This window comes from Bombina bombina, chromosome 1 (assembly GCF_027579735.1).
Source record: "Bombina bombina isolate aBomBom1 chromosome 1, aBomBom1.pri, whole genome shotgun sequence".
In the NCBI taxonomy this organism is placed as follows: Eukaryota; Metazoa; Chordata; class Amphibia; order Anura; family Bombinatoridae; genus Bombina; species Bombina bombina.
The window spans coordinates 1,120,372,067-1,120,660,424 of NC_069499.1; the positions used below are offsets into that span (position 1 = coordinate 1,120,372,067).

General features: G+C 40.1%; 2 protein-coding genes across 7 annotated transcripts in view; one reads left to right on the top strand and one right to left on the bottom strand.

Moving 5' to 3' along the window:
• Positions 1 to 71,731: 71,731 nt before the first annotated feature.
• LOC128645248 (E3 ubiquitin-protein ligase TRIM11) lies at positions 71,732 to 186,065 on the bottom strand. Of its 4 annotated transcripts, none has more exons than XM_053698107.1 (4): positions 186,032 to 186,065; positions 156,211 to 156,305; positions 105,268 to 105,357; positions 71,732 to 73,426 (listed from the first exon to the last, which is right to left on the bottom strand). In XM_053698107.1, exons 3-4 carry the CDS (start codon positions 105,316 to 105,318, stop codon positions 72,350 to 72,352), a joined length of 1,128 nt encoding a protein of 375 aa, XP_053554082.1. In that variant the 5' UTR covers positions 105,319 to 105,357; positions 156,211 to 156,305; positions 186,032 to 186,065; the 3' UTR covers positions 71,732 to 72,349. The 4 variants fall into 4 exon arrangements, with proteins under 4 accessions (XP_053554082.1, XP_053554091.1, XP_053554065.1 ...); XM_053698116.1 differs by having other exon boundaries at positions 156,211 to 156,302; positions 186,032 to 186,060; XM_053698090.1 differs by lacking the exon at positions 186,032 to 186,065 and adding an exon at positions 163,593 to 163,709.
• Positions 186,066 to 272,205: 86,140 nt separating this feature from the next.
• GRB7 (growth factor receptor bound protein 7) overlaps positions 272,206 to 288,358 on the top strand; it is a 260,167-nt gene continuing 244,014 nt past the window's right edge. For 2 of the 3 annotated variants that reach the window (XM_053698130.1, XM_053698139.1), the window contains exon 1: positions 277,256 to 277,571. Coding sequence is in view for 1 of the 3 variants with exons in the window: in XM_053698126.1 (XP_053554101.1) it covers positions 272,786 to 272,959; positions 275,251 to 275,320 (244 nt within the window). In the remaining 2 variants the exon portion in view is untranslated. Of the gene's footprint in view, positions 272,960 to 275,250; positions 275,321 to 277,255; positions 277,572 to 288,358 lie in introns of those variants that run through there. The other variant, XM_053698126.1, reaches the window with a different exon arrangement.

The following is a 288,358-nucleotide window of genomic DNA, read 5'->3' on the forward strand; positions in this document are numbered from 1 at the left end:
CTCCTGAGGTGTACAGGAAGAAATTCCGTTCTCTGCAGAAAAATACGTCAGAGAACTATACTGCAGCTGTTGGAAACCTGATGACAGCCTTTAAACAGTGGGTCAGAGGGCTAAAGATTGCCACTATCGAAGAGCTGGAAGATCTGATAGTGAAGGAGCAATTTATGCAGCTGTGCCCAGCAGAAGTTCAAGAATAGGTTTTGGATCGTAATACCATAACAGCATTGAAAGCTGGTGAGCTGGCTGATTTTTACACAGCCAACCGGTCACCAGGGAGTGGGAGAAAATCCTTTGCTAAGGGGGGATCCACCTGGAAAGGAGCTGCTGCACGAACCCCCCTTCACAAAACCTGCAGGTGTTTTGCTTGCAACAAAGTGGGCCACATCAGCTCCACTTGCCCAGAGAAGATTAACTTGGAGCGGGTAATCCCTCAGAAGTACCGGCATCTGTTTTATTTGTTACACGTCCAGAGGAAAGCAACCAGGAGAACTTGCAACCTGTGCTCGTCGGAACTAAGGTAACACTTGGGCTTCGGGACACAGGCGCAGCAGTGACTCTTGTGCATCCAGGGCTGGCGCGCTGTAAGGACATTATTCCTGGCAGGACTGTAGCAGTTAAAGGGATTGGGGGAATGAAACTTGCAGTGCCTATGGCACGAGTATATCTTGATTGGGGAGCGGGGAGAGGTTTAAGAAATGTGGGGGTATCTGAAAATATTCCTAATGATGTTTTACTGGGTACTGATCTGGGTAGATTATCTCTTTATGTGCCTGACAATGCTACATGTGACCTAGGGACATTAGTTGTAGACCCTTATGTGAAAAGGGCTGTGTGTGAAAATGCTCAGACAGTATGACCAGGAGAGAGGACAGAGTGCATGTGTGCAAAGTGCTGTGCCTGAACTGGGGGTGTCTGTGCTGAGATGTGAACCTGTAAGAGGAGAGACTGACTGGGGAGAACGACGGATAGATGGTGTGTGTCTTCCTGTAATTAAACCAGCAGTATCTGAGGAATTAAAGTTAACTGTACAGTGTGAGACTGATGGTGGAGAAAGGCAGATAGACTGTGTGGGTCTGTCTGTGCCTGATCCGAGTTTAACTGTACAGGGAGAAACTGTTTGTGAGAGGAGGCAGATGAGTGGTGAGTGTCTGTCTGTGATTGAATCAGTGGATTCTATAGAAGGAGGTGAGATTGACGGGGGAGAGAATGACTGGGTGACTGGGCCGCTGGATGATGTGTGCCAGAACCACTTGAGTCCCCTGTGGAAAGACAGGATATATGGGATAAATGGCAGAAGGAAGATGCGTGCTTGTCTGCACCAGTGTCAGAAGGATCCCAAATTCTGTGTGAGGATGTGAAGTGGCAGACTGACTGTGAAAGAGAGCAGAGGGAAAAGGTAGCCCACTCTATGATGGAGGAAGCAGAGCCACAGATGTCAGAGTGTGTGGGAGAGGAAGGTACAGGATACTCTTTTAGGGACCCCCAAAGTGAGTGTGAAAGATTGTGGGTGACAGAGACCCCAGTAACCTCAGATGTGACCTATAAACAGACTGCACAGACTAGGGGATAGAGACTGACACAGACTGCAGACACAGGGGGAGGAGTACAGAGAAGTGTATTTACATAGCCCCACAGTGCCATTCACCAGATACACTGATAGGTGTGCAGAATCAGAGTCCCCAGCAGGCCCAGCAGCTACGTCCCACAGTGTAGAAGAGGGGGGCCATTAGTTAACCTCCTACCAACCATAAAAGAGTGCAGGAGTACAGGAATTCTACTCCAGTGGGAGGGCAAGAGCCCTGGGTAGTTAAGCAGCAACCAACAGCACACAATATGTTCAGAGAGCACACAATATGTAGCAATACCCTAGGCTCCACAGACACCTCTGTAACAGGGGATGATGTGTTATTCAGGGATAAGATGCAAGCCTTATTGGGGAAGGTACCTGCAAAACCAAGAGATGCTAATGCCATATCCCTACAAAAACAATTGCAGGATTTTACTGCCAGAGAGGGAGTGTATGAGATGGTGCAAAATGTTCTTGTACTAACGCCCATGAGACAGAACAAACTACAGGCTATTAAATCAGCTGGGTAAAGTGAATAGTGTGTCATTTTTAAATGGAGGGCATCCTGATGGCAAAACTGCTATGTGCAATTTGTCTGACAATGGCGTTATCACCGCAAGGGGAAGCTCCCTTTGATACGCATTGGGAGTGGCTTGTAGCCACCCCCTTTTGCGTCTCTCATTGGGGGAAGTGTCATGAATACCTCAGGATTTAGCGCTAAGGGGTTAATTCTGTTTAGCCTGTGAGCTAAAAAAGATTTGTTTTCAAGAAGAACTGTTTGTTTGTGTTTTCTTTGTAGTATACACAGAATAGAGCTTTATAGCTCAGACTATCAGCAGAGGGCATGATGCAAAACAGTGCCTCAATCACAGAAACTGATGAGGTCAATAAAAGGACATTGGTACAATGTATATATGTGTTTAATGCTGTTATGACATTAAATGAAGGGAAGTATGACAACCCTGTCATACTTGGTATAAAATTGATTCTCCTAATGAAACTAAGAGATTGCCTATCAGTCTATATGAAAATAGATTTACCTAGCAGAAATTATGTGTTCTATAATTTCAGGCAAAGACTTAGAGTTTATTGAAGGTCATAAGACAGGGGGGTTTCTTAGCCCGCCCAGGAGGGTGTGGTCAGGCTACTTGATGGTATAAGAATTTTGTTTTTAACTATAAGAGTGTCATTCTTACAAGGGGAGCTGTCCTACAGAGTAAGGACCCATCGCTTCATGCCAGTCCCCAGGCACAGATCTTGAGACTAGTAAAGTATTCAATCTGTTTTTCTTCTTTTATTATTTTAAAAACCATTTGCTGCATGTAATTTTATTTGTAACATCTTTTTATTAATAATGCATTGTGCATAATATTTTTTCATAATAAATAATTCCTTTATTATGCTTTGGCCTTTGTCTAATAATTGAACCACGTGACTGGAATATTAGAACTGTATATTTTAGGGTATTTTCTGCTAAATTGTATTCTAAGAGTTAATGTGTACATCTGGGGTTTCCTTAAGATTTCCCATATCATATAATCTTAAGTGGTGGCAGCTAGATATTATAGTTAGTTTAGTGTGGGTGGCATTAAAGGGGAGTTTTGGGCATTTCTTTTACGTCTAGTACAGACTGGAGAGTGTTGTTAACCCTTGTACCCACTGAACTAAATCACAAGCTTGCCTGGTGTGGCTAGATTGTGGCATATTAGTGGGGGTAGAAGGGGTCTGATAACCCTTTCTGTGCCAAATAAGTGACTGGTGCAGGGTTTGATAACCCTGGTCGTCACAGCCCCAAAATAAAAACACTCCCTAGCCTACAATAAACTACCAATAGCCTTTAAAAGGGCCTTTTGTAGGACATTGCCATAAAGAAATCAGCTCTTTTACCTGTAAAAAAAATACAAAGTCCCCCCCCAACAGTAAAACCCACCACCAAACCAACCCCCCAAAATAAAAAACCTAACTCTAAAAAAACCTAAGCTACCCATTGCCCCTAAAGGGGCATTTGTATGGGCATTTAACTTTTACATTTCCCTTAAAAGGGCATTTAGCTCTTTTTCAGATTGCCCATCCCTAATCTAAAAAAAACACACAAAAAACACCCCAAAAATTAAAAAAAAACAAAAACAAAAAAACCTTAACACTAACCCCAGAAGATCTACTCACGGTTTCTGAAGTCCGGACATCCAGGCGGCGAGAAGTGTTCATCCAGGCAGCGAGGTCTTCTGTTTTGAACAGCCAATAGGATTTCAGTAGCTCTCATCCTAAATCATACAATAGGAATGCAAGGGACACCATCTTGAAACGGCTATCTTGCATTCAACTTCACTGTATGGCGGCGACCATATGAAGAGGACACTCCGTGCAGGATGGGATCAGCATCCAAGATGGCTCTGCGCTGCCGGGATTAAGATAGAAGACACCCCCGGGATGGATGAAGACCTCGCCGCCTGGATATCCGGACTTCAGAAACCATGAGTAGATCTTCTGGGGTTAGTGTTAGCTTTTTTTTTTGTTTTTATTAGGGATGGGCAATTTGAAAAATGCAAAAGAGCTGAATGCCCTTTTAAGGGCAATGCCCATATAAATGCCCCTTTAGGGGCAATTGGTAGCTTAGGTTTCATTTTAGAGTTAGGTTTTTATTGTGGGGGGTGGGTTTTACTGTTGGAGGGGACTTTGTATTGCATTTTTTTTTTAACAGGTAAAAGAGCTGATTTCTTTAGGGCAATGCCGTACAAAAGGCCCTTTTAAGGACTATTGGTAGTTTATTGTAGGCTAGGGGGTGTTTTTATTTGGGGGGGGGGCTTTTTTATTTTTATAGGGCTATTAGTTTAGGTGTAATTCTGAAAAGATGAAAACACAAGAGAGGCGCCCAAATGTGTGTGTCTGTAACCAGCAATGATTTAAAAAAGCTTGTAGTTGCAGGCTGGCTATCAGAGCTACCCAGCTGGCTCCCTCCGGTCGCCGCTCACTCTCAGTCTGCAAATACAAAAGCGCCCAAATGTGTGTATCTGTGCAAATTAAATCAGCACCAAACCTTTCACACAGGGTACTCACAATTTGTTAAAGCACACCTATGTGCTTGTAGACACTGGCTGGCTATCAGAGCTAACCAGCTGGCTCCCTCCGGTCTCAGAACTCCTCCAATGCAGGTGTATGGTAATGCTGGGCTCACCAAATAAGTGTCAAAGCCAAAAAATAAAATCAAAGTCTTTTATTCTTATGACAATAATGGCTGTGATACAATAGTTTGTATAGGTGAGCATAGTGTGCATTGTGAGTAGTCTGTGTTTAAGACCTGTTGCTTTTTTAAATCATTGCTGGTTACAGATACACACATTTGGGCGCCTCTCTTGTGTTTTCATCTAGTTTAGGTGTAATTGTTTTCATTTTTAATAATTTCGTTTATTTTTTTTGTAATCTTAGTGTTTTTTATTTTTCGTGATTGTAATGTTTATTATTTTTGGTAAACTTAGATTTTTTTACATTTTTCATAGGATTTGGTTTTTTTTTAGTTGTAATTTAGATTTTTTTTCTTTTTTTCGTAGTGTTAGGTTTTTTTAAATTTGTAATTTATTATTTTTTTTTATTTTATTAGAAAAGTAAGGTTAGATTAATTTATAGTTTAGTTTGGTTTAGGGATTAATAGGTTTATTTAGTGGCGGCTATGTCGGGGAGCCGCAGAATAAGGGTTAATATCTTTTATTATAGTGGCAACGATGTCGGGGAGCGGGGAAATAAGGTTTAATAATTTTATTATAGTGTTGGCAATTTCGGGAGCGGCAGATTATGGGTCAGTAGGTTTAATATAGTGTTTGTGATGCAGGAGGGGGGCGGTTTAGGGGTTAATAGGTAGTATATGGGTGTTAGTGTACTTCGTAACATTTTTAGTTATGAGTTTTGTGAAACATTTTTGTTACACAAAATCCATAACTACTGCTTTCAGATGGCGGTATGGATCGTGTCGGTATAGGCTGTAACGCAAGCATTTTAGCCTCACCGCACAACCTGTAATACCGACGCTATGGAAATCCCACACAAAAACGTCATTTTTTTGAGTGCGGGATTGACGTTGCGTTAAAGCCTAAAATGCTTGCAGTATAGCTATACCGACACGACTCCCAATAGTGCGTTCCTCCTTTTATGCTGAAATTGCCATTTTTTTCAGCGTTGAAAGCCGCAACGCAAAATTCGTAATCTAGGTGTGAGTTTTTAAATGGTTTTATACTGGATTTTTATATCAGTATCTGTGAATATTATTCTTTATAGTAGTGTATATTACATGCAGTTATATGAAAATTGGTGTATACTGTTCCTTTAACATGAATCCTTTAACTTATTTTCTACCTGACAAGATGAACCTATTGCAATGAGAGCCATTGATACGCTCCAAACAGAACGGAAAAACCCTTAATGAGAGAATAGGGAACACCCCATTGACATCCATGTCTGTATGACCTATGATATCTGGGTATAAAAGATTCATAAGTTCTGTTATAATTGGTTCTGCCATTTTGAACTGTTAAGTTCTTATCACTAAATATATCTTGTACTAGCTGTAGGTAAAAAGATCTATTAGTAGTATGGAAACTAGTGTCACAGTGAACGGCCCTGTTCCCATCCGTATGCAGGAACCGACCACTAGGGGGCAACTGGTCCATTAGCAGTATTAGAATTAGCCCTGACACTGTGAGTGGTTATGTTTCCGTGCACATAGAGGGCTTGACAAGTGCAACAGGTCAAGCTAGCTTTGTGAACTAGCTCTGTCACTATTACTATTGTCAGTTATTTGTAGGGTACCAACAAATTCTGCAGCGCTAAGCACTATGAGTGGTCTAGTTTACATTTCTATACATTACCTAACTACTAGAGAGCAATATGGTCATTTAGCAGTATAGGATCAAGCTCTGTCACCGTGAAAGGTCTAGTTCCCATCCCTATACAGGACCTGACTACTAGGGGGCAAAATGTCCATTTGCAGTATGGAATCTAGCTTTGTCATTGTAAACAGTCTAAATCCCACCCCTATACAGGACCTAACAATCTGTGACCTAACCAACTGAGGGCTATTTGTTGCGTGGAATCAAGCTGTGGAGTGGTCTAAATCCAATTCTTATACATGATCTAACCGCTTAAGTCAATATGTCATTTAGCAGTAGTTTTGTCAGTATGAATTATCTAGTTTGTACCCCAATATAGAACCATGCCACTAGGGGGCTAGAGTTCCATCTTGCTGTGTCACAGAGAGTGGTCAAAATCTGTTCCCTATCCAGGACCTGACCACTAGTGGACAGAATATCCATTAGCAGTATGAGATTGAGGTCTGTCACTGTGAACAGCCTAATATTCCCATTCCTATACAGGACCTGACCCCTCGAGGGGAAAAATGTCCTTTAGTAGTATGGGTTCTAACTCCGTCACTGTGAGTGGCCTAATTCCCATCCCTACACAGGACATGATCACTAGTGGGCAAAATTTTCTTTAGCAGTATGGGATTTAGCTTTTACCATACTCAGAATAGACTATGCTCTTTAGAGGGATGGAATCTAGTCACAACCCTCAGGAAATCCTTCCTTCTGAATCGCTTCCGCCCTCAGTAATGAAATTTTTTCCACCTTCACATGGCTGTATATAAACTTGTAGCGCCCTCTTCTTGTAAAATTGGATAATACAAAGACATTTCATAAAAATATGTAAAGATTGGAAGACAATGGCTAAGTATTTAGAAAGATGATGGACTGTCATTTTTTTGTATTTTAGTTGGGCACTGGGCTTAGTTCAAACCTTGAAAATTATTAGTTTTTGGGTTATTAAATGTGAATTTTTTTTATTTTTTTTTAAAATACGGCAAAGTTTCCATAAAAAAATTCCATTCAAAGCAAAACAAAAGTGTGACCCTATTTTATTAGCTGTAAGATATATATAAATAGCAGTTGTCCCTTCACTCCAACCTTGGCACTGTATCAGTCACCTGGGTGCAATCCTCAAAGTTCATATAGAATAAAACTTGGAAAAACTTGGAAATGAAGGGCACTCTCAGGACGTTTTAGAGAACCACAATAATCATTTAATCAAAATCTCAACAGGTTATCATAGACATAGTGCCCTTCATTTCCAAGTTTTATTAATTATATATATATATATATATATATATATATATATATATATATATATATATATATATATATATATATGTGTGTGTGTTGTCTGTGCCCATGAATCAGTAGGATAAAAACAAAAAGTTGAAATATGATTTTTTTTCTTATCTCATTTAGGCAATATTTACATGTCATAATACAGCTTATACATGCATGAATACTTTTGTATACATAGTACTATCAGAAACTGTATTTGTTGATTAAAAAAAAAAATAATATATATATATATATTTTTTTTTTTCCCAATTTGGGAATAAGTACCTGTACCTCCTTTGCCGATGGTGGACTGTCTGCTTCTCTATGTGGCGTTGCTATAAAAATTGAAAACTGCTACATATCCAAATGTCACACGGATTGGCTTCAACTTATTGAAAAATTCACAGTTCATTTTGTCTTTTATTAACAAACAAATGTGTTGTGAAAATGTTAAAGGTACATCAACAGTTACAGCAATCATTTTGGTCAAATATCTCATTTGCTCTTACATCAGCTGTACAGCATGATAAAACACACACTACAGCAAAATATGTTCATTTTATTAAGTTTATTACCTATTTATTCTTCTTTGGTAGCAGACTCTATGACCAAATGTCACTCAACAACCGTAGGATGACATCAAGTGACCTACAAAAAGAATGGCAAATGGGAGTGCACAGCGAGAACGATTCGAAACAGGCTCCAAGGGGGGCAGGGCTGAAGTTGTGCAAACCTAGAAAAAAAGCCTTTCATTAATGAGAAGCAAAGATTAGCCAGGCTGCAGTTTGCAAAAGACAATAAGGATTGGACTGTAGAGGACAAGAGTAAGGTCATCTCTGCTTTGCCCAACACCTGGTCGTCTAAGGGTTAGATGGAGACCTTGATAGGCCTACATGCCACAGTTTTTCGCACCCACTGTGAAATTTGGAGGATCAGTGATGATCTGGGGGTTCTTCAGCAAGGCTGGAATCTGGCAGTTTTAACTTTGTGAAGGACGCATTAATTAAGTCACGTACAAGGTTATCCTGGAAGAAAACTTGCTTCCTTCTGCTCTGACATTCTGACAATGTTCCCCATTGTTTTTTTTCCCTAGCAGGACAATGCTCCATGCCACACAGCCAGGTCAATCAAGGTGTGGATGGAGGACCACCAGATCAAGACTCTGTCATGGCCAGCCCAAACTGCAGACCTGAACCCTATTGAAAACCTCTGGAATGTGGTCAAAAGGAAGATGGATGGTCACAAGCCATAAAACAAAGCCAAGCTGCTTGAATTTTTGCACCAGAAGTGGAATAAAGTCACCCAGCAGCAATGAGAGACTGGTGTAGAGCAATGCCATGATTTATGAATTCTGTGAATAGAAATCAGGGTTATTCCACCACATATTGATTTCTGAACTTTTGCTAAGTTAAAACATTAGTTTTGTGTTGTTTAAAAATTAATATGAACTTGTTTTCTTTGCATTATTCGAGGTCTGAAAAAAACTTTTTTGTTATTTTGAACAGTTGTCAATTTCTGCAAATAAATGCTCTAAATGACAATATTTCTTTCATGTAATTGGCAAGAGTCCATGAGCTAGTGACGTATGGGAGATACAATCCTACCAGGAGGGGCAAAGTTTCCCAAACCTCAAAAATGCCTATAAATACACCCCTCACCACACCCACAATTCAGTTTTACAAACTTTGCCTCCTATGGAGGTGGTGAAGTAAGTTTGTGCTAAGATTTCTATGTTGACATGCGCTTCTCAGCATTTTGAAGCCCGATTCCTCTCAGAGTACAGCGAATGTCAGAGGGATGTAAAGGAAGTATCACCTATTGAATGCAGTGATTTCCCTAACGAGGGTCTATTTCATGGGTTCTCTGTTATCGGTCATAGAGATTCATCTCCTACCTCCCTTTTCAGATCGACGATATACTCTCATATACCATTACCTCTACTGATAACTGTTTCAGTACTGGTTTGGCTATCTGCTATATGTGGATGGGTGTCTTTTGGTAAGTATGTTTTTATTTCTTAAGACACCTCAGCTATGGTTTGGCACTTTATGCATTTATATAAAGTTCTAAATATATGTATTGTACTTATATTTGCCATGAGTCAGGTTCATGTATTTCCTTTTGCAGATTGTCAGCTTCATATTTGGGGAAGATAATATTGAGAAATATTTTTCTTACCTTGAGTTTAGTCTTTTTTTCAATTGACTACTTGTTTCAAATTGCTGGCTGTCTTAGGCTCGCGGGTGTGCTAAATGCTACACTTTATTGCATCATTCTTGGCGCAAGATTTTTTTGGCGCGAAAGGCATGTCCGTTGAAGCAAGTTCATCATTTCCGGCGTCGTAATTGACGCAGGGGTTCACACAGGGTTGCGTCAGTGATGCAAGTGTGTCATTTCCGGACATGGTTGGTGCCAAAAAAAATTTCGGTTACGTTGTGCGTCATACTTGGCGTCAATTTTTTTTCATTATTTATTGCCCCTTTCCTTTTGCCGCTTGCCTTTTTCTATGTCAGAGTGCTATGCTATTTGCATTTTTCCCCATTCCTGAAACTGTCATATAAGGAAATTGATCATTTTGCTTTATATGTTGTTTTTTCTTTCACATTTTGCAAGATGTCTCAATCTGATCCTGCCTCAGAAGTATCTTCTGGAACTTTGCTGCCTGACATCGGTTCTACCAAAGCTAAGTGTATTTTTGTAAAATTTTGGAGATTATATCTCCTAATGTCATTTGTATTAGTTGCCATGATAAACTATTACATGCAGATAGTGTCCATCAGTAATAGTACATTGCCGTTTGCAGTTCCTTCAACTTCTAATGTACATGATATACCTATGAATTTTAAAGAATTTGTTACTGATTCTATTCAGAAGGCTTTGTCTGCATTTCCACCTGCTAATAAGCATAAGAGGTCTTTTAAAACTTCTCATAAAGTTGATGAAATTTCATATGACCGACAACATAATGAATTATCCACCTCTGATGAGGATCTATCTGATTCAGAAGATCCTTCCTCAGACATTGACACTGACAAATCTACTTATTTATTTAAAATGGAGTATATGCGTTCTTTGTTAAAAGAAGTGTTAATTACTTTGGATATTGAGGAAGCTAGTCCTCTTGATATTAAAACCAGTAAACGTTTAAATTCTGTTTTTAAACTTCCTGTGGTTACTCCAGAGGTTTTTCCTATTCCTGATGCTATTTCTGATATGATTTCTAAGGAATGGAATAAGCCGGGTACTCCTTTTAATCCTTCTGCAAGGTTTCAAAAATTGTATCCTTTACCATCAATTTCAATAGAGTTTTGTGAAAAGATCCCCAAAGTTGATGGGGCTATTTCTACTCTTGCTAAACGAACCACTATTCCTATGGAAGATAGTACTTCATTTAAAGATCCTTTAGATAGGAAGCTTGAATCTTATCTAAGGAAAGCCTATTTATATTCAGGTCATCTTCTTAGGCCTGCAATTACTTTGGCTGATGTTGCAGCTGCTTCAACCTTTTGGTTGGAGAATTTAGCGCAACAAGAATTGTATTCTGACTTATATAGCATAGTTCGTTTACTACAACATGCTAATCATTTTATTTGTGATGCTATTTTTGATATTATCAAAATTGATGTTAGATCCATGTCTTTAGCTTTTTTAGCTAGAAGAGCTTTGTGGCTTAAATCTTGGAATGCTGATATGACATCTAAGTCTAGATTTCTGTCTTTCTTTCCAAGGTAATAATTTATTTGGTTCTCAGTTGGATTCTATTATTTCAACTGTTACTGGGGAGAAGGGAGTTTTTTTGCCTCAGGATAAAAAACCTAAGGGTAAATCTAAGGCTTCTAATCGTTTTCGTTCCTTTCGTCAAAATAAGAAACAAAAACCTAATCCTTCCCCCAAGGAATCTGTTTCCAATTGGAAGCCTTCCTCAAATTGGACCAAATCCAAGCCTTTTAAGAAACCAAAGTCAGCCCCTAAGTCCGCATGAAGGTGCGACCCTCATTCCAGCTCAGCTGGTAGGGGACAGATTAAGGTTTTTCAAGGATGTTTGGGCAAATTCTGTCCAAAATCTATGGATTCAGAGCATTGTCTCTCAGGGGTACCAAATAGGATTCAGAGTAATCCTGTGAGAAAAAAAATGCTCTCACGCATCCCAGTGAATCCAGTAAAAGCCCAGACTTTCCTGAAGTGTATTTCAGATCTGGAGGTTTCAGGGGTAATCATGCCAGTTCCTTTTCAGGAACAAGGCCTGGGGTTTTATTCAAATCTATTCATTGTCCCAAAGAAAGAAAATTCATTCAGACCAGTTCTGGATCTGAAAATTTTGAATAGTTAAGTAAGAGTACCAACTTTCAAGATGGTGACTATAAGGACCTTTTGTTCAGCAAGGACATTATATGTCTACAATAGACTTGCAGGATGATTACCTTCAGATTCATCCAGAACATTATCAGTTCCTGAGATTCTCTTTTCTAGACAAGCATTACCAATTTGTTGCTCTTCCATTTGGCCTAGCAACAGCTCCAAGAATCTTTTCAAAGGTTCTGGGTGCCCTACTCTCTGTAATCGGAGAACAGGGTATTGCGGTGTTTCCTTATTTGGACGATATCTTGGTACTAGCTCAGTCTTTACGTTCTGCAGAATCTCACATGAATCAACTTGTGTTGTTTCTTCTAAAACGTGGCTGGAGGATCAATTTACCAAAAAGTTTTTTGATTCCTCAGACAAGGGTCACCTTTTTAGGTTTCCAGATAGATTCGGTGTCCATGACTCTGTCTCTAACAGACAAGAGACGTTTGAAATTGGTTGCAGCATGTCGGCACCTTCAGTCTCAGTCATTCCCTTCAGTGGCTATGTGCATGGAAGTTTTAGGCCTCATGACTGCAGCATTGGATGCGATTCCTTTTGCTTGTTTTCACATGAGACCTCTCCAGCTTTGCATGCTGAATCAATGGTCCCGGGATTATATAAAGATATCGCAATTAATATCCTTAAATCCCAATGTTCGACACTCTCTGACATGGTGGTTAAATCACCAGAGTTTAGTTCAAGGGGTCTCTTTTGTTCGGCCAACCTGGGCTGTGATCACAACAAATGCGAGTCTTTCAGGTTGGAGAGCTGTCTGGGGATCTCTGACAGCACAAGGGGTTTGGAAATCTCAAGAGGCGAGATTACCAATCAATATTTTAGAGCTCTTCAGTTTTGGCCTCTGTTGAAGAGAGAACCGTTCACTTGTTTTCAGACAGACAATATCACAACGGTGGTATATGTCAATCAGGGTGGGACTCACAGTCCCCTAGCTATGAAAGAAGTATCTCGGATACTTGTTTGGGTGGAATCCAGCTCTTGTCTAATTTCTGCGGTTCATATCCCAGGTGTAGACAATTGAGAGGCGGATTATCTCAGCCGTCAGACTTTACATCCAGGGGAGTGGTCTCTCCATCCGGATGTGTTTTCTCAGATTGTTCAGATGTGGGGTCTTCCAGAAATAGATCTGATGGCTTCTCATCTAAACAAGAAACTTCCCAGATACCTGTCCAGGTCCAGGGATTCTCAGGCGGAAGCAGTAGATGCACTGACACTTCCTTGGTGTTATCAACCTGCTTATATCTTCCCGCCTCTAGTTCTTCTTCCAAGAGTGATCTCCAAGATCATCATGGAAAACTCATTTGTGTTGCTGGTGGCTCCAGCATGGCCCCACAGGTTTTGGTATGCGGATCTTGTTCGGATGTCCAGTTGCCAACCTTGGCCACTTCCGTTAAGGCCGGACCTACTGTCTCAAGGTTCGTTTTTCCATCAGGATCACAAATCATTAAATTTGAAGGTATGGAAATTGAACGCTTAGTACTAAGTCATAGAGGTTTCTCTGACTCAGTGATTAATACTATGTTGCAGGCTTGTAAATCTCTAAAAAGATTTATTATTGAGTTTGGAAGACTTATATCTCATGGTGCTCTTCTCATAAATTCTCTTGGCATTCTTTTAGAATTCCTAGAATTTTACAGTTTCTTCAGGATGGTTTAGATAAGGGTTTGTCTGCAAGTTCTTTTAAAGGACAAATCTCTGCTCTTTCTGTTCTGTTCCACAGAAGAAATGCTAAACTTCCTGATATTCACTGTTTTGTACAGGCTTTAGTTCGTATTAAGCCTGTCATTAAGTCAATCTCTCCTCCTTGGAGTCTTAATTTGGTTTCAAAGGCGTTACAGGCTCCTCCTTTTGAGCCTATGCATTCTTTGGATATTAAACTACTTTATTGCAAAGTGTTGTTCCTTTTGGCTATCTCTTCTACTAGAAGAGTTTCTGATTTATGTGCTCTTTCTTGTGAGTCTCCTTTTCAGATTTTTTTTTATCAGGATAAGGCGTTTTTTGCGGACTTCGTTTAAATTTTTACCTAAAGTTGTGAACTCCAACAAGATTAGTGGAGAAATTGTTGTTATTTCTTTGTGTACTAATCCTAAGAATTCTCTGGAGAGATCCTTACATTCTTTGGATATGGTAAGAGCTTCAAAACTACTAAAGATTTCAGGAAGACTTCTAGTCTGTTATCTTTTCTGATTCTAGGAAAGGTCAGAAGGCTTCTGCCATTTCTTTGGCATCTTGGTTTAAGCTTTTGATTCATCATGCTTATTTGAAGTCGGGTAAATCCCAGCCTCAGAGGATTACGGCTCATTCTACTAGGTCAGTTTCCACTTCCTGGGCTTTTAAGAATGAAGCTTCTGTTGATCAGATTTGCAAAGCAGCAACTTGGTCTTCTTTGCATACTTTTACTAAATTCTATCATTTTGATGTTTTCTCTTCTTCAGAAGCAGTTTTTGGTAGAAAAGTACTTCAGGCAGCTGTTTCAGTTTGATTCTTCTGCTTATAATTTCAGTTTTTTTCATTATAAGATTAAAACTTTTGATTTGGGTTGTGGATTAATTTTTCAGCGGAATTGGCTGTCTTTATTTTTATCCCTCCCTCTCTAGTGACTCTTGCGTGGAGTTCCACATCTTGGGTATTTGCTATCCCATACGTCCCTAGCTCATGCACGCTTGCCAATTACATGAAAGAAAACAACATAATTTATGTAAGAATTTACCTGATAAATTCATTTCTTTCATATTGGCAAGAGTCCATGAGACCCACCCTTTTTATGGAGGTTATCATTTTTTGGTATAAAGCACAATTATTCCAATTCCTTGTTGATGCTTTTTGCTCCTTTCTTATCACCCTACTTCTTGGCTATTCGTTAAACTGAATTGTGGGTGTGGTGGGGGGTGTATTTATAAGCATTTTGAGGTTTGGGAAACTTTTCCCCTCCTGGTAGGATTGTATATCCCATACGTCACTAGCTCATGGACTCCTGCCAATATGAAAAATGAATTTATCAGTTAAATTCTTACATAAATTATGTTTTTCTGATTTTTCATCAGGATAAGACGGTTTTGCTGACTTAATTTGAATTTTTACCTAAGGTTGTGAATTCTAACAACATAAGTAGAGAAATTGTTGTTCTTTCCTTTTGTCCTAATCCTAATAATTCTTTGGAAAGATCCTTACATTCTTTGGATGTGGTAAGAGCTTTGAAATATTATGTTGAAACTACTAAAGATTTGAGGAAGACTTCTAGTCTATTTGGTATATTTTCTGGTCCTCGGAAAGGTCAGAAGGCCTCTGCTATTTCCTTGGCCTCTTGGATAAAGCTTTTGATTCATCAAGCTTATTTGGAGTTGGGTCAAGCCCCGCCTCGGAGAATTACAGCTCATTCTTCTAGATCAGTCTCCACTTCGTGTGCTTTTAAGAATGAAGCTTCAGTTGATCAGATTTGCAAAGCGGCAACTTGGTCCTCTTTGCATACATTTACTTAATTCTACCGTTTTGATGTATTTGCTTCTTCAGAAGCAGTTTTTGGTAGAAAAGTTTTTTTCAGCATATGGCTGTTGTTTATTTTTATCCCTCCCTCTCTAGTGACTTTTGCGTGGAGTTCCACATCTTGGGTATTTGATATCCCATACGTCACTAGCTCATGGACTCTTTCCAATTACATTAAAGAAAACATAATTTATGTAAGAACTTACCTGATAAATTCATTTCTCTTACAAGGTGTATCCAGTCCACGGATTCATCCTTACTTGTGGGATATTCTCATTCCCTACAGGAAGTGGCAAAGAGAGCACACAGCAGAGCTGTCCATATAGCTCCCCCTCAGACTCCGCCCCCCCCCAGTCATTCTCTTTGCCGCTCTAATAAGTAGCATCTCCACGGGAGGGTAAAGTGAATGTGGTGTTAGATTTGTAGTTTTTATTTCTTCAATCAAAAGTTTGTTATTTTAAAATAGTGCCGGTTTGTACTATTTACTCTGAGGCAGAGAGTGAAGAAGATTTCTGCTGAGAGGAAAAAGATTTTAGCATGTTGTAACTAAAATCCATTGCTGTTCCCACACAGGACTGGGGAGTACCAGAAAACTTCAGTTGGGGGGAACAGTTGGCAGGCTTAACTGCTATAAGGTATGTTCAGTCATTTTTTTCTAGTCAAGACTTAGTAATGCTAGAAGACTGACAAGAATCCCCATGTGGGGAAGGTAAGCCATATTCTGAGACTTAGTATAGAAGGAAGGCTTATTAAAAGGGCTCAAAACACTGGTGGACACTGTTAAGGGGCAATCGATTATTTTATAACAAAAATCTGATCTTTTTACAAGTTTTTTTATTACATTTGGAACGTTTTATGGGGTTTATTCCACATGGCATATATTTAGACATCTATTTAGGCTTGTGAAGGCCCCACAACTCCAGAGTGGAGAGGGAGGGGGCCTAAATTTTGCGCCTCAATTGCGCAGTTGATATTGCAGACAGCTTCATGCAGCTTCACGTGGAGGGTCCAAAGATTACTTGAGGACTTCATAGAGGCTTATTTTCAATCAAAACGAATCCCCAAGGAATGTAGGGCCACAGCAGATTGCTGTGGCATGGTGCTGTAGTTTGCTAACCTGTTGCCAGCTTTACTTTGCTCCGGTTTGGCCATTAAGGGGTTAATTGACTTGAAATTCACTGTGCAATCATTTCAAAGCATTAAGATCATAAAGATTGGGTTATTTTTTGAGATTTAGTAAAAAAGTGTGCTTTGTGTTTAAAGTGTGCTAAGGTATCTAAGCATTTTAAAGACCATGCAGTGACACTTAAAAATGTTGCACAAGATGATTCTTTAACGGAAGGTAATGAGAATAGTCCACCTTCCTCTCCCCATGTGTCGACACCAGTTACGCCCGCGCAAGCGATGCCTAGTACCTCTAGCGCATTGGCCCCAATTACATTACAACAATTAGCAGCAGTCATGGATAATTCCCTTGCGGCTTTCTATCCAAACTGCCAGTTTTTCCTAAAAAGCGTGATAGCTCAGTTTTAAGAACAGAGGATGAGCAATCAGAAGCTTTGGATGATTTATCCGTTGTACCCTCACAACACTCTGAAGTGGCAGTGAGGGATGTGCTGTCCGAGGGAGAAATTTCTGACACAGGAAAGGTTTCTCAGCGGGCAGAATCAGATTCCTTAGCGTTTAAATTTAAGCTGGAACACCTCCGTGTATTGCTTAAGGAGGTTTTAGCTATGCTGGATGATTGCGACCCCATGGTGGTCCCAGAAAAATTGTGTAAAATGGACAAGTTTCTAGAAGTCCCTGTATACACTGATGCGTTTCCGATCCCGAAGAGGGTGGCAGATATTGTAACTAGGGAGTGGGAGAGACCAGGTGTACCTTTTGTTCCCCCCCCCCTATCTTTAAGAAAATGTTCCCCATAACTGACCCCAGGCGGGACGCGTGGCAGACAGTCCCTAAGGTAGAGGGAGCAGTTTCAACACTAGCCAAGCGCACAACCATACCAATAGAAGACAGTTGTGCTTTCAAAGATCCTATTGATAAAAAATTAGAAGGTTTACTAAGGAAAATATTTGTTCAACAAGGTTTCCTTCTTCAACCGATTGCCTGCATTATTCCTGTAACTACTGCAGCGGCTTTTTGGTTTGAGGCGCTGGAGGAGTCGCTCCAGAGGGAGACTTCATATGACGAAGTCATGGATAGAATTCATGCCCTAAAGCTGGCTAATTCTTTTATCACAGATGCCGCTTTACAATTAGCTAAGTTAGTGGCGAAAAATTCTGGTTTTGCCATTATGGCGCGGAGAGCGCTTTGGCTCAAGTCATGGTCGGCTGACTTGTCGTCCAAAACAAAATTACTAAATATTCCTTTCAAGGGAAAGACCCTTTTCGGCCCCGAGTTGAAAGAGATTATTTCGGATATCACTGGGGGAAAGGGCCATGCCCTCCCGCAAGATAGACTGTTCAAGGCCAAAAACAAGGCTAATTTTCGCTCCTTTCGCAACTTCAGGAGCGGCCCTGCTTCAACCTCTGCGCAAAGCAAGAGGGTAACGCTTCACAGCCCAAAGCAACCTGGAAACCCTTGCAGGGCTGGAACAAAGGTAAACAGGCCGAAAAGCCTGCGGCTGCTACTAAGACAGCATGAAGGGGTGGCCCCCGATCTGGGACCGGATCTGGTAGGGGGCAGACTCTCTCTCTTTGCTCAGGCTTGGGCAAGAGATGTCCCAGATCCCTGGGCATTAGAAATCGTTGCTCAGGGATATCTTCTAGAATTCAAGGACTCTCCTCCAAGGGGAAGGTTCCACATTTCTCGTTTGTCTTCAGACCAGACAAAGAAACAGGCGTTCTTATGCTGTGTAGAAGATCTTCTAAAGATGGGAGTGATATATCCAGTTCCAATTGCAGAACAAGGATTGGGTTTTTACTCAAACCTGTTTGTAGTTCCCAAAAAGGAAGGAACTTTTAGGCCAATCCTGGATCTAAAAATTCTAAACAAATTCCTCATTCAAAATGGAAACCATTCGGACAATTTTGCCGATGATCCAGGAAGGTCAATATATGACTACCGTGGATCTAAAGGATGCGTACCTACATATTCTTATCCACAAAGATCATTATCAATTTCTAAGGTTCGCCTTTCTGGACAAGCATTACCAGTTCGTGGCCCTTCCTTTTGGGTTGGCCACTGCTCCCAAAATTTTTACAAAGGTGCTAGGGTCCCTCCTAGCGGTACTAAGACCGCGGGGCATTGCAGTAGCACCTTACCTAGACGACATCTTAATTCAGGCGTCACCTTTTCACAGAGCCAAGGCTCATACGGACATTGTTCTGGCCTTTCTAAGGTCTCACGGGTGGAAGGTGAACGTCGAAAAAAGTTCTCTGTCCCCGCTCACAAGGGTTCCCTTCCTGGGAACACTAATAGACTCGGTAGAAATGAAAATATTTCTGACAGAGGTCAGGAAGTTAAAGCTTTTAACTACTTGTCGAGTTCTTCATTCCATTCCTCGGCCTTCTGTAGCTCAGTGCATGGAGGTAATCGGATTAATGGTTGCGGCAATGGACGTGGTCCCTTTTGCCCGAATTCATCTCAGACCACTGCAACTGTGCATGCTCAAGCAGTGGAATGGGGATTATGCAGATTTGTCTCCTCAAATACAACTGGACCAGAAAACCAGAGATTCTCTTCTCTGGTGGTTGTCTCAGGATCACCTGTCTCAGGGAATGTGCTTCCGCAGACCGGAGTGGATCATTGTCACGACCGATGCCAGTCTGTTGGTCTGGGACTCCCTGAAAGCTCAGGGCCTATGGTCTCGGGAAGAGTCTCTTCTCCCGATAAACATTTTGGAACTGAGAGCGATATTCAACACGCTCCAGGCATGGCCTCAACTAGCGGCGGCCAAATTCATCAGATTTCAGTCGGACAACATCACGACTGTAGCGTACATCAATCATCAGGGAGGAACAAAGAGCTCCCTAGCGATGAAGGAAGTAACCAAGATCATCAAATGGGCGGAGGATCACTCCTGCCACCTATCTGCAATTCACATCCCAGGAGTAGACAACTGGGAGGAAGATTTTCTAAGTCGTCAGACTTTTCACCCGGGGGAGTGGGAACTCCACCCGGAGGTTTTTGCTCAGCTGACCCAGCTATGGGGCATTCCAGAATTGGATCTGATGGCGTCCCGTCAGAACACCAAACTTCCTCTTTACGGATCCAGGTCCAGGGACCCCAAGGCGGCACTGATAGATGCTCTAGTAGCGCCTTGGTCCTTCAATCTGGCTTATGTCTTTCCACCGTTTCCCCTTCTCCCTCGACTGGTAGCCAGAATCAAACAGGAGAAGGCTTTGGTAATTCTGATAGCGTCTGCGTGGCCACGCAGGACTTGGTATGCAGACCTAGTGGACATGTCATCTGTTCCACCTTGGACACTGCCATTGAGGCAGGATCTTCTAATTCAGGGTCCATTCAAGCATCCAAATCTAGTTTCTCTGCAACTGACTGCTTGGAGATTGAACGCTTCATTCTATCTAAGCGTGGGTTCTCTGAATCGGTTATAGATACTCTGATCCAGGCTAGAAAGCCTGTCACCAGGAAGATTTACCATAAGATATGGCGGAAATATCTTTGTTGGTGTGAATCCAAGGGTTACTCGTGGAGTAAGATTAGGATTCCAAGGATATTGTCTTTTCTCCAAGAAGGATTGGAGAAAGGTTTGTCAGCTAGTTTCTTAAAGGGACAGATATCTGCTCTGTCTATCCTGTTACACAAGCGTCTGGCAGAAGTACCAGACGTTCAAGCGTTTGCACAGGCTTTAGTCAGAATTAAGCCTGTCTATAAACCTGTGGCTCCTCCATGGAGTCTTAATTTAGTTCTTTCAGTTCTTCAAGGGGTTCCGTTTGAACCTTTACATTCCATAGATATTAAGTTATTATCTTGGAAAGTTTTGTTTTTGGTAGCTATTTCTTCTGCTCGAAGAGTTTCAGAATTGTCTGCTTTGCAGTGTAATTCACCCTATCTGGTGTTCCATACAGATAAGGTTGTTTTGCGTACCAAACCTGGTTTTCTTCCGAAAGTGGTTTCTAATAAGAATATTAACCAGGAAATCATTGTTCCTTCTCTGTGTCCTAATCCAGTTTCTAAGAAGGAACGACTATTACACAATCTTGATGTGGTTCGTGCTTTAAAATTCTATTTAAAAGCAACTAAAGATTTCAGACAAACATCATCCTTGTTTGTTGTCTATTCTGGTAAGAGGAGAGGTCAGAAAGCGACTGCTACCTCTCTTTCCTTCTGGCTGAAAAGCATAATCCGATTGGCTTATGAGACTGCTGGACAGCAGCCTCCTGAACGAATTACAGCTCATTCCACCAGAGCTGTGGCTTCCACATGGGCTTTCAAGAATGAGGCTTCTGTTGAACAGATTTGTAAGGCAGCGACTTGGTCTTCACTGCATACTTATGCCAAATTTTACAAATTCGATACTTTTGCTTCTTCGGAGGCTATTTTTGGGAGAAAGGTTTTGCAAGCAGTGGTGCCTTCCGTTTAGGTTACCTGACTTGTTCCCTCCCTTCATCCGTGTCCTAAAGCTTTGGTATTGGTATCCCACAAGTAAGGATGAATCCGTGGACTGGATACACCTTATAAGAGAAAACAGAATTTATGCTTACCTGATAAATTACTTTCTCTTACGGTGTATCCAGTCCACGGCCCACCCTGGCATTTAAGTCAGGATAAAAAAAAATTTGTTTAAAACTACAGTCACCACTGCACCCTATGGTTTCTCCTTTTTCTCCTAACTGTCGGTCGAATGACTGGGGGGCGGAGCCTGAGGGGGAGCTATATGGACAGCTCTGCTGTGTGCTCTCTTTGCCACTTCCTGTAGGGAATGAGAATATCCCACAAGTAAGGATGAATCCGTGGACTAGATACACCGTAAGAGAAAGTAATTTATCAGGTAAGCATAAATTCTGTTTTCTTTCATATTGGCAAGAGTCCATGAGGCCCACCCTTTTTATGGTGGTTATGTTTTTTTGTATAAAGCACACTTTTTCCAAATTCCTTTGTTGATGCTTTTTACTCCTATCTTGATCACCCCACTACTTGGCTATTCATTAAACTGAATTGTGGGTGTGGTGAGGGGTGTATTTATAGGCATTTTTGAGGATTGGGAAACTTTACCCCTCCTGGTAGGATTGTATATCCCATACGTCACTAGCTCATGGACTCTTGCCAATATGAAAGAAATGAATTTATCAGGTAAATTCTTACATAAATTATGTTTTTTATTTGGAAGAAATGTTATCAGTAGTTCCATAGAATAAAACAAAAAGTTTAATTTTACTCAAACACATACCTATACATAGTAAAACCAGAGAAACTGATACTTTTGCAGTGATGTCTTATTTTATTTTTTTAGAGCTGTATATATGTCATTGCTTTGCAGAACCCTACAGTTATTTGTCATTTTTACTTTGGGCTGTGGGAATTAAAACACCACCTCTACTGGCAGGTGGTGCAAATCAATGACTATCGTGAAAATGTAAATTCTTTTAATGTGTGTGTTCATACACTTATATATACATATGTGTGTGTGCATAACTCCCACTCACCCTAAAACAAATATATACTGAAATATATTTTACTATAAGGCAATAATGATTAATAATAATAATGAAGAATGTGTAATTTTTATGTTCATAACACTATGTTATTTTTAAAGAGACATTTACTCATATGCCAAATCCCTTGTTGAAAGTAATGAAGCATGACTGTAAAAAGCTGACTAGTAAATATCACATGAACATTTCTATGTAAAAAATGAAGGTATATCGAGGCTAAAATCATAAAGTGAAAAGGCTTAATACCCTTATCCTAATGATGTAACAAACTATTCACTTATATGCTTTTTAGCCTAGCTGTGTGCGTTCAAGTGAGTACTGACTATTCTCTGTATTGTTTGATAATTTTATGTGATTTCTCCTATAAGGCTTTGTACCAAACCAAGACTGGTCGGGGTTAACTGAATGAGTCACTGTTTGCAAATGCAGCTTTCTGCTGTTTTGCAAGTGGCTTGGGCTATGTACCCACTTCACTTTGAGAGTACAGTTCATGTCTGGATTTTGTATGTCTAGGGGAGGTTACAAATAGTTGTGACATGCTTGGGAGTTCTCAGTGTGTTTGGTAGGAAGCCAGCATGTGTTCTTAGTAGATTAGGACCCAGGTAAGAAGAAGTGGTTCCTGGGCTTATCACTGTTTGGCCAAATCTTGTAACAAACTCTTCATTTTTATTAGGTGTGAGCATTTGGATCGTTCTTTTGCACATATTTTAGTGTGTTTTACTTTCACAAGAATAAATGTGGCTCCGAAAAGAGCCAAATGCCGCAAGTGGCCACCTTCTTCCACTTTCGGATCATAAAGAATGATTTGAATGCACATTTTAGGCTTTTAGAAAGGATGAAGTAGGAAGCAATGTTAGCACTTCCCTTCAGGTGCTTACTGCCAGCCCCGGTTCTCCCAAACCGTGTATAGAAGCAGAAAGTGTTGAAAGTGGCGGCGCTGTGTCACCTCCCGGGAACCAAGCTGCCCACATCCTCTGAGTCAACCTTGTTGCTTTCACCTCCAAAATAAAAGAGCTCACAATAGTGTAGCAGATTTCAGACAATGTAGTAGATGCACAAACTGGTTATAATCACGAGATTGCAGTTAAAATAAGCCATTTATTAAAATCATCACAAAGGTGTCTTCAGGTGCAGCTTCAGGTTTTATTTAAAATACAGCTCAACGTGTTTCGGCTAAAAGAAACCTTTATAAAGAGCATAAAGTTAAAACAATTTCTGGAACAAATGGTTATGCTTTTAGCCTGGCTGTATTCACTCAAGTAAGTGCTCACTATTTTGTGTGGTGGTTGATAATTTTGTGTATTATTTGCTATTGGCCTTTGAACCCAGGCTGGTCTGGGGTTAACTGCCTGACTCACTGATTGCAAAAACAGCTGTCTGCCTGTTTGCTAGTGGCTGTAAATATGTATGTTATTGGTTTGCAAGTCACAAGTATGTCTTGAGTGTACTTAAAGGGACATGAAACCAAAAAAAATAATTCATTATTTAGAAAGAGCAAGCAATTTTAAACAACTTTCTAATTTACTTCTATGATCTAATTTGCTTCATTTGTTTTATATACTTTGCTGAAAAGCATATCTAGATAAGCTCAGGAGCTGCTGATTGTTGCTGCATATAGATGCCTCATGTGATTGGCTCACCCATGTGCATTGCTATTTCATTAACAAAGGATATCTAAAGAATAAAGCAAATTAGTTAATAGAAGTAAATTGGAATGTTGTTTAAAATTGTATTCTCTACTTGAATCATTAAATAATTTTTTGGGTTTAGTGTCCCTTTAAGTCTCAAGACAAGCAAGTCCAAGTCAAGTCTTGAGTCAACAAAGGCAAGTCTAGGTCAAGTCCTCAGCTTTAAGCTTCAAGTATTTAACAAGTCATTAGTACACTTTGGATAATAAAGCGTCAGAGTATTAATTACATATCAGGAAGGTATTTAAAATAGGTTTTTCTTTTCCCAGTTCAATTTCATGTGAAATTTGAAATTGTGACATAAGGACAAATAGTGAAAAAACTGTATTTATTGGTAAATAAGAGTAACACAATTATTATAGAAATAACTGCCAAGTACCCAAAAACCCAAGTAATTGAAAAATGCTGTGCTGTCATACTTTGAGAGAGGGTCAATATTAGTGAGAGTTCTTTTCTTTGAACCCTATTAGACTTTGCACTTGCACAATATTAAATTGGCCAAAAGTCTATCATATTTGTGCACGATGGGGCCGTAGTATGATGCCTCCATGGCTGAAAACACGCTCCACCGGAGCACTAGAAGCAGGCACTGCCAAGACCCTGATGGACACTTCAAATAGTGCTGGAAGAGTTTTCATGTTCATAGCCCAGAACAAGAGAGCATTCTGACCTTCAGATATGTCAAGGTAGTGACTTAGCTGATGTGCTGGAGTGGTCCCAATGTCCTTTCTTTGTTTCTTGTGTTATACTGCAAACAGCCCCACCTCATCTTCAGGTTGTTGAACCTTTTTTATTTTCATCCTCAAAACAAGAAGCAGCAGATACATCCTCAACAGCATCTTACAAGATCAGTTCTAGCAAAGAGTAAGCACAGCAGAAAGTAACAGACAAATAATACTATTACAACTGAAACCTGTTTTTGTTTCAGTCATTTAAAATGTGCCATTACAGGAAAAATCTTTAAAGGGATATGAAAACCAAATGTTTCTTTCATGATTCAGATAGAACATGCCATTTATACAGCTTTCTAATATACTCCTATTATCAATTTTTCTTTTTTCTCTTGGTATCTTTATTTAAAAAGATGTAATGTAAGCTTAGGAGCAAGCCCATTTTTGGTTCAGTACCTGGGTAGCACTTGCTGATTGGTGGCTAGCTACACATAAGCCACTAATTATCAAGCGCTATCCAGGTGCTGAACCAAATATGGGCTGGCTCCAAAGCTTACTTTCCTGCTTTTAAAATGAAGACACTAAGAGAACAAAGAAAAAATGATAATAGGAGTAAATTAGAAAGAGCATGCAATTTTAAACAACTATCTGAATCGTGAAAGAGAAAAAATTTGGTTTAATATCCCTTTAAAGCATGATAATATTTACCCTTCACTTTTTGTGAAACCACTTCCTTGATTTCAGGGCTGACAAGCATATGATGCTCTACCAACTGTAGTGAAAAAGCTGGATCCAAGACAGCTGCTTTTAGGCAGATTGGGTCTGAAAAAGACGCAGTGGTTCCATCTTTTGTGCAAGGAATCTTTTGGTCATCGATGACTGCAGACTTCTGACCAGGCTAGTTAAGAAACATACCTGAGATTTCAGCTTCTCCAAGTGGTGATTCAGAGCAAGAACAGATGGAACAACAGAGCTTATTGTCACCATTTTCTCCTCCTGGGTCAAATCTGTTGCCTCTGCAAATGGCTTCAGGATGTCCACCAACGCCTTCAATTGATGTCACTCCCTTGATGTAAACAACGGTTCCTTATGTCCAGACTTTTCCAGAACACAACAGACCTTTTGATGATAACATTCAGTTACTGCCCATACCTATTCAATGGCCTTTTATTGTTTGTTTATTGTTTGCCCCCCCAAAAAATTGGGGTGTAATTAAAACAAAAGTGAGTTAGGTATTTTAAACATATTATTTTGTTTATCATTCTCCAGGGACCATTCAAGGTCCCAACTCTGACCTTTAGAATGTATAAAGATTTGGCAAGTCATAGGGCTCAAGTCCAAGTCAAGTCAAGTCTTGAGTCATTGCTGTCAAAGCTAAGTCAAGTCATAGGGCTCAAGTCCAAGTCAAGTCAAGTCTTGAGTCATTGCTGTCAAAGCTAAGTCAAGTCACAAGTCTTCCTTGATTATGTCGAGTTGAGTCACAAGTCATCACATTTGTGACTTTAATCCAAGTCATGTGACTCAAGTCCACATCTCTGGTATTTATATGTATGAATGTGTATATATATATATATATATATATATACACATACACACAGTATGTATGTGTGTGTATATATATATATATATATATATATATATGTATGCATGTATATATTACGGGTAAAGTCAAAGATCCGGGTCATCCTAGGATTACCCAGGTAAAACTGACATTACCCAGCAGCTCTGGGTAAAGCCCAATGTAAGATCATACATCTGGCTTTACCCAGGTAATCCTAGGATTACCCAAACATTTCTGGATAAAGCTTCACACATATATACGGTGCACTGTAATTCCCCCATCTTCACTATGTTTTTTCCCCCCCTCTACCTGGGGGTTCAAGGGGCGCCCTGCTGAAACCTCTGGCATCCACCCCAAGTAAACCTTGTCCCCCCTCCCTGACGGAGGCATTGTATAAAATTTTAGAACACTGGCTTCTGGTTAGTGTAAATTCCCATATCAAAACACACTGGAGCTAGGATGCGGCTCCAGTGCATTTGGTATGTGAATTTACACTAACATGTTTGATGCTCGATGTTGAGCCGAAACGTTGACATCTAATTTTTAAGAACATTAATAATAAAGCCTATGGGGCCAAATTATCAAGGGCTGAATACCCCTGTTTCCACGCAAGCCTTCAGGATCGCTGGAAACAGGAGTTAAGAAGCAGCAGTCTTAAGTCAGAAATCCGGGTAATCCTAAAATTACCCAAGTGGCTGTGGGTAAAGCTCAATGTAATGTAATTCCCCCATCTATACTATTTTTTTTGCCTCTGCTTGGGGGGGGTTCAAGGAATGGGCCCCGCCAATCCTTTGGCATCCACCCCAAGTGAACCTTGATTAGCTCCCCTTGAAACCCCCAGGCGTAGGCAAAAAAAGATAGTGAAGATGTGTGAATTACAGTGCATCGTATATATGTTTGATGCAGTGACTCAGTGCACTCTGAAAGATTTATCATGTTACATCGGGCTTTACCCACAGCCGCTTGGGTAATGTCAGGTTTACCCAGGTAATGCTAGGATTACCGAATTTCTTACTTTAACCGCAATATATATATAGCTCAAAATTTCAGGTTGTAAGTTACTAGCCAGGCCAAAATGTTACTTGCCACTTCTGATTCTAACCATACCACACACACTACTCCACCCCCTCTTTGCATATGTTTAGTTATTGTGAAACACATTATTGTACAGTCATTTTTAATATTTTTATTCCATAACAAATTAAATAATGCTACATACAGTAATAGATTAACAAAAATAAGTGCATAGCAATTAGCAAAATCATCTTGGTGGTTCTGGTTAAGACAACAGCTGGATAGAAATAGGAAGTTGTTGAAGGGAGAGAGTGTTGACAGTCATGGAAGGTCATAGCAGGCCTGGAGATTTCCTTTAATAATTATCATCTCTCCCTTCTCTCTCTCTTAACTATCTTTCTCCTCTCCCTCCTCTCTTTTTACCCTCTCCCTTATCTCTCAGGGCATATCTTCTCTTTACACTCTTTCTTTCCCCTCTCTCATATCTTTTTACTCTCTCTCTCTCTCTCTCTTTTTTTTTTTTTTATCTCCACTCTCTCGTAAAGCTATCTTCTCCACTTTTACTCTCCGCCCCCGTTTACCCTCTCATAAGTAACAGTCTAAGCACTAAAGGTGTTCCTACAGCCCTAGATGAATAACATATCCTTGCATTTTCTAAGATATATAATATCCCTTCAGATAATATTTTTAGCACATAAATGTGTGTTTGCCAATGCTGCAATATGAGAGTACAATTTGCAAATGTGCTAACTTTGCTACTTACAACACGCCACCAGACTTCAGACCCTGAGTGGATATTGATTTATCATTCACTCACTAACTTTCACTCGCCACCATTAATTTTCCACTCGCCAATGGCTAGTAAAGAGTTGAAATTTTGAGCCATGTGTATATATATATATATATATATATATATATATATATATATACAGGGAGTGCAGAATTATTAGGCAAATGAGTATTTTGACCACATCATCCTCTTTATGCATGTTGTCTTACTCCAAGCTGTATAGGCTCGAAAGCCTACTACCAATTAAGCATATTAGGTGATGTGCATCTCTGTAATGAGAAGGGGTGTGGTCTAATGACATCAACACCCTATATCAGGTGTGCATAATTATTAGGCAACTTCCTTTCCTTTGGCAAAATGGGTCAAAAGAAGGACTTGACAGGCTCAGAAAAGTCAAAAATAGTGAGATATCTTGCAGAGGGATGCAGCACTCTTAAAATTGCAAAGCTTCTGAAGCGTGATCATCGAACAATCAAGCGTTTCATTCAAAATAGTCAACAGGGTCGCAAGAAGCGTGTGGAAAAACCAAGGCGCAAAATAACTGCCCATGAACTGAGAAAAGTCAAGCGTGCAGCTGCCAAGATGCCACTTGCCACCAGTTTGGCCATATTTCAGAGCTGCAACATCACTGGAGTGCCCAAAAGCACAAGGTGTGCAATACTCAGAGACATAGCCAAGGTAAGAAAGGCTGAAAGACGACCACCACTGAACAAGACACACAAGCTGAAACGTCAAGACTGGGCCAAGAAATATCTCAAGACTGATTTTTCTAAGGTTTTATGGACTGATGAAATGAGAGTGAGTCTTGATGGGCCAGATGGATGGGCCCGTGGCTGGATTGGTAAAGGGCAGAGAGCTCCAGTCCGACTCAGACACCAGCAAGGTGGAGGTGGAGTACTGGTTTGGGCTGGTATCATCAAAGATGAGCTTGTGGGGCCTTTCTCCAACATAGGTGTGTCCGGTCCACGGCGTCATCCTTACTTGTGGGATATTCTCTTCCCCAACAGGAAATGGCAAAGAGCCCAGCAAAGCTGGTCACATGATCCCTCCTAGGCTCCGCCTACCCCAGTCATTCTCTTTGCCGTTGTACAGGCAACATCTCCACGGAGATGGCTTAGAGTTTTTTAGTGTTTAACTGTAGTTTTTATTATTCAATCAAGAGTTTGTTATTTTAAAATAGTGCTGGTATGTACTATTTACTCAGAAACAGAAAAGAGATGAAGATTTCTGTTTGTATGAGGAAAATGATTTTAGCACCGTAACTAAAATCCATGGCTGTTCCACACAGGACTGTTGAGAGCAATTAACTTCAGTTGGGGGAACAGTGTGCAGTCTCTTACTGCTTGAGGTATGACACATTCTAACAAGACGATGTAATGCTGGAAGCTGTCATTTTCCCTATGGGATCCGGTAAGCCATGTTTATTAAGATAGTAAATAAGGGCTTCACAAGGGCTTATTAAGACTGTAGACTTTTTCTGGGCTAAATCGATTCATTATTAACACATATTTAGCCTTGAGGAATCATTTATTCTGGGTATTTTGATATGATTATATCGGCAGGCACTGTTTTAGACACTTTATTCTTTAGGGGCTTTCCCTAATCATAGTCAGAGCCTCATTTTCGCGCCGGTATGGCGCACTTGTTTTTGAGGACAGCATGGCATGCAGCTGCATGTGTGTGGAGCTCTGATACATAGAAAAGTCTTTCTGAAGGCATCATTTGGTATCGTATTCCCCTTTGGGCTTGGTTGGGTCTCAGCAAAGCAGATTCCAGGGACTGTAAAGGGGTTAAATATAAAAACGGCTCCGGTTCCGTTATTTTAAGGGTTAAAGCTTCCAAATTTGGTGTGCAATACTTTTAAGGCTTTAAGACACTGTGGTGAAATTTTGGTGAATTTTGAACAATTCCTTCATACTTTTTCGCAATTGCAATAATAAAGTGTGTTTAGTTTAAAATTTAAAGTGACAGTAACGGTTTTATTTTAAAACGTTTTTTGTGCTTTGTTATCAAGTTTATGCCTGTTTAACATGTCTGAACTACCAGATAGATTGTGTTCTGACTGTGGGGAAACCAAGGTTCCTTCTCATTTAACTATATGTATTTTATGTCATAAAAAAATTTAGTAAAAATGATGCCCAAGATGATTCCTCAAGTGAGGGGAGTAAGCATGGTACTGCATCATCCCCTCCTTCGTCTACACCAGTCTTGCCCATACAGGAGGCCCCTAGTACATCTAGTGTGCCAATACTCCTTACTATGCAACATTTAACGGCTGTAATGGATAATTCTATCAAAAACATTTTAGCCAATATGCCCACTTATCAGCGAAAGCGCGACTGCTCTGTTTTAGAAAATTCTGTAGAGCATGAGAACGCTGATGATATGGTTTCTGAAGGGCCCCTACACCAGTCTGAGGGGGCCAGGGAGGTTTTGTCTGAGGGAGAAATTTCAGATTCAGGAAACATTTCTCAACAAGCTGAACCTGATGTGATTACTTTTAAATTTAAGTTGGAACATCTCCGCGCTCTGCTTAAGGAGGTGTTATCCAATTTGGATGATTGTGATTATCTGGTCATTCCAGAACCACTATGTAAAATGGAAAAGTTCTTAGAGGCCCCGGGGCCCCCCGAAGCTTTTCCTATATCCAAGCGGGTGGCGTACATTGTTAGTAAAGAATGGGACAGGCCCGGTATACCTTTAGTACCTCCCCCCATATTTATAAAATTGTTTTCCTATAGTCGACCCCAGAAAGGACTGATGGCAGACAGTCCCCAAGGTCGAGGGGGCGGTTTCTACTCTACACAAGCGCGCCACTATACCCATAGAAGATAGTTGTGCTCTCCAAGATCCTATGGATACAAAATTAGAAGGTCTGCTAAAGATGTTTGTTCAGCAAGGTTCCCTTCTACAACCAATTGCATGCATTGTCCCTGTCACTGCAGCCGCGTGTTTCTAGTTTGATGAGCTAGGAAAGGCGATTATTAGTAATTCTTCTTCTTATGAGGAGATTATGGACAGAATTCGTGCTCTTAAATTGGCTAATTCTTTCACCCTAGACGCCACCTTGCAATTGGCTAGGTTAGCGGCGAAAAAATTCTGGGTTTGCTATTGTGGCGCAGAGCGCTTTGGTTAAAATCTTGGGCAGCGGATGCGTCTTCCAAGAACAAATTGCTTGACATTCCTTTCAAGGGGAAAACACTCTTTGGCCCTGACTTGAAAGAGATTATCTCTGATATCACTGGGGGCAAGGGCCACGCCCTTCCTCAGGATAGGTCTTTTCAAGACCAAAAATAAACCTAAGTTTCGTCCCTTTCGCAGAAACGGATCAGCCCCAAGGGCTACGTCCTCTAAGCAGGAAGGTAATACTTCTCAAGCCAATCCAGCCTGGAGACCTATGCAAGGCTGGAGCAAAGGAAAGCAGGCCAGGAAACCTGCCACTGCTACCAAGACAGCATGAAATGCGGGCCCCCGATCCGGGACCGGATCTGGTGGGGGGCAGACTCTCTCTCTTCGCTCAGGCTTGGGAAAGAGATGTTCTGGATCCTTGGGCGCTAGAAATAGTCTCCCAAGGTTATTCTCTGGAGTTCAAGGGGCTTCCTCCAAGGGGGAGGTCCCACAGGTCTCAGTTGTCTTCAGACCACATAAGAAGACAGGCATTCTTACATTGGGTAGAAGACCTGCTAAAAATGGGAGTGATTCATCCTGTTCCATTAGGAGAACAAGGGATGGGGTTCTACTCCAATCTGTTCATAGTTCCCAAAAAAGAGGGAACGTTCAGACCAATCTTAGATCTCAAGATCTTGAACAAGTTTCTCAAGGTTCCATCGTTCAAGATGGAAACCATTCGAACACTTCTTCCTTCCATCCAGGAAGGTCAATTCATGACCAAGGTGGATTTCAAGGATGCGTATCTACATATTCCTATCCACAAGGAACATCATCGGTTCCTAAGGTTTGCATTCCTGGACAAGCATTTCCAGTTCGTGGCATTTTCTTTCGGATTAGCCACTGCTCCTAGGATTTTCTCATAGGTACTAGGGTCCCTTCTGGCGGTGCTAAGACCAAGGGGCATTGCTGTAGTACCTTACTTGGACGACATTCTGATTCGAGCGTCGTCCCTTCCTCAAGTAAAGGCTCACACGGACATTGTCCTGGCCTTTCTCAGATCTCACGGATGGAAAGTGAACGTGGAAAAGAGTTCTCTATCTCCGTCAACGAGGGTTCCCTTCTTGGGAACTATAATAGACTCCTTAGAAATGAGGATTTTTCTGACAGAAGCCAGAAAAACAAAACTTCTAGACTCTTGTCGGATACTTCATTCCGTTCCTCTTCCTTCCATAGCGCAGTGCATGGAAGTGATAGGTTTGATGGTAGCGGCAATGGACATAGTTCCTTTTGTGCGCATTCATCTAAGACCATTACAACTGTTCATGCTCAGTCAGTGGAATGGGGACTATTCAGACTTGTCTCCGAAGATACAAGCAAATCAGAGAACCAGAGACTCATTCCGTTGGTGGCTGTCCCTGGACAACCTGTCACAAGGGATGACCTTCCGCAGACCAGAGTGGGTCATTGTCACGACCGACGCCAGTCTGATGGGCTGGGGCGCGGTCTGGGGATCCCTGAAAGCTCAGGGTCTTTGGTCTCGGGTAGAATCTCTTCTACCGATAAATATTCTGGACTGAGAGCGATATTCAATGCTCTCAAAGCTTGGCCTCAGCTAGCGAGGGCCAAGTTCATACATCAACCATCAGGGGGGAACAAGGAGTTCCCTAGCGATGGAAGAAGTGACCAAAATCATTCTATGGGCGGAGTCTCACTCCTGCCACCTGTCTGCTATCCACATCCCAGGAGTGGAAAATGGGGAAGCGGATTTTCTGAGTCGTCAGACATTGCATCCGGGGGAGTGGGAACTCCATCCGGAAATCTTTGCCCAAGTCACTCAACCGTGGGGCATTCCAGACATGGATCTGATGGCCTCTCGTCAGAACTTCAGAGTTCCTTACTACGGGTACAGATCCAGGGATCCCAAGGCGGCTCTAGTGGATGCACTAGTAGCACCTTGGACCTTCAAACTAGCTTATGTGTTCCCGCCGTTTCCTCTCATCCCCAGGCTGGTAGCCAGGATCAATCAGGAGAGGGCGTCGGTGATTTTGATAGCTCCTGCGTGGCCACGCAGGACTTGGTATGCAGATCTGGTGAATATGTCATCGGCTCCACCATGGAAGCTATCTTTGAGAGACCTTCTTGTTCTAGGTCCGTTCGACCCACTCCAGCTGACTGCTTGGAGTTTGAACGCTTGATCTTATCAAAGCGAGGGTTCTCAGATTCTGTTATTAATACTCTTGTTCAGGCCTGAAAGCCTGTAACCAGAAAAATTACCACATAATTTGGTATATCTGTTGGTGTGAATCTGCAGGATTCCCTTGGGACAAGGTTAAGATTCCTAAGTGTCTATCCTTCCTTCGAGAAAGATTGGAAAAAGGGTTATCTGCAAGTTCCTTGATGGGACAGATTTCTGCCTTGTCTGTGTTACTTCACAAAAAGCTGGCAGCTGTGCCAGATGTTCTAGCCTTTGTTCAGGCTCTGGTTAGAATCAAGCCTGTTTACAAAATTTTGACTCCTCCTTGGAGTCTCAACCTAGTTCTTTCAGTTCTTCAGGGGGTTCCGTTTGAACCCTTACATTCCGTTGATATTAAGTTATTATCTTGGAAAGTTTTGTTTTTGGTTGCAATTTCTTCTGCTAGAAGAGTTTCAGAATTATCTGCTCTGCAGTGTTCTTCTCCTTATCTGGTGTTCCATGCAGATAAGGTGGTTTTGCGTACTAAACCTGGTTTTCTTCCAAAAGTTGTTTCTAACAAAAACATTAACCAGGAGATAGTTGTGCCTTCTTTGTGTCCTAATCCAGTTTCAAAGAAGGAACGTTTGTTGCACAACTTGGATGTAGTTCGTGCTCTCAAATTTTACTTAGCAGCTACTAAGGATTTCAGACAAACTTTGTCTTTGTTTGTTGTTTATTCTGGTAAACGGAGAGGTCAAAAAGCAACTTCTACCTCTCTCTCCTTCTGGATTAAAAGCATTATCCGATTGGCTTATGAGACTGCCGGACGGCAGCCTCCTGAAAGAATCACAGCTCACTCCACTAGGGCTGTGGCTTCCACATGGGCCTTCAAGAACGAGGCTTCTGTTGATCAGATATGTAAGGCAGCGACTTGGTCTTCACTGCACACTTTTTCTAAATTTTACAAATTTGATACTTTTGCTTCTTCTGAGGCTATTTTTGGGAGAAAGGTTTTGCAAGCCGTGGTGCCTTCCATTTAGGTGACCTGATTTGCTCCCTCCCTTCATCCGTGTCCTAAAGCTTTGGTATTGGTTCCCACAAGTAAGGATGACGCCGTGGACCGGACACACCTATGTTGGAGAAAACAGAATTTATGTTTACCTGATAAATTACTTTCTCCAACGGTGTGTCCGGTCCACGGCCCGCCCTGGTTTTTTTAATCAGGTCTGATAATTTATTTTCTTTAACTACAGTCACCACGGTAACATATGGTTTCTCCTATGCAAATATTCCTCCTTAACGTCGGTCGAATGACTGGGGTAGGCGGAGCCTAGGAGGGATCATGTGACCAGCTTTGCTGGGCTCTTTGCCATTTCCTGTTGGGGAAGAGAATATCCCACAAGTAAGGATGACGCCGTGGACCGGACACACCGTTGGAGAAAGTAATTTATCAGGTAAACATAAATTCTGTTTTTCGGGTTGAGGATGGAGTCAAGCTCAACTCCCAGTCCTACTGCCAGTTTCTGGAAGACACCTTCTTCAAGCAGTGGTACAGGAAGAAGTCTGCATCCTTCAAGAAAAACATGATTTTCATGCAGGACAATGCTCCATCACACGCGTCCAAGTACTCCACAGCGTGGCTGGCAAGAAAGGGTATAAAAGAAGAAAATCTAATGACATGGCCTCCTTGTTCACCTGATCTGAACCCCATTGAGAACCTGTGGTCCATCATCAAATGTGAGATTTACAAGGAGGGAAAACAGTACACCTCTCTGAACAGTGTCTGGGAGGCTGTGGTTGCTGCTGCACGCAATGTTGAAGGTGAACAGATCAAAACACTGACAGAATCCATGGATGGCAGGCTTTTGAGTGTCCTTGCAAAGAAAGGTGGCTATATTGGTCACTGATTTGTTTTTGTTTTGTTTTTGAATGTGAGAAATGTATATTTGTGAATGTTGAGATGTTATATTGGTTTCACTGGTAAAAATAAATAATTGAAATGGGTATATATTTGTTTTTTGTTAAGTTGCCTAATAATTATGCACAGTAATAGTCACCTGCACACACAGATATCCCCCTAAAATAGCTATAACTAAAAACAAACTAAAAACTACTTCCAAAAATATTCAGCTTTGATATTAATGAGTTTTTTGGGTTCATTGAGAACATGGTTGTTGTTCAATAATAAAATTAATCCTCAAAAATACAATTTGCCTAATAATTCTGCACTCCCTGTATGTGTGTGTGTGTGTAAATATATATATGTATGTGTATGTATGTATGTATATATATATATATATATATATATATATATATATAAATAAATAAGCAAAATGGTCAGCTACCTGGAGTATAGCTCACAAACAAATATACAGCATATATAGAAGCATATAACAAAGAAAACAAGCAAGAGAGATACAAAACATCAATAGTAGCAGCTGCAAGAAAACATAGAATAAAGGCTCATAATTGACAACTACTACATGTTGTAATAGTCCCATTACAGATATATAGAATAAGTCCCATAAGTAGATGAATATCCAGGCAGGTGAAACTTAGTCAATTCAATATCCTATATAATAAAAGGCCAAGTGTGTTTGTCCAAAGCTGTCATGCGCAGTAGAGACTGCATGCGAGGACAAACACACCTGGCCTTCCAACTGACCTGGCGTGTGGTGGAGTGGACAGGGCTGGGTGGGTGCAACGTGGGCGGGGCCGGACGTGACGTGGGCGGGATCGGATGGGGCCAGATGCCGGGGCCGACGGAAAGCTCTAAAGACAAGGGGGGATAGAGAGAGGGAGAGATAACAAAAGAGAGGGGGGACAGAGCACAAAAGAGAGGGGGGAGAGAGCACAAAAGAGAGGGGGGAGAGAGCACAAAAGAGAGGGGGGAGAGAGCACAAAAGAGAGGGGGAGAGAGCACAAAAGAGAGGGGGAGAGAGAGCACAAAAGAGGGGGACAGAGCACAAAAGAGAGGGGGAGAGAGCACAAAAGAGAGAGGGGAGAGAGCACAAAAGAGAGAGGGGAGAGAGCACAAGAGGGGGGGAGAGAGCACAAAAGAGGGGGGGAGAGAGCAAAAGAGAGGGAGAGAGACAGCAAAAGAAAGGAGAGAGAGCAAATGAGAGGGAGAGTGACAGCAAAAGAAAGGAGAGAGCAAACGAGAGGGGGAAGAGAGAGAGCAAAAGAGAGGGAGAGAGACGGCAAAAGAGGGGGAGAGAGAGCAAAAGAGAGGGGGGAGAGAGCGTAAAAGAGAGGGGGAGAGAGCAAAAGAGGGAGAAAGACAGCAAAAGAAAGGAGAGAGCAAATGAGAGGGAGAGAGATGGCAAAAGAAAGGAGAGAGAGCAAATGAGAGAGAGAGCAAACGAGAGGAGAGAGCAAACGAGAGAGGGGAAGAGAGAGCAAAAGAGAGGGAGAGAGACAGCAAAAGAGGGGGAGAAAGAGAGAGCAAAAGAGAGGGGGAGAGAGCAAAAGAGAGGGGGGAGAGAGAGAGAGCAAAAGAGAGGGGGAGAGAGAGAGAGCAAGGGGTGGGACCACTGTACTGCAAAAAATGGCCGGTGTACAGGGTTTTAGGACCAGTATCCTATATTATAAAAGGCCAAGTGTGTTTGTCCGAAGCTGTCATGCGCAGTAGAGACAGCATGAGGACAAACACACCTGGCCTTGGATACCCTACCTGATCTGCCAAGCCGACTGCCGCGAGAAGAAGTGGGTGTGACCGAGTGTGAAGGGGGCGTGGCCGAGCGTGAAGGTTCGTGAAGGGGGAGGGGCCGGGGGCAGGGCCATGAAAGGCCGTGGAGAGAGCTCAAACAGCTCAAAAGAGGGGAGAGGGGGGAGAGAGAGATCAAGAGGGGAGAAAGAGATGGGAGAGAGAGAGAGGGGAGAGAAAAATAGGGGAGATGTGGAGAGAGAGAGGGGAGAGAAAGAGGGGAGAGAGAGAGACAGAGGGGGGAGATAGAGAGAGGGGAGAGAGAGGGGAAAGAGGGGGGGAGAGAGGGGAGAGGGGTGAGAGAGAGAGAGAGAGAGAGAGAGAGGGGAGGGAGAAGGGAGAGGGGGAGAGGGGGGGAGAGAGAGAGAGGGGGAGAGAGAGACAGAGGGGGAGAGAGAGACAGAGGGGAGAGAGAGAGAGACAGAGGGGGGAGAGAGAGAGACAGAGGGGGGAGGGAGAGACAGAGGGGGGAGAGAGAGAGGGGAGAGAGAGAGAGAGAGAGAGAGAGGGAAGATGGAGAGAGAGGAGAGAGTAGAGAGAGAGAGGGGAGAGAGAGAGAGGAGAGAGAAAAAGAGGGGGGAGATAGAGAGAGAGGGTGGAGAGAGAGAGACAGAGGTGGGAGATAGAGGGGGAGAGAGAGAGAGGTTGAGAGAGGTGAGAGAGAGAGGGGGGAGAGAGAGAGACAGAGGGGGGAGATAGAGAGAGAGAGGTTGAGAGAGGGGGGAGAGAGAGAGAAAGAGAGAGGGGAGAGAGAGAGAGAGAGAGAGAGAGAGAGGGAGCGAGAGAGAGGGGAGAGAGGGGGGGAGCGAGAGAGAGGGGAGAGAGAGAGAGAGATAAGGGAGAGAGAGGGGGGAGAGAGAGAGGGGGAGAGAGAGGGGGGGGGGAGAGAGAGAGGGGGGAGATGGAGAGAGAGAGGGAGAGGGAAGAGAGAGAAAGAGAGAGGGGAGATAGAGAGAGGGAGAGAGAGAGTGCAAAAGAGGGGGGGGAGAGAGAGAGTGCAAAAGAGAGGGGGGAAAGAGAGCTCAAAAGAGAGGGGGGGAGAGAGTGCAAAAGAGAGGGGGAGAGAGAGAAAGCAAAAGAGAGTGGGAGGGAGAGAACGCAAGGGGTGGGACCACTGTACTGCAAAAAATGGCCCGTGTGAACGGACTTTAGGACTAGTATATAATAATTCACCACTAGCTTTTTTTAATACTTAAAAAGCAGTGGAGAACAATGTGGTGAAAGTAATTTTTTGTGGTTATGCTCAGTCATGATGTTGTGAACTAAGAAAGACATTGATATCTGTTTGTTAAATTGGTTAAGTTTACTATGGCAGATAGGAGTATTATTATTATTATCAGGTATTTGTAGAGCGCCAACAGATAGGAGTATGTATATATGTCCTACCCAATTAAATGCCTAACTTTGTTCACATCATATATTACTGTCCTTAGTCTATAAATATAAAGGTCTACAAATGTTATGATTTTCTTATTACAGTTTATTAGATTTATTCTCACTGCCTAAGTGATCTTAGGTTGTGCTGGAATACATGGAGTTAAATTTCATACTGCTTTGTTTTTAGCCAATCAGGAGATGCTACATGTCATTTAAAGAAATGTTACACATGTTAGGTATTAGTCTATGATTACGGTCAGGGAGACCGAAAAGCGGTCAGACTATGTTCCGAATTTTAACAGCATGTCCTGTTGTTTTAATCTGGAATAAAACTATCTACAATTTGATTTTCATAAGGCTGTTTGTTGGAATCCCTTCTTTATATTTATTCATATATAGAAGCACTCACAGGATTTGTGTTACAAACCACTAACAAAAAAATGTATTGACGTTTTGGGTACTATCTCCTGCTTCAGAACAAATTGCACAAGTGCTTATCCACAATATATAGTGTACATGAACTCAGAAAAGATACTCCACTTCATTTTTGGTGCCAAAACTCAGCTAATCCTGGAAAATAAGCTATGTATTCCAGTGCATTACTGAACAGTAAGTGACTGACATCACTTCCGGTTCAGCAATAGCAAAACAAACTACCCAGACTTATTAAAGGGACACTGAACCCAATTTTTTTGTTTTGTGATTCAGATAGAGCATGACATTTTAAGCAACTTTCAAATTTACTCCTAATTATCAAATTTTCTTTATTCTCTTGATATCTTTATTTGAAATGCAAGAATGTAAGTTTAGATGCCGGCCCATTTTTGATGAACAAACTTGGTTGTTCTTGCTGATTGGTGGATAAATTCATCCACCAATAAAAAAGTGCTGTCCAGAGTTCTAAACCAAAAAAAAGGGCTTAGATGCCTTCTTTTTCAAATAAAGATAGCAGGAGATGAAGAAAAATTGATAATAGGAGTAAATTAGAAAGTTGCTTAAAATTGCATGCTCTATCTGAATCACAAAAGAAAAAAATTGGGTTCAGTGTCCCTTTAAGCTAAAATAATACTCTTATTTAAGTGATATACACACAGTAATAATGTCTCCACATTACACAGTAGATGACAAATCATAATGTAAAGCTATATAACTTTTGTTTTGTGCTACAAATATTATCACGTGTGTCATGAAACTACACAAATTATTAACTTTCATAACATCCTTTTATTATCTCCACTCTGCAATTGATAAGTAAGTTTTGTGACATAAAATAATAATAATGTTTTGTGATAAAGTGTGTACATATTTAAGTGGAACTACTTTATATCACAAAACCGAATGCATAGTACCAAAACGATATAGAACACTGTGAAGTTATTTCAAGACATAACCACTTGCAAAGTCCCCTCACTTTAACATTTCTTGTGTCAGTATCCTAAATAATAATTCACAGGGTTTAATTATTATTTAATTATTCTATTAGACTATGATGAGGGTCTTATCACACTCCACCCTCAGACAGGATACTTTTGGAGAGCCAAAATGCCCACTGACATCTCAGATCGCCCCTGTACCCAATGGTGTTATCATCACTTAACTCCAGGAAAAAACAACCCTTTATATGAAGCTCATAGAATAGATACTACAATTAAAGTGAATATATAATGTAAACCGAGATGTCTGTGGGCATTTTGGCTCCCCCAAAAGTATCCTGTCTGAGGGGTAGTGTGATGGGACTCGTATAGATCCCAGATTCCAGACCCATAGGCTTATCTCAGATTTTAATGATTTTAATAAGATTTTATTTTTCAGATAAAATGCTTTTTGATAAAAAAAAAAAAGATCTAAACATAGGTTTGCACTAAAATACATTTATAATCCAAAGGCTATTCATCCTGTAAAAACTGATTACCTTTTAATTATGTAGCATGCAGCTGTATCTTCCTGGCTGCAATGTTTCATTTTTTGATAAATTAATTCCATTAGGGGGGAACTTTCGGGTGGCGGCCATGATAGGTCGCACAATTACACACTGCTCCTGCATCTTATCCATTTTTGCCTGATACAACGTGTCAGCATATGGCTGGATTATAATACAATATATTTAATAATTATTCTTAAAAATAAAAGCCAATAAAATGCATATACAAAACCATAAAATTAATATAAATTCCTAAGTTCTTTTTATTAGTTAATATTTATAAACACATTGAAATATATTTGTAGGAAGTTAGATGTGAATCAATACTATACACGTTTAATTTATTAAAATATGCTATGCAAAGATCATAAAAGTTTACCTTATTTATTCACAATTGAATTGTATTAAATTACCACAATGAGACCAAGATATAAGTCACTAACATTCAGACTGGTACAATTAAGTTATTTAGTCACAATTTATCCTATATAATTCCAATTTAAAACATCAGGAATTGTATATATTATTTGCAAAGATGAATTACTTAGCATGCAACAGACAAGCTTAACACTGTATAGGACTATGAAACACAACGTTAAAATACAATTGTTCTTTTAAATCTGCTATTTGACTATAGTTACTAATACCTTTGGTTTAAATATAAAAAAATTAGAACAATCATACATCACCAGGGGATAAAAGAATATTTTCCTGTTTCCAGAATTTTTCCAATGTACATCCAGTTCACCTCAGAATACAAAAGGGGAGTATTTTTCATGTGGAGAATAAAAATAGCCCAATTTGCTTAGAGTAACTGTGTCCCCGCAGCAGTTATCAGTTACAAGTTAGCAAGACAAAAACCAGCCAGCAGCAAAAGTTCTTAGCAAAAGTTAGCCATAGTTAGCCCTTTCTCTCTCTATGCTTGGGGTTAAATCATGTGATATAACCCTACCCCTTTTTGTTATGTACCATCATTGGTGAATTGTTTGGGAGGCCCTTTGAAACTGAACATCTCATTGGATCCCTAGAAATGCATGGTTGCTTAGGTAAACGCATCTTTAACAGTCAAATCTTTTGGCTGTAATTCTCGCATCGCAACACAGGGGGCAGCAGACAGACAAACAGTTCATTTTAATTGTTTCTATACAGTAAAAACATTTCTTTAAAAATGTTCATTTAAAATGCCATCATTTCTTTATATTAATAAGTTATATGTTCAATTACACATGGGTCACATAGTATAATTTTTCCTGATTATTTTAGAACCACATGTGAATGTATTTCACTTAAAATGTATAAAATGCATTTAAACCATATTTTCTATGAAACAATTTAAGGATTATAATATCTTCATCCTGGATTCAATTTCTTTCTTCAGTCATCCGCTCAACATCACATACATGCCTTGAGATCAGCAAATATAGGTGGTTTTCACACAATTATATCTACATTGGATCACTATCCCATACAGATTAATATTTCATATCTGTATGATTCTTTTTTAAGTGTATAAAACACATAGGATATTTTCTTTCATGTAATTGGCAAGAGTCCATGAGCTAGTGACATATGGGATATACAATCCTACCAGGAGGGGCAAAGTTTCCCAAACCTCAAAATGCCTATAAATACACCCCTCACCACACCCACAATTCAGTTTTACAAACTCTGCCTCCTATGGAGGTGGTGAAGTAAGTTTGTGCTAAGATTTCTACGTTGATATGCGCTTCTCAGCATTGTTGAAGCCCGATTCCTCTCAGAGTATAGCGAATGTCAGAGGGACGTGAAGGGAGTATCACTTATTGAATACGATGATTTCCCTAACGGGGGTCTATTTCATGGGTTCTCTGTTATCGGTCGTAGAAATTCATCTCCTACCTCCCTTTTCAGATTGACGATATACTCTGAATTTACCATTACCTCTACTGATAACTGTTTCTGTACTGGTTTGGCTATCTGCTATATATGGATGGGTGTCTTTTGGTAAGTATGTTTTTTATTACTTAAGACACCTCAGCTATGGTTTGGCACTTTATGCATTTATATAAAGTTCTAAATATATGTATTGTACTTATATTTGCCATGAGTCAGGTTCATATATTTCCTTCTGCAGACTGTCAGTTTCATATTTGGGTAATATAAACATCTTTTATAGAAAAAAATTCTTACCTGGGGTTTAGTCTTTTTTCAATTGACTACTTCTTGCAAATTGTGGGTGGCATTAGGCCCACGGGTGCGTCAAATGCTAAACTTTATTGCGTCATTCTTGGCGCGAAAATATTTTTGGCGTGGAAAAATACGTCTATGATGCAACTTCGTCATTTCCGGCGTCATACTTAACGCCAAGACCTTTCACACGGTTGCGTCAGTGATGCGAGTATGTCATTTCCGGTTATTTTTTGGCGCCAAAAAGTTTACGTTACGTTGTGCGTCATACTTGGGGCCAAACCTTTTCATTATTTCAATACCCCATTGATGTTTGCCTCTTGATTTTTTCTCTATCAGAGGCCTATGCTATTTGCTTTTTTTCCCATTCCTGAAACTGTCATATAAGGAAATAGATAATTTTGCTTTTTATGTTGTTTTTTCTCTTACATTTTGCAAGATGTCTTTATCTGATCCTGCCTCAGAAGTTTCTGCTGGAACATTGCTGCCTGACATCGGTCCTACCAAAGCTAAGTGCATTTGTTGTAAAATTGTTGAAATTATTTCGCCGATTGTCATTTGTAATAGTTGTCATGATAAACTTTTACATGCAGTTAGTGTATCCATCAGTAATAGCACATTGCCAGTTGTAGTTCCTTCAACTTCTAATGTGCATGATATACCTGTAAATTTTAAAGAATTTGTTCTGATTCTATTTTAAAGGTTTTGTCTGCATTTCCACCTTCTAATAAATGTAAAGGTCTTTTAAAACTTCTCATTTAGTTGATGAAATTTCAAATGACTAACAACATAATTTAATCTCTTCTGATGAGGATCTATCTGATACAAAAGATCCTTCCTCAGACATTGATACTGACAAATCTACTTATTTATTTAAAATAGAGTATATGCGTTCTTTATTAAAAGAAGTGTTAATTATTTTGGATATTGAGGTAACCAGTCCTATTGACGTTCAGTCTAATAAATGTTTAAATGCTGTTTTTAAACCTCCTGTGGTTTCTCCAGGGTTTTTTTCCTATTCCTGAGGCTATTTCTGTTATGATTTCTAGGGAATGGAATAAGCCAGGTACTTCTTTTATTCCTTCTTCAAGGTTTAAAAAATTGTATCCTTTACCAGCAAAATCTATAGAGTTTTGGGAAAAAATCCCCAAAATTGATGGGGCTATTTCTACTCTTGCTAAACGTACCACTATTCCTATGGAAGATAGTACTTCCTTATAAGGATCCTTCAGATAGGAAGCTTGAATCTTATCTAAGGAAGGCCTATTTATATTCATGTCATCTTCTCAGACCTGCAATTTCTTTGGCTGATGTTGCGGCTGCATCAACCTTCTGGTTGGAGAATTTAGCGCAACAGGAATTGGATTCTGACTTATCTAGCATTATTCGCCTATTGCAATATGCTAATTTTATTGTGATGCAATTTTTGTTATTATCAAAATTGATGTTAGATCCATGTCTTTAGCTATTTTAGCTAGAAGAGCTTTGTGGCTTAAATCTTGGAATGCTGATATGACATCTAAATCTAGATTACTATCTCTTTCTTTCCAAGGTAATAATTTATTTGGTTCTCAGTTGGATTCTATTATTTCAACTGTCACTGGGGGAAGGGAGTTTTTCTGCCTCAGGATTAAAAACCTAAGGGTAAATCTAAGGCTTCTAACCATTTTCGTTCCTTTCGTCAGAATAAGGAACAAAAACTCAATCTTCCCCCCAAGGAGTCTGCTTCCATTTTGAAGCCTTCCTCAAGTTGGAATAAATCCAAGCCATTTAGGAAACCAAAGTCAGCCCCTAAGTCCGCATGAAGGTGCGGCCCTCATTCCAGCTCAGCTGGTAGGGGGCAGATTAAAGGTTTTCAAAGATATTTGGATAAAATCTGTCCAAAATCAATGGATTCAGAGCATTGTCTCTCAAGGGTATCAAATAGGATTCAGAGTAAGACCTCCTGTGAGAAGATTTTTTCTCTCACGTATCCCAGTAAATCCAGTAAAAGCTCAGGCTTTCCTGAAGTGTGTTTCAGACCTGGAGTCTTCAGGGGTAATCATGCCAGTTCCTCCTCAGGAACAAGGTTTGGGGTTTTATTCAAATCTATTCATTGTACCAAAGAAGGAAAATTTATTCAGACCAGTTCTGGATCTGAAAAATTTTGAATCGTTATGTAAGAGTACCAACTTTCAAGATGGTGACTATAAGGACTATTCTGCCTTTTGTTCAGCAAGGACATTATATCTCCACAATAGACTTGCAGGATGCATACCTTCATATTCCGATTCATCCAGAACATTTTCAGTTTCTGAGATTCTCTTTTCTAAACAAGCATTACCAATTTGTTGCTCTTCCATTTGGCCTAGCAACAGCTCCAAGAATCTTTTCAAAGGTTCTGGGTGCCCTACTCTTTGTAATCAGAGAACAGGGTATTGCGGTGTTTCCTTATTTGGATGATATCTTGGTACTAGCTCAGTCTTTACGTATTGCAGAATCTCACACGAATCAACTAGTGTTGTTTCTTTGGAAACATGGTTGGAGGATCAATTTACCAAAAGTTTCTTGATTCCTCAGACAAGGGTCACCTTTTTAGGCTTCCAGATAGATTCAGTGTCCATGACTCTGTCTCTAACAGACAAGAGACGTTTAAAATTGGTTGCAGCATGCCGGCACCTTCAGTCTCAGTCATTCCCTTCAGTGGCTATGTGCATGGAAGTTTTAGGTCTCATGACTGCAGCATCGGGCGCAATCCCCTTTGCTCGTTTTCACATGAGACCTCTACAGCTTTGTATGCTGAATCAATGTACTACACTCTCTGACATGGTGGATAGATCACCCTCATTTAGTTCAAGGGGCTTCCTTTGTTCGGCCAACCTGGACTGTGATCACAACAAATGCGAGTCTTTCAGGTTGGGGAGCTGTTTGGGGATCTCTGACAGCACAAGGGGTTGGGAAATCTCAAGAGGCGAGATTACCAATAAATATTTTAGAACTCCTTGCAATTCTCAGAGTTCTTCAGTTTTGGCCTCTGCTAAAGAGAGAACCGTTCATTTGTTTTCAGACAGACAATATCACAACAGTGGCATATGTCAATCATCAGGGTGGGACTCACAGTCCCCAAGCTATGAAAAAAGTATCTCAGATACTTGTTTGGGCGGAATCCAGCTCTTGTCTAATCTCTGCGGTGCTTATCCCAGGTGTAGACAATTGGGAGGCGGATTATCTCAGCCGTCAGACTTTTCATCCAGAGGAGTGGTCTCTCCATCCAGATGTGTTTTCTTAGATGGTTCAGTTGTGGGGTCTTCCAGAGATAGATCTCATGGCCTCTCATCTAAACAAGAAACTTCCCAGATACCTGTCCAGGTCCAGGGATGTTCAGGCGGAAGCAGGGGATGCGCTGACACTTCCTTGGTGTTATCATCCTGCTTACATTTTTCCGCCTCTAGTTCTCCTTCCAAGAGTGATCTCCAAAATCATCATGGAACATTCATTTGTGTTGCTGGTGGCTCCAGCATGGCCACACTATCTCAAGGTCCATTTTTCCATCAGGATCTCAAATCATTAAATTTGAAGGTATGGAAATTGAACGCTTAGTACTAAGTCATAGAGGTTTCTCTGACTCAGTGATTAATACTATGTTACAAGCTCGTAAATCTGTTTCTAGGAAGATTTATTATAGAGTTTGGAAGACTTAAATTTAATGGTGTTCTTCTCATGAATTCTCCTGGAATTCTTTTAGAATTCCTAGAATTTTACAGTTTCTTCAGGATGGTTTAGATAAGGGTTTGTCTGCAAGTTCCTTGAAAGGACAAATCTCCGCTCTTTCTGTTTTATTTCACAGAAAGATTGCTATACTTCCTGATATACACTGTTTTTTACAGGCTTTAGTTCTTATTAAGCCTGTTATTTAAACAATTTCTCCTCCTTGGAGTCTTAATTTGGTTCTGACGGCTTTACAGGTTCTTCCATTTGAACCTATGCATTTTTTGGACATTAAACTACTTTCTTGGAAAGTGTTGTTCCTTTTGGCCATCTCTTCTGCTAGAAGAGTTTCTGAGTTATCTGCTCTTTCTTGTGAGTCTCCTTTTCTGATTTTTTTCATCAGGATAAGGCAGTTTTGCGGACTTCTTTTTAATTTTTACCTAAGGTTGTGAATTCTAACAACATTAGTAGAGAAATTGTTGTCCCTTCCTTGTGTCCTAATCCTAAGAATTCTTTGGAAAGTTCCTTACATTCTTTGGATGTGGTAAGAGCTTTGAAATATTATGTGGAAGCTACTAAAGATTTCAGTAAGACTTCCAGTCTGTTTGTTTTATTTTCTGGTCCTAGGAAAGGTCAGAAGGCTTCTGCTATTTCCTTGGCTTCTTGGTTGAAACTTTTGATTCATCAAGTTTATTTTGAGTCGGGTCAGGCCCCGCCTCAGAGAATTACAGCTCATTCTACTAGATCAGTCTCCACTTCGTGGGCTTTTGAGAATGAAGCTTCAGTTGATCAGATTTGCAAAGCGGCAACTTGGTCCTCTTTGCATTCATTTACTAAATTCTACCATTTTGATGTATTTGCTTCTTCGGAAGCAGTTTTTGGTAGAAAAGTTCTTAAGGCAGCTGTTTCAGTTTGATTCTTCTGCTTTTGATTTAAGTTTTTTTCTTTCAAATGAAATAAACTTATATTTTTGGGTTGTGGATTAATTTTTTTCCGCAGATTATGGCTGTTTTTATTTTATTCCCTCCCTCTCTAGTGACTCTTGAGTGGAGATCCACATCTTGGTATTGATATCCCATATGTCACTATCTCATGGACTCTTGCCAATTACATGAAAGAAAACATAATTTATGTAAGAACATACCTGATACATTCATTTCTTTCATATTGGCAAGAGTCCATGAGGCCCACCCTTTTTACTGCTTGGCTATTCGTTAAACTGAATTGTGGGTGTGGTGAGGGGTGTATTTATAGGCATTTTGAGGTTTGGGAAACTTTGCCCCTCCTGGTAGGATTGCATATCCCATATGTCACTAGCTCATGGACTCTTGCCAATATGAAAGAAATTAATTTATCAGGTAAGTTCTTACATAAATTATGTTATTTGAAATGACAATTATCTGTGTACTTACTAGATGCCTGAAATGAAAGAAATAATTGTTAGAAATGTTAAACATTCATATATCTATTTGCAATATTGATCTAATATGAATGTTATTTGTCTCTGCCTGGCCACTTTCATTGTCTAGAATTTGTGGATTCAAACACAACATGGACACATGGCTGTGTAAGATGTGTACACAGCACACAGGGGATCATTTAACAGGTAGTTGTTAAAAGCTAAAATTCCTTGAAGATGTTTGTATTTCTCTTGTAAGGTGTATCCAGTCCACGGATCATCCATTACTTGTGGGATATTCTCATTCCCAACAGGAAGTTGCAAGAGGACACCCACAGCAGAGCTGTCTATATAGCTCCTCCCCTAACTGCCATATCCAGTCATTCTCTTGCAACTCTCAACATACATGGAGGTAGTAAGAGAGAAGTGGTGAAATGTAGCTGTTATTTTGCTTCAATCAAAAGTTTATTATTTTTAAATGGTACCGGAGTTGTACTATTTTGTTCCAGGCAGAAAAATAGAAGAATCTGCCTGTGATTTCTATGATCTTAGCAGGTTGTAACTAAGATCCATTGCTGTTCTCACACATGACTGAAGAGAGAGATAACTTCAGCGAGGGAATGGCGTGCAGGTTATCCTGCTATGAGGTATGTGCAGTTAAGATTTTTCTAGAAGATGTGAATGCTATAAAATGCTGCTGATGCCAAATTTATGTAAGGTAAGCCTGAATACAGTGATTTAATAGCGACTGGTATCATGCTTACTTTCTGAGGTAATACTCTTTTATATTTACAATATAAAATGTTTGCTGGCATGTTTAAACGTTTTTATATATACTTTGGTGATAAAACTTTATTGGGGCCTAGTTTTTTCCACATGGCTGGCTTAAATTTGCCTAGAAACAGTTTCCTGAGGCTTTCCACTGTGTTACTATGAGTGGGAGGGGCCTAATTTAGCGCTTTTTTTGCACAGTAACTTTTACAGACTGAGACATCAAGCTTCCTCCAGGAGTCCCCTGAATGCTATAGGACATCTCTAAAGGGCTCTTAGGCTTTCCAAAATCGTTGGTTGGGGAAGGTAGGCCCACAGCAAGGCTGTGGCAGTTTGGTGTGACTGTTAAAAAACGTCTATATCGTTTTTTTGTATCCGTTTTTTGAACTAAGGGGTTAATCATCCATTTGCAAGTGGGTGCAATGCTCTGTTAGCTTATTATACACACTGTAAAAATTTCGTTTGATTTACTGCCTTTTTTCACTGTTTTTCAAATTCTGATAAAATTTGTTTCTCTTAAAGGCACAGTACCGTTTCTTATATTTGCTTGTTAACTTGATTTAAAGTGTTTTCCAAGCTTGCTAGTCTCATTGCTAGTCTGTACAAACATGTCTGACATAGAGGAACATCCTTGTTATGTTTAAAAGCCATTGTGGAACCCCCTCTTAGAATGTGTACCAAATGTACTGATTTCACTTTAAGCAATAAAGATCATATTCTGTCTTTAAAAAATTTATCACCAGAGGAATCTGACGAGGGGGAAGTTATGCCGACTAACTCTCCCCACGTGTCAGATCCTTTGACTCCCGCTCAAGGGACTCACGCTCAAATGGCGCCAAGTACATCTAGGGCGCCCATAGCGTTTACTTTACAAGACATGGCGGGAGTCATGGATAATACACTGTCAGCGGTATTAGCCAGATTACCTGAATTTAGAGGAAAGCGAGATAGCTCTGGAGTTAGACGAAATACAGAGCATACTGACGCTTTAAGAGCTATGTCTGATACTGCCTCACAATATGCAGAAGCTGAAGAAGGAGAGCTTCTTTCTGTGGGTGATGTTTCTGACTCAGGGAAGATGATGCAACCTGATTCTGATATCTCTACATTTAAATTTAAGCTTGAACATCTCCGCGTGTTACTCAGGGAGGTTTTAGCTGCTCTGAATGACTGTGATACAATTGCAGTGCCAGAGAAATTGTGTAGACTGGATAAATACTATGCAGTGCCAGTGTGCATTGATGTTTTTCCAATACCTAAAAGGTTTACAGAAATTATTACTAAGGAATGGGATAGACCAGGTGTGCCGTTCTCTCCCCCTCCTATTTTTAGAAAAATGTTTCCAATAGATGCCACCACACGGGACTTATGGCAGACAGTTCCTAAGGTGGAGGGAGCAGTTTCTACTCTAGCAAAGCGTACTACTATCCCTGTCGAGGACAGTTGTGCTTTCTTAGATCCAATGGATAAAAAGTTAGAGGGTTACCTTAAGAAAATGTTTATTCAACAAGGTTTTATCCTACAGCCCCTTGCATGCATTGCTACTGTCACTGCTGCTGCGGCGTTCTGGTTTGAGTCTCTGGAAGAGGCTTTACAGGTAGAGACTCCATTGGATGACATACTTGACAAGCTTAGAGCACTTAAGCTAGCCAATTCTTTTGTTTCTGATGCCATTGTTCATTTGACTAAACTAACGGCTAAGAATTCTGGTTTTGCTATCCAGGCGCGCAGAGCGCTATGGCTTAAATCATGGTCAGCTGACGTTACTTCAAAGTCTAAGCTGCTTAACATTCCCTTCAAGGGGCAGACCCTATTCGGGCCTGGTTTGAAGGAGATTATTGCTGATATCACTGGAGGAAAAGGTCATGCCCTTCCTCAGGATAGGTCCAACTCAAGGGCCAAACAGTCTAATTTTGGTGCCTTTCGAAACTTCAAGGCAAGTGCGGCATCAACTTCCTCTAATGCAAAACAAGAGGGAACCTTTGCTCAGTCCAAGACGGTCTGGAGACCTAACCAGACCTGGAACAAGGGTAAGCAGGCCAAAAAGCCTGCTGCTGCCTCTAAGACAGCATGAAGGAACTGCCCCCTATCCGGTAACGGATCTAGTAGGGGGCAGACTTTCGCTTTTCGCCCAGGCGTGGGCAAGAGATGTCCAGGATCCCTGGGCGTTGGAAATTATATCCCAGGGATATCTTCTGGACTTCAAGGCTTCCCCCCCCAAAAGAGAGATTTCACCTTTCACAATTATATGCAAACCAGATAAAGAGAGAGGCATTCTTACACTGTGTACAAGACCTCCTAGTTATGGGAGTGATCCATCCAGTTCCAAAGGAGGAACAGGGACAGGGATTTTACTCAAATCTGTTTGTAGTTCCCAAAAAAGAGGGAACCTTCAGACGACCAATTTTGGATCTAAAGATCTTAAACAAATTCCTCAGAGTTCCATCATTCAAGATGGAGACTATTCGTACCATCCTACCTATGATCCAGGAGGGTCAATACATGACTACAGTGGATTTAAAGGATGCTTATCTTCACATTCCGATACACAAAGATCATCATCAGTTTCTCAGGTTTGCCTTCCTAGACAGGCATTACCAGTTTGTAGCTCTTCCCTTTGGGTTAGCTACAGCCCCAATAATTTTTACGAAGGTTCTGGGGTCGCTTCTGGTGGTCCTAAGGCCGCGGGGCATAGCAGTGGCCCCTTATTTAGACGACATCCTGATTCAGGCGTCAAACTTCCAAATTGCCAAGTCTCATACGGACATAGTGTTGGCATTTCTGAGGTTGCATGGGTGGAAGGTGAACGAGGAAAAGAGTTCTCTATCCCCCCTCACAAGAGTTTCCTTCCTAGGGACTCTGATAGATTCTGTAGAAATGAAAATTTACCTGACGGAGTCCAGGTTATCAAAACTTCTAAATTCCTGCCGTGTTCTTTATTCCATTCCTCGCCCTTCGGTGGCTCAGTGCATGGAAGTAATCGGCTTAATGGTAGCGGCAATGGACATAGTGCCGTTTGCACGCCTACATCTCAGACCGCTGCAACTCTGCATGCTCAGTCAGTGGAATGGGGATTACACAGATTTTTCCCCTCTACTAAATCTGGATCAAGAGACCAGGGATTCTCTTCTCTGGTGGCTATCTCGGGTCCATCTGTCCAAAGGTATGACCTTTCGCAGGCCAGATTGGACAATTGTAACGACAGATGCCAGCCTTCTAGGTTGGGGTGCAGTCTGGAACTCCCTGAAGGCTCAGGGATTGTGGACTCAGGAGGAGTCACTCCTTCCAATAAACATTCTGGAACTAAGAGCGATATTCAATGCTCTTCAGGCTTGGCCTCAGCTAGCGACAATGAGGTTCATCAGATTTCAGTCGGACAACATCACGACTGTGGCTTACCTCAACCATCAAGGGGGAACAAGGAGTTCACTAGCGATGTTAGAAGTCTCAAAGATAATTCGCTGGGCAGAGATTCACTCTTGCCACCTATCAGCTATCCATATCCCAGGTGTAGAGAACTGGGAGGCGGATTTTCTAAGTCGACAGACTTTTCATCCGGGGGAGTGGGAACTCCATCCGGAGGTGTTTGCACAATTGGTTCATCGTTGGGGCAAACCAGAACTGGATCTCATGGCATCTCGCCAGAACGCCAAGCTTCCTTGTTACGGATCCAGGTCCAGGGACCCCAAGGCAGCGCTGATAGATGCTCTAGCAGCACCTTGGTCCTTCAACCTGGCTTATGTGTTTCCACCATTTCCTCTGCTCCCTCGTCTGATTGCCAAGATCAAGCAGGAGAGAGCATCGGTGATCTTGATAGCGCCTGCGTGGCCACGCAGGACTTGGTATGCAGATCTAGTGGACATGTCATCTTTTCCACCATGGACTCTGCCGCTGAGACAGGACCTTCTACTTCAAGGTCCTTTCAACCATCCAAATCTAATTTCTCTGAGGCTGACTGCCTGGAGATTGAACGCTTGATTTTATCAAAGCGTGGTTTCTCCGAGTCAGTCATTGATACCTTAATTTAGGCACGAAAGCCTGTCACCAGGAAAATCTATCATAAGATATGGCGTAAATATCTTTATTGGTGTGAATCAAAGGACTATTCATGGAGTAAGGTCAGGATTCCCAGGATATTATCTTTTCTCCAAGAAGGATTGGAGAAAGGATTGTCAGCTAGTTCCTTAAAGGGACAGATTTCTGCGCTATCTATTCTTTTGCACAAGCGTCTGGCGGATGTCCCAGACGTTCAGGCATTTTGTCAGGCTTTAGTTAGAATCAAGCCTGTGTTTAAACCTGTTGCTCCACCTTGGAGCTTAAATTTGGTTCTTAAAGTTCTTCAGGGGGTTCCGTTTGAACCTCTTCATTCCATAGATATCAAACTTTTATCTTGGAAAGTTCTTTTTTTGGTAGCTATTTCCTCAGCTCGTAGAGTTTCCGAGTTATCTGCCTTACAATGTGATTCTCCTTATCTGATCTTCCATGCAGATAAGGTAGTTCTGCGTACCAAACCTGGGTTTTTACCTAAGGTGGTATCTAATAAGAATATCAATCAAGAGATTGTTGTTCCGTCTTTGTGTCCTAATCCTTCTTCAAAGAAGGAACGTCTATTACACAATCTGGATGTGGTTCGTGCTTTAAAGTTTTACTTACAAGCTACTAAAGATTTTCGTCAAACATCTGCTTTGTTTGTTGTGTACTCTGGACAGAGGAGAGGTCAAAAGGCTTCAGCAACCTCTCTTTCTTTTTGGCTAAGAAGCATAATCCGCTTAGCCTATGAGACTGCTGGCCAGCAGCCTCCAGAAAGGATTACAGCTCATTCTACTAGAGCTGTGGCTTCCACATGGGCCTTTAAAAATGAGGCTTCTGTTGAATAGATTTGCAAGGCGGCGACTTGGTCTTCGCTTCATACTTTTTCAAAATTCTACAAATTTGATTCTTTTGCTTCTTCGGAGGCTATTTTTGGGAGAAAGGTTTTACAGGCAGTGGTACCTTCCGTTTAAGTACCTGCCTTGTCCCTCCCTTCATCCGTGTACTTTAGCTTTGGTATTGGTATCCCACAAGTAATGGATGATCCGTGGACTGGATACACCTTACAAGAGAAAACATAATTTATGCTTACCTGATAAATTTATTTCTCTTGTGGTGTATCCTGTCCACGGCCCGCCCTGTCATTTTAAGGCAGGTATTTTTTCATTTTAAACTACAGTCACCACTGCACTCTATGGTTTCTCCTTTCTCTGTTTGTTTTCGGTCGAATTACTGGATATGGCAGTTAGGGGAGGAGCTATATAGACAGCTCTGCTGTGGGTGTCCTCTTGCAACTTCCAGTTGGGAATGAGAATATCCCACAAGTAATGGATGATCCGTGGACTGGATACACCACAAGAGAAATAAATTTATCAGGTAAGCATAAATTATGTTTTTCAAACATTCTCACAGACGGACCGGCTACTCACCTTGGGCAGGAAGTCCATATATGGGCATGTACTTTTAAGGCTCCATCATGCTCATATTACTTTGAAATGGTTCACTAATTTTATCTATACAACAGTCTACCCTTTGTTCTTTCTTTCTGAAATAATTATACAAGTAATTCCTTTGATGAATGAGAGAAGGGGGTTTTGCCCTCACAGTGATCTTTTGGAGTTTTTGGGACATCCTATCTGCATTGAGCCTTGAGATGTGTATTTAAATTATCTGGGTTTTAAGTACAATTTCTGACATCAGAATTGTAACCTTATAATAATGATAAAAACATGGCTTCATATATAAACAAATTATTTTTCTTATTATATATATATATATATATATATATATATATATATATATATATATATAAATATATATATATATGTGTTAGTACATATACATATATATATATTTCTTTCATGTAATTAGCAAGAGTCCATGAGCTAGTGACGTATGGGATATACATTCCTACCAGGAGGGGCAAAGTTTCCCAAACCTCAAAATGCCTATAAATACACCCCTCACCACACCCACAATTCAGTTTTACAAACTTTGCCTCCTATGGAGGTGGTGAAGTAAGTTTGTGCTAGATTCTACGTTGATATGCGCTCCACAGCAAGTTGGAGCCCGGTTTTCCTCTCAGCGTGCAGTGAATGTCAGAGGGATGTGAGGAGAGTATTGCCTATTTGAATGCAGTGATCTCCTTCTACGGGGTCTATTTCATAGGTTCTCTGTTATCGGTCGTAGAGATTCATCTCTTACCTCCCTTTTCAGATCGACGATATACTCTTATTTATATACTATTACCTCTGCTGATTTTCATTTCAGTACTGGTTTGGCTTTCTACAAACATGTAGATGAGTGTCCTGGGGTAAGTAAATCTTATTTTCTGTGACACTCTAAGCTATGGTTGGGCACTTTATTTATAAAGTTCTAAATATATGTATTCAAACATTTATTTGCCTTGACTCAGAATGTTCAACATTCCTTATTTTCAGACAGTCAGTTTCATATTTGGGATAATGCGTTTGAATCAATCATTTTTTCTTACCTTAAAAATTTGACTTTTTTTCCCTGTGGGCTGTTAGGCTCGCGGGGGCTGAAAATGCTTCATTTTATTGCGTCATTCTTGGCGCTGACATTTTGGCGCAAAAAATCTTTTCTGTTTCCGGCGTCATACGTGTCGCCGGAAGTTGCGTCATTTTTTGACGTCCTTTTTCGCCAAAAATGTCGGCGTTCCGGATGTGGCGTCATTTTTGGCGCCAAAAAGCATTTAGGCGCCAAACAATGTGGGCGTATTATTTGGCGCCAAAAAATATGGGCGTCGCTTTTGTCTCCACATTATTTCAGTCTCATTTTTTCTTTGCTTCTGGTTACTAGAAGCTTGTTTATTGGCATTTTTTCCCATTCCTGAAACTGTCATTTAAGGAATTTGATCAATTTTGCTTCATATGTTGTTTTTTCTCTTACATATTGCAAGATGTCTCACGTTGCATCTGAGTCAGAAGATACTTCAGGAAAATCGCTGTCTAGTGCTGGAACTACCAAAGCTAAGTGTATCTGCTGTAAACTTTTGGTAGCTATTCCTCCGGCTGTTGTTTGTATTAATTGTCATGACAAACTTGTTAAAGCAGATAATATTTCCTTTAGTAATGTACCATTGCCTGTTGCAGTTCCCTCAACATCTAAGGTGCAGAATGTTCCTGATAACATAAGAGATTTTGTTTCTGAATCCATCAAGAAGGCTATGTCTGTTATTTCTCCTTCTAGTAAACATAAAAAATCTTTTAAAACTTCTCTCTCTACAGATGAATTTTTAAATGAACATCATCATTCTGATTCTGATGACTCTTCTGGTTCAGAGGATTCTGTCTCAGAGATTGATGCTGATAAATCTTCATATTTATTTAAAATGGAATTTATTCGTTCTTTACTTAAAGAAGTACTAATTGCTTTAGAAATAGAGGATTCTGGTCCTCTTGATACTAATTCTAAACGTTTGGACAAGGTGTTTAGATCTCCTGTGGTTATTCCAGAGGTTTTTCCTGTTCCTAATGCTATTTCTGAGGTAATTTCCAGAGAATGGGATAAATTGGGTAATTTATTTTCTCCTTCTAAACGTTTTAAGCAATTATATCCTGTGCCGTCTGACAGATTAGAATTTTGGGACAAAATCCCTAAAGTTGATGGGGCTATTTTCTACCCTTGCTAAACGTACTACTATTCCTACGTCAGATGGTACTTCGTTTAAAGATCCTTTAGATAGGAAAATTGAATCCTTTCTAAGAAAAGCTTATCTGTGTTCAGGTAATCTTCTTAGACCTGCTATATCTTTGGCTGATGTTGCTGCAGCTTCAACTTTTTGGTTGGAGACTTTAGCACAACAAGTAACAGATCATGATTCTCATAATATTATTATTCTTCTTCAGCATGCTAATAATTTTATCTGTGATGCCATTTTTGATATTATCAGAGTTGATGTCAGGTTTATGTCTCTAGCTATTTTAGCTAGAAGAGCTTTATGGCTTAAAACTTGGAATGCTGATATGGCTTCTAAATCAACTCTACTTTCCATTTCTTTCCAGGGTAACAAATTATTTGGTTCTCAGTTGGATTCCATTATCTCAACTGTTACTGGTGGGAAAGGAACTTTTTTACCACAGGATAAAAAATCTAAGGGTAAAAACAGGGCTAATAATCGTTTTCGTTCCTTTCGTTTCAACAAAGAACAAAAGCCTGATCCTTCATCCTCAGGAGCAGTTTCAGTTTGGAAACCATCTCCAGTCTGGAATAAATCCAAGCCTTCTAGAAAGGCAAAGCCTGCTTCTAAGTCCACATGAAGGTGCGGCCCTCATTCCAGCTCAGCTGGTAGGGGGCAGGTTACGTTTTTTCAAAGAAATTTGGATCAATTCTGTTCACAATCTTTGGATTCAGAACATTGTTTCAGAAGGGTACAGAATTGGTTTCAAGATGAGACCTCCTGCAAAGAGATTTTTTCTTTCCCGTGTCCCAGTAAATCCAGTGAAAGCTCAAGCATTTCTGAATTGTGTTTCAGATCTAGAGTTGGCTGGAGTAATTATGCCAGTTCCAGTTCTGGAACAGGGGATGGGGTTTTATTCAAATCTCTTCATTGTACCAAAGAAGGAGAATTCCTTCAGACCAGTTCTGGATCTAAAAATATTGAATCGTTATGTAAGGATACCAACGTTCAAAATGGTAACTGTAAGGACTATCTTGCCTTTTGTTCAGCAAGGGCATTATATGTCCACAATAGATTTACAGGATGCTTATCTGCATATTCCGATTCATCCAGATCATTATCAGTTCCTGAGATTCTCTTTTCTGGACAAGCATTACCAGTTTGTGGCTCTGCCGTTTGGCCTAGCTACAGCTCCAAGAATTTTTACAAAGGTTCTCGGTGCCCTTCTGTCTGTAATCAGAGAACAGGGTATTGTGGTATTTCCTTATTTGGACGATATCTTGGTACTTGCTCAGTCTTTACATTTAGCAGAATCTCATACGAATCGACTTGTGTTGTTTCTTCAAGATCATGGTTGGAGGATCAATTTACCAAAAAGTTCATTGATTCCTCAGACAAGGGTAACGTTTCTGGGTTTCCAGATAGATTCAGTGTCCATGACTCTGTCTTTAACAGACAAGAGACGTCTAAAATTGATTTCAGCTTGTCGAAACCTTCAGTCACAATCATTCCCTTCGGTAGCCTTATGCATGGAAATTCTAGGTCTTATGACTGCTGCATCGGACACGATCCCCTTTGCTCGTTTTCACATGCGACCTCTTCAGCTCTGTATGCTGAATCAATGGTGCAGGGATTACACAAAGATATCTCAATTAATATCTTTAAAACCGATTGTACGACACTCTCTAACGTGGTGGACAGATCACCATCGTTTAATTCAGGGGGCTTCTTTTGTGCTTCCGACCTGGACTGTAATTTCAACAGATGCAAGTCTCACAGGTTGGGCAGCAGTGTGGGGATCTCTGACGGCACAAGGAGTTTGGGAATCTCAGGAGCTGAGATTACCGATCAATATTTTGGAACTCCGTGCAATTTTCAGAGCTCTTCAGTCTTGGCCTCTTCTGAAGAGAGAATCGTTCATTTGTTTTCAGACAGACAATGTCACAACTGTGGCATACATCAATCATCAAGGAGGGACTCACGGTCCTCTGGCTATGAAAGAAGTATCTCGAATTCTGGTTTGGGCGGAATACAGCTCCTGTCTAATCTCTGCGGTTCATATCCCAGGTATAGACAATTGGGAAGCGGATTATCTCAGTCGCCAAACGTTGCATCCGGGCGAATGGTCTCTTCACCCAGAGGTATTTCTTCAGATTGTTCAAATATGGGAGCTTCCAGAAATAGATCTGATGGCGTCTCATCTAAACAAGAAACAACCCAGGTATCTGTCCAGATCCCGGGATCCTCAGGCGGAAGCAGTGGATGCATTATCACTTCCTTGGAAGTATCATCCTGCTTATATCTTTCCGCCTCTAGTTCTTCTTCCAAGAGTAATCTCCAAGATTCTGAAGGAATGCTTGTTTGTTCTGCTGGTAGCTCCGGCATGGCCTCACAGGTTTTGGTATGCGGATCTTGTCCGGATGGCCTCTTGCCATCCGTGGACTCTTCCGCTATGACCAGACCTTCTGTCGCAAGGTCCTTTTTTCCATCAGGATCTCAAATCCTTAAATTTAAAGGTATGGAGATTGAACGCTTGATTCTTAGTCAAAGAGGTTTCTCTGACTCTGTGATTAATACTATGTTACAGGCTCGTAAATCTGTATCCAGAGAGATATATTATAGAGTCTGGAAGACTTATATTTCTTGGTGTCTTTCTCATCATTTTTCTTGGCATTCTTTTAGAATTCCAAGAATTTTACAGTTTCTTCAGGATGGTTTAGATAAAGGTTTGTCCGCAAGTTCCTTGAAAGGACAAATCTCTGCTCTTTCTGTTCTTTTTCACAGAAAGATTGCTAATCTTCCTGATATTCATTGTTTTGTACAAGCTTTGGTTCGTATAAAACCTGTCATTAAGTCAATTTCTCCTCCTTGGAGTTTGAATTTGGTTCTAGGGGCTCTTCAAGCTCCTCCGTTTGAACCTATGCATTCATTGGACATTAAATTACTTTCTTGGAAAGTTTTGTTCCTTTTGGCAATCTCTTCTGCCAGAAGAGTTTCTGAATTATCTGCTCTTTCTTGTGAGTCTCCTTTTCTGATTTTTCATCAGGATAAGGCAGTGTTGCGAACTTCTTTTGAATTTTTACCTAAAGTTGTGAATTCCAACAACATTAGTAGAGAAATTGTGGTTCCTTCATTATGTCCTAATCCTAAGAATTCTAAGGAGAAATCGTTACATTCTTTGGATGTTGTTAGAGCTTTGAAATATTATGTTGAAGCTACTAAGTCTTTCCGAAAGACTTCTAGTTTATTTGTTATCTTTTCCGGTTCTAGAAAAGGCCAGAAAGCTTCTGCCATTTCTTTGGCATCTTGGTTGAAATCTTTAATTCATCTTGCCTATGTTGAGTCGGGTAAAACTCCGCCTCAAAGGATTACAGCTCATTCTACTAGGTCAGTTTCTACTTCCTGGGCGTTTAGGAATGAAGCTTCGATTGATCAGATTTGCAAAGCAGCAACTTGGTCCTCTTTGCATACTTTTACTAAATTCTACCATTTTGATGTATTTTCTTCTTCTGAAGCAGTTTTTGGTAGAAAAGTACTTCAGGCAGCGGTTTCAGTTTGAATCTTCTGCTTATGTTTTTCATTAAACTTTATTTTGGGTGTGGATTATTTTCAGCAGGAATTGGCTGTCTTTATTTTATCCCTCCCTCTCTAGTGACTCTTGCGTGGAAAGATCCACATCTTGGGTAATCATTATCCCATACGTCACTAGCTCATGGACTCTTGCTAATTACATGAAAGAAAACATAATTTATGTAAGAACTTACCTGATAAATTCATTTCTTTCATATTAGCAAGAGTCCATGAGGCCCACCCTTTTTTTGTGGTGGTTATGATTTTTGTATAAAGCACAATTATTCCAATTCCTTATTTTATATGCTTTCGCACTTGTTTATCACCCCACTTCTTGGCTATTCGTTAAACTGAATTGTGGGTGTGGTGAGGGGTGTATTTATAGGCATTTTGAGGTTTGGGAAACTTTGCCCCTCCTGGTAGGAATGTATATCCCATACGTCACTAGCTCATGGACTCTTGCTAATATGAAAGAAATGAATTTATCAGGTAAGTTCTTACATAAATTATGTTATATATATATATATATATATATATATATATATATATATATATATATATATGTTATTTACCTGTACCCTGACAAACTCTTCAGATGACTCAAATGTCAGCCATACAAACACATTTTTGGCTTGCTAAGAATCCTGCATCAAAAGAGCCTAAAATTGTTGAGATATATGCAGTTCTGAGAACCCGGAGCAAAACTTAAGGTTGAGGCCTTTACACCATCCCCCAGCGAGGCACTTTTGGGCCTTGTCGTTAAGCAGCACATAGTGCTGAATGTAACGTACCCTGAGAGTACTAACATAATACACCTTGCTAAGACACAGCATATACCTATAAAATTATTTGCAACCTCATCTCTACCTAGCGTTTTTCATCTTACACTCGATATGGAGATCCCTTCCAATTTTCTGGAGGAACTACGCAAACTGCTAGCCAACCATCATGCTGATCTAGAGGAGAAGCTCCATACAACATTTGGACACAGAAATGCCTGTTCGCTCCAAGTTCTTACCCAGCCTGAAACCTGCAAGATGGCAGATGGGAATGATGGTGCTTTGGGGCCCCAGCGTCTGCTTCCTATCTCCACCATATCAGTGGGAGCTAAAGGGTTTGTAGTGGTAGAACCACCAGCACGACATAACTCGGCGCTGATAAAAAGTGAAGTGTCAGATGTAAAGGGTTCTTCTATTCTGCTGCACGCTTATTATACCACAGTTAAAGTGACCCGTACAGAGGTTCCACGAACCTGGGAGAAAATGAGGCACGTTGTGCAAGCTTTCCCTACACTGCATCAAGCCCGTACATGTTTCCTTCTGATGGTATGTGCTCCTTACCCTCCTGAAGCTATGAAGGGGGCACATGGGTTACTTTGTGCTGCAATTCAGCCTCCGCTATTTTTGCGATGGTCGCATTCTTATTTCTACATTTCTTGGGACCCAGGGGGTTTGCTATTTCTTTGTGAATTTTGGTAACTACCTTTACGCACTCTCCAAGATATGGCAGTTAATCGCGGATGAAATTACACGGCAAAATACACAGACTTTGACATCAGGAGTATGATAACTTTTAAATCCGCTAATTTCTTAAGCAGTGATTCTTTGCTCCTTATATAAAAACTGATGAATATTAACATATAGGCCTCTAGTTATCAACCTGTCTACTTACCTGCATTCATCGGCCCCAATACGCTCGCCTAACATCGCCGCCGCGGACCTGAATACGTTCGCCAAATTTATCAAGAAAGCTGTTAAAAAGCCGCGCACCAAGTACGGTGCGATGAGCAGCGGACTGTTGTTAACTAACAGTCATCGTTCTCGCTGCTCATTGGCTTATTCACAGCTTTCTTGCTAGCCTGTCACTAAGCACCCACACTATACTATACTGTTTACCCCCTATACCGCCGCTCCCGGAGCTCCCCGCACCTAAATAAACTTATTAACCCCTAAACCACCGCTCCTGGACCCCGCCGCAACTATAATAAATATATGAACCCCTAAACTGCCGCTCCCGGACCCCACCGCCACTATACTAAATATATGAACCCCTAAACCGCCGCTCCCGACCCCGCCGCCACCTACATTATATCTATTAACCCCTAATCTTCTGCCCCCTATACCGCCGCCACCTACATAAAGTTATTAACCCCTATCCTGCCGATCCCGGACCCTACCGCAAATAAATTAATTGTTTAACCCCTAAACCGCCTGCACCTGGAGCCCTCCGCCACCTACCTTACATTTATTAACCCTTATCCTGCCCCCCCTACACCGCCACTACCTACAGTACATTGATTAACCCCTAATCTACCCCCCTACACCGCCGCCACTATATTAAATGAATTAACCCCTAAACATAAGTCTAACCCTAACACCCCCTAACTTAAATATTATTTAAATTAATCTAAATAAATATTCCTATAATTAAATAAATGAATTCTATCTAAAACTAAATACTTACCTATAAAATAAACCCTAAGGCCTAGATTTGGAGTTCGGCGGTAAAAGGGCTGTTAACGCTCCGCGGGCTTTTTTCTGGCCGCACCATAAATTTAACTCTGGTATCGAGAGTTTAATCAAATGCTGCGTTAGGCTCCAAAAAAGGAGCGTAGAGCATTTTTACCGCAAATGCAACTCTCGATACCAGAGTTGCTTACGGACGCGGCCGGCCTCAAAAACGTGCTCGTGCACGATTCTCCCATAGGAAACAATGGGGCTGTTTGAGCTGAAAAAAAACCTAACACCTGCAAAAAAGCAGCGTTCAGCTCCTAACGCAGCCCCATTGTTTCCTATGGGGAAACACTTCCTACGTCTGCACCTAACACTCTAACATGTACCCCGAGTCTAAACACCCCTAACCTTACACTTATTAACCCCTAATCTGCCGCCCCCGCTATCGCTGACCCCTGCAAATTTTTTTTAACCCCTAATCTGCCGCTCCGTAAACCGCCGCAACCTACGTTATCCCTATGTACCCCTAATCTGCTGCCCTAACATCGCCGACCCCTATATTATATTTATTAACCCCTAATCTGCCCCCCTCAACGTCGCCGACACCTGCCTACACTTATTAACCCCTAATCTGCCGAGCGGACCTGAGCGCTACTATAATAAAGTTATTAACCCCTAATCCGCCTCACTAACCCTATCATAAATAGTATTAACCCCTAATCTGCCCTCCATAACATCGCCGACACCTACCTTCAATTATTAACCCCTAATCTTCCGATCGGAGCTCACCGCTATTCTAATAAATGGATTAACCCCTAAAGCTAAGTCTAACCCTAACACTAACACCCCCCTAAGTTAAATATAATTTTTATCTAACGAAATAAATTAACTCTTATTAAATAAATGATTCCTATTTAAAGCTAAATACTTACCTGTAAAATAAACCCTAATATAGCTACAATATAAATTATAATTATATTATAGCTATTTTAGGATTAATATTTATTTTACAGGCAACTTTGTAATTATTTTAACCAGGTACAATAGCTATTAAATAGTTAAGAACTATTTAATAGTTACCTAGTTAAAATAATAACAAATTTACCTGTAAAATAAATCCTAACCTAAGATATAATTAAACCTAACACTACCCTATCAATAAAATAATTAAATAAACTACCTACAATTACCTACAATTAACCTAACACTACACTATCAATAAATTAATTAAACACAATTCCTACAAATAAATACAATTAAATAAACTAGCTAAAGTACAAAAAATAAAAAAGAACTAAGTTACAGAAAATAAAAAAATATTTACAAACATAAGAAAAATATTACAACAATTTTAAACTAATTACACCTACTCTAAGCCCCCTAATAAAATAACAAAGCCCCCCAAAATTAAAAATTCCCTACCCTATTCTAAATTAAAAAAGTTACAAGCTCTTTTACCTTACCAGCCCTGAACAGGGCCCTTTGCGGGGCATGCCCCAAGAAGTTCAGCTCTTTTGCCTGTAAAAAAAAACATACAATACCCCCCCCCAACATTACAACCCACCACCCACATACCCCTAATCTAACCCAAACCCCCCTTAAATAAACCTAACACTAATCCCCTGAAGATCTTCCTACCTTGTCTTCACCATCCAGGTATCACCGATCCGTCCTGGCTCCAAGATCTTCATCCAACCCAAGCGGGGTTGGCGATCCATAATCCGGTGCTGAAGAGGTCCAGAAGAGGCTCCAAAGTCTTCCTCCTATCCGGCAAGAAGAGGACATCCGGACCGGCAAACATCTTCTCCAAGCGGCATCTTCGATCTTCTTCCATCCGGAGCGAAGCGGCAGGATCCTGAAGACCTCCAGCGCGGAACATCCATCCGAACCGACGACTGAACGACGAATGACTGTTCCTTTAAGGGACGTCATCCAAGATGGCGTCCCTCGAATTCCGATTGGCTGATAGGATTCTATCAGCCAATCGGAATTAAGGTAGGAATTTTCTGATTGGCTGATGGAATCAGCCAATCAGAATCAAGTTCAATCCGATTGGCTGATCCAATCAGCCAATCAGATTGAGCTCGCATTCTATTGGCTGTTCCGATCAGCCAATAGAATGCGAGCTCAATCTGATTGGCTGATTGGATCGGCCAATCGGATTGAACTAGATTCTGATTGGCTGATTCCATCAGCCAATCAGAAAATTCCTACCTTAATTCCGATTGGCTGATAGAATCCTATCAGCCAATCGGAATTCGAGGGACGCCATCTTGGATGACGTCCCTTAAAGGAACAGTCATTCGTCGTTCAGTCGTCGGTCCGGATGGATGTTCCGCGCTGGAGGTCTTCAGGATCCTGCCGCTTCGCTCCGGATGGAAGAAGATCGAAGATGCCGCTTGGAGAAGATGTTTGCCGGTCCGGATGTCCTCTTCTTGCCGGATAGGAGGAAGACTTTGGAGCCTCTTCTGGACCTCTTCAGCACCGGATTATGGATCGCCAACCCCCGCTTGGGTTGGATGAAGATCTTGGAGCCAGGACGGATCGGTGATACCTGGATGGTGAAGACAAGGTAGGAAGATCTTCAGGGGATTAGTGTTAGGTTTATTTAAGGGGGGTTTGGGTTAGATTAGGGGTATGTGGGTGGTGGGTTGTAATGTTGGGGGGGGGGTATTGTATGTTTTTTTTTACAGGCAAAAGAGCTGAACTTCTTGGGGCATGCCCCGCAAAGGGCCCTGTTCAGGGCTGGTAAGGTAAAAGAGCTTGTAACTTTTTTAATTTAGAATAGGGTACGGAATTTTTAATTTTGGGGGGCTTTGTTATTTTATTAGGGGGCTTAGAGTAGGTGTAATTAGTTTAAAATTGTTGTAATATTTTTCTTATGTTTGTAAATATTTTTTTATTTTCTGTAACTTAGTTCTTTTTTATTTTTTGTACTTTAGCTAGTTTATTTAATTGTATTTATTTGTAGGAATTGTGTTTAATTAATTTATTGATAGTGTAGTGTTAGGTTAATTGTAGGTAATTGTAGGTAGTTTATTTAATTATTTTATTGATAGGGTAGTGTTAGGTTTAATTATATCTTAGGTTAGGATTTATTTTACAGGTAAATTTGTTATTATTTTAACTAGGTAACTATTAAATAGTTCTTAACTATTTAATAGCTATTGTACCTGGTTAAAATAATTACAAAGTTGCCTGTAAAATAAATATTAATCCTAAAATAGCTATAATATAATTATAATTTATATTGTAGCTATATTAGGATTTATTTTACAGGTAAGTATTTAGCTTTAAATAGGAATCATTTATTTAATAAGAGTTAATTTATTTTGTTTGATGTAAATTATATTTAACTTAGGGGGGTGTTAGTGTTAGGGTTAGACTTAGCTTTAGGGGTTAATCCATTTATTAGAATAGCGGTGAGCTCCGATCGGAAGATTAGGGGTTAATAATTGAAGGTAGGTGTCAGCGATGTTAGGGAGGGCAGATTAGGGGTTAATACTATTTATGATAGGGTTAGTGAGGCGGATTAGGGGTTAATAACTTTATTATAGTAGCGCTCAGGTCCGCTCGGCAGATTAGGAGTTGATAAGTGTAGGCAGGTGTCGGCGACGTTGTGGGGGGCAGATTAGGGGTTAATAAATATAATATAGGGGTCGGCGGTGTTAGGGGTAGCAGATTAGGAGTACATAGGGATAACGTAGGTGGCGGCGATTTGCGGTCGGAAGATTAGGGGTTAATTATTTTAAGTAGCTGGCGGCGACGTTGTGGGGGGCAAGTTAGGGGTTAATAAATATAATATAGGGGTCGGCGGGGTTAGGGGCAGCAGATTAGGGGTACATAAGTATAACGTAGGTGGCGGTCGGCAGATTAGGGGTTAAAAATTTTAATCGAGTGGCGGCGGTGTGGGGGGACCTCGGTTTAGGGGTACATAGGTAGTTTATGGGTGTTAGTGTACTTTAGGGTACAGTAGTTAAGAGCTTTATGAACCGGCGTTAGCCAGAAAGCTCTTAACTCCTGCTATTTTCAGGCGGCTGGAATCTTGTCGTTAGAGCTCTAACGCTCACTTCAGAAACGACTCTAAATACCAGCGTTAGAAAGATCCCATTGAAAAGATAGGCTACGCAAATGGCGTAGGGGGATCTGCGGTATGGAAAAGTCGCGGCTGAAAAGTGAGCGTTAGACCCTTTAATCACTGACTCCAAATACCAGCGGGCGGCCAAAACCAGCGTTAGGAGCCTCTAACGCTGGTTTTGACGGCTACCGCCGAACTCCAAATCTAGGCCTAAGATAGCTAAAATATAACTATTAGTTACATTGTAGCTATTTTAGGGTTTATTTTTATTGTACATGCAACTTTGTATTTATTTTAACTAGTTACAATAGTTATTAAATAGTTATTAACTATTTAATAGCTACCTAGCTAAAATAAATACAAAATTACCTGTAAAATAAATCCTAACCTAAGTTACAATTACACCTAACACTACACTATCATTAAAACAATTAAATTAATTAACTACAATTACCTAACATTAAATAAAATTAACTAAAAATAACTAAAGTACAAAAAACCCTCTAAATTACAGAAAATAAAAAAAATTAGTTTAAACTAATTACACCTAATCTAAGCCCCCTAATAAAATAAAAAAGCCCCCCAAAATAATAAAATTCCCTACCCAATTATGTTTTCATTAACCCTGCTTTTCATGTAGGCTGGTCCTGCAGCTATGATACTACTTTGAGCTATATGGGTTTTTGCACATTTGTTTCCTGAGCCATGTATGCATGCTGACTGTACTCATGGGGTGTCCTTAAGCATCTTTAGCTCTTATATCAATGGCTTTTAGTTGTTAGAAGAAGGGGTTCAAATTATCGCTGCCTACATTCCAATGCCATCATTTAGATATCCAGCATGCCTTAGTCAGTACAACTAATTTTGTGTTTTAGAAGTAGTGTACACTCTATCTTATATGTTATTATATTTAAGGGAACTAATAATAGTTTCTGAGAAATATCTCCATGCCATTTAGCCTCATAGGTCCCTATATTATTAAACTTGCCCTTTCTCCTACTCGCATAACAGTGGAGATCTCTAGGTCTGCAGCTGTATCTTCTGTTGATAGAATTTAGGCTACTATCAGTTATTAGTGGTATAAAGAGGGTATGCACCATGTTTACTGTGTTTACCTTATTACATACACTAGAATTGTGAAATGACCTACAAATAGCCTTAATCTAGTCTCTGAGGATCATCAGTTTTTAATTTAATTTAACCGTCCTCTTCTATCTATGTAACAGTAGTTTTCTCTAACTATTTTTTGCAAAATAAGTGTTGGCGCCATGTTTAGTGTCTTTCTTATAGTTTGTTGAGAGCCTAAACATCTGAGGTAAATCTGTTGAGATCCATAAGTGGTCTCTACTTTTGCAATTAGTCTTCTGTTAAAGTTATCCTACTTCATGTACATGGGTCCAAGAGTGGCCCTTAACACGAGGGAGAAGGCCTAAATTTATAATGGCATGTCTGTATTTCATTTTATATAGCATTACTTCAACCAATGATCTTAAAACATGTTACTTGTTGAGTCTGTTTTCTTTGAGAGCATCTGCGCCACGCTTTACTCCTTGGCTTGTATGCCACACTTTACCTTAAGGAGTCCCCTAAGGGGTTCCTCCCATCATAGGTGGATTTTGGTTTATATTTGCATGGCCGTACTTTATTCTTATGCAATATTATGTATATAAATTATCCAGCTACACTAATAATTGACTCTGTTACCATCACAAAGATATTTGTTTTGTAAACTATATGATATGCCCTGTAATATTTTTTTTTCTTTGAGAACGAATGTGTAATGCTTTCTAATTCTGTTTGTATACCAAATTTACCTCACAATAAAAAAAAATAAAAAAAATAATTCCATTAATTTATTCATATTACACTTTCTCAGAGATTTCTGTAAGATTGTATTGGACATTTTTGTCAAATCCAGACGATATCACATATTCTTGGTTTTGTAGTTCTCAAAATTTGTGAATTTGTGTCTTAAAGGTACATAATACTCCAAATCTTTCTTTCTTGATTGAGAGAGAACGATTTTAAACAACAACTTCCAATTTATTTCTATTATCAATCAAATATTTGCTTAATTCTCTTTGTATACTTTGTTGAAGGAGCAGCAGTGCATTACTGTGAGCTAGCTGAACACATCAGGAGAGCCAATCACAAGGGGCATATATTTGCAGTCACCAATAAGCACCTAGCTCCCAGTAGTGCATTGCTGCCACTGAGCCTCCCTATGAATACTTTTCATCAAAATATATCAAGAAAACAAAACAAAATATATCATAGAAGTAAATTGAAAAGTTGTTTATAATTACATGTTCTATCTGAATCTTGCATGACAATTTTTTATGTCCCTTTAACCCCTTAAGCCATTAGGACGTAGTTACTACATCACAGGTTACTTTGCCTATGGTGCCTTGTTGATGTAGTACCTACGTCCAAACTTCTGGCTCATGCTGCAGTCCTTGCTGTCAGCTTTAACGGTAGAAAGCATCTGCCTTCATATGGTAAGGAAGAACTGATCATTCTTTCTTTTCCATATGAAGGCAGATCGCCGATACAGACAGTGACACTGTTTCTATTTTGAAAATAGGAATTCTGGGAAACTTGTTTAAAGTCATTAAGTCCAGAATATGTCTGAAAGTTCCCACTTTCTTGTCAACAATGGGAAAATATACAATAAATCTGTTGCCTTGTTTCAAAACTGGAACTACAACTCTTACAGCAAGTTCCATAAAGTCTTTTGGAACATGAGACAGAAGACACATTCCTTGATGAGTTCTAGATTTTAAACCTATTCCAAAAACCTGGGAAACAATGTTTAGAACCCAAAGATTCTTGGGAGACTGAGACCAGGCCTTCTGAAAAAAAGTGTAAACTGCCCCTTACCTTCATGCTGATTTGGAAGAGGAAGGAGACTTCCATAGACTGCTTGGCCTTGTTCCAAATGATATTGAGCATCCAGGAAGATCTAGAAGATACAGGTCTTTTTAAGGAGGAAGAAGATTTTGTAGCTCCTAGATTAACAAAAATAACTTTTTTTCCCCCTTTAGACATCTTGTCCTGAAAGAGAAAACCTTCTTTTCCTCCAGACACAATGAAAAAGATAATGTTAAGACCAGGTCTAATAAATTCTTTCCTTGAAGAGGACAAAGTCTACCCTTGGATGCCATGTCTTCTGACCATGTCTTAAACCATAAAGCCATATTCTTATCATAAATTCGAATTATGTCAACAACAGCATCACAAATAATTGCATTAGCCGACTTTGGAAGTTTCAAACCATCTTGAAAATCTACATCCACAGAGTCTTCTGAGATTTTCTCAAATTGTCACTCCATAGAGCAGAAGCAATTGCTACACAAGCAGCAAAGAGTCCCTGAAATTTTGTTTTTGAGCTAACGTATTCGATCGGGTTGATTTCTGTCCGCAGCCTCAGAGCAGGCAGACAAGTTATGGAACAGTGGCCTTTAGACTTCTGCTTCATAACTTCTGTTTCCGGCGAGCCTGAAGGAGCTCCATTTGAAGCTTGATAATTCGGACCCTGTGTCTTGATCAGTAAGAGACTCCTAATCATCAGAAAATATCTCACCTTCAGAAAACAATCTGAGGTGTCTGAGTCTTAAAACTATAAGGGCATTCAAAGGTGTTCTGATCTCTGATGATGCAGGAGAACCTGATAAAGTATCTTTATGATTACATTTAGACATATAACGTATGTGCTTACAAGGAGGAGGCATTGCTGCCACAACTTCAGAATTGTAGATTGCATAAACTGTTAAATCTTGGAGCAAAATCTGAAGTACTCCTTTGTATAACAGAAACAAAGAGGTCAGATTCCCTTAGAGGCTAGATACATACAAAACTCCGGTTTGAGAGTGCAGTCTGGTTTTTTGGATATATTTAGGGCAGTGTTTCCCAAACCAAGTCCTCAGGACCCTTACTTATGCCAGATATGCATTATATCTTAACTAGAGAACAGGTGAAATGATCAGCTCACCCATATGAATATCTGGCCTGAGTAAGGCTCCTGTGGACCGGGTTTAGGAAACACTGACCTAGGGAAATAACAGAGGGCCTGTGTCACTATTGTTTGTATATCAGTGTGTTTGGTTGAAGGAATGCAGTGTGTAGCTGTAGATTAGGAACCCAGGGAGGAAGATACCTTGATGTGGTAATGGGTCTATCACCATTTGGCCACTGACAGGGCTGAATGTTTAAAATAGATGACATGCCCTAAATTTGCTTTAAAAAAGTTTTTTTTTTATATATATATATTAATGTTCTTTAAGAAAGCCAAAAAAATAATAGATATATTCTATAAAAGATCTTAGAAACCATGGTAGATGCAGTTATAAAAAAACAACAACTAATAATTAGAATGTAGCCACATACACTCACTATGGCTTTAAGGGTCATCGTAGCAAAGTTGAGAAGGTTGCTCTGCACTCATGTATGCTCAAATATAAACATCTGTTAACATGCATAGAAACAAGGTAGAACCAGCCATTATCTTTATTTTTGCCATTAGGCACGGACGGGATTGTCACTTCCCATACATTTAATCCAATAAATAAGTCCAACACACATTGCTATTTTTAAGTTGGACCCAGATGGGTAAATAAAAATCTATTTTATGAATTTTTCTGGTTGGACAGAACTTAAATGAACATCTAGTCTGTGTTTTACCTCCCAAGAAGCTGACGTTGCATTCATCTTTACTTTATAAGAGGATAATTAAATAGCTTAGTGTGTTCCACAAATATTAATCTCAGAATCATTCCACATCAATATAAGGGCCTATATTTATCAAAGTCTGGCGGACCTGATCCGACATTGTGGATCAGGTCCGCCAGACCTCGCTGAATACGGAGAGCAATACGCTCTCCGTATGCAGCATTGCACCAGCAGCTCACAAGGGTTGCTGGTGCAACGCCGCCCCCTGCAGACTCGGGGTGTCAATCAACCCGATCATATTCGATCTGGTTGATTTCCGGTAATGTCTGTCCGCCTGCTCAGAGCAGGCGGACAGGTTATGGAGCAGCGGTCTTTGTGACCGCTGCTTAATAACTGCTGTTTCTGGCGAGCCTGTAGGCTCGCCAGAAACGCGGGGCATCAAGCTCCATTCGGAACTTGATAGATAGGCCCCAAGGGATCTAGTCAATCTCTTAAATTAAAATGATTCAGAACCATTGTTATTGCCGCAGAATGTCTTTCTGACAGAGAAAGGGGTTGAATTATTTATTTATTTTTACAATTCTCAGTTCTGACAACCTATGCTTGGATTGTCTGTTTTTTAAGAGATAGATTCAGATAAGATCATTTGATTTCTCACATCCTACCTGTTCATGTGCATTTCCATATTATGAAAAGGCTATCAAGAGTCTAGCTCAGTGAGTAATTTAGCAATTCATTTTAAATTTAGGAAAGCTAATCCAGTTAAACACCTGTTTGCTCTGATAGATACTGTATGATGTTCTGTATCTGAAAGTTTAACTAGTGCTTTGAGAAGGTACCTAAGGTTTAATGGCAGTAGTTTATTAAACAGTTTAGTTCAGTTATAAAGAAGATCTACTAATATCTCCTACTCATTTATGCTTACAAAAATGGTAGCACTGTGACCCATTCCTCTTTCGAAGCATCACCAAGTCAGTCACTAAAAATAATAATTTTAGATGTGCAAAATCCAGCACACCAACACATCCTAAATATTCTTTCACCAAGTCCACAACATTTAGATGTCATGAAAGGATAGACAGACCGACATAAATCACAATGCTTCTTTAATTACATGGTTGCATCAGGTTTTCATATTGTAGTAGAATTACACTTTATTCTTATATAATTTTGTAATTTTTGTATATAAACTTGATGGTCTAATGAATACAGATAATAGGGGTGCCCTATTTTGTAAAAGATCTTTAACTGTGACTAGTTGGTTTGAGGAGCATCTAAATGGGAAAAGAAACAAACAGTTTATATAGTGAAGGCTTTTACTACTATAGCCTATAATTTATGTGTAATTATTTTTCATTGTGGAATTTATTGTTTTTCTTTCTATGATACTAGGTATTTGTCCTATTCCATTTTATATGGTGCAAGTTTGGATTAAATTTATGTTATATGGAAGTTGTTCGTAAAATAAAAAAAACATGCATAGCAAATAAAGATCTGTGTAAGTTTTCAGACTTGTAATTCTAGTCACATTTTTCCCAGGTTGTTCAATAGATATGTAGGTTGCTTAGCCATTGTCCTCTTTTTTTTTTTTAGTTGACCTAAGCTTTCTGTAAGATCAAGGCTGAAATTAGTAAAGAATGTTAAAATGTCCAGACTCATATGCAGCTTTATTGCCCTACAACTCTACAACTGGTTCTTCCAGACCCTTTAAGTACACAGAGTTAATGGGCACCAATCTTCCTCCCTTGTGGGGACTCCTGGACAAAAAAAAGCATATAGGTTCTCCTCCACAGGGCATTCGGCAAACTCAAAAATCATGGTTGAGTTGTCTACATCATAGAAAGCCAGATGACCTCTGAAGAAATCCAAAGTGATCCCAATTCTCATGGGTGAGGTTCTCAATATCAGTCTTTGAGGTTTTGGTCCAATGCCATAATAAACAAAATCCATCTGCTTTCGTAAAACCCAGTAACCATTCATTGGGCTCAGATCCTGTTCTTTTTTACGATTCACTGACTCTTTAACAACACCAAGAATCCAATTGCTCTTGTGACCCACATCTACTTCCCAGTAGTGGCGACCAGAGTGCAGTACAGGTAGGCCCAACACATACAACGCTGGTTCAAATCGGTTTTTATTTGCCATAACCATCTGTGGATAAGAATGGAATCGAACCCTCTTTAAATCTGCAGACAGGATCAAGTTAGGATGTGCAGTCATTGGGTCAAAGTGCAAAGACTCTGACACTGGTTTAACAAAATGTCTCATTCCTCTCCATTGCTTGAGCTGCAGCGAAGACACACATCCTCCTAATTCAACCTTTAAATCTGGTATTTCTTCCAACTGAGCACTCAACTCTTTCATTTGATTTTTAGTTCTGGATGAGGCTCTTTTACGTTTTGTCCATTCCAATGTCTCAAGCAGATCTGTAATTGATGATTTTAAACTTTTTAAACTCATGTTTCTGGCTTCTAATGTCTGTAAAGCTTCCACTTCTTTGTTCTTGCTATGGTTAAGCCTTAGATTTTTTTCATTTTCTATCAAATCTTGTAGATCCTGAAAGGCTTTACTAATATTCTCCCTGTTCAGTGCTGCATCAATTTGTATTGCCGTTATCTTCTTCTCATTGTCTTCTAACAATTGCAGGGCCTTCTTAAGCATGCCTTGGCCTTGCCTTTGGACTGCACTTATTAGATAACATTCTTGCCATAACATTTCTGGCTTCTCAATTTCCCCTTTGCTTCCAGAATTGCTTGTATCAGTATGTGCACGAGACACTGAGCTCTGTGGGGAGAGGTGCATGTTGTTAGTGACATATCTATATATGCAGTTATTGTTTTTAAAACTATTGAATAAACGTGGAGTTTCAACTAAGTTACTACCTTCGGATGTATGTGCTCTTTTTACACCACCTAAATTGATTTGGGTCTTTTCATGTCACATGAGTGGAGTTCCTGGATTTTTTACCAGCAGTGCTGGATAGAGTTAAGAGAGCTGGCTGGACATATTTAAATGAGGAAAGCAGTAACAGCTATTTGTGTTACAAACAAGAGGATTATTGGTGAGTCTAATTACTGCAATTAGTAATGACATTGTCAGCGAGCCCTTGTTCTATTTGCATTATTCTATATTCTATGCTTGTTTGCTTACAGAAATATTGTGAATCACTCGATTGTGGCATTGGATTTAATAATGCAAGTGCATATTAAAGGGACATTAAAATGCTGAGTACAACTGCAATAGAATAGTTACTACTCACCGTGCTATTTTTTTCCCCTTGCAGCTGTCTTCAAATGTATTCTCATATTTTAACCCCTTACAAGTATCAGTTAGTGAAGCTCTTCAGCTTCACACTGGGCGCCGCCATCTTGGAGCTTGTATTTGTCATGTATCTTTTAAACTGCGCAAAAACCTGCAAAAGTGTAACTCTTCTGTTCTCTATTATGTGAGCTAAACTGAAGTGAAAGGTACAGCTGTCAAAAAGCAGATCCGTCAGAGTGCTCTGCTCCTATCACAGGATATAACAATGCGCGAGAGGCAAGATGGCGGCGCCTGGTATAAAATGCAGAGCTTTACCAACTGGATTCTGTGATGAATTAAAATAAGAGAACGGCTTTAAAAACAGCTGCAGGTACAGGAAGGAAAATAATAGCATGGTGAGTAATGACCATGTTATTGTAGTTGTACTCAGCAGTTTGATGTCCATACCCGTTATTATTACTATACACCGCAGCTTGTACAGTGATACATGTTCATTAGCAGTGTACAGAAATGCATTACTATGCCATGGCTATATATTGTACCGAATGTAACATTACTAGTACAGCACAACATTCTTCGTCAGTTCATTTATAATCAGTATCATTATAAAATGCTGTATGTTTATTATCGTTGTATAGTGATGATTATTCAGTGCACTGTGTTCATTATCAATGTAAAAAATCTATAGATACTCGATGTAGAACACTATACGCATGGGCCTATGACAGCAAATTTTTGGGGACTGCAGGTTTTAAAGGTATATTAAATAGTGCTTCTTCAGTAAAAACAAATATGTTAAATCAAAGTAAACATAAATAGAAACAGATTGTATAAAAACAGCAGACAGCTTACTTGTTTTCTTGCAAAATGAGCATTTAGAAATTCTCAGTGTAGCCCCTGCCCTCAGGGTGTAAGGCTTCTACCTCAATACCTATATTTCACTATAAGCCCCTCCTTTCACCTGTTTCACCTGTATAAAATCTGCATCCTGTGAACACATCTTTGCTTGATTATTTTTTCCTATACTTTGTATTGCAACTTCCTGTGAGGAGTCTCTATGCAAACTTCCGTTTACCACGGAGTCAAGCTTTCTTGTGCTCATACCACACTTACACTTTGTTCCACACTACGCTGTGTTTCAACCTTCACTTATCCTCTCCTTCCGGATCTACGGTTAACTGTCAGAGAAACCTGGTTCTCTGTAGCGGTTAACTTCCTTCAGTAGCGGATCTTCATTCACCTCAGCTTTTCCGTTTGTATACAATACCTGACAACGGAATCATCCGGACTTGATACAAGAGTTGTCAAATCAAACCGCAACTATACTGTGACTTTGTATGAACTAACCGCTACTGTTTGTGATGTGTTATACAAACTGCAAGTAAACTGCATGATATATCTGTGACCCTGCTTCAGCTAACCGCAAACTAAACTGTTTACATGTGTCATACCACCGCAAGTAAACTGCTCAATATTATCTGTGACCGTGCTTCAGCTAAACCGCTACTTAAACCCGCAAGTAAACTGTATGTTATAAACTGTGACTCTGCTTCAGCTAAAACGCCACTTATAACTGTTTCCTTGTGTGTCTGAGCTCTACTATAAGAATATTCACTTCAATAAGCATTGCTATGAACTGCCTTGTATATTTAAAGTGATAGCCAACTTAACTACTCACATTTTCTACTGAACCTGAACATTTACCACTGAATAACCTCAAGAAAAAACTAAACATATATCTCTTTTCAGGTGTTATTCTGAATATTGAGATACTTCACTGTTGAATCAATTGCAAAATCTGTAGATCCCATTATTTCCACATATAACTCTGGGTATTAAATCTTGCTACAAAACAAACTATTTTGTATATATAACTTTCGCTAATCAAACTCTTACAAGTGATATTTTGGCAACTCTAACTCCCTGTTTATCAAGTCTATGCACTTAATAGTAAACCAGCTCATGTTACTCTAGTTTTATGACACTATGATAGATATACCTTTCTGTAGAGACCACAGCCACCTTGTAGGGCTGTGACAGTAAGTAATGGATACTGCACAAATTAAGTTTAAAAAAGAAATAGGTAAGAGCCATTTAAAATTATGAATATTATGTCTTGCAATAGTTTCTATTAAAGGGACACTGAACCCCAATTTTTTTTCTTTTGTGATTCAGACAGAGCATGCAATTTTAAACAACTTTCTAATTTACTCCTATTATCAAGTTTTCTTCGTTCTCTTGCTATCTTTATTTGAAAAAGAAGGCATCTAAGCTTTTTTTTGTTCAGAACTCTGGAGAGCACTTTTTCATTGGTGGATGAATTTATCTACCAATCAGCAAGGACAACCCAGGTTATTCACCAAAAATAGGCCGGCATCTAAACTTACATTTATGCATTTCAAATAAAGATACCAAGAGAATGAAGAAAATGTGATAATAGGAGTAAATTAGAAAGTTGCTTAACATTTTATGCTCTATCTGAATCACAAAATAAAAAAATTGGGTTCAGTGTCCCTTTAAGTGTAAGTTTAGTGCTTTTTTATTACAACAATGAAACATACTGTTTCATATCCCTTTAAATTCTGATGACTGTATTTAGCAAAATAAATTTATTATTTGGGATAATAATAACTTTCTTTCGGCTAGATTACGAGTTTTGCGTTATAGTGAAAAAGCAGCGTTATCAGGTTATAACGCTGCTTTTTCACTACCGCTGGTATTACGAGTCTTGCAGATTTAGGGGCACCGCACACTTTTTTGGCATTACTGCAAATCAACTTATGCAAATTGTGTATAGTTTTTTTTCAATGGGATTGTAATAGCGCCGGTATTACAAGCTTGTCCTGGGAGGCCAAAAAGTGAGCGGTACACCCTATCCCGTCAAGATTCGTAACGCATTCTAAAGTCAGTAGTTATGAGTTTTACACTACAAAGCTGTAGCATAAAACTCATAACTAAAGTGTTACAAAGTACACTAACACCCATAAACTACCTATTAACCCCTAAACCGAGGCCCTCTCGCATCGCAAACACTAAAATAAAATTATTAACCCCTAATCTGCCGCTCCGGACATCACCGCCACTATAATAAACATATTAACCCCTAAAACGCTGTACTCCCGCATCTCAAACACTCGTTAAATATTATTAACCCCTAATCTGCCGCCCCCAATGTCGCCGCCACCTACATAAATGTATTAACCCCTAATCTGCCGCTCCCGTCATCGCCACCACTAGAATAAACATATTAACCCCTAAACCACCGCACTCCCGCATCGCAAACACTAGTTAAATATTATTAACCCCTTATCTGCCGCACCTAACATCGCCCCCACCTACCTACATTTATTAACCTCTAATCTGCTGCCCTTAACGTTGCCGCCACTATACTAAAGTTATTAACCCCTAACCCTAAGTCTAACCCCCCTAACTTAAATATAATTAAAATAAATCTAAATAAAACTTACTATTAATAACTAAATAATTCCTATTTAAAACTAAATACTTACCTGTAAAATAAACCCTAAACTAGCTACAATATAACTAATAGTTACATTGTATCTAGCTTAGGGTTTGTTTTTATTTTACAGGCAAGTCTGTATTTATTTTAACTAGGTAGAATAGTTACAAAATAGTTATTAACTATTTAATAACTACCTAGCTAAAATAAATAAAAATGTACCTGTAAAATAAAACCTAACCTGCCTTACAATAAAACCTAACCTAACCCTACAATTAAATAAATTTCCTAAATTAAATACAATTAAAGGGCCTTTTGTGGGGCATTGGCCCAAAGAAATCGGCCCTTTTACCCGTCAAAAAAAATACAAACAACCCCCAACAGTAAAACCCACCACCCACACAACCTACCCCCCCAAATAAAATCCTAAATAAAAAAAACCTAATCTCCCCATTGCCCTGAAAAGGGCATTTGGATGGGCATTGCCCTTAAAAGGGCATTTAGCTCTATTGCAGCCCAAACCCCTAATCTAAAAATAAAACCCACCCAATACACCCTTAAAAAATCCTAACACTAACCCCCGAAGATTCACTTACAGTTTTGAAGAGCCGACATCCATCCTCAACGAAGCTGGGAGAAGTCTTCATCCAAGTGGCAAGAAGTCCTCAACAAAGCCGGCAGAAGTGGTCCTCCAGATGGGCAGAAGTCTTCACCCAGACGGCATCTTCTATCTTCATCCTTCCGACGCGGAGCGGCTCCATCTTCAAGACATCCGTCGCGGAGCATCCTCTTCAATCGACGATTTCTTCTGCAATGAAGGTTCCTTTAAATGACGTCATCCAATGACGTCATTGGATCAGCCAATAGGATTGAAGTTCAATCCTATTGGCTGATTGCATCAGCCAATAGGATTTTTTCAACCTTAATTCCAATTGGCTGATAGAATTCTATCAGCCAATCGGAATCTAAGGGACGCCATCTTGGATGATGACATTTAAAGGAACCTTCATTGTAGAAGAAGCCGTTGATTGAAGAGGATGCTCTGCGCCGGATGTCTTGACGATGGAGCCGCTCCGCGTCAGAAGGATGAAGATAGAAGATGCCGTCTGGGTGAAGACTTCTTTCCATCTGCCCGGCTTCGTTGAGGATGGATGTCGACTCTTCAAAACTGTAAGTGGATCTTTGGGGGTTAGTGTTAGGCTTTTTTAAGGGTGTATTGGGTGGGTTTTATTTTTAGATTAGGGGTTTGGGCTGCAATAGAGCAATGCCCATCCAAATGCCCTTTTCAGGGCAATCGGGGGATTAGTTTTTTTTTTATTTAGGATTTTATTTGGGGGGTTGGTTGTGTGGGTGGTGGATTTTATTGTTGGGGTTGTTGTTTGTATTTTATTTGACAGGTAAAAGAGCTGATTTCTTTGGGGCAATGCCCCGCAAAAGGCCCTTTTATGGGCTATTGGTAGTTTAGTTTAGGCTTTTTTTATTATGGGTGGGCTTTTTTTATTTTGATAGGGCTATTAGATTAGGTGTAATTAGTTTAAAGATCTTGTAATTTGTTTTTTATTTTCTGTAATTTAGTGTTTGTTTGTTTTTTGTAATTTAGCTAATTGCATTGAATTTAGTTAATTGTATTTAATTTAGGGAATTTATTTAATTGTAGGGTTAGGTTAGGTTTTATTGTAAGGCAGGTTAGGTTTATTTTACAGGTACATTTGTATTTATTTTAGCTAGGTAGCTAGTAAATAGTTAATAACTATTTGGTAACTATTCTACCTAGTTAAAATAAATACAAACTTGCCTGTAAAATAAAAATAAACCCTAAGCTAGATACAATGTAACTATTAGTTATATTGTAGCTAGCTTAGGGTTTATTTTTTAGGTAAGTATTTAGTTTTAAATAGGAATTATTTAGTTATTAATAGTAAGTTTTATTTAGATTCATTTTAATTATATTTAAATTAGGGGGGTTAATAAATTTAGTATAGTGGCGGCGACGTTGGGGACGGCAGATTAGGGGTTAATAAATGTAGGTAGGTGGCAGCGATGTTAGGGGTGGAAGATGAGGGGTTAATAAGATTTAACTAGTGTTTGCGATGCGGGAGTGCGGCGGTTTAGGGGTTAATATGTTTATTATAGTGGTGGCGATGTCGGGGCGGCAGATTAGGGGTTAATAAGTATACTGTAGGTGTCAGCGATGTCGGGGGGCGGTAGATTAGGGGTTAATAAGTGTAAGATTAGGGGTGTTTAGACTCAGGGTCATGTTAGGGTGTTAGGTGTAAACATAAATTTAGTTTCCTCATAGGAATCAATGGGGCTGCGTTACTGAGCTTTATGCTGCTTTATTGCAGGTGTTAGACTTTTTTTTCAGCCGGCTCTCCCCATTGATGTCTATGGGAAAATCGTGCACGAGCATGTACAACCAGCTCACCGCTGACTTAAGCAGCGCTGGTATTGGAGTGCGGTATGGAGCACAATTTTGCTCTACGCTCACTTCTTGCCTAATAACACCGGGTTGATAAAAACCTGTAATACCAGCGCTGTAGGTAAGTGAGCGGTGAGAATAACGTGCAAGTTAGTACCGCACCCCTCTTACCGCAAAACTCGTAATCTGGCCGTTTATATGTAAAAAAAATATAGGAAACTACCATTTTTGTCTTTTGCTCATGTGCAAGCAACAACCGAATAACATGACTTTGAGGCCTTATGCCTCCAGATCTATCTAGAGGTTTGTAAGCAGATGCTTGTACAATTCCATACCAAATGTCATACAGATTGGTGCAGCTGCATTGGCTGTAGCCCTGTCTGAAACTCCCCATATTGCCATAAGGGAAAAGTGAATATTACACATTAATAATACTAATTATCACAGGCCCCAAAACCCTGTAGCTTTCTAACTGTAGAAAAAAATCTGACCCCGATTCACACATGTACTGTATATATTTCCATCTTAATGGGAGGAGAGTCCACTGCTTCATTCATTACTTGAGGGAATTAAGAACCTGGCCACCAGGAAGAGGCAAAGACACCCCAGCCAAAGGCTTAAATACCTCCCCCACTCCCCTCATCCCCCAGTAATTCTTTGAATTTCTTCACAGGAGGTTGGCAGAGAAGTGTCAGAAGATTTGGAGTAGTCTCTTATTGCGGGTAGTACTCTTCAAAATGGGACTGGAGTTTTAAGTAGTCCTGTCAGCCTCTCAGTGAGAGCATGGATGAATGTTAGAGTCCTGAGATGCAGGGAGAGTCTTTCTGCGAAACCATCCCGACTCAGATTAACAGCTCCATAAGTAATCAGCATTGACGAGTTTAGCTGCCTGCTTTTCTGCACTCAAGTCCATGTCAGGAGCGATGCTACTAACCTGTCACACTTTAAAAACCGTGTTCCTGTTCCACGGTGTAGATTCTGGTAAGATCATTTCATTTATACATACTGTATATGATAACGTAAGAAGACAGGGTCACAGTGTCGCTCCTTTATCTGTGTGGAATCAAGGGTAATACCCTTGGAAAGGGGGTTATTGAACAGGGGGGATTTGTGCATATTATTATTTATTGTGTTTTAATGCTGCATCATGTGTGAGATGAGGCTCTGTCAGTGTGTGAACAGTCAGTTTCTAGCGAGAGATTGACGCAGGTCTTTTTTGGTGCGCTTCCTCTCTAGTGCAGGGCCGGTCCTACATGGCACTCCATGTGACCGGGTGTGGCCTCTTTAACTTCCTCATTCTTGACCAGCAGTTGTAAGAGACAAAGCTTTTTCTTTGTGGTCCGGGTCATAGGAGGTGGTAAGTGCCCCGGCCATTGGGATATAAAGGTGCCATTTAATTTTATCTAGTCCGCAAAAAAGGCCTAAGATATGGAGGACTCTGATATATTAGAGGGCACTCCCTCTTTAATAAAACCTAATAATTGTGTCTATTGTGAGAAGGTTCCGGTTGATCCGCCTGCTCAACTCTGCCCACATGCTTTGATAAAATTGCAGTATCTAAAAAGTATAAGATATTTAGTACTACTGAGCCGTCCATCTCTGAGGGTTCTCCGTCCCGCGAGGTGCGTTCCCTACACTTGTCTCTGATTGCACACGCATCTCCCCAGGGTACTAAAAATCCTCTGGCGGGAGGGGCCTTTTGGTCGCCAGATTTCGCTGATCAGTTACAAATGGCAGTTTCTGCGGCCTTTAATGCCTTACCACGCCCTGATAAGCGCAAGCTAAAGGTAAAACACAGCTATCCATCCCTCTGACAGATTATCGGCTGATGAGGACGACTCAGACTCTTTTCCCCTTTTTAGTTCTTTTAAAAAGTTGTTCCCTGTTCCGGACTCACAGCTTGAGGTGTGGGAGGCCATTCCGAAGGTGGATGGTGCTATCTCCACGCTCGCTAAGAGAACGACTATCCCGCTCGAGTATAGTTCTTTGTTCAAGGAGCCCATGGATAAAAAAATTGGAGTCCATGTTGAGACAAATGTTCCAACTCACGGGGTTCATGTTTCAACTGGCAGCGGCGGTCGCTGCACTGGCCAGTGTGAACACCTATCAGCTATGGTCGAGGTGGAAACTCCCCTAGAGGAGATAGAGGAACAAATTAAGGCTTTAAGGGTAGCTCATTCATTCATATGTGATGCAAATATGCAGATTATTCGCCTGAATGCCAAGACATCAGGTTTTTCTGTTTTAGCCCGTAGGGCTCTCTGGTTAAAGTCGTGGTCTGCTGACATGACTTCCAAGTCTAGATTACTTTCCCTACCGTTTAAAGGGAAGATTCTTTTTGGTCCAGGCCTGGACTCTATCATATCCACGGTTACGGGTGGCAAGGGTGCCTTCCTGCCACAGGATAAGAAGAATAAGCCTAAGGGGGTCTACTTTTCGTCCCTTTCGTTCGGACAAGTCTCAACGCCAGCAGCCTGCCGCGAAGACAGAGCAGTCCAAGGGATCTTGGAAGCCAGCTAACTCTTGGAACAAATCCAAGCAGAGCAAGAAGCCCGCCAAGACAAAATCTGCAAGAAGGGACGGCCCCTGATCCGTCTCTGGATCGCGTAGGGGCCAGAGTATCTCTTTTTTCCAAGGCCTGGATAAGAGACGTTCAGGACCCTTGGGTTCTGGAAGTCGAAGCCTAGGGTTACAGGATAGGATTCAAGACTCATCCGCCCAAAGGCAGATTCCTCCTGTCAAACCTGTCATCAAGTCCAGAGAAGAGAAACGCTTTTCTAGGATGTGTGAGGGATCTCTCCTCTCTCAGAGTAATTGTCCCAGTGCCTCTAGCAGGAAGAGGTCTGGGGTATTGTTCAAACCTTTCCGTGGTCCCAAAGAAGGAGGGCACGTTCCGACCAATTCTGGACCTAAAATGCTTAAACAAGGTTCTGTCTGTCCCATCGTTCAAAATGCAGATGATCAGATCTATTCTGCCCCTAGTTCAAGAGGGACAATTCATGATGACAATAGATTTGAAGGATGCTTACCTTCACGTACCAATCCACAAGGATCATTTCAAGTTCCTAAGATTTGCATTCCTGGACCAACACTTCCAGTTTGTGGCCCTACCGTTCAGTCTGGCGAGAGCCAGAGGTATTGCAGTGGCTCCTTATCTGGATGATATCCTGGTCCAGGCTCCGTCCTGCAGTCTGGCAGAGGAGCACTCAGGGGCTCTTCTCCTTTGATCCCATGGATGGAAGATAAACGAAGGGAAGAGTTCCCTGGTTCCAAACAACAGGGTGGAATTCCTGGGTACGATAATAGATTCTTTATCCATGAAGATATTCTTGACAGATCAGAGACATTGCAAGATTGCGTCCAGCTGTCGTGCCCTTCAGACCTCATCAAGGACATCTGTGACCAGGTGTATGGAGGTAATTGGGCTCATGGTATCCAGCATAGATGTCATTCCATATGCCAGGTTCCATCTCAGACCTCTTCAGTTGTGCATGTTGAGACAATGGAACGACGATCACTCAGACCTATCCCAACAGGTATCTCTGGACAACCGAACGAGGGAATCCCTGGGGGTCCATCCGGGACAACTGTCCCAGGGGACGTCCTTCTTGAGACCATCCTGGGAGAGTGTGACCACGGACACAAGCCTATCAGGATGGGGAGTTGTTTGGGGTGCCAGGATGGCACAGGGCAGGTGGACTCGAAACAAATCGAGTCTACCGATAAATATTCTGGAACTTCGAGCGACATTCAACGCTCTGAGGGCTTGGCCCCCTCTGGGATCATCCCGATTCATCCGATTCCAGATGGACAACATTACCTCGGTGGCTTACATAAATCATCAGGGGGGAACGAGAAGCTCCCTAGCCATGAGGGAAGTATCTCGGATTCTGGATTGGGCAGAGCCACAATTGTTCGCTCTCAGCGATCCACATTCCAGGTGTGGACAGCTGGGAAGTGGATTTTCTAAGCAGGCAATCGTTTCATCCAGGGGAATGGTCTCTACACCCTGGGGTGTTCACGGACATCTGCAACAGATAGGGGACGCCGGAAATAGATCTCATGGTGTCCAGATTCAGCTGCAAGCTATCCAAATACGGGTCGCTGTCCAGGGATCCCTAGGCAGAGCTGATAGATGCCTTAGCGGTGCCTTGGGAGTTCAACCTACTTTACATGTTTCCACCGTTGCCTCTTCTTCTTCGTGTAGTGGCCCGCATCAAGCAGGAGCAAGCTTTGGCTATTCTGATTGCTCCATCGTGGCTGCGGAGAATGTGGTTTGCGGATCAGGTGGGGATGTCATTTTCTCCTCCATGGAGGTTACCCTGTCGTAGAGATCTGCTGGTTAATTTCTACACCAAAATCTCGATTCTCTGAGGTTGACTGGGTGGAGATTGTACGTCTAGTCTTAGCCAAGAGAGGATTTTCTGAGAGAGTGATTGATACTCTCATTCAGGCCAGGAAGCCAGTCACTCTGCACATCTATCATAAGGTGTGGAGGACCTACTTGTCCTGGTGTGAGGAACGGGGATATCCCTGGCACAAGGTTAGGGTATCCCGGATTTTGGCTTTTCTCCAGAATGGTCTGGATAAGGGTCTTGCCGCCAGGGACAGATTTCGGCTTTATCTGTACTGTTACACAAGAAGCTAGCGGAGCTTCCTGACATTCAGTCTTTTGTTCAGGCTCTGGTTAGGATCAGACCTGTCTTTAGAAATTCTGCTCCTCCTTGGAGCTTAAACTTGGTTCTTAAGGTTTTGCAGAGGGCTCCGTTTCAGCCTATGCATGCTCTTGACATTAAAATTCTTTCCTGGAAAGTCATATTCCTACTGGCGATTGCATCGGCTCGTAGATTCTCTGAGTTGGCAACCTTGCAATGTGAGCCTCCTTACCTGTTTTTTCACGCTGATAAGGCTGTTCTTCACACTGGATTGGGATTTCTTCCCAAGGTTGTGTCGAATCGTAACATCAATCAGGAAATAGTAGTTCCTTCTTTGTGTCCTAACCCTTCTTGATCTAAGGAAAGGTTGCTTCATAATTTGGATGTGGTTCCGGCCTTGAAGTTTTATCTTCAGGCTACGAAGTAGTTCAGACAGACTTCGTCTTTATTTGTTGTGTATTCAAGGAAGCGCAGGGGGCAGAGGGCCTCTTCCACTTCACTGTCTTTTTGGTTGAGGAGCATGATCCATCTGGCCTATGAGACAGCGGGACATAAGCTTCCTCAGACGATTACAGCTCACTCAACTAGGGCTCTAGCTTCTTCTTGGGCCTTTAAGAACGAGGCTTCTATGGAGCAGATTTGTAAGGCGGCTACTTGGTCTTCCTTACATATTTTACAAATTTTATGCATTTGCTTCGGTGGAAGCAGATTTTGGGAGAAAGGTTCTGCAGGCTGTGCTGCCCTCAGTTTAGGGTCCACCTCTTTTTGCCCTCCCATTTTTTCATTCAGTGTCCTCTAGAGCTTGGGTATTTGTTCCCACAAGTAATGAATGAAGCAGTGGACTCTCCTCCTATTAAGATGGAAAACATAAATTATGCTTACCTGATAATTTCATTTCCATCTGTGGGAGGAGAGTCCACTGTTCCCGCCTGTTTCTCCGGTGGGCAGACCTAAATTAAATTTTATTCTTCTGGCACCTTTTATACCCTGATATTTCTCCTACTGTTCCTTGTTCCCTTGGCAGAATGACTGGAGGATTAGGGGAGTGGGGGAGGTATTTAAGCCTTTGGCTGGGGTCTCTTTGCCTTCTCCTGGTGACCAGGTTCTTAATTCTCTCCTCCCACAGATGGAAATGAAATTATCAGGTAAGCATAATTTATGTTTTTGCATTATTTTTGATCATTTTAAGGTTTTTATCAGCAGCTATGTATACCACATTTTAAAATTTTGCAATGGTGTAACTCTCATTTGGTATAGCAGAACTGCCCAAATTATCAAAACTGACCCCCAAAACCATAGTTATTTATAAAGTAGACAACCCAAGGTACTGATCTAGGCCCATTTTTTGCATATTTCATGAATCCATTTGGCAGTCAGATGTATGCAAAATATCATACAAAAATAAACAACATTAACTTTTTCACAAACCTTGGGATTCTCACGGAAATTATTTACATATAACTTGTGCAGTCATAAGATAAAAATGCTTGCAAAAGCTTTTCTAGGATCCCCTGTTTTCAGAATTAGCAAACATGTACGGGTATACCATTTGCTTTTGTTAATCAGAAGGCCGCTTATTGTACCTGCGCACCACACTTCTGAAAGAGGATTTTTAGTCACGTTATGGAAAAGGGTGCAGGACCCATTTGGAATGACATAACAGCTGGAATTCTCAAAATTGACCCCAAAACCTGTAGGTATGGAGTATCCCTCCCAAACATTTTATCTTTATGTAGGGTCCATCCCTCCCACCCAAACATCTTTCCTGTACTAAGGGTCCCTCCCACCCAAGCATCAGTGTATTGAGGGTATTTACCATCCAAACATCAGTGTGAGGGGCAGTTCCTCCCCCTCCTTCCTATTCAAACATCAGTGTGAGGGTCCCTCACACTCTCTCCCACCCAAGCATCACTGTGAGGGCATCAGTCCCTCCCTCCCAAGCATCATATGAGGGCATGGTGCCTCCCTCTCCCCTCCAAAGCATCATATGAAGGCATGGTCTCTTCAAAACCTTTCCTAGCATCATATGAGGACATGGTCCCTCCTTCCCCCCTTCCAAGCATTATATGAGGGCATGGTCCCTCCTTCCCTCCTAAGCATCATATGAAGGCATGGTCCCTCCAAATCCCTTCCTAGTATCATATGAAGGCATTGTCCCTCCAAACCCCTTCCTAGCATCATATGAGGGCATGGTCCCTTCCTCCCATCATTATATGAGGGTATGGTACCTCCCTCCCCCTCCCAAGCATCATATGAGGGCATGGTCCCACCCTACCACCCCTCAAACATAGGAAAAAGTCCAGAGAAGGCAGCATTAATGTCAAAGATTTATTCAAGCAAAAATGTCAGCAGGCATAGCAACGTTTCGGGATATGTTCCATTAATCATGACTTAACACACTTTATATACATTGGTACCCCTAGAGGGCACCACTGACATTGAAAAATTAACCTTTAAATACAGTTTCAAACTGAAATTTTAACAATTGATCCACATTTTAATAGTGCAATAATACATATATAAGCATATACATAGATATATATTTACTGGGAATACACAGTTCCCATATACCACTATGTAAAGGCACTTTTCAGTGCTATTTTTTTTTTCTAACACCCACTCCCACCAATTTTACCCCCAAAATACTGCCTAGTGCAGTTATTTTAATAAAATATACTACACAGTATTTTGGGGCACATTTACAGTTGTATGCAAAAGTTTAGGCACCCCTGAAAATTTCCATGATTTTCATTTATAAATAATTGGGTGTTTCGATCAGCAATTTAATTTTGATCTATCAAATAACTGAAGGACACAGTAATATTTCAGTAGTGAAATGAGGTTTATTGGATTAACAGAAAATGTGCAATATGCAGCAAAATGAAATTAGACAGGTGCATAAATTTGGGCACCCCAACAGAAATATTGTATCAATATTTAGAAGAGCATCCTTTATCAGAAATAACAGCCTCTAGACGCTTTCTATAGCCTGTAATGAGTGCCTGGATTCTGGATGAAGGTATTTTGGACCATTCCTCCTTGCAAAACATCTCCAGTTCAGTTAGGTTTGATGGTTGCTGAGCATGGACAGCCCACTTCAAATAACCCCACAGATTTTCAATGATATTCCGGTCTGGGGACTGGGATGGCCATTCCAGCACATTGTACTTGTTCCTCTGCATAAATGCCAGAGTAGATTTTGAGCAGTGTTTTGGGTCGTTGTCTTGTTGAAATATCCAGCCCCGGCGTAACTTCAACTTTATGACTGATTCCTCAACATTATTCTCAAGTATCTGCTGATATTGAGTGGAATTCATGCGACCCTCAACTTTAACAAGATTCCCAGTACCGGCACTGGCCACACAGCCCCACAGCAAGATGGAACATCCACCAAATTTTACTGTGGCTAGCAAGTGTTTGTCTTGGAATGCTGTGTTCTTTTGCCGCCATGCATAACGCTTCTTGTTATGACCAAATTACTCAATCTTTGTTTCATCAGTCCACAGCACCTTCTTCTAAAATGAAGCTGGCTTGTTCAAATGTGCGTTTGCATACCTCAAGCGACTCTGTTTGTGGCGTGTGTGCAGAAAAGACTTCTTCCGCATCACTCTCCCATACAGCTTCTCCTTGTGCAAAGTGCGCTGAATTGTTGAACGATGCACAGTGACACCATCTGCAGCAAGATGATGTTGTAGGTCTTTGGAAGTGGTCTGTGGGCTGTTTTTGACTGTTCTCACCATCCATTGCCTTTGTTTCTCTGATATTTTACTTGGCCTGACACTTCTGGCCTTAACAAGAACTGTGCCTGTGGTCTTCCATTTCCTCACTATGTTCTTCACAGTGGACACTGACAGCTTAAATCTCTGCGATAGCTTTTTGTAGCCTTCCCCTAAACCATAATGTTGAACAATCTTTGTTTTCAGGTCATTTGAGAGTTGTTTTGAGGCCCCCATTTTGCCACTCTTCAGAGGAGAGTCAAAGAGAACAACAACTTGCAATTGGCCACCTTAAATATCTTTTCTCATGATTGGATGCACCTGTCTATGAAGTCCAAGGCTTAATGGGCTCACCAAACCAATTGTGTGTTCCAATTAGTCAGTGCTAGGTAGTTACAGGTATTCAAATCAACAAAATGACAAGGGTGCCCAAATTTATGCACCTGTCTAATTTCGTTTTGATGCATATTGCACATTTTCTATTAATCCAATAAACCTCATTTCACTACTGAAATATTACTGTGTCCTTCAGTTATTTGATAGATCAAAATGAAATTGCTGATCCAAACACCCAATTATTTATAAATGAAAATCATGGAAATTGTCAGGGGTGCCTTAACTTTTGCATACAACTGTATAAAATTAAACAGAGATCGGATCTCTGGTTAATTTTATAAGCGCTAATTGCTACCGCAAGCTTGCGATAGCAATAACCATGCAATACATTTGCGCTCCCTTGTAATCTAGCCCTAAAACTTTACACTTATTTTGTCATTATTTAATCTACTAATGAAACTTTAAAAAAATACATCTACATGTTATTCTTTTCTTTAAATGCATTCTGCTATCTAGCATTTATCTAATGTTTAATGTCCCTTTAAGGTAAGTTAATGTTCCCAATCTAATGTTAAAAATCATGTGGCTAGATTACGAGTTTTGCGGTATGAGTAAAAAAGCAGCGTTAAGGCTCATAACGCTGCTTTTTCACTAACGCTGGTATTACGAGCCTTGCAGATTTAGGGGCACCGCACACTTTTCTGGCCGTACCGCAAATTAACTTACGCAATTTGCGTAAAGTCTTTTTTCAATGGGACTTCCATAGCGCCGATATTACAAGCTTTTTCTGGGAGGCCAAAATATGAGCGGTACAGCCTATCCCGTAAGATTCAGAACGCAATCTAAAGTCAGTAGTTATGAGTTTTACACTACAAAGCTGTAGCATAAAACTCATAACTAAAGTGCTAAAAAGTATTGATAGTGGAGTACACCTAGCGCCTACTAAATAAGACCTCTGGCTTTGATAATTTGACACCTAGTTGTCAAATGGAAAGATAAAACTAATAAGGTATACCAAAGCGCCAACTATACGAAGGCTGGGTCTGGACCAAATGCAATATTATCAAACGATTACAATAAACAATTTATTGAGTGCACAATTAAGTTAAAAACATGGATCCATGTATAAACAATCACATTTAAACATAGATATTGACGGCAGATAAGAGCCATAGGCCCAGCAAGTCTGCCCGACCTTACCTAACAGTATAAACTTATCTAGTTCGTAGGATAGCCCTATGCTTGTCCCATGCATTTTTAAAGTCCCCCACAGTGTTTGTTGCTACTACCTCTTGAGGAAGTTTATTCCATAAATCAATCACTCGTTCTGTAAAGAAGTGCTTCCTCAAATTACTCCTGAATCTACTACCCTTTAGCTTGAGCTCATGACCCCTTGTTCTTGAATTTTCAATTTTATGTAAAATACCCACAGCCTCAGTTTTACTAAACCCTTTAATGTACTTGAAAGTTGCTATCATATCACCTCTTTCCCTTCTCTCCTCTAAGCTATACATATTTAGGTCATTGAGCCTATCCTGGTAAGTTTTATTTTTTAGACCATGTACCATTTTGGTAGCCCTCCTTTGCACAGATTCAAGTTTGTTAATATCCTTCTGAAGATATGGCCTCCAGAACTGCACACAATACTCAAGATGAGGCCTAACTAATGATCTATAAAGTGGCATAAGAACCTTACTATTTCTGCTGCAAATACCTCTACCAATACATCCAAGCATTCTGCTAGCCTTACTCGCTGCATTACTAAATTGTTTACTAAGTTTTAAATCATCTGAAATAATAATTCCCAAGTCCTGTTCCTCGTCTGTAACAGTCAGTAAAGTGTCATTGAGTCTGTAATTAACATTTGGATTTTTCTTCCCTAAATGCATTATTTTACACTTTGCTGTGTTAAACTTTAGATCCCAGTCGTTTGTCCAATCCTCCAATTGTTGTATATCACTTCTCATTTTGTCTACCCCCCCTGGAACATCCACTCTGTTGCAAATTTTTGTATCATCTGCAAAGAGACATACTTTCCCCTGTAGCCCTTTGCTGATATCGCAGATAAATATGTTAAACAAAACAGGCCCCAGAACTGACCCCTGAGGAACACCACTAGTAACAGCCCCCTCTGCTGAATGAACTCCATTTACTAAGACACTTTGTTTTCTGTCCTTAAGCCAGCATTCCACCCAGTTCACAATTTTTGAATCTAGACCAAGGAGATATAGTTTGTGAATAAGTTTATTGTGTGGGACGATGTCAAATGCTTTGCTGAAATCTAGATATGCTACATCAACTGCTCCTCCCTTGTCTAATACTTTTGTTACATAATCAAAGAAGTCAATTAGATTAGTCTGACATGATCTCCCTGAAGTAAAACCATGCTGATTTTGGTCCTCTAAATTGTTTGTCTTTATGTAAGTCATAATTCTTTCTTTTAAGAGGCTTTCCATTAATTTCCCTACTACTGAAGTTAAACTAACTGGCCTGTAGTTGCCAGATTCTTCTCTACTGCCCTTTTTATGAAGAGGTATTACATTTGCTATTCTCCAATCATCTGGGACAGCTCCTGTTAATAGTGACTGATTAAACAGATCAGTTAATGGGACAGTTAGCACTGATCGAAGTTCTTTTAAAACCCTTGGATGAATATTATCAGGACCCACTGCCTTTGTAACATTTATTTTTGATAATGCTAACAAAACCTCATCCTCTGTAAAAAGATTACTGTTAAGCTTGTTTCTATTTTGCGTAGCATCCCTTAATGTAGACATTGTATCTTCACAATCTTTAGTGAAAACAGAACAGAAGTAATCATTGAGACAGTCTGCAATCTGCTTATCTCCTTCTATTATTCTACCATCAACTGATTTCAATTTTACTATTCCTACCTTATTTTTTCTTCTTTCACTGATATATCTAAAGAATGTTTTGTCCCCATGTTTTACTGACTGTGCTATCTTCTCCTCTGCATGAGCTTTAACCTTCCTAATTAACTGCTTAGTCTTTTTTTGTTGGAGTCTCCATATTTTCCTATCATCATCTGCTTGTGTGTGTCTGTAATTTTTATAAGCTATCTTTTTTGTCTTTACAGCATGTGCTACTTCTTTGGAAAACCAAATTGGTTTCCGCTTTCTTTTACTGTTACAGACATGTCTAATACAGTGTGCGGTTGCATCTAAAATGGCACCTTTCACAAATTCCTACTGTTCTTGAACCCCTGTAATAAGTGTTTTCCCCTTTAAATAGTTTTTTAGGTATTCTCCCATTAATGAAAAATCTGCCGTCCTAAAGTCTAAAACTTTTGTTTTAGTCTGGGTGGACAGTTCCTGAACATGAATACTAAACCAAACAGATTGATGATCACTGGATCCTAAGTTCTCACCTACAGACACATCTGAAACTGTATCACTGTTTGTAAGTATTAGATCTAATATAGCTTCCTTACGAGTTGGTTCCTTGACTAATTGTTCAAGTGATTCCCCTAGCAGAGATTCAAGAATATACCTGCTTCTATCCGATCTAGCAGAAGGAATCTTCCAGTCTATATCTGGCAAATTAAAGTCCCCCAGTACTATAACCTTACCCTTCATGGTCATTTTGGTTATTTCATCTAATAACAGATTGTCCAGTTTTTCATCCTGCAATGGAGGCCTATATACAACCCCTATTCTAAAAACATTTTTATCTCCAATTTCCAAAGTCACCCAAATACTTTCCACCTCATCATTTGTTCCTACAATTTCAGTAACCTTTATATTTTCATTTACATACAAAGCAACTCCTCCACCTTTCTTTCCTACTCTGTTCTTTTTAAATAACCTGTATCCAGGTATGACTATGTCCCAGTCATGCAAATCATTGTACCATGTTTCTGTTATAGCTACTAAATCCAAGTTGTCCCTAGTCATTATTGAAATGAGTTCAGGTAATTTATTTCCTAAGCTGCGAGCATTTGTGCTCATGGCACGAAGAATTTTTCTACTAGAATTTCTAGAATTGTTACTTGGACTAACAGTTTTGGCATGCTGTGGGGGGCAGGTGGATATATTAATGCTACCCCCCTTTATTAGTTTAAATGATTTCTAATAAAGTATTTGAACTCCTCTCCCAGATACTCTGTTCCCTTAGCATCCAAATGCAAGCCATCTCTCCTAAATAACCTAGTATCTTTCCAAACAGAGCTATAATGGCCAATAAAACCAAATCCTCGTTCCCTGCACCACTTATCTAACCAAGAATTAAATGTTGTTATCAGCTCCATCTTTCCTGCTTCCTGGTCATACACAGGTAAAATTTATACAACAATAATAGCTAAATGAATAGTAATTACAGCCTGATGAAACGGCTCTGTGCAGCCAAGAAACGCGTTGCTGGTTTCTTTTATATATTTTAAATAAATTTCTTTTATGTACCCCTTGGAGTCTTTCTCCTAATTTTATGGCCTTTTAAACGTTCAAATTCTGTTCCTGTTTGGATATTTACCGCTTGTGCCGTAATTGCCTATCCCCTGCTGTTTAATCCTGCTGGTTGGAGCTTTGGGAGGAGGGTGTGAGCAGCGGTGTGTTCCTGATTGGTGAACAGATCCTTTGGAGAAAGGTGTGGACGTCGGATCTTCCTGGATTGGCTGAGGATTCACGTGACTGGTTGGCGTTCTCTGCCGTGTGTGGTCTACCGGGCGACTGACAGGTCCCGGTCTGCTGATCTTGGCACTCGTAAGTGCCGCTCCGTTTGTGAGTACTTCGACTTTGTTTTTTTGATCTCACCATTTTTGTTTCGTTATCACCCTATTGGCGCCTCTTCTTTCCTGTTATAGGATCCTTTCGTCTTTTATCGTTTCCCCTGAGAGAGCAGCCGTGGACATCTGATTGCTATCAAGGAAAAGGACTGTGATTGTTGTAGCGCACCTCTGTAGAGTGGTTTATCATTCTATTTGTTACTATTTGAACACACCACAATGTTTTTGTACATTTTAGGTTTTTCATTTTTCACAATCTTTGTTCTTAATTCACGTTTTTTGAAGATCAACCTATTTTTTTGACCATTAATAATTTTTGTTCACTAATTTTTGCACACAATTTTTTGATACACATTTTTTACATTGGCATATTGCTGTCACAATATTTTTTACTTGACAATGTGTTAAACAAACAGTTAAAGGTCATACTCAGAGCCTTACACATTAGTTACTATTGGCAATATTTTGGAGCATTGCATAGAATCAAGAACATTATTGGTTAGATAATATTATATAACTGACTAATATACGTCACTTATTATGTGTATGTGGTAAACACAAAGTTGAATTTTTGTTGTGAGCCTTATACTTAATTTGGAATTTTTTAGGAATATTTTTTAAGAGCAATGTTTGCACAATTTTAAATGCCATATCTGCTATATAACTATTTGTTTTAACTATTCATTTAGCTATTATTGCTGTATAAATTTGTGTATGTGTATGTGGTAAACACAAAGTTGAATTTCTGTTGTGAGCCTTATACTAAATTTTGAATTTTTTAGGAATATTTTTAAGAGGAATGTTTGCACAATTTTAAATGCTATATCTGTTACATAACTATTTGTTTTAACTATTCATTTAGCTATTATTGTTGTATAAATTTTATTGTTTATACATGGATCCATGTTTCTAACTTATTTGTGCACTCAATAAATTGTTTATTGTAATCGTTTGATAATATTGCATTTGGTCCAGACCCAGTCTTCGTATAGTTGGCGCTTTGATATACCTTATTAGTTTAAAGTGCTAAAAAGTACACTAACACCCATAAACTACCTATTAGCCCCTAAACCGAGGCCCTCCCGCATCGCAAACATTAAAATAAAATTATTAACCCCTAATCTGCTGCTCTGGACATTGCCGACACACTATAATAAACATATTAACCCCTAAACCGCCGCTCTCCCGCCACGCAAACACTAGTTAAATATTATTAACCCCTAATCTGCCACCCCTAACATCTCCGCCACCTACCTTCATTTATTAACCCCTAATCTGCCGCCCCCAACGTCGCCGCCAATATACTAAATTTATTAACCCCTAAACCTAAGTCTAACCCTAACCCCCCTAACTTAAATATAATTAAAATAAATCTAAATAAAAATTACTATCATTACCTAAATAATTTCTATTTAAAATTAAATACTTACCTATAAAATAAACCCTAAGCTAGCTACAATATAACTAATAGTTACATTGTATCTAGCTTAGGGTTTATTTTTATTATACAGGCAAGTTTGTATTTATTTTAACTAGGTAGAATAGTTATTAAATAGTAATTAACTATTTACTAACTACCTAGCTAAAATAAATACAAATTTACCTGGAAAATAAAACCTAACCTGAGTTACACTAACACCTAACTTTACACTACAATTAAATAAATTACCTAAATTAAATACAATTACCTAAATTACAAAAACAAACACTAAATTACACAAAATGAAAAAAAAAAGAAATGATCAGATATTTAAACTAATTACACCTAATCTAATAGCCCTATCAAAATAAAAAAGCCCCCCCCAAAAAATAAAAAAACCCTAGCCTACAATAAACTACCAATAGCCCTTAAAAGGGCCTTTTGCGGGGCATTGCCCCAAAGAAATCAGCTCTTTTACCTGAAAAGAAAAATACAAACACCCCCCAACAGTAAAACCCACCACCCACACAACCAACCACTCAAATAAAATCCTAACTAAAAAAAAACCTAAGCTCCCCATTGCCCTGAAAAGGGCATTTGGATGGGCATTGCCCTTAAAAGGGCATTTAGCTCTTTTTCTATTGCCCAAACCCTAATCTAAAACTAAAACCCACCCAATAAACCCTTAAAGGGACACTGAATCCAATTTTATTCTTATGTGATTCAGATAAAGCATGACATTTTAAGCAACTTTCTAATTTACTCCTGTTAACACATTTTCTTTATTCTCTTGGTATCTTTATTTGAAATGCAAGAATGTAAGTTTAGATGCCGGCCCATTTTTGGTGAACAACCTCGGTTGTTCTTGCTGATTGGTGGATAAATTCATCCACCAATAAAAAAGTGCTGTCCAGAGTTCTGAACCCAAACAAAAGCCTAGATGCCTTCCTTTTCAAATAAATAAACACAGTCAATATCCAGAACTCAGACCCTCAGGTGTTTGCACACTGTCACAGGATCACTGCAACAATCCCAAAAATATATAACTTACAAAGAATGCAGCGGCACCACTTCTTATCATCCAAAAAAGTTCCTTTATTGTCTCATAGTGGGAGCAGGTTATAGATAGAACAACGTTTCGGGTAAGCAAGCCTTACAAGCACTCTGCAATAATAAAGAGTTAATTTGCAAGCAAGCTGACAAGGGCGGGGCTACAGTTATTTTAGATAGGGGTTACTATATTGATGAAATTAAATCCCAATATATGTATATATGATGTATATATGCCTTTAACATCTGACCCCTTTTCTAAAATCTTAGGTGACATAAAGAGATGTATACAGAGAGCATTCCAGAACGGGATTATTGACAATGAGACTAGGAACTATCTTATTAAAGAGGAATTCACTATACCAGTGCTTTACACTCTCCCAAAGGTCCATAAGAACTTGGGGACCCCACCTGGATGTCCCATAGTGGCGGGCACTGACTCTATTTTTACCAACATATCCTTATAACTTGATAGACTCCTGAGGCCATTTGTAGATCAGGCTATGTTATATATTAAAGACACCAATGATTTTTTGACAAAGATTGAGGGCCTATCAGGGAATATGGATAAATGTATTTTGTATAGTTTAGACATCGTGAGCCTCTATAACTCGATACCCCACAGTAGTGGGTTAGACTCTATTAAATATGTAATTGGAAAGAGTAATAGGTTCACTGATTTACAACAACAGTTTATTGTTGAGTTAATGGAAATTATACTGTACTGCAACTATTTTCTCTGAGGATTCCTATTTTTTACAAAAACAGGGGACTGCTATGGGGTCCAACGTCGCTCCTACCTATGCCAATATTTTCATGAATGTTTTCGAAGAAAGATTTATATATGAAAATGAACTTTTTATTCTATGTGGCGCCACCTGGTGGCGCTACATAGATGATGTATTTGGCATTTGGTGGGGCGACGTTGGATCCCTTCAACAGTTTGTGAGGGAATTAAACAGGGCATCAAGATGTATTAAATTCATGATTTCTTGGAGTGAGGAGTCAATTAATTTCCTTGATACCAAAGTTTATAAAGAGGGTTCCCTGTTAAAAACTGATCTGTACAGAAAAGATACTGATAGGAATAGCCTCCTACACTTCTCTAGTGCCCATGCACCTGCTTTGGTGAAATCATTACCATATAGTCAGATGTTGAGAGTAAAGCGGATAGTAAAAGATGAATCTTTGGCTTTACAGAGACTTCAGGAGATGGGTACCAGATTTGTGCAGCAAGGTTATCCTCCTAGTTTAATTCAGGAAACTATTGATAGGGTGGTGCAGTTACCTGATGGCAGGGTCAATAGTGGAAATACCCATAAGAGAAAGGACCCTGACAGGATGGTATTTGTGTGTGAGTACAGTGCCTGCAGTACAGAAATTCAAAGGATTGTTAGGAAGCATTGGCATGTCCTAAGAGAGTGCAACCCTGGGGTGCCAGCATTCCGCCAACCGCCGATGCCAGCCTATACTAGACTTCCTAGTTTAAAAGACAAAATTGTTAAGGCTGATGTTGGCTCTAAAAAGAAATCTAAATTAGGATATATCACTTCTGAGAAAAATGGTTATTTTCCCTGCCTGAATTGCTCTAGTTGCAATATATGATAAAAGGTGATGAATTTATCCACCCCCTTACGGGACAGAAATTCAGGATTAAGGGTTATTTTAATTGCAATGCTAATTTTGTGATATATCTGATTAAGTGTCCGTGTGGGCTAATTTATATTGGAGAGACGACCCAGAGGGCTAGGGATAGAATAGTCCAACATAAATCTAAGATTAGAACAGGTGATCTGAATGCTCCAGTTGCCCACCATTTTATAAGTAAAGGACACTCTATTGCACAATTAAGATTTCAGATAATAGATCACATACAGAGTCCTAGGCGTGGTGGCAATAGGGAATTGCTTCTCAAAAAACGTGAAGCATTTTGGATTAATAAGTTAGACACTTTATCCCCTAATGGTATGAATAGGGAATTAGATCTGATTATATTTTTATAGAGATGGATAATTTTTTATACCATATGAAATTTCCTTTTCTAGCATTGCATTTTGTATTCTGGCCTTTTTAGATCTGTCTTTCAACAAATGTGTCTGTGTTTTTATAAAAAATCTTTTTGTATATATTTTTTTGTATTTTTGATATAGGTTTAGACCACTAGATGTCAGTAGAGATTAGGAGACATATATGTTTAGGTAATTTAGTGAAAAGGTGTGGTCTTACCTCCCTGTAGGTATTTAAGGGTGATTAGGCTTTACAAACACTATCGCCTAGGTTTAGAGTTTGGCGGTAGCCATCAAAACCAGTGTTAGAGGCTCCTAACGCTGGTTTTTACCGCCCGCTGGTATTTGGAGTCAGTCATTAAAGGGTCTAACGCTCACTGTGCAGCCGTGACTTTTCCATACCGCAGATCCCCCTACGCCAATTGCGTATCCTATCTTTTCAATGGGATCTTTCTAACGCCGGTATTTAAAGTCTTGGCTGAAGTGAGCTTTAGAACTCTAACGACAAAACTCCAGCCGCAGAAAAAAAACAGGAGTTAAGAGCTTTTTGGGCTAACGCCGGTTCATAAAGCTCTTAACTACTGTGCTCTAAAGTACACTAACACCCATAAACTACCTATGTACCCCTAAACCGAGGCCCCCCCACATCGCCGCCACTCGATTAAATTTTTTTTAACCCCTAATTTGCCAACCGCACACCGCCGCCACCAACGTTATACTTATGTACCCCTAATCTGCTGCCCCTAACACCGCCGACCCCTATATTATATTTATTAACCCCTAATCTGCCCCCTCAACGTCGCCGACACCTACCTACACTTATTAACCCCTAATCTGCCGACCGGACCTCGCCGCTACTATAATAAAGTTATTAACCCCTAATCTGCCTCACTCCCGCCTCAATAACCCTATAATAAATAGTATAAACCCCTAATCTGCCCTCCCTAACCTCACCGACACCTAACTTCAAGTATTAACCCCTAATCTGCCGACCGGACCTCACCGCTACTATAATACATGTATTAACCCCTAAAGCTAAGTCTAACCCTAACACTAACACCCCCCTAAGTTAAATATAATTTAAATCTAACGAAATAAATTAACTCTTATTAAATAAATTATTCCTATTTAAAGCTAAATACTTACCTGTAAAATAAACCCTAATATAGCTACAATATAACGAATAATTATATTGTAGCTATTTTAGGATTAATATTTATTTTACAGGCAACTTTGTAATTATTTTAACCAGGTACAATAGCTATTAAATAGTTAATAACTATTTAATAGCTACCTAGTTAAAATAATTACAAAATTACCTGGAAAATAAATCCTAACCTAAGTTACAATTAAACCTAACACTACACTATCGATAAATTACTTAAATAGAATACCTACAATTATCTACAATTAAACCTAACACTACACTATCAATAAATTAATTAAATACAATACCTACAAATAAATACAATTAAATAAACTAACTAAAGTACAAAAAATAAAAAAGAACTAAGTTACAAAAAATAAAAAAATGTTTACAAACATTAGAAAAATATTACAACAATTTTAAACTAATTACACCTACTCTAAGCCCCCTAATAAAATAACAAAGCCCCCCAAAATAAAAAAATGCCCTACCCTATTCTAAAATTAAAATAGAAAAGCTCTTTTACCTTACCAGCCCTTAAAAGGGCCCTTTGCGGGGCATGCCCCAAAGAATTCAGCTCTTTTGCCTGTAAAAAAAAATCATACAATACCCCCCCAACATTACAACCCACCACCCACATACCCTTAATCTAACCCAAACCCCCGTTAAATAAACCTAACACTAAGCCCCTGAAGATCTCCCTACCTTGTCTTCACCACACCGGGTCCCGATCGGTCCAGAAGAGCCTCCGAAATCTTCATCCAAGCCCAAGCAGGGGCTGAAGAGTGACGTCCATCCTCCGGCTGAAGTCTGGATCCAAGCGGCGGCTAAAGAATTCCATCTTCGGGCAGAAGTCTTCATCCTATCCGGGCAGAAGAGTCGATCCGGATCAGAATTTTCCTACCTTAATTCTGATTGGCTGATAGAATCCTATCAGCCAATCGGAATTCGAGGGACGCCATCTTGGATGACATCCCTTAAAGGAACCTTCATTCGTCGTCTAGTCGTCGGAAGAAGAGGATGGATCCGCGCTGGAGGTCTTGAAGATCAGCCGCTCGTCATCGGATGGAAGAACATAGAAGATGCCGCCTGGATGAAGATGTTTGCTGGTCCGGATGTCCTCTTCTGCCCGCTTGGATCAAGACTTCAGCCGGAGGATGGATGTCTTCAGCCCCCCGCTTGGGCTTGGATCAAGACATCAGAGCCTGGACTTATCGCTGATACCCGGTGTGGTGAAGATAAGGTAGGAAGGTCTTCAGGGGCTTAGTGTTAGGTTTATTTAAGGGGGGTTTGGGTTAGATTAGGGGTATGTGGGTGGTGGGTTGTAATGTTGGGGGGGGTATTGTATGTTTTTTTTCCAGGCAAAAGAGCTGAATTCTTTGGGGCATGCCCCGCAAATGGCCCTTTTAAGGGCTGGTAAGGTAAAAGAGCTTTTCTATTTTAATTTTAGAATAGGGTAGGGCATTTTTTTTATTTTGGGGGGCTTTGTTATTTTATTAGGGGGCTTAGAGTAGGTGTAATTAGTTTAAAATTGTTGTAATATTTTTCTAATGTTTGTAAATATTTTTTTATTTTTTGTAACTTAGTTCTTTTTTATTTTTTGTACTTTAGTTAGTTTATTTAATTGTATTTATTTGTAGGTATTGTATTTAATTAATTTATTGATAGTGTAGTGTTAGGTTTAATTGTAGATAATTGTAGGTATTTTATTTAATTCATTTATTGCTAGTGTAGTGTTAGGTTTAACTGTAACTTAGGTTAGGATTTATTTTACAGGTAATTTTGTAATTATTTTAACTAGGTAGCTATTAAATAGTTATTAACTATTTAATAGCTATTGTACCTGGTTAAAATAAATACAAAGTTGCCTGTAAAATAAATATAAATCCTAATATAGCTACAATATAATTATAATTTATATTGTAGCTATTTTAGGATTTATTTTACAGGTAAGTATTTAGCTTTAAATAGGAATAATTTATTTAATAAGAGTTAATTTATTTAGTTAGATTTAAATTATATTTAACTTAGGGGGGGTGTTAGGGTTATGGTTAGACTTAGCTTTAGGGGTTAATACATTTATTAGAGTAGCGGCGAGGTCCGGTCGGCAGATTAGGGGTTAATAATTGAAGTTAGGTGTTGGCGATGTTAGGGAGGGCAGATTAGGGGTTAATACTATTTCTTATAGGGTTATTGAGGTGGGAGTGAGGCGGATTAGGGGTTAATAACTTTATTATAGTAGCGGTGAGTTCCGGTCGGCAGATTAGGGGTTAATAATTGTAGGTAGCTGGTGGCGACATTGTGGGGGGCAGATTAGGGGTTAATAAATATAATATAGGGGTCGGCGGTGTTAGGGATAGCAGCAGATTAGGGGTACATAACTATAATGTATGTTGCGGCGGTGTACGGAGCGGCAGATTAGGGGTTAAAAATAATATGCAGGGGTCAGCGATAGCGGGGGCGGCAGATTAGGGGTTAATAAGTGTAAGATTAGGGGTGTTTAGACTCGGGGTTCATGTTAGGGTGTTAGGTGCAGACTTAGGAAGTGTTTCCCCATAGGAAACAATGGGGCTGCGTTAAGAGCTGAACGCTGCTTTTTTGCAGGTGTTAGGTTTTTTTTCAGCTCAAACTGTCCCATTGTTTCCTATGGGGGAATCGTGCACGAGCACGTTTTTTAAGATGGCCGCGTCCGTAAGCACCGCTGGTATTGAGAGTTGCAGTGGTGGTAAATTATGCTCTACGCTCCCTTTTTGGAGCCTAACGCACTGAAAACCCAGCCATTCTGTGAACTCTAAATACCAGCGGTATTTAAAAGGTGCGGCCAAAAAAAAGCACGCGTAGCTAACGCACCCCTTCTAATGCAAAACTCCAAATCTAGGCCTATGTGAACATGACTAAGGGTTGATTACCCGAAACGTTGTTCTGTCTATAACCTGCTCCCACTATGTGACAATAAAGGAACTTTTTGGATGATAAGAAGTGGTGCCACTGCATTCTTTGTAAGTTTCCTTTTCAAATAAAGATAGCAAGAGAACGAAGAAAAATTGATAATAGGAGTAAATTAGAAAGTTGCTTAAAATTGCATGCTCTATCTGAATCACAAAAGAAAAGAAAAATGGGTTCAGTGTCCCTTTAAAAAAACCAAACACTAACCCCCGAAGATCCACTTACAGTTTTGAAGACCGGACATCCATCCTCAACGAAGCTGGGAGAAGTCCTCAGCGAAGCGGCAAGAAGTCTTCAACGACGCCGGGAGAAGTCTTCATCCAAGCCGGCAGAAGTGGTCCTCCAGACGGGCAGAAGTCTTCATCCAGACGGCATCTTCTATCTTCATCCATCTGGCGCGGAGCGGGTCAATCTTCAAGACATCCGGCACGGAACATCCTCTTCAAACGAAGTCTTCTTCCCAAATGAATGTTCCTTTAAGTGACGTAATCCAAGATGGCGTCCCTTGAATTCCGATTGGCTGATAGAATTCTATCAGCCAATCGGAATTAAAGGTGAAAAATCCTATTGGCTGATGCAATCAACCAATAGGATTGAGCTTGCATTCTATTGGCTGTTCCAATCAGCCAATATAATGCGAGCTCAATCCTATTGGCTGATTGGATCAGCCAATAGGATTGAAGCTCAATCCTATTGGCTGATTGCTTCAGCCAATAGGATTTTTTCACCTTTAATTCCGATTGGCTGATAGAATTCTATCAGCCAATCGGAATTCAAGGGACGCCATCTTGGATGACGTCACTTAAAGGAAAATTCATTCGGGAAGAAGACTTCGTTTGAAAAGGAGGCTCCGCGCCGGATGTCTTGAAGATGGACCCGCTTTGCGCCGGATGGATAAAAATAGAAGATGCCGTATGGATGAAGACTTCTGCCCGTCTGGAGGACCACTTCTGCCGGCTTGGAGGAAGACTTCTCCCGGCTTCATTGAGGACTTCTTGCCGCTTTGCTGAGGACTTCTCCCAGCTTTGTTGAGGATGGATGTCCGGTCTTCAAAACTGTAAGTGGATCTTCGGGGGTTAGTGTTAGGTTTTTTTAAGGGTTTATTGGGTGGGTTTTAGTTTTAGATTAGGGTTTGGGCAATAGAAAAAGAGCTAAATGCCCTGTTTAAGGGCATTGGGGAGCTTAGGTTTTTTTAGTTAGGATTTTATTTGGGGGGTTGGTTGTGTGGGTGGTGAGTTTTACTGTTGAGGCGGATGTTTGTATTTTTTTTAAAGGTAAAAGAGCTGATTTCTTTGGGGCAATGCCTTTTAAGGGCTATTGGTATTTTGGTTTAGTCTAGGTTTTTTTTTATTTTTTTTTTGGGGGGGGGGCTTTTTTTATTTTGATAGGGCTATTAGATTAGGTGTAATTAGTTTAAATATCTGATAATTTATTTTTTATTTTGTGTAATTTAGTGTTTGTTTTTTTGTAATTTAGGTAATTGTATTTAATTTAGGTCATTTATTTAATTGTTGTGTAAGGTTAGTGGTTAGTGTAACTCAGGTTAGGTTTTATTTTACAGGTAAATTTGTATTTATTTTATCTAGGTAGTTAGTAAATAGTTAATAACTATTTAGTAATTATTCTACCTAGTTAAAATAAATACAAACTTGCCTGTAAAATAAAAATAAGCCCTAAGGTAGATACAATGTAACTATTAGTTATATTGTAGCTAGCTTAGGGTTTATTTTATAGGTAAGTATTTAGTTTTATATAGGAATTATTTAGTTAATGATAGGAATTTTTATTTAGATTTATTTGAATTATATTTAAGTTAAGGGGTGTTAGGGTTAGACTTAAGTTTAGGGGTTAATAAATTTAGTATAGTGGCGGTGATGTTGGTGGTGGCAGATTAGGGGTTAGTAAATGTAGGTAGGTGGCGGCGATGTTAGGGGAGGAAGATTAGGGGTTAATAATATCTAGTGTTTGCGATGCGGGAGTATGGTGGTTGAGGGGTTAATATGTTTATTATAGTGGTGGCGATGTTGGGGATGGCAGATTAGGGGTTAATAAGTATAATGTAGGTGTCTGCGATGTCAGGGGCGGCAGATTAGGGATTAATAAGTATAATGTAGGTGTCGGCGATGTTGGGGGTGGCAGATTAGGGGTTAATAAATATAATGTAGGTGTTGGCGATGTCGGGGCGGCAGATTAGGGGTTAATAAGTGTAAGATTAGGAGTGTTTAAACATGTAGTGTAGGTGTAGGTGCAAACATAAATTTAGTTTCCCCATAGACTTTAATGGGGCTGCGTTACGGAGCTTTACACAGCTTTTTTGCAGGTGTTAGGCTTTTTTTCAGCTGGCTCTCCCCATTGATGTCAATGGGTAAATCTTGCACGAGCACGTAAAACCAGCTCACCACGGCTTTCAGCAGCGCTGGTATTGGAGTGCGGTATGGAGCACAATTTTGCTCTACGCTCACTTCTTTCCTGTTAACGCCGGGTTTATGAAAACCTGTAATACCAGCGCTGTAGGAAAGTGAGCGGTGACAATAACTTGCAAGTTAGCACCGCACCCCTCTTACTGCAAAACTCGTAATCTAGCCGATGGAAATTCCAAAAAGAAACACCACACAGAATATTATAATTAAATATAAAATTATATTTTTTTTAATAGTGGAATTTAGTTTCAGAATTGCCATGCTTCTCCAATATTTGAGTGCTGTTTCCTCTATGAATGTGTGTGTGTATATGTAATTAAAAAAAAAAAAAAATATATATATATATATATATATATATATATGTGTGTGTAAATTGGCAAAAAAATGGGTTAAAGCCAGAGTTTAAGTTTTCTGTTAAACGTTTAACCCCTTGTGTCAATTGGATTTAGATACTAAGTCACACAGTACTTTGCCTAGCATACTGTGTTGACATAGTGCCTACGTCCAACACTCTGGTGCAAGCTGCGGCCACCTCTGTCAAATTAGAAAGCGGAGACTGCAGCTGGGGGCAGAAGGCATCTGCCTTCATATAGTAAGGGAGCTCTGACCAATGTAAGGACATTTGGCAGTTTTGTTGTCAGTAGTAATAGCTACAAAAATAACAAATTTCAGCACAATTACATTTTTTGTTTCACAGTAATGCATAATTTAAATGAATATAAGGTGACTGTGCCAGTAATCTTCTATATAAAGGAACATTGTATGAATATGTAGATACCAACTGTAAACATACCCAGCTTTTATTTGCATCTTTATGTATTTCTGACATCAGGTTAGTCAGATGCATATAATAAGAATCAATTCATTGAAACTTTGCATGCTAATGTACAGTGAACTATATTCCCTAGCTGTAGTCATTAGTAAACATATATATATATTACTGTATAGTATAATTGTTCACATCGTTATTATTAAGTGTAGCATGTTCATTCGCTATACTCTGCTGTTATACAACAAAACACAATTTCATTTCTCACATGATACTTACTGGTTCATTTTGCTTGAGTAGGTCAGATTCAGTGGATGTGGGTGACTCCATGAGTGCTTCACCGTCGCTTGTTTTTGTATTCAAAGGAATCTTTGTTATATGGGATAAAAATACATTTATTATCATTTTATATAGTATAAATAATTGTATATAAAATCAATAATTTTTATTATTAGAGCATCAATACATAAAATCTTAATGTAGTGTAACACAAGGGTGAGATGATTTCTTAAAGGGACAGCAAGCACCTTGTAATTAAAGTTAACATACTAGGAGCATCTAACAAATGAAATACATTAACGCCTTGTTTGCTGCAATTGTTTTTCAACAGACTTATTTGTAGTACCCAATGTCAAAGTTAAATCACAGGAAAGGGCGCAAAATAAAGAATGAACATATATTACAAAGTTGTTTTACTAAACATGATTAAATAATTTATATTACAATCTTAAAGTGTTTAATGACCCTTTTGAAAGTGCAATTGTGACAAACCTGATACTTTTGCAAAGCATTTTTTTAAAAGGGACATTGTAATGCAGGTTTAAACACAGACGGCCAGATTACGAGTTTTGCGTTATGAGCGGCTCGGTAATAATTTGCAAGTTATTTCCACCACTCAGCTTTAATAGCGCTGCTATTACAGGTTTTCCAAAAACCTGCGTTAGCGGGCAATATGGTTGCGTAGAGCTCCATACCGCACACAAATACTAGCGCTGCTTTGAGCTGGTTTTACGTGCTTGTGCACGATTTCCCCATAGACATCAATGGTGAGAACCGGCTAAAAAAAAGCCTAACACCTGCAATAAAGAAGCGTAAAGCTCCGTAACACAGCCCCATTGATTCCTATGGAGAAAGAAAAGTTATGTTTACACCTAACACCCTAAAATAAACCACACCCCTAACCTGTTGCCCCCAACATCGCCGACACCTACATTACACTTATTAACTCCTAATCTGCCGCCCCCGACATCGCCAACACCTACATTACACTTATTAACGCCTAATCTGCCGCCCCGACATCGCCGCCACCTACCTACACTTATTAACCCCTAATCTGCTGTCCCCAATGTCATCACTACATACATTACACTTATTAACCTCTAATCTGCCGCCCCCAACGTCGCCACTATACTAAAGTTATTAACCCCTAAAACTCTGGCCTTCCACATCACTAACACTAAATAAATATATTAACCCCTAAACCTAACCCTAACTTTAATATAATTAAAATAAATCTAAATAAAATTTACAATCATTACCTAACTAATTCCTATTTAAAACTACTTACCTATAAAATAAACCCTAAGCTAGCTACAATATAACTAATAGTTACATTGTAGCAAGCTTAGGTTTTATTGCTATTTCACAGCTAAGTTTGTATTTATTTTAACTAGGTGGATTAGTTAGTAAATAGTTATTAACTATTTACTAACTACCTAGTTAAAATAAATACAAATTTACCTGTAAAATAAAACCTAACCTGTCTTACACTAACACCTAACATTACACTACAATTAAATAAATTACATTAATTAAATACAATTAACTAAATTACAAAAAAATAAACACTAAATTACACAAAATAAAGAAGAAATTATCAAATATTTAAACTAATTATACCTATTCTAATAGCCCTATCAAAACAAAAAAGCCTAAACTAAACTGCCAATATCCCTTAAAAGGGCCTTTTGCGGGGCATTGCCCCAATGAAATCAGCTCTTTTACCTGTAAAAAAAAATACAAACAACCCCCCCAACAGTAAAACCCACAACCCACACAACCAAACCCCCAAATAAAATCCTATCTAAAAAACCTAAGCTCCCCATTGCCCTGAAAAGGGCATTTGGATGGGCATTGCCCTTAAAAGGGCATTTCGCTCTTTTTCTTTGCCCAAACCCCTAATCTAAAAATAAAACTCACCCAATAAACCCTTAAAAAAAACCTAACACTAATCCCCGAAGATCCACTTACAGTTTTTGAAGACCGGACATCCATCTTCATCAAGCCGGGAGAAGTCTTCATCCAAGCGGGCAGAAGTCCTCAACGAAGCCGGGAGGAGTCTTCATCCAAGCGGCAAGAAGTCGTCCTCCAGGCGGGCCGAAGTCTTCATCCAGACAGCATCTTCTATCTTAATCCTTCCAACGCGGAATGGCTCCATCTTCAAGACATCCGGCGCGGAGCATCCTCTTCATATGGTCCCAGCCGTACACTGAAGGTTCCTTTAAATGACGTCATCCAAGATGGCGTCCCTTGAATTTCTGATTGGCTGATAGAATTCTATCAGCCAATAGGAATTAAAGGTGAAAAAATCCTATTGGCTGATGCAATCAGCCAATAGGATTGAGCTTGCATAGGATTTTTTAACCTTTAATTCCGATTGGCTGATAGAATTCTATCAGCCAATTGGAATTCAAGGGATGCCATCTTGGATGACGTCATTTAAAGGAACCTTCAGTGTACGGCTGGGATCATATGAAGAGGATGCTCCGCGCTGGATGTCTTGAAGATGGAGCCGCTCCGCGTCGGAAGGATGAAGATAGACAATGCCGTCTGGATGAAGACTTCTGCCTGCCTGGAGGACGACATCTTGCCGCTTGGATGAAGACTTCTCCCGGCTTCGTTGAGGACTTCTGCCTGCTTGGATGAAGACTTCTCCTGGCTTGATGAGGATGGATGTCTGATCTTCAAAAACTGTAACTGGATCTTCGGGGGTTAGTGTTTTTTAAAGGGTCACTCAGGTTAAATTAAATTTTCATGATTCAGATACAGCATGTAATTTTAAACAACTTTCCAATTTACTTCTATTAAAAAAATGTGCACAGTCTTTTATATTTACAATTTTTGAATCACCAGATCCTACTGAGCATGTGCAAGAATTCACAGACTATACGTATATGCATTTGTGATTGGCTGATTGCTATCACATGGTACAGGGGGAGTGGAAATAGACATAACTTTGAAATGTGTTATAAAAAAATCTATTACTCATTTGAAGTTCAGACTAAGTGCTATTGTATTGTCTTGTTATTTTGCATTTGTTGATTATGCAAATCTAATGTGTTGACTGGTCCTTTAAGGGTTTATTGGGTGGGCTTTATTTTTAGATTAGGAGTTTGGGCAAAAAAAAGAGCTAAATGCCCTTTTAAGGGCAATGCCTATTCAAATGCCCTTTTCAGGGCAATGGGAAGCTTAGGTTTTTTAGATAGGATTTTATGTGGGGGTTTTGGTTGTGTGGGTGGTGGGTTTTACTGTTGGGGAGGTTGTTTGTATTCATTTTTACAGGTAAAAGAGCTGATTTCTTTGGGGCAATGCCCCGCAAAAGGCCCTTTTAAGGGCTATTGGCAGTTTAGTTTAGGCTAGGGTTTTTTTTTTTATTTTGGGGGGCTTTTTTTGATAGGGCTATTAGATTAGGTGTAATTAGTTTAAATATTTGATCATTTCTTTTTTATTTTGTGTAATTTAGTGTTTATTTTTTTTTGTAATTTAGTTAATTGTATTTAATTAATGTAATTTATTTAATTGTAGTGTAATGTTAGGTGTTTGTGTAAGACAGGCTAGATTTTATTTCACAGGTACATTTGTATTTATTTTAACTAGGTAGTTAGTAAATAGTTAATAACTATTTACTAACTAATCTACCTAGTTAAAATAAATACAAACTTAGCTGTGAAATAAAAATAAAACCTAAGATAGCTACAATGTAACTATTAGTTATATTGTAGCTAGCTTAGGGTTTATTTTACAGGTAAGTATTTAGTTTTAAATAGGAATTATTTAGTTAATGATAGTAATTTTTATTTAGATTTATTTTAATGATATTAAAGTTAGGGGTGTTAGGGTTAGACTTAGGTTTAGGGGTTAATAACTTTAGTATAGTTGGCAGCGGTGATGTTGGGGTGGCAGATTAGGGGTTAATAATATTTAACTAGTGTTTGTGAAGCGGGAGTGCGGCAGTTTAGGGGTTAATATGTTTATTATAGTGGCGACGATGTCCGGAGCGGCAGATTAGGGGTTAATCATTTTATTATAGTGTTTGCGATGCGGGAGGGCCTCGGTTTAGGGGTTAATAGGTAGTTTATGGGTGTTAGTGTACTTTGTAACTCTTTAGTTATGAGTTTTATGCTGCAGGTTTGTGGCAAAACCCATAACTACTGCCTTTAGATGGCGGTACGAATCTTGTCAGTATGGGCTGTACCGCTCACTTTTTGGCCTCCCAGGCAAAACTCATAATACTGGCGCTATGGAAGTCCAGTTGAAAAAGGACTTTTTGAAAGGTGCGGTAGTTACGTTGCGTTACGGCCAAAAAAGTGTGCCGTACCGCTATACCTACAAGACTCGTTATAGCAGCGGTAGTGAAAAAGCAGCGTTATGAGCCATAACGCAAAACTCGTAATCTAGCCGAGAGTTATCTAGAGTCACTAATTCAAATACATGCTCTAAGGAATTATAGCTTGTCATCCTTGCCTTAGAATGTCCCTTTAAAAGCCATATTTCTTCCAGTTGTGAGGAAACAGGGAAAACATGCAACAGTCTCATGATCTGTCACTGAGTACTTATTTCTACTGACAGATTTCATAGCTGGTGTTCATTATAAGGGTATAAATGATGATTATCCTTATATATTGTATTTATTGGTACATACATATTCATCATCATTATTAAGGCTGGATTGGCCCTGGTGGGCCGCAGTAGCTGTGGCTGGCCATGCTACAATTTAAGGTTGTGGTGCTGCTGGTGAGGAAATGTAGCTATATTCCCTCTTCTCTTCTCCTCTGAGCTATACGTATTGAAGTCACAAAATATTTCCTTGTAAGTTTTATTTCCTAGACTATTTACCATTCAGTAGCCCTCCTTAAATGGTTTTCTAATATCTAGTTAAGTCACACTGTTTATTTTTTATTTTTTTATTGAGGTAGCAAATGCATACAAATAAATGCATATTATAACATTGGCATAACCAAAGTAAGAGAAATAGGGCAACCAATAATGGCAGAAAGACCTAATATTACAAAAAGAAGCTTTAGTTATAACTAATCGGCAACCCAGTTTAATAATGTTATACACTCAGAGGAAGCCTCCTCTGAATAACAGGACCACTAATGGGTCCAGATATGCATTAATAAACAATGAAGATTGGTTATATCAATAAACAATGTATCAACATCTTAAAGTATTTATACTCAGATTAATTTTAGATCATCTATAATACATATCAAACCAAGCTGTGGAGGGCCAAACAGCCTTTAAAAAAAATTCATCCATCCTTCTAATACATAGAACTATATCCAACACCATCTGCAAACAGATATGAGTTTCTCTCAACCAAGGTCTAATATTATTGTAAGAAGTATGTAAAAATAGAGAACCCTAGCCGGGTTATGCAATTTATTTAGACCTAAATGAAAAAGTGCTGTATAATCCCGCAAATTGTGTATAAAGTCAATCTTCCCTAGTAATATAGCTATTTGAATCCATAACAATTATAATTTATGACATTCCTACCAGATATGAATTTATGTCCCTCTTTGTTCACAACCTCTCCAGCAGATTGCCGGCCTGTGGGAAAATATCTGATGGATTTGTACTATATCCCAACAAATGATCCCCATCTCCCCCAGTCCCTTGTGGAGTGAGACTTTACAAATGAGGGGGAGTTTAAAATCTCCTCTCCCACTGTTTTAGGGCACAGAGACCCTTTGTTGGAAAACCCCAGGACATAAAGCATGGTAATCAACCTGAAAAATTCATAATGTAACTGTTTAGGGATATTGGAGCCAGGGAGATCAGTGGCAGAGAGTATTAAGTTGTCTCTTATATATGTTTTGTACTTCTTGAAAACCAAATGTATTCTACCTGTTTGGTTGTGAATCAAGGAGACAAAACAGTATACCTCTAATTGAATGGGCTAGGGAACGGTAAGGTGACGCTTACTTATTATGTCGTACCTCTCTCTAGTTCCTAAGACACAGTTTAACTATTTACTCCCTTTGGGAACCCAAATTAAGTCAACTAAATTTAAATTTGCTGGCAATAATGCTTGTGCTATGCTAAGTGTTGCCATCAGGACTAGTCTGTCACAGCACCCCAAGCAACAATATTTGACAACATAGCAGCTTTATAATAATAGGTAGTATTAGTAACTTCAAAAAAATGTGTGGATAAAGAAGAAATCCACTGAAAGAATGCAACTCTAGCACTCTATGCCCAGACTATAGAGGCATAAAATGATAGGGAAATGTACATAAAACATAACTTTTAATTTAATGTATAAAAATGGGTAGAACAATGTTTAAAAATGCATAAAAGGAGTGAGACCAAACAATAAACTCCTTTGGTAACTAATAATCTGAACAAAAGAAAAAATAGGAGCTATGAGTACGGTGAATGCCAAAATGCGTATGCAGGAACTCTACCCTTGAATGCTGTGATGTTATTACAGTTTTTAAAGCAATGTTGCTGAAAGCTGCTGCGAGCTAAATAAAAGTTATATTTTACCTATGGAATTGCCTGGTGCTCCTATTTTTCCTTTCGTTTAATTCACTTTTGAATTGGGGGCAAGTGAGCACAGGCACTAAAGAAGATCGTTATCAGACCCTGGGAGCCGGTGACCTTCTATGCCCTAACAGCACAGAGTACTATGAGAGAGGGAGGCAAAGTTCACAGATGACGTCATCAGCTACTGCCCGTGGTTGACGGAGGGAGCAGAGACAAGCCGGAGGCAAAGATAGATTGGGGCAACCTGAGAGAAGCGAAGCAGACTGCTTTCCGGACAGCTCCTGTAAATCGACCATGGAGAACAGATGCATCGTATGGATGCTCAAGACAGCTCACTGGTAAAGTCAGATTACAGTGTGCAAGATAACTTTTTTGTGACCTAAGACACTCCCTGAGTACTGACTGTCTGTTGGTTTATTGTCACGAGTAACGGATTCTAATTGACAAACAAGGCTGCGGAAGAGCAGCATACCGAAGCTCCAAGTTGGTATTATTAATGAATTGTCGTCTTGGTGCTAAGACTTTGTTTTGTATTTGCCTTCTTGTATATACAGATAGCTATGACACAGGGTATACGTGGTAAATAAGCGAACCTGCCACCTAAATGGGAATACGTCCCTAAGGTAGAAACATGCTCAGGGTTGTGAGCTGCATCTATAATGTATATCTAAAAGGTATAATGGGGGGCAAATATATGTGAGCGAATGTCGAAAATGGCTCATGTAACTACGGTGGTATAAAACCTACATGGAAGAGAGTGCTATATAACTACAACCGATTATTAGCTGTCAGTAACCTGATATCTTCCAAAAAGGATTGGCATGAATATACAGAAAATAGCATGAGCGGTAAACATTATATTGAGTGTAGTGCTTAAACACACGAAGTAATGGATAACTAGATGTTATATAACATGCTCTGTTTATTGCACCATTGTTGCTGCTAGTTATATCAGCTTGTGGGAATATCCCAGCGTCAGTGACCTGACAGAGTGATCTGCTAGTAAAATATACTAGAGTAAAGGTTAACTGCCGGATGAACAATACCAAACCAGCATTGCTGCTGTCCACACTCTATATTGGTGAATACTTACTTATACAGTGTGTAAATCACTCCAAAATAGTGCATGTACCTATATAGGTCTTATCAGGAATACAGTTAATACTTCTTTATTCCCTGTTTCTTGGCATGCATGTATTTGTTGTCAGTCACCTAATGTATCTGGCGTATGTATATTAACTAGCATGAGTGAAAACACTGTGTCTAATTCTATAGACTGAAACACTGTTGCTGTTTCGTATGTCAGCATATCAAACTTCCCCTACGTGAATGGCCTGGTAGGGTGTCTAATATAACATTAGTTTGCCAGTACTCTGTCTTAATATCATCTCAGCTGTTCCCACTGTGTATTAACAAACACAAACATTTAAAATGGCTAATGCGCCAGTATCGGTTTATCAAGGATACAGTAAAAACTGCCCCTTTCCCTGCTATTAGCGTGAGTGAGTGCCTAGGGTAAGTGCACAAGCCGCTATATGGTGTATATCTGCCACCGATGAACTGTTAGATATGCACGTAACAGAATGAAGTAAAATCAGCCCAATTAAGCAATCAGCTCATTTAACCCAACTCAGTGCCGCTACATGCGGTAACCAACAATATTAATTTAAGTTAATACTAAATAAGGCAAGGTTCTGTGGTCTCAACAACTATTAAAAAGCGTCTCCATACACAGATGCGTTTCACCATTACAGGCTTTCTCAAGGGTGGCGAGCCACCGATCTTGAGGGGATTTAAACTCTGACAAATACCAGAAGTACCGCCTCCTATTTTCCAAACGGGTAAGGATTTTGTCAGTCATCACTGATGTATGATACTGGTCGTTAAGGTGGTGTATACCAGCATGTCAAAATTACGCTGTAACTCTTTGCAAGTATCATCGTGGGCAGAAGTTCTACTAAACTCTTATGGGTATAAATTCTTCAATATAGTCTAGTGCAGGAGACTATTAGGATAAATACTATTTTAAGTAAAGTATTGGCATATGGAATGAAATGTGAATAACGCTATTAAAACCTCATCTGAAATGTTCTAAATGCTAGCTAGTTTATAAAAAAGAAATAATAAAAAATAATAATAATAATGAAAAAAACACAAGAACGAAGAAACCAACGGCTAGATTACGAGTTGTGCGTTAAGGTAAAAAAGTAGCGTTAACAGGTTAACGCTGCTTTTTTACGACCGTTGCTATTACGAGTCTTGCAGGTTTAGGGGCACTGCACACTTCTTTGGCCTTACCGAAAAAAGACTTACGTAAACTTTGTAAACCCTTTTTTCTATGGGACTTCCATAACGCCGGTATTGCGAGTCTGTCCTGGGAGGCCAAAAAGTGAGCGCTACACCCTCTACCTCCAAGATCCATAACACATTCTAAAGTCAGTACTTAAGAGTTTTATGGTATAACGCTGTAGCATAAAACTCATAACTAAAGTGCTAAAAAGTACACTAACACCCATAAGCTACCTATTAACCCCTAAACCGAGGCCCTCCCGCATCGCAAACACTAAAATAAAATTATTAACCCCTAATCTGCCGCTCCCGATATCACCGCCACTATAATAAACATATTAACCCCTAAACCGCCGCCCTCCCGCCTCGCAAACACTAGTTAAATAATATTAACCCCTAATCTGCTATCCCTAACATTGCCGCCACCTACCTACATTTATTAACCCCTAACCTGCCGTCCACAACGTTGCAGCCACTATATTAAATGTATTAACCCCTAAATCTAAGTCTAACCCTAACACCCCCTAACTTAAATATAATTTAAATAAATCTAAATAAAATTCCTATCATTAACTACATTATTTCTATTTAAAACTAAATACTTACCTATAAAATAAATCCTAAGCTAGCTACAATATAACTAATAGTTACATTGTATCTAGCTTAGGGTTTACAGGCAAGTTTGTATTTATTTTAACTAGGTAGAATCGTTATTAAATAGTTATTAACTATTTAATAACTACCTAGCTAAAATAAAGACAAATTGACCTGTAAAATAAAACCTAACCTAAGTTACACTAACACCTAACCTAACCCTACAATTAAATAAATGATCTAAATTAAATACAATTAAATAAATTAAATTAGCTAAATCACAAAAAAAACACTAAATTACAGAAAATAAAAAAACAAATTACAGATCTTTAAACTAATTACACCTAATCTAATAGCCCTATCAAAATAAAAAAGCCCCCCAAAATAAAAAAAAAAACCCTAGCCTAAACTAAACTATCAATAGCTCTTAAAATGGCGTTTTGCTGGGCATTGCCCCAAAGTAATCAGCTCTTTTACCTGTAAAAAAAAAAAATACAAACACCCCCCAACAGTAAAACCCACCACCCACACAACAAACCCCCCAAATAAAAACCTAATCTAAAAAACCTAAGCTCCCCATTGCCCTGAAAAGGGCATTTGGATGGGCATTGCCCTTAAAAGGGCAGTTAGCTCTTTTGCGGCCCAAAGCCCTAACCTAAAAATAAAACCCACCCAATACACCCTTAAAAAAACACTAGCCCCCTGAAGATTGACTTACTGTTCTGAAGACCGGACATCCATCCTCAAGGAAGAGGCAGAAGTCTTCATCCAAACGGGCGAAGTCCTCAACGAAGCCGGGAGAAGTCTTCATCCAAGCCGGGAGAAGTGGTCCTCCAGATGGGCAGAAGTCTTCATCCAGGCGGCATCTTCTATCTTCATCCATCCGACACTGAGCGGCTTCATCTTCAAAACTTCCAACGCGGAGCATCCTCTTCATCCGGAGTCTTCTTACTAAATGAAGGTTCCTTTAAATGACTTAATCCAAGATAGAATTCTATCAGCCAATCGGAATCTAAGGGACGCCATCTTGGATGACATCATTTAAAGGAACCTTCATTCAGTAAGAAGACTCCGGATGAAGAGGATGCTCCACATCGGATGTCTTGAAGATGGAGCCGCTCTGCGTCGGATGGATGCAGATAGAAGATGCCGTCTGGATAAAGACTTCTGCCCATCTGGAGGACCACTTCGCCTGGCTTGGATGAAGACTTCTGCTGCTTCCTTGAGGATGGATGTCCGGTCTTCAGAACAATAAGTCGATTTTCAGGGGGTTAGTGTTAGGTTTTTTTAAGGGTGTATTGGGTGGGTTTTATTTTTAGGTTAGGGCTTTGGGCCGCAAAAGAGCTAACTGCCCTTTTTTTAATGCAATGCCCATCCAAATGCCCTTTTCAGGGCAATGGGGAGCTTAGTTTCTTTTAGATTAGGTTTTTATTTGGGGGGTTTGTTGTGTGAGTGGTGGGTTTTACTGTTGGGAGGTGTTTGTATTTTTTTTTTACAGGTAAAAGAGCTGATTACTTTGGGGCACTGCCCCGCAAAAGGCCCTTTTAAGGGCTATTGGCAATTTAGTTTAGGCTAGGGTTTTTTTTTATTTTGGGGGAGCTTTTTTTGATAGGTGTAATTAGTTTAAATATCTGTAATTTGTTTTTTATTTTCTGTAATTTAGTGTTATTTAGCTAATTTTATTTAATTTATTTAATTGTATTAATTTAATTGTATTTAATTTATGTCATTTATTTAATTGTAGCGTAGTGTTAGGTGTTAGTGTAACTTAGGTTATGTTTTATTTTACAGGTACTTTTGTATTTATTTTAGCTAGGTAGCTAGTAAATAGTTAATAACTATTTAGTAACTATTCTACCTAGTTAAAATAAATACAAACTTGCCTGTAAAATAAAAATAAACCCTAAGCTAGCTACAATGTAACTATTAGTTATATTGTAGCTAGCTTAGGGTTTATTTTACAGGTAAGTATTTAGTTTTAAATAGGAATTATTTACGCCTAGATTTAGAGTTCTGCGTTAGCCGTCAAAAGCAGCGTTAAGGGGTCCTAACGCTGCTTTTGGCCACCCGCTGGTATTTAGAGTCAGGCAGGTACAGGTCTACCGCTCACTTCCCTACCACGATTCCAGGCTACCACAGATCCCCTTACGCCAATTGCGTATCCTATCTTTTCTATGGGATCTACCTAACACCGGTATTTGGAGTCTTGGGAGAAGTGAGCGGTAGACGCTCTACCGACAAGACTTCAACCGCAAAAAAAAGTCAGTAGTTAAGAGCTTTATGGGCTAACGCGTGAATATAAAGCTCTTAACTACTGTGCTCTAAAGTACACCAACACCCATAAACTACCTATGTACCCCTAAACCGAGGTCCCCCCACATCGCCGCCACTATAATAAATATTTTTAACCCCTAATCTGCCGACCGCAGAGCGACGCCACCTACATTGTCCCTATGAACCCCTAATCTGCTGCCCCTAACATCGCCGACACCTACATAATATTTATTAACTCCTAATCTGCCCCCCCCCAACGTCGCCGCCACCTAACTTCAAGTATTAACCCCTAATCTGCCGACCGGACCTCTATAATAAATGTATTAACCCCTAAAGCTAAGTCTAACCCTAACACCCCCCTAAATTAAATATAATTTTAATCTAACAAAATAAATTAACTCTTAATAACTAAAGTATTCCTATTTAAAACTAAATACTTACCTGTAAAATAAACCCTAATATAGCTACAATATAACGAATAATTGTATTGTAGCTATTTTAGGATTTATTTTTATTTTACAGGCAACTTTGTTTTTATTTTAACTAGGTACAATAGCTATTAAATAGTTATTAACTATTTAATAGCTACCTAGTTAAAATAATTACAAAATTACCTGTAAAATAAATCCTAACCTAAGTTACAATTAAATCTAACACTACACTATCATTAAATTAATTAAATAAATTAGCTACCAATACCTACAATTAAATACAATTAAATAAACTAAACTAAATTAAAAAAAAAAAACAAACACTAAATTACAGGAAATAAAAAAATATTACAAGAATTTTAAACTAATTACACCTAATCTAATCCCCTTAATAAAATTAAAAAAAACAAAATAATAAAAGTCCCTACCCTATTCTACATTACAAAGTAATCAGCTCTTTTACCAGCCCTTAAAAGGGCTTTTTGCGGGGCATGCCCCAAAGTAATCAGCTCTTTTGCCTGTAAAAAAAAATACAACCCCCCCAACATTAAAACCCACCACCCACATACCCCTACTCTAACCCACCCAAACCCCCCTTAAATAAACCTAACACTACCCCCCTGAAGATCTCCCTACCTTGAGTCATCTTCACCCAGCCGAGCCGAAGTTTTCATCCGATGGGGCAGAAGAGGACATCCAGACCGGCAGAAGTCTTCATCCTATCCGGGTAGAAGAGGACATCCGGACCGGCAGACATCTTCATCCAAGCGGCATCTTCTATCTTCATCCATCCGGAGCGGAGCCATCTTCTTCTCAGCCGACGCGGATCTATTCTCTTCAACCGATGCCTACTCGCCGAATGAAGGTTCCTTTAAATGACGTCATCCAAGATGGCGTCCCTCGAATTCCGATTGGCTGATAGGATTCTATCAGCCAATCGGAATTAAGGTAGGAAAAATCTGATTGGCTGATTCAATCAGCCAATCAGATTCAAGTTCAATACGATTGGCTGATCCAATCAGCCAATCAGATTGAGCTCGCATTCTATTGGTTGTTCTGATCAGCCAATAGAATGCAAGCTCAATCTGATTGACTGATTGGATCAGCCAATCGGATTGAACTTGAATCTAATTGGCTGATTGAATCAGCCAATCAGATTTTTCCTACCTTAATTCCGATTGGCTGATAGAATCCTATCAGCCAATCGGAATTCGAGGGACGCCATCTTGGATGACGTCATTTATAGGAACCTTCATTCAGTGAGTAGGCTCCGCTCCGGATGGATGAAGATAGAAGATGCCGCTTGGATGAAGATGTCTGCTGGTCCGGATGTCCTCTTCTGCCCGGATAGGATGAAGACTTCTGCCGGTCTGGATGTCCTCTTCTGCCCCATCGGATGAAGACTTCGGCCCGGCTGGGTGAAGACGACTCAAGGTAGGGAGATCTTCAGGGGGGTACTGTTAGGTTTATTTAAGGGGGTTTGGGTGGGTTAGAGTAGGGGTATGTGGGTGGTGGGTTTTAATGTTGGGGGGTTGTATTTTTTTTTTACAGGCAAAAGAGCTGATTACTTTGGGGCATACCCCGCAAAAAGCCCTTTTAAGGGCTGGTAAAAGAGCTGATTACTTTGTAATGTAGAATAGGGTAGGGACTTTTATTATTTTGTTTTTTTTATTTTATTAGGGGGCTTAGATTAGGTGTAATTAGTTTAAAATTCTTGTAATATTTTTTTATTTTCTGTAATTTAGTGTTTTGTTTTTTTTGTAATTTAGTTTAGTTTATTTAATTGTAGGTATTGGTAGCTAATTTATTTAATTAATTTAATGATAGTGTAGTGTTTAATTGTAACTTAGGTTAGGATTTATTTTACAGGTAATTTTGTAATTATTTTAACTAGGTATCTATTAAATAGTTAATAACTATTAAATAGCTATTGTACCTAATTAAAATAAATACAACGTTGCCTGTAAAATAAATATAAATCCTAAAATAGCTACAATATAATTATTTGTTATATAGTAGCTATATAAGGGTTTATTTTACAGGTAAATATTTAGTTTTAAATAGGAATACTTTAGTTAATAAGAGTTAATTTATTTAGTTAGATTAAAATTATATTTAATTTAGGGGGGTGTTAGGGTTAGACTTAGCTTTAGGGGTTAATACATTTATTATAGTAGCGGCGAGGTCCGGTCGGCAGATTAGGGGTTAATACTTTAATACTTGAAGTTAGGTGGCAGTGACGTTGGGGGGGCAGATTAGGGGTTAATAAATATTATGTAGGTGTCGGCGATGTTGGGGGCAGTAGATTAGGGGTTCATAGGGATAATGTAGGTGGCGGCGGTGTCCGGAGCGGCAGATTAGGGGTTAATTAAACTTAGAAAGTGTTTCCCCATAGGAAACAATGGGGCTGCGTTAGGAGCTGAAGGCTGCTTTTTTGCAGGTGTTAGGTTTTTTTTCAGCCCAAACTGCCCCATTGTTTCCTATGGGGGAAGCAACGCTGGTATTGAGGGTTGAAGGTAAATTCGGCTCAACGCTCCCTTTTTGGAGCCTAACGCAGGCCCCTTGACAACTCTAAATACCAGCGTTGTTTGGAAGCAGCAGTAGGAAAAAAAAACTGCATTAGCTACGCGGGTCTTTACCGACAAAACTCTAAATCTAGCCGTTAGGTAATAATATTAATTTTTATTTAGATTTAATGTAATTATATTAAAGTTAGGGGGTGTTAGGGTTAGACTTAGGTTTAGGGGTTAATACATTTAGTATAGTGGTGGCGACGTTGGGGGTGGCAGATTAGGGGTTAATAAATGTAGGTAGGTGGCAGCGATGTTAGTGACAGAAGATTAGGGGTTAATAATATTTAACAAATGTTTGCGAGGCGAGAGTGCGGCGGTTTAGGGGTTAATATGTTTATTATAGTGGCGGCGATGTCCGGAGCAGTAGATTAGGGGTTAAAAAATATAATGTAGGTGGCGACAATGTCGGGGGCAGCAGATTAGGGGTTAATAAGTGTAAGATTAGGGGTGTTTAGACTCGGGGTTCATGTTAGGGTGTTAGGTGTAAACATACATTTTATTTCCCCATAGGAATCAATGGGGCTGCGTTACTGAGCTTTACGCTGCTTTTTTGCAGGTGTTAGACTTTTTCTCAGCCAGCTCTCCCCATTGATGTCTATGGGGAAATCGTGCACGAGCACGTACGACCAGCTCACCGCTGACTTAAGCAGCGCTGGTATTGAAGTGCGGTAAGGAGCACAATTTTGCTCAACACTCACTTCTTGCCTTTTAACGCCTGGTTTGTAAAAACCTGTAATACCAGCGCTGCAGGTAAGTGATCGGTGAGAAAAAACTGCTCGTTAGCACCGCACAGCTTCTAACGCAAAACTCGTAATCTGGCCGTCTGTGTCTAATGAATAAAAAAAATAAGCAATTGTGAGAACACCTATGATGTTTGGTTTGTGATCAGTATGAGATGAAAATCGACAATCTGTGAAATGGGGTGTATAATATGTGTCTATATCATATGTGACAAAAAAGTAGTTTGGTCATGAATATTTGCATAGTGTTAATATGAGAGGAATAGGATGTGATAATAACAACACTAGAGATTGTATGTCATCACCCTCCCTATTCATGAGATCTCTGAGAATGACCATTTAGTAGTTAATTTTCTAAATTCCCACAGGAGAGACTCATAATTCACAGATATAACAACCTTAGGATCATGCAACTAAAAATTCCTAAATGTTTTAACCGTTCAGTGGCCAATTTGAAAGGGTAAAGTAATTGCAGTAATTGTGAGAGGGATAATCCCAGTGCATAGGCATCTGTCTTTGTATAATTGATTTTATAATAGGATATTCTTCTGAATTATTTTAAGATATTGAATAGATATGGTAAGGATTGTTCGAGGTCCGAGATAAATATGGAAAAATTACCTGGAACGGAGCTAGTTTGTGCAGAGAGTAATGTATTAACAGGCCATGTAAATCTGTGCTATGTCTTATCTTAGTAGTCAAAGGCTCTACTACTAAAGTGAATAAGAGAGGGGATCGAAAACACCCCTGTCTGGTGCCGTTCATTATATCAAATGATCTCAAGCGAAGCCCGAATGAAGCCCTGATAGTGTGAAACGTACGTAGACGTGGATACATACAGCGTGGAGTTGAAATAAGCTGAAGTGAGCGTCAGTCAAAGAGGAGCAATATGCTATGAGGAAAAGTCGGCTATTGAGTTTGCCATTGACAACAGGGGTAAGCAGAGTGACTAGGGTGTTACTTTAGAAGCTCATAGCGTGTAGGTTGCGCTGCAGTATAATTGCCAGCTTCTCCACCACTTGGATCTGCTGGGGCTCCAGTTACCGACAGCATCTGAGATTTGCCCTACACATTGAATGTGTTGCTTACCTGCACCCATTAATGTCCCCTGTGCCTCAAGCTGTTATCTTAGCTGTGCTGGATAACACAGAATTGGGAGATGCAGCAGATGTGAGTGCTTGACTTCCTCTATACAATAAAGCAACAGCACCGAGGTGCGTGATCTAACTTCTTTTTTGCAGAGGACATTATTCTGATTGACATTTCCTATGTACACGCTGGCCCAGGACTGGTATCGATTTTCTCTATAATAATATTGCTTCTCTACATATATTAAGGGAAAATATTTAATATATTTATCCAAACATGTATGTATTTCTATTGTTGCTAATTTTATCTATATGTTTTGCAATAGATTGTATATAATCATCTATAAGTGCTTGATACAATTTTTTTTGTCTTCCATACATTTTATAGGATGCTATTGGTTACATATTTGAAGCATGAGGCAAGAGTGCTTTTTAGGAGTCTAAGGCCTAGATTTAGAGTTCGGCGGTAGCCGTCAAAACCAGCGTTAGAGGCTCCTAACGCTGGTTTTGGCCGCCCGCTGGTATTTGGAGTCAGTGATTAAAGGGTCTAACGCTCACTTTTCAGCCGCGACTTTTCCATACCGCAGATCCCCCTACGCCATTTGCGTAGCCTATCTTTTCAATGGGATCTTCCTAACGCCGGTATTTAGAGTCGTTTCTGCAGTGAGCGTTAGAGCTCTAACGACAAGATTCCAGCCGCCTGAAAATAGCAAGAGTTAAGAGCTTTCTGGCTAACGCCGGTTTATAAAGCTCTTAACTACTGTACCCTAAAGTACACTAACACCCATAAACTACCTATGTACCCCTAAACCGAGCTCCCCCCACATCGCCGCCACTCGATTAAAATTTTTAACCCCTAATCTGCCGACCGCCACCTACGTTATACTTATGTACCCCTAATCTGCTGCCCCTAACACCGCCGACCCCTGTATTATATCTATTAACCCCTAACTTGCCCCCCACAACGTCGCCGCAAGCTACTTAAAATAATTAACCCCTAATCTTCCGACCGCAAATCGCCGCCACCTACGTTATCCCTATGTACCCCTAATCTGCTACCCCTAACATCGCCGACCCCTATGTTATATTTATTAACCCCTAATCTGCCCCCCTCAACGTCGCCGACACCTACCTTCAATTATTAACCCCTAATCTGCCGACCGGAGCTCACCGCTATTCTAATAAATGTATTAACCCCTAAAGCTAAGTCTAACCCTAACACTAACACCCCCCTAAGTTAAATATAATTTTTATCTAACGAAATAAATTAACTCTTATTAAATAAATAATTCCTATTTAAAGCTAAATACTTACCTGTAAAATACATCCTAATATAGCTACAATATAAATTATAATTATATTATAGCTATTTTAGGATTAATATTTATTTTACAGGCAACTTTGTAATTATTTTAACCAGGTACAATAGCTATTAAATAGTTAAGAACTATTTAATAGTTACCTAGTTAAAATAATAACAAATTTACCTGTAAAATAAATCCTAACCTAAGATATAATTAAACCTAACACTACCCTATCAATAAAATAATTAAATAAACTACCTACAATTACCTACAATTAACCTAACACTACACTATCAATAAATTAATTAAACACAATTGCTACAAATAAATACAATTAAATAAACTATCTAAAGTACAAAAAATAAAAAAGAACTAAGTTACAGAAAATAATAAAATATTTACAAACATAAGAAAAATATTACAACAATTTTAAACTAATTACACCTACTCTAAGCCCCCTAATAAAATAACAAAGCCCCCCAAAATAAAAAATTCCCTACCCTATTCTAAAATACAAATATTACAAGCTCTTTTACCTTACCAGCCCTGAACAGGGCCCTTTGCGGGGCATGCCCCAAGAATTTCAGCTCTTTTGCCTGTAAAAAAAAACATACAATACCCCCCCCCCAACATTACAACCCACCACCCACATACCCCTAATCTAACCCAAACCCACCTTAAATAAACCTAACACTACCCCCCTGATGATCTTCCTACCTTGTCTTCACCATGCCAGGTTCACCGATCCGTCCTGGCTCCAAGATCTTCATCCAACCCAAGCGGGGGCTAGACATCCACTGAAGAAGTCCAGAAGAGGGTCCAAAGTCTTCCTCCTATCCGGCAAGAAGAGGACATCCGGACCGGCAAACATCTTCTCCAAGCGGCATCTTCTATCTTCTTCCATCCGATGACGACCGGCTCCATCTTGAAGACCTCCAGCGCGGATCCATCCTCTTCTTCCGACGACTAGACGACGAATGACGGTTCCTTTAAGGGACGTCATCCAAGATGGCGTCCCTCGAATTCCGATTGGCTGATAGGATTCTATCAGCCAATCGGAATTAAGGTAGGAATTTTCTGATTGGCTGATGGAATCAGCCAATCAGAATATAGTTCAATCCGATTGGCTGATCCAATCAGCCAATCAGATTGAGCTCGCATTCTATTGGCTGATCGGAACAGCCAATAGAATGCGAGCTCAATCTGATTGGCTGATTGGATCAGCCAATCGGATTGAACTATATTCTGATTGGCTGATTCCATCAGCCAATCAGAAAATTCCTACCTTAATTCCGATTGGCTGATAGAATCCTATCAGCCAATCGGAATTCGAGGGACGCCATCTTGGATGACGTCCCTTAAAGGAACCGTCATTCATCGTCTAGTCGTCGGAAGAAGAGGATGGATCCGCGCTGGAGGTCTTCAAGATGGAGCCGGTCGTCATCGGATGGAAGAAGATAGAAGATGCCGCTTGGAGAAGATGTTTGCCGGTCCGGATGTCCTCTTCTTGCCGGATAGGAGGAAGACTTTGGACCCTCTTCTGGACTTCTTCAGTGGATGTCTAGCCCCCGCTTGGGTTGGATGAAGATCTTGGAGCCAGGACGGATCGGTGAACCTGGCATGGTGAAGACAAGGTAGGAAGATCATCAGGGGGGTAGTGTTAGGTTTATTTAAGGGGGGTTTGGGTTAGATTAGGGGTATGTGGGTGGTGGGTTGTAATGTTGGGGGGGGGGGTATTGTATGTTTTTTTTTACAGGCAAAAGAGCTGAAATTCTTGGGGCATGCCCCGCAAAGGGCCCTGTTCAGGGCTGGTAAGGTAAAAGAGCTTGTAATATTTGTATTTTAGAATAGGGTAGGGAATTTTTTATTTTGGGGGGCTTTGTTATTTTATTAGGGGGCTTAGAGTAGGTGTAATTAGTTTAAAATTGTTGTAATATTTTTCTTATGTTTGTAAATATTTTATTATTTTCTGTAACTTAGTTCTTTTTTATTTTTTGTACTTTAGATAGTTTATTTAATTGTATTTATTTGTAGCAATTGTGTTTAATTAATTTATTGATAGTGTAGTGTTAGGTTAATTGTAGGTAATTGTAGGTAGTTTATTTAATTATTTTATTGATAGGGTAGTGTTAGGTTTAATTATATCTTAGGTTAGGATTTATTTTACAGGTAAATTTGTTATTATTTTAACTAGGTAACTATTAAATAGTTCTTAACTATTTAATAGCTATTGTACCTGGTTAAAATAATTACAAAGTTGCCTGTAAAATAAATATTAATCCTAAAATAGCTATAATATAATTATAATTTATATTGTAGCTATATTAGGATTTATTTTACAGGTAAGTATTTAGCTTTAAATAGGAATCATTTATTTAATAAGAGTTAATTTATTTCGTTAGATAAAAATTATATTTAACTTAGGGGGGTGTTAGTGTTAGGGTTAGACTTAGCTTTAGGGGTTAATACATTTATTAGAATAGCGGTGAGCTCCGGTCGGCAGATTAGGGGTTAATAATTGAAGGTAGGTGTCGGCGATGTTAGGGAGGGCAGATTAGGGGTTAATACTATTTATGATAGGGTTAGTGAGGCGGATTAGGGGTTAATAAATTTATTATAGTAGCGCTCAGGTCCGCTCGGCAGATTAGGGGTTAATAAGTGTAGGCAGGTGTCGGCGACGTTGTGGGGGGCAGATTAGGGGTTAATAAATATAACATAGGGGTCGGCGATGTTAGGGCAGCAGATTAGGGGTACATAGGGATAACGTAGGTGGCGGCGGTTTACGGAGCGGCAGATTAGGGGTTAAAAGTGTAATGCAGGGGTCAGCGATAGCGGGGGCGGCAGATTAGGGGTTAATAAGTGTAAGGTTAGGGGTGTTTAGACTCGGGGTACATGTTAGAGTGTTAGGTGCAGACGTAGGAAGTGTTTCCCCATAGGAAACAATGGGGCTGCGTTAAGAGCTGAACGCTGCTTTTTTGCAGGTGTTAGGTTTTTTTTCAGCTCAAACTGCCCCATTGTTTCCTATGGGAGAATCGTGCACGAGCACGTTTTTGATGCCGGCCGCGTCCGTAAGCAACTCTGGTATCGAGAGTTGCATTTGCGGTAAATATGCTCTACGCTCCTTTTTTGGAGCCTAACGCAGCATTTGTTTGAACTCTCGATACCAGAGTTAAATTTATGGTGCGGCCAGAAAAAAGCCCGCGGAGCGTTAACAGCCCTTTTACCGCCAAACTCCAAATCTAGGCCTAATTGTTTTTTTTTCTTTTGTATTCAAATTCTCTCAATCAGAACCACATCCCCTTACAGTAGCAGATGGGACTGAGTAGAGCGCCATTATCACAGAAATTAAAGGGCCCGGAAAACCAAAAGACCTTAATGTCTCTGTGATATAATTCCAATGCACCCTGTTGAATGCTTTTTCTGTGCCCAGTGACAGGGTGACTAGTGGGATCTCGAGAGATGCCAATTCAAAAATCATATTTAGTAATCATAGCATCGGAGAGAAAAGAAAAAAAGTGGGGGGTGGACAGTTTTCCTCTTTAAGATAAACTACATTTCATTTGGAGATTATGTGCAAACTACATAAAACCGTACGAGGGCAGTCTACAAAGAGGAATGCACATTTTAAATGTAAACAAAAGTGGGGGGAATGATTTTCCACTTTAGAATACTCTTCATTCTATTATAAGGTTATGTACTTTATAAAGACAGGAATGTACACATGAAATATCGAAAAAAAAAAAAAATACTTAGGAAAAAAAAGACATTCACGAGTTGGGATCATGTCTTGCTGGGCTTGAGTTATGAGTAGCTGCTCTAAAGTATTAACATACAATTCTCAGAGTCAAGATATAGTCAAAATTATTCAAAAACATTGGCCAATATTACAATCAGACCCTTCATTGAACGAACTAATAGGAGAAAGGGTAGAAGTAAGTTACAGAAGAACCAGAAACTTACAAGAGATAGTAAGTTCCAGCCACTTCACCAGGCAAAAAAATAAGAAAAAAAACAATATCCCCAAAGGATCTTATGCCTGCGGCACGTGCAGTAGCTGCAAACACTTAAAGAAAACAACCACCATAACAGATAGGTTTGGTAAAATTCATCAAATCAAATCATTTATCAATTGCAATACTACAGGTGTAATTTACATTCTGAAATGCAATTTCCCAAAAACCTACGTAGGCATGACCACACGAAAACTACACACCAGGTTACAAGAACATCTTCGCAATATTAAAAATGCTGCAAAAGATCTGGCAAGAATGAAATCGATAACATCAGTAGCGTACCACTTTTTCAGATACCATCAATGTAAATCTGATAACCTCTTCTGCTGTGGAATTAAAAAAATAAGTCTAGGCATAAGAGGTGGGGATATGGAGACTATTCTCCTACAGAATGAAAGCAGATGGATTTATCTTCTGAATTCAGTTCAACCACATGGTTTAAACGAACATAATAATTATTTCTCTTATTTGTAAAGTGAATCACCGGGAATAAAGAGAATCCAACAAAATGGAAGCAATGAAATATTTTGCATTCTCCAAATATAACCAAAATTGCAACAAATTTGAACTACTAAGAAACTAATGAGTAGAACTTAGACATTTATTAACCAAATAATACCCTATAATTACATTACAAATATGAAAATCTCTGTAAGCAAAACTCACGTTTTATTTTTGTTTTCAGTCTAAACACAAACACTTCACAAGGTCACCTATTTAGTATATAAGTTTCTTTTACACTTCAATGATAAAACATTCAGTTTGATTAAATTACTCTTCACATCCGAGTATGTTATTTACACATTGGTCACGGATATAATATCTAAGATAATTAGTTGATTCTATTTTTATAGTCAAGGAATCAATAATAAATAATAATTTTAATTTAGAAAAAAGACTTTCACTAATAGCACGTTTAAGTTAAAGAGGGAATTAGAACTCTTCAATCATTCCATCACCAATCACCGACCAACTTACCTTTGTATAACACCTATGATCACAAATCACAAGTTTATAGAATTTATAGGGGAACTAATAAGTAAAAGGTAACATTAGAATGATCCTTAATAATGTGTAAGGGAGTAGAATACCAAACGCTGAAGTGATAAACCACCTTATGAAATTCCATGCAATATGAGCTGTTCTATAACATCAAAATACGCATTCATATCACTTAAGTTCATCTCTTACAATGTTAAAACTCTACAATCTAAACTGGATACTAATGTATTCTATCAAACACATCTAATGAGATAAGGTTAAAAACGCAAACTACAATTTTGGTAGTAATGATTCATCCCACGGAATTTCAAGTAATACAAGTTTTTTAATAATACCTGTATATTTATTCTAGTTAATAAAATTCATCTCTTACATTGGGAAAACACTAAGGTCCAAATTAAGATTTAAATATATTTCATTAAACACATTTAATGGGTTAATGTTAAAACGTAAATTATAATTTTGGAATTAATGAATCACCTTATGGAATTTCATATAACAAAATTTCCTTAATATTTATGTCAATGGAGTTCATTTCTTACAACGTGAAAACACCACGATCCAAACTTTGATACTAATACATCCCATCTAACACTCTTAATGGATTAATGATGTAAATACAATCAATATTTTAGCAGACATATTTTTACTGCCAAAGAAGATATCTACTAATAGCCCATAAAGTTTTATCTAACATATTCTATAAGATAAAAAGGAATAAAAGGCAAATTTTAGCAGATGTATATATTTTTATTGCTAAACAGATATCTGCTAAGAGCCCACAGCAATTTGTTGAATAAGTACCGTAGCAATAAAATTCGGATCTAAGTTGTGAGAGTCTGCGTAGAGTGTCAGCAATTGACACCGTTAAAGGAAATTATGGATCTCAACTGCAGATCTAATTATTCAAAAATGAATGAATGTATCACTTTAGTCTCTGTGCTTATATAAGTAATGAGCTCAGAGTGACATAAGTGAATTTAATTAAATGAGAAGTCTGTAAATTATATGATGAAACAGTCCTTTAAAGAAAAGTTCTTAAGGTAAATTGAAAGTATCAGACTTTGCATAAGCAGGGTTCTATTATGTATGAGAACCTGTTATTTTTATTCCTAGTTGCTTTTATCCTAGCAACTGAATGTACAGAGAGAATTTGTTACTTTCCCTTTAAATATTGCTAGAGACAGAGCACATACAAGTAAGGAGATTTGTTCTAGCTTAAGCGCTACAGCGGAATGAAATCCGAGTGTCAGTTTTTATCTACTGAGGAGTGACGTCAGAGACGCTGCATGGAGTAGTTACCGGAGCTATGCGGTCTGTGTATTAAGAGATAGCTTGCTACAGTTGCGATGAGCAAATGAGTTGTTAATTCAAAGACGGCTTGTGGCTCCGGTTGAAGCTCAGGAAGTGTCACGCTGATAGTTGGAGGGTGTGGCTAAGTTCCGTTACTTAACAGTGGGTTATCCGTTATATAAGGTAACGAATAGATGTTTAGTATATCCCAAGTAAACCTCAATACCTGATACAGATTGAAACAGTGAAATGTCCCAGTTTGTAGCTTCTGAATTACAGTTGAGAGATTGCGCTGACGCTGGTAATCACATTCAGCTATAATGTAAAAGGAAATCCAAACAAGCGCTGCAGCACTTCAAACAAGCTGCAGTGAATAAAGAGAGGCTTTGAATTAAATCTTTAGTTCTTTGGTATAAATTGTAATCCTTTCTTAATCCTCAGTAAGGAGTCAGGTAGAATTTTGGCATAGCTTCTAGCTGCAAATCAACAATAACTAAGCACCTGTTCAAGGTGCTGTGATGCCTTAAATAGGGGAGTGGTAAAGCAAGGCAGGAAAGTTTAGGTGAAAAAGAAAAGCTGGAATGGAATCCTGACAGATCCCCCCCTTCAAGCAAGCCGACCCTCGGCTTGAGGTTTAGGTCTTTGAGGGTATCGTCTATGGAAGCGAGCCACCAGCCTAGGAGCAGATACATTGGTTGAAGGTTCCCAGGTGTCATCATCAGGCGAAAAGCCCTTCCAACGGATGAGATATTGAACAACCCCATTGACAATCCTGGAATCCAAGATATCTTGTACTTCAAACGAATCCGCATCCAAGATGGCAGAATTTGGTGGGAGTATCTGATTAGTTGGATCTGAAGAAGTAAGAGGTTTCAGGAGAGAAACATGAAATGAAGGGTGTATCCTCAAGGAAGGTGGAAGGTCAAGAACTACAGCGTTTTCATTTATGATCCTAGAAATAGTAAATGGACCGATAAAAAGAGAGGCAAGTTTTTTGCTAGGTACTTGAAGACGTAAATACTTAGTGGAAAGCCAAACTCGGTCGCCAACGGAGTAATGAGGTGAGGGTCTTCTTCTGAGGTCATAAAAGCGCTTTTGGGAAGCTTGAGCCTGTTGCAGGTTTTTCTTCAATGAAAGATAATTTTCCGTCAGTTTACGTATTAAGTCGTCAACAGAAGGTATGTCTTCAGTACCAGAATAATTGAATGACAGTCGTGGATGATATGCATAATTAGCATAGAAAGGTGTCATTTTAGAAGAAGAATTTAAGGTGTTGTTATATGAAAACTCTGCCATACTCAAAAATTTTGTCCAGTCTTGTTGGTGGTATGCACAATAACATCTTAAATATTGCTCCAACCAATGATTAATTCTCTCTGATTGCCCATTTGTTTGTGGGTGATAGGATGTAGATAGACGATGATCTATTTGTAAAGCTGTTGTGAGATGTTTCCAAAATCGGGAAGTGAACTGACTACCTCTGTCAGTAGTTAAAATGGAAGGAAGTCCATGAAGACGAACCACATTATCAAGGAAAAGATGAGCTGTCTCAAGAGAAGAGGGGATCTTATGAAAGGGAATGAAGTGTGCCATCTTAGTCAAAAGATCTGTTATGACTAGGATGGTATTTTTCCCAGCACTGAGCGGTAAATCAACAATGAAGTCCATTCCTAAATGGTTCCATGGAGAGTCTGGAATGGGCATTGGCATTAGGTAACCATATGGTGGTTTCTTTTCTGCCTTTGAAATGGAACAGATATTGCATGACCTTACGTAATTCTGTACACTAATGAACATATTAGGCCACCAGTAATGTCTTTGTAGTAATTCCAGCGTTCTTCTGATACCTGGATGTCCTGATAATGGTGGTTCATGGAAATCTCTTATCAGTTGAGACCTTAGTGATTCAGGTATGTAGAGTCTGTTTCCGAGGAAGTACAAGTCATTATAGAAAGCAAGTTTGTCATAAGGTATCTGTTTGTCATTTTTCAATGCTACTTGGATATCATTTTCTAGAACCGACATAGCTCCGAGGAATCTTTCAGGTGGAATCATGGAAGTGGGAGAGGTGGATGAAGGTGGTTTGTCAACCATTCTTGAAAGGGCGTCAGCTTTTCCATTTCGTGATCCTGGTCTGTAAATTATCTGGTAATTGAAGCGACTGAAGTAGAGGTTCCACCTGACTTGTCTACTAGAAAGAGACTTGTTCTTCTGCAGGTATTCGAGGTTGCGGTGATCCGTATATATGATAATCGGGTCTTTGGTGCCCTCTAAAAGATGCCTCCAATGTTCAAACGCCCTTTTGATGGCCAAGAGCTCCTTTTCCCCGATGGGATAATTCATCTCTGCTGGAGATAAGGTGCTTGAAAAGAAGGCAACTGGATGAAGGGGTGAATTCAAGGTTTTCCGTTGTGATAAAACTGCCCCTATAGCGTATTCTGAGGAATCCACTTCTAAAATGAACTGAAGTGTGGAATTCGGAAAACTTAGTATGGGTGCAGAAGTGAATGCATCTTTTAGGAAAATGAAGGCTTGGTTAGCTTGATCATTCCATCTGTAAGGTATGTTAGAACTAGTTAGTTTTGTGAGAGGTTTTACTATCTTGGAGTAATTCTTAATAAATTTTCTATAATAGTTGCTGAAGCCTAAGAAACGTTGCAGATGCTTCCTAGTTGTGGGTTGTGGCCACTGTTTGACTGCATCTACCTTATCTTGTTGCATCTGTATACCTTTAGGACTGATACGATATCCAAGGAACGTGATGTCTTGTGTATGGAATAGACACTTTTCAGCCTTTGCATAAAGACGATGTGCTTGTAAACGAGAAAGGACCCAACTAACATGCTTAACATGTTCCTCCAGGGAGGAAGAATATATCAAGATGTCGTCGAGGTAAACAACAACACAGATATCCAGTAGGTCTCTGAAGACATCATTAATAAAATATTGAAAGGTTGCTGGGGCATTTGTCAACCCGAAGGGCATAACTAAATATTCGTACAACCCATATCTTGTCCTAAAGGCCGTGAGCCACTCATCCCCCTCTCTAATGCGAATCAAGTTATATGCTCCTCGCAAGTCTAATTTCGTGTAGATCTTTGCATCCTGTAGTCTTTCGATCAATTCAGGGATGAGGGGAAGTGGGTATCTGTTCTTCACAGTGATGTTATTCAGATCTCTATAATCAATAATTGGACGTAGAGATTGGTCCTTATTCCGGACGAAGAACATGCCTGCTGCGGCTGGTGAAACTGAAGGACGTATGAACCCTTTACGCAGGTTTTCTTCTAAATACTCTTTAAGATGGTCCAATTCTGGTTTGTTAAGGGGGTAAAGACGTCCACAGGGTGGTGTGGTCCCAGGTTTTAGATCTATAGGACAATCGTATGGACGATGTGGAGGTAATGTCTCAGCCTCTTTCTTACTAAAAACTTCCGAGAACTTAGAGTATTCGACTGGGATTGAAGTTAAATCTGGTTCTGGTAATACTTCATTGAAGTGCAAAAGTGAAGTTAAGGAGTGTTGGTAGCAAGTCTGCTTGCAATAGGAGGAATCCAATCTCACTTGTAAGGTTTTCCAATCTATTGAGGGTTCATGTAATTGTAGCCAATGCAACCCCAATACTATTGGAAATAATGGGGAAAGAATCACATCAAATGTGATGTATTCTTGGTGAGAACATTGAGTTGTAACCAAAATAGGGATGGTGTGGTGTGTGATTGGACCTGAGGAGATTTCTGAACCATCTACAACACGGATAGACACGGGGTTTATTTTTTTTATTAGTGGTATTTTATTTAAGGTTACAAGTGTGTGATCAATATAATTTCCTTGGGCTCCAGTATCAACGATTGCTTCTTTCTTCAGCAGCCTTTGCTCCCACTGTAAAGAGAGTAGAAGACTACAGTGAGAAGGTTTATTATGCATAATAAGAGAGGTTAAGAAAGGAGAGCACTTACGAGTTTTATTCCTTTCAAGGGTTGGACAGTCTCTAACAGTGTGGTTTGCCATACCACAGTACATGCATAAGCCTTTGTTCCTGCGTCTTGAACGTTCTTCAGCTGTCAAGGGTCCCCGAATGAACCCTATGTCCATGGCTTCACTTTGATTAGGAGATATAACTGAGCTATGTGTAGGTGGTATAGTGGGTTTTTTGTAGGGCATATCTTGATTGTGACGTTCACTTTTCCTTTCCCGAAGTCTTCGGTCTATCTGCATGCTTAATTTCATAAGTGCCTCCAGTGTATCCGGTAGAACAACTCTGGCGAGTTCATCTTTAAGCGGCTCTGAAAGGCCTAATCTAAACTGGTTCCTCAAGGCAATCTCATTCCATTGCGAGTCGGTCGCAAATTGCTTAAAGTCAGTGATATATAATTCGACTGGTCTAGTTCCTTGCTTTAATTTTCTCATTTTCCCTTCAGCACTGAGTTGGAGATTGGTGTCTGCATAGTATTCATCCATAGCTGTGAGAAAAGTATTTAGAGTGGATAACACTGGGTTACGTGTTTCATATAGGGTGTCAGCCCAAACTCTAGGTTCAGCTCTGAGGTAAGATATTAGAGTAAGTACCTTGACCTCGTCATTGGGATAGGTCCTGGGTTTCAGGTGGAACATTAGGAGACAAGCATTCTTGAAATTTCGGTACTGACTTCTATCTCCATAGAATAGATCAGGTGGGGAAACAGAAGGTTTAGGAGAATGTTCAGAAGGTGGAGTCCTGGAGGTGGTTGTATCCTTGATTACTTTGCGCAGTGTTTCATTCTCCAACTGGAGTTCCCACATCCCTTGGCTGAGTTGGTCGACTCTTTGAGAGAGATTGTAGACCACTTGTGGTAGATCTACTGGATCCATTTATTCTTTTGGGCTTAGTTATTCTGTGAGAGTCTGCGTAAAGTGTCAGCAATTGACACCGTTAAAGGAAATTATGGATCTCAACTGCAGATCTAATTATTCAAAAATGAATGAATGTATCACTTTAGTCTCTGTGCTTATATAAGTAATGAGCTCAGAGTGACATAAGTGAATTTAATTAAATGAGAAGTCTGTAAATTATATGATGAAACAGTCCTTTAAAGAAAAGTTCTTAAGGTAAATTGAAAGTATCAGACTTTGCATAAGCAGGGTTCTATTATGTATGAGAACCTGTTATTTTTATTCCTAGTTGCTTTTATCCTAGCAACTGAATGTACAGAGAGAATTTGTTACTTTCCCTTTAAATATTGCTAGAGACAGAGCACATACAAGTAAGGAGATTTGTTCTAGCTTAAGTGCTACAGCGGAATGAAATCCGAGTGTCAGTTTTTATCTACTGAGGAGTGACGTCAGAGACGCTGCATGGAGTAGTTACCGGAGCTATGCGGTCTGTGTATTAAGAGATAGCTTGCTACAGTTGCGATGAGCAAATGAGTTGTTAATTCAAAGACGGCTTGTGGCTCCGGTTGAAGCTCAGGAAGTGTCACGCTGATAGTTGGAGGGTGTGGCTAAGTTCCGTTACTTAACAGTGGGTTATCCGTTATATAAGGTAACGAATAGATGTTTAGTATATCCCAAGTAAACCTCAATACCTGATACAGATTGAAACAGTGAAATGTCCCAGTTTGTAGCTTCTGAATTACAGTTGAGAGATTGCGCTGACGCTGGTAATCACATTCAGCTATAATGTAAAAGGAAATCCAAACAAGCGCTGCAGCACTTCAAACAAGCTGCAGTGAATAAAGAGAGGCTTTGAATTAAATCTTTAGTTCTTTGGTATAAATTGTAATCCTTTCTTAATCCTCAGTAAGGAGTCAGGTAGAATTTTGGCATAGCTTCTAGCTGCAAATCAACAATAACTAAGCACCTGTTCAAGGTGCTGTGATGCCTTAAATAGGGGAGTGGTAAAGCAAGGCAGGAAAGTTTAGGTGAAAAAGAAAAGCTGGAATGGAATCCTGACATAAGTTGAGTTCACTAGAGAAGAACCAATCAATGGATAATATGATTCCATACTCATGAAAGAAACAATATGATTGAGGTTTTGTCTCCCTTCATCTAATTGGCCAAAAACCAGCAAAAGGGTGGAGCAAAGGAGACGTTAAATATTTGAAACAAAGGCGCGCCCGCACCCTTTGACAAAGCCAGGTTACCGGCGAAACATGTTAGGGGACCGTGGCTATATGTAATTTTAGCTCGTCTGCTCTTTAAAAATACTAACCCTAGGTGGAAATGTTTCATTACAAGCCTATTAGCTGAAATAATTATGGCTTTCTTTGCCACTTTCACCTAGGTATAATTTATTACTATAGTTGTTTGAGGGAATGGGTAATGGCAAGTAATATTAGCTCAACCTAGATACTGATCGATATTGTAAATCGGTAATATTATTACCCGCATTTTAAAACATTGATAACATCTATCTATAGCAATGGTATAGGCCGGTATTGATAGCAACTCTAACTTCCTTAAAGGTATAGGCCGGTATTGATAGCAACTCTAACTTCCTTAAAGGTATAGGCCGGTATTGATAGCAACTCTAATTTCCTTAAAGGTATAGGCCGGTATTGATAGCAACTCTAACTTCCTTATGGTATAGGCCAGTAATGATAGCAACTCTAACTTCCTTAATAGGCCGGTATTGATAGCAACTCCAACTTCCCTATGGTATAGGCCGGTATTCATAGCAACTCTAACTTCCTTATGGTACAAGCCGGTATTGATAGCAACTCTAACTTCCTTATGGTATAGGCCGGTATTGATAGCAACTCTAACTTCCTTATGGTATAGGCCAGTATTGATAGCAACTCTAACTTCTTTATGGTATAGGCCGGTATTGATAGCAACTCTAACTTCCTTATGGTACAGGCCGGTATTGATAGAAACTCTAACTTCCTTATGGTATAGGCCGGTATTGATAGCAACTCTAACTTCCTTTAAGGTATAGGCCGGTATAGGAAAACACCATAGTTTGTTTAATCAAACTCCTATCATATATGGCTCTAATGATTAGAATGTTTTAGTATACGGACCGGTAACTACCATTTACTTTGCCCGGTATCGAGGGCAACTACAAGAGGTATTAGAACCATCAAGATATAGACCAGCAACCATAAGCTGTTTTATATGAGCAAATAGTAGTCCCCCAAGGTATAGGCCGGTAACGATATTTAACATAGTAATAATCTTCCAAGGTGATGCTGACTACCGTTTGTGGGAGGTGCTTGAAGGGACGCATGTAACTGGCGTCCTGAGCGAACCATCGGCACACAGGCACCCCTACGCTGTTCCACGGCCGTTGTGGCGTATACGCTCTGGCCAACAGACTCGGTCCGGACTGGAGGGGATTCCCCTCAAGACGTGGTGCATTGTCTGGATAGCGGATAGTTGGTGTCCCCAGGTGGCTACACAGTAGCAAAAGAAAAGTATCGCAGGACCAGAGGAAAAGAAAGAAAGAAGGATTCAAAAGATAAGTTATGACTTTTTTTTTTTTTTACTCTCTCTGCCCTATAAATTCACCTGCATAAATTGCATCATATCCCCTTAATTGCTGAAACATTGAAGCACTGAGCTGCCGAATAAGTGAGGTACTAAGAGGGCCTTGCTGGGAACTTGGGAAATCTGGTATCAATAGGGCAGGGAGGGCATATACTACCTCTCAGTGATTTGGCTTGATTAAAGAAATGAACAATCACTAGAAAAACAACTGACGCTTGTACTGGTCGCTGGGAAGTTCCAGTTAAAGGATTTCTGCTGTTTATTTCACTTGAACGGGATATACTGGAACTTTCAAAATTGATAACAGTCATATATAGCTGTTTTAGTCTCTTGGAACAGCAATATTTAAGATTACAGTGCTGATTTAAAAGTTTGTTTAATGTTAATTAAGCTCAATGTTTTTCAGCTGTAAATCAGTGTTAAGGGTAGCTGAAGTGCAGTAGGAGACCTGCTCTATCTTATATGTTGTTTGCATCTATCCATCAAAATTTCTAGGGTGAACACTGATATATCTATATGTAAGCAGGGGCAGAGGTATTTTAAATGGCTCAGATACTAAGCTATGAAATGCCATAAGATCACTTAGATAATTTTCATCTCTGTGATTCCTTTGTAATACACTCTGGTTGTCTACAAACATATCTGCCTAAATAACTGTAGACTCTCTGTATGAAATTAGGTCCAAATTAACAATTCAAGTAGAAACTGATTTATAACATGTGAAGGCGAAGACTGATTTGGTTATGTGATATAGGATAACGTAAAGTCTCCAGGTGAGACTCCTAGATGCTAGGATAACCACTGTCTGGGTTTCATACAAGGTGAAAAACATATTTGAGATATATGAATATTTGGGGGGCATATTATCACACACTTTCCAGTACACTGTATTTCTAACCACCAAAGAGGTATCATTGATCTTATATAGTTCGGCAAGATTTTTAGGATTGGCCGATTACACACTCACACGAGACATAAAAAGTTATATCACACACTGTTTTTCTGTGCTTTTTGAGATTTGCCAAGGTCTGGCAGTTCACTTTTTGGAAGATAGCGGATATTCACCTGTGACACTCTTAAAGATTCACTTAAGTACACGCTGCTGCTACAGCCTTTCTTCTTCTCTCTCATACCAATCTCTCTTTTATGGACAAATTTCTAGGAATTAGTAGAACTGATATAGGCACAATGCCACCCAAAATAAAAGATAGGAAACCCAGGTCAAGTATAGGAAGCTCAGAGACAGCTACAATAGATATCACACCAGTCTCCAACACTATTATAGACACTAACATTCTAGTAAAACAAATTTCTGATCTTTTTTTACCACAATTTGGAGAAGTTAAGACAGAATTAATGACTCTGACAAATGAACTTAAACAAATTTCAAGCAGATTAGGGGAAATAGAGAACAGGATCTCTGATATAGAGGACCGACAACACACCCAACAGACCCTTGTAGATACACACACTAAGAATATTGACACACTGCAAGCACGACTGGACGACCTAGATGATAGGTCGCGTAGAAACAACTTGAAAATAGTGGGTCTCCCAGAGACTTCAGAATTCGCTGACCTAATGACCTTTATGAAAACTACATTACCAGAACTATTAGGTATGCCACTAGATAATACAGAGATAGCTGTTGAGAGGGTACACAGACTGGGAGCAAAGAAAGACGACACCTCCAAATATAAAAGACCAGTCCTGGCAAAGCTCCTAAATTTTCAGGATAAACAGAGAATCCTAGCATACTATAGGAAAAAAAGCATAGTAGAGGTCAATAAAGAACGTATATACTTATTTCAAGATTTCTCTGTGGAAACATTAAATAGAAGGAGACTGATGGCCCCCTGGTGCACGCAACTGATTAATGCAGGTCATAAAGCTACTATGATCTATCCGGCAAAAATCTAAATTTTTATTGACAATAATATTTTTACATTAACTACAGTGGAGGAGGTTAAACAATTTTTAGAAAAATAAGAAAAGTCAGAATTAACTATGAGAATAGTTGTGTTCTCTTTTTGTACATTGGTTGGCCTGCTTGGTACCGATATGTTCTACTGTTTGTCTGCTTTTTTTTTTTTTTTTTTTTGCTTTTTTTTTCTCTCTCTCTTTTCTCTTTTATTTCCCTCTTCCGGCCCTCTACCTCCCCTCCACTCTGGGTCACCCCCCCCCTCTCTCCCTCTCTTCGGATGGGGCTATAAAAATTCACATTAATAGAAATGAAAAAATTACTTAACTTATTATCTTGGAATGTGGGGGGGTTCTCCTCCCCTGCCAAAAGAAAAAAAATATTACAACATCTGAAAAGTTACAAACCAGATATTGCTTTCCTGCAGGAAACACATTTGAGTCTGCAGGAAATAGAGAAACTAAGAATGGGTTGGATTGGGGAAGTGTATGCGACTCCGGCAGTTAAAAGAAAGAGAGGAGTGGCATGTATTTTCACAAGGATTTAGAGTTTCAGCTAATTTCGCAACAGAGAGATGCGGAGGGAAGGTATCTCATTTTAGAAATAGAGATTAATAAATGGCGCTATACATTATGCAATCTCTATGCACCAAATGAATGCCGACCAGATTTCTGGGATAAACTTTATGCAAAATTAATCAAGTCAGTGAACTCCCAAGTAATTATTGGTGGAGATTTCAATAGTGTGTGTGTGTCCCAGCTGGACAGACTAAGGTCAAGTGGCTCTTATAGGTCTAAGAAGGAGGCCAAGGTCTTGAAATCCTTTATGAAAGGTCTCAGGGATATCTGGAGAATACAACATCCAGACGAGAAAATGTTTACATGCAAGTCCAAGACCTTCCATACATTCTCAAGGATAGATATGTTCCTGGCCTCCGAAAAACTCTTACAATTAGAAATTTAGACAGATATCAAAAGTATAGTCTTATCAGATCATGCTATCATCTCTCTGTCTGTCCAGCTGGGGAATAACAGAGAAAATCTATGCGGCAAATTCTTTTTCCCCTCATTTCTGTATTCTAATATTTATTTTAGGAACTGGCTCACTCAAAAATGGAGGGACTATGCTTTACTAAATAAAGACTATCTTTTTAAGACTGAAATATATTGGGAGGCCACGAAGGCCTTTCTTAGGGGTGAGATAAAGGCCTTTATGGTCAAAAGGAAAAGAAAGATAAAAGTTAGAGATCTCCAATTAACGAATACCCTGAAAAACAAATTTAGAAAATATATCGACAATCCGAGTAGAGAGAATTGGATCATTTATCAGGAGGCAAAGAAAGAAAGAGAGATGTTACAGAAGCATTAGTTATTTTGTTGTGAAGAGCTTATTTCCCAGCAGCAATGCCTGAACCAGCAAGCCAGCGCCTAAGAAGGGCTCCAAGAAAACCGTAACAAGTATCATTTCATAAAGAGTTAACTCTTTTTTTTCAGCTTTTAGAAACTATTGCCTAAATACACGTTTGCTGGCCTCAGCTCTAAGTTTAGTGATAACAAATCCCATTGTCTAATCACCTCTGGAGCCAGACTGCTAATTGATAAGATGAACTTGTAAACTTGTTATCTTAAGTACTGTAATCCTATTGTGGCCTGTCAAAGGACAGTTCTCTCTATCTAAATGTGTGATGGGGGATTTTGTGCTTCCCCCCCTCTCCCCCTGGGAGTGCCCTGTGTGCATGTAACCTTAATAAAAAGCAGGCTGGGCATCCCAGTCCTGAGTTCTTGTTTGACCCTCAATCGCAGCGTTGACTCGTTTTTGTGGGCAGAAGGGTATCCTAGCTGTACTGCAGCTAAGGGAGATTTGCGAGACTCATATAGAATACTATGGAAAGCAGCTTCTCCCCTCTTTAGCAATAGGGATCCAGGCTACTAAGCGGTCCATCTCTCAGCGAGACTAAGGGTAACCGTAACATTTGGCGGCAGCGGCGGGATTTTCCTGGATTTCCTAGGAGAGGTACAGAACGGATGGAGAGCGCTTACGAAAAATTGAAGCGTACAACCCTAAAGGATTTACTTGAAAGCAGAGGGGGGTACGCCAGCAACCGGCCGAGGAGAGAGCTGATCGCAGAATTGACCGAACTGGATCAGAGCTTCACAATGGCGGAAACACCGACCACGATTAGTGACGAAAAAAACAGGATTGTTCGGGAAAGGCTCTCATTATACGGGCCGAACCCCTCCATGGAATTGGTACAGCAGTTGATGGCGGAGGCGGATGAGGATATACGAGAGACTCGAGCCCACGAACTCAACCTAGCGAACGCACACCGGAATGCTGAAGCCCCGCAGGTAATCATCCCTGTCGAAAATGCTGGGAGGCCCAAGATACCCTATGTGGCATTTCGACCCTTCCTAGAGAGCGAGACAGGGATTGATGAATATTTGGCGGACTTCGAAAGGCAATGTGCCCTGCACCAGATTCCCAACAGAGAGTGGCCCACGATATTGTCTGGGAAACTATCCGGGCGAGCCCTGGAAGCCTTTCGTACTCTGGGTGCTGAGGAAGTGACACAGTATGAGCTAGTTAAGGAGACACTGATGCGACGGTACGCTGTAACTCCGGACACGTATCGCCGACAGTTTCGGGGCACGGAAAAGAAGCCTAACGATACCCATATGGAATGGGCGCACCGAATGCGGAGAGCGGCAAATCACTGGCTGAGCGGAAGTAAAGCGGTGACTGGGGAGGAAATTTTACAATTGTTTCTCTTAGAACATTTTTATAATGGCATGGAACAGCAAGGGAAGGAATGGCTGCGAGACAGGCGGCCTTCTACCTTAGAAGAAGCAGCCAAATTGGCCGATGAACATTATGACTCCCGTCTTCACTAACCCATGAACTACCGAGCTCCAGCACGGGTCGAACCCAGAGAGGTTTACCGTGCACCCCCTCGTGCTGAATTCCGAGCCCCGGTGCCCACAGGGCCCGTCCGACACTCAGGACCACCCAATAACAGCTCTGAGCGTCCCAGACCGACTTGCCACCGATGCAAGCAACCAGGGCATTTCATGGCTAGCTGCCCCCTTAATACGCACCAGACACCCAGGAATTACAATTACCCCTCTGGGTCCTATCGTCCGGCCCGGGCCCTCTGTGTTAACCAAGAGGCCCCTATGGAGGGATATGTGGGGCCGCTTCACGAGGCAGACCCTGTATATGCTGCCTCAGATAACCGCCAGCACCATCGGCAGAGGGTATGGCTCGAGGGGCGATCTACCGAGGGATTGCGAGACACAGGGGCTACTATCACGCTGGTACAGAGTCATTTGGTGCCAGAGCACAAGCGATCCGGACAGACTGTGGCCGTTAGAGTGGCGAGGGGGGGGATGTGTACAAAATTCCAACAGCTAAAGTGCATCTTGATTGGGGAGCGGGAAAGGGGGCTGTGAACGTGGGCCTAATGGATAATTTTAAGTAAAAAAAGGGGGGAGTGGGGTAAGTGCGCTAAAAAAGCTAAAGGTATCAGAACAAAGTATATTTTACTTTAAGGGTCATTAGTATTACCTTAATTTTTTTATATATGTGATCTCCGAAATATATATTAAAATAGTAAATGGAACTTCATTTTTTAATGAAATAAAATAAATGTTAATAAAAGTGTTCTTTAGAAGTGAATTTAAACTTTGTGTAAGTGATATAGAAAAGTAACTAAAATTGTTGCTAACGAGGTGATGTGAAAAGTAACTAAAATTGTTGCTAATAAGACGATGTGAAAAAATGTGTCATTAACAGTGTTTGGAATTTGTTATGTTTGGAAATATCCTATATATAGGATAATACAGTACTTGAAGACTAGTTAGTAGAGGTGTAGTACCAATAGCAATATTTGAGAATAAGTATTTATTAGTCCAGGCTAGAAATTAGCAGGATCCAAGGGACCTAACAGATAGCCCTTAATAGTAAATGCACACAGATGTAAATAATTTTACAGATTTATTTTCAGTTAAAAATATTACAATATAACAATTAGATAGGGGACGTCTCCCCAATTGCACAGCCTAAAGTTTCTTTAAAACCATAAAAATCTAAAAAAAACTACTATAAAACAATCTATATGATGAACAGCAAATAGTCAGAAACTCTATATCATATAAGCACAGTAGAATCTTGTGTGGTTAACTCTCGTAATAATTTTTGGTGTGATAGATTCGTTTATCCAGACTGAGTTATTTTAGTATCGCCCTCAAATTATATGTGGATAATGCTAAAAGTCTCTATGCAAGTTCCATAATAGATTGTGATAGCACACAGAGGTATATTTTCTAGGGGTGATTATATTCTCCCTTCAGATGTGGGTAAGACAAATTTAAAGCTTACTTTTTAAGTCCTGGAAGAGCTGCTGGAGCCTGTGTCCGCCGGCTATCTCTCAGCCGAGTCAGTGCGCCGCATGGATCTTGGCGTCTGACGTCACCGGTAAGTCTTCCGGTTGTCAAAAAAGAAGAAGAAATTCTCAGCTGGAGTGTGTATTTTATCCAGATAGGATTTCTTTGTGAGTCAGTTGAAATTACACCCTGCACCTAGTGCCAATGCACGCAGGGATTATTTAGACTCCGGTATTGATGATTCAAGACGTAACAGAATAACCCGGGTTACCTCAGAAATTTGTTAGAAGTTCATTTGAGATTCAGATGTCCTTGTCTGTAGTAGGCACAGTCACTTAGATCACAGGCTCCATGTTCATCATATAGATTGTTTTATAGTAGTTTTTTTTAGATTTTTATGGTTTTAAAGAAACTTTAGGCTGTGCAATTGGGGAGACGTCCCCTATCTAATTGTTATATTGTAATATTTTTAACTGAAAATAAATCTGTAAAATTATTTACATCTGTGTGCATTTACTATTAAGGGCTATCTGTTAGGTCCCTTGGATCCTGCTAATTTCTAGCCTGGACTAATAAATACTTATTCTCAAATATTGCTATTGGTACTACACCTCTACTAACTAGTCTTCAAGTACTGTATTATCCTATATATAGGATATTTCCAAACATAACAAATTCCAAACACTGTTAATGACACATTTTTTCACATCGTCTTATTAGCAACAATTTTAGTTACTTTTCACATCACCTCGTTAGCAACAATTTTAGTTACTTTTCTATATCACTTACACAAAGTTTAAATTCACTTCTAAAGAACACTTTTATTAACATTTATTTTATTTCATTAAAAAATGAAGTTCCATTTACTATTTTAATATATATTTCGGAGATCACATATATAAAAAAATTAAGGTAATACTAATGACCCTTAAAGTAAAATATACTTTGTTCTGATACCTTTAGCTTTTTTAGCGCACTTACCCCACTCCCCCCTTTTTTTACTTAAAATTACTGAGGAGGATCTTCTCAATCTGTAAGTGTGTGGTATCTCCTTTGTACCAGCGCTCTACTGTCACCCCACAGATCACCTAATGGATAATTTACCTGCCGAAGTACTACTGGGCAACGATTTGGGCCCCATGACTTCTGCCTATGCTCCAGTATGCAACAACGAGGCGGACCCAGTGACTACACGGGCCCAAGCCCGGACGGAGCGAGAGCTCTCACCAGTGCGGGAGACACAGGTAAGACCTACCCCGACCTTGCCTGACAGGTTAGGCCCCATACCCTGGGACACCCCAGATGCTTTCGAGGCAGAGTCTAAGACTGACCCGACCTTACAAAAGTACCGGGAACGAGCAGAGACCGGAGGGGGCGGGGCAGATAACGAAACATTCTTATGGGAAAAAGGGAAATTATACCGCTGGACAGAGAAAAGGGGACAGCGTAGGCGACAGCTGGTAGTGCCCCACAAATACCGTCAAGAAATCCTCAAAATAGGCCACGACATCCCCTTAGCAGGCCACCTAGCCGTTACCCGTACCCTACACCGCATTACTCACACGTTCTTTTGGCCAGGGGTGCACGCTGACGTTAGAACTTACTGTAACACCTGCGATGTGTGTCAACGAGTAGGAAGGCGAGGCGATCACCCTAAAGCCCAGCTAGTAAATATGCCCATTGTAGAGGAACCCTTCAGCCGGGTTGCTATTGACCTAGTGGGACCACTGGCTACCCCTAGTCCCTCCGGTAAGCGATACATTCTTACCGTAGTGGACTACGCTACCAGGTACCCAGAGGCTGTCGCCCTATCCAACATACAAGCGGATACGGTAGCGAATGCACTAGTACAGGTGTTCTCCCGGGTAGGATTTCCAAAAGAAATCCTATCCGACCGAGGCACCCAATTTACGGCTGAATTGACCCAACAACTCTGGCAGGTTTGCAAAATTAAGTCCCTCCTGAGCTCCCCATACCACCCCCAGACGAACGGGCTGTGTGAGAGGTTCAATGGGACCCTCAAGCAAATGTTCAAGACGTTCACTCAGGAATACCGAGACTGGGAACGCTTCCTGCCGCACCTCCTATTTGCTTATCGGGAGGTGCCCCAGGAAACTACAGGGTTCTCTCCCTTCGAGTTGCTCTACGGAAGAAAGGTACGGGGACCCCTAAACCTGATCCGGGAGCACTGGGAGGGAGAGATGGAGGCTGATGGTGTCCCCATTGTGCCATACGTGCTGGAACTCAGGGACCGAATGGAGCAATTAGCCAAATCCGTGCGGGCTAATCTCCAGTTGGCCCAGAGAAGACAGAAAGTATGGTACGATCGGGGGGCCCGAAAGAGAATCTTCACCATAGGACAAAAGGTGTTAGTACTTAAGCCGGTGAAGACAGACAAATTGCAGGCGTCCTGGCAGGGTCCCTACCAGATCGTAGAGAAAAGGGGAGACACCACTTATGTGATAGCTAGCTGCCACGACAACAATCTTAGAAAGACATTCCATGTAAACATGCTCAAGAAATATTTTGAGCGACCAGAGAACGTGACGGCCGTATGTTGTTCCCCTCAGGAAGACCCCGACAGTTTACCCATTCCAGACCTATTAGAAAAGAGCCTCCCCACAGGTATAGTGGCGCAGGTTCAGATAGGGGACCGACTTAGCCCCACTGAAAGGGAGCAGCTCAACCAACTCCTCCAGTCCAAACACCTCACCTTCTCCCCGAAGCCAGGGTACACTACTTTAACCACCCACCAGGTAGATACTCCGGGACAAGCTCCCTTGCGCCAGGCTCCGTACCGAATCCCCGAAGCAGTTAGGACAGGAATGAAGAAGGAGATCGATGAGATGCTCCAGCTCAGGGTAATTGAGCCCTCCGATAGTCCCTGGGCCTCCCCAGTTGTCTTGGTGCCCAAGAAAGATGGGACCACCCGGTTCTGCGTAGACTATGGCGACAGCTGGTAGTGCCCCACAAATACCGTCAAGAAATCCTCAAAATAGGCCACGACATCCCCTTAGCAGGCCACCTAGCCGTTACCCGTACCCTACACCGCATTACTCACACGTTCTTTTGGCCAGGGGTGCACGCTGACGTTAGAACTTACTGTAACACCTGCGATGTGTGTCAACGAGTAGGAAGGCGAGGCGATCACCCTAAAGCCCAGCTAGTAAATATGCCCATTGTAGAGGAACCCTTCAGCCGGGTTGCTATTGACCTAGTGGGACCACTGGCTACCCCTAGTCCCTCCGGTAAGCGATACATTCTTACCGTAGTGGACTACGCTACCAGGTACCCAGAGGCTGTCGCCCTATCCAACATACAAGCGGATACGGTAGCGAATGCACTAGTACAGGTGTTCTCCCGGGTAGGATTTCCAAAAGAAATCCTATCCGACCGAGGCACCCAATTTACGGCTGAATTGACCCAACAACTCTGGCAGGTTTGCAAAATTAAGTCCCTCCTGAGCTCCCCATACCACCCCCAGACGAACGGGCTGTGTGAGAGGTTCAATGGGACCCTCAAGCAAATGTTCAAGACGTTCACTCAGGAATACCGAGACTGGGAACGCTTCCTGCCGCACCTCCTATTTGCTTATCGGGAGGTGCCCCAGGAAACTACAGGGTTCTCTCCCTTCGAGTTGCTCTACGGAAGAAAGGTACGGGGACCCCTAAACCTGATCCGGGAGCACTGGGAGGGAGAGATGGAGGCTGATGGTGTCCCCATTGTGCCATACGTGCTGGAACTCAGGGACCGAATGGAGCAATTAGCCAAATCCGTGCGGGCTAATCTCCAGTTGGCCCAGAGAAGACAGAAAGTATGGTACGATCGGGGGGCCCGAAAGAGAATCTTCACCATAGGACAAAAGGTGTTAGTACTTAAGCCGGTGAAGACAGACAAATTGCAGGCGTCCTGGCAGGGTCCCTACCAGATCGTAGAGAAAAGGGGAGACACCACTTATGTGATAGCTAGCTGCCACGACAACAATCTTAGAAAGACATTCCATGTAAACATGCTCAAGGAATATTTTGAGCGACCAGAGAACGTGACGGCCGTATGTTGTTCCCCTCAGGAAGACCCCGACAGTTTACCCATTCCAGACCTATTAGAAAAGAGCCTCCCCACAGGTATAGTGGCGCAGGTTCAGATAGGGGACCGACTTAGCCCCACTGAAAGGGAGCAGCTCAACCAACTCCTCCAGTCCAAACACCTCACCTTCTCCCCGAAGCCAGGGTACACTACTTTAACCACCCACCAGGTAGATACTCCGGGACAAGCTCCCTTGCGCCAGGCTCCGTACCGAATCCCCGAAGCAGTTAGGACAGGAATGAAGAAGGAGATCGATGAGATGCTCCAGCTCAGGGTAATTGAGCCCTCCGATAGTCCCTGGGCCTCCCCAGTTGTCTTGGTGCCCAAGAAAGATGGGACCACCCGGTTCTGCGTAGACTATCGGAGGCTCAATGAAAATACTGTGACGGACGCTTACCCTATGCCCAGGGTAGACGAGCTACTCGATCGTATAGCCAGGGGAAATTACCTGACCACTATTGACCTCTGCAAAGGTTACTGGCAGATTCCCCTGGCCCCGGAGGCTATCCCCAAGTCGGCATTCGTCACCCCATTCGGCTTATATCAGTTTAGGGTAATGCCGTTTGGGATGAAGAATGCCCCAGCTACATTCCAGCGCTTGGTGGATAGGCTCCTGGATGGCTTCCAGAGTTTTGCTTGCGCCTACCTGGACGACATAGCGATCCACAGTGAGTCCTGGGAGGACCACTTAGCTCATGTGGGAATGGTTCTGGATCAGATCCGGGCTGCTGGCCTGACTCTGAAGCCAGAAAAATGCCACTTTGGGATGGCCGAGGTACAGTACCTGGGTCACCGGGTGGGGTGTGGAAAGCAGCGACCAGAGCCGGCCAAAATAGAAGCTGTCGCCAATTGGCCCACCCCCATCACTAAGACTCAGGTCCTAGCCTTCCTGGGCACGGCAGGGTACTATAGACGGTTCGTACCAGACTACAGCACACTTGCCAAACCCCTGACTGACTTGACCAAGAAGAACTTACCTCGACAGGTCCTGTGGTCTCCCCACTGTGAAACGGCTTTCCAGGCTCTCAAAAATGCTCTAATTAACGCTCCTGTCTTGGCGGCCCCAGCCCTTAAGAAACGTTTTATCGTCCATACAGATGCTTCCATGTTCGGGCTGGGAGCCGTCCTCAGCCAAGTAGGCGAAGATGGAGGGGAGCATCCAGTTGCCTACATCAGCCGGAAGCTCCTGCCCCGCGAAGTCAGCTATGCAGCGGTCGAAAAGGAGTGTTTGGCTTTGGTGTGGGCATTAAAGAAATTGACTCCCTATTTATATGGTCAGGAGTTCACTCTGGTCACCGACCATAACCCGTTGGTGTGGCTGAACCGGGTCTCTGGAGATAACGGCAGGCTATTACGTTGGAGCTTATCGTTGCAACCCTTCAATTTCACCATTACTTACAGACCTGGGAAACAGAATGGCAACGCCGACGGGTTGTCCAGACAAACCGACCTCAGCCCCGCATAACCAGCGGTCTGGACAGCCTTAGTCTGCCCCGAAAAGGGGTCAGACCGTGTCTGCCAGAGTGTTCCACAGAAAGGGAGCACTGTTACAGAAGCATTAGTTATTTTGTTGTGAAGAGCTTATTTCCCAGCAGCAATGCCTGAACCAGCAAGCCAGCGCCTAAGAAGGGCTCCAAGAAAACCGTAACAAGTATCATTTCATAAAGAGTTAACTCTTTTTTTTCAGCTTTTAGAAACTATTGCCTAAATACACGTTTGCTGGCCTCAGCTCTAAGTTTAGTGATAACAAATCCCATTGTCTAATCACCTCTGGAGCCAGACTGCTAATTGATAAGATGAACTTGTAAACTTGTTATCTTAAGTACTGTAATCCTATTGTGGCCTGTCAAAGGACAGTGCTCTCTATCTAAATGTGTGATGGGGGATTTTGTGCTTCCCCCCCTCTCCCCCTGGGAGTGCCCTGTGTGCATGTAACCTTAATAAAAAGCAGGCTGGGCATCCCAGTCCTGAGTTCTTGTTTGACCCTCAATCGCAGCGTTGACTCGGTTTTGTGGGCAGAAGGGTATCCTAGCTGTACTGCAGCTAAGGGAGATTATTCTATATTTGCGAGACTCATATAGAATACTATGGAAAGCAGCTTCTCCCCTCTTTAGCAATAGGGATCCAGGCTACTAAGCGGTCCATCTCTCAGCGAGACTAAGGGTAACCGTAACAAGAGATATTTTTAATACAAAATCAGCTACAAACAGAACTCAAAAACAAAGCTATATTTGGTGCATTTTCTCCAAAAACGGCAAAAATGCTTGCGACCATTTCAAAAAGCAAAAGGAAAAATAATTATATTGGCTCAATAATATCTGATGGCCAAAAATACAACACTCCAAAGGACATTAATAGACAATTTTACTTATTCTTCCAAAAACTGTACGCTTCTACTGAAGCTAACCAGGAGACGAAAAATAGGTTCTGGAATAGCATTAAGACGCCAAAAATCTCAGCAGCACAGCTGAATACAATAAATAAGGAGATCACAATGGGGGAGGTTTCAAAAGCTATTATAGAATTAACGCTAGGGAAGGCCCCAGGCCCTGACCAACTCCCCAGTGAATTTGATAAAATACTGGCAGAAGAGATTGCTCCTACATTGACTAAACTGTTTAATAACTATTTTCTACTGCATGTTAAACCCTCACAAACCTTTACAGCATCTAATATTACTCTCATTTTAAAGAAGGATAAGGATCCCAACTCACTTGATGCATATAGACCAATCTCTCTCCTTAATAACGATTATAAAATCTTAGCAAATATATTAGCTTCCCGTCTCAAAAAGATTATAGGTGATGTCATTCATCCAGATAAAACTGGTTTTATACCGGGGAGAACAGCACAAAAAAATATAAGAAAGGCTATGATGCTGATTGAATACATATTAGAATCCCATAGGACAGGGTCAGACACAAAGCAAGATTTTGCTTTTTTGACAGTTGATGCGGAGAAAGCTTTTGACTCTGTCCTATGGGATCACTTATTCACAACGCTAACTAATTTTGGTTTTTCAGGGCACTTTTTCACATATATTTCTTTAATATATCAGATTCCCATTTCCTGTCTTAGCATAAATAATGTTCTATCCCCCCCTATAACTTTATCTAAAGGAACGAGACAGGGGTGTCCTCTTTCACCCTTGTTATTCGATCTGGCTATAGAACCTTTAGCTATAAAGAGTAGAGAAATATTACAGGGCATTAAGATAAAACAACATAAGATGGTACTATCCCTCTATGCGGATGATATTCTATTCTATATAAGGAACTCAGCGAAAAATATTCCAATCTTAGTGGATCTACTAGCGGAATTTAGCAATTTTACTGGCTATAGAGTAAATATAGCTAAATCAGAGATTTTGTGGATAATTAAGAATAGAAATAGCCTCTTGGAAAATCCTTTTAAATTAACCGATAATTCTATCAAATACTTAGGAATTAATATCTCTAGAAATCCAGAGGAATGGTATGGTATAAATTTTACTCCTATCTGGAGGAAGTGTCTCTTTGAGATGCAGAAATAGAGTAGGTTACCACTCTCACTATCAGCGAGGATTGCGTTAATTAAAATGCAAACTCTCCCAAAAGTCTTATTTGTGATCCAGAATGTCCCTGTATTTATACGGAAGGTGGATATTAAAAAATTCAATGCAGGCTGCTCCCACTTTTTATGGGCTTCTAAAAAACCACGGATTGCATTAGCTAGACTAATGCATCCAAAAGAAATGGGTGGTTTTGCCTTCCCGAATCTGGTAAAATATAATTTGGCTTGTCTTACCAGAATAGCGCTGGACTGGTTAACTGAAGCAAATTATGTTACCAGCTTAGAGATTGAGGAGAATATAATATCTCCTTATTCGCTGAAAGCAATACTACATATCTCGCACTATTCAACAGTTCAAAATTTTATATTAAAATTCACAATCAACAATGTAATTCTAGCCTGGCTTAAAATCTGTAAACACCTAGAGATAAGGCACACTTTATCTAAATACTTACCTATTAGAGGAAATCCGGATTTTGAAAGTGGATGTTCAACTTCTGCCTTTGTGAAATGGTCAGCAAATAATTTGATTTTTCTACGGCAGCTGATAGATCCATTCTCTAATCATATGAAATCATTTGAAACTCTGACTAGAGAATTTAACTTAGGTAGGAAATCATTTTTTGCCTATCTACAATAAGGCATTTTTTCTATAAGCAAGAGAATTTGGAGAGGGATATTTGGTCATTAGGCTCATTAGATGCCGTTTTCCACTGGAAATCATTCTATTTCCTACATTTATCGACTGCTTGTATCTAAAGATGCAGAGGCAAGAATAAATAGTCTTTTAGGTTTATGGAGACAAGATTTTCCTGAAATAGATAGAGAATATTTTCAAAAGAGCTTTAACAGGGTCAGGAAGTTTTCAAGTAATATGGCAATAAGAGAATCACATTTAAAGCTTTTAAATAGGGCCTATCTCACCCCTACTAGGCTTGCCAAATGGAAAGGGAATATGGCCTGTTATAGATGTAGATTTCCTTATGCTGACCTTTTCCATATGTTTTATGCTTGTCCAAAAATAACTAAGTTATGGAAACAGGTGGAATTTTGGCTGAATAGATTTTTGCCGGTCAGCATAACACTTAAACCACTATATATATTTTTTTTGGTACAAGATCAGGTCCAAAACAAACCTTTAATCAATACGGTAATTCTATTAGTGAGACAGGTGATTTTAGGAATGTGGAAGGACAAAAATGCTCCAACCATAGCTGCGGTTATTGGTAAGATTCGGTATCAAATGCTCCTGGAACAGCAAGACCCACAAATATTTGAGGAAAATAAAGTTAAAAACTATCTAATTAAATGGGATAAGGTTATTTTAGACCAAACCGAGGAAGTTCAGCGACAAATACTAACCCACTTTCGCAGGTCATCAGATCTGTTAGAACTAATATTCTCAGATAGATACCCTGAATCCTGGAGACAATTTCTATCTTAATATGGGTGGGAGTGGGGAGGGGGGGTGAGGTTTGGGAGAGGTTAAGTCGATTCTCTTTCTCTTTTTTTTTTTTTTTTTTTTTTTTTGTGTTTGTTTGTTTATGTGTTTTTGTTTGCTGTTCATTGAAGAAAATATAATGAATAAAGGACTAGGAAGGAAAAGGAAAAAGGAAAAAAAAGAAAAGAAAAGAAATCCATGTAGGGAGGGAATTAATGTATTTTTGCGTTATTAAGGAAGACATAGGATTTTTGAGGATTAAGTTGTAAGTCATAACCGGATGGAGTATAACTCAGTAGGAAAGGCCTATGTTATGATGTCACTAGCTAAAAATGTTTATTTTGAAATCTTATGCATGCATTCTTTGTCATGTAAAATACCTGTCTTGTATTGTTCTTTTGTTTTTTTTCCCCTCATTTCTTTTTTCTGTACCCCTCATGGATTTTATCAATAAATATATATATTAAAAAAAAAAAATCTTCCAAGGTATAGGCCGGTAAATATTAGGCATTACTACTATCTGAACATTAACGCAAGCTGAGTTCACAATCTACTTACAGGTAGAGGTACTGATTGACAGCCCTTAAGTGGCACTCTATTATATTTAAAAGTAAACTGCTAATATTTATCTTTGAAGTAATCCATGAGTATTTAGTCCCTAAGGTATAGGCCGGTACTTTTTAGCCTCCAGCTCCCATGAATAAAAACAAGCAATTGTGAAATTACATCATATAAATTAGTTATAACCTTATACTATATCTTTGCAGCATTAATATACTGTAGCTTACGGAAACTGCATTCCAAACATCAAATATGCTAAAACATCAAATAGTTGAAACAAGCAAAGCAAACTACGGAAACAAAATATTAGTGATATCAGAATTTCTTCACTATATTCTATTTTTTTGCTAAGTTGCCTAAGTCTATAATAACGCAAAGGCAAGTGATACTTTCACATCACAAAAATCTCTATGTGTATAACTACACCAAACATTTAATGAATAAGTTGTGATAAAAAGAGCCAATGATTGTATACAAATGTTGCAGTATTTCAATAACAAGTGAAATTAAACACACAATTGTATCTAGATATCGAAGCGTAATTAGTGGCTGCACCACAGTGCATGTCCATCGCAAACACCCACTTCTGATATCAGTCTAGATATTACTGTAATTAACTATTAGCATTTACGGTAACCTAATAATACTGATATTTTCCAGTAATCTGATACTTTACATTGATTAAGTAAGTGCGCAATACAGTACCTTTAACCCGCAAATCTTAAACCTCTAACTCTTGCCTTTGGGTACCGCAGCAGTGAACAAGTGATATTGAGGGCTACTAAACAATACCGATACTTTATAATAACCAGATATTAGATTTAGATTGAGTTATTCTACAATAGTGCTTTCGAATCTTAAAGTACAATCTTTGATCTTAGCTTACATATTACCGCAGTGGAATAGCGACATTTGGGGCAATGGAATAATGTAGATATCTGCAAGTATGAATAGTTAATTAACTTAGAAATCTCTAATTTACATGAACCATACCCTGTACATCTTTAGAAATTATTAAGGCATCTGTTAATATCAGCATTTTTTGAATACCGCACGTATTACTTAATAGGTGGGGGTATTTTAAAATAGTATGAGACACATCCAAAATCTAGTGTAACTAGACCACTATAAGTGAGATTAAACAATAGCTCCAAATCTTATTATCTTTCTGACAAAGGTACTATTTACTTTACCCAACCAGTTATTTTACCAACGTTATTTAGATATACTTCCTTACCTGAGGATTATATATATCCAAAAACCAACATATCGGGTTATCAACCACTTCATTCCCATTGTGTGTTATTGCCCATTATTCCCAATCCTACTATTATAGATCTCAACCAATTTAATTAAATTTAAAATAGCAGACGTATATTTTAAATGTTTTGTCCTTGTCTATATGAACCATTTTAAAATTTCTATTAAAGGTTAAATTTTATTGATTCTAGCTCCACACTCCATCCAGAAGTCTCAACCAGTCCATTCCTTCTAATTTTATTACAGGAAAGTGAGTGCTTAACAGGTGTACATCAACGTCAGTTTCATACTGATATTGTTCCAGCTCTAAAGTAGCTGCTCCTTTGGGAAGAGTTCTGATTCTCAGGTTCTTGCTGATCTAGATGCCATTTCCTCAAAAAATCTTGACCTTGCCTTGGGGTCATAATAGTGTATTGAGTCTCATCCTATGTGATGATCGACTTAGGGCTAAATTACAAATGGAGTGCAAAATATCACTTTTGTGCACGCATTGCTGGGAAGCATTGCACTCACGAGAGCACGCTTTCATAGGTTCCAATAGAAGCTTTGTTCTCATGCCGTGAGACATGGCAAGAGAACTAGTGCAGCGATGGCAGCAAATTGTAAATATACATGTATATGCTTATATACATATATATTTATGTGTTAATATGTGTATATATACACATATCTGATCTCTGATTCTTTTTATAAGCGCTAATTGCTACCAACAGCTTGCAGTAGCAATAACCAACCACATACAATGACTGGTTATTTATTGTGCGACCGCAAACATGCAAATTTGCTTGATTATGGCCACAAGATAAATTAGCACTCCATTTGTAATCTAGGCCTTAGTCGGGTAACCCCTGTCGAATCTAATTTGTTGTTGTTTTAGGGTACTAATTGTACTTGGAGCGAGGAGAGATCCGGAAACAATGATATGTCCTTATATTGGCCAGCCAGAATCGGTGAGTGTAACAATATCCTCATTAACTTTTCTTTATATAAAAAGTAATGTAGAGGAACAATTGTGTCTCTAGGCTTATCAGGAGAAGATTCTAGGGTCTGGCTGCTTTGTAAATGTGGTCAATTCTGCTGTCATCCCCAGATCATCCCATGTCAGCTAAATGTTGTGTATAACTGACGGTTAGTGTGGTCTACCATCAGATCCTACTGCTTTCTCTCGGTACGTTCATTAATAGGTGAAATATCCCTCCTCAGATTCTCAAAAGAGTTTTCTAATTTTTAAAAATCTTTGTAAATAACTGATGTTGCTTATCGAACATCTGTTTTATGGAATCAAATGTAAGAGCAGAAGAATCCCTCCGAGTATTTGTACCATGAGCAGACGGAGAATATCTAGTGTCAGCTCTCTCTTTAGGGGGTTTTGGGGAAAATGATCTATCCTCATCAGACATACCAGGATCAGCTTCACGAAGAGTCCATGGGGTATATTTATTATAGCGTGAGTGGACATGATACGATGTAGCGTATCATGTCCACTGCAAATCGATAAATGCAGACAGCATACGCAGATGACCGATGCTTCATAAATCGGCCCCCATAACTGTCTTTTTAGACAACAGACTGTGTTTATGCTTTTTTCCTAGCTTGCTAGGACATGCTAGGCAGTCAATATCACTCTAGATCTTTCAAAAAACATGAGACGGTAAAAGGAACCTTGCTGTCAGATAGATCAGCAATAATAGGGGAAAAAAGAGAAGATTAATTTCTCACTTTTCTCCTCTTTCTGCTCTGTCTTCCTTCCTCTATTTATTATAGAATTTGTCAGTCACCAAAGCTCATACTGATGAAGCAGAGAACCATAATTCTTTAAGCTGACATCATGTATTTAGAACAAAAAGAAAAATGATATTTCAATAATCTTTCACACTTGCTGGAGGGAGCAGACACTCACATATCACTGATATAGGAAGTAATGGCACTTTAGATTAGTTTAGTTTTTTTGAGTGTCTTCTTAAGACCACTCTATGGATAATTATTTTCACACTGTGTAAGGGAGTCATGGATGAAATGGTCATTACATACAGTAGCATATTCATTGTTTATATGATTAAACAGTGCAACATTTTAATTATTAGTATATAGAGACATATTATGCAGAACAGTCTGTTTATTATTACTGTATAAATACACAGCTATCAGTTTAAATTGCAGCAGTGTTATTTACCTACCACAGGATAATAAATTCAGTGTGAAAGAGAAAACCGCTGAGCTTTTTCCTCTCTTTCTCCCGGATATGCTTCACTTCCAGTGGACTCAGTACCTGCTGGGTAGAGTTATACATATTTACACAGTGTTTGCCAGATGCTTCCCTGCTATCTATATAGAGAGCAGAAAGAGAGATGTATTCATGCTGAAATAAATGCAAACTTGATCAACCAAGTTAATATGAAAAAAAAACTTTATTGTCTGTTAAATTTTCTATGATATAATTACCTTCTGTTTTCTTCTCTACATAATTACTACCAGGCTTATATATTAAAAGGCCATAACAGTGTGACAGTAACGTGCTCTATTGTTAGTGCACAAATGCTTCCATCTATCTGTGTGTTTAACCCATGCAGGTTTAATCGCTTTGTTAACAGTGTGCTCATGGGCCATGTCAAGTGAAAGGGAAATAGTTCATCACAGCTCCAAACAGACTTTAAATATGTGTTTAACCCTTTTGTAGGAGTTAAACACACAGAGGCAACCTTTTAGTTAATGATAATGCTCTCTGATTAATTAGAGCATTATATTATTGCACTATTGTGGTCTTTTAAAAGCTCTTTCATTCACTGTAATCTTGAAATACATGTTATGCTTCTTTGGCAGTGGAAATGTTATACAGTAGATTTGCATAATAAACAAATGAGTGATAACAAGACAATGCAATAGCACATGGGGGGAGATTTATTAAGCAGCCGATGCTGCTTGCTCCTCCCGAGGTTTCAGGTCCGCCTAAAACCTAAGTTAAGAAGCAGTGGACGGCTTCTTAACTTGTCCGTCACTACAACTTGTCCGCCACTGCAATCATCCCAAAAAGATACGAATGTGCAGGGGGTAGCATTGCGCAAGCATTTCTTGCCAGGCGGACATGATTTGCTACAGGGAATCATGTCCGCTCGGTCTTTAATAAATTGACCCCTTAGTTTTAACTTAAAATGAGTAGTACATTTTTGTCTGAAAGATTTTAAAGTTATTTACACTCCTGTGAATTCTTGTACATGTTCAGTATGAGCTGGTGACTCAAAAGTGCAAATATAAAAAGAGTGTGCACATTTTGTTAAAAAGACAGTCTACTCCAGAATTGTTATTGTTTAAAAAGATAGATAATCTCTTTATTACCCATTCCCCAGTTTTGCATAACCATCACTGTTATATTAAAGGGACATAATACTCATATGCTAAATCACTTGAAACTGATGCAGTATAACTGTAAAAAGCTGACAGGAAAATATCACCTGAGCATCTCTATGTAAAAAAGGAAGATATTTTACCTCACAATTTCCTCAGCTCAGCAGAGTAAGTTCTGTGTAAAAAGTCACTCCCTTGCCTGTTCCGGGACAGACATACTTATTTGCTGCTTAAAGGGACATAAAACCCAAATTATTTATTTCATGATTTAGATAAAACAAATCAAATTTTAAACAACTTCCTAATTTACTTCAATTATCATATTTTCTTTGTTTTCTTGTTATCCTTATTTGAAAAGCAGAAATGTAAGCTCAAGAGTGTGCACGTGTCTGCAGCACTATATATAGGGTTGCCACCTGCCCCGGTTTCACCGGGACAGTCCCGGTCTGAGGCTCTGTGTCCCGTGTCCCGGAACTAGCCTCAAATGCCCCGGGCTAAACGCTCCCCTGGCGCAGCAAGCAGCAGTGAGCAGAGTGACTTTAAAAAAACTTTAGCTGGCCAGAGGAGCGCTTAGCCGGGGGGGACAAAAACGGGTAGGTGGAGTCTGCTGCCTGCAGGAGAGACAGTGATTAGTGTGGGACAGTGGGAGGGGGGAAGTCAGAGGATCGAGGAGGGGAGTCTCAGTCATCACATTCGGGTGCAGGTGTTAGAAGTGCGGTGGCCGCGCAGCGGGCTGTCTACCTGCTGAAATATGGCCAGACCACGACCTCCGTCAACTGTAGGTCCACTGCAGCAGCAGTCTTCCTGGAGCCCTTGCCCCAGCCGGCCCTAAGCCAACAAGAGCAGTGCAGCCAGTCACAGAGAAACTGTGAGTAATACTTGGCTGTGTCTGCTGTTTTTTTCTAACTGATATGGTCCTTTTTTGTGGGGGCTTATGTGTAAATATTATATTATATATATATATATATATATATATTACATATATATATTATATATTACATATATATATTATATATATTATATATATATATATATATATATATATATATTTTATATATATATATATTTTATATATATATATAATATATATATAATATATATATTTTATATATATATAAATATATTATATATATATTATATATATTATAAATTATATATATTATATATTATATATATAAATATATATATTATATATATAAATATATATATATATATTATATATATTATATATATTATATATATATTATATATATATTATATATATTATATATATATATATTATATATATATTATATATATATATTATATATATATAATATATATATATATATATTATATATATATATTATATATATATTATATATATATATTATATATATATTATATATATATATATATTTATATATATATATAATAAAAATTGATTTCATAACGAATTTGAGGCTGTGAGAAGCCACACCCAAGCCACGCCCAGACCACGCCCCAAGCCACGCCCTCTCCACGCCCACTTAAAAAGTGTCCAGGAATTTTCTGGACAAAAGGTGGCAACCCTAACTATATAGCAGCAATTTTGCAACAATGTTATACATTAGCAGGAGCACTAGATGGCAGCACTGTTTCCTGTCATGTAGGGCTTCAGTCATGTGCATGCTACCTACCTAGGTATCTCTTCAACAAAGAATAACATGATAATGAAATAAATTTGATAATCAAAGTAAATTGGTAACTTTTTAAAAATTGTATTCTCTATCTTAATCATGAGAGAATTTTTTTGGGGGTTTAATGTCCCTTTAACCCCTTAACGACCAAGGACGTACGCCACACGTCCTCAAAAAAAATACAGTTAATGACCGAGGACGTGTGGCGTACGTCCTTGGTCTGGAAAGCAGCTGGAAGCGATCCTGCTCGCTTCCAGCTGCTTTCCGGTTATTGCAGTGATGCCTCAACATCGAGGCATCCTGCAATAACCCCCCTTGGCCATCCGATGCAGAGAGAGCCACTCTGTGGCCCTCTCTGTACCGGACATCGATGGCCGGTTTCGTTGGTGGGTGGGAGCCAGTCTGGGAGGCGGGTGGGCGGCCATCGATGGGCCGTATGATGTGGAGGGGGGCGGGATCTTGGGCGGGAACGCCGGGTGCGCACGAGGGTGCGCGCGCGTGGGTAGGAAGCGGGTGGGAACCGCTACACTACAGAAAAATGATGGGAGAAAAGTGGCAGTGATTGCCAAATATATTTAAATATACAGGGAGTGCAGAATTATTAGGCAAATGAGTATTTTGACTACATCATCCTCTTTATACATGTTGTCTTACTACAAGCTGTATAGGCTCGAAAGCCTACTACCAATTAAGCATATTAGGTGATGTGCATCTCTGTAATGAGAAGGGGTGTGGTCTAATGACATCAACACCCTATATCAGGTGTGCATAATTATTAGGCAACTTCCTTTCCTTTGGCAAAATGGGTCAAAAGAAGGACTTGACAGGCTCAGAAAAGTCAAAAATAGTGAGATATCTTGCAGAGGGATGCAGCACTCTTAAAATTGCAAAGCTTCTGAAGCGTGATCATTGAACAATTAAGCGTTTCATTCAAAATAGTCAACAGGGTCGCAAGAAGCGTGTGGAAAAACCAAGGCGCAAAATAACTGCCCATGAACTGAGAAAAGTCAAGCGTGCAGCTGCCAAGATGCCACTTGCCACCAGTTTGGCCATATTTCAGAGCTGCAACATCACTGGAGTGCCCAAAAGCACAAGGTGTGCAATACTCAGAGACATGGCCAAGGTAAGAAAGGCTGAAAGACGACCACCACTGAACAAGACACACAAGCTGAAACGTCAAGACTGGGCCAAGAAATATCTCAAGACTGATTTTTCTAAGGTTTTATGGACTGATGAAATGAGAGTGAGTCTTGATGGGCCAGATGGATGGGCCGTGGCTGGATTGGTAAAGGGCAGAGAGCTTCAGTCCGACTCAGACGCCAGCAAGGTGGAGGTTGAGAACTGGTTTGGGCTGGTATCATCAAAGATGAGCTTGTGGGGCCTTTTCGGGTTGAGGATGGAGTCAAGCTCAACTCCCAGTCCTACTGCCAGTTTCTGGAAGACACCTTCTTCAAGCAGTGGTACAGGAAGAAGTCTGCATCCTTCAAGAAAAACATGATTTTCATGCAGGACAATGCTCCATCACACGCGTCCAAGTACTCCACAGCGTGGCTGGCAAGAATGGGTATAAAAGAAGAAAATCTAATGACATGGCCTCCTTGTTCACCTGATCTGAACCCCATTGAGAACCTGTGGTCCATCATCAAATGTGAGATTTACAAGGAGGGAAAACAGTACACCTCTCTGAACACTGTCTGGGAGGCTGTGGTTGCTGCTGCACGCAATGTTGATGGTGAACAGATCAAAACACTGACAGAATCCATGGATGGCAGGCTTTTGAGTGTCCTTTCAAAGAAAGGTGGCTATATTGGTCACTGATTTGTTTTTGTTTTGTTTTTGAATGTCAGAAATGTATATTTGTGAATGTTGAGATGTTATATTGGTTTCACTGGTAAAAATAAATAATTGAAATGGGTATATATTTGTTTTTTGTTAAGTTGCCTAATAATTATGCACAGTAATAGTCACCTGCACACACAGATATCCCCCTAAAATAGCTATAACTAAAAACAAACTAAAAACTACTTCCAAAACTATTCAGCTTTGATATTAATGAATTTTTTGGGTTCATTGAGAACATGGTTGTTGTTCAATAATAAAATTAATCCTCAAAAATACAACTTGCCTAATAATTCTGCACTCCCTGTATGTCGATCTAAGAGATCTGGGAGGGGTGGTGGGTTGGTCTTTTGGGGGGGGCAAGCTACACTACAGAAAATTATTTAAAAAAAATAATAAAAACATGTTTTACTATAAACTGGGTACTGGCAGACAGCTGCCAGTACCAAAGATGGCTACTAATAAGTTAGAGGGGGATGGGTAAAGAGCTGTTTGGGGGGTATCAGGGAGGTTGGGGGCTAAGGGGGGATCCTCCAGAGCAGCATATGTAAATATGCCTTTTTTTAATTTATTTTTTATCAAGGATAGCTTTTTTTTATAGTACTGGCAGACTTTCTGCCAGTACTTAACATGGCGGGGACAATTGTGGGGTGGGGGAGGGAAGAGAGCTGTTTGGGAGGGATCAGGGGGTGTAATGTGTCAGGTGGGAGGCTGATCTCTACACTAAAGCTAAAATTAACCCTGCAAGCTCCCTACATGATACCTAATTAACCCCTTCACTGCTAGCCATAATACACGTGTGATGCGCAGCGGCATTTAGCAGCCTTCTAATTACCAAAAAGCAACGCCAAAGCCATATATGTCTGCTATTTCTCAACAAAGGGGATCCCAGAGAAGCATTTACAACCATTTGTGCCATAATTGCACGAGCTGTTTGTAAATAAATTCAGTGAGAAACCTAAAGTTTGTAACAAAATGTGTGAAAAAGTGAACAATTTTTTTTATTTGATCGCATTTGGCGGTGAAATGGTGGCATGAAATATACCAAAATGGGCCTAGATCAATACTTTGGGATGTCTTCTAAAAAAAAATATATACATGTCAATGGATATTCAGGGATTCCTGGAAGATATCAGTGTTCCAATGTAACTAGCACTAAGTTTGAAAAAAAGTGGTTTGGAAATAGCAAAGTGCTTCTTGTATTTATTGCCCTATAACTTGCAAAAAAAAGCAAAGATCATGTAAACATTGGGTATTTCTAAACTCAGGACAAAATTTGGAAACTATTTAGCATGAGTGTTTTTTGGTGGTTGCAGATGTGTAACAGATTTTGGGGGTCAAAGTTAGAAAAAGTGTGTTTTTTTCCATTTTTTCCTCATATTTTATATTTTTTTTATAGTAAATTATAAGATATGATGAAAATAATGGTATCTTTAGAAAGTCCATTTAATGGCGAGAAAAACGGTATATAATATGTGTGGGTACAGTAAATGAGTAAGAGTAAAATTACAGCTAAACACAAACACTGCAGAAATGTAAAAATAGCCTTGGTCCCAAACGGTCAGAAAATGGAAAAGTGCTGTGGTCATTAAGGGGTTAAAGTCCTTTGCAATGGGGTGTGAATACTTAGGACATTTTGAGGTAAAATATCTTTCTTTTTTACATAGAGATGTTCAGGTTATATTTTCTGGTCAGCTTTTTACAGCTATGCTGCATCACTTTCAAGTGTTTCAACATTTGGGTATCATGGCCCTTTAATATACTTTTTACTTCTGTGATTACCTTGTTTCTAAGCCACTGGAGACTGCCCCCTTTATGTCAGTTCTTTTGACAGACTTGCATTTTATCTAATCAGTGCTGACTCCTATGTAACTCCACGGGAGTGAGCACAATGTTATCTATATGGCACACATGCATTTGCTCTGTCTAGCTGTAAAAAAAACTGTAAAAATGCACTGAGATAAGAGGCGCCCTTCATGGTCTTAGAAATTAGCATATAAGTCTACCTAGGTTTAACTTTCAACAAAGAATACCAAGAGAACAACGCAAATTTGATGATAAAAGTAAATTGAAAAGTTTTTTAAAATTGCACGCCCTATCAGAATCAGGAAAGTTCTAGCCACAGGGCAAATGCTTGGTGGGCCAGCCTCTTATGTGGGCCTTACTTCTATATACCACTCTCTCTTAATATGGGTAACAACAGAAAAACTGTTAAAATCTGCCTATTTTGTAAAGCAGAAAGTAAAGATGAGAGATTTGGTCTGTTATAGCTACTTAGCTGACAGAGGTCTAACTTATATGGACTGCTCTAGCTTTAAATGTCTGGGCCTATTATTGGCCTCAGTCCAGTCCTGCTTTAATGGAAGTAAATTGGAAAGATGTTTAAAATTGCATGCAGTATTGCAAAATGTACCAGTGCTTTGTTCCTGAGCATAATAAGCCCATTCTTTCTCTGTACAGTATTCAAATATCAGCCAATAAGCAATAGATATCTAGGTATAGTCACTTTCTGTTAGTTTCACAATTTAAACAATTTAACTTTTTTTTCATAAAAATATTTGTATACATGTTGTGTTGTCTCTACATGATAGAAGATTTTTGAGTACCATGTCCCTTTAAAGCATAGATGTTTCAACCTTTTACAGCAGTAGAGCTTTACAACAAAAGCAGCATCAGTCAGACGGACAGGCTCTCATGGAATCATTTAGGGGTTTACTTACTCCTTGAGCAGGGTATTGTGCCTAGCAGTCCGTGTCCTGACAGGCTGGTCTCTGCGTGATGGAATCTGCAGCCTCTCCACAGGCCAATCCCTGCAGCACTATGCAGATCAGTTTCACACATCAGCCTCTTGTAAGTTTCATTTCATGCCTGCAGTCCAAAGGTTTCAGCAGGAGGGAGTGAACCAGGAATAAAATGCTGTGGTATTACACCCAGAGGGTGCCTAATGTAAGTGAGGCTTCTCTGATATGAAAACCTAGTTTTGAAAGCTTATCCATTGTTTCAAGGCCATATTTAGATTTGTATTACTATTATTATTGTCTGATATTTATAAAGTGCATTTTATACAGCACTATATTGGGTTTACATACATGACACTGATAGCTCCTACAACAACAAACTAAAACAGCAACAAACTAAAACAGCAGCAAACGAGTGCTCTGCTCTTTATCACAAGAGAGATTTTTATGGTAAAAGCAGAATGATTGAGACTAAGGGGTCTACCTATGAAGCAGCGGATGCTGCTTCCGACCCACTCCACTTCAGTTCCGGCTGAAGCGGAAGTTAAGAAGCAACGGGCCTCTGAGGTGGCGGACAGCAATCCGCCCGATCGAATACGATTGCGCTGATTGAAACCCCCTGCTATTGACCACAAATCTGCAGGGGGTGGTATTGAACCAGCAGTTCAAAAGAACTGCTGGTGCAATGATAAATGCCTCATACCTGACTAAGGGATAAGGTCCCGAAACGTTGCCCTATTTTTGTCTTTTTTGAATAAATTTATATTGGAATTTGCTGTCACTCGCTTGCTATTTTTTTTTTTTTCAATGATAAATGCCGACAGCGTATGTTGTCGACATTTATCAATGTGCGACAGACATGATACGCTACATCGGATCATGTCCGTCCGCACATTAATAAATGGACCCCTATGGGCTTGATATTTAAACTCTCTCCAGCATGGAGAGAAACCACACAAATTCTTTGGGATATTTTTAGACCTTCTATTGTAATGTAGGAGTCTCTGTTTCACATAAAGAACACTACATAGCAACATAAACATCTCTCAAGATAACATTTGTGTTTCTAACGTTTTTTTAAGGGCTTCACCGTACGGACTTCATAGATCATCTCATAGAGTGGTGAGGTTTTAAATATCAGGCCCTAGGAAAGAGGTGTAGACTATTTGGAGCAGTTATTGTGTAGATTGTTTAGCGCTGCGGAATCTGTTGGCGCTCTACAAATAAATAATAATAATAAATGATTGCTGAGATAGCCTGAGTGGTCACAACCCCCAATACTGGGTAGCTAAGAGTTAAAAGCTCCAATTTCATTATTACATTATTTTTTAAGAATTAGACTAATATTTATTATTTAATGACATGCACAGTGTAAATAATATAGATCTAAGATATAAATTTTAAAGGATTGTGCACACTGTCCCTTTAAAGAGAAGTTCCTGTTCCACCTTTTTTGTGTGTGATTTTCTCCTGGCATTAAAGACAACGAGTAAGACCGGTATTCTATGTTTGCACAGTATGCAAATAGCTGTTATATCAGTAAAAGAGCAAGAATGGTTCATGTTTATATTATTTAAAGGGACATGAAACCCAAAAATGTTCTTTCAATGATTCATATAGAGCACGCAATTTTAAAATGTACTGCTATTATCAAATTTTCTTTTCTTTTGGTATCTTTTGCTGAAAAGCAGGAATATAAGTTCATGAGTGTGCACATCTGGAGCACTATATGGCAACCGTTTTGCAAGAATGTTATCCATTTGCAAGGAGATGTTATTATTTTCTGCCATGTAGGGCTCCAGACACCTACCTAGGTATCTCTTCAGAAAAGAATACCATGGGAACAAAACAAATTTGATAATATAAGTTAATTGGAAACTTTAAAAAAAAAATGGTTACAGTAAGGGGCTCCAAAATTTCAATTGGCAGCCCTGCTTCTTTACAAATCCTTTTCACTGTGTTTGCACTGCCTTGGATGGACCCATTTACTGGAAGCAGTCTTTTGCAGCTAAGCTGAGCACAGTAGATGAAGGAGTCGACAAGTAAGTACCATGCACCTTCATAGTCCACAGGCTATTAGCATGAACATGTATACGTCACATAGCAAGAGGACATACAACACAGTTACATACACCAAATAACACTACATACAGTTTTAAACCATTTTACACATTTACAGTACAATTGAGGTACTGTCTCTTTAAATTTACAGGTGCCAGATTTAGCACATATAGTAGCTCCGGTCCTCATTCTCTGCAGGCTCTCAGATAATTTCTGGAGCTGGGCAAATCATTATCAGAAGTTTCTGATCAGACACACCAATCATTGATTCAGGGAGTCTATTTCTCCGTCCAATTAGGTTGTAATTACCACAGATGCCAGCCTGTTGGAATTCAGCACAGTCTGGGGTTCCCAGAGAGCACAGGGAGTTTTCTCCTCTCGGGAGGCGAGGCTACTGATCAACATCTTGGAACTTTGTGAAATCTTCACGGCTCTCCAGAGTCAGCCCCTGTTAACAACAAGAGTCTTTTCTAAGGTGTCGGTCATTCAATGTCCCAGCAGCGGCTTACATCAATCACCAAGACAGTACTCAAAGTTCATTAGCAATGAAAGAGGTAGACCGTGTTCTTACATGGGCAGAATGCAATCATTTCCTTAGTCGTCAGTACTTCCACCACAGCAAATGGTCCTTGAATCAGGAGGTATTTGACCAGATTGTTAAATGTTGGGAAGGGCTGGACATAAACCTTATGACTTCCCGCTTGAATCACAAACTACCCCGGTATTGTGCAAGATCTCAAGATTCACAAGTAACTCTAATAGATGCACTAGTGATTCCCTGGTCATCTGATTTGCATCTTTCCTCCTTTCTTCAACCAAGACCTCAAATCTCTCAATTTAACGGCATGGCAATTGAACGCCTTATTTTGTCTCAGAGAGGTTTTTCAGATTAAGCTATAGACACTTTGATTCAGGCCAGAAAACCTGTTATAATATGCATTTATTATAAAGTCTGGAAATAATTACTGTTGGAACTCAATTTTCAGTTTTGTATCACAAGAATATTTTAGTCTTCCTGACATTCAAGTCTTTAATCAACCTTTGGTCAGGATAAGACCAATTATCAGGCCTGCTTCCCCCCTTAAATTGGTGTTAAGGGTTCTTCAGGCTCAGCCGTTTGAAGCTATTCATGGTCTGGACATTCAACTGCTGTCTTGAAAGGTTCCCTTTCTTTTGGCAATTACCTGGGCTAGAGGAGTGTCTGAACTTTCTTCCCTCTTTTATGATTTTCCTTAACTGATTTTTAATCAGGATAAATCAGTTTTAAGAACAAACTACTCTTTCCTTCCTTAGGTTGTTTCTTCTTAAAACATCAATCATGAAATTGCAGCCCTATCTCTCTGTGCTAAAGAGAGATTACTTTATAATTTGTATGTAGTTAGGGCCTTAACATTTTTTTCTTCAAGCCACTTAAGAATTCAGAAATCATTCCTCTTTGTTTGTTTATCCATTTCTATACTTAAATCACCTTGGCAGCTTGATTTAAAGCTTTGATTCACAAAACATGCAGTGTAGTGGGGATGTCTCCCCTTGAACAAATTACTGCTCATTCTACTAGACCCGTTGTGAACTCTTGGGCTTTTACAAATTAAGCTGCAATTGAACAGATTTGCAAGGCAGCTACTTGATCATCTTTACATACCTTTTCCAAATTCTACCAATTTGACATGTTTGCCTTTCATGCTGCTTTTTATTAATAACAAGCTTTATTGCAGACTTACATACAACAATTCTATTACAACAAAAGTATGAAAAACAGGAGGTATTAATTTGCGATCTTAAACATTTGTTGGTATATGTCCTCCGGGGTTTGAGAAAAGTTGTATCGATATACGGTTTACATAGGGGTTGAGATTTCCAATCTCTCTGAGCTTGTCATATCGATTTTACATAACAATAACAAATCATTGGCATTAACATTGTTCATAGAATTACATAAACATTACTTACAATGTTGATCAATATTACAATGATTATCTAGTTCCCTATTTTCTTTGCACACCTAATAGGGAGATCATAGCAGTCTGATGCAGTCACCTCTAGGGGAGTTATGAGGGATGTGGGGGGGGGGGTGAGAAGGATAAATTAGAGGCTAGGATAAGGAAGAGGTTAGAGGGAAAAGAGAGAGGGAAGAAAAAAAGGGGGGGGGTAAAGGGAGGGTGTGTTGAAGGATGAAAATAGCGGGCACTGTGTGGCTCTAGGTCCGCAGTATCTAATATTTCCCTTAAATGTCTTTACCTTCCCATGCTAGTAGCATAGCTATATGAGTTGCTATCCTACCCGTTTTAAGATAGTGAAACCTCTCCAGCTGTAGCAGGTCTCCACCCTTGGCCTTCCACTCCCTCACGCTTGGGACTTGTTGTGACTTCTAATATCTGGGAACGAGTCCCTTGGCCCCATTCAGCATCCAGAGGAGCAGGCGCTGTTTAGCCTCTCCTGTCACTTTTGGTAATTCATAGTAGATTAGGTCATTTGGGCTGGGGGATGATAGTCTTTAATATTCTGGTAATTTCCGCTAACACCTCCTCCCAGAAGGGGCGGATGCGCGGGCAGGTCCACCAAATATGCAAGAGTGTACCCTCTTCTCCACATCCCCTCCAGCACTCCCCACTTGTGCTTGGATATATTTTCCCTAGTCTCTGGGGTGTGAGGTACCAACTTATAGTGCATTTCCTGTATTCTGGCTGATACAGATGATTTTTTAGCTTTATCAAATATTTTGAGCCACTCCTTTACATTAAGTTCTATGCCTAGGACCCTCCGTCAAGCCTTTACGTAGGACGGTAGCTCAGTTTCGCTCTGGCCCGTCAATAGTTTATAGATTAGGGATATTAAGTGTTTTGGAATATGAGTGGTAGTGCAGAGTGTCTCAAAGGGTGTTTTTTGCCTATTTAGCGAGGATTTATCTTTATGTGTACTGTAATAATGGGTGAGATTTGCCATCCGAAACCATGAGGAGAAAGTTTGACTATCCCATTCTGCTAATTCCTCTTGTGTTTTAAGTTTTCCCGAAAGTAATGCATTGGCAATAGCAGTGGCCACTAGGGGGTAGGTATGTCCAGAAACAGGAGGTTTGGTCATAATGACCACGTCAGGGTTATCATGTATTGGCGTTATAGGCGAATGAGGGGTGGAAATATGTTTTCCCCCTCGTATCAGTTTGTCCCATGTATGAAATACATAATCGATTAAAGGGTATTGCTTTATCTGTTCTGGGCAACACATCCTTGAAACCCAAGCTAAGGCCCCCACATTTCCTTTTTTGAGTATTTTATTATTCAACTGTATCCATGCCTTATGAGATGGACAGTGGCACCATTCCAAATATATGTTTCAATTGCGCTTTGCATCTGGTGTAGTAGATGCGACCCGATTGAAATGGGGATTGTTTGCATTACATACAATACCCTGGGCAAAATATTCATCTTCACCATACTAATACGCCCCAACCAAGATATAGTTTTGTTTTTCCAGCTAGCCTGGTCTCTTAAGATTTCATCTCTAATACGCTTGTGTTCCACCAGTTCTTTTACGGTAGGAGTCAAAGTGATGCCCAGATATTTCAGGGTGCAAGAGGCAATCTTAATAGGGCAGTTCGGTTGCAGGGCATCAAACGTTCCCTGGTGTTTAGTGATATTCAAAATATCGTATTTTGAAGGGTTAAGGAGAAAGTCAGAGACTCCATATTCTGCAAATTCTGCTAGCGACGCTTGCAGTGATGGGATGGTATCCAATATTGTCAAGAGGACATCGTCAGCATACATTGCAAGTTTGTGCTCTGTTTGGCCCACTGTTATACCTCTTATTTTTGGGTTTGCTCGAATTTTGCTTGCCAGCACCTCTATTGTGAGAGCAAACAGAAGCGGGGAGAGTGGACAGCCCTGCCTTGTTCCGTTCCTAATCTGGAACGACTTAGAAAACATACCGTTCACTCGTACTCGTGCGTTAGGCGTGGCGTAAAGTGAGAACACCTGACTTATAAATTTAGGGCCAAATCCCAGCTTAATCAAAGTATGGTGCATGAAAGACCAGTTGACCTGGTCAAACGCCTTCTCGGTGTCCGTTGAGACTGGGGAGTAATGATGTCTCTGATAGCTGGTTGAAGACAAGGAGCAGTTGAGGCGCCAAGATGTCTGAGAAAGATTTATAATACTTAGCCCCAAATCTTTTATGGCTGCTAAAACTTCTGCCAGAATAAAGGGCGACTCCAAATAGTCTGCATTCTCCTTCGACAGTTTGGGCATGGTCACTCCTGATAGATAGTCTAGCATGGCCCCTTTTGGGCTAGGCTGAAAAGGGGAACCTTCTCTGTTTTGTCTTATAGGATGTATGCAGGGCCGGTGCTAGGATTTTTGGTTACACAGGCGAAAGTACATTTTACTGCCCCCCCCAAAAAAAATGTTTTTAGAAAAGCTAATTATACAACATGTTATTGCAAGACAGCATCACTGAGCCACACAACTGCACATCATGTCTCACATTGTGTTACACCTATAGAGTATGTTTTAACTAGGAAGTGGAGTGCAATATGTATAGACAGACAGCCCAACACTGCACAGCACCGCATAACTTGACAGATTGACACACTATGAACAACAAAACAACATGGGGTCTAAAAATAACACATTTCTACATCAAGGTAGAAAACATGTCACAGTTTACAAGTAACAGCTACACAAATAGGAGCAGAATTACATACATTTTTACATAGCTGTTCTATTGTCCCACTAGCATTGCCCAAACTGAAATTTACTTTAACCCCTGGCCTGCTGCCTGCAAAGATATTAAAAATAAAACCCAGAAGTGAAGTACTGTACTACATACACCTCACTGGCTGGCAGACTGGCAGTGGAATGGGCCCCAGCCCCAAGGCAAAGTCTGCCATGCCAGCTTCTATCATGTATATAACAGTGAGCCAGTTCTATTCTATTTTAATTAAAAAGGACAATATATTTAAATAAAATGAATTATTAATTTTATTGAAATATATTGGCCTTTTTCATGACTGTATTACTCTGACAGTTGACTGACTTGACACTGAGTCTGAGTGAGAGAGTGACTGTCTGTTTAAATAAATTGTGTGGTGTGGGGTTAATTATGCAGCTGTGCCAGTGCCAGGCCAAAGCCAGTGCACACTTACCATCCTCCTCTGCCTCAAGTTGTTGACACCACTAGTCAGTCTCTCAACACACTTTTCCCCTGGGAGGGGGAGTAATTGCCAGCAAATTAGCAATGGATCGGATTATGCCAATTGTGTGCCACTGCCACTCAGCTGTAAAGTGTCACAGTCTCACTGCCAGACCTGCCTGCCACAGTCTCACAGTGCCGCACCTGACCTACACTCACAGACCTGCCTGCAACTGTTGGGGTTTAGATTCCCTTTTAATTACAGGGAGCAAAAAAAATAAAGTATATTGTAAAGTTTTTTTTTTGGCTGTATGGAAAATACAGTTTTGTGTTAAATCCATTTAATTATTTCACAGGACATTTGAATAATAAATTCATGAAACGTTTGCTATTTTTTGTTAAACAAGAGGAGATTCCAAATGTAATATCTGAAATAAGTCCAAATACTCCAGGAACAAACTGAGCAAAAATATAGAAGCCTGTTATTGATTATATAAATTGTTTTTTTGTTTGTTTTTTTAAATGGGTTGAATTATTTTCAAATGGTATGGCTACAAACATTGTTCAATTCCAAAATTAACAAACCAATAATTTTACTAAGAGGTAATTGGAGAGGTTTTTCATCTGCCTCAATAAAACATATTTGGTCTTCCAAGGGGCAATAAAGCATTTCTTTTGGCACTAGTTTGCCATTTGCCCCCCCCCCCCGTCACTCACTACTCAGTCTAACTCACATCTATAAAGTAATTTAAAAGTGGAAATGCAGTATTTACGCACCATTGATAATTGATAAGACCACAGCATATATGATTAAAGGGCTGCTGCTTGCTTGCTTTATATTATGTTTTCATGTATTATAATAGAATCTGTTGGTTGTAGTACATGAAGATATATATTTATTGGTGTAGCACAGTAATATGCTTTTTGACTGCTCATGTGGCCTAATGGACTTCTTTAACAAAAAAAATAACTTCTCTGATAAATTGGTTTATTGTTGTATAATGTTGTGACACTCAGTGGCCCCCTCAGAGAGCCCCACTATTCCAAATGCCTACTCCGGCTACCGGACCCCTCCACCTCAGAGCCCCCCCCCGATTACTAGGCTAGAAATGACCGCTCCGGTCTCTGGACCCTTCTTTAGAGACCCCCTAGTGCCACCATTCCATTTCCTACCTGCTCTTCAGTCCTCATCGACTTCACCTGACATCTGCGACTGCGGGCTCAGATGGTGGCTGCAGAGAGTGTGTGAGCCTGTATCACGTGGAGACTTCAGGTGGCAGCGGCTCATCCTGCACAATTTCTCCCTCTCAGAGTGAGTGATGTCAGGATGGTAGACAGTCAACCACTCACTGGCAGCGGCAGGCAAAGCGCAGCAGCTGCGCAAGGCAAGTGAGCTCCGTCTCGTCACCTCCAGTCCTCCACTAAGCTCCTCTGACGGTCATGGTCATCACAACACGCACGCGCTGTGTGCACGTACTCTATAATGATAGGCTATAATATAAGCAATATAGCCGGGCAGACGGCCAGCCCAGAGTGGGACGGGGACGGGGGGGGGGGGCGGCACACAGGTGTCACTCAGAATCAGGATTGGAACTTTGGAAGTATAAAGTAGTAAACAGTTTAGTTTAGTTGCATACAGCCGTAGATCAAATTAAAAAAAAAAAAAAAAACATTTAATTTTTTTTTATCATAGGCAGCAGTCTGCAACTCAGCACCGCTCTCAGCGCCCTCCTGCTGGTGTGCTTTAAGGCAGCTGCCTATGCTGCCTAATACAAAACGCCGGCCCTGGATGTATGTTGTACAATGATTCATAAAAATCACCGAATGCATTAGCAATCGATAGACTGTCTGTATGCCTGGTCCCCTGTTGATCAGATATCGCATATACATATGATTTGAGTTTAGCCCGGGAAAGTGCACGAGCCAGGAGCCTTCCTGCGTTATCTCCCTGATGCAGCAACGCACTATATTGTTCCTTTTTCTGTTTAGACAAGTTAGCTATATATTTTATTAATTCACCTCTGAGGACACATTTGTGTGCCTCCCATATTGTAGTACTACTCATGCGTTCATTCTCATTGAGACGAAAATATTCTTCTAAGGTTTTGTGCAGTTCTATCTTGAGCAGAGGATTATCCAACATTGTGTCTTCCAATCTCCACACATATGGAGTAATTGGGACTTTTGGCCATAGAATCGAGCAGTTAACTGGCGCATGATCCAACCAAGTTATTGATCTGATGTTACAGCTGGAGGTCATGGTAAGACCTATGGGGTCAGTAAAAAGATAGTCAATTCTTGTGTACTTTCTATGCGGATGGGAGTAAAAGGTGTAATTTCTAGCTTCTGGGTGTAATGTGCGCCAAATGTCATGCAAGACCAGGTCCTTGAGGGAACCCACCAGGCATTTAATGACCTTGTAGGGAGAGCTGGAGATACCATCAGATGCGTCAAGGACAGGGTTCAAGGAAGCGTTAAAATCTCCCCCCAGGAACAGGACCCCCGATTGTATTTCCAACAACCTACGAGCAAAGTTTTTAAAAAAAGAATCCTGTGCCCGATGAGGAAAATACACATTGGCAAGAGCTATTGGTCTACTAAAGAGCAAGCCGGCCAAGATCAGAAACCTGCCATCGGGGTCTCTAATAATTTGTGAAAGCTGGAAAGGCATTTTGGAGTGGAAAAGTATGCCCACTCCATTTTTCTTTGAAGGGCCAGATGCAAAACACTCAATCGGGTATTGTCGATTGAACCATTTAGGTTCTTTAGACCTGGGAAAATGCGTTTTCTGTACGTATACAATATCCCCTCCCATTCTATGAAGATCTCAAGTGACTATGGAACGCTTCCCAGGGTTGTTAAGACCCTTAACGTTAATGGATATGTGCTCTACCAGCATCCTTCTGTTTCGGTCCCATGGGGGAGCCATAGTTGGTAAAGAGGGGGAAGAAGGAAAAAAAAAGGGGGTGGGTGGGAGTGAGGGTGCTAAGGTTGGAGGAAGATAAAGGTTAGGAGGGGAATAGAGGGGACAAGGTGTGGGACGTAAAGATTAGTTCGAGGTAAAAGGGGCAGGGGAAAGGGGAGGGCTGGATATCGGCAACCAGGTGCCTGTAGGTAATGCTTGGGCAATAGGTGATATAGGTAAGATCAGGTTGTAACGGTACCAACCGGATACCAAGGGTTAACACCAGGGAACAATGTCCTGCATAGGGAATCAGCAATTCACAACCCAGCCAGTTTTCAGGTTTTTAAACAGAATGACTTTTATTAAGGCCCATATGCCCAGTATTTATGCAGGTCTGACCCCCCCCCCCAGAAGGGGGGTTGAAAGACTGTTGTACATTGAATGGAGGGAACACGCCCTTTTACATGATACAATAGAATACCTTGCTCAAGCTGATAACAATTTAAACACAGACACACACTTGGCTTTCCTTATCATCTAGGGTCTGCTCTCTGAGGTTGATTAAACAATGGACTGTGTATCAATAACATTAATGACAGTGCACAATAGCTGAGGCTAAAGCTGAACACAGTTAACTCTTTCAGTGCTGACAGAAGGGTCTGTCACATCTACATAGCACAATATACAGCCTATAGACAACCTTTCTTATGTTATAGTCCAGAAGTGGCTAGGTTTGCCACAATGCTCCCCCAGAACCAAGCCGGCATACACAGTCTGATCCCAACGGATCGGCTTGGGGATGTCCGGGGCAACAACTTTCGGCTCAAGTAAGCTACGGGGTGTTCTCCGCCATCTGCTCCAACTTGGCTCAGTACTGCCCCCACCCCAAACATGGAAGCGTCTCTTCCCGGAGGGACTGGGCTTGGGTAGTCACAGGGTTAACATCAGCGGGATCCATGGGAGCATAGGCAGAAACAAGGGGGGCCAAGTCATTTCCAAGGAGAACATCAGCAGGTAAGTCCTTCTTGACCCCCACATTCACAAGTCTAGCGCCCACTCCCCAATCCAAATGTACCCTGGCAACAGGTAGGCGGAACACAGTGCCCCCTGCTACCCTCACAGCCACAGTGTCTCCAGTGTGCTGTTTCTCAGGCACCAAGTTCTCTTGAAGCAAGGTCATGGTAGCACCAGTATCCCGTAGACAACTGACCTCCTTCCCATTCACTTTAACCCGTTGCCGGTTATTCCGGTGGGCAGCTTGCACGGGGTCTGCTTCATGTAGGCTGCCCCAGCATTCTGGCGCCTCTACGTAGCGGGCCACAGGCTGAGGATTATGTGGGATTCCGCCAGCGGGTCTTCTCCAGGACTGTGCTTGATTCGCTGCGTTTAGGGGACACTCTGGTCTTTTGTGCCCTAGTTGCTTACATCCAAAGCACCGAATAGGTTGTGAGTAGCCCCGCGAATTGAACCGGGCTCTCTGAGGGTAGTTCGTGGCCGGAGGCCGTGTGGTATAGCGGTGCGCCGGGGGTTGGTAACTGGCAGCTGCTGGGGTGACTGGGGGTCTGTACTCCACTCTAGCAGTGGGCAATCGGTATACTGCTCCCCCTGCCCCTCGTACTGCCACGGATCCGCCAGTGGGTGCTGTATCCGGCACCAAATGGGGAGCTATCAGGGTTAAAGTAGCTCCCGAATCCCGAAGTCCCTGGACCGACATCACCTCATGCAGAATTCCCAGGGGTTCCTCGGCTTGGGTGCTCAACACCTCATGAGCGGCTGGCTCCGTTTGGTAATGGTGAGCAGCCGCCCTTGGGGCCAAGTTCTGTCTGACCTGGTTCCAAGCTTGTCTGCTCCGATTTTGGGTGCACTCACGTGCCATATGTCCCCACTGCTTGCAGGTGTGGCATTGTATATTAGCCCGTCCGTTGTTAGGCTGTAGTCCATGGTGCCTCCTGGCATCAAAATGCTGGTCTGCTAATCTGGCTGCTTCGGTTAAGGTGAGGGGTTTTCGATCTCTCACCCATTCTTGGGCTTCTGGGGACAAGCCGTTAAAGAATTGCTCCAACAGCATCAGTTGTCGCAATTCTTCCATGGTGGTAGCTTGGCTGGCCTGTATCCACCCCTGAGATGCTTGATCCAGCTTGTGGGCCCACTCTGCATGGGAATCTCTTTCTGGCTTGCGCAGGCCTCTAAACTTGCGCCGGTATGCCTCTGAGGTAATGGCATATCTTTCCAAGATCGCTCTCTTCACTTTAGCGTAATCCTTGCTGTCCTCCCTGGGTACAGCGCGATACGCTTCCGCTGCCCTACCGGCTAGCTTGCCTGCTAGCACCGGCACCCATACGGACTGCTCCAAATCATGTAACTCGCACAGTCTCTCAAAATCCTGTAAATACCCATCAATCTCATCCTTCTCCTCACAAAACATTTTAAATGCATGGTATGGGATTTTGGGTCTTACTGGGTTGCTGAGTGCGTCCAAAATGGATTCTGCTCGGGAGGATGCATTCCGCGGACTGTGTGCCATCACGTACTCCTGCACATCTGCCATTACCACGGATAGCATATCCCGTGGTACAGGTTGGGGTAAAAATTCCAGCCTGGTCCTCATTTCCCTCTGGTATAGGGTCTCCTCCATGGCTGCTGGAGGCGTAGCGCTGCGAGCTCTGTCTCCCTCCATCAGCTCAGCAATTAATATAGCCTTGGGTTTGCTGCTGCCTATCTTTCCCCTGGCTTCTAGCAGTTCCTTTTACGTTTGTCTCTTTAGCTTAGAATAATCCATCTCCATTCACTTCGGTCCCTGGTACTCCTTCCATCTTAGTCAGTATTGTAGTAATCCCCCTCTTCCTGAGGTTACTGGCTTGTGTAGTTGCTCTTCTGGGCGATAAGGTTCATTCCGTCGCTTGCCACCAATTGTAACGGTACCAACCGGATACCAAGGGTTAACACCAGGGAACAATGTCCTGCATAGGGAATCAGCAATTCACAACCCAGCCAGTTTTCAGGTTTTTAAACAGAATGACTTTTATTAAGGCCCATATGCCCAGTATTTATGCAGGTCTGACCCCCCCCCCAGAAGGGGGGTTGAAAGACTGTTGTACATTGAATGGAGGGAACACGCCCTTTTACATGATACAATAGAATACCTTGCTCAAGCTGATAACAATTTAAACACAGACACACACTTGGCTTTCCTTATCATCTAGGGTCTGCTCTCTGAGGTTGATTAAACAATGGACTGTGTATCAATAACATTAATGACAGTGCACAATAGCTGAGGCTAAAGCTGAACACAGTTAACTCTTTCAGTGCTGACAGAAGGGTCTGTCACATCTACATAGCACAATATACAGCCTATAGACAACCTTTCTTATGTTATAGTCCAGAAGTGGCTAGGTTTGCCACACAGGTGGAACTTGAAGTTCTGAAGGAAATTCAAGTGTGACTGCTTATCCTGAAAAGGTGTAGGTGGGGGGGATAGGAGTCGGGGACAAGGGTATGGTAGTTCCTACTGTTGTATTCTCAAACCTAGAAATTCTGGATCTGCTAAACAAAATCAAATAACAATAAGAAAATCAGGGGAAGTAGTCCCTGTACTCTCACTTATAAATATCAAATATACTTAGGTAAATTAGTGCATCTTTATAGTGAAAAATCATAAAATCAAAACAAAACAAGAACATAACAAGCTTGCATATAGTTGGAACATATGTCTCACGGAGCAGCCCGGCTTTAACTCTGTCAACTTTAATCCAAAAATTAAAAACAAAAATATAGCCAGTGCCCGTGGCCAACTTCCTTACATTTCTTCTGGCCTTGAACATTTTTATTGTAGGGTATACCTATGATGATAAATTATCATACCTTGTGTCTGAGGTTAATGGGTATATAGTGGGTAACCAGTTTCTTAGGGCTCTTTGGTTTTTAAATATTGGGGTCGTACTAGACGCTCATAATTGGCAATAGTTATAGGCTATCACAGCATGTCCCCCTCTAGGTGTTATAAGTTGTAATGTAAATAAGTAGATGTTGCTTTATGTGAGGGGGTGTGGGCCACACCCCGGACCCTGTCTTTGCGCCATTAGTAAATGGCTGTTGTCTGAACTAGATATGTTAAATCTAGGGGGGTGTTTCATTAGCCTTGTCATGCCAATCAAAGTGGTAGGCTACTAGACTCCATGTTTTTGCTTAAATTTTCCCTGACAGGAGTCTAACTCTGCAATTTAGTGTCAGGTATCTTACCCCCTGTGTAATCCAAAATACATCAGTGTAAGCTGCTGTAGTCTGACAGTGTCCAAGTGTCTAGGAGGAACACAAAATGTGTGAGAAATAAATATAGTAAACACTTTATAACCAAGTAACGAGAGCTCTGTCAGGCTGCATTTCAAGATTCACAATCCTATTTTCTCAGAAAATTCATGTTATAAATGACTTCTAATTTGTTAAGAACCTGTGTCTCAAAGAGCCACCTGGCTCTGCTGCTGCCTAAAAGATAGAAACAAAAACGTAGCCAGCGATTATGACCAGCTGTCTTTCATTTCCCCTTTTCTTGAACATGTATATACATATGATAGTAAAATGTCATGTCTTGTGCCTGAGGTTAGTGAGTATACGGAAGGTAACCAGCTTCTTAAATATTTTTTTATTTTAAGGCACTAGGGCTGTGTCAGTCACTCACAATTGTTAATAGTTGCAGGCTGTCATGGCGTGCCCCCCTCTAGGTAAGTTATAATGTAACTAGGTGGATATTGCCTTGTGTGGGGAAGTGCAGGCACCACCTCAGAGTCTGGCTTTGCACCATGAGTAAATAAATATTGCCGAATTTAAGTATGGTAAGTCTAAGAGGATGTTTTACTAGCCATGTCATACCAACCAAAATGATTGGCCGCAAGACTCCAAGCTTTCTGTGGAAATTTTCATCTAACAAGTGTGTAACTTGGCCAATTAACGTTAGATGTCTTACCCTGTGTAGCCCAGAGCATATCAGTTTTAGCTGCTGTATCCTGACAGTGCCCGAGTGTCTGGATGTGACACAAAGCAAAAGAGGGATAAATAAAATAAACACTCTATAACCAAATATTAGGAACTCTGCTAGGCAGCTTTTCAAGGAACATAATCTTACTCTCTTGGAGATAACATAGGGTTGATATAATCTCTAATTTGACACAAATATATTTAGCATATGAACCATTATACAGTTGAACAATTATAGAAACAATGAACACTTCACTGTAAAAAAGGAATGAATCAAGTTAACTAGCATTAACTGTTCATGCTGACTGTCAGTCTTAGCCGGCAAGAAGCAGGGTAGCACTAGCCACCCCGAGGTAGGAAAAATCCTATTGCCTGATGCAATCAGCCAATAGAATTGAGCTTGCATTCTATTGGCTGATTGGAACAGCCAATAGAATGCAAGCTCAATCCTATTGGCTGATTTTTTTCTACCTTAATTCCGATTGGCTGATAGAATCCTATAAGCCAATCGGAATTCAAGGGACGCCATCTTGGATGACGTCATTTAAAGGAACCTCCATTCGTCGGGAGTCGTCGGAAGAAGAGAATGCTCCGCGTCGGCTGGCTTCAAGATGGACCCGCTCCGGATGGATGAAGATAGAAGATGCAGCCTGGATGAAGTCTTCTGCCCGTCTGGAGGTCCTCTTCTTCCCGGATCGGATGAAGACTTCTGCCCCTCTGGAGGACCACTTGTGCCTGGCTGGATGAAGACATCTCAAGGTAGGTTGATCTTCAAGGGGTTAGTGTTAGGTTTTATTAAGGGGGGATTGGGTGGGTTTTAGAGTAGGGTTGGGTGTGTTGGTGGTTGGTTTTAATGTTGGGGGGTATTGTATTTTTTTTTACAGGTAGAAGAGCTGATTACTTTGGGGCAATGCCCCGCAAAAAGCCCTTTTAAGGGCTATTTGTAATTTAGTATAGGGTAGGGAATTTTATTATTTTGGGGGGCTTTTTTATTTTATTAGGGGGATTAGATTAGGTGTAATTAGTTTAAAATTATTGTAATTATTTTTTTATTTTCTGTAATTTAGTGGGGTTTTTTTGTACTTTAGTTTATTTAATTTAATTGTATTTAATTGTAGTTAGTTTAGGTTATTAATTTAATGATAGTGTAGTGTTAGGTGTAATTGTAACTTAGGTTAGGATTTATTTTACAGGCATATTTGTCTTTATTTTAACTAGGTAGTTATTACATAGTTAATAGCTATTTAATAACTATTGTACCTAGTTAAAATAAATACAAAGTTGCCTGTAAAATAAATATAAACCCTAAGATAGATACAAATGTAACTATTAGTTATATTGTAGCTAGCTTAGGGTTTATTTTATAGGTAAGTATGTATTTTTAAATAGGAATAATTTATTTAATTGTAGTAATTTTATTTCATTTTATTTAAATTATATTTAAGTTGGGGGGGAGTTAGGCTTAGGTTTAGGGGTTAATACATTTAATATAGTAGCGGCGACGTTGGGGGCGGCAGATTAGGGGTTAATAAATGTAGGTAGGTGTCGGCGATATCGGGGATGGCAGATTAGGGGTTAATAAAATTTAACTAGTGTTTGCGAGGTGGGAGTGCAGCGATTTAGGGGTTAATATATTTATTACAGTGGCGGCAATGTCCGGTCGGCAGATTAGGGGTTAAAAACTTTATTAAAGTGTTTGCGATGTGGGGGGGGGGGCTCGGTTTAGGGGTTAATAGGTAGTTTATGGGTGTTAGTGTACTTTTTAGCACTTTATTTAAGAGTTTTATGTAACGGCGTTAGCCCATAAAACTCTTAACTACTTACTTTTAAATGCGGTAGGAGTCTTGACAGGAGAGGGTGTACCGCTCACTTCCTCCAAGACTTGTAATACCGGCGTTAGGCAAGTCCCATTGAAAAGATAGGATACGCAATTTATGTAAGTGGATTTGCGGTAAGCTCGAGTCACGGAAGAAAAGTGAGCGGTACACCTGTACCTGCCAGACTAGTAATACCAGCGGGCGTTAAAAAGCAGCGTTGTGACCTCTCAACGCTGCTTTTTAAGGCTAACGCAAGACTCGTAATCTAGCCATTTGTGTTGAAAAGGAATTTAAAAAGCATGTGATATGAGGCAGCCCTCAAAGGCTTAGAAATTAGCATATGAGTCTGTCTAGGTTTAGTTTCAACTAAGAATACTAAGAGAAAAAAGATAATTTGATGATAAAAGTAAATTGGAAAGTTGATTAAAATTACATGTCCTATCTGAATAATGAAAGTTTAATTTTGACTAGACTGTCCCTTTAACTGTTTTACCCAATCTATTTCGTGGTGGTCTTGTGGACTTCATAGCTTGGTATAGGGACCCTTGTGTGATGGCTTGTGGACTTTGACCTGCTTATGAAAGAAAACAAAATTTATGTTTACCTGATAAATGTATTTATTTTATGATAGTGCATAAGACCTGCCCTTGCTTTTTCCATAACAGTTGGCGGCAGTTCCAGTGTGCACTTTTTCTTTCTAATGACACGGTGAGTTCACGGATCATCATAATTACTGCTGGTCAGGAGTGATATTCCCAACAGTAATTATGATGATCCGTGGACTCACCGTGTCAAGAAACAAAGAAATTTATCAGGTAAACATAAATTTTGTTTTTCTGATTCAGACGAAGCATACAATTTAAAAAAGTTTCCATTTTACTTCTTTTATCAAATTTGCTTCAATCACATGGTATTCTTTGTTGAAGAGATACAGAGGTAGGTGCCTGGAGCACTAAATCACAGGAAACAGTGTTGCCATCTAGTCTTTATGCAAATGGATAACATTCTTGCAAAACTGCTGCCATATAGTGCTCCAGACACGTGCACACTCCTGAGCTTATATTCCTGCTTTTCAACAAAAGATACCAAGAGAACAAAGGAAATTGATAATAGAAGTACATTACAAAGTTTAAAATTGCATGCTTTATCTAAACCATGAAATAAAAATTTGGGTTTCGTGTCCCTTTAATTTCTCTTTTTTTCTTGGCCATATATATGACTAAGGAATCATGGGAAAGTGGGAGGGATTAAAGCTCTGTTATGTATAGTGTTTTGCCTTCTCCTGCAGAACTGGACTTTAAGCCCACATGTGATGATTCGTGGACCACCATAAAATAAATTAATTTATCTGGTAAGCATAACAGTACATTTTATTATTTTTATCCATCCAAGGCAACAAACATTAAATGTTTACTAGCAAAAATATTACAGCCGCAACAATATTTGCAATATAGTAACAGACAGGCCGACACTAAAAATGTTGAAGCCCTTTGCTAAATTTAATTGGACTACACCCCCCTGTGCAATATTTGGTCAAGCAAGTGAAACAGAAATGCACAGAGACAGTAACACATACACACACAGACACTTACACATACACACACAGACACTAACACATACACACACAGACACTAACACATACACACACAAACACTAACACATACACACACAAACACTAACACATACACACACACTAACACATACACACACACTAACACATACACACAGAGACACTAACACATACACACACAGACACTAACACATACACACACAGATACTAACACATACACAGACAGACACTAACACATACACACACAGACACTAACACATACACACACAAACACTAACACATACACACACTAACACATACACACACACTAACACATACACACAGAGACACTAACACATACACACACAGACACTAACACATACACACACAGATACTAACACATACACAGACAGACACTAACACATACACACACAGACACTAACATATACACACAGACACTAACACATGCACACACAGACACTAACACATGCACACACAGACACTAACACATACACACACAGACACTAACACAGAAATGTTATCTCTAAAACTACTGAATAGATTTGCCTTAAAGTTTCAGTGTTTGTAATAACTGCCATTTCAAAACCAAAACTTGCATATCATACCACTTTTATTTACCATATACCTATACTTGTGGAATAGCAAATAGGCGTTTATAATGGTAGCTCTGTAGAGATCTAAAATATGGCTGGATTAAGATTCAGACATTATGTATAATAATTTAAAAACAATCTATTTTTATACTTGTTATAGTACTGGATTATATATATATATATATATATATATATATATATATATATATATATATATATATACTGTATATATGCACACATACTGTACAAGGAGCCAGACAATAATTTTAGGAGACAAAAGTTTTTGGTTATCCCTATGAATTAGATAGGGGAAGAGATAGCTTTATAAATATCAGTTTTGCCAGCCACGTGGCATTATGAAGTAGCCAGGTGCAATACTTTGCAATATTATAAACGTTATTAATGTTATCCAAAGCATAAATTAAATGCATAATTTATAATGTAACATCATTTTATTTAATGATAATTTGTGCAGCAAACATTTGACAAATGTAATATGAGCTAATTTTAGCTTAATATTGGCTTAAACTTTAGGTGGATTGTCAGTAAAATCAGCTAGGTGGTGCGCCACATAAAAAGGTCCTGGGGAAAACACTGAATATAACATCATAATATCAAACAAAATATATTTATACATATATATATATTTGTCTTTAAATATGCTGTACTATTTTATTTATAACACAAAAATTGGATTTATATTTTACAGCTGTGAGGCCTAGAAAGGATCCAACAGCACCAAGGCTAAATTTTAGGTGTGGCTGGGGGGGCACCCATGGATGTGTTGGGTTCCCCCCCAGAGCCTAATTTTAACGTGCCAGTGGCTCCTGATATATATGTGTGTGTGTGTGTATACATATTTATGAATAGACTAACGTTTCAGGAGATATGTTGTTCTTCATGATGTGTTGATGTCCTGAAGACATAGTCTAGTCAAAATTAAACTTTCATGATTCAGATAGAGTGTCCAATTTTAAGCAATTTTAAATTACTCCTATTATCAATTTTTCTTCGTTCTCTTGGTATCTCGATTTGAAAAAGCAGGAATGTAAGCATAGGAGCCGACCCATTATTGGTTCAGTACCTGGGAAGCACTTTCTGATTGGTGTCTAAATGTAGCCACCAGGTGCAGAACCAAAAATGGGCCGGCTTCTAAGCTTACATTCAAATAAAGATATCAAGAGAATGAAGAAAAAATGATAATAGGAGTAAATTAGAAAGTTGCTTAAAATTGCATGCTCTATCTAAATCATGACTAGACTATCCCTTTAAGACATAGGGCATGGGAAGGTTGCTTCAGTATTCACTATAGGCACAGTATAAATACACACTATACAGCCGCTATTTCAACACACCACAGACACCAAACATATATACATCATGCATTGGTACACATACATACCCTATAGACACAGCCACATTTTCCCACTCCTAAAAAAAAATTGCATAAAAAATTATAAAAGGGATGTATTATAGTGCAAAAACTACATTCTCAAATTCATTAAAGCAGGTTATATTAGCACTACTGACCCTGCATGTCTATGTTTAACCCAGAGACAAGAGGTTAAAAACATAGCTAAAGCACTGTCCTGGAGTTAAATTAGTCACACAACCCTTTGCGGGGGTTAAACACATAGACTTGTAAGGTCGGTAGAGCTAAACTTACATTCTCTAATGAATCAGTGAATGTCATTTTTTTTTAACCCTAATGTCCCTTTAAGTTAGATGAGCTTAAAATTATGCTGAAAATAACAGGAAATACATTTCTTCCACTGATGTCCACTGATCAGTTGCATACTGGCTCACAACGGCAACTTCTGCAGCTAAACTGAAACACTCCCCAGTTTTTGTAAATACAGGCAGAAAAAAAAACTTAATTTTAACTTCTTTTGTGCAAAGGATGACAATATGTCTTTTTCATGGGGAGTCCCCTTCCAATCTAGAGCCAGGGGAGGAGATTGCAGGAATACAAAAAAACAGCAAAACTCAGTGACTTTAAAAATAGAGGATATTTTGTGAAATTCGGTATAGGATGAATTCTGGTACAACTATTTTTTGTGCCGGGGTAGAAACATGCACATACGTGTCAGATTGGATCCAGCTACCCTTGGGAAATTAGAATGTTGTGCAATTTTAAAAGAGGGAGAGAGAGAGAGCTTTGCCCCACTATTTCAGGTCTGTTACCCAGAATACTCTGTGAAATGTGAAAGATGTTTTTGGAATAAAAACTAGATTTCACGAACTGTATTAAACTTCTGTATACAGAATTACAATATTTTATTAACTAGATATATAAAATATGGTTACATTTATCAAAAATATAGTAAATTAATAGTATTTTCGTGTGCTGCTGTTGAAATAAGGGGGCCTTTAACAGACTTTACCCTGGGCACAGTAAAGCTTAAAGGGACACTGTAACCAAAATTTTTCTTTCATGATTCAGATTGAGCATGAAATTTTTAGCAACTTTCTAATTTACTCCTATTATCAAATTTTCTTCATTCTCTTGGTATCTTTATTTGAAATGCAAGAATGTAAGTTTAGATGCCGGCCCATTTTTGGTGAACAACCTGGGTTGTCCTTGCTGATTGGTGGATAAATCCATCCACCAATAAAAAAGTGCTGTCCAGAGTACTGAAACCAAAAAAAAGCTTAGATGCCTTCTTTTTCAGATTATGATAGCAAGAGAACGAAGAAAAATTGATATTAGGAGTAAATTAGAAAGTTGCTTAAAATTGCATGCTCTTTCTGAATTACAAAAGAAAAAAAATGGGTACAGTGTCCCTTTAATTATGCCCCCTATTTAGTCTTATCTACTGTCATATTTAAAGGGACAGTATACACCAATTTTCATATAACTGCATATAATAGACACTATTATAAAGAATAATATGCACAGATACTGATATAAAAATCCAGTATAAAACCGTTTAAAAACGTACTTAAAAGCCCTCAGATTAGCTGAAACACCCACTGGTGGTTGTATACCAAAAACAGCAGACAGTCCCCCCTTCCTCTGCACATGAAAAGACTCTTTACACAAACAGGAGCAAGCTGGAGTAGGGAAACATCAGTATACTTCTAAATCTTTGGGCTTGGTTAGGAGTCTGAAAATCAGAGCAATGCTATTTTTTTAAAATAAGCAAAACTATACATTTAAAAAAACAAACAAAAGAACAACCTGTATAGGCTTTATAAATGGATCATCTACAAAACATTTATGCAAAGAAAAATCTAGTGTATAATGTCCCTTTAAGCATGGTTGTAGTCAGCATACTGAGTGAGCACATAAATACATAAACCTATAAATAATGCTAAAATCATTAGGATTGGGTATCTCATGCTAATGAGACTATAATTTAGAAATACAGTATTACCTTTTGATCTTTTTATTGCTGAGATGACGTGTCACATTGCATAGTTGTGTGTTTGTGCGCAGATGCATAAAAACCATAGTATTAGCTGTGAAGCAACAGTGACATCTGGTGTTTGTTTTCAAGAATGCACTCAGTTAATGCAGGTCTTATCCCCATTTTAGATTCCTAACTTTCGGCAACATGACAAGTTGTGCGCTAAACCTGGTGCGTAAATAACCCTCAAAAAATGAGTGGTATCGCACTCTCCATAGCGCTGCCATTACAAGTTACTGAAAAACGTTCTTTTGTTGTGCGGTATGGTGCGTTAAGCTCAACACCGCACAAAACCCAAGGCCTGACTTGAAGTGCTTGTGCACAATTTCCCCCATAGACATCAATGGAGAGAAAATGTTAGAAAAAACCTAACACCTGCAATCGCGGAATGGCGATTGCAATAACACAATCCCCATTGATGTAACATAAACCCCTAGTCTAAATACCCCTAATCCGCTGCCCCCGACATCGCTGACACTAAATAAAGTGATTAACCCCTAAACCGCCACATCCCCATATCGCTAACACCTAAATAAACCTATTAACCCCTAAACCGCCGGACGCCCACATCACTACTACTATAATAAACCTATTAACCCCTAAACCACCTGCCACCACATCACTTCTACTATAATAAACCTATTAACTCCTAAAATACGGGGCCCCCACATCGCTACTACTATAATAAACCTATGAACCCCTAAACTACCGGCCCCCCACATCGCTACTGCTATAATAAACCTATTAACACCTAAACCGCCGGCACCCCACATCGCTACTAATAAAATAAACCTATTAACCCCTAAACCACCATCCCCCACAATGCAATAAACCTAATTAAACTATTAACCTCTAACCCGCCATCCCCCCACAACGCAAATAACTAATTTATTCACTAACCTAACACCCCCTAAATTAACCCCAATTACATAAGATGAAAGAAATACTAAGTTAAAATTAAAATAAAAAATCCTAACATTAATTTAAAAAACATCACCTAAGATTAAATTCAAATCAATACATCTAAAATTACAAAAAATAAAGTCTAAAATTATCAAAAATAAAAACATTAAACCTAATCTAATACCCCTATAAAAATAACCCCCCCATAATAAAGACACCCCCTAATCTAACACTAAGATACCAATATCCCTTAAAAGGGCCTTTTGTAGGGTATTGTCTTAAAGCGATCAGCTCTTCTTCCAAAATAAAGTACAAGTTACCTCCTAAAAGTAACCCCCCTCCACCCACACAACCCCCCAAAATAAAAAACTTAACACTAAAAAAACCTAAAAACAAAGAAATTAAGGAATCCGGCACTTCTTAAAACTTGAAGAACAAACGGCTTTATTGGCAAGTAAAATTAAAGGCAAAAGTAATGCATAGCAGCCCCAGCAATTCAATCATTGCGGCACAGCAAACAAAAGATTAGCATGGATGGTGGTCACTAAAGCTGACGCGTTTCGGCATCCCACGCTGTAGTTATAGCATCATCACTAAAAAAACCTAAGCTACCCATTTGTATGGGCATTGCCCTTAAAAGGGCAATCAGCTCTTTTTCAGCCCATTAAAATAAAAAAATTCCTAATCTAAAAAAAAAACACCCCAAAAAATAAAAAATAAAAAACGCCTAAATCTCACCCCCAAATAGGTACTCACCGTTCCTGAAGTCGGGCAGAGAAGGTCTTCTTCCAGGCAGTGAAGGTCTTCTTCCGGCGGCGTCATCTTCATCCAGGGCGAAGGCGCTGCGGGGCGGAGATGGCCACGGACACATCCAGTGTGGAGGATCCTCTTCATGCGATCACCACCGCACTCTGAAGCTTGAATGCAAGGTACCCGTTTTATATTTGGGGTACCTTGCATTCCTATTGGCTGAAAAATTCAAATCAGCCAATAGGATGAGAGCTACTGAAATCTTATTAACTGTTCAAATCAGTTGGGGGGACTTAGTATTTTTTGAGGTAAAAGAGCTGTTTAACTTAGGGCAAAGCTCTACAAAAGGCCCGTTTTTTTCACCATTAAATGGACTTTCTAAAGATACCATTATTTTTATCATATCTTATAATTTACTATAAAAAACATAATTTCAAAATTAGCGATAGTTACATTGTAACACTGATATCTGTCAGGAATCCCTGAATATCCCTTGACATGTATATATATTTTTTTAAGTAGACAACCTAAAGTATTGATCTAGGCCCATTTTGGTATATTTAATGCCACCATTTCACCGCCAAATGCGATCAAATAAAAAAAAACTTTCACTTTTTCACTAACTTTGGGTTTCTCTTTGAAATTATTTACAAACAGCTTGTGCAATTATGGCACAAATGGTTGTAAATGCTTCTCTGGGATCCCCTTTGTTAATAAATAGCAGATATTTATGGCTTTGGCATTACTTTTTGGTAATTAGAAGGCCGCTCAACGCCGCTGCGCACCACACGTGTATTATACCCAGCAGTGAAGGGGTCAATTAGGGAGCTTGTAGGGTTAATTTTAGCTTTAGTGCAGTGTAGTAGACAACCCAAAGTATTGATCTAGGCCCATCTTGATATATTTCATGCCACCATTTTCCCTCCAAATTCGATCAAATAAAAAAAATCGAAAGTCTGCCAGTACTAAAATAAAAGGGATTATTTTTTTTAAATATATTCTGCTGTGTAGGATCTCCCCTTAGCCCCCAACCTCCCTGATCCCCCCAAAGAGCTCTCTAACCCTCCCCACACTAACTATTTGCCCCCATTTTGGGTGCTGGCAGCTGTCTGCCAGTACCCACTTTGCAATCAAATGTGGCGTTTTTTTGTTTTTTTTTAAAAAGCCCACCTTTTCTGTAGTGTAGCTGCGCCCCATCCATACCCTAACCCCTTCCAGATCCCTTTTTAAACATTAATTTCCCCCTCCTCTGCCACCCACCACCCTTTCCAACCACTTCAAATTTACCAAATGTGACTGCCAGATCGCGGGCGTGCACACATGCCCCACCCCCCGTGCGTGCTCCCGCGCGTACCCAACACCCTCTACAACTGCTGGCCGGAAGTTTGCCAGTGATGGGCCACCCACCCCCCTCCCTGCAGCTGCTTCCACCCACCAACGATCGGCACAGAGTGGCCATCTGTGCATCGGTGTGCCAAAAAAGGTATTGCAGTGATGCCTCAATATAGAGGCATCACTGCAATACCTTGAAAGCGCCTGGAAGCGATCAGGATCGCTTACACCGCTTGAAACCCCTAAGGGTATGTCTTTGTTCGTTAACTGACGTTTGTTTTTTTGGTCGTTAGGGGTTAAAGGGACATTATACACTCATTTTTTTCTTTTGCATAAATGTTTTGTAGATTATCTATTTATATAGCCCATAAAGTTTTCTGTTTAAAAATGTATAGTTTTGCTTATTTTTAAATAATATTACTCTGATTTTCAGACTCCTAACCAAGCCCCAAAGTTTTATGAGAATACCGTCAGCTACCTTCTCCTGCTTGCTCCTGTTTGTGTAAAGGGTCTTTTCATATTCAAAAGAAGGGGGGGGGGGAGTGTCTTATTTCCCACTTGCAGTGGGCTTTCCAACTACCTTTTCAACAGAGCTAAACTGAGAGCTTCTAAGTAAGTTTTTAAACAGTTTTATACTGGATATTTATATCAATATCTGCATCTTATTCTTTATAGTAGTGTCTATTACATGCAGTTATTGAAAATGAGTGTATACTGTCCCTTTAAGTAAAGTTAGGATTTTTTATTTTAATTTTAACTTAGTATTTTTTTATTTTATGTAATGGGGGTAAGTTAGGGGGTGTCAGGTTAGTATGCTTAGTGATTAAATTAGTTATTTGCGTTGTGGGGGGTGGCAGTTTAGGGGTTTATAGATTTATTTTATTAGTAGCGATGTGGGGGGCAACGGTTTAGAGGTTAATAACTTTATTTAGGTGTTAGCGATGTGGAGGGCCGGCGGTTTAGGGGTTAATAGATTTATTTTATTCATAGTGATGTGGGGGGGTAGACGGTTTAGGGGTTAAAAGGTTTATTATAGTAGTAGCCATGTGGGGGGCTGGCTGTTTAGGGGTTAATAGGTTTAATATAGTATTTGCGATGCAGGGGGGGTGGCAGTTTAGGGGTCAATAGGTAGTTTATAGGTGTTAGTGTACTTTGTAACATTTTAGTTATGAGTTTTGTGAAACGTTTTTCCAGCAAAATCCATAACTACTGGTTTCAGATAGCGGAATGGATCGCGGCGGTATAGATTATAACGCTAGCGTTAAAGCAGGACCGCACAACCTGTAATACGGGCGCAATGAAAATCTCACACTCAAAAGTCATTTTTTAAGTGCGGGATGGAGCTTTGCGTAAAGGCTAAAATGCTAGCGGTATAGCCATACTGCCGCAACTTATAATACGGGAGACCTGCATATTCCGGGCGCAATGGCCAATTTTTCAGTGGTATAGCTTTACCGCACAACTTGTAATTTAGGTGTTTGATATTATTTTGTTATGCTCAGTCAGGGGTATGCTTGGATAGTAGTCACTAAGTGACACAAAGCTTATTTTTTTATGTTTTCTCTTTGTTTATATTCAAAATGGAAATCTCAATTAGATTTTGAATAATGAATAACAAATAACGAAAAAGTGTCTAACTTCAGGTGGGTGCATGTGCATTACTGTTTGATACATTTAAACTATTTCTATCAGACTACCAATATCAACATTTTGTAATCCTAGGACCAAAATTCATGGGATCTTTCTTTCATGTAATTGGCAAGAGTCCATGAGCTAGTGACGTATGGGATATACAATCCTACCAGGAGGGGCAAAGTTTCCCAAACCTCAAAATGCCTATAAATACACCCCTCACCAGACCCACAATTCAGTTTTAAAAACTTTGCCTCCTATGGAGGTGGTGAAGTAAGTTTGTGCTAAGATTTCTAAGTTGATATGCGCTTCTCAGCATTGTTGAAGCCCGATTCCTCTCAGAGTACAGCGAATGTCAGAGGGACGTGAAGGGAGTATCACTTAGTGAATACGATGATTTCCCTAACGGGGGTCTATTTCATGGGTTCTCTGTTATCGGTCGTAGAGATTCATCTCCTACCTCCCTTTTCAGATCGACGATATACTCTCAATTTACCATTACCTCTACTAATAACTGTTATAGTACTGGTTTGGCTATCTGCTATATGTGGATGGGTGTCTTTTTGGTAAGTATGTTTTTATTACTTAAGACACTCTCAGCTATGGTTTGGCACTTTATGCAATTATATAAAGTTCTAAATATATGTATTGTACTTATATTTGCCATGAGTCAGGTTCATGTAATTCCTTCTGCAAACTGTCAGTTTCATATTTGGGAATGTAAACACTTTAAGAATTTTATTTCTTACCTGGGGTTTAGTCTTTTTTCAATTTGACTATTTTTTTGCAATTACGGGTGTTAGGCCCGCGGGTGCATCAAATGCTAGACTTTATTGTGTCATTTTTGACGCAACTTCGTCATTTCCGGCGTCATACGTGACGCCGAGACCTTTCACACGGCGGCGTCATTAGTGACGCAAGTGTGTCATTTCTGGTCATTTTTGGCGCCAAAAAAGTTTACGTTACGTTGTGTGTCATACTTGGCGCCAAATTTTTTTTCATTATTTCTATACCCCATTGTTGTTTGCCTCCTGCTTTCTTCTCTATCAAGAGGCCTATGCTTTTGCATTTTTTCCCATTCCTGAAACTGTCATTTAAGGAAATAGATCAATTTTGCTTTATATGTTGTTTTTTCTCTTACATTGAGCAAGATGTCCCAATCTGATCCTGTCTCTGAAGTTTCTGCTGGAACATTGCTGCCTGACATCGGTTCTACCAAAGCTAAGTGCATTTGTTGTAAAATTGTAGAAATTATTCCACCGAATCTCATTTGTAATAGTTGTCATGATAAACATTTACATGCAGATAGTGTATCCATCAGTAATAGTACATTGCCAGTTGCAGTTCCTTCAACTTCTAATGTGCATGATATACCTGTAAATTTTAAAGAATTTGTTTCTGATTCTATTATGAAGGCTTTGTCTGCATTTCCACCTTCTAATAAACGTAAAAGGTCTTTTAAAACTTCTCATTTAGCTGATGAAATTTCAAAAGACCAACAACATAATAATTCATCCTCTTCTGATGAGGATCTATCTGAAACAGAAGATCCTTCCTCAGATATTGACACTGACAAATCTACTTATTTATTTAAAATAGAGTATATGCTTTCTTTATTAAAAGAAGTGTTAATTACTTTGGATATTGAGGTAACCAGTCCTATCGATGTTTAGTCTAATAAATGTTTAAATGCTGTTTTTAAACCTCCTGTGGTTTCCCCAGGTGTTTTTCCCATTCCTGAGGCTATTTCTGATATGATTTCTAGGGAATGGAATAAGCCAGGTACTTCCTTTATTCCTTCTTCAAGGTTTAAGAGATTGTATCCTTTACCAGCAAAATCTATAGAGTTTTGGGAAAAGATCCCCAAAGTTGATGGGGCTATTTCTACTCTTGCTAAACGTACCACTATTCCTATGGAAGATAGCACTTCCTTTAAGGATCCTTTAGATAGGAAGCTTGAATCTTATCTAAGGAAGGCCTATTTATATTCAGGTAATCTTCTCAGACCTGCTATTTCTTTGGCTGATGTTGCGGCTGCATCAACTTTCTGGTTGGAAAATTTAGCGCAACATGAATTTGATTTTGACATATCTAGCATTGTTCGCTTACTGCAACATGCTAATCATTTTATTTGTGATGCCATTTTTGATATTATCAAAATTGATGTTAGATCCATGTCTTTAGCTGTATTAGCTAGAAGAGCTTTGTGGCTTAAATCTTGGAATGCTGATATGACATCTAAATCTAGATTACTATCTCTTTCTTTCCAAGGTAATAATTTATTTAGATTCTATTATTTCAACTATCACTGGAGGAAAAGGAGTTTTTTTGCCTCAGGATAAAAACCTAAGGGTAAATCTAAGGCTTCTAACCGTTTTCGTTCCTTTTGTCAGAATAAGGAACAAAAACTCAATCCTCCTCCCAAGGAATCTGCTTCCAGTTGGAAGCCTTCCTCAAATTGGAATAAATCCAAGCCATTTAGGAAACCAAAGTCTGCCCCTAAGTCCGCATGAAGGTGCGGCCCTCATTCCAGCTCAGCTGGTAGGGGGCAGATTAAGGTTTTTCAAGGATTTTTGGATAAAATCAGTCCAAAATCATTGGATTCAGAGCATTGTCTCTCAAGGGTATCGAATAGGATTCAAAGTAAGACCTCCTGTGAGAAGATTTTTTCTCTCACGCATCGCTGTAAATCCAGTAAAAGCGCAGGCTTTTCTGAAGTGTGTTTCAGACCTGGAGTCTTCAGGGGTAATAATGCCAGTTCCTCTTCAGGAACAAGGTTTGGGGTTTTATGCAAACCTATTCATTGTACCAAAGAAAGAAAATTTGTTCAGACCAGTTCTGGATCTGAAAATTTTGAATCGTTATGTAAGAGTACCAACTTTCAAGATGGTGACTATAAGGACTATTCTGCCTTTTGTTCAGCAAGGACATTATATGTCCACAATAGACTTGCAGGATGCATACCTTCATATTCCGATTCATCCAGAACACTATCAGTTTCTGAGATTCTCTTTTCTAGACAAGCATTACCAATATGTTGCTCTTCCATTTGGCCTAGCAACAGCTCCAAGAATCTTTTCAAAGGTTCTGGGTGCCCTACTATCTGTAATCAGAGAACAGGGTATTGCGGTGTTTCCTTATTTGGACAATATCTTGGTACTAGCTCAGTCTTTACATACTGCAGAATCTCACACGAATCAACTAGTGTTGTTTCTTCGGAAACATGGTTGGAGGATCAATTTACCAAAAGGTTTCTTGATTCCTCAGACAAGGGTCACCTTTTTAGGTTTCCAGATAGATTCAGTGTCCATGACTCTGTCTCTAACAGACAAGAGACGTTTAAAATTGGTCGCAGCATGCCGGCACCTTCAGTCTCAGTCATTCCCTTCAGTGGCTATGTGCATGGAAGTTTTAGGTCTCATGACTGCAGCATCGGACGCAATCCCTTTTGCTCGTTTTCACACGAGACCTCTACAGCTTTGCATGCTGAATCAATGGTGCAGGGATTATACAAAGATATAACAATTAATATCCTTGAATCCCAATGTACGACACTCTCTGACATGGTGGATAGATCACCATCGTTTGGTTCAAGGGGCCTCTTTTGTTCAGCCAACCTGGACTGTGATCTCAACAGATGCGAGTCTTCAGGTTGGGGAGCTGTTTGGGGAGCTCTGACGGCACAAGGGGTTTGGAAATCTCAAAAGGCGAGATTACCAATAAATATTTTAGAACTCCGTGCAATTCTCAGGGCTCTTCAGTCTTGGCCTCTGCTAAAGAGAGAACCATTCATTTGTTTTTAGACAGACAATATCACTACCGTGGCTTATATCAATCATCAGGGTGGGACTCACAGTCCCCAAGCTATGAAAGAAGTATCTCGGATACTTGCTTGGGCGGAATCCAGCTCCTGTCTAATCTCTGCGGTGCATATCCCAGGTGTAGACAATTGGGAGGCGGATTATCTCAGCCGCCAGACTTTACATCCAGGGGAGTGGTCTCTCCATCCAGATGTGTTTTCTCAGATTGTTCAGATGTTGGTTCTTCCAGAGATAGATCTCATGGCCTCTCATCTAAACAAGAAACTTCCCAGATACCTGTCCAGGTCCAGGGATGTTCTGGCGGAAGCAGGGGATGCACTGACACTTCCTTGGTGTTATCATCCTGCTTACATCTTCCCGCCTCTAGTTCTCCTTCCAAGAGTGATCTCCAAAATCATCATGGAACAGTCTTCTGTGTTGCTGGTGGCTCCAGCATGGCCACACAGGTTTTGGTATCCGGATCTGGTGCGAATGTTCAGTTGCCCGCCTTTGCCACTTCCGTTACGGCCGGACCTACTATCTCAAGGTACGTTTTTCCATCAGGATCTCAAATCATTAAATTTGAAGGTATGGAAATTGAACGTTTAGTTCTAAGTCATAGAGGTTTCTCTGACTCAGTGATTAATACTATGTTACAAGCTCGTAAATCTGTCTCTAGAAAGATTTATTATAGAGTTTGGAAGACTTACATTTCATGGTGTTCTTCTCATAAATTCTCCTGGCATTCTTTTAGAATTCCTAGAATTTTACAGTTCCTTCAGGATGGTTTGGATAAGGGTTTGTCTGCAAGTTACTTGAAAGGACAAATCTCTGCTCTTTCTGTCTTATTTCACAGAAAGATTGCTATACTTCCTGATATTCACTGTTATGTACAGGCTTTAGTTCGTATTAAGCCTGTCATTAAATCAATTTCTCCTCCTTGGAGTCTTAATTTGGTTCTGAAGGCGTTACAGGCTCCTCCATTTGAGCCTATGCATTCTTTGGACATTAAACTACTTTCCTGGAAAGTGTTGTTCCTTTTGGCTATCTCTTCTGCTACAAGAGTTTCTGAGCTATCTGCTCTTTCTTGTGAGTCTCCTTTTCTGATTTTTCATCAGGATAAGGCAGTTTTGCGACTTCTTTTAAATTTTTACCTAAGGTTGTGAATTCTAACAACATTAGTAGAGAAATTGTTGTCCCTTCTTTATGTCCTAATCCTAAGAATTCTTTGGAGAGATCCTTACATTCTTTGGATGTGGTAAGAGCTTTGAAATATTATGTGGAAGCTACTAAAAATTTCAGGAAGACTTCCAGTCTATTTGTTTGATTTTCTGGTCCTAGGAAAGGTCAGAAAGCTTCTGCTATTTCCTTGGCTTCTTGGTTGAAACTTTTGATTCATCAAGCTTATTTGGAGTCGGGTCAAACCTCGCCTCAGAGAATTACAGCTCATTCTACTAGATCAGTCTCCACTTTGTGGGCTTTTAAGAATGATGCTTCAGTTGATCAGATTTGCAAAGCAGCAACTTGGTCCTCTTTGCATACATTTACTAAATTCTACCATTTTGATGTATTTGCTTCTTCGGAAGCAGTTTTTGGTAGAAAAGTTCTTCAGGCAGCTGTTTCAGTTTGATTCTTCTGCTTTTGATTTAAGTTTTTTTCTTTCAAATATGAAATAAACTTATTTTTTTATTTTATTTTTTGGGTTGTGGACTAATATTTTCAATTTATTTTTATTCCCTCCCTCTCTAGTGACTCTTGAGTGGAAGACTCCACATCTTGGGTATTGATATCCCATATGTCACTAGCTCATGGACTCTTGCCAATTACATGAAAGAAAACATAATTTATGTAAGAACTTACCTGATAAATTAATTTCTTTCATATTGGCAAGAGTCCATGAGGCCCACCCTTTTTATGGTGGTTATGATTTTTTGTATAAAGCACAATTATTTCCAAATTTCCTTTGTTGATGCTTTCTACTCCTTTCTTTATCACCCCACTGCTTGGCTATTCGTTAAACTGAATTGTGGGTGTGGTGAGGGGTGTATTTATAGGCATTTTGAAGTTTGGGAAACTTTGACCCTCCTGGTAGGATTGTATATCCCATATGTCACTAGCTCATGGACTCTTGCCAATATGAAAGAAATGAATTTATCAGGTAAGTTCTTACATAAATTATGTTTTTTACATTTTAGTAAATAAATTCAGACTTTTTCTTTCATGATTCAGATAGAGAATACGATTTTAAACAACATTCCAATTTATTTCTATTATCTAATTAGCTTCATTCTTTAGATATCCTTTGTTGAAGAACTAGTAATGCACATGGGTGTGCCATCATATGAGGGATCTATGTGCAGCTACCAATCAACTGCTACTGAGCCTATCTAGATATGCTTTTCAGCAAAGGATATCAAGAGAATGAAGCAAATGAGATAGTTGTTTAAAATTGCATGCTCTTTCTACATCATGAAAGAAAAGAAAATCGTGTTTCATGTCCCTTTAAATAACTGGATCATGTTAATAGAAGGATGTAAATGTGAGACATTAAAAACAAATGTTTGTTTCTGCTGGTTCCTTGTAATTGCACCTGCATCACCTGTGATCGAATGCTGCAACTGCCCATAAGGTCTGTCTAACTGAATCCTCAGGTCACCTGCTGTCACAGTAACACTATGAACTTCCCCTAGTCCTAGTGCATTAACCCTTAACTTATCTGCTCCACCCACTGTTATTGTTTTTCCCATGACTTTTGAAGGGAAAGGCAATAGGCATTTTGAAGTGTTACTTGTGGCAATTTCTTGCAAACTGTCACCATACCCTCATAATCTTTTTTTTTGCTTGGATAATTATATCTAGCAGCATTGTGACCTGTGAGACATAATTATTTGCTGAATGTAATGAAATGGCAAAAACAAAATGTTTGCTTAACTGATACATTTCTTTCTTTCCGGATATGGAGAGTCCACGGCGTCATCAATTACTAGTGGGAATATGACTCCTGGCCAGCAGGAGGAGGCAAAGAGCACCACAGCAAAGCTGTTAAGTGTCACTCCTCTACCCACAATCCCCAGTCATTTGACCGAAGGGAAATGGAAAAAGGAATAACACAAAGGTGTAGAGGTGCCGAAGGTTTAGACAAAAAATAACTGTCTTAAATTTAAGGGAGGGGTCGTGGTTTCTCCATATCCGGAAAGAAAGAAATTTATCGGGTAAGCATACATTTTGTTTTCTTTCCTAAGATATGGAGAGTCCACAACATCATCAATTACTAGTGGGAACCAATACCCAAGCTAGAGGACACAGATGACTTGGGAGGGAGAACAAGACAGGCAGACCTAAACAGAAGGCACCACCACTTGAAGAACCTTTTTCCCAAAAGAAACCTCAGCCGAGGCAAAAGTATCAAATTTGAATATTTGGAAAAAGTATGCAGAGAGGTCTTGCAAATCTATTCCACAAAAGCTTAATTTCTTTCTTAAGACACGGTGAGTCCACAGATCATCAATTACTGTTGGGAATATCACTCCTGGCCAGCAGGAGGAGGCAAAGAGCACCACAGCAAGGCTGTTAAGTATCACTTCCCTTCCCACAACCCCCAGTGATTCTCTTTGCCTTAAGTGCAAGGAGGAGGTAACGTTTAGGTGTCTGTACAAGATTCTTCTATCAAGATTTTATTATTTTGGAAGCCTGAGCAGGTTTGCTCTGACCTTCCCTGACAAGCTGGGTTTAGCTGTACTCCACGTTAGTCTCTTCAGTAGGGCTGTGGTAGCTTGGGGTGGGCCTCACTGCATTTCCTGACAAGTTTGCTGCCCTTCTACAGTATGCCAGAGAAGGCTTACTCTGTTCATCCTTTTATTCACAGGACTCTGTGAGGAGCGGCTTCCTCTCATTCCTGGTGCTGTCTCCCTGTCGGACAGGAAGGGTGCAGGTAAGTGCCATTTTATTTCTTATACAGAGAACCCTGGAACTTAAGAATTTTATTTCTGCACCTAATACTGGGACAAAGAATTTTCCTGAAATCAGGATTATTTAGATGGGCTAGCAGGACACTGTGTGAGATAGGACTCTAGAGTCCTAGAGAAAGAGTGTTTGTTGGTGTAAAGGCTTACATTTCAGAAATATTTGGTGTCAAACTTTGTTGGTGGCTCAGTCAGAAGCTCGCAGTTTAGGGGTATTCTGCTTATTTCCCAGTTGGTGTTGGAAACCGGGCTCTATTCCGTTTTCATTAAAAATGTTAGATTCGACCCGTATTTACAGCTGTGATGTCATAGGGGGCGTGTTGGGTTGGGGATCAGTCTGGGACTCGTTGAAGGCGCAGGGACTTTGGTCTCAGGAGGAATCTGCTCTCCCCATATACATTCTGGCGTTGAGAGCGATCTTCAATGCCTCGATGGCTTGGCCTCAGCTGGCCCTAGCCTGGTCTATCAGGTTCCAGACGGACAACATAACCTCAGTGGCCTACATCAACCACCAAGGGGGAACTCAGAGTTCCTTAGCCATGAAGGAGGTGGTACAGATCATCCAGTGGGCGGAGGCTCACAATTGCTGTCTATCTGCCATCCACATTCCAGGAGTGGACAATTGGGAGGCGGATGTTCTGAGCAGACAGACTTTTCATCCCAGAAAGTGTTAACTCCATCCGGAAGTGTTCTTTTGGTTAAAAACCAAATAGGGGTTACAAGAATTGGATCTGATGGCTTCTTGTCAGAACACCAAGCTCTCAAAGTACAGTTTGAGATCGAGAGATCCTTAAGCCTTTCTGATAGATGCTCTGGCAGTTCCTTGTAACTTCAATTTGGCATATCTCTTTCATCCGTTTGCGCTCCTTCTGCGAGTCATCGATCGCATCAAGCAGGAGAGAGCATCAGTGATTCTAATACCTCCTGCGTTGCCTCGCAGGATCTGGTAGGCAGATCTAGTAGAGATGTCATCTCTAACTCTGTAGAGACTACCGCTGAGGAAGGACCTTCTGCTTCAGGGACAGTTCCTTCATCCAAATCTTGTTTCTCTGAAGCTGACTGCTTGGAGATTGAACGCTTGATTTTAGTTAAGCGGGGATTTTCCGAATTGGTCATTGAGACCATGGTTCAGGCTCGTAAGCCTGTCACTAGAAAGATTTACCATAAGATATGGCATAAATATCCTTATCGGTGTGAGTCTAAAGGATATTCTTGGAGTAAGGTCAGGATCCCAAGGATCTTATCTTTTCTCCAGGAAGGCCTTGAGAAGGCGTTATCTGTCAATACCCTTAAGGGTCAGATTTCTGCTCTATTCATTCTGCTGCACAAGCATCTGGCAGACATTTGCAAGCCCTGGTCAGAATCAGGCCTGTGTTTAAATCAGTTGCTCCTCCTTGGAGCCTTAACCTTGTTCTTAAAGTTTTACAACAGGCCCCGTTTGAGCCTCTGCATTCCATAGATATTAACGCCTAGATTACGAGTCTTGCGTTAGGGTTAAAAAGCAGCGTTGAGAGGTCCCAATGCTGCTTTTTAACGCCCGCTGGTATTACGAGTCTTGTAGGTACAGGTGTACTGCTCACTTTTTTTTGCGACTCGAAAATACCGCAAATCCACTTACGTCAATTGCGTATCCTATATTTTCAATGGGATTTTCCTAACGCAGGTATTACGAGTCATCCTAAAAGTGAGCGGTACACCCTCTCCTGTCAAGCCTGGTACCGCATTTATAAAACTCTTAACTAAAGTGCTAAAAAGTACACTAACACCCATAAACTACGTATTAACCCCTAAACCGAGGCCCCCCACATCGCAAACACTTAAATAAAATTTTTAACCCCTAATCTGCTGAACCGGACATCGCCGCCACTTTAATAAATATATTAACCCCTAAACCGCAGCACTCCCGCCTCGCAAACACTAGTTAAATATTATTAACCCCTAATCTGCCGTCCCTAACATCGCTGCCACTATATTAAATGTATTAACCCCTAAACCTAAGTCTAACCCTAACACCCCCTAACTTAAATATAATTTAAATAAATCCAAATAAAATAACTACAATTAACTAAATTATTCCTATTTAAAACTAAATACTTACCTGTAAAATAAACCCTAAGAAAGTTACAATATAACTAATAGTTACATTGTAGCTATCTCAGGGTTTATTTTTATTTTACAGGCAACTTTGTATTTATTTTAACTAGGTACAATAGTTATTAAATAGTTATTAACTATTTAATAGCTACCTAGTTAAAATAAAGACAAATTTACCTGTAAAATAAAACCTAACCTAAGTTACAAGTACACCTAACACTACACTATAATTAAATAAATTAAATAAACTAAATACAATTAATTACAATTAAATAAAATAATCTAAAGTACGAAAACCCCCCCACTAAATTACAGAAAATAATAAAATAATTACAAGATTTTTAAACTAATTACACCTACTCTAATCCCCCTAATAAAATAAAAAGCCCCCCAAAATAATAAAAAGCCCTACCCTATACTAAATTACAAATAGCCCTTAAAAGGGCTTTTTATGGGGCATTGCCCCAAAGTAATCAGCTCTTTAACCTGTAAAAAAAAGTACAATACCCCCCAACATTAAAACCCACCACCCACACACCCAACCCTACTCTAAAACCCACCCAATCCCCCCTTAATAAAACCTAACACTAACCCCTTGAAGATCACCCTACCTTGAGAAGTCTTCACCCAACCGGGCCGAAGTCCTCAACGAAGCCGGGCGAAGTGGTCCTCCAGACGGGCAGAAGTCTTCATCCAAGCCTGGAAGAAGAGGTCCTCCAGACGGGCAGAAGTCTTCATCCAGAGGGCATCTTCTATCTTCATCCATCCGGAGCGGGTCCATCTTCAAGCCATCCGACGCGGAGCATCCTCTTCATCCGGAGTCTTCTTACTAAATGACAGTACCTTTAAGTGACGTCATCCAAGATGGCGTCCCTTCAATTCTGATTGGTTGATAGAATTCTATCAGCCAATCGGAATTAAGGTAGAAAAAATCCTATAGGCTGTTCCGATCAGCCAATAGAATGCAAGCTCAATCCTATTGGCTGATTGGATCAGCTAATAGGATTGAATTTCAATCCTATTGGCTGATTGCATCAGCCAATAGGATTTTTTCTACCTTAATTCCGATTGGCTGATAGAATTCTATCAGCCATTTGGAATTGAAGGGACGCCATCTTGGATGACATCACTTAAAGGTACCGTCATTTAGTAAGAAGACTCCGGATGAAGATGATGCTCCGCGTCGGATGGCTTGAAGATGGACCCGCTCCGCTCGGATAAATATAGAAGATGCCCTCTGGATGAAGACTTCTGCCCGTCTGGAGGACCTCTTCTTCCCGGCTTGGATGAAGACTTCTGTCCGTCTGGAGGACCACTTCTGCCCGGCTTCATTGAGGACTTCGGCCCGGTTGGGTGAAGACTTCTCAAGGTAGGGTGATCTTCAAAGGGTTAGTGTTAGGTTTTATTAAGGGGGGGTTGGGTGGGTTTTAGAGTAGGGTTGGTTGTGTGGGTGGTGGGTTTTAATGTTGGGGGGGTATTGTACTTTTTTTTACAGGTAAAATAGCTGATTACTTTTAAGGGCTATTTGTAATTTAGTATAGGGTAGGGCTTTTTATTATTTTGGGGGGCTTTTTTATTTTATTAATCTAGCCGTAAGTTATTATCTTGGAAGGTTTTGTTTCTTACTGCTATGTCTTCTGCTCAGAGGGTTTCTGAACTCTTAGCCTTGCAGTGTGATTCTCCATATCTCATATTTCATGCAGATAAGGCAGTTTGGTTTTCTTCCTAAGGTTGTTTCGGACAGAAATATTAATCAGGAAATTGTTGTTCCTTCTTTCTGTCCTAATCCTTCTTCTTATAAAGAACGTTTGTTGCACAACTTAGACGTTGTGCGGGCTCTTAAATTCTATCTGCAGGCTACGAAGGACTTTTGTCAGTCTTCTGCATTGTTTGTTTGCTTTTCTGGAAGACATAAGGGTCAGAAAGCTACTGCCACTTCTCTTTCTCCTAGTTGAGAAGTGTTATTTGTTTGGCATATGAGACTGCTGGACAGCAACCTCCTGAGAGAATTACTGCTCATTCCACTAGGGCGGTGTCTTTTTCCTGGGCCTTCAAGAATGAGGCCTCTGTAGAAAAGATCTGTAAGGCTGCAACTTGGTCTTTGCACACTTTTTCTAAATTCTACAAACTTGATATTTTTGCCTCGGCTGAGGTTTCTTTTGGGAGAAAGGTTCTGCAAGCAGTGGTGCCTTCTGTTTAGGTTACCTGTCTTGCCCTCCCTTATCATCTGTGTCCTTTAGCTTGGGTATTGATTCCCAACAGTAATTGATGATCCGTGGACTCACCATGTCTTAAGAAAGAAAACAAAATGTATGCTTACCTGATAAATGTCTTTCTTTCTTGACACGGTGAGTCCACGGCCCTCCCTGTTTTCAGACAGTTTTTTTCTTATATAAACCTCAAGCACCTCTGCGCCTTGTGTTATTTCCTTTCTCTTATTTTCCTTCACTCGAATGACTGGGGGTTGTGGGAAGGGAAGTGATAATTAACAACCTTGCTGTGGCGCTCTTCGCCTCCTCCTGTTGGCCAGGAGTGATATTCCCAACAGTAATTGATGATCTGTGGACTCACCGTGTCAAGAAATACATTTATCAGGTAAGCATAAATTTTGTTTTTTGAAAGCCCAAGATGAGGAGACAGCCCTCGTGGAATGAGCTGTAATTCTCTCAGGAGGCTGCTGACCAGCAGTCTCATAATTAAAATGAATAAATCTTCTCAACCAGAGAGAAAGAGAAGTAGTAATCGCTTTCTGACCCTTACTCTTTCCAGAGAAACAAACAAACAGGACAGAAGACTGTCGAAAATCCTAAATTGCCTATAGGTAGAATCTCAGAGCATGCACAACATCCAAGTTATGCAACAGATGTTCCTTATGAGAAGAAGGATTAGGACATAGAGAAGGAACCACAAATTCCTGAAAATATATTTCTATCCGAAACAACTTTTAGAAGAAAACCCAACTTAGTACGAAGAACCGCCTTATCGTATGAAAAATAAGGTAAGGAGAATCATACTGCAAAGCCGAGAGCTCCGAGACTCTCCTAGCAGAAGAGATAGCAACAAAAAACAAAACCTTCCAAGTTAACAACTTAATATCTATGAAATGCATTGGCTCAAATGGAGCTTGCTGCAAAACTTAAAGAACAAGGTTAAGGCTCCAAGGAGGAGCAACAGGTTTAAATACAGGCCTGATTCTGCCAAGAGCCTGAGAAAATAAAAGGAACATCTGGCACACCGGCCAGACGCTAGAGTAACAGAATAGAAAAAGCAGAAATCTGACCTTTCAGAGAACTGACTGACAAACCTTTCTCCAGACCTTCCTGGAGAAAAGACAAAATTCTAGGAATCCTGACCCTACTCCAAGAGTAGCTCTTAGATTCACACCAATAAAGGAATTAATGCCATACCTTATAGAGAAACAGGCTTGCGAGCCTGGATCATGGTCTCAATGACCGACTCCGAAAAACCACGCTAAGCGTTCCATCTCCAAGCAGACAGTTTCAGAGAAACGAGATTAGGATGGAAGAATGGACCCTAAAATAGAAGATCCTTCCACAGAGAAAAGCTCCAAGGTGACAAAGATGACACCTTCACTAGATCTGCATACCAGATTCTGTGAGGCCATGCAGGAGCTATTAGAAATACTGATGCCCTTTCCTATTTGATACGAGCAATGATTCGTGGAAGGAGCGCAAGCGGAGGAAACCAGTATGCTAGACCGTAATCCCAAGGAACCGCCAGTTCATCTATTAGGGCGGCCTGTGGATCTCTTGACCTAGAACCGTACATTGAAAGGTTAGCGATCTGCCGAGATGTGATCAGATCCAACTCCGGCACCCCCCATTTGAGGGTTAACCTGGAGAACACCTCCGGATGGAGAGCCCACTCCCCTGGTCTTGCTCAGGGAATCCTCTTCCCAGATGTCCAGTCTTGGAATGTGGAAGGCAGGTAGACAACAATAGTATGCCTCCACCCACTGAATAATCCAAACCACCTCCTTCATGGCTAAGGAACTCTGAGTTCCTCTCTGGTAGTTGATGTAAGCCACTGAGGTGATAATGTCCGACTGGAACCTGATAAACTGGGCTAAGGACAAGTGAGGCCAAGATGTTTATGGGGAGAGCAGACTCCTCCCGAGTCCAAAGTCCCTGCGCCTTTAACGAGTGCCAGACTGCTCCCCAGCCCAGCAGGCTGGCTTCCGTGATCACAATCACCCAGGAAGGTCCCCGGAAGCATGTGACCCGAGACAAATGCCCACCATGGAAAACAGGCTCTGTCGACTGAACTAGATCCATCCTTTGAGAAAGATCAGAATGGTCCCCGTTCCATTGAATGAGCATGCATTACTGCAGAGCTCTCAAAAGGAATTGAGCAAAGGGGATGATGTCCATGAAAGCGACCATCAGACCAATTACCTCCATACATTAAACCACTGATAGCCACAACACCCCACGGCTACCATAGCGAAGCCATATATATTGGCTCCCAGTTTAAAAACTTGCATGGTATCATCAGAATAAAGGAATTGGCTAGCTTGAGAGCCTAAATTCTGTCTTGGATCTCCTCCAAAGGAGACTCTACCAAAACTGAATCAGACAAGGCGTTGCACCAATAAGATGCCGCACTTGACACATAGGCAATACAAACTGCAGGGTGCCATTGGAGATCTTGAGTTTAACAAACATCTTAACAGCAGCCACCAGCTTCATCACCATGGAAAACTTAAAAGAGCAGTTATCCTCTATAGGAATCGTAGTTCTCTTTGCCAGAGTAGAAAAGACTCCTTCTACTTAAGGCACTGTGCACTCTTTAATGGAATCAGCGACAGAAAACATCTTTTTAAAGACGGGAGACGGGGAGAAAGGTATCCCTGGCTTTCCTGTGAATAATCTCCGTTGCACGGTCTGGAAAAACTTCCACAGCAGAAGGAACAGCATAGTATATATTAAGTTTACTATACTTCATAGGGTTGACGACAACAAAAATATCGGAGTCGTCCACAGTAGCCCAAACCTCCTTTAACAATACAGAAGGTGTTCAAGCTTAAATCTGAAGGTTACTTCTTCAGCATCAGATGAAGAAATGATACTGTCCAAATCTGAGATTTTACCCTCAGAAGCTACCGACGTATCCTCCTCATCAGACTTATGAGGGAGGACAACCTGTGTAGCAGCAGATAGAACAGAACCCTTACTATCTGAATCTCTAATATTTCTCTTGCATTTTCTCTTTAACATAGAAAAAGCAGATAATACCACAAATACCGCTGAAGATATCTGGGCAATAATATCTGCCAGCAAATAAACTCCTCCAGGAGATTGATAGGAACCGCAGGGCGCTGCATGTGACGCCATAGTGGCTTGGGACGTTTAAGAAAAAAACTGTGGCATTGCCTGAACAGCATCATCCTGAGACATTGGGTTCAGCGGACAACAAATTATCTCTACATGAGAAAGTCGTATCTAAGCAAGCAGCACAGAATTGCATAGTGTGAACAATTTGTGCCTCAATACATAACAAACATAAATAACAAAACACAGAGTCTTCCATGTCCTCAGTTCAAAATACAATGAGAAAAATAAAACTTTTTATTTTAATATTTAAATATGTCAAAATGTTATGTACTGTCACTTTAAACAGGACACTGGTTGGGCTTCTCAGGTCTGAGAAAAAGTCTAGCACTACGCCAGTAAAACAGACAAATAAGCATCACTACACCTCAGCCTGACTGAGCTGTTAAAACCTGATCCAAAAAAAAATTTTTTTTCAAGGAAACACAGCAGAGGTCTCCTGCCGATCGTATGCTGAAAATGATGGTAACAGAGAAGACGCCACTCCGCTAGCTGACAAAGTCGGGGGCTAAAGCGGAGAAGCGTGACCCTCCGAAGAGAAACTGTGCCACAATACAAGCGCGCTCTACAGATATTACACAGCGTCCTTGCCGCCACGATATCACTAATGGCGGAAGACCATTAGCACCATAGCGTATAGGATTCTCCTAGAGAGCATAACAGTTCAATAGCCCATCTCAATGAGAAATGTTACATCTAAGCACATAAATCATCAGTGTTGTAACCTGAATCTCCACAACGTACAGCGCACCCCTATAACTGTGTGAGAATAGTCTGCTGCCAACTGCGTACCTCAATGACGCAGCTAAAAGTTAGCTCGCACCATAAATCAGTAGCGTTGACAAACACTATAAACACAAAGAGTGTCATACAAGTAGCTTGCTTATCTTAACCCACAATAAAGAAAAAGTTTTATACTTTAAAACAAAATAAAAGTAATAACCCTTGGTTTCTAGTCACAAAATTAGTGCCTGCTCCCTGCCTGTCAATATCCTTACAAAGGATATATATGTCCCATAAAAAGTTGCAGCTCAACCTTATTAAGTGCACAGTCCCCCATACCTAGAAGACAAAAGGTACTTACCTGCAGTCTGGCCGTCCGGCAGGAGGACAGCTTACAAGGTGTGAAAGGACACATACTCATTACAGAGACCTGTAGAAAAAAGAAAGAACAGAGTAAACCTACTCTGGCTTTCTATACCATGGGCAGCAAAATGTTAGGAAAACACAGCAAGGCCCACCTCACAAGTTCCTAACTGCTTTAAAGCCACCACTACCCTACTGAAGAGATTAACGTGGACTACGGCTAGACCCAAAATTCTAGCTTGTAGCGAAATAAATTAAATTTATTTTTAAAAGACACAATGAGTCCACGGATTTCATCCTTACTTGTGGGCCAGCAGGAGGAGGCAAACAGCACCACAGCAGAGCTGTATATATAGCTCCTCCCTTCCTTCCCATTCCAGTCATTCTCTTTGCCTGTGTTAGTGATAGGAAGAGGTAAAGTGAGGTGTTAGTTTAGATTCTTAAATCAAGAGTTTATAATTTTTATAATTGTTAAAATGGTACCAGTGAGTGCTATTTTATTATAGGGTGTAGCCGTATTCCTTGTCAGCCTCTAGAATAGAGCTACAGGTGGCTTTAAAGCAATGGGAACTGGTGGGACTAAGCTTTCACTGCGCCTCCCATACTGAATGCTGCCCTTCTGATGATGGTCTTAGCAAATGTTAACTAAGGCCCTTAATGTTTTCACAGGATGTCAGAAGAGAGAATACTTCTTGACCCTGTGAGATTTCATGCTGTCGCTCAGCATAAAGGTATGTGCAGCCTTTTTTCTTCTGGGATATAGATTGACTCAGAATAGGCTGGATATGTTATTACCTGATATATGGGGAAATAAGACTTCATTTATATAAGTTTCTCTCCCTAATCTGTCTCTTTTTTAGGAGTCATGACATGGCACTTTTGGGCTTTTCTATTTTAACCCTTTGTGGTGATATGATGACGCTGGGGGCAATTATTTTTACTGTTTATGTGCTCTGGTATAGAGCTGGGTAACAGTATTATGCAGTGTGTTTGGGCTAAATGGTTGTGTGTTGCAACAGTTTTTAGACTTGACTGGCATTATTTACTTAGGTGAATTTGCCGGGACCAGATTTGTTTTTCTTTACGCCCACGAAGGGCGGGGCTTAGTTTCGCGCGCTTGGAAGCGCACACTGGTTTATCTCTTTTGCAATCCTGGCATCTGAACTTCCGGTTCTACTGGGAGGAGCTTGTATGTTAATCCGGAGAAGCAAGTTTTCAAACACTCAGAGTTCTGATTCCGGTGCTTGCTATGACCACATGGTTTCAGATTAAAGCAGGAGGTCCTAGGTTTTTTTTTTAGGATCGATTGGAAGTGTTCAGTGTATCGTGGGGGCAAGGTAGGCGCCTCAGCAGAGCTTCTGAGGCGGAGGTGTGCTTTATTTTCATGAATTAGTTACATGTTAAATTTTTGCTAAGTGCAGTAAAATTGTTTTTGTTTTAAATTTTAAAGGCACAGTACATTTTTGGTTTAAAAGGATTGTCAGACAGCACATATTAGGGCTGTTTTATTCCTTTTTTTTCTGACATAAAATTGTCAAAATTTCTTAAAGAAGCCACAACCAAATTTTTGCTTGCTTAATTTATCATGGAAAATCTTCAGAATGTTACATGTTCTATGTGTTTAAATGCCAATGTGGAACCTCCTGGTACTTTTTGTCGCGCATGCATTGAAAAAGCTCTTCTATTTAGACAGCAAATTTTCTTTGATAAAAAATTGGCTAAAATGGATACTTCTCAGGGTTCTACCGATGAGATACAGAGTATGCCGCAACTTTCTCCCCAAGCGTCACAGCCCTTAACGCCCGCTCAAGCGGAGCCATGTACCTCTGCAGCCTCTGCTGTGATTACTTTAAAGGATATAGCTACTGTTATGTCATCTACTCTTTCAGAGGCGTTATCTGCCTTTCCTGTATTCCAAGGCAAACGCAGAAGGAAGCCCACGTGGTTAATACAGCTTCTGATGCTTTGATGGCAATTTCAGATATAACCTCCCAGAGCTCTGAATTGGAGGGTATGGAGGTTCTATCTGAAGGTGAAGTTTCTGATTCTGGTAGTGTATTGCCACTGACAGATTCAGAGGTGGTTTCCTTCTTGAACATCTCTGTTTGTTATTGAGGGAGGTTTTAGTGACTCTGGACGACTGTGATTCAATTGTGGTTCCTCCAGAGAAATTGAGTAAATTGGACAGATATCTAGAAGTCCCTTCTTATTCTGATATTTTTCCAGTTCATAAGAGAACTTCGAAGATTATTGCTAAAGAATGGGAGAGACCAGGTATTCCTTTCTCTCCTTCTCCCGTTTTCAAGAAGATGTACCCTATAGCCGAGGCTATTAGGGGCTCTTGGCAGACGGTTCCTAAGGTGGAAGTAGCTATTTCCACCTTGGCTAAACAAACTACTATTCCTATTGAGGATAGTTGTTCTTTCAAAGATCCTATGGATAAGAAATTGGAGGGTCTTCTTAAAAAGATTTATGTTCATCAGGGGTTGCTATTGCAACCGGCGGCCTGCATTCTTACGGTTACAAGTGCGGCGGCTTATTGGTTTGATGCTCTGGAAGAATCTCTTAAAACTGAGACTTCTTTGGAAGAGATTCAGGATAGAATTAAAGCTCTTAAATTAGCTAATTCATTTATTACAGATGCTTCTTTGCAGATTACCAAATTGGCGGCTAAGAGTTCGGGGTTTTCCATCTTAGCACGCAGAGCCTTATGGTTGAAATCTTGGTCTGCGGATGTGTCATCCAAGTCTAAGCGTTTGGCTATTCCTTACAAGGGGAAGACCCTGTTTCGGCCTGACTTGAAGGAAATTATTTCTGACATCACGGGATGTAAGGGTCATTCCCTCCCTCAGGATAAGAAATCCAAACAGAGAGATCGACAGAGTAATTTTCGTTCCTTTCAAAATTTTAAGGGAATTCCCCCTTCCTCTAAACAGGAAGGTAACTATTCGCAAACCAAATCTACCTGGAGACCAAACCAGTCTTGGAACATGGGTAAACAATCCAAGAAGCCTGCTGCTGCTCTCAAGTCAGCATGAAGGGTTGGCCCCCGATCCGGTACCGGATCTGGAAGGGGGCAGACTGTCTTTCTTTATCCATGCTTGGATGAGAGATATTCAGGACCCCTGGGCAAAAGATATAGTGTCTCAGGGATACAAACTGGAATTCCGAAATTCTTCCCCCAGAGGAAGGTTTCTTCTTTCACGATTATCTGTAGATAAAAAGAGAGGCGTTCTTACGCTGTGTAAAAGACCTCTTCTCCATGGGAGTAATTTGTCCCGTTCCGATTCAGGAACAGGGACAGGGGTTTTATTCAAATCTGTTTGTAGTTCCCAAAAAAGAGGGAACCTTCAGACCTATCTTAGATCTCAAGAGTCTAAACAAGTTTCTCAGAGTTCCATCTTTCAAGATGGAAACTATTCGTACCATTCTTCCATTGATCCAGGAGGGTCAATTTATGACAACGGTGGATCTAAAGGATGCATATCTTCATGTTCCTATCCACAGACATCATTACAAGTTCCTGAGGTTTGCCTTTCTGGACAAACATTTTCAGTTTGCGGCTCTTCCTTTCGGTCTGGCCACTGTGCCCAGAATTTTCACAAAAGTTCTGGGGTCTTTATTGGCGGTTCTAAGGCCACGGGGCATCACAGTGGCGCCTTATCTGGACGATATATTGATCCAGGCGTCATCATTTCATCTGGCAAGGTCCCATACCAACATTGTGCTTTCCTTCCTAAGGACCCACGGGTGGAAGGTAAACCTGAAAAAGAGTTCATTAGTTCCTCAGACAAGAGTACCTTTTCTGGGAACTATAATCAACTCCATTTCAATGAAGATTTTTCTTATGGAGATCAGAAAGTCAAAAATTCTGAATACGTGTCGACTCACTCAGTCCAATCCTCGTCCGTCAGTGGCTCAGTGCATGGAGGTAATTGGATTGATGGGGGCAGCAATGGACATCGTTCTGTTTGCTTGTTTTCATCTCAGGCCTCTGCAATTAAGCATGCTCAGGCAGTGGAATGGAGATTATACAGATTTATCTCCTCAAATAAATCTAGATCAGGAGACAAGGGACTCTCTTCTATGGTGGTTGTCGCTGGATCATCTATCCCAGGGGACATGCTTCCGCAGGCCCTCATGGGTGATAGTGACAACGAATGCCAGCCTGTTAGGATGGGGAGCAGTCTGGAACTCCCTAAGGGCTCAGGGTGTATGGACTCAGGTAGAGTCTCTCCTTCCCATCAATATTCTAGAGTTGAGAGCAATATTCAATGCACTTCGGGCTTGGCCTCAGTTGGCTTTGGCCCAATTCATCAGGTTCCAGTCGGACAACATAAAGACAGTAGCCTACATCAATCATCAGAGAGGAACAAGGAGTTCCTTAGCGATGACAGAAGTAGCCAAGATAATAAAGTGGGCAGAGTCTCACTCCTGCCATCTGTCAGCGATCCACATACCAGGAGTGGAAAACTGGGAAGCAGATTTTCTGAGCAGACAGACATTTCATCTGGGAGAGTGGGAACTCCATCCGGAAGTGCTTTCCAATCTGATTCTCAGATGGGACAGACAGGAATTGGATCTCATGGCATCTCGCCGGAATGCCAAGCTTCTGAGATACAGGTCCAGGGATCCTCAGGCGGAGCTGATAGATGCCTTGGCAGTGCCTTGGTCTTTCAGCCTAGCTTATGTATTCCCTCCATTTGCTCTCCTTCCCCGGGTGATTGCTCAAGTCAAACAGGAGAGGGCATCAGTGATTCTCATCTCCCCTGCGTGGCCTCGCAGGATTTGGTATGCCAATCTGGTGGACATGTCATCTCAGCCACCGTGGAAGCTCCCATTGAGGAAGGACCTTCTCATTCAGGGTCCCTTCCATCATCCGAATCTAGTTTCTCTGCAGCTGACTGCTTGGAGATTGAACGCTTAGTTATATCTAAGCGAGGTTTTTCTGATTCGGTTATAGATACTTTAATTCAGGCACGTAAGCCTGTTACGAGGAAAATTTACCATAAGATATGGTGTAAATATCTTTATTGGTGTGATTCCAAGGGCTACTCATGGAGTAGGGTTAGGATTCCCAGGATTTTGTCTTGGAGAAGGGGCTATCAGCGAGTCCCTTAAAGGGACAGATTTCTGCTTTATCTATTTTGTTACACAAGCGTCTGGCAGATGTTTCAGATGTACAATCTTTTTGTCAGGCTCTGACTAGAATCAGGCCTGAATTTAGACCAATTGCTCCTCCTTGGAGTTTAAATTTGGTTCTTAGTGTTCTTCAAGGGGTTCCGTTTGAACCTATGCATTCCATGGATATTAAGTTATTATCTTGGAAAGTGTTATTTCTGTTTGCAATTTCTTCTGCTCTAAGAGTTTCTGAGCTTTCGGCATTACAATATAATTCTCCTTATCTTATTTTTCATGCGGATAAGGTGGTGTTGCGTACTAAATCTGGTTTTGTTCCTAAGGTTGTTTCAACCAAGAATTTTAATCAGGAGATTGTTCTTCCTTCTTTGTGTCCTAATCCTTCTTCTAAGAAGGAACGTTTGTTACATAATTTAGACGTAGTCCGTGCTTTAAAGTTTTATTTACAAGCGACTAAGGATTTTCGACAAACATCTTCTCTGTTTGTTGTTTTTTCAGGGAAACGTAGGGGTCTGAAAGCTACGGCTCCCTCTCTTTCTTTTTGGCTGAAGAGTATAATCCGTTTTGCATATGATGGCAGCCTCCTGAATGAATTATGGCTCATTCCACTAGGGCTGTGGCTTCCTCATGGGCATTCAAAAATGATGCTTCTGTTGAGCCGATTTGCAAGGCTTCAACTTGGTCGTCTCTTCACACTTTTTCCAAATTTGATACTTTTGCCTCTGCTGAGGCTGCTTTTGGGAGGAAAGTTCTTCAAGCAGTGGTGCCTTCCGTTTAGGTTCCCTGTCTTGTCCCTCCCTTTTCATCCGTGTACTATAGCTTTGGTATTGTATCCCACAAGTAAGGATGAAATCCGTGGACTCATTGTGTCTTTTAAAAAGAACATTTATGCTTACCTGATAAATTTGTTTCTTTTTAGACACGATGAGTCCATGGCCCGCCCTGTTCTATGAGACAGGTTATTATTATTTTTTGTTAAACTTCAGACACCTCTGCACCTTGGCTTTTCCTTTCTCTTCCTAACTTCGGTCGAATGACTGGAGTGGGAGGGAAGGGAGGAGCTATATATACAGCTCTGCTGTGGTGCTCTTTGCCTCCTCCTGCTGGCCAGGAGGCGATTTTCCACAAGTAAGGATGAAATCCGTGGACTCATCGTGTCTAAAAAGAAACAAATTTATCAGGTAAGCATAAATTTTCTTTTTCTTCAGACACCAAACTTCACCTCCTCCATTGACAGAGGCAAAGAGAATAACTGGGGATTGTTGGTAGGGGAGTGACACTTAACAGCTTTGCTGTGGTGCTCTTTGCCTCATCCTGCTGGCCAGGAGTGATATTCCCACTAGTAATTGATGACATTGTGGACTCTCCATATCTTAGGAAAGAATTTTCCATTTCCCTTCAACTTGCCTCTTGTAGAAAGTAAATCGGATCTCCGGAAAGAAACCTTTTTACAGCCTGCAAGGTTTAATACACTCAGCTCAGATAACAAATCTCCTCTTGAAAATAAAACAATTCATGTTGTTCTTTCTACACAGTACATTAAGACATTTGTCTGATATTCTGAGCATTCATTACAATATATTGAGATAGATATGTACATAATGCAAATGTTTCTGCATATCTTAAGAGCTGTAAGAAAAAGGAAATTTATGCTTACCTGATAAATTTATTTCTTCTACGATATGACGTGTCCACGGATTTCATCCTTACTTGTGGGATATTAACCTCCTGCTAACAGGAAGTGGCAAAGAGCACCACGGCAGAGATGTATATATAGCTCCTCCCTTCCCTCCACCTCCAGTCATTCGACCAAAGTTAGGAAGAGCAAGGAAAAGCCAAAGGTGCAGAGGTGACTGAAGTTTAACAAAAATATAAAATAATATATACCTGTCTTAAAAATGACAGGGTGGGCCGTGGACTCGTCATATCGTAGAAGAAATAAATTTATCAGGTAAGCATAAATTTCCTTTTCTTCTACAAGATATGACGAGTCCACGGATTTCATCCTTACTTGTGGGATACAATACCAAAGCTACAGGACACGGATGAAAGGGAGGGACAAGACAGGAACCTAAATGGAAGGCACCACTGCTTGAAGAACCTTTCTCCCAAAACCAGCCTCAGAAGAAGCAAAAGTATCAAATTTGGAAAAATTGGAAAAAGTGTGAAGAGTCGACCAAGTTGCAGCCTTGCAAATCTGTTCAACAGAAGCATCGTTTTTAAATGCCCATGAGGAAGCCACAGCCCTAGTAGAATGAGCCGTAATTCTTTCAGGAGGCTGCTGTCCAGCAGTCTCATACGCCAGACGGATGATACTCTTCAGCCAAAAAGAAAGAGAGGTAGCCGTAGCTTTCTGACCCCTACGCTTTCCAGAAAAAACAATGAATAATGAAGATGATTGACGGAAATCCTTAGTCGCCTGCAAGTAAAACTTCAGGGCACAGACCACGTCATGCAACATACGCTCCTTCTTAGAAGAAGGGTTAGGACATAATGAAGGAACAACAATTTCCTGATTTAATATTCTTATTATAAACAACCTTAGGAAGGAAACCAGGTTTGGTTTGTAAAACCACCTTATCAGAATGGAAGATAAGATAAGGTGAATCACATTGTAATGCTGAAAGCTCCGAAACTCTATGAGCAGAAGAAATAGCAACCAAAAATAAAACTTTCCAAGATAACAACTTAATATCTATGGAATGCATGGGTTCAAATAGAACTCCTTGAAGAACATTAAGAACTAAATTCAAACTCCAGGTTGAAGCAATTGGTCTAAACACAGGCTTAAATCTGGTTAGAGCCTGACAAAAAGACTGAACGTCTGGAACATCTGCCAAACATTTGTGTAGCAAAATTGACAAAGCAGAGATTTGTCCCTTTAAGGAACTCGCCGATAACCCTTTCTCCAATCCTTCTTGGAGAAAAGACAAAATCCTAGGAATCTTAACTCTACTCCATGAGTAGCCCTTGGATTCGCACCAACCAAGATATTTACGCCATATCTTATGATAGATCTTTCTGGTGACAGGCTTACGTGCCTGAATCAAAGTATCAATGACTGAATCAGAGAATCCCGCTTAGATAAAATCAAGCGTTCAATCTCCAGGCAGTCAGTTGCAGAGAAACTAGATTTGGATGTTGGAAAGGTCCCTGAATGAGAAGGTCCTGCCTCAATGGAAGCTTCCACGGCGGCAGAGAGGACATGTCCACTAGATCGGCATACCAAGTCCTGCGAGGCCACGCAGGCGCGATTAGAATTACTGAAGCCCTCTCCTGTTTGATCCGAGCAATCACCCGGGGCAGGAGAGCAAACGATGGAAACACATAAGCTAGGTTGAATGACCAAGGCACTGCCAAGGCATCTATCAGTTCAGCCTGAGGATCCCTTGACCTGGATCCGTATCTTGGAAGTTTGGCATTCTGACGAGATGCCATCAGATCCAACTGCGGTCTGCCCCATCTGAGGATCAGAGTGGCAAAGACCTCCGGATGGAGTTCCCACTCCCCCGGATGAAACGTCTGTTTGCTTAAAAAGTCCGCTTCCCAGTTGTCCACTCCAGGGATGTAGATTGCTGACAGATAACAAGAGTGGGCCTCCGCCCACCAAATTATCTTGGATACTTCTGTCATCGCTAAGGAACTCCTTGTTCCTCCCTGATGATTGATGTAAGCCACAGTCGTGATGTTGTCCGACTGAAAGCGAATGAATTTGGCCGAAGCCAACTGAGGCCACACCTGAAGCGCATTGAATATTGCCCTCAATTCCAGAATATTGATTGGAAGACTAGAAGGCTGGCGTCCGTCGTCACTATCACCCATGAGGGTCTGCAGAAGCACGTCCCTTGTGGGACAGATGATCCTGAGACAACCACCAAAGAAGAGAGTCTCTTGTCTCCTGATCCAGATCTATCTGAGGAGACAAATTTGCATAATCTCCATTCCACTGTCTGAGCATGCTCAGCTGTAGTGGTCTGAGATGAAAACGATCAAACGGAATGATGTCCATTGCCACCACCATCAATCCAATTACCTCCATGCACTGGGCCACTGATGGCCGAGGATTGGACTGAAGGGCTCGGCATGTATTCAGAATCTTTAATTTTCTGACCTTTGTGAAGATCCTGGGTGCTGTGGCCAACCCGAAGGGAAGAGCCACGAACTGAAAATGTTTGTCCAGGAAGGCAAACCTTAGGAACTGGTGATGATCCCTGTGGATAGGAATATGAAGGTATGCATCCTTCAAGTCCACGGTAGTCATATATTGACCCTCCTGGATTAATGGCAGAATTGTTCGAAGAGTCTCCATCTTGAAGGATGGGACTCTGAGAAACTTGTTTAGACTTTTTAGAACTAAAATAGGTCGAAACATGCCCTCTTTTTTGGGGATAACGAAAAGATTTGAGTAAAACCCCTGCCCCTGTTCCAGTATTGGAACGGGACAAATTACTCCCATAGTAGAGAGGACTTTTACACCAGTGATTTTCAACCTTTTTTTTGCCGTGGCACACTTTTTTACATAAACAAATCCTGCGGCACACCACCATCCCAAAATTTTACAAAATCACACATTGTAGCCTAATACAGTATATATACAATATATATATATATATATATATATATATATATAAATATATATATATAGAAACTTCTCAAAAGAAGAGGCACTCACAGGTCTTAATTAGCAAAAATAATTTATTGATTCATAGGTTCAGTCAACGTTTCGGTCCTCGCAGGGACCTTTGTCAAGACTGTTCTCAGTACTCCTCTGAGTGTAGCGGTCAGCTACATATATATACACACACTGTACTGTGCCGTCATGCCATGCCTCCTACAAACTATACATGACATATTGACATTTATTCACAAACAATCATAATGATTGTCTGTGAATGAATGTCAATGTCATGGTTGTAAATGATGCCTGATGAGCCTGTCACATACCTCCCAATATTTCACAATTTGAAAGAGGGACACCCCCACACTGTTGTCAGTCTGCCGCGGCACACCTGAGGATCTCTCACGGCACACTGGTTGAAAAACACTGTTTTACACAACGTAAGAACGCCTCTCTTTTTATCTGGTCTACAGACAATCATGAAAGAAGAAACCTCCCCCTTGGGAGAGAATTTTTGAATTCCAGTTGATACCCTTGGGACACAATTTCCAGTGTCCAGGGGTCCTGAACATCTCTTACCCAAGCCTGGGCAAAGAGAGAAAGTCTGCCCCCTACTAGATCCGGTCCCGGATCAGGGGCCGCCCCTTCATGCTGATTTGGTAGCAGCAGCGGGCTTCTTGGGTTGTTTACCCTTGTTCCAAGTCTGGTTGGGTCTCCAGACGAATTTGGCCTGAGCAAAATTCCCTTCCTGCTTGGCGGAGGAAGAGGAAGAAGAGGGGACTCCTTTAAAGTTCCGAAAGGAACGAAAATTATTTTGTTTACCCCTCAGTTTAGCAGTTCTATCCTGAGGTAGGAGATGACCCTTACCTCCCGTAATGTCAGAAATGATCTCCTTCAAGTCAGGCCCGAATAGGGTTTTCCCCTTGAAAGGAATAGCCAAAAGCTTTGATTTAGATGACACATCAGCAGACCAAGATTTTAACCATAACGATCTATGCGCTAAAATAGCGAATCCTGCATTCTTAGCCGCTAACTCGGCAATCTGAAATGCGGCATCTGTAATAAAAGAATTAGAAAACTTAAGAGCCTTAATTCTATCTAAAATATCCTCTAAAGGAGTCTCAGTCTTAAGGGACTCTTCTAAGGCCTCAAACCAGAAGGCCGCCGCAGTGGTAATTGGTACAATGCAGGCCATTGATTGTAAGAGGAAACCCTGATGAATAAACAATTTCTTTAGAAGACCCTCCAATTTCTTATCCATAGGGTCTTTGAAAGCACAGCTGTCCTCAATAGGAATAGTTGTACGCTTAGCCAGGGTAGATATAGCTCCTTCCACCTTAGGGACTGTTTGCCAAGAGTCCCGAACAGTGTCAGATATAGGATACATCTTCTTGAAATTAGGAGAGGGTGAAAACGGGATACCCGGTCTGTCCCATTCCCTCTTAATAATCTCCGAGATTCTCTTAGGAACCGGAAAAACGTCAGTGTAAGCAGGTACCTCTAAGTATTTGTCCATCTTACACAATTTCTCTGGTGGTACCACAATAGGGTCACAGTCATCCAGAGTCACTAAAACCTCCCTAAGTAACAGACGGAGGTGTTCAAGCTTAAATTTAAAGGACATGACGTCCGAGTCCGTCTGAGGTAACGCACTTCCCGAATCGGAAAGTTCCCCCTCAGACAGAAGTTCCCTGACCCCCAATTCAGATCACTGTGAGGGTACATCGGAAATAGCTAACAACGCATCAGAGGACTCAGCATTCACATTAACCTCTGTCCTACTGCGTTTACCCTGTAACACTGGCAACTTAGATAATACCTCTGTAAGGGTAGTTGACATAACTGCAGCCATATCCTGCAGAGTAAATGAATTAGACGCGGTTGAAGAACCAGGCATCGCTTGGGTGGGCTTGAGAATCATCCATAGACACACTTTCTTTACATAAAATTTGTGCTTTACATTGTAAGGCCCTCTCAGTACACGAGGGACAAAAAACCAGAGGTGGTTCCACAGTGGCATCTAAACACATAGAGCAAGGATTTTCCTCCTCAGTGTCAGACATGTTAAACAGACTAGCAATATTAATAATAGTCGTACTTTGCTTAAAAACATAATTTATGCTTACCTGATAAATTTATTTCTCTTGTAGTGTATCCAGTCCACGGATCATCCATTACTTATGGGATATTCTCCTTCCCAACAGGAAGTTGCAAGAGGATCACCCACAGCAGAGCTGCTATATAGCTCCTCCCCTCACTGCCATATCCAGTCATTCTACCGAAACAAGCCGAGAAAGGAGAAACCATAGGGTGCAGTGGTGACTGTAGTTTAATTAAAATTTAGACCTGCCTTAAAAGGACAGGGCGGGCCGTGGACTGGATACACTATAAGAGAAATAAATTTATCAGGTAAGCATAAATTATGTTTTCTCTTGTTAAGTGTATCCAGTCCACGGATCATCCATTACTTATGGGATACCAATACCAAAGCTAAAGTACACGGATGATGGGAGGGACAAGGCAGGAACTTAAACGGAAGGAACCACTGCCTGTAGAACCTTTCTCCCAAAAACAGCCTCTGAAGAAGCAAAAGTATCAAATTTGTAACATTTGGAAAAGGTATGAAGCGAAGACCAAGTCGCAGCCTTGCAAATCTGTTCAACAGAAGCCTCATTTTTAAAGGCCCAGGTGGAAGCCACAGCTCTAGTGGAATGAGCTGTAATCCTTTCAGGGGGCTGCTGTCCAGCAGTCTCATAGGCTAAACGGATTATACTCCGAAGCCAAAAAGAAAGAGAGGTCGCCGAGGCCTATTGACCTCTCCTCTGTCCAGAGTAAACAACAAACAGGTTAGATGTTTGATGAAAATCTTTAGTAGCTTGTTTAAAACTTCAAGGCACGGACTACGTCTAGATTATGCAAAAGAAGTTCCTTCTTTGAAGAAGGATTAGGACATAATGATGGAACAATAATCTCTTGATTGATATTCTTGTTAGAAACCACCTTGGGTAAAAACCCAGGTTTTGTACGCAGAACTACTTTATCTGAATGAAAGATCAGATAAGGAGAATCACAATGTAAGGCAGATAACTCAGAGACTCTCCGAGCCAAGGAAATAGCCATCAGAAAAAGAACTTTCCATGATAGAAGTTTGATATCAATAGAATGAAGGGGTTCAAACGGAACTCCTTGAAGAACTTTAAGAACCAAGTTTAAGCTCCATGGAGGAGCAACAGGTTTAAACACAGGCTTAATTCTAACTAAAGCCTGACAAAATGCCTGAACGTCTGGAACTTCTGCCAGACGCTTGTGCAAAAGAATAGACAGAGCAGAAATCTGTCTCTTTAAAGAACTAGCTGATAATCCTTTGTCCAAACCCTCTTGGAGGAAGGACAATATCCTAGGAATCCTAACGATACTTCATGAGTAATTCTTGGATTCACACCAATGAAGATATTTACGCCATATCTTGTGGTAGATTTTCCTGGTGACAGGCTTTCGTGCCTGTATTAAGGTATCAATGACTGACTCGGAGAAGCCACGCTTTGATAGAATCAAGCGTTCAATCTCCATGCAGTCAGTCTCAGAGAAATTAGATTTGGATGATTGAAAGGACCTTGTATGAGAAGGTCTTGTCTCAGAGGCAGAGTCCATGGTGGAAAGGATGACATGTCCACTAGGTCTGCATACCAGGTCCTGCGTGGCCACGCAGGCGCTATCAGAATCACTGATGCCCTCTCCTGTCTGATTTTGGCAATCAGTCGAGGGAGCAGCGGAAATGGTGGAAACACATAAGCCAGGTTGAAGAACCAAGGAGCTGCTAGAGCATCTATCAGCGTCGCTTCTGGGTCCCTGGACCTGGATCCGTAACAAGGAAGCTTGGCGTTCTGACGAGACGCCATGAGATCCAGTTCTGGTTTGCCCCAACGATGAACCAATTGAGCAAACACCTCCGGATGGAGTTCCCACTCCCCCGGATGAAAAGTCTGACGACTTAGAAAATCCGCCTCCCAGTTCTCTACACCTGGGATATGGATTGCTGATAGGTGGCAAGAGTGAGACTCTGCCCAGCGAATTATCTTGGAGACTTCTAACATCGCTAGGGAACTCCTGGTTCCCCCTTGATGGTTGATGTAAGCCACAGTCGTGATGTTGTCCGACTGAAATCTGATGAACCTCAGGGTTGCTAACTGAGGCCAAGCTAGAAGAGCATTGAATATTGCTCTTAACTCCAGAATATTTATTGGGAGGAGTTTCTCCTCCTGAGTCCACGATCCCTGAGCCTTCAGGGAGTTCCAGACTGCACCCCAACCTAGAAGGCTGGCATCTGTTGTTACAATCGTCCAATCTGGTCTGCGAAAGGTCATACCCTTGGACAGATGGACCCGAGATAACCACCAGAGAAGAGAATCTCTGGTTTCCTGATCCAGATTTAGTAGAGGGGACAAATCTGTGTAATCCCCATTCCACTGACTGAGCATGTATAATTGCAGCGGTCTGAGATGCAGGCGCGCAAATGGCACTATGTCCATTGCCGCTACCATTAAGCCAATTACCTCCATGCACTGAGCCACCGCAGGGCGCGGAGTGGAGTGAAGAACCCGGCAAGCATTTAGAAGTTTTGATAACCTGGACTCCGTCAGGTAAATTTTAATTTCTACAGAATCTATAAGAGTCCCTAGGAAGGAAACCCTTGTGAGAGGAGATAGAGAACTCTTTTCTTCGTTCACTTTCCACCCATGCGACCTCAGAAATGCCAGAACTATCTCTGTGTGAGACTTGGCAATTTGAAAGCTTGACGCCTGTATCAGGATGTCGTCTAGATAAGGAGCTACCGCTATGCCTCACAGTCTTAGAACCGCCAGAAGAGAGCCCAGAACCTTTGTAAAAATTCTTGGGGCTGTAGTCAACCCGAAGGGAAGAGCTACAAATTGGTAATGCCTGTCTAGAAAGGCAAATCTCAGGAACCGATGATGATTCTTGTGAATCGGAATGTGAAGGTAGGCATCCTTTAAGTACTGACCCTCTTGGATCATAGGTAAGATGGTCCGAATAGTTTCCATCTTGAATGATGGAACTCTGAGGAATTTGTTTAAGATCTTTAGATCCAAAATTGGTCTGAAGGTTCCCTCTTTTTTGGGAACCACAAACAGATTTGAATAAAAACCCCGTCCTTGTTCCGTCCGCGGAACTAGATGGATCACTCCCATTACTAGGAGGTCTTGCACACAGCGTAGGAATGCCTCTTTCTTTATCTGGTTTGCAGATAATCTTGAAAGGTGAAATCTCCCCTGTGGAGGAGAAGCTTTGAAGTCCAGAAGATATCCCTGAGATATGATCTCCAACGCCCAGGGATCCTAAACATCTCTTGCCCACGCCTGGGCGAAGAGAGAAAGTCTGCCCCCTACTAGATCCGTTGCCAGATAGGGGGCCGTTCCTTCATGCTGTCTTGGGGGCAGCAGCAGGCTTTCTGGCCTGCTTGCCCTTGTTCCAGGACTGGTTAGATTTCCAGGCCTGCTTGGATTGAGCAAACGTTCCCTCTTGTTTTGAAGCAGAGGAAGTTCATGCTGAACCTGCCTTGAAATTTCGAAAGGCACGAAAATTAGACTGTTTGGCCCTTGATTTGGCCCTGTCCTGAGGAAGGGTATGACCCTTACCTCCAGTAATGTCAGCAATAATTTCTTTCAAACCAGGCCCGAATAAGGTCTGCCCCTTGAAAGGAATGTTGAGTAATTTAGACTTTGAAGTCACGTCAGCTGACCAGGATTTAAGCCATAGCGCCCTACGCGCCTGGATGGCGAATCCGGAATTCTTAGCCGTTAGTTTAGTCAAATGAACAATGGCATCAGAAATAAATGAGTTAGCTAGCTTAAGTGTTCTAAGCTTGTCAATGATTTCAGTCAATGGAGCTGTATGGATGGCCTCTTCCAGGGCCTCAAACCAGAATGCCGCCGCAGCAGTGACAGGCGCAATGCATGCAAGGGGCTGTAAAATAAAACCTTGTTGAATAAACATTTTCTTAAGGTAACCCTCTAATTTTTTATCCATTGGATCTGAAAAAGCACAACTGTCCTCAACCGGGATAGTGGTACGCTTTGCTAAAATAGAAACTGCTCCCTCCACCTTAGGGACCGTCTGCCATAAGTCCCGTGTAGTGGCGTCTATGGGAAACATTTTTCTAAGTATAGGAGGGGGGGAAAACGGCACACCGGGTCTATCCCACTCCTTACTAATAATTTCTGTAAACCTTTTAGGTATTGGAAAAACATCAGTACACACCGGCACTGCATAGTATTTATCCAGTCTACACAATTTCTCTGGCACTGCAATTGCGTCGCAGTCATTCAGAGCAGCTAACACCTCCCCAAGCAATACACGGAGGTTCTCAAGCTTAAATTTAAAATTAGAAATCTCTGAATCAGGTTTCCCCGAGTCAGAGATGTCACCCACAGACTGAAGCTCTCCGTCCTCAGGTTCTGCATATTGTGACGCAGTATCAGACATGGCTCTTACAGCATCTACGCGCTCTGTATCTCGTCTAACCCCAGAGCTATCGCGCTTGCCTCTTAATTCAGGCAATCTGGCTAATACCGCTGACAGGGTATTATCCATGATCGCAGCCATTTCCTGCAAAGTAATCGCTATGGGCGTCCCTGATGTACTTGGCGCCATATTAGCGTGCGTCCCTTGAGCGGGAGGCAAAGGGTCCAACATGTGGGGAGAGTTAGTCGGCATAACTTCCCCCTCGACAGAACCCTCTGGTAACAATTCTTTTATAGATAAAGACTGATCTTTACTGTTTAAGGTGAAATCAATACATTTAGTACACATTCTCCTATGGGGCTCCACCATGGCTTTTAAACATAATGAACAAGTAGTTTCCTCTATGTCAGACATGTTTGTACAGACTAGCAATGAGACTAGCAAGCTTGGAAAATACTTTGCATCAAGTTAAACAAGCAATATAAAAAACGTTACTGTGCCTTTAAGAAAAACAAATTTTGTCAAAATTTTAAATAACAGTGAAAAAAGGCAGTTACACTAACGAAATTTTTACAGTGTATGTAACAAGTTAGCAGAGCATTGCACCCACTTGCAAATGGATGATTAACCCCTTAATACCAAAAACGGAATAATAAATGAAAAAAACGTTTTTTAAAACTAGTCACAACAACTGCCACAGGTCTACTGTGGTTGTTACCCTCCTCAAATACGACTTTTGAAGCCTTTTGAGCCCTTCAGAGATGTCCTGTATCATGCAGAGGGAAGCTGAGTGTCTCTGTCTGTAATTTTAGCAGTGCAGAAAAACGCTAAAATAGGCCCCTCCCACTCATATTACAACAGTGGAAAGCCTCAGGAAACTGTTTCTAGGCAAAAATCAAGCCAGCCATGTGGAAAAAAACTAGGCCCCAATAAGTTTTATCACCAAGCATATATAAAAACGATTAAACATGCCAGCAAACATTTTATATTGCACTTTTATAAGAGTATGTATCTCTGGTAATAAGCCTGATACCAGTCGCTATTAAATCACTGTATTTAGGCTTAACTTACATTAATCCGGTATCAGCAGCATTTTTCTAGCAAATTCCATCCCTAGAAATATGTTAACTGCACATACCTTATTGCAGGATAACCTGCACGCCATTCCCCCTCTGAAGTTACCTCACTCCTCAGAATATGTGAGAACGGCAGTGGATCTTAGTTACTTCTGCTAAGATCATAGAAACCGCAGGCAGATTCTTCTTCTAATGCTGCCTGAGATAAAATAGTACACTCCGGTACCATTTAAAAATAACAAACTTTTGATTGAAGTTAAAAAAATAACTATAATACACCACTCTCCTCTTACTACCTCCATCTTTGTTGAGAGTTGCAAGAGAATGACTGGATATGGCAGTGAGGGGAGGAGCAATATAGCAGCTCTGCTGTGAGTGATCCTCTTGCAACTTCCTGTTGGGAAGGAGAATATCCCATAAGTAATGGATGATCCGTGGACTGGATACACTTAACAAGAGAAATATTGAGCTCTGAATTCAAATCGAATGCGAAAAAGTTAATGGCAAAAGCAAAAAAACAAACAAAAAACTGTACTGCACCTTTAAATTTTAAAAGCGCAACTATTTTTCTGATATCTGCAAAAACGTGTTTGGAACAGAAAAAAAACTATTTTAAAGTGTCCAAAATACTCCATGCATCCACTTGCTTAGATATGCAAAAAGACAATATATATCGATTATAACAGGATTTTATTAATTATCTAAATATGGTCCCTGCACCACGCCACAGCTCTGCTGTGGCGCCTACCTGCCCCCGAAATGCACTTGCTGTAGCTGATAAGCTTGAAAGGACCTTTCGATAGGTTGTAGACAACTTAGGCCCCACCAGAGCCCTAGTCTCTGCTTGCTATGCGATCCGGATGATACTGCGCGTCTGAGCGCGCGAAAATAGGCCCCGCCCACCGTGGGCGTTACTCTAATCCTGACTAAGACCCGCATGGGTCGCAAGTAAAAACAATATGATGACTGTAATAAAACATATAAGCCATGTGTATACTCAGACAACATCGTAACACTGCACCCCTTCATGCCAGCAATAAAGTTAACAGCAAACCGCAACTCCCAGCGTCCAGCCCAAAATAAGCCTCAAAGGTATATTTACATACTTTTGGCAAATAAAATAAAGGGATTTCAGGTACACCATTTCTTATCATATAGTGCCTACTGCTTACCCTTTCTCATATAGGGGACAATGTCAGCCTGAACAAAAGACTGAACATACCTGCTGCTTGTAGCAAGACACCGTTCTCCACACTGAAGATTTTCTCCCACTACCTTCAGCTGTGTTGTGGGAACCATCATGGATCTTAGATAATGTTCGCTAAGATCATCAACATCAGGGCAGAAAATAAGATGTCTCCACTCCTCTTGGGAAGCAATAGACTGACGATTTCCCCCTGAGAAAAATAGTACTCACTGGCACCATTTTAAAATAAAAAACTTCTTGATTGAAGAATCTAAACTAACACCTCACTTTACCTCTTCCTATTACTAACACAGGCAAAGAGAATGACTGGGGGTGGAGGGAAGGGAGGAGCTATAAATACAGCTCTGCTGTGGTGCTCTTTGCCACTTCCTGTTAGCAGGAGGTTAATATACCACAAGTAAGGATGAAATCCGTGGACTCGTCATATCTTGTAGAAGAAATGTCTAGACACCCTAAAAAACACTTTTGATTAGCCCAGTTGCTGCCATTGCCAAGCATTTTACACAATACATCTAGGCCTCACCAGTTTATTTTTGTGTTCTTCACTGTAGCTACTCGCCCAGGTCCGGGACAAAAAGAGAAGTATGGTTGAAAGTTTTGCTATTGCCTGATAGTGTGTAGTATGTGAGTTCTCTGTTCTCCATCCCCACCATTTTTTCTCTCCCACCTTTTTTTTTTTTTTTTTTTTTAATAATTCTTTTTTTTTTTATTGATTTATCAGTTCTTATTATACAAGGAAAAACATGGCTGAAGTGTACAGATACAAAAAAAAAAACCATTAATACAATAGTAGTGAAACGGCACAATCAAAAACACAAGCTCCATTTTCTGGTATTTCTTATGTCAAAAACATGTTCAATCTGTATCGCCAAATAATACATACACCATTGCATTATATGTCATCAGCCTGTCTTTTTTTAGATTTAAACATTAAACCTGCAATATCAAAGTGTATAAAAAGAAAAAGAAAAAAAAGAAAAAGAAAGAGAGAGAAGAAAAAAAGAAAAAAAAAAAAAAAAAAAAGGGAAAAGACCCCCTAACTCCCCCCTCCACGCGCCCCACGGACGAGGTAATACCTTGCGCCCAGCTCCCCAGCCAAAATACAACTACAGATATACGCCCTATTATACCGCCAGGTTTATCCAGGATGCCGGGAATTTCCCTAGTAACACTAATTCAGAAAAGCAGGCCGTAGATCGCACCGGGGCGAGAATCTGCCTTTGTATCCGAAGCGGATATGACAAGATAATTGGTAACCATCCCTGCAAGAACTCCTTGGTTCTCTTCTCAGATGCTTCCAAGAGATGATATGACTCAAATACAATTTGACCTTGGATTTCTTTAAGAGACCTCTCAAGGCTCGGTGCTCTCTTCGCTTTCCAATTTAACAAGACAAGATGTCGCACGGCTAAAATAATCAAATTCAAAATGCAAGTCAATGACCCTAAGTTTCTATGTGTTTCTGTGATTAGTAAAATCACATCTTGGAGTGTGAAAACAAAATTTACCCCATATAGTGTATTAAACCAGTAACCCAATTCACGCCACAACTGATTAATTTTGGGACAGGACCAAAACATATGAAATAAATCAGCCCTAGAATTTGAGCATCTGGGACAGTTATTTGTTCCAATATCAGAACATTTTTGTAGTTTAAGGGGATGCAAATAAAAATTATTCAAGAGCTTCATATGCGATTCCTTCCAGGACATCGAAACCCTACATTTATGAGCCATATTACAACTCTGTATGATCCTCTCCTCGGTAATATCAGTAATAACCGGAAGCAACCAATTACTTATATTATGGAGATACTTATCACTTTGTTTAGAAAGCATAATATCATACATTAAGGAGATAGAGGAACTTCCCATACTAAATTTCTTAATTAAAGTTCTGATGAGAGACCATTCTAGTGGCACACTATTCTCCCAATTTTGCTCACGCATGAAATGGCGAATCTGGAAGTAGGCAAATAAATCGGACCTCGGAAGATCATAAGTTTGAAACAAAGACTCAGCAGTCTGGATCAAATTATCAGCTCCCAATAATTGCTTAACCAACAACAGGCCTTTATTTCCCCATGATTTAAACACCTTATGATATAAGCCCGGGATGAAGTTTGGATTACCCTGAATCGGAAGGTATTCTGAAACAGAGGGATCCACTCCAAGACAAATACAAAACTTCTGCCACGCAACCACGACATTTTTAAAAGATATCATTCTACTGATGTTAGAGGGCAGCTGTTTTGTATTACAGTGTAATAGTGCTCTGAGCGCAAATGGACGAGTATAAAGGCTTCCTCTTGACTAACTGCTAACCAGTCGGATTCCGCTACCCAATCCATGGTGAATTTCACCAGCGCCGCCGTGTTATAGAGCCTGACATCGGGCAGAGCCAACCCGGCGCGGTTTGATTTTTGCATTAGCTTAGCTAATGCAATCCTGGGTCTCTTATCTTTCCATATAAATTTGGAAAAACAACTATATAAATTCCTAATATCTGCATTGGAAATAAAGAGAGGAAGATTCTGTAACACATAAAGAAGACGGGGAAAAACAATCGTTTTTATTAAATTTACCTTTGCCGAAATTGATAAAGGAAATGAAGCCCATAATTGCAGATCCATTTTAATTTTTTTCAGCAAAGGGACAACATTCGCAATATACCATAATTTCGGATTTTTATGCAACTCAAGCCCCAAATAATTAATTGCATTAACAGCTTTGAAAGGGAATTTTTCCAGACAGAGTGAGTTATTACTCATATACATGAGTTCACTCTTTTCCAGGTTCACCCGATAACCGGAGAAGGAACTAAACTGGGCAAGGAGTTGGAGAATAACTGGAATCGATTGCAAAGGCTTATCTACAAAAATCAACATATCATCCGCATAGAGAAGAGTTTTTAAACGGTGAGGACCCAGAGAAATTCCTGTTAAAACATCACGGAATCTGACCGCTAAGGGTTCTAAAGCCACGTTAAACAAGAGGGGAGATAATGGACACCCCTGCCTGGTGCCACGCTGTAAAACAATCCCCTGTGAGCGGATCCCATTAACCAAAAGAAAAGAAATCGGTTTGCAATAGATCTTATGAATAAAGAGATTAAAGTTACCAGAGAAGCCGAATTTCTGCAGTGAGCAAAATAAATGCTCCCAGACAATGGAGTCAAAAGCCTTGACTGCATCGAGGGTTAAGACTGCTGCATCAAGAATTCCATCGTTACGAGGCTCTGGTTCCAAGTTCGACATAAAATCTAAAAACTTAATAACCTTGCGTATATTCCGCGACGAGTTTCTAGAGGTCATAAAACCAGTCTGATCCTGATGGATCAGATCCTGCAGACAGCGATTCAATCTAGAAGCAATAATACCAGCGAGAAGCTTGTAATCAGTATTAAGTACTGATATTGGCCTGTATGAGGCCATATCCTCAGGATTTTTATTTTTTTTCACAATGAGTGAAATATTAGCTGCAGCAAAATTATCAGAAATCCCATTGTCCGAAAGATAATAATTGTTGAAAATAGCCTCTAATGGTGATAGCAGTTCTTCCTTTAATAATTTGTAAAATTCGGCCGGGAGCCCATCGGGGCCAGCGGCTTTATTAAGCTTAAGATTATCAATAGCAATCTCCTCACGTGATATCGGCTGATTCAGCATAGCCAACTCTTCTGCTTGTATCTTTGGAATACTTATAGCAGACCAGAAAGACTCTAGGCTATCACGGTCGGAGGTGACGGCTGAATATAGTTCTAGATAATAGCTATAAAATTCCTGGGCAATCTCTGCCGGCTTAAAAAACCTGTCCTCGACATTTTTTATTACTGCAATATAATTTCTCTTTTTTCTATTCTTAACCAAGCGAGATAGATGCTTCGCCGAACACCGGTGAAAACTCCTATATTTAAGGTTCAATCTAGCTTCTTCCTCCAAAGATTTCTGTTTTATATAAATCTCTCTCTCCTTTCTGGCCTCAAGATACACTGCCCAGTTCCTTAAAGAGGGATCCGACTGAATATCCCTGTACGCTGCTCTAGTTCTTGTAACAAGGGAACTCCCCTGTTCCTTAATTTTTTTCGAGCGCGCACTCATATAAGCTATAATTTTACCTCGGATCACAGCTTTAGCCGCCTCCCAATAAACCTCCGTTTTATGACTGTAATTCGAGTTAAATGATACATATTCATACCAGATAGTCTTAATCCAAGATAGGAAGCTCGGGTTAGTGTATAAGAAACGGGGGAAACCAAAGACCTGTGTTGGTACACGTGTCTCATTCGTGTCGAGAATAGATAAAGAAATTATAGCGTGATCTGATATCTGGAATTCCCCAATTCCAGATTTAAACTGGAAAACTGTCAACGCTTCAGAGATTAAAAAAAAATCAATCCTCGAGAAGGTCCTACACGACTTAGATTCACATGTATATGCTCTGGTTAACGGATTTTGTAGGCACCAAATATCTGTCAATATCAACTTACTACAAAATTTTTTAAAGTATTTAGCTTGATACTTATATTTAGCGTTGTTCTTTCTTGAGAAACGGTCCAGTTCCGGACACAAAGTAACATTAAAATCCCCACAAATGATTAAATTCTCCCTTTGAAATGGAAAAATTATATTTTGAATCCGGTCCCAAAATTTTACTGAAAATTTATTGGGGGCATAAATATTACAGAATATGTATTTGACTGAATTTATCAACACCTGTAGCAACATATATCGGGCCGAAGAGTCATACTCCACTTTAATAATTTGATAATCCAAATCTTTATGCAATAGGACCGCAACTCCTCGTTTTTTAGATGGAGAAGATGAAGCTAATACCTCGCCAACCCATTTCATTTTAAGCTTTACAGCTTCTATTGCATCTAAGTGAGTCTCTTGTAAACAAACCACATCTGGATTTTCTGCAGCCAATGTTTTAATAACCAATTTGCGCTTCGCGGGAGAGGATATCCCCCCCACATTCCATGAAAGAATTCTACAGCCCACCGCTATTCTCTGATCTAACTCGCACACCGAACCCTATAAAGGACATGTAACTGGCAGTAACAACCAAAAAAAAAAAGGGGGGGGGGGGCACGGGAGGGAGGGAAGGAAAGAACGAAAGAAAGAAGGAAAAAAGAAAGAGAGAAAGGAAAAAAAATAAATAATAAGCTAATAAGCTAGGTTTTGTTGGTAGACTAGCTTAGGTCTATATATTCTCCTAGGAAAGTTTCGATTTTTCTGGTTTTTGGTTCACTTTCTGATTTTTATTTTTTGTTGTTAGGTAATTGCAATGTCTAGCACCTGTATTTCGATGTTGTCTGAGAAATATGTATATGCTAAATCTGTTCTTCGAAAATTACTGAAAATGAGATCGCCACCTTTTATATCCTCACCCGTTTTCGCTCTGTCTCCTCTCCTCTTCTCCCTCAGTGTTCTCTACCCCCACTTCTCCCTGTACTTTCTCTTCCCTTTTTATTTACTCTTTTCCGTTCTTTTTTCTCTCCCTTTAAGTGAGTATGTGAGTTTGTGTGTGTGAGTGTGTGCATTTTCTCTCCCCCTCTGCTTTCTCTCCCCCCTTTTTCCCTCTGCTTTCCCTCTCCCTTTCCTGTTTTCTCTCTCTCTCCCCTTCTGTTTTCTTTTTTCCTCCTAATGTTTTCTCTCTCCTGTTATGTCTTCTTTTCCTCTTTGTGTGTGTTATCTGTTCTCTCTCCTTCTGTCTCTGCCCCCCTCTCGCACTGTTCTCTCTGTTCTCTATCCCCCACTGCCCACCACCCCGTTATCTTTCCCATCCGCTGTTTTCTCTCTGGTCCTTCTGTTTTCTCTCCCCATTTTCTCGCTCTGTCTTCTATCTCCTTCCTTCTATTTTCTCTCTCCCCTTTTCTATTCCCTCCCTGCACGTGAGAGTGTGTGTGAGAGTTGGTAATGTGAGTGATTATGTATGTGTATTACCTTTACAACATTTTCAAGTTTGACTACACTCAAGAATAAAGCACCCACACATTTTAATCACTTGGCCAAAAATTACAAAGTTTAAAATCTTTTGTGCACGCTGCTCACAAAAATTAGAGGGGACATTAAAGGGGGAACATCCATTTTAATTTTTATTTCATTTCTTTTTTGGTTTACCCTTTTTCCAAATGTTGAATCACATTTTACCCTTTTTCCAAATGTTGAATCAGATGAAGGTTATGCATCATATCTGTAAAAATAGGACTAGAAAATATCACATAAAAATTCCTATTTTAAAAAAATATATATATTTTAGTTCTAAATTTCTTCAGTAGCCACATCCTTTTGTAAAATGACTTTAAAGGGACACACTTTAAACACTTTGAGATGGTAATATAAAATGATAAATTGTATATAATAAAACAACTCTGCAATATACTTTCATTATTTATTTTGTCCTTTTTGCCTGTAATTCCATTCTGAAATTGTGAGCTTTTCAGTTCCTGTTAGAAATGGAAGTGTAGAACACTGTTAAATCCAGCACAACCATTGGCTGCACACTCTAGTGACCTATTTATAACTGTCTCTAATTGGCCACAGCAGAGAAGGTAACACAAGTTACAACATGGCAGCTCCCAGTGTTTTATAGACACTAAAACTTTACACTTATTTTGTCACTTTTTAAACAACTAATGAAACTAAAAAATACATCTACATGTTAGTCATGGACTAATATTTTCTTTGAATGCATCATTCTATCTAGCATGTATTTAGTGTTTAATGTCCATTTAAAGGGACACTGAACCCAATTTTTTTCTTTTGTGATTCAGATAGAGCATGCAATTTTAAGCAACTTTCTAATTTACTCCTATTATCAATTTGTCTTCATTTTCTTGCTATCTTTATTTGAAAAAGAAGGCATCTAAACTTTTTTTGGTTCAGCCCTGTGGACAGCACAACACATAAGCCAGGTTGAAGAACCACGGTGCTGCTAGAGCATCTATCAGCGTCGCTTCTGGGTCCCTGGACCTGGATCCGTAACAAGGAAGCTTGGTGTTCTGGCGAGACGCCATGAGATCCAATTCTGGTGTGCCCCAATGATGAACCAATTGTGCAAACACCTCCGGATGGAGTTCCCACTCCCCCGGATGAAAAGTCTGACGACTTAGAAAATCCGCCTCCCAGTTCTCTACACCTGGGATATGGATCGCTGATAGATGGCAAGAGTGAGTCTCTGCCCAGCGAATTATCTTGGAGACTTCTAACATCGCTAGGGAGCTCCTGGTCCCCCCTTGATGGTTGATGTAAGCCACATTCGTGATGTTGTCCGACTGAAATCTGATGAACCTCAGGGTTGCTAACTGAGGCCAAGCTAGAAGAGCAATGAATATTGCTCTTAACTCCAGAATATTTATTGGGAGGAGTTTCTCCTCCTGAGTCCACGATCCCTGAGCCTTCAGGGAATTCCAGACTGCACCCCAACCTAGAAGGCTGGCATCTGTTGTTACAATTGTCCAATCTGGCCTGCGAAAGGTCATACCTTTGGACAGATGGACCCGAGATAGCCACCAGAGAAGAGAATCTCTGGTCTCTTGATCCAGATTTAGCAGAGGGGACAAATCTGTGTAATCCCCATTCCACTGACTGAGCATGCATAATTGCAGCGGTCTGAGATGTAGGCGCGCAAATGGCACTATGTCCATCGCCGCTACCATTAAGCCGATCACCTCCATGCACTGAGCCACCGAAGGGCGCAGAATGTAGTGAAGAACACGGCAGGAATTTAGAAGCTTTGATAACCTGGACTCCGTCAGGTAAATTTTCATTTCTACAGAATCTATCAGAGTTCCTAGGAAGGAAACCCTTGTGAGGGGTGATAGAGAACTCTTTCCCTCGTTCACTTTCCACCCATGCGACCTCAGAAATGCCAACACTATGTCCGTATGAGATTTGGCAATTTGGAAGTTTGACGCCTGTATCAGGATATCGTCTAGATAAGGGTTCACTGCTATGCCCCGTGGTCTTAGGACCGCCAGAAGAGACCCCAGAACCTTTGTAAAAATTCTTGGGGCTGTAGCTAACCCGAAGGGAAGAGCCACAAACTGGTAATGCCTGTCTAGAAAGGCAAACCTTAGGAACCGATGATGATCTTTGTGAATCGGTATGTGAAGGTAAGCATCCTTCAAATTCACTGTGGTCATGTACTGACCCTCCTGGATCATAGGTAGGATTGTCCGAATAGTTTCCATTTTGAACGATGGAACTCTGAGGAATTTGTTTAAGATCTTTAGATCCAAAATTGGTCTGAAGGTTCCCTCTTTTTTGGGAACCATAAACAGATTTGAATAAAATCCCTGTCCTTGTTCCATCTGTGGAACTGGATGGATCACTCCCATTATTAGGAGGTCTTGCACACAGCGTAAGAATGCCTCTTTCTTTATCTGGTTTACAAATAATCTCGAAAGGTGAAATCTCCCTTGTGGGGGGGAAGCTTTGAAGTCCAGAAGATATCCCTGAGATATGATCTCCAACGCCCAGGGATCCTGAACATCTCTTGCCCACGCCTGGGCGAAGAGAGAAAGTCTGCCCCCTACTAGATCCGTTGCCGGATAGGGGGCCGTTCCTTCATGCTGTCTTAGAGGCAGCAGCAGGCTTTCTGGCCTGCTTGCCTTTGCTCCAGGCTGGTTAGATTTCCAGGCCGGCTTGGATTGTGCAAAAGTTCCCTCTTGTTTTTTGGCAGAGGAAGTTGATGCTGCATCTGCCTTGAAGTTTCGAAAGGCACGAAAATTAGACTGTTTGGCCCTTGATTTGGCCCTGTCCTGAGGAAGGGTATGACCCTTACCTCCAGTAATGTCAGCAATAATTTCCTTCAAACCAGGCCCGAATAGGGTCTGCCCCTTGAAGGGAATGTTAAGTAATTTAGACATTGAAGTCACGTCAGCTGACCAAGATTTAAGCCATAGCGCCCTACGCGCCTGGATGGCGAATCCAGAATTCTTAGCCGTTAGTTTAGTCAAATGAACAATAGCATCAGAAACAAAAGAATTAGCTAGCTTAAGTGTTCTAAGCTTGTCAAGTATTTCAGTCAATGGAGTAGCTGTCTGAAAGGCCTCTTCCAGAGACTCAAACCAGAACGCAGCAGCAGCAGTGACAGGAGCAATGCATGTAAGGGGCTGCAGGATAAAACCTTGTTGAATAAACATTTTCTTAAGGTAACCTTCTAATTTTTTATCCATTGGATCTGAAAAAGCACAACTGTCCTCGACAGGGATAGTGGTACGCTTTGCTAAAATAGAAACTGCTCCCTCCACCTTAGGGACCGTCTGCCATAAGTCCCGTGTGGTGGCGTCTATTGGAAACATTTTTCTAAAAATAGGAGGGGGGGAAAACGGCACACCGGGTCTGTCCCACTCCTTAGTAATAATTTCTGTAAACCTTTTAGGTATTGGAAAAACGTCAGTACACACCGGCACCGCGTAGTATTTATCCAGTCTACACAATTTCTCTGGCACTGCAATTGTGTCACAGTCATTCAGAGCAGCTAAAACCTCTCCAAGCAACACCCGGAGGTTCTCAAGCTTAAATTTAAAAGTAGACATATCTGAATCAGGTTTCCCCGAGTCAGAGACGTCACCCACAGACTGAAGCTCTTCCTCAGCTTCTGCATATTGTGACGCAGTATCAGACATGGGCCTTAAAACATCTGCGCGCTCTGTATTACGTCTAACCCCAGAGCTATTGCGCTTTCCTCTGAATTCAGGCAGTCTGGCTAATACCGCTGACAGGGTATTATCCATGATTGCCGCCATGTCCTGCAAAGTAATCGCTATGGGCGTCTTTGATGTACTTGGCGCCATTTTAGCGTGAGTCCCTTGAGCGGGAGTCAAAGGGTCCGACACGTGGGGAGAGTTAGTCGGCATAACTTCCCCCTCGTCAGAATCCTCTGGTGATAATTCTTTTAAAGATAACAGCTGATCTTTATTGTTTAAAGTGAAATCAATACATTTAGTACACATTCTCCTATGGGGTTCCACCATGGCTTTTAAACATAATGAACAAGGAGTTTCCTCTATGTCAGACATGTTTATACAGACTAGCAATGAGACTAGCAAGCTTGGAAAACACTTTAAATCAAGTTAACAAGCAATATAAAAAAAACGTTACTGTGCCTTTAAGAGAAACAAATTTTGCCAAAATTTGAAATAACAGTGAAAAAAGGCAGTTAAACTAACGAAATTTTTACAGTGCATGTAACAAGTTAGCAGAGCATTGCACCCACTTGCAAATGGATGATTAACCCCTTAATACAAAAAACAGATAAATATGTTTTTTAAACAGTCATAACAACTGCCACAGCTCCTACTTTTGAAGCCTTTTGAGCCCTTCAGAGATGTCCTATAGCATGCAGGGGACTGCTGAGGGAAGCTGAATGTCACAGTTTGTAATTTTAACTGCACCAACTGTAACTTTTATACTATAACAGTGGAAAGCCTCAAGAAACTGTTTCTAGGCAAAAATAAAGCCAGCCATGTGGAAAAAACTAGGCCCCAATAAGTTTTATCACCAAAGCATATATAAAAACGATTAAACATGCCAGCAAACGTTTTATATTGCACATTAATCAGAGTATATACCTCTGATAGCAAGCCTGATACTAGTCGCTATTAAATCACTGTATTTAGGCTTTAACTTACATTAATCCGGTATCAGCAGCATTTTCTAGCAAATTCCATCCCTAGAAAAACTTAACTGCACATACCTTATTGCAGGATACCCTGCACGCCATTCTCCCTCTGAAGTTACCTCACTCCTCAGACATATGTGAGAACGGCAGTGGATCTTAGTTACTTCTGCTAAGATCATAGAAAAACGCAGGCAGATTCTTCTTCTAAATGCTGCCTGAGATAAAATAGTACACTCCGGTACCATTTAAAAACAATAAACTTTTGATTGAAGAAAAAACTAACTATATTTTACCACTTTCCTCTAACTACCTCCAGCTATGTTGAGAGCTTGCAAGAGAATGACTGGATATGGCAGTTAGGGGAGGAGCTATATAGCAGCTCTGCTGTGGGTGATCCTCTTGCAACTTCCTGTTGGGAAGGAGAATATTCCACAAGTAATGGATGATCCGTGGACTGGATACACCTAACAAGAGAAATTGGGTTCAGTGTCCCTTTAAACAACTAACCAACCAGGGTGTTTGTTTTGGAACTTGCAAGGGAGTGTGCATCTGGCATGTGCAAGCATAGTCACTTTATTTCCCTCCTCAGTTTAAGGAAATTTGCTATGAAATCGTACAAGATTATGCTGAAATCCCACAAAATTCACAGTAAAGCAGTGTGACCTCTTTCAAGTGATTTAGCACATGGGTAACATGTCCCTTTAAAACTCCTGCGGAAAGATAGCTCTGGAACAGTTGTAAGCAACAAATACACTTTGTAATTTCCATATATAATTTTTTAATTATGTTGTATGAAGCTTCCACAGTATTCCAAAGATCAACTGATTTATTTTTTTTGCCCAAAGGAACATTCCATGCAAAAATGCTCCTGTGTCACTCCAGATGATGAAACAGCTAATGAGTAAACGAAAAGCAGGTATACATTGGTATGCTCCTTTTGCTGGTTATATCCTCATCTGGAGCAGAGTTAGAGGGGTTAAACATAGAGTAAAAGAAAATAGTATGTTGTGACAAAATAGAATAAATACAAGAATGACGTTTTAATATAACTGCACAGACTTCCAGCTATAGTGAACTCTGTTTACTACTTCCCTTACCCATGTTATGGTTTAACAGTTGCACCAAAAGTAAAAATAAATCTGAAACCCTTTACTAGGAGTTAGTCAATCAAGCATTGGTAAGATGCATCATAATCAGAGGCACAGATGGAATTCATCCAGAGTAACTAGAAAAGTAGAACTTTGCCAAACAACAAACAATTGCAGAATTATTGTATTTACATTTGCATGAACACAAGGAAACAAGGCCATACATCACAATTTGCCAATTAATTTACAAGTCAATCCATAGCCGTAAGAGCCTATAATTAGCAGCATTTAGTTTGGGCAAGTTATGCATACTAGGTTTGATGGGTTACAAGATTGAAGCCCCTATCCTCACAACTAAAATGTAGATGGGCAATTGGTACAGTTTGTAGTGTATACCACAAGGCAATGAGGGCCAACTGCATAATATATGTGGGCTTCTGATCAATATTTTAGAAGCCTTAAGGGCCAGATTTTAATTTATGGATATTACATTTATTTCCTAAAAATGTCTAGTGCCACAGAGCCAGATTTAGATAAGGAGCAGGGTACCCTCTATCTGCTGATATCCCATTTAGAGGGCTCATTTGAGTTGTGCTACCAACCAGAAGCCCCACAGCACACCTTTTTAGATCTGCTTTTTCCTGGGAAAAAAAAACAATGACACTCTTTCTCAGATCTACTTTTTCTCTGGGACTGCATGAGGCTGTGTAACAATTGGCCTGAGATCAGCAGAGAAAGCACATCCATTCTAATACTGTATACATATACATTGTTGGCACTTGATCCTGATATAGCTTTGCCAAATATTCATAAACATAAGAGTACTGGTCACAATATTAAAACTATAAGGATTGAAATGGATTGATTTTCTTGAAACCTCAGGGTCCAAAGATAAATCCTCACAATGTGACAGATTATGCACACGGTTCGTTATTGGACAGACAGGAAAAGGCAAATGTAATTTGCATTATCTGTAAGTAACTACAACAATTGTTTAATGTGTTTTGCATGTAAAATGTTACATTTAAATAGATATCGATATTTAACTCTTTAACTTCTGATGGTAAAAAGAAGGGATAATTCTCATATAAATAAGGGCTTTTCTGTATACTTATGTAACTGTGCTCTGCACATAGGGCCTTCATGAGCTTCTAAGCAAATAAATGGACATTTATTCAAGACAGGTGGTGATTGTTAACACAGTGATCACCTACAGGCTATTAAAATTTATATATGGGTTTTATTTGTAAGGACTTTAAAACAAGGGACCTTCAGGGTCTCTTGGTCTTTTTGATGGCCTGTTATAAGGATATAACCTCAACCTTTAATCCCCAAGAAACACACCGTTTAAAAAGAGCAGGTAATTAGATTTCAAACTGCAGATCTTGGGGGTTTCTAAGGCTTAAGATAGCTGAGATTAAGGGGTTTGAATACCAACCCTCCATCTATTTTCCTTAAGCCCTTTTGTCCTACTTGGCACTTCTCGGATTCTGGGGCTTGGTGACGTCACCATGCTCATGTGGATCCAGATTCCCCAGGCGATGCCAGTGCCCTAGACAACCAGCGTTATGGGGTAAGTGTAGTGGAATGCCTTGATGAGCTCAAAAAGCAACATCCCCCCCTCCCCGAATGACGACATGCGGTCTCTAGCTGCACTAAATAAATGGTTGTCATCCACACAATGTATCATTTGCACTTAAGAGTTACACAGCAATATATCCTCAAATATAATGTTTTAGATATTATCGAAATAATTTTTATTGAATAACATAACATAATCCCTGACATCTCTTGCATAAGTATAGATATAACATGACAAGTCTTGTTTTACAGAGAATGTAATACAAACATGCTGGACCATTCCACTCATATAGGTCCACTATGTCATACATAACAATCCATATCATTGGCATCATATTGTCCGTCATGGCTGGGGGGAATCCCCAGAAGATGCTGTTCAAGGAAAAAGAATATAAACCAATTTCCTATATTCGTATTCTTTTATAGAAAAGTAGTAGGAGTGAAAAAGAGAAAAAGAATAGGTAAGGAAAGGGAAGATAGTCTCAGATTAGTAGGAAGTAAGAAAAAAGAGAAGATCAAGAACATGTGTCACTCATGGTTAACAGCTCCCCTCACTGCGCTTTCTATATACTGTACCTCTTTTATCTGAATGCTACGCCTATTGTCCATTCGTTGCTTATCTAGCCAAACTATCCAATCCTCCCAAATCTGGAGGAACTCTGTTCTAGTGTTGAGCAAGGTAGAGGAAATATCCGCCATTTGATAATAGTATTTAATTTTGTTGAGTATTAAGTTGTAGCTAGGTACTGAGGACTTCCAAAATCTTGCAATTGTAGTCTTAACAGCTGTGCAGATTATTCCCACCAGCTTTAATTTAGCTTTGCTTAGGCCCTCAATTGGGAAGTGTAATAGAGCTTGCTCTCTATTTAAAATAATTTGCCTATCCAGTATCTCAGTAAGAAGATGGGATGTATATCCTGCGCAAAAAACAGATTAGGGGAATAGGGATAGGGGATACCTCTAGCTCTCCTCAGCGGGTACCCTAGTCTACCCAATGTAAAGATAAATTGTTAGAAAGTAGAGGTGAGCGCCAGACAGGCTGAGGAGGGGGAAGGAAGCACCAATTGGGCTGAGAGTGCACAGATGAAAAAAATAGCGTTTAAAAACGGTGGTTATGATAATGGTTAAAATTATGGTTAAAATTATAATTATAGAATTTATTCCACACAGTTGTTTAAAATAACAGTGAATTTCTCATAAGACATATACAATAATAACAAATCATGGATCCATGTTACAATAAAGATAAAAATAAAATAAAATTAAGCTGATACACTCAATGAACGGATGATAATGGGAGAACTTAATAAGCCTAGTGTCCTATTGTAGAAGGTGCACCATTGGTGCAGTCCAGATTGTGATATATACTCTTAAGGATGTATATAGATGGTCTTTATCCAATCATAGAAATTTTTTGTGTGACAAAAGAAAGTGTCTTAATCTGTGTCCAATATCCAAAAGATGTCCAGTGCTTCAAAAAATGTGATTTAATTGTGATCGCTTGGTGTTGCAAAAAATATATATTCAAAAAATAAAAAATATATAAAATACAAAATACAAAAAGTGAAAGTCCTCCAAAAAAAATGTTGTAGCAAAATAAGTAATATCAAAAGTAATCCAAAGTGTCCAATGTGATGTAGTGATTTCTGTGCAATGGAACAGTGACTCAGTGTTGATGCAATATAAAACAAGTTATACTGTGAAAAAACCTGTAAAGAAAACAAACAATACTATAATATATACAAACTGTTCAGTTAATATATCAGTATTGGACTTACTCAAATCAGTCGACGCGTTTCGGCCATGTACTCCTGGCCTTTATCAAGACTAACATTGTGAGTAAGCTTACAGAATTTATAAGAACTGTGGCTAGTGTTTGGGTGCCAAAAGCTAATAGGCCACGCCCCCTTCCTGTTGAATGCATTGTGGGTATGGGCAAGAGTTTCGTATAAATTGTGTTTTCATAAATTATATCTTTGGCTCTTAGTGTGTTCTTATGGCCATTTCTATATGGAATACTCCCTTTATTGGCATATTTCATAAAATTGTTTTATAAAATTATCTTTTGCCTGCACTTCCGGTTTCGCTAACATTTACTGTGTCCACTTCCGGTTCCCCTTGAACTTGCAATAATGGAGATTGCTTATATGTTATAAACAAATAGTGATATTTGAACTCAGTGACTCTCTTTTTATTTTTATTTGACAAACCTGCCTACTTGGTTTATTATATGGCAGCTTCTGTTATCTCCAATTTGTATTATTTCTCCCTGCTAATTTTGCTAAGCACATGTGTCTTTTGTTTACTTTCTTCACTTCCGGCATCGGCATTTTCTAGTACTTCCGGTTTCGGTAAGCACATGTGTCTTTTGTTTACTTTCTTTACTTCCGGTATCGGCATTTTCTAGTACTTCCGGTTTCGGTAGTTTCGTGTTTGCACGTCTACTAAGCGCTAATGCTTCTAATGTGAGATAATGGGACCTTGTGTAATTTTACATTACCAATCTAGACTGCCTATAAATAATTTCAGGGTATTAAGAGTGTTACAATTAACAACTTAGGTTCATAAAGAGGTGATATCTAATGACTGTTCGGAATGGGTAATTAGAAAAAAATGATGTTCACAAATTAGAATGTTCACAAAATTGAAAAATCAAGTGTACATTACAATTCAATTCAGATATATAAACGCCTATCAATGATCAATGCAATTACATGTAGATAATATGTGTAAAATAGTTGAGGATAACATCTTGTGGTATATCGTAAAAGGACATGAAAAAATACGGTTTGCAAAATTGCAAATGCAATAAAAATGAGATAAAAATAATAGCAGCATCCAGTATCTCAGCAAGAAGATGTGACCAAATTTTTTGCACCTCAGTGCAAGACCACCACATATGTGTGTAGGAGCCTATGTCTGTACAGCCTCGATAACAGTTCTTGGGGGTTTTATCTGTCCATTGTGTCCTACTTGGGTGTAGGTACCACCTATATGCTACTTTAATATAACTTTCTTTCAAATTGGCACTAATAGAACAAGCCTGTCCCTTCTTTAAAATTTCCGACCATTCTAAAGGTTCTTTTGTAAATTGTCCCTCCTCCTCCCACTTTTCCATAAAGTGTAATTTGTCTCCTGAACTATTTACATTTAAAAAGTTGTACAATATGGTTATAGCTCCCTTAGTTCTTGATGTTGATGTGCATAATTTCTCAAAGGGAGTATGTTCTGAGTGTTTAGGTGGTCGGCCTACTTCCCTCAACCTTGACTTCAACTGTATGTACTGGAACCAAGAGTCCGGTGATACTGGCTGGGTAGCGTTATATTTCTCAAAGAAAATAATATTTGAATTTATCCAAATATCTGCAATTCGGTATAGTCCTTTATTAGCCCAAATATTACCTATTGCTTTCGAAATCTGAACAGTTGGCAAGATTAATGGTGTAGCTATAGAACTAGTCGTATGTAGTTTGAACCTCACCTGTGTAGCGTCCCATATCTTAATGGTATGTGCTATCGATATGTAGTGTGACCATTGCAATATCTCGCTTGGCCGTCCATAAAATCTGATAGATTGGGGCCAGTCGTAGCAAGTCGCTTTCTAATTGTACCCACATAATATCCTCTCCTCCGATGTTCCAGAGCGAGGTTTGCGCTAATCTGGCTGCCCAAAAGTAATTTTGCAGATCTGGTACTCCTAATCCCCCCCTGTTCCTTGTTCTGTAAGAGTGTTTTTCTATTAATTCTAGCTTTTTTATTCACCCAGATAAATTTTAACATATGCCTTTGCATATCGTTTAGATCCTCCTGAGGAACGTGGATAGGCAATGCCCTGAACAGGTAGAGCAGCTTAGGTAGAATTACCATTTTTGTGACAATTATTTTTCCATAAAAGGATATTTTATAAGTTGACCAGATTTTCATTTCTCTTTTAAGGTGCGCAAATTTTTTTTTTAGTTTAGTTTATATAAGTTATCTAGGTTGCTCGGTATGGCAATGCCCAAGTATGTGGTAGCAGAAGCAGCCCATTTAAAGTCGAAATTTATCTCAAGTAATTTTTTTGTTGTGTCTGGGAGGTGAGTCTCTAGGGCCTCGCACTTGTCATTATTTATTTTATATCCGGATAGCCCTCCAAAGTCTGATAGTAATTTGTAAAGCGGGGTAGGGACAGAATAGGTTTAGTGATAGTCAATATGACATCGTCAGCAAACAATGCGAGTTTATGCATTGTGTTGCCGATTTGAATTCCTGAAATATCTCTCCTATTTCTAATGGTTGCCGCTAGCGGATCTATACAAAGGGCAAAAAGTAACGGGGAAAGGGGGCACCCCTGCCTTGTTCCGTTTCGGATCTTGATCGTTTTAGATTGGTAACCAGAAAGTCTGATAAATGCTGACGGGGTCGTATATAATGCTTGAATTGCCTTTAAGAAATTTCCTTTTATCCCAAACTGCTGTAACGTTAGGAACATATAATCCCAGTAGATCCTATCGAACGCCTTCTCTGCGTCCAATGAGAGGAACAGAGAAGGCGCTCTTTCTTTGTTTGCGTAATCCAGTAAGTCGATTATTTTTCTGACATTATCTGGAGCCTCCCTCCCCCTTATAAAACCTACTTGGTCAGGCTTAATCAAACTAGTCAGCAACGGGTTTAATCTATTGGCCAGGATTTTAGTAAAAAGCTTAAGGTCTAAATTTATTAATGATATGGGCCTATAGTTTTTGCAATGGAATTTGTCTTTACCCGGCTTGGGCACTACACAAATTCTTGCCGACAGAAGTTCTGACGGGATAAAGCCTCCCTGCAATATATAGCTAAAGGATTCAACCAAATGTGGGACTAAGTCTACGGAAAACTTTTTATAAAATCCACCCGAATACCCATCCGGTCCTGGTGCTTTGTTACTTTTAACTTGTTTAATTGCAACCATAACCTCCCTAGGCGAGATTGGGGCATCTAGTTGGGATGTGTGCTCTTCAGCTAGTTGTGGGATATTACTTTCCATTAGGAAAGTTTTAATTTGTGTGATTCTATGTTTGGACTTATCGATCTTAAGATTATATAAGGATTGATAAAAATCTGCAAAGGCATTGGCTATTTGCGATGGGTCATTAAGGAGATGTCCCTCCTGCGATTGCAGTTGGGGAACAGAAGAGGATCTAGTTATATTTCTAATTTTCTTGCCAGCATTCGGTCAGGCTTATTTGCGTATATGAAATATTGTGCCTCTACAATTCTTAGAGAAGATAGTGCCTCCTCATTCAGTATTGTATCTATTTCTGCTTTTTTAGCTATTATTGCTCTAGAGCCTGCTTCTGATCTATGATTGATATGAATCCTCTGAAGTCTTTCTAGTTCTAATTTTTTTTGTCGAAGGATATCTTTTTTCTTGTTAGCTATAATAGCCTTTTCCCTAATAAGTATACCCCTGAGGTAAGATTTAAAAGCTCCCCATGCAAATAGTGGATTGTCTGTGGAACCCTTATTTATTTGCCAAAAGTCCTTCATAGACTTGACTAGTTTCTGTGAGATAATTTCGTCCTTTAACAAATGCATGTCTAATGTCCAATTTCTCTGCCTTGAAGGGTCGAAGAACCCCTGCAGGGAGATCTCCACTATAGAGTGATCAGACCAGGATGTTTGTGATATATTTGTATTTACTAATAGTGGACATAGAATTTGGCTAATGAAGATGTAATCAATCCTAGAGTATGACTGGTGTACAGCTGAATAATAGGTAAAACCCTTCGCTTTTTGGTTACATATGCGCCAGACATCTATTAAATTATGGTCTAATATTAAATCACTTAGAATTTTAGAAGAGGCTTTGTGCGGTGCTGGGGACCTATCTAGTTGATCATTAATTGAAAGGTTAAAATCTCCCCCAAGGACTATCTTATATTTCTTCCAAGAAGTTAGAATTTTACTGATTTTGGCTATGAACCTTCCCTGATCCTCATTCGGAGCATATATATTACCAAGAACTATTGGGCTACCCTGGATTTTACCTTTCAAAATAAGGAATCTCCCCTCTGGGTCCCTAATCACTTCTTCCTCTTGAAAATTAAGGGTGGATTGCAATAAGATGGAAACCCCTCTTTTTTTTTTTAGCTCCCACTGCATGGTATTGAATTGGGAAAGCTGCATCCCAGTATTTTGGTGTGGTAGTACTAGTGAAGTGAGTTTCTTGGAGCATGACCACCTGCGCCTTTAGTGACTTGTATTCGGTTATAGCTTTTTTTCTTTTTATGTGTGAGTGAAGACCCCTCACGTTGTGAGATATTATTTTAATAGACATTGGCTATTTTGTATGTATGCTTATGTGATAATGTGTACTTAACTGTATCAACATGTTGACACTGGTTATATTCCCAAGAGGTTCGCAATGGGTGATAATCTTTGTATCTATACCAGGAAGCTCCGTCAAAGATAACCTATGAGTGACCATGGGAGAAGAAAACCGGAGAGAGAAAGGAAAAGAGTTAAAGATTAAAACAAAGCAAAGAAGAAACAATTGTATCTGTAAGTGATACATGACCAACATTAACTTAGAGCAGTTCCCCTCCAACAGGGGCGCACATCTGTATATAACACATTCATAACAGCAAATGAACAAGTAAATCCTATTTAATACGAGTCATCAACTAAATTATTCACTACTACTTCTAGTAGCTCTATGGGGTTGTAAGAAACCAACGAATTAATGAACTATTATATGTTTCCTAACAATACTAAATAGTGTAAATATAGTGGTGAAAGACAGCACCTTTACTGATGTCCTGGGGCACAGGAATGGGTTAGCCAAACCCCAATGTGAATTCCAAAGAAGTAATTTTCCAGCCTCCAGTAAAATTTAAAAGACCTTTATTGTTTCTTTGCAGGGTCCATCATTGTATGATGGACCCTGCAAAGAAACAATAAAGGTCTTTTAAATTTTACTGGAGGCTGGAAAATTACTTCTTTGGGTCCTAACAATACTAAACATACTATCAATTTTTCAACTTACTTTCATACTCACTTTGGTCTCTTATATCTTGAGAGATTTAATTATTAAGACACTCATAACCTCCCACTCCCCCCCTTCTTTCTCTAAGCTAAAAGTACTTTGTGTTAAACTAGCGTGGGGTGGATATATAATTTAACCTTCTCTTTGCAAAGTGAGAGTCGAGGTATATCACCATTGGATCTCCCTTAACCAGGTGAACCAGGCCAAGGTGTATCTTTTACAGTAATGACAAGTTAAGTTCTCTCATCTCGATTAACCTGGGTTTTCTTTACCAGGTAGCTGGGGGCGCTTTCTTGGAGTTTGTGATCTCGTTTCCTTGTCCCAAATCCGCTGAGTTCTTTTCTTGGAGGCTCTTTGAGGTAACGGCAAGGCTGGTTCTTCTATTCATATGTTTCACCATCTTTATTCCTTCCCCCAGGCTGGTGCAGGAGTACCTGGTGTTATGATGTGTACAAATAAGCCTGAAAGGGAATGACCATCTATATTTCAACTTGGCTTTCTGCAAGGCCGCCGTAACTGGCTTGAGTTCTCTACGTTTCCTTAAGGTGGTAGGAGAAAGATCCGAGTAGAACTGTAATTTGTGACCTTCAAATTCAAATTGTGAGAGCTTTCTAGGAGCTGGGACTATCTTCTCTTTAGTAGAATAGTAATGAAACTTGATAATAATGTCTCTTGATGAGTTAGGATTTTGAGGTCTATTGAGAGCTCTGTGTGCTCTGTCCATCAGTAAGAAATTTTCTTCTATGTCAGGTATAAGTTTCCGGAAAATAGTAGGTAGTACCTCTTGAAGGTTATCGAATGTCTCTGGTAAATTTCGGATCCTAATATTAGATCTTCGAGACCTATTCTCCAGGTCTTCAATTTGGGATTCTAGCACTGAGATCTGTTTTCCGTGCTCTGACATAGTGGAGTGAACTTCTGTCAGATCTTCTATAACTTCATCCACCTTGTCCTCAATTACTGAGGTTCTATTGCCGATACTCAGGATGTCAGACTTTAGTTCTGCTATGGCTGATCTCAATTCAGTTTGAAATATCTCCCTTATTTGTCCCACTAGAGTAGCGGAGGGTCACCCTGGGAGTCTTCAGAAATATTATCTTGGTCTGCAGCTGATGCCATGACTGCTAGGTCCGTGGCTTTACGATTTTTTTTTCGCTTGGGCCCTAGATAAACAGTCCTTGACTGTTTGATGTTTTCCTTTCATAGTAGTGCAAAAACTGACCTCGAAACAATCTTCAGCAAACTCTGTTATATACTGCTGCTATGTGGTTTCTTACTGATTTCATTACTGCAATGTGAGCATATTTTAGTATTTCGGCTTCGCTTTAGGTGCTTAATTTTTATTGTGATATTTACTTATAAGCAAACATTCTGCACCCCCGCTGACAGGAACCGCTATTCAAAAAACATTTTCTTTAGATTGTTGGTTGAAAAAAGCAACTGGGTCCACTCCTACTAGAACATTTTTCCTCTTTTGTACCTCAATCTCTAAGCTACATCTACTATGGGAGATCAAGAAATCGCTCATGCTCCAGACAAATAGTTATGTGAGAGTTCAGTTGCTAAGTAGGAACGAGTTATTTACCTCAACCCATTGCAGGCTTGTAATTCTAGAAAGAAATGCCCAAAAGAGAGGAGGGTATTTGCAAGACTCAAAAGGGCTTTGCTGTATTCTACTTCTGAATATAACAATATTAAATAGGTCATCACTGCCCCAATCAAGCTGCCTCTCAGCCCAGGGAAAGGGGATACGACTCTAGGGAAGGGAAAAAGGGGAGTGGAGGTGACCAGCCTAGACTAGCTAGGCCGGAAAGGGAGAGCTTTGAGGAGTTGGCACTTGGGTATACACTTGTTTAAATTTCAGTAAAGATAGTTATTGTAGCAATGGCCTGCAAAAAATAAATGGTTAGAAAAGTAGCAGAGTAAGACAACACTCCAATTTGGGTTAAGAACCCAAAGGCACATAAGCAGCAGCCATAAACTATACAGTGACAAAAGAAGTGATGGTATTTAGCTCTTAGCCTAAGATTAAGCCACCTTAGTTATTAAACCCTTGTGCTGCCCTCTCCCAGGGGAGTTGTCACCATATGACTATGTGGGGAAAAGGAAAGGGGATATGACCCTAACGGGAAAGGGAGGAGAGGGCACGTCTAGTACTTGAGGAGAAAGTGTATGTTATATATGTAGATGTATCTCAGTTTAAATCAGTAACCCCTACCATAAAATGACATGGGTTTAAAGCCTACAATGTAGAATATAGCAGGTTAAACAGCACAGAATTACAGTAACATAAATAACATAGGTAGGACCTTAAGGTAGTATTCAGGTCCCGAGCAATAATTTATGGTGTTATGTCATAGACCCTGCAAGGAGAGACAATAGTTATGAAGCAAGTACTTTTCAAAACACAATAAGAAATGACACTCCACTTTGGGCTCAGGGCTCAAAGAAAGTTATGCTGGCGCAGCAGCTTTAGACTCAAAGTCCCCTGAACTGGTGGTTAGAGCATCCAGGGCACTGTGTGGGCCTCTGTCCCCCCCAAAAAAATACTGTCACAGTGATAAGTTGTGGCTATACTAAACAAGCACAGTTGATAGAGGGCAGATGTCCCAAGGGCCTCACTTGAAGTGTTGTGGCAGTAAAGGGAGAGGGAAAAGAAGAAAAAATAAGGAAATGTAAGTTCACAAGTTCCCTCCCGGCCACAACCGGTGCAGATGTAAGTCCCCCTTATTAAATGCCTTATTTCCTATTATGCCAGCTGCACTGGGGTCATATAATTAGCCCAGCCGGACACTTGAATTGCTGTGTGTGTAAATCTCCAAATCTTAAACTGGCCAGTGTGTACCTTGAGAGAAAGTCTTACCCCTCCACGTGGAGCTCCTGGGGCTGGAAGGGATCCCTGTATAGCTTCCCAGAATCTGTGAGGTCTCCGCTCTTTCTCCTGTATCTCTGCCGGTAAGTAGATCCTTAGCAGAGGGCTCCGGTAGGCCTTATCCCATAGACCTCTAAATTCAAAAGCTGCAATGAAGGCCTCGGTGCAGGCCAAAGATGGCCGATTTTCACGCCTTTTGCGCCCCTTGCCCCCTAAGCTTGCGGTCAGCTAATGGGTTCCTATCCTTGGCGAAGAGGCAGTCTCTTTAATCCGGGCACCTCTCTGTTGCCCCAAGATGGTGTGGTCGCCGCCTAACTGGATCCCGGGGCAGCCGCACGGCTCAGTAGATTCTCCCGACCTCCACACTACCTCTCACCTATCCACGTGGGTCCCCATCGCAGGATCTTCTAGGAGAAGAGGGTAAGCGCTCTGCACCCGCAATCACTCTCAGCCGTCAGACAAGTGCTCCGGAGCGGATCCCCGGCCCTCTGGAGCAAAATGCCAGGTGATGTCCTCTGGATGATGGAGTCAGGAGTAATAGGGCTGATCTCCGGCGTCCGGATCAATTCAGCAAATATTGCAGTTAGGTGCAGCTTTGTGAGCCTTCTTCTCCACTGCAGAGCTCCGTTAAAGTGGGAAATTCAGCCTCCGGAGCGGAGCCCCGACCCTGTGTCTGGGCTTGCTCCGGCCTAGCTGGTAAAATAGAGGCTAAATAAATAATCTTCTCTGAGCTTTAGATTGCCTCCAGGCTTCAGTGCAGTATGTTAGCTCTCAGTACATACGTCCTATCTCCTCAGTAGCTGGCTCCGCCCCTATAATGTTTTAGATATAACAAATATAATTACTTTTGGGTCCATTCAATTACAGGCGTATTACTGCAACATGTTTGGTCTGCAACTAATAATAATGGTTTCATTCTGGGCTTTTTCCACTATTATGGTAATCATAGGCTCCAGAATTTCAGTTCTCAAAATTCTGCCGGAGGAACTTCCTTGATCTTTCTTCCCACCCAATCATAAACAATGACACCAGAAACTTTTAAGATTGCCAAGTTAACTGGCATGTGCTTAGATATGAACATGAGTACAGTCCTGTTTATACTTATTAAACTTACTGAGATTCCTAGAGCAACTAATTACTTTGGGATTCAGTATTGGTTCTCAGCATCATAGTGACAACTACGCAAGTCTACGCTGAACAATAGGAATATAAGAGTCAATTGCACAATTTTTCAGACTTTCTTCATTACAAAGTAGTACTTGACACTGTATTACAACACATATGCATTTGACTTTTGCATATATTATTGTATGTACTATGACTATGCTCTAAATCTTTCTGCTAAGACTGATAGTAATGTATATGAATGTCAAAACACACCTATCAACTTTTCCTCATTGAAGGGGAAAATGTAAACCCCTTTATCTCACCTAGGCCCTGACAATCGAAAGTGCTGGCGCAATATTTAAAAGGGATCTGATGTGATGTCGAGAGTGCCGGGAAAATATTCAAAAGTGCAGACATTACTCTTTAAATGAAGCATCGCAAAGGGGCGTTTTACTATCTATAACAATGGGTGTCAATGCTGGCGAAATATTCTAAGCAGCATCGGCACTGACATTGCAATGTAAAGTAAAGGATCCCTTTAAAATATATAGCACACAACCTAATAAATATACCTATAACCCACAACCGCAAACTAACCGTACACTACTTAACTCCTTTACCATCAATAGCCCACCACAATAAACTTCCAAAACTCTTAACCCCTATACCGCCAATAGCACACAGCAAAAAAAACAAACTACACAACTTAAAGGGACATGAAACCCCAACATTTTCTTTCATGATTCAGATTAAGGGGACGATTTACTAACTGTCGGATGGACATGATCCGCTGTAGAAATTTTATACGTGAGTTTTTTAAGATGTTTGGGGATTTCGTCAAATCGCAGAAACAAAACTTTGAATAGTGTGAGATATGTTGGAACCTTAATAAGAATTGTCAACCAATGTTGTGTCATACCTTAATATTTAATTATATGTGGGCAACTCCACAGCATATGTATTATATCTGCATTGTTAGAACAACAATTTGGGCAGGTGGCCAGATCTTTGTTCTGCCATTTGAAGTATCTTTTGGGGGAAATATAAGTATTCTGTAATAATTTAAAGTGTGATTAACAAAGTGGCCTTTCTAACTCTGTACACTGTGTTCTACTTCTGTCTCTTTAACTACCTCAGCTAATAAACTAGTCCATTTACAACAAATGGATAGTCTAGTCATTTTGTTGTTTAAATCTAATGATAGTGAATAAACTGGGGAGATAGATTGTATCTCACTTTGAGCCCAGGACAACTTTTAATATATGCCATTGTCACTAGAAATGTTGTGGGATCTTAACAAGTTATTTATATAATGTCTCGCTTGAAGATATGCACTATAAAAACAGGGTAGAGTGAGTGCACCTAGTGTTATAAGCTGATGTATATGGAAATGTGCTCAGACCCTAAGTGAGACAATTGTTCCTCCAAACAAATGTCAACAAAAATGGTAATAGAACAGATAAGGGGAGCTATGAATTATATCTATTTTGTTAAATAACAATACTCAATGTGTGAGTTAAAAATACTGTAAATACAAATGTGTGGGTGTTCCGAAATGCTCAAATTGACATTATGTTTAGAAAACAAACAATATGTGGATATAAGTCTATACTAGTGTAAGACTGTGTATTTAGAAATGACAACGATGGTGGAAAATCTTAACCAATAAAAAATGTATACTAAGAAATTAGCGTGAACAGATAGCAGAAAAATGTTCAATATACATAAATGAGATGGAGGTGTATCTGTATAGAAAATTTACAATTAATCCTAAAATATATAATACAATGTATGTATACAAACAATTTTAATACAGTTTAATAAAGTAAAATACAATATGGCAATATCGTTAACAAATGGCATGAAAAAAGATTAAAATGAGAGCTCAAAAATGGTATGTCTTAAAAAGTTCATTTATAAAAAGTTCCTTTAAAAATGACTCTCTCACTGCAGTGGATACGGTATTTCTGCCTGTAAGGCGTCGGTTTTTATTCAATTTAGAGTTCAGAATCTAAACCTTGATAGTAACCTTGATGTGAGGATTTTAAAGCTGGTGGCCACAAAAACAGTAGGTATTTTCATGTTTTTGTTTTTTGTTGAAATATATAATAATGCAAAAGTACCTGTGTTAATGTGTCTCAACACTTCTGCTTCAAGTGAATTGTAACCCGCAATAGGAACAGACTGAGTGCGTTGTATCCTTCCTGGTCACGTGTATCGTGACTCACCGATGTTGGAGCTGGATAGCAAATTTGGAGGTTGAATCAGCTGAGCGTCTATGCTTTTTTGTTGAATAGGTTTCTTGAAGGCTGAATAGGAGAAAGGGGTCCAAAAAGGTATTAATTGAGTGCTATTAGTAATAGCTAAAGGACCAGATGATTATTATTATCCGTTCACACCTTCGTAAGGTGACAAAATCCAGACGATCTGGATAAGTGCAGATACAGCTGATAGAGGTGGGTTTTTCAAAAACAGGGATAAAAATCCAAGCAGGGTTAGTTATACAAGCTGGTAAGTTCACAGACACAGTTTATGTGTATCAGAGAGCCGTTATTGTATCATTTGAGAAGACTCCAAATTGAGTAAGGTTGCGAGAGCTATAAAAGTTCCAATGGCTCAAATAGGGTTTTTAGTAGTTCTGAGAACTGGAACTGTGTGATTCTAACAAAGTATATCGTGGTGGCAATGGGCAAATCTACGCGTTTCGGCCGTAGCCTTTATCAAGATGCCCAAAATGTCCCAAAGTGAATCTTATAAAGGGTTGTAATGTATCCCTATTGGTGAATCCGAATTTTGTATTAGCCTATAGTATCACTCTCCAAGTCATGCTGGAATTGAGTACAGCTGTTACATTTAATAAGAAACGCTTAATACAATCTACGTTATGTTGGAATGGAGTACAGCTGTTACATTTAATTAGAGAGGTTTGATACAATGTACGTTATAATGAAAACCCATTGCCTGCGACATGAAAAAGTATATACAAGTGATATGCATAAAACCAGCTAATAAAAAACGTTCATATAGATATATGTACAATAGAGAATGCAGTGTTGTGATTGAAGCAACGGGATGAAAAGTTTTTTTAGTTGTGTTTTGTTTCATTTTAGGATAGTAATCATCCAATAAAATATGAAAAAGAATTGGTAGCAGTGACCGCAATTAAAGAGATTATGTGATGTGCAGTTAGGTGAAAGACGGTGACCGCATATGGCGAAAATGTGTAATGTACCGTTAAAAGGTGAAAAGGGGGAAAATAAATAAGAAACATCTTTTCTTCTATAAGGTACGACAAGTCCACGGATTCATCCTTTACTTGTGGGATATTATCCTCCTGCTAACAGGAAGTGGCAAAGAGCACCACAGCAGAGCTGTCTATATAGCTCCTCCCTTAGCTCCACCCTCCAGTCATTCTCTTTGCCTACTCTAAGTACTAGGAAGGGTAACGTGAAAGAGGTGATAAAATATTAGTTTTTAATTTCTTCAAGCAAGAGTTTTTTTTGTTTTAAATGGTACCGGTGTGTACTATTTACTCTCAGGCAGCAGATGGATGAAGACTTCTGCCTGGAGGATGATGATCTTAGCATTTGTCACTAAGATCCAGTACAGTTCCCACAGAGGCTGAGGGGTACAAGAAACTTCAGTGTGAGGAACGTTTTCATGCTATATAGCAGTGAGGTATGATCAGTCATTTTTTCTGGAGAGACTGTGTATTTCAGAAAGGCTGACAGTATCCCCATGAGGGTAAGGGTGATCAGTAATCCTAAGAGCTATAGAAGGGCATTACTAAGCTTGCAATAAGGGGCTAATTAAAAAATGGTTGACACTGAGTTTTTGAATGTTTGTGGTGCAAACGTTTTGTAACTGGTAGTGCTTTAACGTTTTGTGGGCAATAACGTTTTTTGGGCAACTTTATTGAGGGTACACTTGGCTTATTTTTTGGGTCTCAGAACCCACATGGCTAGTTTAAAACAGCTCTGGTGCGGTTCTTTGAGGCTGTAGAGACATCGAGTGAGATGGGCGGGGCCTATTTTCGCACCTCAGATGCGCAATTGTTTTCACAAAGCAAGCAGCAAGCTCCAACTCCTGAGGGCCCTTGTGGATGTTTTGGGACAAATCGAAGCTTTAACCCCATATTTACAATCCCTGAGGGCAGGTAGGCGCCACAGCAGGGCTGTGGCGAGGTGCTGGGGGTGTTTTTTTCCGGATTTAGACCTTATTTCAATCCGGTTTGCACATTAAAGGGTTAAATGTTTTATTTTCTGGTGGGGCAAACTTAACTACCCAAATTGAGTCTGCTATCAAAAATTTGAAAAGTTTGGTGTATTTTAAAGCAGTTTTGCAGAACATGTATGCTTTTTTTCTCTTAAAGGCGCAGTACTGTTTTTTAAGATTGTTGTTTTTTCACTAAAGTGTTTTTCAAGCTTGTTTGAAGTCATTACTAGCCTGTTCAACATGTCTGACATTGAGGAAAGTCATTGTTCAATATGTTTATAAGCCATTATGGAACCCCCACTTAGAATGTGTCCCTCATGCACTGAAAGGTCAATAAATTGCAAAGAACATATTTTAGCTACTAAAAGTATGTCGCAGGATGATTCTCAGTCAGAGGGGAATCAGGTTTTGCTATCTAATTCTCCCCAAGTGTCACAACCATTAACGCCCGCACAAGCGACGCCAAGCACTTCTAGTGCGTCTATTTCTTTCACCCTGCAAGATATGGCCACAGTTATGAATACTACCCTCACAGAGGTTTTATCTAAGCTGCCTGGGTTGCAGGGGAAACGCAGTAGGTCTGGTGTGAGAACAAATGCTGAGCCCTCTGACGTTTTATTAGCCATATGCGATGTACCCTCAATGTTCTGAGTTGGGGGTGAGGGATTTGCTGTCTGAGGGAGAGATTTCTGATTCAGGAAAGATGTTCCCTCAGACAGACTCAGAGATGACGGCTTTTAAATTTAAACTAGAACATCTCCGCTTGTTGCTCAGGGAGGTTTTAGCGACTCTGGATGATTGTGACCCTATTGTAGTTCCAGAGAAATTGTGTAAAATGGACAGATTTCTAGAGGTTCCTGCCTACACTGATGTTTTTCCGGTCCCTAAGAGGATTTTGGACATTGTTACTAAGGAGTGGGATAGACCAGGTATTGCGTTCGCTCCCCCTCCTACTTTTAAGAAAATGTTTCCCATATCAGACACCATGCGGGACTCGTGGCAGATGGTCCCTAAGGTGGAGGGAGCTATTTCTACCCTGGCTAAGCGTACAACTATACCTATTGAGGACAGTTGTGCTTTCAAAGATCCTATGGATAAAAAATTAGAGGGTCTCCTTAAGAAAATATTTGTTCATCAGGGTTTTCTTCTCCAACCTATAGCGTGCATTGTTCCTGTAACTAATGCAGCTGCTTTTTGGTTCGAGGCTCTGGAGGAGGCTCTTCAGGTTGAGACCCCATTAGATGATATTCTGGATAGAATTAGGGCTTTCAAGCTAGCTAATTCTTTCATTACAGATGCCGCTTTTCAACTGGCTAAATTAGCAGCGAAGAATTCAGGTTTTGCCATTTTAGCGCATAGAGCGTTATGACTTAAGTCCTGGTCTGCTGATGTGTCATCAAAATCTAAGCTTTTAGCCATCCCTTTCAAAGGTAAGACCCTATCCGGGCCTGAACTGAAAGAGATCATTTCAGACATCACTGGAGGGAAAGGCCATGCCCTTCCTCAGGATAAGACAAATAAGATGAGGACCAAACAAAATAATTTTCGTTCCTTTCGAAACTTCAAAGGTGGTCCCTCTTCCTCTTCCCCTGCTGCAAAACCAGAGGGGAATTTTGCTCAATCCAAGTCAGTCTGGAGACCTAACCTTGGAACAAAGGTAAACAGGCCAAGAAGCCCGCTGCTGCCACCAAGACAGTATGAAGGGGTAGCCCCCGATCCGGGACCGGATCTAGTAGGGGGCAGACTTTCTCTCTTTGCTCAGGCTTAGGCAAAAGACGTTCAGGACTCTTGGGGGGAGATTCCATCTTTCTCAATTGTCTGCAAACCAGACAAAAAGAGAGGCGTTCTTACGCTGTGTAGAAGACCTATATACCATGGGAGTGATCCGCCCAGTTCCGAAAGCAGAACAGGGGCAGGGGTTTTACTCCAATCTGTTTGTTGTTCCCAAAAAAGAGGGAACCTTCAGACCAATTCTAGATCTCAAGATCCTAAACAAATTCCTCAGAGGCCCATCTTTCAAGATGGAGACCATTTGGACTATTTTACCAATGATCCAGGAGGGTCAATATATTACCACCGTGGACTTAAAGGATGCGTATCTACACATCCCTATCCACAAAGATCATCACCAGTTCCTCAGGTTCGCCTTTCTGGACAAGCATTACCAGTTTGTGGCTCTTCCCTTCGGGTTGGCCACAGCTCCCAGAATTTTCACAAAGGTGCTAGGGTCCCTTCTGGCAGTTCTAAGGCCGCGGGGCATAGCAGTGGCACCTTATCTGGACGATATCTTAATTCAGACGTCGACTTACCAACTAGCCAAGTCTCACACGGACATCGTGTTGGCTTTCCTAAGATCTCACGGGTAGAAGGTGAACATAAAAAAGAGTTCACAGATTTGGTGGACATGAAAATTTTTTCGTCCGTCAGTGGCTCAGTGTATGGAGGTAATCGGACTAATGGTAGCGGCAATGGACATAGTTCCGTTTGCTCGCTTGCATCTCAGTCCACTGCAACTATGCATGCTCAAACAGTGGAATGGGGATTATGCAGATTTATCTCCTCAGATAAATCTGGATCAAGAGACCAGAGACTCTCTTCTTTGGTGGTTGTCTCAGGATCATCTGTCCCAGGGAATGTGTTTCCGCAGGCCAGCGTGGGTCATAGTGACGACAGACGCCAGCCTATTGGGCTGGGGTGCAGTCTGGAATTCCCTGAAAGCACAGGGTTTGTGGACTCAGGAGGAGGCTCTCCTCCCGATAAATATTCTAGAACTGAGAGCGATATTCAACGCGCTTCAAGCATGGCCTCAGCTGGCTTCGGCCAGATTCATAAGACTGTAGCATATATCAATCATCAGGGGGGAACAAAGAGTTATCTAGTGATGATAGAGGTTACCAAAATAATTTGATGGGCAGAGACCCACTCTTGCCATCTATTAGCAATCTATATTCCAGGAGTGGAAAACTGGGAAGCGGATTTTCTAAGTCGTCAGACTTTTCATCCGGGGGAGTGGGAACTCCATCCGAAGGTGTTTGCACAATTGATTCAGCAATGGGGCACACCAGAATTGGATCTGATGGCGTCTCGTCAGAACGCCAAACTTCCTTGTTACGGGTCCAGGTCAAGGGATCCTCAGGCAGTACTGATAGATGCTCTAGCAGTACCCTGGTTGTTCAACCTGGCTTATGTGTTTCCACCATTTGCTCTCCGTCCTCGTTTGATTGCCAGAATCAAACAGGAGAGAGCTTCAGTGATTTTGATAACACCTGCGTGGCCACGCAGGACTTGGTATGCAGACCTGGTGGACATGTCATCTCTGCCACCATGGACTCTGCCACTGAGGCAGGACCTTCTGATTCAAGGTCCGTTCCAGCATCCAAATCTAATTTCTCTGCCGCTGACTGCTTGGAGATTGAACGCTTGATTTTATCCAAGCGGGGTTTCTCTGAGTCGGTCATAGATACCTTGATTCAGGCTCGAAAGCCTGTCACTAGGAAAATTTATCATAAGATATGGCGTAAATATCTTTATTGGTGCGAATCCAAAGGCTACTCATGGAGTAAGATCAGGATTCCTAGGATTTTGTCCTTTCTCCAAGAAGGATTGGAGAAGGGGCTATCAGCTAGTTCCTTAAAGGGACAGATATCTGCTTTATCAATTCTACTGCACAAGCATCTGGCAGATGTTCCAGACGTTCAGTCGTTCTGTCAGGCTTTAGTTAGAATCAAGCCTGTGTTTAAACCTGTTGCTCTGCCATGGAGTTTGAATTTAGTTCTTAAAGTTCTTCAAGAGGTTCCGTTTGAACCTATGCATTCCATAGATATTAAGCTTCTATCTTGAAAAGTTCTGTTTTTTTTTTTATCTGCATTACAATACGACTCGCCTTATCTTGTTTTCCATGCTGATAAGGTGGTTTTGCGTACCAAACCTGGATTCCTTCCTAAGGTTGTTACTAATAGGAATATCAATCAGGAAATTGTTGTTCCTTCTCTGTGTCCTAATCCTTCCTCTAAGAAGGAGCGTCTGTTGCACAACTTGGACGTGGTTCGTGCTTTGAAATTTTACTTGCAAGCAACCCAAGATTTCCGTCAAACATCTTCTTTGTTTGTCGTCTATTCTGGAAAACGTAGAGGTCAAAAAGCTACGGGTACCTCTCTTTCTTTTTGGCTGAAAAGCATCAACCGTTTGGCATACGAGACTGCTGGACAGCATCCTCCTGAAAGGATTACAGCTCACTCTACTAGAGCGGTGGCTTCCACATGGGCTTTTAAAAATGATGCTTCTGTTGAACAGATTTGTAAGGCTGCGACTTGGTCTTCGCTTCATACCTTTTCCAAATTTTACAAATTTGATATTTTTGCTTCTTCGGAGGCTATTTTTGGGAGAAAAGTTCTTCAAGCAGTGGTGCCTTCTGTTTAACCATCTGTCTTGTCCCTCCCGTTCATCCGTGTCCTGTAGCTTTGTATTGTATCCCACAAGTAAAGGATGAATCTGTGGACTCGTCGTACCTTATAGAAGAAAAGTAAATTTATGCTTACCTGATAAATTAATTTCTTCTATGGTACGACGAGTCCACGGCCCGCCCTGTCATTTTAAGACAGATTATATTTTTTTATTTTAAACTTCAGTCGCCTCTGCACCTTTTAGTTTCTCCTTTCTCTTCCTGTACCTTCCGTCGAATGGCTGGGGGGTGGATCTAAGGGAGGAGTTATATAGACAGCTCTGCTGAGGTGCTCTTTGTCACTTGTTGTAAGCAGGAGGATAATATCCCACAAGTAAAGGATGAATCCGTGGACTCGTCGTACCATAGAAGAAATTAATTTATCAGGTAAGCATAAATTAACTTTTTTAATATAATAAAAAAGTTTTTTTTAAATATTTAGACAATAGTATGAAATAAATATTAGTTTGTGAAGATAATTTGTATGTTCACAATCTTAGAATATTGTTTATAACTAGTTATGTTAAATGACATTAAGTCGTTTGTATACAAAAAGAAATGATAATAATGAAAGTGGTTTCTTGTGAGAATTTGTTTTATATGATCTATTTCTATAAGTATCATATAGTTTTAGCGCAGCTAGATAATCTAGGTGAAAATGGATTACAATATTATAATAAGCTTGGGAAATACACCAATAGAAGGTGAAAACGGGAAAAAATAAATAAGAAAAAATATATATAATAAAAAATACAGGGAGTGCAGAATTATTAGGCAAGTTGTATTTTTGAGGATTAATTTTATTATTGAACAACAACCATGTTCTCAATGAACCCAAAAAACTCATTAATATCAAAGCTGAATAGTTTTGGAAGTAGTTTTTAGTTTGTTTTTAGTTATAGCCATTTTAGGGGGATATCTGTGTGTGCAGGTGACTATTACTGTGCATAATTATTAGGCAACTTAACAAAAAACAAATATATACCCATTTCAATTATTTATTTTTACCAGTGAAACCAATATAACATCTCAACATTCACGAATATACATTTCTGACATTCAAAAACAAAACAAAAACAAATCAGTGACCAATATAGCCACCTTTCTTTGCAAGGACACTCAAAAGCCTGCCATCCATGGATTCTGTCAGTGTTTTGATCTGTTCACCATCAACATTGCGTGCAGCAGCAACCACAGCCTCCCAGACACTGTTCAGAGAGGTGTACTGTTTTCCCTCCTTGTAAATCTCACATTTGATGATGGACCACAGGTTCTCAATGGGGTTCAGATCAGGTGAACAAAGAGGCCATGTCATTAGATTTGTGAAAACAAAGGGAAAAACCCAATAGGGGGCGCTACCAAGAAATATATGTTTCAAACCATCAATACACAGATAACAAATATGACAAAATATGGTATTGGTGTGTGTATGCACACTACTAGATACCAGAGTCCTAGGTCCTGGATGAAAGACAAGATCAAAGTCCTAGGTGCTCAAATAAGGTAGAAATATCCGTCTTCTCAAAACCAGAGGCAGCACTCGATCTTCACCCTCCAAAGGTTAATATATCTAGAATCAAACACAAGGAAAGAGGCGCCGTATGTGTGAATCTGAAACAGCCAACATCAGATAGAAAACATGTGCAGGGTACTCACAATATGAAAAGGCACTCCAATGTGCCAATAGGAGCAGGCTGGTATTCACAGCAAACCAGCTGGCTGAACAGGCAATCCAGGATAACCAAAGTGAGAGACTCAGAATCTGGATCCCACGATATGGAGACAGGAGCTAGGTGCAAACAAAGGCACACCACTGTGTGAATCTGTAGGAGTACACTGATAAATTCACAATCTGTACAGGGTACTCACATTCTGTAGCGGCACTCAATTGTGCCAGTGGAAGCAGGCTGGTTTTCTCAGCAAACCAGCTGGCTGTATAAGGAGTAAAGCAGGAGCCTCCGCAGTCCTCCGGATAAAACAGGTAGCTCAGAAATAATCAATTTTGGATGAGGATATATGATTTAAAAAAGGTTTAATAAAGAATAAAAACAATTAAAAATACATATATCACTCATGTGCAGTATATAAGTGACATGCAACGCGTTTCTCGGAATCAACCGTTTCCTCAGGCATGAATTCTAACTCTACACACATCTTATAAATACCTGAGCTACCTGTACTGCCCCACCCTTCAAATTAAACCAGACCAATCACAGAAGCCCTTTGTTTAATTACCCATTAGTTGGTACACCTGCATACTTCTCATCCCCTGCCTTAATGTGCTTGATGGACTGGTGCAAGTGTTATATACAATGGGGGGGAAAGGAAAAAAATTGCCAGCTGCTTATTTTCATATATATATGTATGTATATATTATTATGATCTAACTAGCCCATCAAAGATCATAATATCTTAGCTAAGGGTTTAGTGATAATATTCGTAATGCGTATGTGCTCACCACATAGTATATGTGGCCAGCTCCAAATTGCCTATTTGATCTGTTGTCAACCTCATAGAATAAACAAATCTATATAAATGTTCATACCTGTCTGCTTATGTGTGATGTGATGCGTGACTGGTACATAATTATACTGAATACCATATTGCTCTATTAAGACCTCAATATTTCTCTGTGAGTTCTCCTAACAAATCGCCTTATTCACAAAATTTATTGTTAATCGGGATACCGAGACCAAGATCCTAAAAGGTAAACAATTCTCTGTGATTTTTTGGCGTCTGACGTAAACGCCAGTGATAGGTTGACAAACGCCAGCCTCCAGACCAATCCCGAGTGCTGACCGCTGCACGCCCCTACTCGAGTGTGTCAGCAGATCGTAGGCTCACAAATATGGTATATTGTACCCCCGGTGCCAGCCGCCCACTACAATTATTGTCGGCGTTAGTGAAGAGTACCGATCAATCTTAGAGTTACTTCTCGAGTCTCAGGTCTGTCAACTGAGGTACCCGCCCCCTTACTACGTCACGGGGCTGTCAACATAAATTCTGTGGGCACTCACATAAATAAATGCATTCGTTTCTATGGCTACATATTTGTAATCCCAAATAGCTGCTCCTATAGGTTAAACTCTGGTACCAGTAAGTATCCAATTGGTGACACTAGATCATACGGCATATATCGATAGTATGCGACCAGCCCCTAAAATCCCCACTATATACATTCCTAAGTGTACCTCTGTCTAATACCATAGTACATAAACACCAAGATAATGAAGGGAATATTAAATAACCGAGATATATCTATACTATGTGGTGAGCACATACGCATTACGAATATTATCACTAAACCCTTAGCTAAGATATTATGATCTTTGATGGGCTAGTTAGATCATAATAATATATACATACATATATATATGAAAATAAGCAGCTGGCAATTTTTTTCCTTTCCCCCCCATTGTATATAACACTTGCACCAGTCCATCAAGCACATTAAGGCAGGGGATGAGAAGTATGCAGGTGTACCAACTAATGGCTAATTAAACAAAGGGCTTCTGTGATTGGTCTGGTTTAATTTGAAGGGTGGGGCAGTACAGGTAGCTCAGGTATTTATAAGATGTGTGTAGAGTTAGAATTCATGCCTGAGGAAACGGTTGATTCCGAGAAACGCGTTGCATGTCACTTATATACTGCACATGAGTGATATATGTATTTTTAATTGTTTTTATTCTTTATTAAACCTTTTTTAAATCATATATCCTCATCCCAAATTGATTATTTCTGAGCTACCTGTTTTATCCGGAGGACTGCGGAGGCTCCTGCTTTACTCCTTATACAGCCAGCTGGTTTGCTGAGAAAACCAGCCTGCTTCCACTGGCACAATTGAGTGCCGCTACAGAATGTGAGTACCCTGTACAGATTGTGAATTTATCAGTGTACTCCTACAGATTCACACAGTGGTGTGCCTTTGTTTGCACCTAGCTCCTGTCTCCATATCGTGGGATCCAGATTCTGAGTCTCTCACTTTGGTTATCCTGGATTGCCTGTTCAGCCAGCTGGTTTGCTGTGAATACCAGCCTGCTCCTATTGGCACATTGGAGTGCCTTTTCATATTGTGAGTACCCTGCACATGTTTTCTATCTGATGTTGGCTGTTTCAGATTCACACATACGGCGCCTCTTTCCTTGTGTTTGATTCTAGATGTCATTAGATTTTCTTCTTTCATACCCTTTCTTGCCAGCCACGCTGTGGAGTACTTGGACGCGTGTGATGGAGCATTGTCCTGCATGAAAATCATGTTTTTCTTGAATGATGCAGACTTCTTCCTGTACCACTGCTTGAAGAAGGTGTCTTCCAGAAACTGGCAGTAGGACTAGGAGTTGAGCTTGACTCCATCCTCAACCCGAAAAGGCCCCACAAGCTCATCTTTGATAATACCAGCCCAAACCAGTACTCCACCTCCACCTTGCTGGAGTCTGAGTCGGACTGGAGCTCTCTGCCCTTTACCAATCCAGCCACGGGCCCATCCATCTGGCCCATCAAGACTCACTCTCATTTCATCAGTCCATAAAACATTAGAAAAATGAGTCTTGAGATATTTCTTGGCCCAGTCTTGATGTTTCAGCTTGTGTGTCTTGTTCAGTGGTGGTCGTCTTTCAGCCTTTCTTACCTTGGCCATGTCTCTGAGTATTGCACACCTTGTGCTTTTGGGCACTCCAGTGATGTTGCAGCTCTGAAATATGGCCAAACTGGTGGCAAGTGGCATCTTGGCAGCTGCACGCTTGACTTTTCTCAGTTCATGGGCAGTTATTTTGCGCCTTGGTTTTTCCACACGCTTCTTGCGACCCTGTTGACTATTTTGAATGAAACGCTTGATTGTTCGATGATCACGCTTCAGAAGCTTTGCAATTTTAAGAGTGCTGCATCCCTCTGCAAGATATCTCACTATTTTTGACTTTTCTGAGCCTGTCAAGTCCTTCTTTTGACCCATTTTGCCAAAGGAAAGGAAGTTGCCTAATAATTATGCACACCTGATATAGGGTGTTGATGTCATTAGACCACACCCCTTCTCATTACAGAGATGCACATCACCTAATATGCTTAATTGGTAGTAGGCTTTCGAGCCTATACAGCTTGGAGTAAGACAACATGCATAAAGAGGACGATGTGGTCAAAATACTCATTTGCCTAATAATTCTGCACTCCCTGTATATATATATATTATATATGTGATTTTACTAAGTGCCTCGACCCACGAGGCACTTAGCACACTTAGAACATCAGAAGCCTACCCGATGGCTTCTGATGCTCTGCCTGACTGCTGGGCTCCACGTGGAGTCAAACCGGAAGTGATCGCTCCGTGGGAACAATCAAAATGGAGCCCAGCAGTCAGGAACAGTATTGCAGGATGCCTCATCATCAAGGCATCACTGCCATACTGTTTCAGCAGCTTCCAGCACTAAGATTTACCAGATTACCCTTTTCCTCCCTCCATTACACTTTATGTTCCATAGTATAGCGGTCCCATCTGCTCCTGGTGCCCCTGCACACGATCCTGCCCCCCTCTGACGTATTTCCCTCAGCGATGGGCCACCCACCCGCCTCGCTGCTGCTGCTCCCACCCACCGATCGACACCATCGCTGGCCGATGCATTGGTGGGTAAAAAAGGTATTGCAGTGATACCTCAATATCAAGGCATCACTGTAATACCTTGAAAGCGTCTGGAAGCGTAGCGATCACGATTGCTTCCACCGCTTGAAACCCGGGAGGATGTGTCGGGCACGTCCTTAAGGGTATTTTTTGTAGGACGTGCCTGACACGTTCTCTGTCGCAAAGGGGTTAATATACTTTTTACCTCTGCGATTACCTTATATCTAAGTCTCTTCTGACAGCACGCTTATCACATGGCTATTTATTTATTGACTTGCATTTTAGCTAATTAATGCTGTGTTCTGCACGGGAGAGAGCACAATTCTATCTATATGGCACACACAAATTAGCAGTCTCTTGTTGAAGTTAAAGGGATAGAAAACTCAAAAATTAAATGTGCATGGATGCATTTCAATTTGTAAATGAAGCATTGTTGCAATATACTGCCATTAGCAAAAATGCTTCTAGTAAAAATGATTATTGTTTTTCAGCGGCATACGCACATATCCTGTGAGGGCCTGTGCACCAGTATTCAAACACCATGCTTGCTCAGAGAGGTGGCTGTGATGTGTATCGCTCCTGAAGACGTAATTTGTGTCATACAAGCTGCTGCTGATACTCTGAGGTGTGGTGTTTGAATGCTGCTGCACAAGCCCTCATAGATTATGTGTGTATGCTGCAGCAAAACAGTAATAACTTTTATTAGAAACATTTTTGCTAATGAAAGTACACTGCAAACATGCTTTTATTTCAGATTGCAACACATTTATGCACATTTTATTTGTTACCTTTCTAACACTTTAATAAAAAAGCATATGATAAGAGGCTGTCTGATGTGGCTTAGAAACAGGCTGAAATTTAGAGGTTTTAATGTTATAAAGTATATTAATATAACCATGTTGGTTGTGCAAAGCTGGGGAATGGGTAGTAAACAGGACCGGTTCTTGTGTAAGGCAACATAGGCAGCTGCCTTAGTGCCCTCCTCACAGGGGGGGGGGCGCCGAGAGCAAGAGGTTAATCTGCCTTGCGTGTGAGTGAAAACCTTTCCAGAGCGGTAATGCTATAGACAGTGGCTCTCTGTAATGCGCTGTGCACACAGCATTAATCTGCACCTGGCTGATGAGCCTGCTGCAACTTCCAATATGTGGGCGTGCTGTGGGGCTTGCGTTAAATCTACCTATCTACTCAGTGATGTGTGGAGTCACTCACTGCTGTCTGAGCGGAAAAAAGCGAAGCGGTCAGGGGATGCCTGGTGCAGTGACTGCGACTCATCTCTTACAGTGAAGGAGCCAGGTGTGTGACGCAGCTGACATGACGCCCATGGACCACCCCAGACGGTGAGCGGTACCGAAGTGTACAATACACTGAAGACTTAGGTAGGAGGGTGGGCAGAGGCCAACAATGGCCATGAGAACTAGAAGTGGTAGCCGCACGGCCCGGGGCTGTGCACATGAGTCATGTGCACAGCCCCTGGCATGAGACACATGTTGATAGTGTTGTGTCAGTGACACAGCCTCAGGGGCTTTTTGTCAAAGCAGTTTATATTAAACAACATCCAATTAGCACTGTGTTAACTCGCTGGTAAAGGATTTTAAACTTAACAGCAAAGTTGTGTTTTTTATGCTTAGTATTCCTCTTTTAAAAATAGTCAATGTATTCCCCAATTCAGTTTGTTATTGGTGCCCCTAGGCAATTATGAGATATCTGGCCCTGTACAGTAACATCACTTTAGCACTCTGCATTGTGGCACTTAGTTACATGAAATCTCAAACACAATTTACTCACAGAAGAGCTCTACTTGAGCAATTGAGTGGGGGCTTTATAATCAGTCCACTGCAAATGTGGAATTTGGCCTTGTATTAAAATGGAGTGGATACCAGATTGATGTTCTTTAATTGCTGTTTATTTTAGTTTCTCATAAATGTGAACTGCTTTATTACCATCCTATGTGTGTACATTTTTTCATTGACACTGTGCAAGACTGGTCTCAAATGAATTACCCAAAGCTTACTTCCATTTCATATTCTATGTCAAGTATGCAGTAATAGGCACAATTTATTGTACTTGATCTTTTACTGTAAGTATTCTTAACTTCCAAGTCAATAGGTGCTCCATTTTTTTTTTAAATATTGCACTCTCTATTGGGAAAGTTTGGCTTGGCAATTGGCATTGACTGAATGACAATCACCCCTCCCCACACGGCTGGGGCCTAGGCAGGGCAGTGAGGTGTACTTGGACTTCTGTTTGTTTGGTTTTATCTCTTTGCAGGGGTTAACGTAAACTGTAGACATAATTACATGGAAGCATTTGTAAGAGAATGCAATGCACTTTATTATTAAAGCATTTTATTATTGTATTTTATGTATGACTGTCCAGGTTGATATAAACTATGCTTGCTTGCTGATATAAACCATGCACATATTAATTAAAGGGACACTAAACCCAAAAATTTACTTTTATAATTCAGATAGAGAATACAATTTGAAATATTACAATTTACTTATTTTATCTAATCTGCTTAATTCTTTAGATATCCTTTGTTGAAGAAATAGCACTGCACATGAGTGAGACAATCACAGGAGGCATCTATGTGCAGCCACCAATCAGAGACTACTGAGCCTATCTAGATTTGCTTTCCAGCACAGTATATCAAGATAATGAAGCAAATTAGATAATAGAAGTAAATTAGAAAGTGGTTTTAAAATTACATTCTCTTTCTAAATCATGGGGAAAAATTGGGTTTCATTCCCCTTTAAGGTACTCCTAGGCTCTGGCATTCCTTTATTACTATTTTAAATGTTTGTTCAACAGTTTATCACTTGGCCTGCTGGCACATGCTCACGAGCATCCTTTTAATGGCATTAGTGATGTGCTGATCTAATTGTGACATTGCAGGACAGGGCATTTTGGCTAGCAGACAGTGTATCCGTTGCAACACTGTCCTCAGTATTTCACAAAAGCAAGTAATGTGATTATATTTGTTCATGCTCCAAACTGAAATTGTATTTTATTAGTTGTGTTTTATCTTATGCTACATTTAAATGGTGTGCCTCTCTAAATTGTAATTAGATTCACAGACAGCTTATCCATCTTTTGGCTAAATTACAAGTGTTGCGCTAACTGCAGCGCAAGTGTGGTATGGTTTTGTTAGGGCAGCGCAAGTGTGGTATGGTTTTGTTAGGGCAGCGCAAGTGTGGTATGGTTTTGTTAGGGCAGCGCAAGTGTGGTATGGTTTTGTTAGGCTCCCGCTAGCCTCACTAGTCCTTATTTTAATAAATTTAGGGGGGTTCATCAAAATACACCTTTGCCTGTGTAGACAAAAATCCTAGCACCGGCCCTGGTAGTAAATGTGTTGTCTATTTTTTTTAAACAATAACAATGTTGGTGTAGAGACTGTCACTTTCGGTATAGCATCAACATGCAGGGATAGTAGTTGGGCCTTTGGAAAACATAGTGCCTGACCAGACAGTGGAGCTGCAGCTTTACTGGTGAATAGTGAAAACTGGCACAAATGTAATTGGGCTCATCAGAGAAAAAAAATGTACTGTTTGACGAGCGCTGCTGGTTTTGGTTATGCGGCCTTCATAACGTATAACAGTTTGAATAAAAATGCGCCATCAAGAAATGTATTTATTTATATAACCTCAATAAGTAATTTACAGTGAAGTCCTTTAGCGGATGGCACTACACCTACCTGACCAGCATTTAGTATTAAAAAAAATATATAGCAAGGATAGAAGAAACCAAGAAAAGACAAACTTCGGTTAGAGTAGATAGTGGAGGTCTGGGAGCGTAAAGCAGAGGCGGAGTCTAACTGTAGGCAGAGTGTGTGGATAGCGGATATAAAAATATACACAAGTTTGCTAAAATATACGACTCTGCTTTCACTTCGGTTAATTTAAAGACTGTAAACTCAGGATGGCGCCTTCCAGTAGGCCAGAAACCAGGGACATTAACAACTGTTACACAGCATGAGGGAACACAAGATTAAATGTTCTCAAAATGCTTTTCCTTCTACAGCGCACCTTACTTGTCACACATTGGTGTCAGTTCCGGGGTGATGCTAACGGTACGGCTCCCTAATCTTTAAAGTAGCTCCCCAATTGCTAGCTATTGGTGGTAAATTCCCCAAATTGGCAGATCCAAAAACATTGCCTACACTACTAGACGACTCTCAGCTCCGCCCATCAGATCACATGACCGACAACAAGCTGCCAGCAGCATGGAAAGAAGGTTGTGAAGGAATGACTCGTAATTGTCTATATGTATTCTTATTTGTGTATAGAAGTGTTTCTATTTTATAAATTGCGTCTATATGTGTATTTTGGGTTTTACCTAGATCAGTGACCTTTCGCTATAGCTTTTTATTAACACATTATTTCACGAGCTGTCTTTAAGCAGGTCTCTTGACAAACTTGTTGAAACTCTTAGAGGCAGCCCCAAAAATGTTGGAGTCTGCAATGCAGTGTCATGCAGCAATGATTTAACCTTTGCCAAGGATATACAGGGTACTCAGGGTTAAATTGCCTCTGCAAAAGTCACTTGTAGGGATGATTTAATTATTGATCGCACAGAACACCCCCACAACAATGATCTAAAGCTTGCTTTGCTGTAACAATCATGGGTAATCAGGGGGATACCTTACCACTTGTCAGCACACTCTTTCTATTAGTCCAGAACACCACTCAACAGTGACTTTACCATTGATTGCCTTTAACAATTGTTGGAAATCAAGGGGTTGAATTACTGCTGTAAATCACACGCAATCAGTGACAATTGAGCAGGATTTGAAGAGGTGGAAGGATGAAGATTGAACTTGGCTGCCCTGTGAAGGTTCAGCGTCCTGCCAGAAGTGATGTTCTGCAGTGCCAGTAATGTATGGTGCACAGAGAGGGGTGCAGATAACAGCCGCACACTGTTCTCTTTCCAAGGATATGGGACATAGCATTTTACAGTATACCAGGACCCATTTCTAGGTTTTGCTGATGCCAAGGTTTAACAAGCTGTGGATTAATGACAAATCTACTTAGTTACCAGGTTTTAATTAATATGAAGGGCCATATTTATTTAGAATAGGGGTACATATGGGCATATTAGGGTGACAGATCTTGAGCATCCCAGCATAGCCCTTGTACACAGGATTATGTTTCTTCATCTCCTGATAAAGTATGCAAATTGCATCCCTCCACCAGGCAAAATACTGTCAAGGCATTGCAGAGATAAATAATCAAATGTATGAAATTGCTCTCAGCACTTGGGTATCATTACGTGGCATCATTTACCCCAGCCAGTTAGAGACATTTAGATGCTGGGGAGGAGAGGAGCACACATATCTTACCAGGATGTGTATGACAGAATCATGAGCTCTCACTTTCAGATATCAGTGATAAACAGGGATAGGCACAGACAAAGGCTGTGGCGGACATTTTCCAAAGTACAGACCGTATTGAAGGACACCAAAGTACATTTGAAATTAAAAACATTATTTTATAGTGCTTGGTGTTATTATACTGATGCAGATACTACTGACCCTATAACCAGCCCTCCTCTGGCTATACCCATGAGCCAGTGTCACTACTGTGTCATTATATAGTGCTGGGTGTTATTATACTGATGCAGATACCACTAACCCTATAACCAGCCCTCCTCTGGCTATACCCATGTGCCAGTGTCACTACTGTGTCATTATATAGCACAGGGCGTTATTATACTGATGCAGATACCACTGACATTATAACCAGCCCTCCTCTGTCTATACCCATGTGCCAGTGTCACTACTGTGTCATTATATAGCGCAGGGCGTTATTATACTGATGCAGATACCACTGACATTATAAACAACCCTCCTCTGTCTATACCCATGTGCCAGTATCACTACTGTGTCATTATATAGTGCTGGGTGTTATTATACTGATGCAGATACTACTGACCCTATAACCAGCCCTCCTCTGTCTATACCCATGTGCCAGTATCACTACTGTGTCATTATATAGTGCTGGGTGTTATTATACTGATGCAGATACTACTGACCCTATAACCAGCCCTCCTCTGTCTATACCCATGTGCCAGTGTCACTACTGTGTCATTATATAGTGCTGGGTGTTATTATACTGATGCAGATACTACTGACCCTATAACCAGCCCTCCTCTGGCTATACCCATGAGCCAGTGTCACTACTGTGTCATTATATAGTGCTGGGTGTTATTATACTGATGCAGATACCACTGACCCTATAACCAGCCCTCCTCTGGCTATACCCATGTGCCAGTGTCACTACTGTGTCATTATATAGCGCAGGGTGTTATTATACTGATGCAGATACCACTGACATTGTAAACAGCCCTCCTCTGGCTATACCCATGTGCCAGTATCACTACTGTGTCATTATATAGTGCTGGGTGTTATTATACTGATGCAGATACTACTGACCCTATAACCAGCCCTCCTCTGTCTATACCCATGTGCCAGTATCACTACTGTGTCATTATATAGTGCTGGGTGTTATTATACTGATGCAGATACTACTGACCCTATAACCAGCCCTCCTCTGGCTATACCCATGAGCCAGTGTCACTACTGTGTCATTATATAGTGCTGGGTGTTATTATACTGATGCAGATACCACTGACCCTATAACCAGCCCTCCTCTGGCTATACCCATGTGCCAGTGTCACTACTGTGTCATTATATAGCGCAGGGTGTTATTATACTGATGCAGATACCACTGACATTGTAAACAGCCCTCCTCTGGCTATACCCATGTGCCAGTATCACTACTGTGTCATTATATAGTGCTGGGTGTTATTATACTGATGCAGATACTACTGACCCTATAACCAGCCCTCCTCTGGCTATACGCATGAGCCAGTGTCACTAGTGTATCTTTGTATAGAGCTGGGTGTTATTATACAGATGCAGATGCACATCCAGTATTTCACTCAGGCTTTATTTATTCCATAACATCACCCAATATTGCTAGCAGTCTCTTGACAAGCCACTAACCTTATCACACTACATATTTTTTTCCCTATTATTTAATCAGAAAGAAAAGATATACTAAGGTTGTGGCGGACACTGCAAGGGCTAGTCACGGACACTGGTGTCCGTGTACGGACACCTTGCCTATCCCTGGTGATAAACCCAGGTAGATCCCCTTTTTCTGTTACTGGCAACACTGGGTTAAATCACTGTACCTTGTGGGGCACTGGCTGTATTGGAGCAAAATCACTTCTCTGTGTGGTTTCTGGTTATTAAAGTATTACATAACTGATTAAAGGAATAGTCTAGTCAAAATGAAACGTTCATAAATCAGATAGAGCATACAATTTTAAGAAACTTTCTAATTTACTCCTATTATCAATGTTTATTGTTCTCTTGGTATCTTTATTTGAATGTAAGCTTAGGAGCCGGCCCATTTTTGATTCAGCACCTGGGTAGCGCTTGCTGATTGATGGCTACATTTAGACACTAATCAGAAAGCACTACCCAGGTCCTGAACCAAAAATGGGCCAGCTCCTATGCTTACATTCCTGCTTTTCAAATAAAGATACCAAGAAAACAAAGAGAATTTAATAATCAGAGTAAATTAGAAAGTTGCTTAAAATTGCCTACTCTATCTGAATCATGAAAGTTTAATTTTGACTACCCTATTCCTTTAATGTGTTTTCCGGCTATAAGAATGTTGAATTCCTGAACTTTTTCTGGCAGTTTTGTAATTAAAACCTTGCTCTGTATGTGACTGGCTGACAATATAAAAAAATGTGTTTTACTGGCAAAATCGTGAGTTATATATTTGTTCTCAGTGTGTTACTGTACTGTACATAATGGGATTAAAAAATCCTTGAACTTTGTTTATTATTGGCTATAGTGGGCAAATAAGTCACTGCACTGTGTGTGTTAATGATGGAAACAGGATTAAATGCAATATTCTGTGTGCATTAGTCATAGAAATAAGTTAATAACTAACTTCTCTGCAGGAAAAATTATAAAGGAAGCAAATCTGATATAAAATTGGCGAGGGGGCAGCACAAAACCTAAATATACCACTAGGGATACTGAAAAGCATACTGGGTCTTCATTTAGGTTGGTTAAAATAGTCAGTTGAAAAATAACCCTGCAGTATTCATTTTCACAGTATGTAGAAACGTCCTCCGGCTCATCCAAAGTGTCTGCAGAGACCAGGACAAAACTGATGGAAAAGTAGCTGTGTCTGAATATCAGATAAGCTGGCCACGTATACAGAACTTTATACTCTAAACACGCACAGTGAGTTTAATACAAAGTAACGCTGATATCAATTAAAACTATTCTGCAAAGAGTTTGCAAACTAAACACTATGCTAATTTACTTTCATCCAATTAATTTCAATCAACCTAAAGGACAGCTTAGTCTCTACATGGGGAGTACAGTTTTTGGACTGCTCTGGACTCTGTCTGTTATCACTATGTGTGTGATTTGTGTCAACAACTGAACCTTCTCGTCACTGCAAAGTCCCAGCCATGCGCAGGCAGAACAGAGAGAGTGGGAGGGAGATAGAAAGCTGTCAGTTTTTGGTGGAGAGCTCCTGGAAGCACCTTGCTGATAATCAGATTCAATACCTGGAATCTCTAGGACTAATGTTATTCTTTGTACTGTTTTAACAAGATGCTCAAGTTATGGAAGGAGTAGATAAATAGATCTAATAACATTGTGGTTTTCCTATTGCTAGCACTTGCAGTGTAGGTTAGGGGTCAGAGCACCCCATGATTTTGGGGGAGGACAGGAGGACTTCGTGTCCCACAGGACGGCAGAGGAACAGAAGGCTACACTGGAAATATGTATTTGAAGGAATATTCTGCTGCTGCCTGAAGAAGAGAAATGCCAAACAGATGGGTCAAAATGAGAAGAGAGTACGAGAACTCCTTATTGAGAACAAGGTAATAATTGTAATATATGATAAACTGCAACTCTTTTTAATATTAACGTATTGAAAAAAAGTTAAAGCACCCTCCAAGAAATCCTAATTGTCATGAAAAGTGTTAGTAGATATTTGAGAGCAGAAAATGTTGACTTTAATGGCAAATACAAATGAATAGACCCAGCTAGCCTGCTTATTATACTGCATACTTAAACAGCTCAAGCTTAATTAATCCATAGCATTATGCAAATACCAGACATTCTTAAATTCCTTTACTGTATGTTGCCATTACCACTTTTACTGATATCCTGTTCTTCTTAACTACCTTACATGTTTTAAAATACCCCAAAGTTTTCTATTGACTTCAGATAATGGCTTGGCAACAACTGGTCAGTCACAGGCATATAGTTTGTTGTCTGTGCTGCAAATTTGGGACCATACAGAAGTATTCGGTAGATCAAATCAAACTGTGTTTAGCTGTTTGTCAAAGCACAGAGTAGCATTTTAATGTGAAGTCAATATCACCTTTGAAAACAGTAGTTTATATGGTCTGTCTCTAGAAGGTTGTGAAACCTTTTGGTGAACCATTTTATCTGTTTAGCAAGATTATAGAATACATAAAATGACCGGACCTTAAAGGGACATGAAACCCAACATTTTTCATTTGTGATTCAGATAGAGAATACAAATTTAAACAACTTTCCAATTTACTTCTTTTATTTCATTTGCTTCCTTCTTATGTTATCCTTCGCTGAAAGGTTTATCTAGTTAAGCTCAGGAGCAGCAAAGAACCTAGGTTCTAGCTGCTGATTGGTGGCTGCATAGCTATACCAATTGTCATTGGCTCACTCATGTGTTCAATTAGAAACCAGTAGTGCATTGCTGCTCCTTCAACAAATGATACCAAAGGAACAAAAATTATTAGATAATAGAAGTAAATTAGAAAGTTGTTTAAAATTGTATTCTCTATCTGAATCATGTAATATTTTGTTGGGGTTTCATGTACCTTTAAGGATCTCTTCTTTATAATATTACAATGCAAGTTGAATACAATAGTACACTAAAATGTATTACAACCTACTAATGACAGCATTATGTGTGGGAACAATATAAACATAATCTATTTTAATGAATATTGTTGTCAGAAAAGTGACCATCTACTATCCCTTAGGCTTTATCTACTGGGAATTATCTTGATTTAAATTTCTTTACCACTTCTGTCAGATGGTTACTCCGTGCCACTACTACTCTGTATGGAATTAAGTGCTTCATATTCTACTGTCATATTTCAAATCATGTCCTCTTTCAGTTGTGCTATTATTCTGAAAAATATTTGCCTTCTGAACTTTATTAAATCTCTTGTATTATTGTATCTAAATGTTATATCATTCCCATCTCACATCTTGAGATCTAATTAGCAGTAACATATCATACATACTTTTCCAGAAGTCAGGTAAATATGCACTAATGCCACATTCAGAGTGCAAGTATACTTGGCATTTAATACCACATTTATACAGCAGAGATATACCTAGAAATCTCACATAGAGAGGGCAGATATACTATAAACATTCTGTTACATACAGGAGACATGTATACAGGCACATACAGATCACATGTATATCTGATTATGTTATATACATAGGTGTGTGTATGTACAGTATATATATATATATATATATATATATATATATATATATATATATATATATATATATATATATATAGTTCATAATCCAGCATATAGTATATAATACAACATTTCTATAGCCAAACATTACAAGGATCTAGATTACAGTGGGCAGGTATACCCACCCACAATATGGTTGGTTTCTATCAAACATATAAAAGATTTTTTCCTCTATCAATCGCTTCACCCTTCTTTTTCTCTATCAGTCTTTCTAAAGTCTGCCTTCCTTCCATTTCTGCTAGCACTCGCTTGTCTGTGTCAGTCTCTGTTGATATGTATCTCTCCTGTGACCTGCCATATAAGTCACTCATTCTAGGTTCTGCTGCTCCAACTCTAGGCTTGGTTGGTGTACTGCCTTCTGTAGAGTGAGTACTGGGGAGTAGTATTCCCTTATGCACCTACTTTCCTGGACCATTTGTACTGGTGCAGTATATAACAAAAATGCACAGCAATCACTATTTCTGTACCTTGGATAATGACTCATTTATATGTGTACGATCATGAAGTCTTTGCTTCAGCTTAAAAACATTAATGTGTATAAAATGTTAATAGATAAATACAAAAATGATAAATAAGTTTGTCAAACAGTCAAATCAAGAGTTTTTTTTTGTTTGTTTCAGGAGAATGGTAGGGGAAGAATAAATTGTGAACCAATGGACTGTCTTGGTAATGAAGATAGTGCAGAAGAAGGTGAGTTGTATTATTAGTGGGGAACTTTAAGAAACCCTGGGATAAGCATAAGGCTATCCTACAAACTAGACAACTTTATACTTTTAGGGAATATCGGGCATATTTGTTGGGCCTATGTCTCTTATCTGCTGTCAAAATCTATGTTTCCATTACTGTACAGCTCTCTAATACTTATCATCCTATGGAGGGGCATTGTACACTAGATTTTTCTTTGTATGAATGTTTTGTAGATTTATATGGCCCATCTGGTAGTGAATGTATATTTTTGCTTATTTTTCAAGAGCGTTGTGCTGATTTTCAGACTCCAAACCAAGCCCCACAGTGTCAGATGTATACACGCGTTTACAGACTCCTGCTGGCTCCTGTTTATGTTATCTGTCTTTTCGTATGCAGGGAAGGGGAGGATGGGGACAGTGTCTGCTATTATTGTTTCCCCAGCCCCTTTCACTGGGTGTCCCAGCCAAACCTTATTAACTGTGCTAAACTGGGAGATTCTAAGTAAGTTTTTAAAATGTTTTATACTTTGCATATTCTTCTTTATAGTAGTGTCTATAGCATGCAGTTATATTGGTGTATACTGTCCCTTTAACTTACTGCAGTAAGACTGTGTGTTACTGTTGTAGAATAACAGACAGAGCTTTTATCCCATTGTCATATTCTGTGTCAGTAAAGTTGTATTCTTTTTCATCAATCTCTTCTTGCTATAGCACAACATAACTGCTACCATAATCTGCAGTCTTTTCAGTGCTCAAAACCCTGCTATTGGATGTTTTATAGCTGTAGTATAACTGTGCTAATCTGTTGAAAGGAGCAATACAAGGCAATAGCTGTCACTATATGTGATGTCGAAATCTTGCTGTAGACATTTGAATAGGACACCACTGCATACCATATTCCAACGCTTATTCCCTGTCACTATGTCATTTGGCTTGGCGGAGTCAGCATTTCATAAGTCCTTTTTGTCTGTGTCACTTTGTAGATTACAGTAACCATAGGCTCCTTGTCTCTGTTAATTATGATCCACGGGTTGTTCCAGTTTGTTATTTTCAACCTTTGCTAGACTGGATAATCAATTTGTCATCTTGCGCTGGGATATTATTAGAGTAACGTGTGTCAGTGAAATGAGTCACGTTCCTTTATGCCCATGATTAATTATTTCATGAGCTCCTCCCATGCTTTGCCTAAGTACAGACAAATACAATACTATTGACATTTGTTTTGATATGCCAGAGCATTGTGTAATGATTAGTAGGATTTACCTCAACAAGCTTTAGTAATTGGGATATTTAAGTGCAGCCTGAGATTTTTAGTTAGTGTTAGGAGTTGTGATATTACAGGGCATATATATATATATATATATATATATATATATATATATATATATATATATATATATATATATATATATATATATATATATAATAACTGGCACTATTTGTCAACACCTGTTGGGCAGCGTTACCATCTGAATCACCCACAGGGAGGGACAGATGTACATCCTGTCATTGCAGAAACAGAGAGGTATAGCAGTAAAGTCATGTTATATCAACTCAAGCTGAGGTGACAGATTTTTAATGATGAGGAGATTTGTGTCTCTGTTGTCACACATATGCTGTTGTCCTAAGGGCTGATTGGATCATATGTCACAGCATTGCACCTCATACATATCAGACACTTAGATATGTCACTTGTGTTATGAAGTTTGTTATAGGTGTGTCTCTGGGGTAGGGACAATATTTGGCACATGCAGATTCTTCACAGAGCCTGTGCTCTCCCATTCTAACTATACAAACAATCCTGCTGCTAATTCTTTTTCTGGAGCTGCAAAGAGAAAGAGGCGGAGAGACTCAGCATGGGCATTGGAGCTAGTCCAAGAGTTCAGAGAGCTCCAGAGGAGGGCGTGTATATACTGTACTTACAGACAGGCGTGTATAATGTATGTGTGTTTACTATTATTGCAGTGCGCATGACCTAGTTATGATGCATTTGTCTGTAGACACATATGTAGGTGTATAGATTTAGCCTTTTACCACATATATAGCTATGTATGTTTATTGGTACCGGTGCCTTAACAAAGCTTTTCCGATTCACATTTCTAAAGGGAGGGAGAAATGTTCCCAGATGATGTCACCTGAGGGGGCGTGTCAATGCTAATCAGGACAGGTAGATATAGAGAGGAGGATAAACAGGAATTGCTAGTTTTGTGCTTTGTGGAGTGCCCCCTGGATCACTGTACTGGTCATCAGCACAGGTAGGAGCTTTTTTTTGTCACTCAGTGTGTCTGCTTTTAGCACAGTGTCAATAACAGATGTGTTCTTTGGTGTTCCTGCATCTTCTGCTTGTGTAGGTGTGTGCCTGTGTATCCTTCTATTAATAGCTGATCTTTCATAACAAGTGAAATCTGTGCATAAATGTGCGGATATATAAAGTAAACACACTGTACAGGACCTCGATAGACACATCTGTATGTGGCATATAATGAGCTAGCTCATTATATAAATTTGCAGGCTGAGCAGTAAGATCCAGATTCAGTATGGACAGTAGAGATCCAGTGGATATTCCTAATGTGTAAAGCATAAGTCCTGTAAGAGGCTGAGACTGTTTCTGTATGATGTTGTTTTTTTAAATACATGTCTAATTCATTAATGAGCAGGACTCTAACAACTTATTCATGTTGTGGTTTATGAAGCATAAAGTCAGACTGTAATGAGCATACGCAGTTTGTAACTGCATGTCCAATCTGTCATGCTTATTCTTTGTGTATCGTGTTTTTGAATCTATTTTCTAATGCTAAGGTACAATTTGTAACCAGTGTCCAGTATGGGAAGTGTAATCTGTAATAAATAGCACCTATCTTGACTGAATATGTACAGTAAATAGTATACAAGGCCATTTGATAATGTGCTAGTGTATAATGTATGAATTAAAACTATAATGCATAGATCCATTCTATGTACAGATATAGGTTATCCCTATGTGGGTCTTTGGTTTATTGAATGTTTTATTGAGTCAGCTGTTTATGCCGTTTAGAGAGACAGATCTGTAGCTCAGACAGGCAGCTCTGAGATCTTGTGCTGTTTATGTGACTTGGAAGGTTTAGCCAGCATATAAACGGCTTGTCATGGGAATTCAAACGACATAAGTGGTTGGATAAAGCTGTAGACTTTGTATCTCATCCTCTTCATAATTGTCTATCATCTGAATTTATCTTTTTGGGAAACAAAAGACACATGGAATACCACAAACGCTAATTAAAGGGAGATTCTAGTTTAAAAATAAAATGCCTTTTTTGTTAGATCATATTCCCTTCTTTAACTATGTGCTTAACTCCTTAAAAAGGCTTACATAAATAAGGTTGTATTCTTGTAGCAGCCATATTCAGCTTCAGGTAACAATACATCAAGTGAGTGGAGCATACTCATATATGCCTACTTCTTATTTGCTTAAAAGCGTATTCTCATCTGGAGGGACACTTGAACACAACTTTTGCAAGAGATAAACATGTAGTAGAAAGCAATTGGTTTATAAATAAAATGCTGTAATGAAACAGCATTTTATCTTTACACTAGAATGTGCCTTTAATGAGGTTTTTACTCCTTTATTGAAAAAAGACTAAGTAAGATCTATTGATGCAACATATAGATTTCATTTTACTTGTGCCAGTTTGATACCTTTGTATAAAATACTCATTTTAGTTATAGTATCCCATTTGTCATAAAAGAGGTATTCTTTGGAGATATCTTTTACTAAACTTAAAGGGACAAAAATGGGCCAGCCCCTATGCTTACATTCCTGCTTTTTCAAATAAAGATAGCAAGAGAATATAGAAAAAAATATAATAGGAGTTAATTAGAAAGTTGCCTAAAATTGAAGAGAATCATGAAAGAAAAAAAAAGGGGGTTTTGTGTCCCTTTAAAGCTCTCTACAAGTGCTTATATAGACCATCTTTAGGGGAGGCCCTTAATGCAATTTATAATCTGTCCCTATCTATCTATAAATGTATCATCTTTCTATCTATATATCTGTAGATCTATCTAGGCACATGGTAAACCATCCATATACTTGCAGATCCTGACAAATGCTTTACACCCTTATTCATTGAACGTTACTCCTGGCCTCTAACACATCTATATACCATTCCCTCCTTTTAAAATGTTTGGCTAGTTTCTCATGCTTCCTCCATAGATTATAGTTATACATCTGCTTTATATGGACTAGTAGGTAACTGCAGAGGATGAGTATGAAAGTTGGGCTTTTCCTTATTCGATATTAAATGGACTAGTAACTTTTGTTGCATGTTGTTTTTTGTCCTGTGTTTATGTGAATGAGTAAAGAATTGATGCAAAATATTGAAGCCTATTTGTAATAAAATTAAATGTGAAACTTCAGAGTAAATTGTCACTGTTTATTTGAAAAGACCAGTGTGTGTCAGCTGTTTGATGTGTGCATCTATGTATGTACTACAAGTGGAATAATGATAGTTTACAGTCATGAAAAAATAAATAATATATATATATATATATATATATATATACACACTGTCAACCCGGCTAAAATTTAAGGCATTAACCTAAAAGTAGCTAATATGATATTTTTTCAATGCTTTGCGCACTAGTTATTATTAAATAAGTGTATGTTTAAGTGTGTAATTAGTTTGTGCTTTGGATAGCAGAAAATATTATAATGTTACAAAGTGTTACACTGCCCCGACCCAGTTACTACATAATGCTACCTGGCTGGCGAAATTGCCTGTGGGGAACACTGCTAGTAATGTAGTATACCAATTTTGACAGTTATAGTTTGTGAAAGCGTTCATTTTTTTTATATCACTGCTTGGTTTCTACATCTAAATCTGAGTTTATATTAAACATGCAGATCTTTAACTTGTTATCTTCTCTGGTTTGTCTGCTTTTTCTGATTTCTTTGCATGAATTGCTTTGTATTGCAAAGCCACTTAGGGGCAAAAGATCGTCTATAAAACTAAGGTAGCAATATAGAAGGTTACATGTTTTTAATGTGTGTGGGCAGGGGGTGGGGTTGCATGCAAGTGCGCAGAACTGCTCGTGTGCAATAGTAAATGCGGGCAGGGACTTGCTGCTCGCCAGAGGAGAAGTCTGGATGATAAATGGATGTTTTTATGTACTCAGACTTCTCCTTATGGGCTAAGGCCTGAACCTTATAGATTGGACTAGAATGTTGCACCTTGATCAGCGTATTACATTGTTTAAATGTAACTTATTATTTAAATTGTTATTGGTCTGCCTTTGGATTCCTTGCTTCTTGTCTTCTGCCTTTCTGCCACAGTTTGCTACTTTTAGATTCTACCAACTCTCTTCTGGCTACAAGATTGTCAGCTGATCTCTTTCATTTCAGAGTCTGTATCTTTAGGGAGTTCCAATAATTCAGATGGGTAATCATTATCCCTAAAAGACAGCACTTTTAATACTTTTAACCCATATATTGTACCTAGATTTTAAAGCGTGTGTACATGCCTGGGTGCCTTCTTGTGCACGTGTGTACTTGCGTGTCAGTGTGTCTGTGTGTGCAAATAGCAGAGTGTATTATTAAGAAGATTTTTCTTTGCTCCAAGAGGGTGCACAAAACATATATATATATATGTATGTATGGAGATAAGTATAGACTAAGATTTATTTGCTAGTATGTTGGGGAAGATGCTTCTTTTCAAATTTAAGGGGGATTGGTACAAACAGTAAGCATGACCTTAAAGGGATACTAAACCCAAAATTGTTATTTAAAGGGACACTGAACTCAAAAAATGTTTGATTTCAGATAGAGCATGCAATTTTAAGCAACTTTCTAATTTACTCCTATTATCACATTTTCTTCATTCTCTTGGTATATTTATTTGAAAAGCAAGAATGTAAGTTTAGATGCCGGCCCATTTTTGGTGAACAACCTGGATTGTCCTTGCTGATTGGACAGCACCATTAAACAAGTGCTGCTCAGGGTACTGAACCAAAATTTGGCTGACTCCTTAGATTAGATGCCTTCTTTTTCAAATAAAGATAGCAAGAGAATGAAGACAAATTGAATAGGAGTAAATTAGAAAGTTGCTTAAAATTGCATGCTCTATCTTAACACTTTGAGTGCTAATGACGGCTCTGAGCCGTCACAGAGTTTCTCACTCTGGTGCTAATGATGGCTCAGAGTCGTCATGAGCACTCTCCCACCTTGAGGGAGATCTGGGGGCTCCTTACTGCTCCTACCCCGGCGATCGTGCTTGTAGAGTGACAAGCATCGCCGGGGCTTCACGTGATGAGCGGTGACGTCACGCGCAATTACGTGATGAAGTCACCGCTCAACTTTATTTATACTTAACAATGTTAAGTATAGGAGGCATGCTGCTTAGAAGCCTGTATCTCAGGCATCTAAGCAGCTACAGACCCCCAAGACCCATTGTTAGAAAGGTAATCGCTTAACCTTTCCAACAGTGTAAGTCTTGGGGGTCTGTAAAAAAAAAAAAAAAGTTAAAATTTTTTTTTAAAAAATTTCAAAAATAAAAAATATAATATAAAATATTAGCACCCAGGTGGGAAATGGCTTAGCAGCCAAAGGGTTAATCACAAAAGAAAAAATTTGGGTTTAGTGTCCCTTTAATGATTCAGATAGAGCATGCAATTTTAAGCAACTTTCTAATTTACTCCTATTATCAAATTTTCTTCATTTTCTTGCTATCTTTATTTAAAAAGCTGGAATGTAAAGCTTAGGAGCCGGTCCATTTTAGGTTCAGCACCCTGAATAGCGCTTGCTTATTAGTGGCTACATTTAGCCACCAAGAAGCAATTGTAACCCAGGTTCTGAACCAAAAATGGTCTGGGTCCTAAGCTTTACATTCCTTCTTTTTAAATAAAGATAGCAAGAAAATGAAGAAAAATTGATAATAGGAGTAAATTAGAAAGTTGCTTAAAATTGCATGTTCTGTAAATTTGGGTTTAGTATTCCTTTAAACTCCCATCTTCCTTTTGTCGTCCTAATTTTTTTTTAGGAAATCTATTTTCTCTGTTGTTGAATAGATTATACATAAATTAATAAAATATACTTTAATCTCACAAATGTCACTGGATCGGTTGTGTTTGTTCATGAATAGTTGATAGCATAATTTTTCTAGAAACTCTCAGCAGGGTAGCTAAAGAATGATAAAGTTCAGTACACAAGGACTGGTGCTTGCAAACCTTCACTGTATGTTTGACAGTTCTTAATATATCAACCCACAGGCAAAAAGAAATCTCTTTTTAAGAACCAAAGAGCGTGTGAAAATATAAAAGGAGGTGTATGTAGAAAGGAGTGTTCGTAATAGAAAAAAAACCCAGCATCTTTGTACATTCATCATATTGTATTAAATCATATTTGCTTTAGTGTTTCAATAATGCATTGTATGTAGCTATATTTTTCATAAATTTTTTTTTTTTTTTTTTTAGGGGGTGTCTTGTAAAATAAATTCATGTACTAAAATTGTGCTTGTTTGATGATAATTATATACAGTGATCAATTTTTTACACTTGGGGGCCGATTTATCATCAGTCTGTCCGACATGATCCGCTCAGCGTATCATGTCCGACAGACATCGATGAATGCCGACAGCATATGCACAATCATTGCACAACCAGTTGTAATTGCAATTCCGCCCCTGCAGATTTGCGGACGATTGGCTGCTAGCAGGGGGTGTCAATCAGCCCGATCATATAAGATCGGGCGGATTGATGTCCGCAGCCTCGGAGCAGGCGGACCAGTTAAGGAGCAGCGGTCGTAAGACTGCTGCTTCATAACTGCTGTTTCTGGCGAGCCTGAATGCTCGCGCGGAAACGGGCATCAGGGGCCATTCGGCCCTTGATAAATCGGCCCCTTGCTCTATAATCTCTAATGTAAACACAAAATAAGTAAAAGTCATCCTCGTCAAAGCTCAGTTTTACTAACACTAAAAGTGACCTGTAAATATGAATAACTATATGTAAACGTTATTTAATATTTGTAAATACATTTATTATAAGTATTGTTAAATGTAAAAATGAATAAAGAAATCACATTTTTTATTGTATTTAGTGAAAGTTTTCCATTGTCTTATTAATTTGCTTCCTTCAGTAATAAAAAGTTTGGTGTGGACAGACCAAGCTCGTATAGACTTTCAGAGGCTTCTCCAAGTTATAATCAATGGAACCGCATCTATCACAGAACCTTTTATTTCTCTTCACATAGTTCCAACGTCAAGGCTACGGGCACCATGAGAAAACGCCACCAGAAGCTTACAATACAAACCAAACAGAAAAAAATACATTCTCTATAAAACAGTGCAATCTATGACCAAAAGAAACCTTACAAAATTAAAGGGCCATTACAATAAAAAAAATACATACTTTAATTAATTTAATTTTAAGACTTTCGACCCGGCATTACTGTGTGTTTAACTCCCATAAAGGGGTTAAACACACAGTAGAAGTACCGCTTGGGGACTGCAGACCTTCTATAGCCTTAAAATTACATTTTCTATTGAAGAAAGAGACAAGCTTGTCAGCTTTAAAATAGGGAGATACAACTGTGAGATACATCACAAGGTTAAGTCTTTATGAATTCCTCACGCTGGACCAAGGCCTAGGTAAAAAATGCCGTACACCTCCCCAGAGGGATATGGAATTTTTCTTCAATACATTGGAAAAGTTTCTTTTTGATTGCAAGATAAGCCAACGGAAAGCTTTACACGTTCATTCAGCTGTAGTGTATGAGTGGGTATTGCTTTTTCATTCTCTAGTTTCACGGTTTGTTTGTAAAGTGGCTTAACTTCTTTGCACTCCTGTGCACAATACAGTCAATCCCTCTGCAAATGTTTCAGCTGGGTGGCTAAAATGATACACTCTTTTGAAAGTCTGTCCCACAAAAACTTATGTTTTCTAGACTTTAGTTAACTAATTTCTCATGCAAGCTAAAATTGCAGTGTTTGAAACATGTTTTAAAGGGATATAAAAGTGCCAAAAGAAAATGCTCTTATATGTTAACACATTTTATTATTGCACTATTGCTTGCCTATTATGACTGTGTGTTTAAAGGGGCATAATACATATTGAAAGTGATGCAGTATAATCTGACAAGAAAATATCACGAGCACCTTTTTGTAAGAAGGGAAGATATTTATATCAAAATTTCTTCAGCTGACAAGAATAAGTACTCAGTGAACAGATATTCTTCAGCTACTGTGCAGCTGCAGTTTGAGAAAAAAAAAAATGATAGCCAATCGGCATCAACATTGCTAAGGTCATGCTTTGCTTTACTGTGATCTCATGAGATTTCACTGAAATCTTGCAAGATTTCATGGTAAAGTTCCTTAAAATGAGTAGGGAAATAACATCACTGTGCCAGCACTTGCCAGATGCACGGTCCCCTGCACGTCATGAGACTTACATCCTGATTGGCTGCGGATGTGGCTACTGAGATAAAATATGTTCCTTTCTATACAGAGATGTTCAGGTTATATTTTCTAGTCAGCTTTTTACAGATATGCTGCATTACTTTCAAATGCTTCCAAATTTGGGAATCATGTCCCTTTAACACCTGCAAATGGATTATATACATAGTATCAGCTCCTAAGCAGCAATGCTCTACTAAGAGCTAGCTAAGCCAATGACAAGAGAGGTATATGTGTAGTAAATAATCACCAGCTAGCTCCCAGTTGTGTAGAATATTTAAATATACTTTTTTGACAAAAGAAAAAAAGTAAATTTGAAAATAGAAATTAATTTAAAGGAACACTGAACCCACGTTTTTTCTTTCGTGATTCAGATAGAGCATGAAATTTTAAGCAACTTTCTAATTTACTCCTATTATCAAATTTTCTTTATTCTCTTGGTATCTTTATTTAAAATGCAAGCATGTAAGCTTAGATGCCGGCCTATTTTTGGTGAACAACCTGGGTTGTTCTTGCTGATTGGTGGATCAAGTCATCCACCAATAAAAAAGTGCTGTCCAGAGTCCAAAACCAAGAAAAAAGCTTAGATGCCTTCTTTTTTCAAATAAAGATAGCAAGAGAACGAAGAAAAATTGATAATAGGAGTAAATTAGAAAGTTGCATAAAATTGCATGCTCTATCTGAATCACGAAAGAAAAAATTTGGGTTCAGTGTCCCTTTAAGTGTCTTAAAATTGCATGTTCTATCGGAAAAAAAGTTTAAATATGACTTTCCTATCACTTTAAATTTTAATATACAATGCTATTTGTAGTAAAACAACTGATACACTTTTATTATTGATTTTGTCGCAATTTCCTGCAATTTAGTTCTGAAAATTGTGGGCTTTCTAATTCCTGTAAAAAAATTGAAAGACCTGACTCCATACCTAACACTGCTATATTCCACACAGTTATTTGTTATTGTTTTTCAATATTTAAACAACTAATATAATTAAAAAAAATGCATCTACATATTATTCTTGTCACTGCTTGAAAATGTGGGACGGCAGTGGCGGGGACAGGTCTAATAAACTACGGACCTTTTTTTAACCTATTCAAGGGCGATCTTGCTATCAAGTAAAGGTATACAGGTGGCCTTCGGTTTACGCCGGTTCAATTTGCGCCGGTTCAGAATAACAACCTTTTTTTCAGTCATGTGACTGCTATTGAAAAGCTTTGGAAAGCAAAGTGCACTAATTAAAATAGCCAGTAGGTGGAGCTGTCCACTTGTTTTACAGTAAATTTATGCAACTTAACAGCCTGAAATTGATCTGTGTACGCAGAGCAGACATCAGCTATCAAACAACAAGTTTTAGCAGCCACTTCCCTATTATCTTCCTGTCCAGCAGCTTGACGTGAGGGTGCCTAACTGCTTAATCACTGCAGATTGAAATGCGTAGAATAGGTGAAGACCCGATATTATCTAACATGCTAACAATGCAAAGAACTGATTGCAGAAAAATGCAAGTAAAAAAAACGTTTTTGTTCATTAAACTTAGTTTGATGATGATGCAGTCTGTTGTGTGATTATTTAAATAGGTGCTGTTAGCAAATGTTTTTGTTCATTAAACTTAGTTTGATGATGATACAATCTATATTATTAGGTTTATAATACTGTTTAGCATTTAAAGTCTTAATTTCAAAGCTTTAAAAATAATGTATTAGGTGTTACTTATGACAATTTTGAGAGGGGCCTGGAACCTAACCCCCTCACTTCCCATTGACTTACATTATAAACTGAGTTTCAATTTACAACGGTTTCGATTTACAACCATTCCTCCTGGAACCTAACCCCGGCGTAAACTGAGGGCTACATATATATATATATATATATATATATATACACACATACAGTATCTCACAAAAGTGAGTACACCCTCACATTTTTGTGAATATTTTATTATATCTTTTCATGTGACAACACTGAAGAAATTACACTTTGCTACAATGTAAAATAGTGAGTGTACAGCCTGTATAACAGTGTAAATTTGCTGTCCCCTCAAAATAACTCATCACGCAGCCATTAATGTCTAAACCGCTGGCAACCATTTGAGAATGCCCCACAGATGCTCAATAGGGTTTAGGTCTGGAGACATGCTTGGCCAGTCCATCGCCTTTACACTCAGCTTCTTTAGCAAGGCAGTGGTCGTCTTGGAGGTGTGTTTGGGGTCATTAACATGTTGGAATACTGCCCTGCAGCCCAGTCTCCAAAGAGAGGAGATCATGCTCTGTTTTGTATGTCACAGTACATGCCGGCAGCACTCATGCAGGCCCAGACCATGACACTCTCACCACCATGCTTGACTGTAGGCAAGACACACTTGTCTTTGTACTTCTCACCTGGTTGCCGCCACACACGCTTGGCACCATCTTAACCAAATAAGTTTTTCTTGGTCTCATCGGACCACAGGATATGGTTCCAGTAATCCATGTCCTTAGTCTGCTTGTCCTCAGCAAACTGTTTGCAGGCTTTCTTATGCATCATCTTTAGAAGAGGCTTCCTTCTGGAATGACATATATGCAGACCAATTTGATGCAGTGTGCGGCGTATGGTCTGAGCACTGACAGGCTGACCCCCCAACCCTTCAACCTCTGCAGCAATGCTGGCAGCACTCATACGTCTATTTCCCAAAGACAACCTCTGGATATGATGCTCAGCATGTGCACTCAACTTCTTTGGTCGACCATGGCGAGGCCTGTTCTGAGGGGAACCTGTCCTGTGAAACTGCTGTATGGTCTTGCCCACCGGGCTGCAGCTCAGTTTCAGGGTCTTGGCAATTTTCCTTTAGCTTAGGCCATCTTTATGTAGAGCAACAATTCTTTTTTTCAGATCCTCCGAGAGTTCTTTGCTATGAGGTGTCATGTTGAACTTCCAGTGACCAGTATGAGAGAGCGTAAGAGCAATAACACCAAATTTAACACACCTGCTCCCCATTCACACCTGAGACCTTGTAACACTAACGAGTCACATGACACCGGGGAGGGAAAATGGCTAATTGGGCCCAATTTGCACATTTCCACTTAAGGGTGTACTCACTTTTGTTGCCAATGGTTTAGACATTAATGGCTGTGTGTTGAGTTATTTTGAGGGGGCAGCAAATTTACACTGTTATACAGGCTGTACTGTCACTACTTTACATTATAGCAAAGTGTAATTTCTTCAGTGTTGTCACATGAAAAGATATAATAAAATATTTACAACAATATGAGGGGTGTACTCACTTTTGTGAGGTACTGTGTGTGTGTATGTGTATATATATATATATATATATATATATATATATATGCAGTCTATGAATAAGGCTGAGGAGGAGCTGAAACGCGTAAGACAAGCCCTTTTCCATTGCTCCTAACTTAGCCCTCTTACCATCTGGCCATAGCTACACTCTATGCTTTGTATTTGCATCATTATTGCACGAACAGCGCTGCTGTTTTAACTTTACACTATTTTTTTCAATAAAGTGCACTATCTGTTTTGAGTAGTGGTCCGGACTTCCTTTTTTGTTTATATATATATATTATATATATATTTTAGGGTTTAATACCTTAATGTTAGTATTGGTACTATTGTAGCTGCATGTGAAC

Bases quoted from the DNA above. Each gene is read 5' to 3' on its own strand.
- LOC128645248 (XM_053698107.1), bottom strand. From the start codon at position 105,318: ATGGAGTCACCCACATCCACTGAATCTGACCTACTCAAGCAAAATGAA. The intron at 73,427-105,267 runs GTAAGTATCATG...CTCTCCCCACAG, and splicing joins TACTCAAGCAAAATGAACCA to AGCTCAGTGTCTCGTGCACA.